At 42.4% G+C, this 235172-nt stretch overlaps 3 protein-coding genes and 1 long non-coding RNA gene across 9 annotated transcripts; 3 read left to right on the plus strand and 1 right to left on the minus strand.

Moving 5' to 3' along the window:
* The first annotated feature begins 598 nt into the window (after nucleotides 1–598).
* Nucleotides 599–22449, plus strand: LOC137441878 (neurotrypsin-like). Of its 2 annotated transcripts, none has more exons than XM_068139827.1 (15): nucleotides 599–1255; nucleotides 3275–3320; nucleotides 4637–4873; nucleotides 6155–6278; nucleotides 8247–8422; nucleotides 8882–9029; nucleotides 10554–10732; nucleotides 11147–11288; nucleotides 12354–12556; nucleotides 13362–13503; nucleotides 13752–13957; nucleotides 14501–14579; nucleotides 14829–14951; nucleotides 15895–16175; nucleotides 17656–17811. In XM_068139827.1, the coding sequence occupies exons 1-15, from the start codon at nucleotides 1184–1186 to the stop codon at nucleotides 17691–17693; spliced, it is 2196 nt and encodes a 731-aa protein (XP_067995928.1). In that variant the 5' UTR covers nucleotides 599–1183; the 3' UTR covers nucleotides 17694–17811. The 2 variants fall into 2 exon arrangements, with proteins under 2 accessions (XP_067995928.1, XP_067995927.1); XM_068139826.1 differs by lacking the exon at nucleotides 17656–17811 and adding an exon at nucleotides 17825–22449 and having other exon boundaries at nucleotides 602–1255.
* Nucleotides 22450–31393: 8944 nt separating this feature from the next.
* Nucleotides 31394–93875, plus strand: ZSWIM8 (zinc finger SWIM-type containing 8). 2 transcript variants are annotated; one of them, XM_068139829.1, is made up of 26 exons: nucleotides 31394–32485; nucleotides 55033–55186; nucleotides 56281–56375; nucleotides 61967–62139; nucleotides 63931–64038; nucleotides 68148–68229; nucleotides 69502–69622; nucleotides 69959–70160; nucleotides 70540–70715; nucleotides 73083–74091; nucleotides 74885–75016; nucleotides 75938–76117; nucleotides 77603–77786; nucleotides 78316–78414; nucleotides 79310–79434; nucleotides 81420–81651; nucleotides 82427–82579; nucleotides 83164–83386; nucleotides 83583–83872; nucleotides 84609–84832; nucleotides 85124–85606; nucleotides 86212–86380; nucleotides 88641–88814; nucleotides 90433–90552; nucleotides 91455–91633; nucleotides 92863–93875. In XM_068139829.1, exons 1-26 carry the CDS (start codon nucleotides 32308–32310, stop codon nucleotides 93064–93066), a joined length of 5469 nt encoding a protein of 1822 aa, XP_067995930.1. In that variant the 5' UTR covers nucleotides 31394–32307; the 3' UTR covers nucleotides 93067–93875. The 2 variants fall into 2 exon arrangements, with proteins under 2 accessions (XP_067995930.1, XP_067995931.1); XM_068139830.1 differs by having other exon boundaries at nucleotides 88731–88814.
* Nucleotides 93876–100968: 7093 nt separating this feature from the next.
* On the minus strand, nucleotides 100969–229264 carry NDST2 (N-deacetylase and N-sulfotransferase 2). 3 transcript variants are annotated; one of them, XM_068139831.1, is made up of 16 exons: nucleotides 229092–229264; nucleotides 183291–183360; nucleotides 153222–153280; nucleotides 126261–127652; nucleotides 117671–117758; nucleotides 117337–117491; nucleotides 115676–115861; nucleotides 115157–115285; nucleotides 110069–110251; nucleotides 109199–109295; nucleotides 107819–107942; nucleotides 106199–106373; nucleotides 105794–105964; nucleotides 104374–104483; nucleotides 102937–103039; nucleotides 100969–102779 (listed from the first exon to the last, which is right to left on the minus strand). In XM_068139831.1, exons 4-16 carry the CDS (start codon nucleotides 127251–127253, stop codon nucleotides 102654–102656), a joined length of 2640 nt encoding a protein of 879 aa, XP_067995932.1. In that variant the 5' UTR covers nucleotides 127254–127652; nucleotides 153222–153280; nucleotides 183291–183360; nucleotides 229092–229264; the 3' UTR covers nucleotides 100969–102653. The 3 variants fall into 3 exon arrangements, 2 of the variants coding, with proteins under 2 accessions (XP_067995932.1, XP_067995933.1); XR_010987507.1 differs by having other exon boundaries at nucleotides 102691–102779; nucleotides 102937–103056; XM_068139832.1 differs by lacking the exons at nucleotides 183291–183360; nucleotides 229092–229264 and adding an exon at nucleotides 170008–170134.
* On the plus strand, nucleotides 146440–153301 carry LOC137441883 (uncharacterized). Of its 2 annotated transcripts, none has more exons than XR_010987508.1 (3): nucleotides 146440–146658; nucleotides 152168–152235; nucleotides 152828–153301. It is a non-coding gene; the product is annotated as an uncharacterized lncRNA (long non-coding RNA). The 2 variants fall into 2 exon arrangements; XR_010987509.1 differs by lacking the exon at nucleotides 146440–146658 and adding an exon at nucleotides 148507–148639.
* Nucleotides 229265–235172: the final 5908 nt, after the last annotated feature.

Consider the following 235172-nt stretch of genomic DNA (forward strand, 5'->3'; position numbering starts at 1 on the left):
AGAAGTGAGCTCATTTCTTAAGGTGACCTTCCTGTTATGTGCTGCAGAACACCAAGAGTGAATACCTCCAAGATCAGAATATAAATGTAGGAAATGCCCATTAGCCTGAGCTGAGGAGCAGCACAGCGAACACTTGATTTCAAGAATTACCCCAACTGAATAGGTGTGGATGGATCAAAGCCTAACTAACCCTAGCTCATATGAAGGAGCAGTAAAAAAAATAAATCATAGTATTGTTGGTAGCAATACAGTAAAGATCAACCCTCTGAAAATCATTCTAGGCATCCTCCATCATGGAGACGCTTCACGGAAAAGGTTTCTGGAGGCAATACCCATGAGAGCAAGATGCCGGGCTGAGAACTGGGACTGCTTTCTCGAGAGGGCTGTGCCACCTGTGGGTTTTCCGTGGAAAGCTGCTTTACGTAAAAGTTTTCTGGGTCCCATTTACCTGGGTTCAAATCGGAGGGCAGTTTGACCTCGGGAAGCTGCAAGCACCTAATCGAGGAGGCAGCAGTGGGGGGATAAATCCAGATTCCTTCCAACAAGTCTAATCTCCGTCCCGTGCGTGCGCACAAGCCGTTTCCCAGTTTGATGCTGGAGGTTTTGTAGCAGGACGCTCCCCGCCGTGGCTGTAGGCTTTGCTCCTCGAGCAGAGAAGGCAGAGGCAGCAGCGACTGGAGGCATTGCGGCGGGGAGAGAGCGGCTGGCCCGGCCGCCGGGCAGCGGGGGCGGGGAGGCGGAGGCTGGCACCGGGGAGAAACGCGTACCTAGACGAGGAGAGGGAGGGGACAACAGGGTGCGGGAGCTGCTGAGGGCTGCGCCCCACTCGCCCGCGCTTGCTTCTAGTCTTTATGGGTGCCACAGAAATTCTGGGGCATGATCTCCCTTATTTCTCTCCCCACTTTTCCTCCTTTCTGAAGAGGCGAATCAGGGGCTGAGAGGAAGGAGAAAGTGAAATTCTAGGATGCTGCTGGGAACGCTGATCCCTTCCTTTCCATCCCTTTCCTTGCATGGAAATGGAAGTGGCAGCCCCCTCCCTCCAGTGCCGAGCGGCTAGTGCCCTGCTCCAGGGGAAAGCCAGCTACAGAGCTCCGGGAGGAGGCAGCAGCTGAGACCGGCAGCAGCTGAGACCGGCAGCTGAACCACAGTGTTTGAAGAGCTTCTGCCCACTTGTACAGTAGGGATGGAGATCCCCAAAGTAGTAGTGCTCCTTGTAAGGCTCTCCAGTCTGTTATCCTGTCTCAGACGTGTAGAGGTAAGAAATAGTTATTCTTCTGTTTGCTTGTAAGAAGTTATATGGTTCTCTTAATATCTTCACTAATGTCTTCACTATAAGTGGATCTTCTTGTTACTTGAATGTGTTTTCTAAAGCATCTAGGCAGCTGTGGTCTCTAGGCTGGAGGCTCAGGAAAGGATTTATTTCATTGTGTATATGAAATTCAGAAAAGGACAGAAAGCAGGGTGCACCGGGGCTTGCAGATGCTTTGGCTCAGGTTTCCTACGTTTCTCAGGCACTGCAGTGACCGTGGCAGGAGAGTTCTTTTGTTTCTGTTTCTTGCTGATTGTCTTATTACCTCAGTTGCTGTCGTGTATAGGTGATTTATAGCCATACAGCCCCGGGGCGATGACTGCAGCACAGGCTGTTTGTACTCAAATATGCTGATGGTCAACACCAGGGGATTGTGGAAGCTGCTGCAGGAGCTGGCAGCAACTAATTGTCCATTAGAAGGGAAGCATGTTACTTGGACTGCAGTTTGTCCATCTCCAAGAAGAGCACGGTCAGACTTTTATATATAGTCTGTCATTAGTCCAACCCATCTCTGTATCACCTTCAGGCTTACACGTGTGCACATGCACAGTAAAAGCTAGGAGTCAGGGGACCTGGTCTGTGGCTCAGTCACCTGTTTGGTGCAGCCACAAAAGTGTAGTTTAGCTAGTTTTCCTCTCTTTGCAAAGAGCTGGGAGATCCTTGGTGAAGACTTTCATCATTGTTGGTTCACAGACCATTATGTGGGCTTGCAACATTCTGATACATACAGATAGATGGGATTTTGGCTGAGGAGATTTGTTTTTCAGTTCAGTACTGTTTTATCTGTGCACCCCCTTGTGCATACACACCTAAGATCTGAACTGAGTCGGGGATTCATCTTCAATATGAAGTGTTAACATTATGACTCCAGGAGAGTGATGCTGAGTTTGACCATATTCATAAACTTGATTTGAAAATGACATCTGCCATGAGTGGGTGTTATTCTTGTTAATGACCTTTAGGAACTATGCTTATTCCAGAGGTGGGTTTTGTTTAATTCCAAATTTTACTTTTCCCTTCTTCCAGGGAAGTTAGCAAAGAAAAATTACTGCGTTTTGAAGAAAACCAGAACCATTTCCAGTAGCTAGTGTTCTTTATAAGCACAGTAGTTCTCTGTGAACTACAACTCCTTGTTCATATAAAAGTATTAGAAATGTTCATTAAAAATATGTAGACAATAATTAAGCTACAACGAGCTGGCAGAAGCATGTACAGTTTCTTCTTTTTACTCTGGATCTATGAAGATCTTGCACCTGCCTGCACACCATGTAATTGTGTTGAGTAGAGATCCCTATCTCTTAAGTCAGCAGTCAAATTATAACTACTGAAAACACTGCCTATAAGAGGAAATGTAATTTTGGGCCTACTTCCTGGGGGCTTTGCTTTGTATTTTTTGTTCTTGGTTATTTCACCCTATTTGGATAATAATACCATAGGTCATAATCATATTTTCATCAATACCAAAGTACTCAAAAAGTTTTAGTGGATTTTCCTCTTCAGGTATCTTGCACTTTGCACACAGATGTTTATTGCTCTTTTAGCAGAGATCCTTGTGAGCATTATTGCATCATGTAGATATATCTCTGTTTGCTGCTGTAGCCACAGATGGCTTGTGCTATAAACAGAGAGAATGAATATTTATTCATTATTTTTCTTATTGGTAACAATATTTTCCTCTAGGCATCTTACTCAGGCTTCCAATTCTATTGGAAATGAACAAGCAGGGCCCTGTAATGTACTGTTTAGATCAAGGGTAAATCTCTGCAGGCTGTAATTATTCATTTTGCTGTTAGTGAGCAGAGCTGTGATTGGATTTGAAGAGGAGCAATGGGAAGAGTGGAGAAGAGGCTGGTTACTAGGCTGTGTTTCCATAAAGCAGTAAAAGGCTGAGCTGATTTTCAGACATGCCCATGTTTATTTCATTGGATAATCATCTCCCTGCTTTTGCTCTGTTTCTTTTCCCAGGCTCTCCTGGGATCCCAGCCCAACCAGAACCATTTGCAGAGTGCAGGTAAGAACAAGAAGTTAGTAATTCAGTCAACAGGCAGATTCTTTCCTGCAGTGGTGATCTGAGACTGCAGGTATGATGAACCACTGCTACCTGGCATTCTTCCTTTATTTCCATTGCTTCTTGAGTCTTTTCTTCTGCCTCAATGTCTGTTTATCTCCTTTCCCAAAATGGCCAGGCTACTTTCTTTTCTCTTGCAGTTCCCTACTCCTACCAAGTGTTATTTTCCTTTCATTTCTTCCTCTGCCTCAGTCCTTTTTGCATACTCACCTTTCCTCTGCTCTAATAATTACTGAATTCTCATACAGTCCTCTTTGAGGGTCCCAGTTGATACAGGGTGCACAGTGTATTTTCCAGACACCCACCTGTAACGTCTTCTCTTTTTTGTACCTTGCAGTTAATCTTCAGCTGTCACCCCGTCTGACCTTGACAGTGGCTAGAAGGCAGATGGCTTTCCATGTGTCTTTATGGCAGAAAAGTTTTCTGAAAGTGTTGGCTTCTTTGTGTTTATTCAGTGAATAGAACTGTAACTGTTATCCTTTCTGAGTTTGTTTTTCCCATGTCATGGATGCAGAAGCCCACCCTTATACAGAATCTGTTTCTGGTTTCTGTCTTTAAGGCTCATGAATGGACAGGTTCCTTCTTTTGTTAAAGTCCATATTAAATTAATTGTTGGACTTTTTTTGTATGAAATATTTTACATGGGCACTGGCCTGGAACATTGACACCTTCACTTCCCTTTCCCCTCCTGTACATTGGCCAAGTTCAGATAAGCCAGGTGATATGTGAATGTGTCTAGGGAACATATGTAATTTCCTACTTTTCTGATTTGCTGAATGAAATTATATCTTAATTTTAAACTCTTCTCAGTTTCAATCAATTTAGACAGGCAATTAATCTTCTAAAGAGCCTAGGATCAAATTTAAGAGTATCTTATTCAGGTGCCAAAGCAGGTGTGGAAGGAAGTGGAGGAGTGTGTGTCAAGCTCAAGTGCTGCTTTGGAGTAAGTGAATACATTTATTAAAATAAACAATAATGGGAACTAGTTGAAACTGTCCATATTTGGGTTTGGAGTTAGCACATTTCAAAGGTCTGTCTGGGCAGGTAATGACTTTCAAATCAATTTAGTTTATAGACAGAGCATATTACAAACACTCTTTGAGCAGCTGCCTTCAAGAGTGATAGGGTTGAAATCAGTCAAGTAACAAGACTGCCAACACTTAGAGGTGTTTCAGGGGTCCAGCTGGTATCTCACACATTGCCTTAGCTTGTGTGTGTGATATCTTAAGTGATGCTAACAGCTCCCTTCTCATGCCCAGCATCCAATGTGTGCGCTGTTGGACCACTTGGGTATTACAATGGCTCCCTGGCAGTCACTGAGGCTGGGGCAGAGTGCCTCAGCTGGGCAGAGTTCCCCGATTATGTTCAGCAGTATCCAGACCGTGGCTTGGGGGACCACAACCACTGCAGGAACCCAGATGGAGGAACAACACCCTGGTGCTTCTACCGGCTTGTATCAGGGGTCATTGGCTGGGCTAACTGCGACTGTAACCAAGGTAAGGGTTGCTGTGTGTCCCCAGCTGCACTGTCTCAGGACCAAAATGTGTTCTGCACAGACATGCAAGCAACTAGTGGGACACACTGTGAAAGAAGCACTGTACAGTAACTTTCTCAATTTGTCAAAATACTTAGGAGTAGAGCCTGTGTGGAAGAAGAATGTCTGTACAGAGTAGGGGGTGGATTTAAGCTACTGTAGCCATAAATGCCTGTGTAGATGTTTTTATTCTCATACAAGGAGAGTAGTGTGTTTGTGTTGTTGGTGTGGTTCTTTTTTTTTTTACTGCTAAATTGTTTTCTAAGTGGCATAACTTATGTGGAAAACAACCCACTCATGCTCCTTAAGTATCCATATCAGAGTTCTCCTTATGTAAGTGCAGCAGTTTAAATACAACAAACCTGTTATGAGGTAGGTCATGGGCTTTTCTTAAAATTCCTCACAGCTGACAGAAGGACTGCTCTTTACCTTGAGACATGCAAGGGAGCTGAACTCTCTCAAGGCACTGACTCCAGTGCAACATCCTTGAAAATGTTCTATTTATCCTCTTGTTTTCTGACCTTCTTTGCTTTTTCCATGTTTTGCAGAACAAATGCCATACCAGTTTAATAAGTGAAATGACCACATTTTTTTCCCTTGCCAGTGGAAGTGTTTTCATAGATGGCTTCATTAAAGTGAGGGAAACAAGTGTAGTTGTGCTGTATGTCTGTATTTAGGTACTACAGGCAGAAAATGTATCCTTCTCCCAACACATAACTGAATGAGATGTGTGTTCTAAACAGTGGTAGATGTTTGCGGTGCGGTGAGAATTGAAAGGACGTTTACAGTGATGCTTGATTTTCTTAGACAAATTACAGAGAATTTACCTGCTGTTACTGAACATCTAGCTGTAGCAAGAGCAACTTTCATAGGTGAGGTGGCTGATGGAAAGTAAATCAGTGGAGTGTCAGAAGGAATTAGAGAGCTTACCATTTCCATACACCTTTTCGGGGTAGCATGGAAAACCATCCCCATTTCATAGAAGGAGAATGTGGGAGCTGTGGCAGAGGCCAAGTTTTCTTCCATTACCATGTCTCTGAAAATAAATCCTCCTGAGCAACCGCCACAGGAACCAGGAGGGTGCCACTCCTTCATACAAATCACTTAAGTGGCATCACCAGCAAAACAGAGATGAGAGAAGCCAAGTGCAGTTCAGCTCAGCTACATATGAGTTTAAGACTTGCTGGTCTGAAACCTCCATCAGAAGACAACAATTTATTTTTTTCCCCCTGTCTTTTGGAAGGTGCTGTGAGATTGGCTGAAGATAATAGTGTGGAGCTGTACTTCAATGGACTCTGGGGCACCATCTGTGCTGACCACTGGACTGATTGGGATGCCAGTGTTGTCTGCAGGCAACTAGGTCTAAGGTGGGAACCTCAGTCTGGTTGTGAGAGTTACATGCCCATGTGGCCTTTGAAGGAATAGCCTGTGGTTACAGTCACTGTGGCACAGTGTGTTAGCTGGGGAGAGAAGTTTGTTTTGTGGGCTTATTTCCCACTTACCCGGGGTTCTTTCATACTGTTTTCTTTCAATGGCTATGCCCAACCCCAGTTAACATACGCAAGAATTTTTTACCAGTAGTTCCTGCTTGATGCTCCAGACTGTGATAAGTGAGCTGTGAGGTCATATCCCCTTTGTAGTATTACCAGCTCGAAGTTCTGTAGTGGTCTAATAGAAATTTTGAGAGTCTGAACCCTCTTTGAGAATGTGGGGTTTGTAACTTTCAAGTTCTGAATAGCAAGGAGATAAGGTCCACAAAGAAGGAAGACAGTGGTTCAGATATTTGGCTGTTTCAGTCTCCTCATGGGCTTGTTTATCACTCAGACAAGCTTGCTGTTTCTGGACAGACCAAATTCGCGGTAGTCAGTAGGAACACTACTGGATCAGGCCTAGCCAGCATGGATTTAGGAAGGGCAGGTCCTGCCTGACCAATCTGATCTCCTTCTATGATCAGGTGACCTGCCTGGTGGATGTGGGGAGGCCTGTGGATGTAGTCTACCTGGACCTCAGCAAGGCCTTTGACACCGTCCCCCATAGCAAACTCCTGGCCAAGCTGTCAGCCCATGGCTTGGACAGGAGCACACTGCGATGGGTTAGGAACTGGCTGGAGGGCCGAGCCCAGAGAATGGTGAATGGTGCCACATCCAGCTGGCGGCCAGTCACTAGTGGTGTGCCCCAAGGATCAGTGCTGGGCCCTGTGCTCTTTAACATCTTTATTGATGATCTGGATGAGGGCATTGAGTCCATCATCAGTAAATTTGCTGATGACACCAAGCTGGGGGCAGGTGTGGATCTGCTGGAGGGTAGAGAGGCTCTGCAGAGGGACCTCGACAGGCTGGACAGATGGGCAGAGTCCAAGGGCATGAGATTTAACACATCCAAGTGCCAGGTTCTGCACATTGGCCACAACAACCCCATGCAGAGCTACAGGCTGGGGTCAGAGTGGCTGGAGAGCAGCCAGGCAGAGAGGGACCTGGGGGTGCTGGTCGATGGTAGGCTTAACATGAGCCTGCAGTGTGCCCAGGCAGCCAAGAGGGCCAATGGCATCCTGGCCTGCATCAGGAGCAGTGTGGCCAGCAGGAGCAGGGAGGTCATTCTGCCCCTGTACACTGCACTGGTTAGGCCACACCTCGAGTACTGTGTCCAGTTCTGGGCCCCTCAGTTTAGGAAGGATGTTGACTTGCTGGAATGAGTCCAGAGAAGGGCAAAAAAGTTGGTGAGGGGCTTGGAACACAAGCCCTATGAGGAAAGACTGAGGGAGCTGGGATTGCTCAGCCTGGAGCAGAGGAGACTCAGGGGTGACCTTATCGCTCTCTACAACTACCTGAAGGGAGGTTGTAGACAGGCAGAGGTTGGTCTCTTCTCCCAGGCAGCCAGTACCGGAACAAGAGGACACAGTCTCAGGCTGTGCCAGGGGAGGTTCAGGTTGGATGTTAGGAAGAAGTTCTATACAGAAAGAGTGATTGCCCATTGGAATGGGCTGCATGGGGAGGTGGTGGAGTCGCCATCATTGGAGGTGTTCAGGAGGAGACTTGATGGGGTGCTTGGTGCCATGGTTTAGTTGTTTAGGTGGTGCTGGATTGGTTGATGGGTTGGACACGATGATCTTGAAGGTCTTCCAACCTGGTTTGGTTTATTCTAAACACAAAATGGGTTAAGTGGTGGGAAGTGCTTTGTGCTGGCTTGTGCTTTCCTATTAGACTGTAAACGGCCAACCCTTTACGCACTCCTAATAACTGGGCACAGTTAGACTGGAGAGTCATAAGCATTGAGGGGAACTTGTAAGTCAAGCATTGCTATGACATTTCATCATTCTTTTGTATTCTCTGTACCAGTGAGATTGGCACAGCTGGGAAGAAGAATCACCCTGGACTGTGGCATGTGCCCCTGCACATGCAATCAGCAAACTGCCGTGGCAATGAGAAAGCACTGCTGCAGTGTGGCTATCAGGAAGCTATGTCAGGATCTTGTAACCAGGGGAGTGCCATGGTAACTTGTGTACCCCCAGAAGGTAAATCTCCAGGGAAGTTTTGCTCTCTGTTTCTTGCATCATTGTTATGACAAGAAGTACAATCTGAGGCTATGAAGCTGTGAGGAGCAAAACATTGGAGTACATACTTCTATCACCAGTGGAAAATTATCCATCCTTTCCCAATCCCAAATACTCAGAGTGGGCATACTTCTACTATCACTGACACATCCCTTTTACCAAACCAGTTTTATGTCTACAGGCAGCAAAGTCCTTGTCACCATAGCAGCCAGTTAAAGAGCTGTCCCTGGACTGGCAGTGCCCAGTACTGTGGGCTGCAATCAGATGCTTCTGGAGAGTCTAGAGGGGAGGATCTTGTAGGGTGGGACAAGCATTTCAAAAGCTCCTCTGGCTGGTGAACGGTTCTATATTCTGAACTGCTGGATGTGCTTTGTCTGTGTTTTGTTCTCTTGTACTCTCTTTCCTTTTCTTGAAGTACAGGTGTAGCTACCCCACTGCGTTTAGCTGGGGGAAAGGAGAGTTTTGAAGGGCGAGTGGAGGTCTACCATGATGGCAAGTGGGGTACCATCTGTGATGATCAGTGGGATGACCGGGATGCTGAAGTAGTCTGTAGGCAGCTGGGACTCAGGTAATTTCCCCTGCTGTGTGTCATGGAGTCATAACAGAAGTAAGCAGAATGAAGTACGTGAGAACATGCCCTTTCTATAGGAGATATACAGAAATCTTGGACTGGTCATCCTATAAAGAGATTTTGTATTTAATTCCTGTCAGTTTTATGGGTATATGCCCTGAAAAAAACAGTTGTTGCATCCCTGCCCAAGGTTTGTTTGTGGTTCATCCTTGTTTGTTGTTTTTGCACACATGTCCTAATGCAAATCTTCCTGGCCACAGTGCTAACTTGCCATGGTGATTTCCATATGTGAGCTGTAGTTGCTTACTTGGTTAAGTTTGAACACTTCTGGTTTCACTGATTGCCTTTATCCTCTTCAGACAGGAAAGAAACAGAGAGAGTCTTATTCTCCTGTGTGGCATCCAGTGCTTAACATGGGAGCTGTTGTATACTGAGCATTCTTGAAAATCACATTGGTAGAGAATTGTGTAGACAATTCAAGTTTGAGATCCCTTTGGATGTCAAAAAAACCCAACCCACACACACACAAAAACCCCAACAACAAAAAAATGTGGGGAGTTTTGCCTATTACTGAGATTAAAACATCATTGCCCTCCAAACTTCCCAAGTGTCTGAACTGTTCCTGCCGCAAGCGCATTTTCGTTAGGCATTGCAAAAGATTACATATTGCAATGTAACATTTACATTTATAGTTATGTAATATTTTTTAAAAGTATGCACTATTTACAAAATATTACCTCTTAGAATGTAACATTTTTGTTACATATTACAAAATATTACAAAACTTACCAGTAACCAGTTCGCAACACCACTGTGTCAGAAATAAATAGTGTCTGTGGGAGGACACTGACCTAGCATAGGAAGGTCCCTGTGTGAGGCAGAATCTTGAGGGTACAAAATCGTGACTTGTTGTTTTTCTTCTCCTGATTTGGGCCCCATTGGGTGATGAATGAAGGCAGGAACCCCGTTGCTGTATAGCAATGAGAAGTCCTTTACTGACACAATGTAGAATCCCCAGCATTACAGAGTCTCAGAGTCCCACTTACAGAAGAAGTCCCAGAAGCCCTTAACAGACGGAGCAGCTAGCAGAAGTCCCAGGCATATCCCTAGCAGCATCCCTACACCAAAGCCCTAGCCAGAAGAAGCAGCAAACTAACAGGGGCAGAAGTCCCTGGCAGCCCTAAACCCACAGTCTACCTTGTAGCTCAGAGTGGCTGTTTCTATATTTTTTGTTATCAGTCCTTAACCAGTAAAACCCAACCACATATATAAGCAGAAATCTTTTCCCAGTGAGAGGTGCCAGCATGACAAGGAGGTGGCTCCTGCAGCATGTTCCAGTCAAAGGGTGCCTACATGAGGACGCTGTTCTTGGCACACATGGAATGTTATTGTTTTGCGTTTTGTGGCATGCAATTGGTCAACTAAGGAATCACACACTCCACATGCATCGAGCAGCTGCCCTCTAAACAGTGGCTGCAACAATGACCTACCTTATTGATCATATCGTGTATGTATTTGCAGTGGGAGCCCAAAAGCCTTGTCATGGGCTCACTATGGGAAAGGATCAGGCCCAATCCTGCTGGATGAGGTGGAATGCTCAGGCAATGAACTCTCTCTTGACCAGTGCAAGAAGAGTGACTGGGGACAGCAAAACTGTGACCACATTGAAGATGCTGGGGTCTCTTGTGACCCTTTCACAGGTATAGATCTACAGCTCTATGGCCGTCAGATGTGTTCAGTCTTACTCCTGTATTACACAGCTTGCTCAACAGATAACACCACTGCTTCAGGATCCTGCAGGGTTTCTATGTACAGATCCCAGAAGGGCTGCCAGGTATAGAGGCAGAGAGCAAGCAGAAGGTAGGAATGTATTAGAGCCAGGCTTGGTGGTGTTCTCATGGCTTTCCAGAGGTTGCATGGAAAAGGCTGAGGTGAATCCTCCCCTGACAGATGGGTATGTTTGGTAGCAATGAATGTTTGGGGTTTGAGTACCCACAGATGTCTGTGTCTTTGGTTCCTTTGACTCCTGAGCTGTACAGAGACTTCAGCAGTGGGATGCAGGCTGTTTATTTTCTCCCCTGCTAAGTGCTGGCCTTTTCTCCCACTCTTTCCAGAGGGCACTGTCAGGCTGGCTGGTGGCCACAGCCCCCATGAAGGCAGGGTTGAAGTTTATTACAATGGAGACTGGGGCACAGTATGTGATGATGGCTGGACAGACATCAGTGCCCAGGTGGTCTGCAGACAGCTGGGCTTCAGGTAGGACTTTAGAATGTGCATGGTATCTGTTCTTCCTAATTTTGAGGTTAAATTCCATCACCCTTCACTAGGACAGGTTGTACTTTAATCCTTCAATGTTGTCTTTATTAGAAGGGTTGTTACATTAACATTATTCAGGAAAGATTGATTGGTATCCACATCCTTTCTGAGGGGGGAGAGTATATCTTTATTATCTGCTTTCAGAACAGGCTGTACCAAAAGATAACAGACTTGATACTGTATTTATGAATCCCTCAGCCAAGTCAGAGAGTTCTCTTTACACTCTTTAAATTTGCAGGTGTATCAGCTCAGCACTGCCATCTGCTCTGCTCTGTCAGCTGAACATGGCACCTGCTTCAGTAGTTGAACAAAGACTATCAAGGCAAAAAAAGAGTAGTACTAGGGATTTTCATAATGCTTTTTTCCCCGCCCCTCCAGGTATGAGTTTGGGGAAGGTTTAAAATTTGGGTACCTATAGTCTTGGAGCCAGCAAAAGGTTAGGTGTTTCTTGGGGGGGTTTTTTGGGTGGACTTTTAGATATGATTAGGGTATCCTTGTAAAATTTCAGTTCTATGGACTGAAAAATTACTAAATTCTTACCTTTGATTTCAGCTGCATACTGTATTTATGATCTAAATACATAGAGTCTAAAAGTTTGCATCTTTCTGCATTTCAGTTCCTATAAAAAGAAGTAGAACTACTTAAATGTTGATATTTTTTTGTGCCTCCTCTGCTAGCCCTTCTCCAAATTGATGTTTCTGGTATCATGTGTGCAAAGCAGCCTCTGTGATCTGTCTGGCCCTCTATGCTAATATGACTGTGCTTTTGACCAGACACTAGAAAATGCTCTGGCCTGAGCAGGCCTCCCTGAATACTGAAAATCTGTGAGATGTGCAAGCTGCTTGGTTGCCATCCTGTGTGTCACTGAGTGGTTTAGGTCAAGAGGCCACTGATACCACAGTTGAACTCTACAGGGGAGTTACCTTTTAGGTCTGAACTTAGGTCCCTCTGTGGGATTAATAAATTTTAATGTATCTCATGTTACATTCTGTTTCCTTCTTTTAGTGGTCCTGCTACCGTGGCTTCTGAAGGAGACTTTGTAACTGGTCAAGGGTTTATCTTACTGGATGATGTGGCTTGTGTGGGGACAGAGCTGTCCCTCCTGGACTGTCCCCACAGCAACTGGGGGCAGCATGACTGCTCACATGCTGAGGATGTGGGAATCCGCTGCTCCCCAGAGAGCAACACAGTCATGGATGGCAGCTTGGGTAACTCACCTTGCCTCTTGCCCTGGGTGATGGGGAAGTGTCGCTTGCTGCTATGTTCCTTTTGAAGCTCTGGCAGGTGTAGGAGTTTTCCCTGTGCTGTTTCAATGAGGGGCTGCTTTTGAAGGAGGATTCTAGAGTCCTTGCTGTCTTGAGGCACAGTCACAGAATTGAGTCTCCACCAGACCTGTAAAAAACCTGTAGCTAGAGAGAACTGTGTTGGCAGCCTCCGAAATAAACTTGAGGGGCTGAAAAATGGTGGGTACCTTAGTGTATCATTGCTCACTGATGAGACACCTCAGCCCTGTGTCTGTGGGAACATGAAAGAAGAGGCCTGATACTCTTTGCTTTCTAGTTTGTCTGACACTTTTTTGTTGAAATAGCATCCAACATTTTTGTTTTTCCTGGATGTAGAACTCTTCTCTTCCTTAGAATAGCATAATAGTTTTATAATTTAATGGGTTGGTTTCCTAGGCATGTTTAAGCTTGTCCACTCTTGGCTCAGGAGTTAGTAACTTTTCTCCTGTTCTTGCCTTCCTCTTTACTCAGGTTTCAGAATATGATGCACTAATGATTTCCAGTATGTATTAAATAAGTTAATATGTACACAGTCATCTGAGCACAGAGGTGAATGAGGAAACATTGCCCCTTTTTTTTCCCTCTTTTTTTTTTTTTTTTAACCCTTTTCCTCTCCCTCTCTAATCCTACTGATATCTGCAATTCATCTTATCCTTTTGAACCCAGGTTCTGGGCACCTCACATTCCCTGGTGTTACTGCTTGCAGAAACCCACCTGTTTTCTCCTGCAGGACCTCCTGTGCGGCTGGTGGATGGAGAAAGCGCCAAGGAAGGACGGGTTGAGGTATTCCTGAATGGGGAGTGGGGCAGTGTCTGTGATGATGACTGGACAGATAGAGATGCAGCAGTGGTTTGCAGGCAACTGGGATTCAGGTAAGAGCTCTGACACGTGCATCTTGCAGATAGAAACTGCTCTTGGGGGATTGCTTCTTTCTGGACCTGGTTTTGGGAGCTTCCTTTCTTAGTTTTGGCATACACGCATGCTTGAGGCAGCAGGGTCCTATTCTTGCTGTGCTGCTATGTGTAGAGTGACAGATATTATTTATTTTAAAATGTGTCACTGCATCAGGTTCACATGCCTCCTGTTCACTGCATACTAGCCACTCTATCTCTAATTGCAGTGGTACAGCAAAAGCCAGGGCCATGGCTTATTTTGGCGAAGGCCATGGGCCCATACACCTGGACAACATAGAGTGCAGTGGCATGGAGCTCACCCTGGGGCAATGCATCAAGCCTGATACCAGGATTCGAAGCTGCTGGCACAGTGAGGATGCTGGTGTGATCTGTGACTATGTGGAAGAGAAGGTGCATGACATCAGGAGAGCAGGTGCTGTGCCCATTTCTTCTATGCAGATATCTGAAGCTCCAGTTGTAGGATCTCTGCATGATTTTGTGATTTTTCCCTGTAGTTCTTCTCTTTGGCTAAAACTTTACTTACAAAATAAGCATGTCCTGTCCTACACCTACTTTTCTCTTGTTCTGCTTGTTTTGTCTTAGAAGCACAGGGTCCCCCAGAGTAGTGTGAGGGGCTTCACCTGTGTCAAGCCTTGAGCTTAAACTTGCCTACAGCCAAGGCACCATGCCATTTCATAGAGGAGTAACCACGAGTAAACTCTGAGTTTTAGACTACTGAGGAAACAGCTGTAGAGGCCCCATTCTTGGCATAAGACTGCAGATACTGCAGCCAAGCACCTCTACCAAAACCGATGAAATCTGTGGGATCAAATCTTCTATGAATTCCATGTGCGCAACAGAATGCAGTCAGCTGTCATGAGGATTAACGTCCCTAGGAAAGACAACGGGTATTTGGCTGTGTGACAGTAATTGCTGACAGTTGAGCTGAAGGTATCTACCCGAATTTGCTGTGCAGGTCCAGAGTCTAGCATGTGTGGGATGCGCCTGCTTCACCGTCGCAAGAAACGGATCATAGGTGGAAACAAGTCTCTCAGGTACTACTTTGGAATTGCTTGGAAAGCCAGCAGTGATTCCAGCTTTCCTACAGACTCTGGAAATAGCCTAGAAAATGCTGGGTTCAGTGACACATTTTTCACTAGTGATGTTTGAACTTGATTTGAACTGTTTGGCATATCCAGGGGAAAGTGCACATCAGCTGAGCCCACATGGGGCAGAGTGGACAGGAAAAGAGGAAAACAGCTCATGTATGTGTGACACCTATTATTCCTCTGTGTCTTCTTCAGAGGCAGTTGGCCATGGCAGGCCTCACTACGGTTGAAAGGGTTTTATGGAGACACTCGTCTGCTGTGTGGAGCAACACTGATCAGCAACTGCTGGGTAGTGACTGCAGCCCACTGCTTCAAAAGGTACATTTGTCAGTGGGGCGTCCCTAGGAATACTCAATGAAAAACAAGATAACCTCATTCAAGGTTATCCTCCAGGCTTAGCAGGACTACAACCTTCAGGTTATGGTGGATATGATCTTGGAGCAGTTACGGGGATGGCTCAGTACAGGCTTGCTTCACTGCTTACACCTGTCCTCTTAACTTTGAGGCTTTACATCTTAATAGGAACCAGGAGAGAAGGGCCATGAGGATGATCAGAGGGCTGGAGCACCTCTCCTATGAGGACAGACTGAAAGAGCTGGGGCTGTTCAGTCTGGAGAAAAGAAGGCTCTGAGGTTACCTTATTTGTGGCCTTCCCCCTTCTGAAGGGGACCTACAAGAAGGCTGGGGAGGGACTTCTCAGAATATCAGGTAGTGATAGGACTAGGGGGAATGGAATGAAGCTGGAGGTGGGGAGATTCAGGCTGGATGTGAGGAGGAAGTTCTTCACCGTGAGAGTGGTGAAGCCCTGGAATGGGTTGTCCAGGGGGGTGGTTGAGGCCCCATCCCTGGAGGTGTTTAAAACCAGGCTGGATGAGGCTCTAGCCAGCCTGATCTAGTGTGAGGTGTCCCTGCGCATGGCAGGGGGGTTGGAACTAGATGATCCTTGTGGTCCCTTCCAACCCTGACTGATTCTAGGACTTTGCTATTCTTCAATGTTCTAAGGACCTGTGAAGAGGTAAGGTTACAAGCCTGTTGCATCTATTTTAGCCTGTTTTGTAGGCTAAAATGTCCTGTGCATGGTAGATAGTGATTTGGGGCAACAGCTGGCATTATCACTTGTGCTAAAGAGGTCCTACATTACTGCAGCTGGTGCTGTTTTATCAGTTTGTGATGTGGTGGCTCAGTCTCATAGCAGATGAGACTGGTATGAATCTGTTTCCTCCTTAGTAGGAGTATTGAGCTGGAGTATCTTTTTCTCCAGGTTTGGTGTTGATGTGCGGCGCTACCTGCTGCGGGTAGGCGATTACCACACAGGCGTGAAGGATGAGTTTGAGAGGGAGCTGCCTGTCGAGCGGATTGTCCTCCATAGGAACTACTGGCCTGGCAGCAATGATAATGACATTGCTCTGGTCCAGATGCGGGGCAGAGAGGGGCACTGTCTCTCCTTCAATCGCCACGTTCTGCCTGTCTGCCTGCCTGACAGGCAAGAGAAGTCTGACATCAATAGGCAAGCCTGCATCATCTCTGGCTGGGGAGACACAGGTGAGTGATGGGGCTGTGAAAGGCAAGAAAGGTGAGGGAGTCTGGGTTCAGAAGCCTACCTGGGCCATTAATTCATGTCTGCAGAACTCAAGGCCATGTTCATACTGTTTCTATTGTCTGTGCTAGTGCATGGTGTTAAGAACAGCGAGGTGTTGCACCAATGTATTTTCTTCTGAATTTGAGGTTTGTTGAGCCCATAGTGTAAGTCTAGGTTGCTGTAGCATTCTTCTGAGCTATGGGAGTGAGAAATGCTGCCATTTGGCCACAATCCTCTCTTTCTTCCCTTTTCTACACGCATATTTGCCCACAACAGACCTCTTAGGCAGCTGCCTGTGTAGAGCTGATGCTCAAAGCCTGTGGGAGACCTCTATGTTTGCATGATCTTCTGCTTTCTTCATGATACTACAGTAGTGAAGTGAGGGCTTAGAGGTGGAAGGAAACTATCAGACTACCTTGCTTGATCTCCCTGGAATATTGCTGCAGGGACAGCTGTTTTCTGCACTAGGTTCGAGACAGCCTATACCTGTCCTGTTGCAGCATATTGCTGTGGAGCTTCTGAGGTAAAAGGGAGGGGGGAATACTCTAGAAATAATTCATTATTAAATACTAAACTCTCTCAAGGTGACCTTTTAAAATGCTGTGCTGACATCCCCTGACAGGTTGGGAGATAGCTTTAAACTCTAGACAAATCTGTATAACCAGTTGTCCAGTCCTCACCCATTTGAGAATCAGAGGTGCAATGCAGGAACTAGGGCAAGGGGGCCTTTCTGGGGCTGCTGTGACTGGAGCAAAGCATATGTTCAGAAAGACTTGCTGCCAAAAGGCAAATAGCCCCAGGAGCCTGTCTCTTGATTTTGGATTTACCCATACTTTCGAGCTGTTTCCCTAGCTGTTACCCAAATGTTTAAGTGCAAGTATACATTCGCCTTTGGAATCATTTGCATGTGTCACTTTGAAGTGTCTGGGGAGGATCAAGGAACTACTTAGCTATGTATCTCCTTTAAGCCGTGTTGGGGCTTAGTGGTTAGAGTCCTTCTCATGCACCAAACCTGGCTTTCCCACTGGGAGGGGTAGTTATCTACTAACTTGTGAACTTACCATAACCCTTGAGCACAAAAACTTGTACTCTAATTTAGCATGTGAACCTTATGTTCTGAGCAAATCTGAGGTAATAAAGAGAGACAAATCTGGTCAAAGAGGCAGCAAGCTCACATTGTACAATATTTAGATGCCACTGAAACATCTTCCAAAATTTCTCTGAGGCCTGGGCACTTCACAAATATGACTGCAATAATTCTCTTGAGAAAACACTGTCCTTGTTTTGCAGAAATGGAGGCTCAGAGAGGTGAAATAAATTGCCCAAGGTTCTTACTCTTTGGCAGAACCAGGAGTAAGACTCATCCTTTGATCTAACCTTTTTCTCCAGCCTCTTTCCCATTTCTTTCATCTTACAGCCCTTTTTTGTGGTCTGGCTTGGCAGGACTGTTTTCTGAAGTTCTGGTGGTTCAGAGATGCTGAGCTTGGCCTATTTCTGTGCTGCAGTCTTGACATGAAAAGTACAAGTATCTGATTTTGTGCAAAGCACTGTTGCTCTAGGTCACTCCTGATGTCTGTATATGAATTGGTCTGGCTGGCCTATTCTATTCCAGGGAAGTCATATTCAAGAACCCTGCTGCAGGGAGTGGTGCCTCTTCTCCCACGGGAAGACTGTGAGGTCCGTTACGGGCAGAAGTTCACTAACCGCATGATTTGTGCTGGGAACCTCTCTGAAGATAAACGGGTGGACAGCTGCCAAGGTGACAGTGGAGGGCCACTCATGTGTCAGAGGTCAAATGGACGCTGGATTATTTTGGGGATCACTTCTTGGGGTTATGGCTGTGGTCGGAAGGATTCTCCCGGTGTGTACACCAAGGTCAGCAAATATGTACCCTGGATCAAGAAAGTGACCAAGCTAAAATGAAAATGTCTGAGCTCTAGGAACTACAATATATGGTCCTTTTGCCCTACAGCAGCAGAAGGCTGTGGCTTCTGGCCTGTGACTGATGGAGATTTGTCTTTGGACGCTGGGAAAAGACTTCAATGTAGAAATGGGATAAAAACAGTCATGGCTGATTCTTTAAAGATTTTGGTTTCACTTTAGTCTGTAATCTCTGAGCAGAGAAAGCAGGTGCACACTGGTAAGAATGAGAAGTCTATGCTGTTTTGACTGTCTGTGTTCTGTAATGCAATCAGACTTGTTCCTTTGCCCTGGCACGCAGAAATGGTAGAAGTGGAGAGATACCTGCTTCTGTAAATCTGTTCCTGGTTTTGTATGTTTGCACAGTTGGAAAACACTGCAAAGATAGGTGAGATGCTTGGAAGATGGCACCAGACTCTGGCATAGTGAAAATCTTCAGCTATTTTTTCATAACAGCTCTCTTCAGTTCCAGGAATCAGAAGAGATGACGTGTGGAACAAGCCAACAGACAGGTGGCTTTCTTTCCCTGTTATGTCTCTAGGGGGAACCTTTTGTCTTCTGAATAGTGGGTCTGCTCCCACATGATCATTTTAAAGTGTCAGTTGCCGCCAAGAGATTCTTGTACCTCCTGCTGTAATTCTCTACTACACATTTCCAGCTGCCAGATGGTATGGTTTTATTCAGCTTTGTCAATATAGTGGTTCTTTTGTGTTTGGGGTTTGTTTTGTTTTGTTTTTCCTTAAAGCAGCATCTTCTAGAATAATTTCTTGTTGCAAGAGTAAATCTTCGTTTTTAAGAGGAAAGAACTTTCTTGCCCTCGTGATTACTATGAACAACTTAAAAATGTGACCTCCAAGGGCTGAATAGACACATTATTTTTCTTTAAACACAAGTGTAATGTTAACCTCAACCAGGTGCAGTAAGCTTTGATGTATAGCCAAGGACTCAAACATGGAGGTAATACCACAGGATGGGACGTGCAGAACTTGTGCCAGGTGGTGCATGTTTTGGGTTTACTCCTGCAATGACTAGGTCAGGCACTGGCTTGCCATCTGGATCTGCACTCAAGGTATCAAGGTGTTTAGTACCTAGGTTTTACCACAGCAAGAAGGGAAGGTAGAGGACATCCTGTGGATTAGCAGTGTCATATTACAGGGAATGTGGTGCTAGAGTCCTAGACATTGCCTTGGATTCAGTAAGTAGTGATTGCCTAAAGCTTTAATTGATTTTCTGTAAAAAAATTTAACATACAGGTGTGGACCTGGCTAGGTTGCTAGTTTTTGTATGCAAACACTCAACTAAACAGTTCCATTTATGCTTTCTAGGAACTAAAGGATAGCTGGGTTACCAGTGTTGCAAAGAAACTATTTTTTAAATGTAATTGTAGGAATCTTTAAAACATGCAATGTCAGAACACCTGCAAACTTGCCTTTGAGACAGATCTAATCTGTTTGTGCCTTTTCTCAATGCCTGCAGTGCAATTTTTGCTGATAACCCTCTTTGAAGTGCCAGGCTTCATCCTTTGGCAGTGCTGTGCTCGGCTCCATGCTGGCTGTGTTGTCCTACAGCTGCTGGCAAAGTCCCTAAGACACAAGCTGCAGACTGCTCCTTATCTTCCAGGAAGTAAAATGACAGGGGGACTAAGGGTAGTTATGTCACAGACCTCTAGTTTGGCGGGGGATTAAATGCTAAGTTTCACACTGCAGCAGCAGTACCTGTCTGAGAAACATCGAAGGATTTGGCTTTTACCTTCAGCCCCACAAAGCAGCTCAACATTTCTGTGCCTTGGATTCTGTCACATCTCTAGTTTAACCTGGTTTGATCTTTCTCTTTATACTCATAATGTCAACAGGTGTAGAAATACCCAAAGGATTGAAACTGTGAGATTATTTCCCTAAACCTACTTAGCTGGTGACCATTCAGGAGTTTAACACAAGTGAGATGCAGGCCTGTCATTTTCTTCTGAAATTCCCATGTTCTAGTTGAAAATATTTCTCTCTCCTAGATCTTATCACCATGAAAGCTGTGAGAATCCTTGTAATTAATATCCTAGGAGTCCTGCATGAGCTGGGAGGATGAAAGGAAGTATCCCATCTCTTTCACCTGCTTTTACACCTTACTGGTACTATAGGCAAGCCTGCCAATGCTCTTAATTGTCCTGACATTTTTCAGAGCACCGTTATTGCTCTTTACTGTTTAAACTGGGCCTGTGGCCCAAACTACATGCTTTGCCACCAAGGCTCGTTGGAACTGCCCGTTTGGATAAGCCACACTCAGCTGCCCTAGGACTGCATTTTGTAACTGATGTTGGCCAGCAGCAGATATTTCAAAGGGTGCTATGTATGAGTTTGTACTGACCAAGTTCAACAGCTTTTCCTTTGGGGGTATTTTGTTCTTGGTCCATTTAAATTAATTACTTGCATTACTATTGTTATAATTAAAAATAGAAGTGCAAGTACTTGGTTCTCTAGGTGTTGTACAAACACTATCCTCTACCTTTTTGTGATTCGTCTTTTTTTTTATTTTCAAGCCTGGTAGTTTATATCCTTAACTCTTAAAAAAATATTAATGTAATAGAATTATTTAATTTACTATATGAATGTTTAATCCAACTAAGTGCTCAGCTTCAGTAGTTTCTGGCAGTGAGAACCAATATAATTTTATTCTCCATAGCACGTAATTTCTTTTTCATGGTTCCTGAATTAATTGCCTTTTGTTTTTGTGGGTCCCATCTGTTCTTGTGTTCTTAGCTATGAGAGGAAATAAGGAGCCTGGCTTCGTATTCTCTGTTGTCCATTGCTCTAGAGATAGTCCCTTTTTTAAAACTCTGGCCTTTCTGTCTCTCTTTAACCCAAAGAGTCTAGGTATCTGATAACATGCTGTCTCTCCACATGTACTCTTTCCTCTGGATCTTTAAGCTTTAGTAACCAGAAGGAAATGCAGTTTGCCAGGGAAGGCTGTACTATCTGCTCATTATTTTAAGTATTATTTTCTATAGTAGGTGATGATAAGATTTCAGTGCTGTATGTGTGTTATGTATGTATGCATGCTGGAACTAGCTTTAAACTTGCTACTGTAATCCTGGTGGCAACCTAGCCACAATAGGATGAAAATCAACCAATGTTTAATTCTCCCATGTCTCAGAAAGGTGCAGCAGCCTCTCTGAGCTCAAAGCAATTGCTGTAGGTATGTCTGGGGAGCATAACACAGGTCTAGGAAGTGAACACCTGAATAGTTGTGTAGAGCTTTGCCTTGGCTGATACAGTCCAACTTCACAGCATTAGCCTATTGGATAAGGCTAATGCACATACTATTCTCCAGGAGTTGGGAGCTCAGTTGCTGCTACTGGTGGCTGCACTGTGCTGCATGGATGCTGTGAGACACCTTCTTATAGCAGTGTGGCACACATTGTTAATGTGAGAAAGAGAATGTCACTGTGACTGGCTGAGAATGTTGGCAGGAGTAGAAACATGGTTATGGTAAGAGTCTAAGGAGCAGGTACTAGTGCTCCAGGTACCTCTCTTTGAGGGAATACCTCAGTACTCTGCAAAGGCTGGCCCAGTGCTTGTATCTTCCTGACCTGCAGTGTCTGTACTGGTAGGTACCCTTGTAAGCCCCTGTCTGGACACCAGTCCAGGCTTTGGCCAAATGAAAGATTATCCCTTTCCTGTAGCTGAATGCTGTTCTGATGATTTCTATGAATAATGTTCTATACTGTAATTAATCAGGCAGCTGTTTATTAACCTGGACAGGATGTCGATTACCCTTGTAATCCTTGTAGACTTGTAGCAAAGCATAACAGATCAGTTTCTCAAAGGTTGGAAGCACTGGTGAGAGAAACCAGGAGCATGGGTATTTGCTGTCTCAGGGGTGAGAGAGGTGACCCAGCCTGTTGTCTGCCTTCCTTTCTGAAGCCAATATCCTGAAGTCTTTTCACCCCCAAAAAAGCTGCAGTGATCCATCAACCACTTGAAGACAAATTTTTATGTGTATACTCAGCAATCAGATGAAAACTTTTGAGAGAGGAACTGCACTGTGGTATTTAAGACCATCTTGATAGACTTGCTGGGCATTTCTTGCAGCTAGAGAGAACAGAATGGCCCCTAAAGCCCCAGCTTTAGATTGGTCTTTGTGACCCAGACCAATGCACATCTCTTGGGATGTACTCACTTATACACTCTGTCCTATTAAAATCCTTTTCTACTACCCAGGGGCTGACTGAATACCTCCTGAAATCAGTTAAGTGCCAAAACTGTCATGTCCCTTGGATCAAACCAATGGCTTACAAGGTATGTTAATAAATGGATTATACTGTGACTGTGTGGGGCTCTGTCTTATTTTTAATAAGGGAATCTGTTCCAAGGGGAGGTTTTAGGATTTTTTTCAGCATTTAATCAAGCTAATTAAATTTCTGTATTAATGTTATTTTTAGAGCAGCTTTAACATGCCTAAAGCATGTTACAAAGTCAGTACCATGTTAGCTATCATTACAATGAAATGCAACGGTTCTTCAAATGACGTTTTTTTTGTCCATTTGAAATAGCTAAGGCTTATCTGCAGGTCAACTCATTGCACTTAAAACTTAACAGCATTTAATAGATCAGCTTAATGATTTGTTGTTACAGGTGGTCTTTTTATACTGCCCTGAACTTGTTCAACATGATTTCCTTTCAGTCTAGGATTCCCTTGTCACCACCCTAATACAGCCAGCCTATGTAAAAGCAAAAGTGGGAGGAGGAACGTGCAGTTTGAATGAACCACTGATACAAAGACACTGTCCTACTCCCTGCTGCTGCTCCCACTGATGAAATCTGCATTGCTGTATAAAAAGTGTGTTTTGAAAAAATAGTCCAGATCCTTGCAGGCTCACTGCTACTGCACTGGCTTTCCCAACTCGTGAGTTAGACTAGGGCTTGGTGTAGCTGATGCCTGCAGACTCTCAAGTATTATAGTGTATAATTTTTTGTGTGTGCTGACTCCAGCATCAGGAATAAAAACTGCAGTAAAGTGATCCTGCTGGGAAGCCTTTGATGAGCATGGTGATTCCCAGTCCATGCCAGTCCTGGGGCTCAGGAACTAGCAGCAGGTACCTGTCAAATGTTTTCATGAGAGGTCATCATGCAGTAAATTGCTCTCAGGTTTGCCTGACATGCTAGCCTGGATAGTGGTCCCCCCTCACTGTGAAGATAGGGAGTATGTGAGAGATTAGCCATGGCAACGTAACGGGACAACTCAGGTGAAACCACTTACAAAGTTTATAGTCTCTGTTACTTTCTTTTCAAAAGCAGAACAAGCACCCTTCAAACAACAACAAAGTCCTCTTCTTTGCAGTTTAACTGATTTACTCTGTATCCAATGAATAAAATGTGCTTTCCCCCTTCCCCGCTTGCATGTACAGGCTTGCTGGAGATAAACTAGGATTACAGCCTCTGTTTGTGGGATGGAGACCTGCTTAAGAGGGGACAAGTATATTATTCTGACTGATGAACACTGTAGTTTCATTAGAACCAGTGCCCAAATACACTGGAGGAAGGCTTCTTTGTTTCAGGTTTGCCATTTCTTTTTCTCTAGCAAGACTAAGGAGGAGACTATGATTCAGCACAACTTTATTGAGGTCTCAGCAGAAACGTTTCTAAGTCTCCAAATATTTGAACTCATTTCATAGCATGTAGAAAGACTCTCCTCCTGAAGATGTGAGAAGCAGGAAAATACAGCAGCGCAGGGTAACTCTGAGTTTGTTGGATTACTTCACTTAGCCAAGAACTGCTTACATTTATTGCAGAAAAGTGTATGTTGGTCTTAATGTGAATGAATGAACCTTCTATTTCTTCCTAACCATGATCCTGTACTTATCAACTATACCCCCAATAGCAAATACAGAAACCTCTACATCACTTGCAGCTTTTTTGTGTGGGTTGTTGTTTGGTGGTTTTATTTAATTATTTATTTATTTATTTCCAATTTTTTGATTGTAAAATTATAGACTGATAGAGCAGGAATGTCACTTTTAGAAATTTTCCTTTATTATTTTTTGGAAGACTGATAATAAGCCAAGAAACCAATTACTTAATGCCTGCATCAAAAGAGGCATCTTAGAGTATTTAGGAATCTTTCAAGTATATAATATGGCTAGTTAGGATAATACACTCTGTAGACAACCTGAGTTATCAATTGCTGAGTTTCTGTAAATTAACTACCTGACCTGCTGTCTAGACAAAGGAAAGAGAGGTTACTGCTTTCACCATCTTTTCACCTTGGCTGAATAAACGTTGTGAAGTTCAACAAGACTTCATAAGGTTCAACAAGACCAAGTGCAGGGTCCTGCACCTGGGCCTGAACAATCCTCATTATCACTACAGGCTGGGAGATAAGGTGATAGAAACTAGCCCTCTGGAAAAGGGAGTTCTGGTGGACGTGAGCCAACAATGTGCACTTGCAGCCCAGAAGGCAAATCACATCAAAAGAAGCATAGCCAGCAGGTCAAGAGGTGATTCTGCCACTTTCCTATGGTAAGACCTCATCTTAGACAGGACATGGAGGAGGGCCACAAAGATGGTCAGGTGATCAGGGGGCTGGAACACCTCTCCTATAAGGACAAGCTGAGAGAGCTGGGGTTGTTCAGCCTGGAGAAGAGAATGCTCCAGGGAGACCTAATAGCAGCCTTCCAGCACCTCAAGGGGTCTGCAATAAGGTTGGAGAGGGACTGTTTAAGAAGGCCTGGAGTGATATGATGAGGGACAATGGTTTGAAATTAGAGAAGGCTAGATTTAGATTGGATGTTAGGAACAAGTTCTTTACTATGAGAGTGGGGAAACACTGGAACAGATTGCCCAAGGAGGTAGTTAGGGCTCCATCCCTGGAGATATTCAAGGTTAGACTTGATAAGGCTCTGAGTAACCTGATCTAGGGGAGGATGTCCCTGCTTACTACAGGGGAATTGGACTAGATGACCTTTGAAGGTTCCTTTCAACCCAAACCATTTTATGATTCTATGAAATGTCCAAATGTGGTATCAACTTAAAAAAAGAGAACTTGCAATTTCCTGATCTCTTGGAGAAATGGCAAACATCTCTTTCCAGTTCCTTTTAGCTCAATGCTACTCCTTGAATTTATTTGTGAACTTGTAGTGTATATTAAAGCATGCCAGACTGTCACCTTTGCTAATGGCAGAAGAAAGAACAAAGTGTGAAAAAGAAAACAAATGCTCTTGCAGGTTACAGTGAAGGGAAGAGTAAAACAATACTTCTAACCTGTGAAATACAAGATACCACACAAAATATGCTCAGTAACCCTTGCAGGTATTATTATATATAAATGGCATCTTATGCATTCTGAAGAGTAGTAATGTTTATACATAAAGCCTTAGACATAATTGTTGTCTCCTGCTTTAAACCAAAAAATTTAACTGCTGTTGCAAAGCGTTCCCCTACTGGTTCCATTTCTCCTCTATGTATGTAGTTACCAGACACCTCACAAACAATGAATTCACTTTTTAGTAAGGTTCTAATATCAGGAATATGTTCATACTCTATAAGATTCCAAAGAGAGAACCTTGGACATCATCAGTTCAAAGTCTCTTGTGGAAAGGATTAGTCAAGGATTGGAAACTGCTCAGTCCAAATGGAGGAAATTTGTTTTCCAGAGCTTGCGATTCCTCAGGGCAGCTTTGCTTTCAGCTTCCCAGTATGCAGTGTCTGGTAAAGCTCTGTGTGTCTTACACAACTGCTTGTCTAGATAGAAGCAGAGCAAGGGGAATGAGCTATGCGCTGTCCCTTCTTTTGTGCTAATGCAGTATTTATCCATCTGTTCTACAAGCCCAGTGTCTTGTGAGGTCTGTAGGGAGGTTTAATATCTGTTGTTAACAGTGATCTTCTAGGAGGAATTATTTCCAGTTTGCTATAGTGTCAGAGTGGCTGAGTGCAGGAAACCATTCTTCTGCACACTCAATGTATTACTCAGACACAAAGCCATATGAATGCTTTAAAAATTTGCCTTTGCTTGTCATTTCCGAGTGTCGTATCGCGTGCAAAAAGACAATGAAATCTTTGCCGAGTCAGAATGCAGCTGAACAGCTGGGTCCTGCTGCATCAGCAGACATAAAATCTCTGGAGTGCTTTATTTTGTTATTGACTCTCTGTTAGATTCAAGCCAGAGCGAGGATGTGTTTTACTTCTGAAAAGCTCAGAAACAAAGCTATGCTAGCTATGACTTCTAGACTACCACACAACTCACCAGCAGAAAGCTGTTTCTGGGGTGCAATGCAGGCTCTCTTTGATCTGTGGTCTTTAGTGACAGCTTAAGACAGGAAACAAATATAAGTGTTGCAATTCTGCTTCAGGGTATGTGTGAGCACTACTGTGTGTCTCATGAAATGCTGCATTCTGAAAATTGTGAGCAACAGAAGCAATGGAATTTTGAAGAGCAATTTCCTTCTTCTGAAATGAGAGCAAGGAAAAGAGGGAAAGAAAACCAACCAAAAAAAAACACCCTCATCCCAAAAATATATCCCTGTAAAGAAGAAACCATTTTAGTGGCAACCTTGTCATCACTGCTGGATTTCTTACTGAATTTCTTTCTTCTTAGCAGAGGACTACTGAAATTGTCAGATGCTATTTTTCATGGTCTCCTCATTAGTGACTATAATTGTTGTGGTATCTACAAGGGAAATCCATGCCTCTCTCATGCAATGAGTTGGCTGCAAAAAAAATGGATGAGTGTTTTATGAACTCCTGTGCCTTTCTGACCCATACTCCTGAGGCCAAGGAAAAGCAAGTAATCACACCTGCACTCCCTCACATTTGCCAGGGGAACAACACACCCAGGTCTGGTCTGTTTATGTCAGAAGACACTTTTTTTCCCCCTTCGTTCTTTTGAACTGCATTTTAAAATAGAAGTGCAAATGTTCACCTAGCTTTCCTTTCCTCATTACTTTCATCATCTCTCTCATGCTTTCAGCCAGCAGTGTTTGAGAAAGTGAAAGCAAGATTTCTTTGGAAGTTTCCACAACTTGTGATCTCAAAGCTTGGAAGAAGGAGGAATGGGAATGAGGATTGCTCCAATTTATTGCAATTAAACATAACATGCTGAAACCCACTTAAAATTTGAAGCATATCACATTACTAAAGTTCTCTACTGTTCCTACTCTCCTCTGCCTTTCTTGATATAAGGTATATTCTCTACTGGATTCTGGTAAAAGCCAACAGTGGTGTGTTGCACTAATGTCAACAAAAGATAGTGGTGAGCAGCACCACGTTTATGCCATCACAGTATCCCCATGCCCATTTGTGCCATTTCAAGTACCACAATGTGTACAAGGTATTGTGATACCTTCATGTATCTCTGCTTTCTCATGTGGCACAGATTCTTGGCAATACCCTTGCCCAGACTGCTGTTGATGTTTCCCATAATCAGGCAGGTATGTCTCTCTCTCAAATTGCTGCTGGTGGTGTGCACCAACAGGTTATGTGGCAGTAAAAATTTGATCCAGTCAGGCATTAACACCAGAACATGTGACTGAGCTTGCCACAATGAGCTGTGGCTTACTGCCTTGTGCCTAGCTTGCACAGAGTCCTGCCTTCATTTGCTGGCCTAGTGCACCTGTGGGGTACACAGTGCACCTTGGTGTGTGGTGTGGCTTGGAAGAACAACCTGTTACTAACCTTAGCCACCACCTAGGAAAAAGACTTGCAAGAACACCAAAACAGTGTCAGGATGTCATTTGCAGCCTGGCATTAACCAGCCATTAACATGGTAAAAACCATGAAAAGCCATTTTCATCTCTTCGTGTTCTTTCAGTATTCAGCACTGAGAAATAGGCAGCAACCCTGTGGCAAACAATTCTTACTTCATCACACAAAATTTTGCATACTGTAGAAATTTGTCTTGTCTTTTCTGTGCATGTATTCGTTCATTTGCTTCAAAGTTTTTGCCAGCTGCATCAAACAGGGGGAGTTCAAGAGAAACTATAGGAAGGAACAGAATACCTGGAGTAGAGTAGTGCTGGGCCTCATCAGACCAAGGCTGGGGAGACAGCATGAGTTATACCCTGCCAAGATGGACAGGCTGGGGGGTTGTGGCTGGAACATGGCATGCAGTACAAGTACCCACTTGACAGAAATGGCAGGATCAGAGAGCCTGAGAGATGCTTCTTGGCAAAGAGCCCAGCATTTGGCAGACTATTGAGAAACAAATCAAGCCAAAACAGAAATATCTCAAATTAATGAATGGATGTACTATGCAAGGCTTTCTTACCTGGAGTAGTGTCTCCCTATTCCACCCTCCCCAGCTTCTAGACAGTGGGCATCTTCTTGGAGCATTTGATTCAGATGCTTGATGTCATGAAAAGCATCAGCCTGCTCCCCCATGGTCTCTCCTCTCATGGTGTCCTTGTTCTTTCTTTCCACTGGAGGATGCAAATCGTCCTTGAATTTGGGGATTCCCAAACACTGCCCTGTAAGATTCCTATTGAATTCGGGAATTATTTCTGCATCTTAGTTTAAGAGAGGATAATCCTTTTCAAACTGTGAAACAGAAACCCTGCTGACAAGAAGCATTCATTACTGACACTACCTTCTGAGTCCAGGACCAAGACAGTACTCTGCATTTTCTGAGGTTACTGAGGTGTCTATGTGAGCACCTGCATCACTCCTCAAATTCACAGACCAGCTCATGTATGGAAATGTTCTCCTCACAAAACCAAACAGGTCCCATACCCCTACCTGGTTAAGAGTGCAGTGGGCTATACCTGAGGAAAATGACACATTACCAGGAGTACAAAGGCAATGATCAAATCTGCATGCTGCACTGACTGTTGTTTTGACCTCGGCTACCACTGAGGGCCATTTTGTGTTGATCACAAGGTCAAAGTTTTTGTTATGTATTACATTCCATTGTGAGGTAGTCTTAATCTAGGCAGTTTGGCAGAGGGCTAATTAAACTCCAATTCTGGTAAATTCATAGGTAAGAGAGGCCTAGAAGTAAATCTAACTGAAAAAGCAGAAGTGATATTTCTGAACCTCAGATCATAGGCAATGATAAAAGAACCCATGGGCTAGTTATTAAAGTAACAGATGTGTAGGGTGGTGTGGCAACAGCTAGAGCTACGTTGATGGAGATTCCCCTTCAGACATCGGTGGAGAACTTCCTATCAGAAAAGTCACTTTGCACCAGCTCAGCACTGACCTACTGCTGTGGTGGTTTTGAGGATATCAAGTATTCTATCATTGCTATCTTTGTGGAACCAAAGTCTAAACATTTTGATTTTGTAGAATTAAGGACAGAGCTCTGCTTGATGCTCTAAATCCCCAGGCTCCATTGAGTATCATTGTCTGCTTGCCTCTACACACTATAGAAAGGGACTGAGCATGGTAATTACTTAATCACCCAACTGTGTGTCATTACCTCTCAGGGTAATTACAACAACTACCGTTAAGAGTATTCCTTACTAGCTGAAAAACAGGTTCTAGGCAATTCTTCTCTTTTCTCCAAGGAAGAGCCCCTGCATTTCAAAGAACCTGAACTAATAGTTTGATACGCCTAGTTTTGTGTAACAGACTAATAAAGATCACCTATCAGATTTCAAGCTTTGCCAGGTGCATGTGTGCATGAGTAAAAATGAGCTCTTCCTGTGAATTTGGAAAATTTGCATACAACCTGATGGCCAAAGTGTCTGAATTAAAAAAGCACAGCAAGCCTATTAATGTTGTGAGTTTATTCAGCTAAAAACTATTTATGGAAAAAGACATGAAGTAAATACTTTTCTCATGCATCTGACTGTTACCTCAGATATCTGCTTGAGAGGAACCCCTGAATTTACTTTTCTAAGTATTTTCAGAACAGCAGCTTTGGACAAGCAACACATTGTTAGATGAAGTCTGTGAGAAAGATTTGAGGAATAGGGGGACTGTGAACTCTCCATTCTTCTTTACAAGTAGGAAAGCTACCACCTCCCTTTGTTCAAGGTTCTGGCCCTTCCCAGAAGCCACATTATACTCTGAAAGATCTGACAGCTGATGACCACTTTAGTAATATAGCTTTACATTCACAGTCGTAAACTGGCAATCATTACATATGTAAGAACAAAGCCATGCAGATAGTTTGAGACTTATGGTGCACATCAAGGACTATAGTGAATTAAGATGAGGGAGATCATGTTCCCAGACCCACTTGTTTCTCTCAGCTCTACGATTATCATTATGTAGTATGTCATTCTTTAGAATGTCATTCTTTTTTCTGTTTTGTTTTTCCTCCATTGTTTGCTTTTTCCCCTCTATACAAATATAGGACGGTAGCTGCAGGTCCAGCCTATAGCTGTTTGGCTGACAACTCATAAAGAAAATTTGGTATTTTCAGTTTACTTTCACAATGAACTAGATCTTCAAATTAAAGTTATAAAAACCCCTCAGCTATCCCTCTCCCCTCTTTCAGTGGGAGTAGGATAACCATCCCCAACCTGCAGCTTATGTAACTGGCAGGCTAGTTACCTTATCTTTTAATTTTGAAGTTGTTTGGTCTCCTGCGCTCCCCAGACACCTGCCTCCTTCCTTCAGACTTCTGTTGGAAGAACAAGGGACTTTCTTGGCTCGAGGAAAGAGGTCACTGTGGTGTGACTAGTATTTCTGACAAGGACTTAATTCTTGCAAGTGTTCTCTGCTACTGGAAAGTTTACCATTTCTTTCATCTCCAAACAGATGAGCACAGCTGAGTTATTTCTACCTCATACAACTTTTCTGCAATATGTTCTGGGGGAAAAAAAAAAATAAACCCACGTTTTTTGCATAACTGGTGCACTCCCGCTGCCTTTGGCTGTATGCGTTGGCACAACAGACAAGCTTTCATTTTACTATAACCCCTTCAATGCAAACCCACCTCGCAGCTTCGGCCTGTCCCCGGGGGCACCCGCTTGTTAAAAAACAGCGCCCAGGCCCCCACCGAGCACCATGGCCTTTTCCTCGGGACGCTTGCCTTCACAGCAAGCCTAACTCGGGCATCAGATACTCGTTTTTCCAGAGACAGTCCTTTCAGCTCTCCCCTTCCTCGCTGGCCCAGTGGGGCTGGTCTGGCTCTTGGCTCGGCCCTTCCGGGAGATGCGGCCCACTCCCAACCCGCAAGCAAGGCCCGACAGCTAACTATCCCGCCAGGCGACGAACCGCCCGGCTGTCCCAGCATGCCGTGCGGCTGTTGGGGCCCGGCGGCGGAAGCCGGAAACACCGCGGAGGAAGTAGGGCTCAGCTGGTGCGGGGGGGGGGCGGTGTCGCAGGTGAAGCTGGGAAGCGCGGAGCCATCTTGGTGCCCGCGCCGGGCAGGGACCCGCCGCCGCGCCAGGACAGCGGACCGCCACCGGGCCGGGCACGGGGGGGCGTCCGCGCGCGGGGCCCCGCTGGCCATGGGCATCTAGAGCCGCGGGGTCCAACCGCGACGGGAGCGGCGGCGGCGACAGGTTGTCTCCTGCCCCTATCCGCCGGCGACCAGAGCCGAGCTCTCCCTGCCTGCCGTCGCCCGCGCCCCCATGAGGCCGGAGCCTCTGCCCGCCGCCCTCTGGCGCCGGTGACGAGCCCCTAGGAGGTCGCGCCGCCCCCATCGCGGGCTCCCCGTCCCCCCCGAACCGTTTTTAAGCCTCCGCGAGGGGGAGGGAAGTTGTTCCCCCCCAACCTCCGCAGCCCCTTCCCGCCTTCGCCCTCACTCCGGTTCCACCGAGAGTGAGAAAAGCACAACCTCAGGGAGACTGGCCCTACGCACAGATAGCTGCTTGCCCACAGCAGGAGCCCCGGCGAAGGAAACCGGCCCCTTCTCTCGTTCTCTAGTCTCGGGGCCATTGGCGTTGGAAGCTTTCAGACCCTCCGGCCGGCACCTGTCCCGTCTGGAGACAGCTCTCGTAGACTCACCAACTCCCCGCGCCTCGACTGTATTTTGTGGACATAAGCATTTTTTCCCCAACTTTTTTTAAGAACTTGCTTGCTTGGATTTTTTTTTCCCCCTGGGATTTTTACGAGCTATCCCGTAGTTGATTTCCTGCTTCTTCCACCTCAGATGCGGGTTTTTTTTCCTGGTGGTGTAATATGGGGATCGACTTCAAATTGAGATTTTAAGTATTGCAGAAGCCCTCAAGTCCATCCACCTGTTTAAAGTGAGCAGTGCTCGCTCTTTCTTTTCTCCCTACGTCGCTTGTCGGATGTGATGGATCTCATGTTCGCAGAGTGGGAGGACGGGGAGAGGTTTTCATTTGAAGACTCCGATCGCTTTGAGGAAGACTCTCTTTGTTCCTTCATCTCTGAGGCAGAGAGCCTTTGCCAAAACTGGAGAGGATGGAGGAAGCAATCGGCTGGACCCAATTCTCCCACTGTCAAAATGAAAGGTGAGATCAGCTGGTTTCATTGTGATGCTCTTTGGACTCCTGGAAGTTGTGAGGCAAGGGAGGTTGGTGGGTGAGGAGATCTTCAGAAAGAAGTTGCAAAGAGATTGCAGTTAGGATCACTGTCAAGATATTTTTGACTGAAGTTTGAAACTGGAAACTTAGACAAAGCTATCTTTTGGGTGAGTTTTCACCTGCATGTGCCCTACTGTATAGTAGTTCTGCTTTCCTGAGTACATTTTGTGGGCTTGCGCTTGGAAATCTGAAAAATCGTTTATGAATAAACTACAGACTTGGCTTTAAATAAACCAGTTGCATGGATTGATATACACTGAGGCTTCATATATTTTTTTGTAACTGCTATGAAGCTACTCATGTAGATCCATGTAAGTCATTGCATAGAGCAGTCTGTTTTCCTTGTCTGTTTCATTAAGTTTGTCTTTTTTTGTACTAAACTAACATACTTTCTTTGGCAGTAGTAGAGCAAGTGGGCCTTAAGACTGTTACAGAGAAGTCAGCAAATTATGGTGTGTCTACTTCAAGAGTTGTTATATTTCCTTTCCTTTGATAGTCATTTAATAGCAGACAGGAAAATATATAACAATAATGACCCTAAAACTCATTTAGCTAATAGCTCTTTGCTTGAATATTGTTTTAAAGTGAAACACAATTTCTATTTTATCCTGACCCATCTTGACCCTATAATTCAGGTGGTTATACCAAGCAGAGGCAGATGTACAGTTAATGGAAATTACACAAGTTCTTTCTACTCTTCCTTGTATCTCTTTTCTTTCAATTCAGTGTCAGCAATTTTCCTGTTATTGGTGACCTTTGTGACCATCACCTGCCTCATTAACATCTCCCACTCTGGAACTGTGAAACTTTGTTCACTTCTGAATGTTGGCCTTAGATGAACAGAGAACACAGTTTATACTGAATTGTGCTGAAGTCTGGTCATGTTACATTATGGACACATGTTCATTTGTCACTGGATTAGGACCAGAAACTACACTTTGCATTCACCATAGGCTTTCCAGAGCAGCTTAAATTTAAAATCTTCAGTAGATATGAGAACTATGCCTAGTCCTGGGTATGTAACTGCTTGTGTCTCCTAGTTGAGAATAGTCTAACTGTAGTTGAGGGTGGGATGGAAACAAACAAAAAAACCCCAACAAACCCAAACCACCCAAAACAAGAGAGAGGGAAGTGCTCAATAGATGTTCGAGTAGCTCTCTTGGATCCTGCTGCTGGGGCGCATTCGTTTTACTGTGGAACATTCTCCTGGTGTAATGAAAGGGAACATTGTTGCCACTGTGTTGGGATTTTTTAAGACACGAGTCCTGAACAACAGAAAGAAGCATTTGGCACAAGGCAAAACACGTTAGCTTCATGTTTTGCTTTAAGTCTTGTTGTATACATTAACTTGCTGAAAAGGAGATGAAGTTTTGAAAACATATCACTGTGGCAATACAGACATCTATTTTGGCATAGGCACATGAAACTGCTTTGTACAGACCTACAGGTCAGAGTGGTGCTTGAAAAGGTGATCATATTTGTTCAACTTGGAAATGCTTTCAGCCAGCTGTTTTCCACTCTTCGGTGTACGACTGTGTGTTTTCCCTGGGTCCTGGCCTAGTTCCTTTATCTCTCTTGACCGAATTAAAAGCAAGCAACAATTACTCTCTTCTGTCATCCACTTGTTGCATTAAAATGAAAAATCACTTAAGTAGATTGTACATTCTTCCTGTTCTCAGTCTCTTGCCTGATATAAGAAGCACAATAGTTACCATTATTGTAATAATTGTAGTCAGCTACACCACATTGAGGTGTTGCTTTTCTGGGTTCTGCAAACCACATCGGCAAGGGCTGTATTGCTTGTACTTGGTTCACATGTTTTAGGCTTTGTCTGTTGAGAGACTTAATTCTTTTGTACCAAAGTTTTACTTTAACAAGAGAGCTGTTATTAAAGGATACTGTTGCTTGCTTTAGGGCCTTTGCTGGCAAATCCCAGGTTCTGATCAGAGTTATTTTGAGAAGTATGCAAACATGGACTTGCTGCCTAAATAATTATTTACCTGCTCTGCAAAGTCACGTATGATGCTGCTAACATAGAACGCTTGCGAGTACTTTACTGTACACAGTGAATTGCAAGCAAGTCTGGTGTGATGAGGAATCTCATCATCTGGAATATCCTTGCATTTCAGATCTCTGGTACAGATTTTATAATTTTTAACTCCTCTCTTTTGACAGTGTTTTTGTAGTCAGGAAGAAGTTAGTATTGAGAATTTGCCAGATCCTGAGGTTGTCAGTTGCAGTGAGTCTTCTAAAATGTGGTAATTATGAATTGAGCTGTCTGTTTTTATTGCCACAGTTTACCATTTGGCAGTGGCCTCTGCTGTAGTTGCCTGTGCAAACAAAAAATGAGCTTAGACGCTGAGTTCTTGAGTGTAAAATGCTAAAGAAAAACAAGATGGACTATATTCTGCTAGCCTTTTCCCTTCAGTTTGGAGTTCAGCCTGTGTTTTGATTTGGAATCAGCCAGACAAGTTATGTAATAAAAAGGATTTCTAGCTTTTTTCAGTTGTTTTCAGTTTCCTTGTGAGCATCCAATTCTTCATTAATTAGTTCAAAGAGCGTCCCCTTGAGACTGATGGGAGTGCGGCTGGCTGGGGAGTCCTGTTCTTGAACCATCCATAGACAGCTTTCTTACTTTTTGCAGCTGTTTATTTTCTTCTTGGGTATTTTTAATATTATGGATATACTTACTGTAAATTTAACAATAAGGCTTGGGGTAGCTCATTGCAAATATACATAGTATTCACTACAGAGGCTCAGTTTGTTGGAAAGGTGATGGAAGGTGGAAAAAAATACCTGAGTTTCTCCAAAATGAGCCTTCAAAAGGAATTCTTTATGAAATGAGGTATCCTGAATGGGTACATCATAAAGATAGGTCTGTAACTGGTTACATTTCCTTTATACAATTTTCACTATGGTGAAGTCCTTTTAAAGTCTTTTTATGTTACTTTCTGAAAAGGAGCCCTCTCTTTAAATGTAGAATTGCTGACGTAAAGGAGGAATGCATTGCATCCACTTTATGGATGTCCTTAGATTTTGAAACTGCACTCATTCTTCACTGTTTCACCTGTACTGAAATCCCAGAGGAAACTTCAAAGCATGCCAGTTTTGGGAATACTGGGAGTTCTTTCATAATTTTTAACCTGTATTGTAGGAATGGCTTGTTCTTTTGCTTGACTACCTTGATTGCTCTTTTTTACTCCTTGGTGTTTTTATTTACTCCTTTTTGTTGTTGTTGTTTTTGATGGGATTAATGCTTCAAACTGATACTTGGCCATTGCCTGTATATATCATTGATTAGCAGCTTTCAGCTGTACTAGGTAGAAATGGGATTCTGCTCTGAAGTTAAGGTGAATGGATGCTTTGAAGAAGTCCTTGTAGTGTACACAGAACCATCAGGTTCCACAAGTTGGTTTGTGGCTCCAACTGGCTTTGTTCCATATCAAATTGCATCCCACCAGTTTGTTAATGAATGCACCCACTTGCCTTTTCTCCACTTTTCTCTAGGCAGTCTTTTCTTTCCCAGAAACTTATGATCTACTCATTTGCCTTCTCACCTTTTAGAACTGTTGTATTTTTAATTTGTAATGGAAATAAGCCTAGTGTTTCTGCAAGTGTTTTGTTATCACGGGGAGATTTTTATGATGGAGGTCTTAAGAGTAAATGTTCAAGTATGCTCATTATCTCCCCAAACCCACTGAGGCTTTGTTTATTCTTGAAAACTTCTAAGTTCTTTCCCACTCTTAGTCCTTTCTGTTTCACAGTTTCTGAAGCATAATTGTTTGCCAAACACTTAGAAATACTGTATGATCGCTAAATAGTGTGTTCACAATATTTGTTGCTCAGTTTGTATTTACTTACTCATACCAGCTTCTGCTGGAAGCATGCTGATGAGTTGTATTGAAACTATTTTCTATGGGCATTTTAAGCTTGAACTATTGTATATGCATTGCAAAACCCCATCAGACTTAACTAAAAATTGATGTAGGCAGTGATCTCCTAGAAAACGTTCTCGCTATCCAGCTCCAGACAATTTAGGTTCTTCCAAACTGTTAAAAGTGCCCACAATGTTAAGTTCTGAGCACAGTGCCTCAACTATAAGCTGTAGAGAGGGAATCATTGGCAAAGAATAGACAGAGCCTGAGGTGAGGGATACAGTGATCAAAATCTGAGCAGTGTCTACACTGGTAAAATGACAGTGACTGATTTTCATTAATTTATACAGGCAAAGAATAGGTGACTTAGCAACATTTCTTCCTTGGGATTGCCAGTAACTAATTAATTTGAGTTAACCCTTCCTCTAGTAGTAATTTGCAGAAAGCAGCCGGAGAAACACGTAGGCTCTTTCAAATTACTACTGTGCTCTTCAGACTCATGTTCTTTTTGGAGAAGAATGTTGGTGCCATCCAAAGTTGGTCTGCTCCTTGAGCGTGGTGACGCTGGAAATGAAGACTTAAGTGTTTTGCTGCCATTTTGTCACTGTGTATTATAAAGTTACAACCGATTTATTTTTTTTTCTTCCTACCTCAGTTGTGCCTCTGGTATTAAGAGATTAGGTAAGCACCTCAGGCCTCCGGAAGGTACAGGTGTAATACGTCTTATTTGTCGTGGTGTTTTTTTTTCTCAGTACAACACATGCCAAATCTGAGTCCAAATATATCTGTTCTAGCATATCCAAGCTCACTAGTAACATGAAAACTCCAAAACAGTAGATGTTGAGCAGAAGTATTGTTTAGCTCCCTAATGAGCTTTAGAAGCAACAGCATTTTTAAAAATATAAATGTCGATGAGAAGATACCACAAATGCTTATGAAATAAACAGAGGTTAGGTGCCCAAACAGTAAAGACAATCTGAAAGTGAAGGCTTGGATACTAGTGGAAAACAGGTTTCTCATCCTAGTAAATTGTGTCTGCTTCTGTACTCCATTCCGTAGTGACTGGTGATGCTGACTTGCTGTATTGCAGAAGCGAGAGGTCAAGTTCAGGATGGAATTTACTGGGTTGTAATACAAGGTGCAAAGGGGACATTGATTCATTAGAGCTGAAGACACCACAGGGAAACTCTAGACACAATCATTTATCAAGACTGGTTGGCATAATTAAATGCACTGCTTCAGAGCTGAGATGCAGATTTCAGAGGCTATCTAGAAGTCTCTGCTAAACAAAAAGGTGTTTTCACAATGCAGTAATACCTATGTCTTTTGGAATGATGACAAGTTGAATTACTCTCACACATTTGTCTCTTCATTTGCATTTTCTGGTGTGTTTCTGAGATAACTGAGTATGTGTACCCTCTCCTCAGAAACTGATACAAGAGAAATCACACAAAGAAACTACCAGGAAAAGATGCTTTAATACTGCTGAGATTTTGATGACTAGTCCAGTTGTAACGCTTGTGATCTGGCCTTTTTCTTTAGATAAGCTTCTGTTTGTCTCACAAGAAGTGTTGCACATTTTTCTGCTGTTTTAATGTCTCATCTTTCTACTGGGAAGTGTCTTGTCTGCTGGGAAATGTCTCATTTTCTCCTGTCTCATCCTTTTACTCGGCTTTCTTCCCAGCTTCCATGGATTTTTCTTTGTGTTTGTTTTATCCTTCCTTTCACCTTGAGGAGATCCCTGTGTTTCAGAATGTCCAGAGATCCCAGATGCTCTATTTGCATTTCAGGCTGGCTGGAGCTACAGAGGTTGTTCTTCTCTGTGGTGTGTTTAACTCTGTGCAAGCAAGGATAAGGCGTGTGAGAATCCAGACTGTGCTCTGCCTTTGTTTCCTTTATCAGTCTCTCTCCTTCACCACCTCCACCCCCAAATTTGTGTTTGTTTGCTTGAGTTTATTTGTATCTGTTGATTTTTTAGCGGTAGGTAACTAGGTCTGTCCTGAGGTAAAAACCAAAATGGAGACAAACCATCTCATGATTTCTTTCAGGCTGCACTTCAGTTTTCAAGTGTGTGGCTATCTGGGGAAATGCAGTTAAACAATGAAATACCAATGTCTTCTGATTGTCTAGTGTTTTACACAGAATAACGCATGCCAAACCAGCCTTTTCATGCTTTCAAATTAGGGGTTTTCATGTTTAAAAGTACTGCTTATTTCACTTACTTGAATGCCAACACTAAAAGTTGTCTCCTTGTTTAATTAATGTATTTGAATTTAGTCTGCTGCTATAATTAGGAAGAGTAGGCAGGGGAGTAGTTTTCTGTGTCTTTTAGCCAGGACAGAGAGCCCTGTGCTTTGAGATGTGCCATGTGCCCTCTGTGTATCTTGAAGTCACCTATCAGTGAAGCAGTGGGGAATGAAACAGAAAAAAATAATAATTCTTGCAACTTCTGGAATGTTGCTGCTAAAGACCAGGAGTAAAAGAGATTGATTATGAAACACGTAGGAGAAGATACTATTCTTGCCCTGATCAAACATCTGGAGGATTTTAAAATTGAGCTTAGTTACTCTTAAGATGCATCTTCTTTCAGAGATTCATACAGTGGTTTGGGCTGGAAGGGACCTTAAATATCATCTAGTTCCAATTCCCTGCCATGGGCCAGTGACATCTTCCATTGGACCAGATTGCTCAACCAACTTGGCCTTAAACACCTCCAAGGACCAGGGTATCCACAGCCTCCCTGGGCAACCTGTTTCAGTATCTCACCACCCTCACTGTAACGAATTTCTTTCTAATATCCAGTCTAAATCCACCCTCCTCAAGCTTCAGTCCATTCTGTCTTGTCCTATCACTACAAGCCCTTGTAAAAAGTCCTTTCTTGGCTTTCTTGTAGGTCCCCTTCAGGTACTGGAAGGCCACTGTAGGGTCTCCCCAGAGCCTCCTTTTCTCCAGGCCAACTCTAATTCAGAACCGGTGTTTTCTCAGTCTGTTTTTTGCTGACGTTCTGCATTGTGGGTTTTGTAACTTTTCACTTGACCATTGGAGACTTCTTTGCATGTTGCTTAGTTCAGAAAGTGATGGGAGTTTTTCTGAAGCCAGTCTTGTTCAGTAGGAGGACATGTCCTCCTAGCTTCATGAATTGCATTAGGCTGTTGTTGGTTCCATGCTCCTCTTGCTCTGCTTTGGTGTTGCCCCTAATCCTAATACAGTGGCATTACCTGTATGCTTGGAGAGCCATCAGTTAAATGTGATTCAATAGATATGTATTCAAGCTTGGGAGTTCCAGCTCAGTCTGAGGAGCACCAACAAAACCATAGCATAACCTATATATGGAAAAGTAGCACCTTTGTACAGTCTATATTTTTTGTGGCTTTAGTGAGGAAAGAAGTGAACTGACCAAACCTTTTCAAATACAAAGTACTTGAAGTAAAAATTATTCTTTATATGAATTGTGGAAGTAGACTCACATGCTGACTTGAGGCCAGGCCCCTTTTCATTCTCTGAAGTAGTATGTACTCCAGTCCACATCTGTTCTGTGGCATTGGTGTAATAACTGTGGTGAGCTTAATTTTTAAGCAAATATATATTCAGTGATTTCAGTTGCTCTGAAAACTTGATAGAGTCTTAGAGATGGTTTAAGTAGTCAAATGGATTATTTTTTTCCCTCATTGGTAGGTTAACTCAATTGCTTTTTTGTAGCTTAGTTTATGAACATTTGTTTGGCTATGATGTCTAGGCTTTTTAAAGTGGGAATTTACCTTACTAGCTACTGATATTAACAAAGGTGTCCTCATATTTTTTTTAAACCCTTGTAGAATAGAAGGAAAAGTATCTAGGCATTAGTGTTAGTCTGGTGAATAGGAGAGAGGTTTTATGCCCTATCAAGTTCTTCATAGTCTGTGGTTGCTGGGTAATACAGTTGGTTCTAGTATGCTGAGGAAGGGTTAACACAGAGCATTAAATGTTAACAGTAGGGAATGTGAAACAAGAAATTAAGATTTATTAAAAAAAAAAAAGAATGGCAAAGATCATAGGGGAGTCTTTTAAACAAGCAAAGAAAACCTTCTCTTCCCCTGGTATGTCTTTGAGGGAACAGGAATGGACAGCAGTGATTTGAAGAGGTTCTCTTACTCTAGTTATAAAACTGGGATCAGAGACCATTGTCTGATGTCCTAGTTAATATACAGTACTTTGTTCCAGAGGAAGAAAGGAATGTACAGCTTCAAAAAATGTTTGTGAACATTCAGAGTAAATGTTTGGCTATTTAGAATATCTATAATTAATCTGGGATTTTGTTTATTTTTTTTATTTTTAAGTAACATTTGCCAAGAGTCAAACCCAATTGATTCTTTAGTTATTAAAGAATAAGAATGTTCATAAGATTTGCTCTTTTTAGACTGACAACTTTTCTTTGTCATCTAAATGTAAGAATGTAAAGCAAGTTATAAGAGTAAATTAAGATACTGATCTAACTAGAAGTTATTTTTGCAACTTTACTTTAATGCACTGTATTAATGGCTTTCCTCCCTCCTTCTGTTTGTGTGTTTCTAAACCCTCCAAATGTAAAATCCAAAGCACATGTGTATCAATTAGTTAAAACTTAAAAAAAGATTCAAGAGCAGTGATCCATAGTATGTAAAACAGTTAAAACACTGGTTCTTACTTGAAAATACCGTATCAGATGTTTCTAAGTTACCTCCTCTGAAGTGAGGCTGTGTGGTCTTGAGAATTAAGAGTTAGGGTTACCAACCAGAAAATTCTGATAATTTGATGCATCATTTCTCCCTGGTTTCTTTGCCTGTAGAATGGCAGTAATGTTTTGGCAAGGCTGTAGATACTTGTGTAGCATTTTTAACAGAAAATGCTAAAAAATATGGTTTTGAGCATATTTCTTGATGGTTCTTTAAACATCATGGATAAGGCCTGTGGAAACTGCTCTTTTGATTAATTCACCTATATTTGCTTCCATTCAGCTGAAAACATACTGTATTTGAAAAGAATGAAATAAAGGAGCTTGGTCAAGTGGTGATCTTCCTATTACCTAAAATCTTTTGGAATTGTGTATTTTGAGAAAAGTGATGCTGTGAAAACTACCTGGTTTTAATGAAGTATCATTGCTATTATGAATCATTTTAAGTGTTTCTGTATTGCAGTAAAAACCCAAGAAGGGGAAATGTCAGTATTTACCAGTATCAGTTACGAGAAGCTTGAACGTGTTTAAGATACTGGGAACTCTGTGTTGATTCTTCTGTTTTTACCCAAATCTCTACTGATGTGTGGTTAGCACTGAAAAACATTGAAAGATAAGACATTCTCCTTCCACAGAAGAGAGAAAACAGAAAAGATTGCAGAGTAGTGTCTTTAAACAAATTGTTAACATCCTCATTCTGCTGCTGTGAGTAGGAGGACCTGAGTGTTATTTCTTGATACCTCAGTGACTTTTGTGGCTGTCTTTATTTTTTTTTTCCTGTGAGGTTTGGTTTGTGGCTGTGAGGCACATAGTAGAGCTTTCAAGCTTCTTCTTTTCATGTGGGATAAGGATTGGCATATAGAAGAAAGGCAGAGGATAAATGGGTAAGATGGAGGGAGGAAGACAAAATCTGTCCTCAAAAGAAATCCCGTCCCTTTGTGGGAGAAAAGCTGGATGCTGGAAAGGAGAATATATTTGAGAGAATGAAAAAAATGGAGGTTATGTGTTCTGCGGTGTCCAGTTTTGTTTCCCCCTTTTGTGCTTTCTATAGGTGATGCAAGGGAAGTGAAAGAGAATGATATCTTGTTAGAGGAGGAACTTTCTCCAACGATAAGATACTAAGAAATGATCAGATGGATGGCTGACTTTGAGTGAGAGGAAATGTAATTGCTTTGGGTTGAGAGCTTGAAGAGGGCTGGGGACTGCTGGCTTTGTACACCTGTGTCCCACTGCTGTGGTTCAGGCTGGTCAGGGACTGCTGTGCTGCACCTTTGAACTGTGGTGGAAGAACACAGAATTGGAGGATGTTGCTGAGTGGGCTTTGTAATCTTTCATAAAGCCATAGACCTGGGCTTAGATTTAGAGAGATATTTTACAAAACCAAAGAATATAAAAAGGGAAGTCAGGTAAGATTTTTTTTTTTCAAAAGCATTTGGATATCTAACTCCTTTCGACTACAGTCTATGAAGCAGATTTTTAAACCTGTAATGGTTTCCTGTTGATGATACCAAGATGTGATATCTTCTTTTAATTCTTGACAGATGATTTTTGTGTGTTTGTTGTTTTTATTTATTTATTTATTTTTATCCTGGAGGTGAGAATGCCTCATTCTTGAGCTGCTCTTTTCAGACAATGACTTTCCCATCAGCCCCAACAAAAGTGGCCTGATCTCATTCTGATATGCTCAGTAATGATTCGGTGTTTGCCAGTGCATTTGTTTGGTGGCCATGTGATACTGTTCTGGGATTTAGGCACAGGAAAAAAGCTGGTTAGAGATTAATGTTGCATGTAACACTAAAGGATGGATACTCATGGTAGAAAGCAGCACATTAAGCAGTAGTGGTTGCATGGTGTTTCGTATGACTTCCTTTCAGCATCTGAAAACATATCACTAGTTCTTGACAGAGGTTTGTCCTTAGCAGTGATGCAGTCTGGCATCATCTACATTCAGAAAAATGCCTGGTCCCTGATGGTCTTGGAAGGTTTTGTTGGTTGGTTGGTGTTTTTTTCCCCCATAGGCTACTGGAAAGAATTTGGAAATCTGTGCTTTTAAAATACCTTGTATGAGGCAGAAATGGGAATAACTGGTAGTACTGAGCCTTGCTTTCTGCAAATAGGAGCTGTTTGATGTCTGTGCTCTGAATGCACAATCCTGGTTATGTGGTTTCTGCATGGTGTGAGAGAGCGAGGAGTAACAGTGAAGGGGAAATTACTTGCCTGAAGCTGATCTGCTTCATCAGCTGTAGGGTAATTCTGAATGCAAGCTGCCCAATTTGTCATGAAACCTTGGCCAGCACTGGCATGAATACAGTGTTTTGTAGCACTGTCTGTCTTGCTTTACAAAAATCTGCTGTTCATTTTAGGATTTCTAATAGCTGTTGGTCGCTTACCCAGGCTGCTTGTTTTTATGAAATGAATTCTTTTTTTTTTTTAAGGGAGGGAAATGCAGGGGTGTTTGGATTAAGAATTCTCCTGTCTGCATTTCCAGAGCAGGTTGTCAAATTGTGAATGGGGCAATGCCTGCTTAATGCTGGAATTAGTTTGGGATCTCAGTCATGTTAGAGTAGGTGAGAGCTGAGGAAAGAATTTACCAGGATTTTGCTCTTGAGATGAAGACCTTATGAAGAGACAAATAGATCTCATCTGGCATAAGGCATGGACATAACATCAAATACTACAGTTTCTTCAGCACAGCCTTGTGCAGGAGATTTTCACAGTTACTGCATAGAAGAAGCAACAGAGTTAATGTAAAATAACCTTGCTGGTCTGGATTTGCCTTGTGTTTGGAGAGGTTCTGACATTGGCTCAGAGCAGATGTTTTATGTAGGTGAGTTGTAAAAGTTTACCAAAATTTAGTGTGAACCATGAGGCACAACTTAGGAGACTATGATCTTAGGAATTTAAGTTTAGTGATGGAAGAATGTGCTGGTCTTTCTGTCCTGGAGTCAGGAAACCAAATAGTGGATTTTGGTTTCTTCTTTGTTTCCTTCCCCTCCCCCACAAGAGTTTTTCTGTTACCAAATATAACTTGCAGCTTTCCACTTCTGTCTTGTTCTGAAGACTTAGTTCAACCATTTGTTTTCTAGAGATCTGTTTTATTATGTAGGAGTTATGATGCTTTAAATACATAAGGAAGTCAAGTTTGTAAGGAAAGAAGGGAAATCTGGTTTTCAGCCAGCTGACTTTTGGAGTGTTGAAAATGTTTTCAGATGTGCAGCTTTTCTTTGGTCTACTAATTGCAAGGGGATCTTTGAGGCTTGATTGCACAGCAGGTTGTCTGCTTGGCAAGTAAAATTTACTTGGGTGTATTGAAACTCTTTAGTCATGTTTACCAGTGGTGAAAAGAGGAATAACATAACAGGAGTGGTTATTTTTCTTATTAACATCTTGTGCTGCTCTGAAGAGAATTCCTTCAGATGTTTTGCCTTCAGAAGTGTTCTTGCTGACACAGGAAACCATAGATGAAGTTGGGAGGGGTAGAAGCAAGCAGCTGCTTTAAGAGGTACTGAGTTTACCTCCATCTTCATGTACATTGTAGCCTCTTGCCTTGAGGAGATGTTCTTACTCCTTTAAAAAGTCTTGTAGGAGAAAGAATTGGCCTTGTTCTTCTAGCACAGGTCTGCTCAGCAGTACTAAGCTCCCCAGTAATGCCAGTACTACATTATTTGGTTTAATTATAATTTCTCCCTATTGATTAAGTTGTGGCTGGAGTTAACAGTATCACGAAGGGCTGTTGTTGCATTAGGACTCTAACAGAGTGGGATGAAAGAATGTTTATGGCTCATTTTGTGGAGATTGCCAAACAGAATTGTATTTGGATCATCTGACAAGGTGATCTGAGTAGCTGGTCTGGCAGTCAGAGGGCATCGAACTTACTTCCCATGTTTCTCACATTCTCATCTGTGTGGTACAGGGCTGGGAGGTCTGATTTCAGGAGAGAGGTCTCATTTGGAGAGAGTGTGGGAAGAAAAAGGATTCATTTCCCCACAAGCCTCTAGAAATTGAGGGAAAGTAAATGCTCCATAAATTAATGTGCACAATGTAGGCTAATGTAAGAACCCCTGCTGTTCATCTGTGTGCATGTGCTTGTTTCAACATTGATTTAGCTTTAAGAGAAGGGGCACTGGAAACTAGAACATCTCAAATCTTTTCTGAAGTTAGATCATGACCACTTTCTAGGCCTGGAGAAAGTTTTTGCTAACAGGTGAGCAATGATAAGAGTTAAGTCAGCCTTTTTTTTTAATGCTCTGTATGCACATAGAGAGTGAGTGTAGAAAACTATTCTGAAATGGATTCATAAGAAACTTTTACGTTTAAAGTTTTGGTGGATGGTGTGGTGGTGTGTTTGTGTGTGTGTGGGTTTTTTTGTTTTAGTTTTTTGTTTGTGTGTGTGTGTTTGGTTTTTTTTGTTGTTGTTTTAATTCAGATGACCAGAAGGGAACTGTAATTCTTAGCAGGTTTATAATTACTGGCACTTGAAAAAAAATCACCTGCTCATCCACTATAAATCTACAGTGTGGTTTAGTATTCTAGTCTGGCAGGCCTGGATGGATATCAGAAGAGTGTCATTTGTTTGATATTTTGATGTATTTTAAGGAGTGTGTTATTGAAGAAATTATCTCTTGCCTCCTAAAATGTCTTCATCTTGAAGCCAGAAGTCATGGTCTCAGGATGTGTTTATGCAGTCTTCCAAATAAAATATTTTCCTCATTTTAGAGGGAAATGTAAACACAGCAACAAAAAGGTAGTTTGAGCTATTAAATATTTTGACTTGCCTGAATTTGCTGCTGTGATGTAATTTGACCCTGTGCTATGGCTTTTGCTGTAGGTGTTGGAGACTTTGGGGGTGAATGTCACATCCTCTTGTGATAAAACAAACCTTTTCGCATTGCATTAAAAAAAAAAAGGCTACTCTTAAAATGTCATCCTGCTGGCTGCAAAGGAATTGATTTGGTAGTATTTGCTGCAGTCTTGTCAATTAAGTGTGAGGTTCCCCATTCAGGATTGCAATTTGCTCATCTGGGATTTGTATTTTTAAGGATTTTTGGCTATGAATCTCATCAGTCTTATCCAATAAATGCTAATGAAAAAGTTCTGTTGCTTATTCATATTCTCAACTGTTGGATTTTACTCATGAGAGTGAAAGAGGCATTTGGAGATGGTCCCTGGATCTCTCCTTGGCGACAGCCTCCAGAACTGCAAGCTTTATAATCCAGTTTGTGGATAAATCCAAAGGAAAAGGGACCCGCCAAAGTTAAAGTCTCCTTAACATGGCTCCCACGAGTCGAATCTCGTGGAGCAGCGTTGTCTTAGCAGCACAAGAGAAGCCGCACTGCTGGCACGTTTCCAGGGAACAGCTGCAGTTTATAGCAGGCAGGGTTGCTCCTGCATGGAGCAGGAATCAGGACCCCAGGGTAGGCCGGTCCGGGGACAAGCCAGGTCTGCCTGCTACAGGCTGAACTCTCCAGTTTTGCCGCGAATGTAGTGAGTCCAAGCCCAACGTGAGTTCCAGAACTGCTTTCTGGTCACTCTGTTTAAGACTTCTCTAGACAATGTGTCCAGTGCCAATATATACTGGGCATGAAGAAGCTAGCCAGTCGCAATTCCAGATCCCAGTGTGGGTGAATACACGTGGGAATACACATGAGGGACTTCAGCTCCTGGCGGGAAGATTGGCGCCTTTTTTACCTTTCCGTGTGCAAGCCACCGGGAGAGGGGAAAGGAATTCGCGCCTTTGTCTTGCCCCATTCAAACCTCCACAGATGGAGGTGAGGAAAGGGAGGTTTGGAGCACCCTACATCATTCTGCAGCGGTGAAATTGTGCTAAGAATAGTTATGGGATGCATATAGAGATGTATAATTCTAGCTGAGGAAATAAGAGGTATAAGGAAATCTTGTAAACACAGATCCCATTAGGGGTTTAATACTGTTAGTAAGCTTATGGAGGCAATAGCAGTGGAGGAAGAACAAAACAGAAAAGAAGCAGACCTGCTCCTAATTTAAATAATAAACACCTGCTGTATTTAGTTGGTAACTTTCCTTCTGTGCTATTCACAGGCATTAGGAAGGGTAATGTGCAAATTTAGCATGTAAATTACAGGGTCAGAAAAAATATAACCAAGTAACCCTGATAGTGTGTGGTTGGTTTGGGGTTTTTTTGGTTGCTTGTTTTATCCTGTGAGCAAATCAGTTTACCAGTGATTCAAACTGAACCTCGATTTGCTCTCTGGAGTATTTTGCTAATTGTTTGATCACTTAGTTCTCTCTGGGTTTTCAGTTATTTAGGAAAAAAAAAAGGCTGTGTATCTGTTTGTGTGTGAGTATATATAGATGTTCATTCTCGAGTAGTGAGAATATCATCCTGCCATAGAACCCTAGTGGAGAAAGCCCTTTTTTTAGAATATTTCCTGTGGCTAACTGTGCCTGAAATACCTGATGAGTGTATTACAGTGCCCTGTCCTTGCTTTTCTAGATCAGTTTAGCAGCACTTGCTAGCCTGTTATGAGTATGTGGACATGGTAAAAACACAAAAATCCTGAGAGAAAACAAAACTGAAGGAGTGCTCAGGACAGAGTACTCCCTTGCATCATCTTTTCTGAGCAAGCTTGATTAATAATCAGTCAGCAGCATTGTATGTAGCATCCATTCTCCATCACTTGATCCCTGTTCTTGCCTTATCTAACCTTCTTGGTTTGTCACAGCATGTGAAAAAATTGCGGAGGTGAACTCCAGCAGAGGCTACCGTTCTCTGTTGTTGCAGCTGGCTTTGTGAATGCTGAGGTTGTTTGCAGGGAATTGGTTTGGAGTGGGTAAATCTGAAAAACAAACAGCTGAAACTTTCTTCTGACTTGGTACAGCAGGTGTTCCAGTGTAAAGGAATTGCTTGGGTTTTTTTTAGGATTGACATTGCTTGAGTAGAGGGACCAGGAACTCGTAGTTTCGCATCTGTTTCCTTCATCTGTAAAAAAAATAAAATATAAACTACTTTTTAGCATTCCTTGTTTTTTTCACAGAGAACATTGTGGGTTTTTTTTCTGTTCATATAAGATGGCATGGAATGATCAATCTGAAGCAGAGGAATGCTTGCTAATTTAAGACAGCTGGGAATCGGTATTTGAATATTGCACTGAATCTTCAGCTTTTCAGATGCTTCATTCTCCATGTAGTCAAGCTGGACCAGAACTGGTTGCACGGGGCAGCTTCTTTTGTCAATTCAGCTGTCCCAAGACTACTGAAGGATATTCCTAGTACATTGCAGATGTGCTATATTCTTTAATACTGCATGAAGTTTGGGTAATTGTATGGGACCGATCACAGAATCACAGAAAACAGCGGGTTGGAAGAGACCTCAAAGGTCATGCAGTCAAACCTTCAACCCAGCACTGAAGGGTCAATACTAAACCACGTCCCTAAGTGCCAGGTCCACATGCTGTTTAAACACCTCCAGGGATGGTGACTCATCACTGCCCTGGGCAGACCATTCCGATGTTTGATAACCCTCTCTGTGAAGAGGTGTATTTCCTAGCATCCAGCCTGATATTAGCTACCTGTCTTGTAAGTCTGTGCTTGAAAGCTACTAACCAGCAAGCAGACAGAAATGTATCCTTACTGCTTATACAGGTTACAAGTGTATTAATGAATTCCTGAAGATATTCCCTTTCTGATTTAGGTATGAGATGATTAAATATAATACTTGCTTTTCTTGCCCATCTTTGAGAGTTTTCATCACCTTTTGGTTTAAAGGGGTATCAGAGAGAGAATACATTACTGATTTAAGTCAAGGGGCATTTTTCTGGTAGTCAAAGCAAGCAGAAATTCTTAGTTCGTTCTATAGTATCTTTGTACATGGCAACTCCTGTGAAAGCCATGTAATACTTACCATTTTAAAAATGAGATTTGTAAAACAGGTTTAATAACACCCCCATGTACCTCCTTCATTGGTCAAGATTGCATTCTGTTTATTCTTGTTAGTTTTACTGGTCATCAGAAGTGCTTGTCTTAATTTTATTCATATCCTTTTTCTATGTATAGTTGTCCATCTTTGTTCCACTCTGTTACATTTTGGACTGCTGCCAGTAGGAAAGGTGAGGGGGAAATGTGAGATGGGGACTGGAGAGAGCTGTAAAATCAAAGCTGTAGACTCATCTCTAAAAAGATAATGCAGGCTAGTGTACCATTTTTCTTGAGATATACATAGCAAAAGCAATGTATCCTGCCTTTGTACTGTTTCTTAGCTCTTGCTGTGAGATTTGCATTTTTTTCACTTGTACGTACAGTTTATTTTTAGATATGCATGTGATGTAAAAGTAACCTGATGGAAATAATGTAATCAGGTAAGAAATACATTAAGTGCTTGGCCCAGTTGTTTTTTTATTTCAGTTCCATTTAATAACTGTTTGGTATTCTCCTGGTCCCTATTTTGCTGATTAATCAAGCAGTTCCTTTTGTATTTGTCTATCATGGAAACTGAATTATTGTACTGAAGGAATAATAGCTCAGTCTGAACATGATCTGTTTTTATGAACAATTGTTTACTGTGACTTATTGCAGCCTAACCTGTGTTAGGAAAGGTTAGGTAATGTAGCTATGCATGCACCTGTGTCAGGAAGCTCTGCTAGCACAGATGTTGTTTCCACTGGTGTTTCTGTGTGCTTTTGTGCATAACTTGTGTTGGCTGTTTTGGGGTTAGGGAGTTTTTTGATTGTTGTTCCTGCAGGAATTCTTATATTAATGTTAAAGTTTTAATTGTTACAAAAGGTCTATAAAAGTCAAACCTGTAATTCATGTAAAGCAGGATCTAAAATGGTAGGATAGTCCTCATCAATGTTGTCTATTCTACATAGCAGAAGTAGATGAGATGTGATTTGTTCAGAATGGTTTAAATATGCTTGATCAGGTATAGAGTAGCCTGGCAAAATCCTTTCCTGACCTGGGTTTTGCAAGTCGTTTAACATATGAGAATTGTTTGAAATTGCTTATGCTTTGCTTGTAGCTTTTATCTTCCAAGACTTGAAATGTTTCCTTTGTTCTGCTTGGGTCATCATGTCTGCTTCCCAAGAGGAAGCAGTGATTCTTGCTGTTTTTTCTCCGCAATTTAAAAGGATCTCCTCCCTTGGGTTGACTTATCTTGCAGATTTGTCCGTTCTGTAGTAGCTTTGATTTCACTACTGGGTTTTTTGTGTGTTGTTGTTTGTTTGGGTTTTTTTATATCAAATTTGCAATCTTTCTTGATGCCCTTATCTTTGCTTTCTGAACAGCTTTGTTGTTTTCTCCTCTTCTGTTAGCAGACATTTTATCTCTGGCACAAAACACATGGATTGTAGAACCTGAGAGTACCTGTTTTATTGATAATATTTTTTGATACAAGCATCCACCAACCCCGGATTTGCATATCTAGAGACAACTTTTCTGGTGCATCTGTCTTTGGGACTCAAAGGAGACTATTTGAAATCTAATTGAAGCACCTTACTCAGACCATGCATTTACAGGAGGCCTAATGGGGAAAGAAGCTGTGGTGTTCTGTTTCACATTCTAGAGAAGGGTCTCACCTTGGCTACATGGGGGAATACCTGCTTGAAACTTAAGGCTGCTGAACTTAATTTTGTATTTACCTTGTGTGCCAAGGTAGCTACTGCAAACTCACCCACCCTTAAAGTAACATTAAAAAAATATTTTCTACTTTTCAGTTATTTTTCGCTATTTCTTTTCCATGTCTATTTTCCCTTGTAGAAAATTCAGCATTTTAGAAGAATGCATGGTTTTATAGACGAGATTATCACTTTATAGATTCCCAAACAGGTTTTACTGCTTTCGTCTTACTTTAAAAGTGTCTCAGCTGTATGCTGTGAATGCCTAAATGTGGATTGTGGTATGGCACATCATTGGCCACCTGTCTTCTGCTAATGACCACTAACACAGTACAGCTGATAAATTGGTTAACGAGTTCAGTGCAAAGTCAGCCTGTTACCTTAGTTCACTGGGTAAAACTCTTGAAATCAAGCTGGCTGACTTGCACTGGACTTCCACTGGAGCAAATGGGGAGGTCTCGTGTCGTCCTCCCACTTAGAAGAAATGTTTTCTCAGGAGAGGTAATTTCCATAACACTTGTCATAGTAGTTTTCTTCAGCTAGTTTAGTTTAGCTTGAAAGAGAGCAGCCATGCTATGTAATGCAGAGATTGGAATGATTGTACAACTGCTTCTAGTACTAGTACCACTGAGATCTAGTAACTGATTGTATGTGTGTCCTAATGCATTGCAACAGTAAAGTCATGTATTTTTAAGAGTGAGGTGTACTGATAGAATAATAATAATGTACCTTCATTGCCTTTTTTTTTGGTCAGCTCTGCCTCTAGCATTTCTAATCTAACCTTCACACCTGGTACCAAATCCTTGTATAGAAGAATGCCATCCAGGCTCCAGGCTTGCAGCTCTTAGGAAAACGTGAAGGTGTTTCACCCAGTACTGAACAGGGGTTTTTTGAGTCTTGTACCTTGCAGAGGTTGTTTAGATGTTATCTCTTTTTCTGGTATTGTCTAATAAAAACTTGGGTCAAGTGCCTCTATACTAAAAGTGAGTGAAGATCAGGTTCATGACCATCTGAAGAACCTGAAAGTGTTCAAGTCCATGGGGTGTGATGAGATACACCCATGGGTGCTGAGGGAACTGGCGGATGAGGTTGCTAGGCCACTCTCCATCATATTCCAAAAGTCATGGCAGTCCAGGGAAGTCCCCATTGACTGGAAAAGGGGAAACATAACTCCCATTTTCAAGAAGGGAAAGAAGGGTGACCCAGGAAACTACAGGTCAGTCAGTCTTACTTCTATGCCTGGTAAGATCATGGAGTAGATCCTGGAGGCACTGCTGAGGCAGAAGAATAACAGAGGTGATTGGACAAAACCAGCATGGCTCCATCAAGGGCAAATGCTGCCTGACAAACCTGGTGGCTTTCTATAAGAAGGTCACAACATTAATAGATGAAGGCCAAGCAACTGACCTCATTTACCTGGACCTGACCAAAGCCTTTGGCACTGTCCTGCACCACATCCTGGTCTCCAAGCTGGTGCAGAATAGGTTTGATGGATGGACCGTTCAGTGGATAAAGAACTAGCTTGATGGACACATCCAAAGGGTGGCTGTCAATGGGTCCATGTCCAGGTGGAGGCTAGTAACAAGCTGATCCCTGAGGGACTCCTCAGGGATCAGTATTGGGATCAGTCTTGTTCAACATCTTTGTCGGTGACATGGACAGTGGCATTGAGTGCACCCTCAGCAAGTTTGCTGATGACACCAAGCTGTGTGGTGCAGCAGACATGTTGGAGGGAAGGGAGGCCATCCAGAGGGACCTTGACAGACTGGAGCGGTGAGCCCATGACAACTTCATGAGGTTCAACAAGACCAAATGCAAGGTCCTGCATCTGGGTTGGGGCAATCCCAGGCACTGGTATTGGCTGGGCAGTGACTGGCTTGAGAGCAGCCCAGAAGAAAAGGACAGTTGCTGGTGGATGAGAAGCTCAACATGAGCCAGCATTGTGCACTTGCAGTCCAGAAAGCCAATCACATCCTGGGCTGCATCAAGGCAAGCATAGCCAGCAGGTTGAGGGAGGTGATTCTCCCCCTCTACTCTGCTCTGGTGAGACCCCACCTGGAGTACTGTGTCCAGTTCTGTAGCCCCTATTACTGGAAGGATCTGGAGGAGCTGGAACATGTCCAGAGGAGGGCCACAAGGATGATTACAGAGCTGGAGCACCTCTCCTATGAGGACAGACTGAGGGAGCTGGGGCTATTCAGTCTGGAGAAGAGAAGGCTCCAAGGAGATCTAATTGTGGCCTTCTAGTATCTTAAGAGTGCCTACAAGAAAGCTGGTGAGGGACATTTTAGGCTGTCAGGTTGTGATAGGACTAGGGGGAATGGATAAAAACGAGAAATGGGTAGATTCAGGTTGGATGTTAGGAAGAGGTTCCTAAACTATGAGGGTGGTGAGACACTGGAACAGGTTGCCCAGGAAGGTGGTGGAAGCCTCATCCCTGGAGGTTTTTAAGGCCAGGCTGGATGTGGCTCTGGGCAACCTGATCTAGTGTGAGGGGTCCCTGCCCATGGCAGGGGGATTGGAATTAGATGATCCTTGAGGTCCCTTCCAACCCTAACAATTCTATGATTCTGAGTACAATTAAAACTGCAAGAAATAACTCTCTTTTCATTGCTCAGAGTAATTTCAAGAATGTAAGTGCTGCAGTTAGAACTTTCTATGGTATGCACTACTACTGTAGTAGCATCAATGGTATCTAAGATGACTATGTTGCATTTGTTAAAAACAGGATATATATATCCTATATATATGCTATTATTATATGCTATTGACTATTTAAAAATAGTAAGGTTGTCTTGTTGTTGTTGGCTGTGTTATTTTTTTTCTAGTGACTTGATGAAAATTTTACCCCTGTTCTGGTTGCCAAAAGTGGAAATGAGATGGATTTTTTTTTTCCCCAAAAAAATCTCATTTATCTCCTAGCTCTAGAGGGAGGAGCACTCTACTTTTCCATTGTTATTCATCTTACAGTCTGCTGCACTCACATTTTTGTATGAGATGATAGCACTGTTAAATAGAGGCTCTGTCTAGATCATGAAGTGAAAGTCACTGGTGATGGAGAAACAATCCTTTGTGAAAAAGAAACGGTGCCTAATGAAACTAATTTCAGTGCAATCAAACAGTCATAAATGCAGGTGTTTGAAAACTGTGTTTTCTGTCCATATTTATATAATCCTTCCATTTGAGAGGTCTGCTCAGTACTGGGGGAGATGATGGCTGCTTTGCTGTACTTACAAAGCCCCCTCCTTTCCTCTCTGTTTTGCAGCTGTTTGGATTGGAGGGCCTCTCTAGGCAGAGGGTGAGAAAGCACTTAGTGACATCAGGGCTTAAGTTTTCCTTTGATATGTTGCCTGGAGGCTGGTGGGGAGGGAAAACTGAGGGGCAGATTGGTTTACATTCTGGCTTCCAGTGGTGTTTTAGAAGCTGGTTAGGGAGGTGAAGAGACATAACATTGAATATCTGAAACTGAATTAATTAGGCTCTTGGCAACAGGATTTGGATGAGGGATTCAGAGCTGCTGTGATGATGTATCAGGAAGTGATCTAAGTAAAGCAGTGAGGTGGTTGCAGATAAGAAGTCTGGCATTTTGTATAGAGTGCAATCTAGCTCAGAGTGAAGCAGAAACATAAGACTCCCATAGCCTGATGATAGGGAATTTTCAGCTGCACTTAAAAACATACAGAGTAGAGTTAGTTTGGTAGAAAGATGGTGGTTAAATGTGTTTATATAATGGTCTTGTTGGCATCAGCTAAGATCTTCATGGGCTTGGTATAGTCAGCACTGTACAATTGTGAATTCCCAGTTGCTTCTGTAAGAAAGTTGAAATACAAAGACATACACCATGGGTAAGAGAAATCAAACAAGTGCTAACTGAAATTGAAATCTTGTCAATAGCCAAATACTGGATGATACCAAAGAAGTCTATGCTAAGGTTCCTGGATAACCTCTCAGTTGCTATCTTGTGCGTATACACTGTAGTAACGCTCCTCTGCTGTAATCACCAGGCATTCACAGCATGCTGCTGCCATATTCTGACAGAAATGTGTGGAAAATATTTGGTTGTCTTAAATGTTACTATAAATGGCTTCAGTTTTGTCAGGAGACAATACCTGCTAGGCTAATGTAGCTCTCCTGATGAAGAACTGGGGTTTTGGGAATGTGTACCCATGCCCTAGGGGACTGAAAATTTACTGTCAGAATTGGTCCTTGAACTTTGTGAGATGAGAGGAAGTGGAAGAGCTCCCTACTCCGGTGGTCCTCTTTAGTCTCTCATGAAATTTATTCTCTAAATGGCTGATTGCATTTTCTATCTTGTCTTGCTAGATGGGCTGGTGATCCCATTGGTGGAACTGTCTGCAAAACAGGTTGCATTTCACATTCCATTCGAGGTGGTGGAGAAAGTTTATCCTCCAGTGCCGGAGCAACTGCAGCTTCGAATCGCCTTCTGGAGTTTCCCAGAAAATGAGGAAGATATCAGGTAATGAATACTATTTCTGTTCCATTGATGCTTAAGGAGAGTTCTGTTTGCTAAGGGAGGATGATTGTCCATTTAATGACCTGTATATTTGCTGCTTCTGCTGTTCTTGTGTTTTCTGTGTGGATGGATTACTATGAGGTATGCTATGATACAGGGTTTTATTTCAGAGTAAGCTGCTGTGCCTAAGTCCTAGGAAGAGTACATACACTCTTTAATTTGCCTGGCAGTAAATAGTTTGTAGAGTTTTATGCTTATGTTAGTCTTACACAGTATTCTTTCCAGTTTTAATCTGTTGCTTGAGTCAGAGCTTTAACTGGGCTTAGTATGCTGCACAAGCCTTTTGTTGGTGTAAGTAGGAGAATCAGAATTTGCTGAGTGGATCCAGTCAGAGAGAGAAATGTATTTCTTATGTTTCCACATAAATTGTGTGAGTACATAGCTTAAAACTTTGTGCTTTTTGATCTTTTAACAAAGTATTTTTGCTGAGGCTTTTATACTATAGGAGGCCTACCCATGGAACTGTGCATTCATAATTTTGTGCGAACTAGCGATATTGCACTCTTCTAGAAAGAATCATCCTGGAAGTTCTTAGATGCAGTCATGTAACATTCTGTTATCAGATGGAGGAGGTAATGTCAGAAGGGCTGATGTAATTTGTGAGATCCCCTGGGGGGAGAATAGAGCAAGCCAGCTGGTTGTACATGTTCATTATTCTGATGAGCATGGATGTGAAAAAAAAACCTCATATGAGCATGCAGATCTAGAAACACAAGGAGTTTTTATTATGGCATATTAACATTGGACCTTAAATTGATATTATACTATCTATAAAAGCTTCATGTTAGACTATGAACGAATGTATTTCCTTAGGTTGAAATTCCTAGAAATGCCCGTGGCTATACGTAAGCTTAGGAAAAGACTGATGTTTTGTATGATGGAATTGTAGTGGAGAAATGGCAGAGAAGAGCTAGACTTCATCACAAACTTGAAGATAGTAAGGGTTTTTCAAAAGCCGTGTCAATAAAGAATGAAAGAGCATAATACTGTTTCTTGAAGACAGACTGATCTTGATGTGTTATGTGTCTCTCCTGCAGATTGTACTCCTGTTTGGCGAATGGCAGTGCAGATGAGTTCCAGCGAGGGGAGCAGCTTTTCCGGGTGAGGGCTGTCAAAGACCCTCTCCAGATAGGTAAGAGCATTGCACCTCCACATCTCTAGATAATTCATATTCCTGAAACCACAGAACCTTATCTGCAGTGGGACAACAGTGGTATGGCTGTGTCTCAAGATGAGCTTTTCAGGCATCCTAGATTAAACTCCCTGCCAGATGAATTCCTTGTAGTCTTGATCTATTAATACTGTTTATTTCATCCTCAATCAGTTTAGCTGTGAAACTTAGTGAAGTATTCTGGAAATTAGATATCCTTAATCTGTCTCAGCATTTTGAAAAACACCTGTGTTGAATGCCTTTATCTGCATAATGCTTAAATTCCTCATTGGTAAAGAGACCTTGATTTTCTAGTGGTCTGATCAAATGGATGCCTTGTCTAAAGTGCATCTATGGCAGAGAGGAAGTTTGCAAGGTTTAATTCCTCTTGTAGCAAAAGAATTGTGTTAATAGTTACTTGTAGTATTTTAGCAGAAGGAAGCAGAAGTTTGGGAAGAACTAAAAGAGTAGGAGATAAGCATTGAGAAACACAAATTGCAAGAAACTAGTGAACTCTTACAAGAATATAGGGTGAAGCATCTGAAAAGACTTTTTTTCTAGGCTGTTGTCTGCTGTAAAAACAATAGCAGGAATTCTGGGGAATTGTGTATGTGTGAGGAATGTATCTCATAAATAAAGGCATACCGAGTTGTCAGTGAGACCAGATAGCCATTCTGGAACATTTAATAAAATTGAGCTAAATAGGATTAAACTGACTTTGAGTACATTTGTAATCTCCTGATGTCAGCAGTGAAATGCTGAGAGAAGGTCTCTAAGGCATTTACTGAACTTCAGGAAGGCAAATGTTTAAGCAAGACAAAATGAGTTGAAATACAGTTGGCTGAAATTCAGTGATTCCTGGGGCTTTCATGATGGAAAAGAACAGAATATTTAATAGACAGTGTCAAGACTGGGGTCAAAACTTCTTTCAGCAATAAAAAGGCACAGAGGTGAAAAGCAGTGTAAATGAACAAAGGCTAGGAATATTAATGCAAAACCTGTGCTTGGGCAAAGAGGTAGAGGAGTAGGGGAAAAGAGGTGGTGGTGAATAATAAAGGGGAGGAGCTTGTCAAGTGTATAGAGCAACTGGGATTCTTGGCAAAGGGTTATGTGTATGGAAGGGAAGGAAGTAACTTTGTTTAGTGATGTTGTTGCCTCCTTAGTAGAGAAACTTTGAGGTGTGTTTGATTTCCCCTTCCTTCCCCCCCCCCCCCATGAGTTACAGCACAGAAGCTGTGCAGTATAGGTGGGGGTGACTGTAACATCAGTGGTCTTCTCCAAGCATACACCTTAAATAATGTGCAGTTTTGGGTTTTGTATACTGATAAATGGGAAAAGAGATGCAGGAAATTAAGCTGCCCTTGGAGAGTGTTTAATTTGGAGGGATACTAGGCAGTGCATTATGATACTGTGATCAACAGGACAAATCTTGAAATGTCCTTTTTGGTCTTTTGATCACATTTTCCTTTGCAGTATAAGATTTTGGTTTTTTTTTTTCTTAATCCTCTTGACAACATGCAAGTCCATATTAATTTCTGGACAACAGCACCTCTTTACAGTATTCCAAAAATGTACTTTTTTACAGTGTTCAGCTGTATATAGATAAAGAAATGGCTTTTGGAGACATTCTATGGCACATTCTTTTAGTAGTGCTCACCTACCTGTCTCCTTGCACTGGAGACTTTATTGGTGTTCTCAAGTAGGTATGTTGTGGTTGCTGCTTTCAAGGACTTGTTTTCTATCATAGTCTTAATTTCTATTTAAAAAATGAAGAAGGCAGCAGCAGGTTCAGTCTGGATTGTAACTTTTCATCTCCTTGACTAGTGTCACTAAGTCTTCACTTTTTAGAGATTCTCCTGGTTTAAAACAAACATCAACAATTGCCTTGCTTTACTTCCTGTCTAAAAGTCTTTTTGCTCAGTTCTCTTTTCCCATTTCAGTTACTCCTGGGAAAGCCAGAGAAAGTTCTTAAATTCTATGCAAAGGTGTGTTTGCTTTCATTATTATAGGGGCATCAGAAGTACTAAATAGCAATGAAGAAAGCTTCGTGCCTGTACGGCAAGAAGCGTTCTTAGGAGGATGTTGATAACTCATAGGTCACTCAATAAGCACCTGGAATTAAAAGAGTTGAGTAGCTTGGAGTGTGTCAAAATTGTGCATTTCTACCTGAAATCATGAGGACTAATGGGACCTCAGAAAAACGAATAAACAGACCTGGAATTTCCTAATAAATTAATTTAATGATAAATTACTAAATGCCAAAGACATTGACATTACTGTCCTAAAATTCTGAAAGCTGTATTTTAATGATTGGGAAGCATATATTTCTTTTGTATACTCTTTCTGAGACATTGTTTCAGGTGTAGAGCAGTGCGAAGGACAGATTATGGACTGCAAAAGAAGCTATTTCTGTTTTGTAGTACCTTTTATGTTTGATCAAAATACATATCTTGAATATCAGAGAGGGCAGTGATAAAACCTGCTTCATGGTGTGGTAGGTCACTCTTGGTGCTCTCTGTGCCATGTACCTGACACATCCTGAAAAACACTGATGCTGGGTGTTTGACATATTTGTTTTGTGCATAAGCAGTAAAACTGGTGCTCCTAAGAAGTCTAAGATGTGTGTTCTGTGTAGAAAGCCTGAGTGCTTTCACAGGAGCACTAAGCTTGCTCAGTGCCCACAGTGCATTTAAGAAACATGGTAGCTCGGTGGTGGGAGTCCTGGCAGAACAATTGCTTTGGCTTGCTGCTTGCTCTCAAGGTCTCCTGGGAATGGAGTTTGCCAAGAACAGGGTATAGATCTTATTTTTTTTTTCTGGTGGGCTTTACACAGTTGCAGAAGGGATGCTTCTGGTACATATATATGTGGTTTTGAATGTATGCATTTTATGCATGGAGTGCATAAACTGTTACCACATAGTGGAACAGGAAGTGGGGGGGAGGGAAGAACATTCTTGGGGACTCCATGAGGTGGCCAGGTCTCTGGGGTGTATGATAGATGTGATTCTTCTTTTCATATTTAAGGAGCTGTGGTTTGCAGAAAACGATAGTTAAACCAGTTCAACAGGGACAGTGGGATGAGCATTTCTTTAAACAGTAGTGTTAGGCTAAAGCATTCCACAGTGGTCCTCCTCATAGTCACATTTTCAGTCCCTGCATGCTTGTACAGCACAGTCAACTGAACTGAATTGTGGTGTTTTTCCTGGTAAAAGTAACGATTAATCCAGAATTTTTTCCTGGTATGGCTTCCTATGCTGTCCCACAAACAGTTGTTCAGTACAGTAAGGCTGATGGTGCAAAAGAATTGGGCAGAGCTGCCTGCATTAGCAGTGTCAATAGCTGACATGATCATCAAGCTAGTTTGAGTTGAAGCTTGTGGTACATTGTGCTGAACCCCTTAAATTTTCTTAGTCTCTTTTTTAACTGTTTTCCCCTCTTTGCATTTGATCAGTTAACTGTCTTCAGGGTAAGAGCTTGCTGGGATTGCATAGCTGTGACCCCTTCTTCTCTAACACCTTTTGAATACTTCTTTTTCTCAGCGAAATAGAATTGCTGAACTTCAATGTCTGAAATGCTTAATTTGCTTTTGTGAAAATTAGGGCATTTTGGCATTAGTCTGAGATGCTTCTAGTGTAACAGAAGGACTAGCTGAACTGTTTGGGTTGTATTATCCCATAAATTAGAACTGTAGCTGGTAATAAGCACAGCAGTAATTTTGTGTGAATGCCTTCTTTTGTTTTGATTCCGTTCCAATTGCTAAAATGGCTGAAGAATTTGGATGATATTGTGTGTACTAATCAAAATAATCACCCACATCAGGAAGTGGATTTGAATTCTGGTGAATGTAAGAAATAGAAAGGTTAGGTAACGTAAGAGCAAGTTTGTGTTGGCATGGAGGTTACATTTTGAGTAAAAATAGGGCACATTGTTTTAAGTGGGATTTACTATGTTACGTGCACTCCTGAATACCATCATAGATTCATTGGTTGGGTTGGAAGGGACCTTAAAGATCATCTAGTTCCAACCCCCGAGATCATTATTACATTATCACTGTATCATAACAAAAACTTGATAGTATTGATTTATAATGCACTTCCATGTGCTGCTGATGGAGAAACTATTTCAGTCATCTATCCCAAGCCATGTGTTTTCACTTAAGGTAGATTGTTGAACTGAATTTTCCCTATGGCTCTGATACCCTAGGTCCTGTGATTCATTAAAACAGAATTTGAGACTAGCGGAAAGGTTGTGAGGCTGATACTCATTGCTGTGTGATTTAATGCTGAGTGATTTAATGGTGGTAGGGACCTTCAGGACAAGTAGAAGATTCATGTTCCTTATGACCCTTTCCTGCTCTTAGTGTGCTTGCCTCTGGATAACCCATTACCCGTAGAAGAAGCTGCATCATGAGTTTATGTAAAGCCAAGCCTCATTAACATTCTTTGTCATCCTACCTGAGATGAGATTCATAATTTGTTTGTTTAAATACAGATCAATGGGGCTGGATTTGCTGAAGTGTTACTGCCGAAATTTCCCTTTTCCGTTGATTTTAGTCTAAGCAAGAGTGAATTTTTGTATCCCGAGTACATGATATATAAAAATGAGGTATTTGCAGAATTGCGAGGGGTGCTCAGTTTATGAGAAATGGGTAGCTTCTGAAGCCTCAAAGTAAATCTAAGTGTTCAAGTGTAAGTGCTGCTGTTTTTAGTTCACTGTAAGATTGTGAAAGCTGTCTGACTTTAAAATAATTTGGAAGAAGTTGCCTAGCCTGTTGCCAAAGTTAATTAACATAGAAATCATACCTAAAACATGTGTAGTCTAGCTTTGACCTTGTGATCAAATCCAGCCAGGGGCTGCAGACTGACCTAACTGGTAATGTGGTAAATGGGGGGTCATCAGGATCTGCTTGCTCAGCACTGTCCTGATGCTGAGCTGTGTAGGAGCTTGTGTGGGCCTCTGCCACATCAGCAGTGAGATGCAAAAGCCAAGAACTGAGTGGTGGAGAAGCTGCTCTCCACACCTTAGGAGGATGCTGATGGCTGTAAGAGATCTCCACCCATGTTGTTTGCTGTGGTGGATGCTTTGTTTTGCTTGCTTCTTCAAAGCCCTCAAGTTTCATATAGTGGACAATAAGAAATAGATACTTAGGGATGTTGCTGCTGGGACACTGCCCCTGGAGGTGTTCAAGAGGGGATTGGACATGGCCCTTGAAGCCGTGGTTTAGTTAGTCAGGAGGTGTTGGGTGACAGGTTGGACTTGATGATCTCTGAGGTCTTTTCCAACCTTATTGATTCTATTCTGTTCTACACTTTTCAGTGATGGCTTTATCCAGTTATGCATTTCTTTGTTAAATATTACTCTAACTATATAAACGAATAATATGAATATTTTGTAAAGCTGGTCTTTTTCAAGCCCATAACGTGTTATGCTTCTCTGCTAATATTACACTGTAGATGACTGGGAAGAAAGAAGTGCTGGAAATTCTAGGTCTATGTTTCACTATTTAAATGGCACAGACTGGATCTGTCTCCTAAGCACCAGAAGAGTCACTTTGGACTTTTCAATTTTCACAGGTTTCCATCTGAGTGCCACTGTGGTACCCCCACAGATGGTGCCACCCAAAGGTGCATACAACGTGGCGGTGATGTTTGACCGATGCAGAATCACATCGTGCAGCTGTACCTGTGGAGCTAGGGCCAAGTGGTGTGCTCACGTCGTGGCGCTCTGCCTCTTCCGCATACACAATGTAGGCCTTTAAGTACTCTTCTGCTCTCCCCTAGGCATCTCCTCCCAGCCTCTCCTCATTATGGTTCTATGCAACACACTCCTTCTTGAGGGAAATTGTTCTTGGCACTCTTTTGCTTACAGATTGTGCAAATGTTCGCTCACAGTTGCAGTCTGCAGAGTGAATTGTCTGAGACAATGTTCTTTGATAATATGCAAATTAAGAGTAGATAGAGTCCTTTTAGGCCCCTTCCTGCTTCTCATTTAAATGCTAGAATTACTCATTCTTCAGTTCTATAAGGAGTAAAAGGTCACCAGTAGTTAGTCTTTTATTAGAAGCCTTTGTAAATAAGGGATTTGAAAGCACTTTCTTTAGTTTGGTTTTTTTTTCTGATCAGAGTGCAGAAAGAAAGTAATTTTGATCACTGCTGCCCTTTATGTTCACCAGTTCATTTTAACATGCTGAGGCAGGTAAGTACCATGTTGTCTTGTAAGATTTCGGTCAAGTTTGTTTTCATCTGACTGATTGTATTTTGTGTGGCTTTCTGTAGAGTGAAAACTAGTTGTTTCAACAAACTCCAGGTGAACATGGGTAGAATAAACATGAAATACGCAGTTTGAGGATTTAGTCTTGCATGCAGATTAGTTTCCTCAGTCTTCGGGAAGCTGAGAAACACACCTCTTCAGGAAAGAAAGCTTGGGTGATTGAAAGGAACTGAAGATTTTCTGCTGTCACAGGACATTCCATATCTAACATGCTCAACTCCAGATTTTTAAATTAGGGCTAATAACTTGCTGAAGCTTATTAATGTTTCACAGTGGACGGTTATAATAGACTTAAACTGATAGTCTTGTGAAGTCACCAGAATATCAGTATACTTTCTGTACTTGGCACTGGAGAGTTGGAAAAACAGTGTATTCTGCTTTGAATTATTAGTACCATTTTTAAATGGTGGGTATGGAGAGTGAGGATAGGGGAAAAATTTTCATTTCTGTTATTTATACTCCTAAAGCTAGGATACAGTGTAAGATTAAAGATAATTGTTTTTCCTCCAATCCTTTATTCTACCTATAAACAAAATTGGTGAAAGGGTTTCCATATCTGTATATACTGATTACTGACCCTAGGAAGTTACAAGCTGAGATATATCGCCCTATGTAGACAAATCAATATCAGTAGCATCTTTAATATCAAACTGTTCTTGCCTGTTTCCAGGTTAATTTATAGGCAGGTGACATCTGGACATTCTTTTGTTGTGTAGAGTGAAAAAGGTTAAGAAACTACTTTAGGTGTGGTGGGTTTTTTGTGTGTGATGGTTCAGTTTTTTTCCCATTTTATATTTTGTGTAAGTGGTTTTGTTTTTTTTTCCCTGTTGTTTTTACAGCCTATAAGTTATTGAAAGCTGTGGAAAGAGACTGATACTAATACTGAAGAGAAAACCAATAATGAGATAAAAGAGGTGGTTTTGATTCTGTGAAACAGCTTCCCACAGAGCTGGTTCGTTTGTCAGAAGCTTTAAGATACTTGTGAAATTTCTGCCAGTATCTGTGCACTTGTTAGCAACAACAGATCTTAAGCACAGCTTAAGATAAATTCTTAAAAGCAGTTTTTATAAAGCCTAGACAACTTACTTGCATCTCATCTGCAATACACTGCATAATTACAGAAAAAATCCCAACCCACCTGCCCATGAAGATGAAGCATGACATGTATCAGCATAATTACTGTTCATAACACTTACCTATTCAGTGGAGACAGCTTCATGAAGTCTGACCTGTTAATGGCATATTCTATCTCCTTTTCTTTCCTCAGGCATCTGCAGTATGCTTACGAGCACCTGTTTCTGAGTCCTTGTCTCGCCTACAAAGAGACCAATTGCAAAAATTCGCTCAGTACCTAATCAGTGAACTTCCACAGCAGGTAAATGGGGACACTTACTAGGACTGGCTTTTTGTGAAATTTAGTTGTCTTTATTCTGAGTCAATTTACATAATGCCTTTTGTTGCAGGATGACCAGTTACGCCATTTAGTTGTGAGTTGTTGGGAAGCCTTTCAGTTCTTGCCCTTTCACATTTGACCATCCATTATTTGACAATTGTCTATTGCCAAATAAAAGATTTGGAGTGTCTTAAAAGGAGAAAGAAGAGTGGCTATGCATATTAGCATGAATATACACTCAGCATAAAATCAATGCACGGTGGTGAAAACTTTATGCCAACACAAATAAGAATTTGTTTTTTTTGTCTGTGTTGGGTTAGTTAAGTGGAGAAGACTACCTAGGGGATGTGTTGTACGTGCTTTAGATGGGCATTTTCCAATGCACCCATTTGGTGACCTTTTGGGTTCCCCTAGTGTAACTTCTTGGTGTTATTTATTAGTCAAATTTTCTCCCTTATTCCTTAAGTATCTATGCTGTTCAAAGTCAGGTCACTTACAAAGCTTGCACAAAATACACAGGAGCACCTAAATGATTGTAAAATATTTGCTTAAAAAAATAGAAGAGCTTAGCAACTTTTTTTTTGCTGGTTCAACCAAAGGAGCTTGAGGGAAAAAATTATCTGCATGGCTATCTGTCACATTTCGGTAGTGTGTGCGTAATGTCTTAAGTAGGAGTTAGATTACTGTCAGCATGTGCCTAAAATTCATGTTATCATGCTGTGCTTGGGACACTGAGATATTCTATTGCTAACATGTCCTCTAAATTTCCTACAGAACTACTAATCCTCTTATGAAAGGAAATAGAGGAATAGTATAATATGAAAGCGATATAAAAATACTGGGGTTTTGTTGCTGAGAGTTCAGCACCCATAGTGTGTGCTGCATTACATAACAGACAAAGTTTCTCTTCTCTCCTTATGGACTTGAAGCTCTGTCATCTAGTCTGATGCTTAATAAAGGAAGGTTTTGAAAGACTGTCGGTGGTAGTAGTTGTTTCCGGAATGGCATGCAAGTTGTTTGCTTTCAGATATTCTGTCTGCTCCTTTTTTGGGGGTTTATTTCTTATTCAGTCCTTTGTACAAACTATGCACTCAGGAATGTCTGGATTATTTAATTTAACGTATTTTTGCCAGATAATCTGATGGAGGCTTCCTGATAGAAAAGTCTGGAGTCTGTTAGCACATACATCTTAACTTGTCTTCCCTTGAACAGGGGAATGCATGACATAGACTCTCCCAACAGTCTCAGCCTGGGACTTCAAGATTTCTGGGTGGAGATAAATACTCTGATACCTTAGGATACAATATTTTGACTACATAGTCTAGAGTTAGAGTAGGCTGTGCATATAATTGTATTTTATCTGTATTTCTACCTTGTGAATGACATTATGTTCAGCATATAATGCTGAATTACTTTCAAGTGTAAAGGCATGGTGGTCTGGGGGAATGCAGCTAGATAAGGAAATGTTTTTTGAAGTCTCTGCAGAAAGTGTTTTCCATGTCTGTGAGAGTGATGCTGGAATATATTACCCAGTTCTTCCCCCAAGAGTTACTTCCCTTTGTGAAGACAGTAATCCTGTACCAATTAAATATGAATATTTTGGCAAAAGTACCTGAAGGGTAGTTGCTCCAGGTCTCTGATGCTTCAACCTTAAGATGTGACATTGGCTAGACCTGTGACTTTTCTGCTTTGTCGTGACTTAAAATACCTAGTAGTGGGAAATGGTACAAGAATAGCTTAAGGCTGAGGTTCTTTCCTTCAGATAACTGATATGCAAAATATCCTTCTGAAGCATTGTTTTTTTCCCATCTTCTGAGGGGCATCCATTCTGTTTGCAAATGCAGGTAGTATACAGCATATGCCTTGCTTTACACAGTAGATGTGATCCTTAACCTTGGCTATTCCATGGAGAGAATGAGCCGCCTTTGCTCTGAACTGTCCAGTAGCTATGATTAGTTTACTGTTGAGTGCGAGCTAATATGTAGATGGTCCCTATGGTAACAGGATGGTAAATAAGCTAAAGTCTGCCCCAAACCTTATATCTAGATGGAATTTATAGTTTGCCTCTGTTCCCATTAACTTGGGTTTTAATGAAAGGATTGAGGAACAAAAACCAACATTCAGAGCACAGGAAAGGGTTGATCTTGAGTTCCGTATATCTCAAAACGTAGCTGTAGTATCACTCTCTGTGGGCTCCTACTCTAGAAATGAGAAAAGAACTAATTAATTACCTATGATGCTTTTGTTTACTTCCTGGGGTGTGAATGTAGTATGTAGCCTTACACATGAGCTTGCTTTGAGAAAGAGAAGGATGTAACAGCTGATTTGCTGTTATGCAATCTTTAGCACCCTCTGTCGTCCTTTCTGAAAACCTGACTGTGTGTACTTGATACTTCTGAAATGATCAGTGTTTCAGTCATGAAAATCCAGGCAGATCCCGGAAATCCATGATGAATTAGTTCGGGACCTGCTGAGCCACTTGGACACTCACAAGTCCATGGGACCAGATGAAATCCATCCTAGGGTGCCGAGAGAGCTGGCAGATGAGCTGGCCAAGCCACTCTCCACCATTTTCCTCCAGTCCTGGCTCACCGGTGAGGTCCCAGGTGACTGGAAACTGGCCAGTGTGGTCCCCATCCACAAGAAGGGTCGGATGGAGGAACTTGGAAAGTACAGGCCAGTCAGCCTGACATCAGTGCCAGGGAAAATGATGGAACAGATTATCCTGGCAGCAATAACTGCGCACCTGAAGGATGGCTAAGGGCTTTGGTCCAGCCAACATGGATTTAGGAGGGGCAGGTCCTGCCTCTCCAACCTGACCTCCTTCTATGATCAGGTGACCCATCTGGTGGATGTGGGGAGGCCTGTGGATGTGGTCTACCTGGGCTTCAGCAGGGCCTTTGACACAATCCCCCACAGCAAACTGCTGTCTAAGCTGTCAGCTCGTGGCTTGGACCGCAACACTCTGTGCTGGGTTAGGAACTGGCTGGAGAGCCGAGCCCAGAGAGTGGTGGTGAATGGTGCCACATCCAGCTGGCGGCCAGTCACCAGTGGTGTCCCCCAGGGATCAGTGCTGGGCCCTGTGCTCTTTAACATCTTCATTGATGATCTGGATGAGGGGATTGAGACAGTCATCAGCAAATTTGCAAATAACACCAGTTTAGGAGCAGATGTTGGTCAGTTAGAGGGTGGAAGGGCTCCGCAGAGGGACCTCGACCGTCTGGACAGATGGGTGGAGTCCAACGGGATGCCGTTTAACAAGTCCAAGTGCCAGGTGCTGCACTTTGGCCATGGCAACCCCATGCAGAGCTACAGGCTGGGGTCAGAGTGGCTGGAGAGCTGCTAAACAAAGAGGGACCTGGGGGTGCTGATTGACAGCCGCCTAAACATGAGCCAGCAGTATGCCCAGGTGGCCAAGAGTGCCAATGGCATCCTGGTCTGCATTAGGAATAGTGTGGCCAGCAGGAGCAGGGAAGTCATTGTGCCCCTGTACTCTGCATTGGTTAGGCTGCACCTTGAGTACTGTGTCCAGTTCTGGGCCCCTCAGTTTAAGAAGGACATTGAGACACTTGAATGTGTCCAGAGAAGGGCAACAAGGCTGGTGAGAGGCCTTGAGCACAAGCCCTATGAGGAGAGGCTGAGGGAGCTGGGATTGTTTAGCCTGGAGAAGAGGAGGCTCAGGGGTGACCTCGTTGCCCTCTACAAATACCTGTAAAGGTGGTTGTAGCCAGGAAGGGATTGATCTCTTCTCCCAGGCAACCGGCACCAGAACAAGGGGACACAGTCTCAAGCTGCACCAGGGGAAGTTTAGGCTCGAGTTGAGGAGAAAGTTCTTCACCTAGAGAGTCATTGGTCATTGGAATGGGCTGCCCAGGGAGGTGGTGGAGTCGCCATCCCTGGAGGTGTTCAAGAGGGGATTGGACGTGGCACTTGGTGCCATGGTCTAGTCATGAGGTCTGTGGTGACAGGTTGGACTCGATGATCCTCGAGGTCTCTTCCAACCTTAGTGATACTGTGATACTGTGATCTTTGGCTAGGTAGATCAGGGTAAGAAGCGCTGTGTGTATTGAAAGTTTGCTTCATGTTTTCAGATTCTTCCAACAGCTCAGCGCTTGCTGGATGAGCTGTTATCTTCTCAGTCTACTGCCATCAACACAGTGTGTGGAGCCCCAGGTAACCTAAATATATATTATGTCAGTAATCTCTGTCATAGGTAAGAAGTGCATATATTTCCATTGCTTCAAGTTTCTGAACTGGTCTGTTAGCATATTGGGACAGTGGAGGTGGGGATTACCGGCGGAGGTTCAAGAAAAGGGATAAGTACAGACACTTGCATGCATGTATTGCACAGCAAGAGGCTATTGCTGGTGTAATGATCACCTCAGAGTGTATGCAGAGCAAGGGATCCTCAGGCAATGCACCTTTTTAAGGGAAGATTTTTCTTTTTAAATTGGTATTAATTACAGACTCCTGGAAATGTTGATTGAAAGGTACCTTTCCAACCTCCTATTTGAAACAGGACTGTTTGCAACACTGTATTGGGTTGGCTGTGGCTTTTGCTATCTTAGCCAAATCATAGCTACCAGAGAGGTTATTCTTACTTTAGTGTTGTATTAGAGGTATTCCTAATTTAGATTGTGTTACCCCTTAAGATTTTTTTCCTAATATCAAGAATAAATTATCCTTTTTAGCATCTTTTATTACCAAGAAGAATTTGTCTGCATTGTTTGCAATTCCAAGTAGCTGTAGTCTGTTAATGATTACCCTTTTTAGGTAAAATTAGCCCATTTTCCTCAGTCTTGCCCCATAGGTCATGTGTTCTGTGCCTCCAACTGTCTTGATACCCCTCTGCTATATCCACTCTGGTTTCTCAGTTCCTGGCCTGGGGAGATCTAAAACTGTATTAAATATTCCAGCTTTAACTTTACCAGTCCAAGGTAGAAGGGGATCGAATGAATTCCTTAAATCTGCTAGCTGTGCTTTTCTTAATATAGCCCAGCTTGCAGGTTGGTTTATTTTAGTTTGTGGTTTCAGCAAAAGTTTGCTATTGGTTTGTGTTCAGCTTAGCATCCACCATAATCACCAAAACCTGTCAGCTATTCATCTGTTTGGTTTTCAGTCTGTACTGGTGTGTGGAGTTTTCTGTCCCAGGCATAGAAGTGTACATTTTTCCTCAGTGAACTTCATGTGGTTTCTGTAGGCACAGTCCACAAATTTCTCCTGGTCTCCCTTGGTTGTAGTGCTACCATTGCCAACCAAGTCTTGCAATTTGGTGTTGTCAGTGGTTAAGGTAACATTATGATAGCATTTTGAGATGGTTCTGAAACAGGTGAAATAAACTGTGCAACACTGCCTGTGTTCTCTTTATAATCTCTGTGGCTGGACACAGAGAAGAGAGTGTCATTCAGAACCTGCAGATTATATTTGTGTTACTCTTTTGTCAAGATCCCACTGCTGGACCCTCTGCATCAGATCAAAGCACCTGGTACTTAGATGAGTTTACTTTGAGTGACAACATAAAGAAAACCCTTCATAAATTCTGTGGACCCTCTCCTGTTGTTTTCAGGTAAACTGCTTCCCATTGAAGGGAAAATGTGATATTCATGTCATCTGTATAGCCTGTATCCTTATGTGATGCCATGGACCAAAGGATGCTTAGTTTCACGGTCACTCTTCTGGACTGTATTGTCCAATGTTATTTGAGTGCAGCACGCTGTATTTGCACAATACCTTGCTTTGTGTGATGTTCTCAGTTTTGTTACGCATCCTCTCGTTTAGGTCACGTGTGTCTGTCCTATTTGAGGTATAAATACACCTTTTTTATATGGAATATGCTCAGGAGATTTTGTGGCTCTGCTTGATTTAAAATTTTCTCATCCCTGCTGTTTTGTTTTATCTGCAGTGATGTGAATTCAATGTATCTCTCTTCCACGGAGCCACCAGCTGCTGCTGAGTGGGCATGTCTCCTGCGTCCCCTACGAGGAAGAGAGCCTGAAGGAATATGGAACCTGCTTTCCATTGTACGGGAGATGTTTAAGAGACGAGATAGCAATGCAGCTCCTTTGCTGGAGATTTTAACTGACCAGTGTCTCAACTATGAGCAGGTAGTCAAATCTCTCTGCTGCATGTGAAACCAGGCTGAGCCAGTGACCGTCCCTCTACAATCCCTGGCTGAATATGTATATATATATTCTATTTTTAATAGTCTATGTGCACATGCTTCTCCTAAAAGCTAAAAAATGGTAAAAACCCACCCCAAATTCTGAAATAATGTTACATTTTGCTTTTGTGCTGATTTAGTGATATCCCAGTATCACACCTCAATCCTTTTCAGATGAATATATAGAGTCTTATCTCTCGTTCAGTACATTTAATTTCATTTCTACCCAGAAAGCATGGTACCAGCTATGGATCCTGTGATTAGGAGCTTAAGTGAGAGCGATTTGGTCACAACACAGCTCCACTGAACATTTTCTTCCACAGATAACTGGCTGGTGGTACAGTGTACGAACATCTGCATCGCACAGCAGTGCTAGCGGGCACACGGGACGCAGCAATGGCCAGTCAGAAGTAGCTGCTCATGCTTGTGCAAGTATGTGTGATGAGATGGTGGTTCTTTGGAGGCTGGCCGTCCTTGACCCAACTATTAGCCCGCAGAGGTGAGCACCAGAATCAGATGCATTCCCATTTATTTCTGTGTTACTCAAGCACACTCAAGGATTTATTTCTGTAGATTTCTTGTATTTGTGTCATTACCTCATTACCTGTTCAACCATCAGTCCTCCTGGACTGTGTGCTATGTAAGGTTCAAGAGCACCATAATTACTTTAACTGCTATTGCTGCTCACTTTTAGCAATATCACTAACTGTGAATAATTTGCTTTTTGAGAGCTACTTTACATATGTGTGTAATTCTGCATTTCAGTGTCTCAGTGGAGAATGTTTCTTTGAATTTTAACACTGGCTAGCAATAAATTTTAATGCTTTCTAAATTTGACTATGCAGCAATGTAATGGATTTCTGTTTAGCTCAATCACACGCTATTGTCTGTTTCAAGATGAACTGTTTCTTGCTTTCTGTGCTCTTAGGGAGTTTATTTTGTGCAGTGTATAAGTAAACAGCGTCACTTGTGTATGGTTTTCAGTCAGTATTTTAAATTGTCTAAGGAAAAACTGAGGTTTCTGCAGGTTTCTAAACCATTTTGTGTCTTGGTACGTCACTACTATCCTTGTTTAGCATCAGCTGAATAGCAGTGTTGGTACTTACTGCAGGATTATGAGGAGATTGTGGTTGACGTTGCAATAATTCGGTTTGTACATCTAGTCTACAAAGTGTGTTGTGTAAAATATACTGAGTTATGTGCCATAGATGACCAGAAAAACTTTTTCAGAACAAATGAAAACAGGGTGGTATTTTCAACACAATTACAAATTAATGTGATTTGCTTTCTCTGAGTAGTGTAACATTAATAAAATGCCCTATATATGTAAGGTACATCAGGGACAACAAAATGAGTGCAGTTTGTGTCTTGGACATACAGTTTACAATATGAAGTAGCTAAACAGGGGAAGAAAACAAATTAAAAAATGTAGGAAACTGGGAATAAGGCTTAAAATAAACTCAAGCATCAATCAGTTCAAATAGAAAAACCATAAAAGGTTTTGGCTTTTAATACAGTATGAAGCTGTGCTATGTGTATTCACATTTGACTTATTTGGTGCAGTTCAAGTTTGCTCTGATCTCCTGCTTGAGCTCATGCATAATTGAAATGCTTCTGCTTGATTACTTACTCTCTTGGCATTTGAACAGTCACCAAGAAGAACCCTCTTCTACTTGTTCTTGCTGTTCTTCCTAGCGAATCATATTGAGACTTGCTACCTCCTTCCTAGTTACCTTTTATAAATAGTTTCACCTTTTTTCCTTTTGAAAATCTCTCCTTGATGAAGTGCTATCAGTCTGCTCCCTTGTTAATTTCTTAGGTGGCCAAATAGAAGCAGTCTGTGTTTTTTAGTCCCTTTTGTCCTAAACTGGGTTACACCATTTTAATTTGATTGTTTTGTTTGTTTGTTTTGTGGTTTTGGGGTCATTTGTTGTTGTTGTTTTTCTTTGGCTTTTGATAGGAAATCAGAGGATTGCAGCCTTGGTCTTGTACCTCAGTTCTCTGAAATCTGTGGCAGAAGCAAGATGACAATTGCTTGAGACACATGTTACAATTTCTAGAAATGTCTTTTTCTTCTTTAATTAAATCTCTCAAATATGTAATCTATTTAGACTGTCTTGCTCATATGCTTAGACCCTGTGAGAGATTTAGGGCTGGAAAATGCAGAAATGCTTTCTTCTTCCTGTGGTATTATGTGCCATGGGACTAACTGCTGTGTATTTTAAGTTTATATAACTCTAGCAGCTTGCTTCTTCCTCAGTTATTTGAACATCAGTTGTTTTTGTCTTGTTCTATGCTTGTGACTTGCAACAGTTTAATCTCCTGATGATAGTCTGCTAAAGCCTAAATTAAATTGTTGAGCTTTACACTGGCATATCAGGGTAAAGAGGTGAATGCCTGGGAGGTAGATTAGGTGGTCCTATCTGGCATTGTGCTTCCCTGGGTAGGCTGTTTTGATTGTTGTTGTGAACGTTTTGACTGGAGTTGTTCACAAATCTCTTTCACAGCAGTTGCAAGCTTTTGTGAAGGTTTCCAAGAGCAGCTCCCCGTGGCACTCACTGTGTCAGACTGAAACTGATGAGGCTCACATTACTTATACCTTATTTAGGGCAGGTAGCAAACAGCGCAGCCAGTATTTAATTTTACACCTCCTGGTTTATAGCATGCTTTCATGTTGGTACTGTTCACAATTTGTTTGATTATCGTGGGCCCGTCTTGGACTTGATGAAGAAAGGGAAGCCTGTTTGTACTTAATTCAGCAGGAGGTGTTTGTGATCCAGAGGAGGTGGTGTTCTGTGGCTGAGAGGTGGTTTGTTGCAGGTGTGTTTTGGGCCCACTTTCTCACCTGCACTCTTTCTTCTCTTAGGCGCAGGGATCTTTGCTCACAGCTCAGACAGTGGCAGCTGAAAGTCATAGATAATGTTAAGAGGGGTCAGCACAAGAAATCACTGGAGAAGCTTTTCCAGGGTTTCAAGCCAGCTGTGGAAGCCTGTTACTTCAACTGGGAGGAAGCTTATCCCATTCCTGGGATAACATATAGCAGCACAGACAAGAAGAACTCATTCTGTTGGGTAAAGGCCATCCAGCAGAGGAGCTGCCGATTACAGTGTACAGAAACTGCCTGTGAGGCTGGAAGAGCCCATGGACAGGAGCCTGGGGGACCATGTCTGCTGCCTGGGGACAGGCTGCGTCCCTCTCCCCAGGAGCCAGCAGTTCGTCCGAAGGAACTTACAGGAAAGCGGAAAGTTGTCTCTGAAATGCCGCAGAGGGTTCTGAGACGGCTTTCAGCAGAAGGTGACAAAGCTGTGTACAAGACTGCGGTGGGCAAAGCAAAGTTGCCAGTGAGTAAAAGCTTGACCAATAAACACAGTGGGAAACGCCGCATGAGCAGTGAGGACAGCTCTCTGGAGCCGGACTTGGCGGAGATGAGCCTGGATGACAGCAGCTTGGCTCTGGGGGCGGAAGCCAGCAACACGTTTAGTTTTACAGAAAGCCCACTGAGCAGGAGCTACCGGGACACCTTTGAGGAGGATGGTGGGGTGTACTTTTCTGAGGGACCTGAGCCCAGTATCAGGAATCCTTCCATGGCCAAGAAATCTCCCAAGGATCCTGTGGGGGAAATGGGTAGTGGTGATGATGACCTGCCTTCCGCAGATGAGAACAGTGGTGGCGTGAGCCTGAAGCCAGAAGAAGTGGGAGAGAATGGTGCAGCGGGTGGAGGGGATGATGGAGAAGAGGAAGATGATTACCAAGTATATTATCTGAATCCACAAGAAGTATCCAAGGAAGATGATGACAAAGCTGACGGGGGAAATGAAGAGGAGCAGGATATATTTGCTGGTATAAAACCTCTGGAGCAGGAGAACCGGATGGAGGTGAGCTGGATATAGTTCAAACCACTGTTTTGCAGTTTTACCTATTATGTACATCACAGTCTTACCACCCTCCTATCTGTCATGCTTAACCTAGTACGTTTGTAAAATTATGTGCTTAATTATCGTATTGCTCTAACCCATATCTTAACATAAGGTATCTACAGTCTTAATGCACTGGTATCGGACATCTGTTTCCCAGCTTGACTCCCTGTTTCCGGGTGAACTCCAAGTGCATGGCAGATTGAGCTTGTCCCACCTCACACTCCAAGATTTGTAAACGTAGGGAAAACACTGTATGCTTTTTATTTAATCTTACCCTTGGAGGTGGCAAAATTGAGCCAAAATTAAAACAGTAAAACTGAGATGTATCCAGCAGGAAAAAGTTAAATACAACTATGTTAGCAGAAATGTTCTAGAAAGTCAGACACAATCTAAACAGGCTGTGTCACATTCCTGTAGTAACCTCAAAATACATCCAGAACTTACACCTACATGAGGAAGCAGCTGAAATGGAGATGCATGGAAATAGTTACAGTCAGACAGTTTGGGCTGTAGGGTTTTTTTGAGCTATTCTCTGATCTCTTGTAGTGCTTGGAGAGGAGGGGGTGGAAAGACGGAAGAAAAGGCTTTAGGGGGGATGCTTAAAGGGCTGGTGTTGAAGGTCCAGGAAAGGAGAACTCAGAACACCTACCGCTGCAATTAATTGCAGAGTTTTTACAACAAGTGGTTTGAACAGGCTAACTACAACCTGGGAGAGTGTGGTTTGAATATGACCATCTGTTCTTTCTCACAGGTTCTGTTTGCCTGCGCAGAGGCCCTGCATGCACATGGATACAGCAATGAAGCATGCCGCTTAACCGTAGAGCTTGCCAGGGACCTATTGGCCAACCCTCCAGACCTCAAAGTGGAGCAGCCACCAACTAAGGTAGAGAAACCTTCCCTAGTTTTGGGAGTAGGGAGTAAGTTGAAATGAATATGTGGGATGGATACAACACATTCCTGGGCATTTCTCATTTGCTGTGATTTAGAACTCTTCACTGATGCTATCTCTGCATTGAACTTCCGGATTTCATTCATGTGCCTGATCACTATGTGTGTGTAGGTGAATAAAAGGGAGAAAGATAAGAGGTCATTCAGCAGGACTTGGAGTCTTCAGAAACGTGAATTTAGTTAAAAGCTTCTTCACTTTTCTTTATGCTTTAGAGAGAAGCTTGGTTTGGCTGTTAAAAGCTGCAGCTCCTTTATGAATGTATTTTAAATCAATTGAACAAACCACATTATCTAACATCAGTTTCAGAGGATGTTTTGTCTAAGAGATACTTGGTGCTGTGTGCTATGACATCATATAGCAGCCATAAAATGTCTGGATTTTTGTGCAGCTCTGTGCAAGTGACCCTGTTTCTTGTGATTCTCTCCAAAACCTTAGTCTCCTGTTTCATGATGTACACCAATGGAAACAATAGAAGTTTTGCTGTTTTAGGATAGAGAGTGGGAGAGGAAGGAAATAAGCATAAACTTCTGGAAAATCACTTGTAGTGACACTAAGCAGTGTTTGTTGTGTGGAAGGATTCCCTTGGAACCCATGCAACATCTGCTTGCACAGCATCAGTCCAGTAGTGAACATATGTTTTATCAATGAGCCACCTCTTCCACTGTGGTGTGCTGTGGGTGAGAAAGAGGAAGTAATGGTGTTATCAGTAACCACTGTGAGTTGTGATCCCTCAGCAAAGGGAATAAAATCCATAGACGTTTTATTTTGCTAATTATTGCAAAGAGTAGGAGGACAAGCATAGAATAATTTAGGATATTTAGGAAAGCGTCCTGTAACAAATTCCTCCCCAAACAGGGCAAAAAGAACAAGGTATCAACCAGCAAGCAGACATGGATGGCAACCAACACCTTGTCTAAAGCTGCTTTCTTGCTGACGGTGTTGAGTGAGCGACTGGAGTACCACAATTTGGCCTTCCGAATAGGAATGTTTGCTCTGGAGCTGCAGAGACCACCTGCTTCTACAAAGGCTCTGGAGGTATGAAACATCTCAAAAAAAAAAAAGCAGAATGAATCCATGAGCAACATTGTTCTGTTTGAATGCTTTTGGTCGTGTGGTTTCCATTTCAACTCTTGATATTTGGTTATGCTTTTAGATGCTTCCTTAAAATTGATTGCAGTGGGACTAAACGGATTGTATGCACATCCGTTTAGCACACACTGATCTGCCAGAGAAGTGATTAGAAATACTATTTCACATGGCATTACCTTCAGTGATAGGAAACTCAGACATCCTATTTCAACAGGCCTTTTGTTTCATGTGAAGTCACAGGCTTTGAAATATTTGAAAATATAAAATCATTTATAAATGTATTATTTTGATTGCAACCGCTTACTACTTAACTGTTTCCAACTTGCTTGGCCAATCAAGGGAAAATAATTCATAGTTGCATTGATGAAGTGGTTAGAAACTTATTCCTCAGGGTGAATTGATGCAAATGTTACATATTTGAAAATTGTAACTCTTGCTGACACCTCCTGTGTTGGCAAGTGAACAGAAGCATTGTACAGGTGTATTAATCTGGGCACTGCTTGATTACTACAAGGCTTCCTGTTTAGAAAAAAGGCATGTTCAGTTAAGACCTTGTCTATATGATTTGTCAGCTGCCTTGCTTTTCACTGCAGAGTTGTGCAGTCCCTGGAGGTGTGTATTGTTGCTAGGAATCTGCAAACTATATTTGTTTTGCTATCTGTACTTTTTATGATTTGGTTAGAAGATTGAGATTGGCAGTCACTTGCTACCTAAAAGAAAACAATCACTTGCACGTGCTAAGAAGGGAGAGAGTGCCGAAATTACACAAAATAGTGAAATGTAACAGTCTTCATCCTGGTGGCATGTTAGAATAAACCTTTAGAATGAACCAAACCAGGTTGGAAGAGACCTTCAAGATCATCGTGTCCAACCCATCAACCAATCCAACCCACCCAAACAGCTAACCCATGGCACCAAGCACCCCATCAAGTCTCCTTCTGAACACCTTCAATGACGGCGACTCCACCACCTCCCCGGGCAGCCCATTCCATAGCGCAATCACTCTTTCTGTATAGAACTTCTTCCTGTGTGTGCTGCCACTCCATACCCGTTCTTCTGCTAGTCAGTCTCTGTTGTCTCAGCTAGGTATGTTACTTAACACAGCATCCTTTTTGTCCTGCAGTTGTGAGTAATCACTTTTTTCACTGGCTTATCCAGTCTAACCTTTCTCCTGATGTCGTTATGAAAGCTGCTGCATTGTGTTTCTGTATGCAGCTCAAGAATGAATATTTGGGTTAAAAAAAAAAAAGTGCATAAATATGAGGCAAGAATTCTGTTAGATTCAAAAATGTAATGGCTGGGGTGCTAAGAGCGGATATAACTTAATGAACCAATAGAAACTATTGCTGTATTTTATTCAGAAAACTTATTCACTGCCTGTAGGGCCTGTGCTGATGACAACTGCTTCTGTTTCCTTGTGGATACAACCAGGTGAAGCTGGCACATCAGGAGTCTGAGATTGCAGCCCTCTTGAAGAAGATTCCCTTGGGCACTAATGAGATGAACACTATTCGAGGAAAAGCTGAAGAGCTACGAGAAGGGACACTATGTGATTACCGCCCTGTCTTGCCTCTGATGTTGGCTAGCTTTATATTTGATGTCTTGTGCACTCCAGGTACTGTCTGCACTATCCTGAATGTGCGAAGGGCATGTTCTGAGATGCCAGGTCTTGAGGGCTTTTCAATGAGAAACTGTGTTATGTATAAGAACAACCTATCCTTTGCAACTGTTGCTTGCACTTCCCTTCATGTAGCTTTAGAGATTTTTGGGCCTCAGGGGACCTGTCACTCCTTACACTTGAAAACAACTGGAAACTTAGCACATTTCAGTGTGCTATGTTTGTAAAGTAGTTATAAATGACTGACTTGTCTACTGTTATGCTGGTTATATTTAGAGGAAGCTAATATAGACCTTGTCTTTAAAAAAAGAACACAACAGCCTGAACTGACCTGGCAATATACCTGCCGCAGAGTCTTCTGAGTTTAGGGGCAGAAAGGGAAAAAAACCCAAGACAATTCAGTGGACTTGAAACTGATAAATAGGACAACAGGAAGCTCTGCAAATTCAGAAAGCTCTCAGAAATGGCTTTTGCCTTGAGGTCCTAATTTAGAGAGCTGTGTGTTAATTGTATTGTCTTCTCTCAGTGATTTCTCTTACAGGCTTCAGACCACCAAGCCGTAACTGGAATACTGAAATGACCGGAGATGAAGAGCTTGGTTTTGAGGCAGCTGTTGCTGCTCTTGGTAAGAATCTTTTACAGGAAAACTCTGTCATTCTTCATCTATGTACTACATCCTGCCTCATTTTGGTTAGTTAGAGCTAGCAGTTCATTCCAGTTTGGTGCAGAAAGGAAAGTGTTTACTCTGTTGGAGAGAACCAGATGCAGAAGGATTCTATGTGCCAGGGTTGAGATGCCTTTACAAAGCTGTGGAAGATGAAAGGGGCATACAGGACAGGAAGAGTGTTAAAGCAGTAACATGAATTTTAGCTTTCCTGTTGCTTTTTTATTGCAAAAGATGCACTTGCCTGGGCTTTAATATTGATAGTTGGTTTCAGAAAAGAAAGGCAATTTTTTCAGAATAGGTTGGACAATGATAGTGAAAGACTGGCAGAAGTATTCTTAAGCATTATGTAATTCACCATCATATAATAATACTGAATTCTTGCCTCATTTATCAGCTTCTGCAAAAAGTGCTGATCCTGTATATTATGTTGACAATACTGTGTGCCTGTTTAAAAGCAGCTTGTAAAAGAAATATAATAGATTAAATAAGGCCTGTCCTCTGTTTCCTCATATCTGAAATGTGGAACATGAGTACTTTATGGTGTGGCAGTGCTGGCTCATAGCATCTGTAGAAACTGGAAAAGTTTGTTTCAACATGGAGTTGTGAGCCTGCTTGGACTCTCTGGCTGTTCTGACAGCTGTGGCAAACTTGATATTCTGGGACAGACATCAGCTTCTGGTTTTATTTATGACTTATTTCTGAACTTAGCAGAAAAATGGGGTGGGGTATGTGTGTCTTTTTTTTTGCCTGTGAGAATAAAGAGAGTAAAATAATCTGAGGTTTAGTTAGTACTCAGGATGCAGTGTAGTCTCATAGGCTCAGTTGTCTCGTCATCCTCTTTTCTGGCCTGCAGGCATGAAAACAACTGTCAGTGAAGCAGAACATCCTCTGTTGTGTGAAGGCACCCGAAGGGAGAAGGGGGATCTGGCAGTGGCTCTGATGATTACTTACAAGGATGATCAGTCTAAGCTGAAGAAGGTGAGTTTCCCCATAGAATGGAAGAAGATGATGCAGAGTAAAAGAAGAGTTTTGATGGATTTGATAGTTCTGCCAGTGAGCCTAAGTTGCTGTGTCATGTACCGATGATTTACAAAGCCACACGGTGGTATTTATATCCTTCTGCTGATACAAAAATCTGAAGACACAGTGTGCACTGACCTAAAAGAGGCACTTTTTCTATAGGTTTCTTAAGGTCCAGTCAGGAGATAAATTTTCACTGCTTTCTGTGTACACTGTGTGTGAGACCTGGGGATTGATTCTCTTTTGCTGCAGGGGTATTGGCTTACAGAACAGTGTATCTAGAAAAGCCTTAGTTTCTTAACTCTCACCTCTTTGCTATGTTAGTTCAGTCCACTTGTGCCTTAATTTCCCATGCAAGAGAGACAGTAAAATTCTGCCCCTTCTCAAGGGAGGAATAAATACCAAAAAATGCTGAATGAATATTCATAGAATCAATAAGGTTGGAAGAGACCTCAAAGATCATCAAGTCCAACCTGTCACCCAAGACCTCATGACTACTAAATCATGGCATGAAGTGCCATGTCCAGTCCCTTCTTGAACACCTCCAGGGATGGTGACTCCACCACCTCCCTGGGCAGCCCATTCCAACAGCTAACGGCTCTCTCTATGACGAACTTCCTCCTCACCTCAAGCCTAAACTACCTCTGGTGCAGCTTAAGACTGGGTCCTCTTGTTCTGGTGCTGGTTGCCTGGGAGAAGAGAAGGGTTTTATGTATCTTTTATATTCAGAAACATTCTAACCAAATAAAAGTATTAGGGTCTTTCTGTCTCCCAAAGGAGAAGCATATTTGCTATAGTCTTCTCCTGGAAATAGGAGATATCAGTCATCTACAAATAAATGCTCTGTCACACTCATGGTGAGCACAGAATTCTTGTACTTAGAATCAAAGAATCATAGAATTGTTAGGGTTGGAAGGGACCTCAAGAATCATCTAATTCTAACCCCCCTGTCATGGGCAGGGACCCCTCACACTAGATCAGGTTGCCCAGAGCCACATCCAGCCTGGCCTTAAAAACCTCCAGGGATGAGCTTCCACCACCTTCCTGGGCAATCTGTTCCAGTGTCTCACCACCCTCATAGTTTAGGAACCTCTTCCTAACATCCAACCTGAATCTACCTATTTCTCGTTTTTTTTCCACTCCCCCTAGTCCTATCATGACCTGACAGCCTAAAAAGTCCCTCACCAGCTTTCTTGTAGGCCCTCTTAAGATACTGGAAGGCCACAATTAGGTCTTCTCAGAGTCTTCTCTTCTCCAGACTGGATAGCCCCAGCTCCCTCAGTCTGTCCTCATAGGAGAGGTGCTCCAGCCCTGTAATCATCCTTGTGGCCCTCCTCTGGACATGTTCCAGCTCCTCCAGATCCTTCCAGTAATAGGGGCTCCAGAACTGGACACAGTACTCCCAGTGGGGTCTCACCATAGCAGAGTAGAGGGGGAGAATCATTTCCCTCAACCTGCTGGCTATGCTTGCCTTGATGCAGCCCAGGATGTGATTAGCTTCCTGGACTGCAAGTGCTCAGTGGTGGCTCATGTTGAACTTCTCATCCACCAGCACCCCCAGGTCCTTACTAGCAGAAGTAAACACAGAGTCCTCCTTTCTGTCCTTGATGTACCAGGATTACTTCTGTATTGTGAGTCTTGGGTGCTTTTTGAGTAAATCCAGTGGCTGCTTGAAGTGAACATGGGGATATTACAGAGTACAAATGAATCTCTGCTTCCTCAGTAATACAGAGCACATGGCTCTCAACTTGGTGTTGCTGATCTTCAGTGCAGGAAGATGTTGCCTGCTTTCTAAAAAATAAATGTTTTGGGTTTTTTTAATCCAACAAATGGAATTTATTGTCCACCATGAAGCTGATTTCCCTGTATGTCTTAGTGTAATGCATCTCTTTTACCCCCCCTCCCCCTTTCACCTTTTTTTTCGTTTTTCCTTGTTGTTAAAGATTTTAGACAAACTCCTGGACAGAGAGAGTCAAACTCACAAACCACAGACTCTGAGTTCTTTCTACTCATCCAGCAAACCTGCAGTAGCAAATCAAAAATCTCCTTCTAAACATGCTGCCCAGTCCACTGCAGCTATCCAGCAGCTTCCAGGGACTTCTGTTACTCAGCAAGCTGCTGTAAGCACTGCAGTCCAGAGCAGTCCTGAGAACTTTGTGGAGAAGAGTACACAGGGTAAGAGGTGCTTTGCAAGGGCTACACCGAAACCCTTCTGTTAGCAGTACAAACCTGGAACTGTGCATTTTTTTGGGGGTCTGATTTGGGAGGTAGTCAGTGGTAGATTATACTATAATCTGTCTGCTTTACTGGAATGTAATTTCCCCATGGTCTGTTTGTCTGGCTCTATTTTTGTATATATTCTCACTGCATAGAAATTTAAGCTAATTTTCAGGTTTTCCTATCTTGAACCAGTTCTACGATCAGTTAACACAAAACTACTATGATTCCCAACCTGTAGGTTTGTGTCACAGAGGTGCATGACTTCAAAGTTACACACTGAGCCAGGTACAAGATATGTAACTAAGATTGCTGAAGGACACTAGAGTTAAATGTGGTTTTCTTCAAGCTATGTCTCCACTTTGGTGGCAAACATCACACAGAGCAACATTTGGTGGAAAGCAAGTGCTCTCTTAATTCTTCCCACAGATCAATACCAGTTGAGGGTGACTGCAGTAAAGTTGGGGTTGCCTGGAACATTTTTAATTCTAAAATTTTTCTGTACATGCAGCAATTTTTCCAAATTTTGGCTCATTAAGATAAAATGTTTGTGGCCTGGTATCAGATGATGTGCTTTGTACTGAAACGAAACAGAGATAATCCTGCTCAAAAATACCACGCGTTTTATAAACATCCCACTTCTTTTGCTGTTTATATCTGAAATAGCCACATCTGGATTTAGAGGTACAGAACAAACCAGAATGCTTACCTTGTCACTGTCCTGTTTATGCAGAGAGCTCTCAGAGGTCCCCTTGTGAGCCAGCTGCAGAGGCCACCGTCTTGAAACAAGAGGGAAAGGTCCCCAGTCGTCTGGCCCTTGGAAGCCGAGGTGGATACAATGGGAGATGCTGGGGTTCACCTGTCAGGCAGAAGAAGAAACACACAGGTAGAAACTGAGTAGTTCTTATAGCATCTAGGTAGCCTGCTGGGGTTTTGGCAGTTCTCTTGCTCTTTCATTCTACTTGGCAGTCTTTCCTGTGCCTCAGAAGCAATGGATTGTCTCTGAGGTGTTTGGGAAGCTACCATACCTTTCTCACACCAGGTATGTTCTGGGTGATGGATTAGATGTCTGGACCTGAATGACTGCTGGGCTCTGGAAGTAGAGCACTCTGTTCCTGGGTCCAGAAACTGAGTTTGTTTGTGTAAGGAACCACTGCTTCTCTGCACTTCAATAGAAGTGTGTAAGTTAGAGGTCGAGAATCTGAAAAGCCTTTGTGTATATTGTGCAGCATATACAAGAAGGATTTTCTTCATACTCATATGATCTGTAGGACTTGACTCTGTAACAAGAATCAAATATATATACACTCTGCCATAAAGCTTGGCAGATGGAGTCAGGGGCTGGGATAGTGTACAGAGGGAAATAAAGATGCATTGTTCTTGGACTCTTCTGCTTTTTTAATCTGAGAACTATAAAATAGCACTGAGACCAAACCAGGTGATGTTACTGTGTTGGTTCTGGTGTTGTAGGCATGGCTAGTATTGACAGCAGCGCTCCTGAAACTACCTCTGACAGTTCTCCAACACTCAGTCGGCGTCCACTACGTGGAGGATGGGCAGCAACATCTTGGGGCAGAGGACAGGACAGTGACAGCATCAGCAGTTCTTCAAGTGATTCACTGGGATCTTCATCTTCCAGTGGCAGTAGGAGAGCCAGTGGGGGAGCCCGTGCAAAGACTGTGGAAGTTGGCAGGTAATGAATAATACCAATGTGCAGAGGCAACCTCTAGATGTTGATGCTAGGAAGGCAGCATGTGCATCATGAAGTACTTCCTTGAGAGAATTTTCTTTGGTTCCTCTGGACCCTATAGACAGGAACTCTCCACTTCAGGTAGTGAACTTGGGGTACTTGTTGCTATTTGAAAGGTTCCTCTGTCTTTTTCTTTTAGATACAAAGGGAGACGGCTGGAGAGCCATGCTCCTCATGTCCCAAACCAGCCCTCAGAGGCAGCTGCTCACTTCTACTTTGAATTGGCCAAGACAGTCCTTATCAAAGCAGGTGGAAACAGCAGTACCTCTATCTTCACCCACCCTTCCTCCAGTGGTGGGCACCAGGGACCACACCGCAACCTTCATCTCTGCGCGTTTGAGATTGGACTGTATGCACTAGGGCTGCACAACTTTGTGTCTCCCAACTGGCTCTCTCGAACATACTCATCCCATGTCTCTTGGATCACAGGTTGCAGCAAATCTTTATTGGGAAGCTTACTTTTGGGCAGAAAGGAGGAGAGGGAGGCAAGCTTATTCCCAAAAATGATGATGCTGATGTGCTGTTGTATTCATGTAAGCTGTGGGCTCAGCTGGCAGTAGAAGCTAAGCACCTATGATATACACAGTAGTGCTTGCTTTGGTCTGGGAATTTCTTCTGATCTGTTTCTTGTTTGAAACATATTTCAGTCTTCTCACACTGGTCTTAGCTTCTGCATCAGGGGTCTGCTGAAGAGACAGACATTTGTAAAGTCTGAACGTGCTCTTTGGCTGTTTTCAGTGTTTCACTTTCTTCCTTCTGTTTGCACCCAGGCCTACTGCCTGTTTTTTATCCACATGGCTTCTAGAGCTTGAAAAACACACCTTGGAAATTCATATTTTCCTGACATGATGGAAATAGAGCAGTAGGCCAAGCTGTGGTTTGTGGGTAGTGAAATCAGATATAGCAAGTTTCTCTCACTGCCTCAAATGCATCTTTACCTTAACTGTGATTATGGTACCTTCACTCAATACTTGCTTATTGAGGGCTCTTGCCTGTCTTTGTGTTTTGTGAAGAAGAGGCTAGATTTGATTTGAAGCCTAAAGGGAGCAACTGGGCTATTTCATTGCTCCTGAAGAAAGTGAGGAGTGCAATTTCTGTTGAGGAAAAGCTGATTGGAACTGTGCTGGGCAGACAGTGGTGTGAGAATCTTCTCTCTTCCTTTTAGGGCAGGCAATGGAGATTGGTAGTGCAGCCTTGAACATCTTGGTGGAGTGTTGGGATGGACATCTGACTCCTCCAGAGGTGGCATCACTGGCAGACAGAGCTTCACGGGCCAGAGACTCCAACATGGTGCGGGCAGCTGCTGAGCTGGCACTCAGCTGCCTGCCCCATGCCCATGCGCTGAATCCAAATGAGATCCAGAGGGCTCTGGTGCAGTGTAAAGAGCAGGTGAGCTTGGCATGGGGACTGGCTAGTGCAAGCTGATTCCTAGCATCAAGCACATGCTGTTTCTTGTGCAATGGGCTCAGCTGTTCCACTAGACAGCCCTAATCCCATTTCTGTGGATTTCTCATGTTTCACAAATAATTCTGGTTATTCTGCTGCATAGTTGTGATCTGTCTGCTTCCCCACAGCACCTGCCATTTTAGAGTGCCTTACACATTTCTCCTGTTGTACTTTTGCCATTTCATGTGTCTAGTTTTGCATTCTTCACTTCTGCCTTTCTTTCATTGCTTCTAGGACAATCTGATGCTGGAAAAGGCCTGTATGGCAGTAGAAGAGACAGCCAAAGGAGGTGGTGTCTACCCAGAAGTCCTCTTTGAAGTAGCTCACCAGTGGTACTGGCTTTACGAACAGACTGTTGGTGGGACCCCAGCCCAGAGAGAAGGTGCCACTGGCTGCAGTGCCAGCGGTGCACGGGCTGCCTCTGAAGCAGCACATGGGTTGACAGACAACCGGGTGACCTCTGAGCCAACCACTGTAACAGTGGCAGCTGCGGTAACTGCGGCAGCAACAGTCATGCCAGTGATCTCTGTGGGGTCTACCATGTACCAGCAGCACACCATGGCAGGGCCAGCAATGGCACACACACACACACAAGGTCTCCACCCTTACACTACCCTTCAGACTCACATCCCCTGTAACCCCCAGTATATTGGACACACCATCCAGCACATGCCACGCCCAGCTGTCTTCCCGGTCCCTGGCTCAGCGTACCCGCAGGTGAGTTTCACTTGTGCCCTATTCATTTATGGTGACTTTGTGTGGCTGCTTCCAGAGGGAGTGCATCAGAATGGGGAGAGTGTGGGGCTCAGACCTGCCATGGCTTGAGATCTAGCTATTGCTCTGGCTTACTTGCCAATTTGTGATACTCGCTTTGGCTCCCCGTGTCAACTTTTGCATAATACAGAGCATTTAAAGTGTGGTGGGTGCATTTCAAGTCTCAAGAGAATACAGAAGATAATACATTGGTAGTTTTAAACTTTGTTGCTCTATGGTTTGTCAGAAGGCACTGGGCAGACAGCTTGTTTTCTTGAAAGCTTTCAGGCTAAATAGAGACTACAGGGGGAAAGCCAAAGGAAGGTCCATTTAACCTCTGCCTGTTTCTGAAAGTTCTTAGAGTGACTTCCTGCAAACTTAGATTTGAAAGGAGGAGAAGCAAGCAGATAACAATGATCATGGGATGCACGTAGTTTCTGTGCTGCTTTTTCTCCCTTTTCAGCTGGGACTTGCCATCCTTTGGGGTTTGTGTGGTGCCACTGTGTTTTGGACTACTTCTGAATGGTCAGAAGAAGTAGAAAATGACTGTTACTTGTCCTCCATTTTAGGGTGTTCATCCAGCATTCATAGGAGCACAGTACCCTTACTCGGTAGCCAAACCATCCTTGGCAGCTACAGCAGTGTCATTCCCCGGCGTGCCCGTCCCATCCATGACGCAGATCGCAGTGCATCCCTATCACAGTGAGACAGGACTGTCTCTGTCTTCCAACGTAGCGAGTAAGTGTTCCAGCTCCGTGCTGTGTGCAGCATGGGTTGATTGACTGTACCTCAGTCAAGTCCCACTCCTCGTTGATCACAGGTGGGACTAGGACTCTTGCACTAAAGGGTTATGGCCAAATCCCCTCTATCCTAAAAATGTGGGTACCCAGTGGTACTGGGATTCATGAAGAGGCCTGATTCAGCTGGAGAAGTTTTAATTTCTCCAGTATCTCCAGTATGAGAATACTCTGGCTTCTCAGACTAAAGTGCGTTTGGAGCCCTCCTGGCCCTTGTGACTTAAAGAGCTTTATTCACCCCATCTCCTTTGGGCAAGATGAGCATAGATGATCCTTGAGCAGGCTCTTGTGATTTCTTTTAATGAGATGAAGAGAGAGTGCAGGCAGACTTCTGCTACAGTAGCTCTAATAGATGTCATTCCTGCCTGAAGGGATTGGTGCCAGTCAGTACCCAAAAGGTGGAACTTCTGGAGAGATGTTGGATGTTTTGACAGGATATATCAGTGACAATCTGAATAATTGCATATATGTTGTATTGGGGCTAGAGTGATGGTAAAGACCCATCAAATAGTGTGCAGCACTGGAACAACAGATGAGCGAATTGTGGACATGCTGTCATTGCCATGCAGTTTTGCACCAGTAGGTCAATCATGACCCAGGCCTCCTCACTGGAAAGGCAGTTGTGTTTGCCTCTTTGAACATGTGCTTATCAGTGTTTCACAAGTCACCAAACACTGGTGACTGGGAAACACTGGGAGCTGGAACACTGGTGTGTGGGAATGTTTTGGAGTTGTGTTGGCCTCCTCCTTATCCAGATTGTCAGGAGAATCTTTTTGGTTATTTTTATCTTGCATTTTGATGCCAAAAAGCCACCACAAAAGCAATCAGAATAGTCCTGAATGCCTCAGGATCTGAAGAGCATTAATGCTTGACAGCCTTAGTCCTCGGCTGATGCTGTAAAGTGTGAGAAATCGTTTCTATATTTCTCCAAAGAGTTACAAATCTGCCAGAACTACTGAGTCACCTTAGAACACTTGAATAATGAAAGGCAAAGCCAACCCCACCCTTTCCAGTTGCTATTGTTTATGGCTTGCATAAACTTCTATTTTCACTTCTGAAAATACTATTTTACTATTCCTGGAGTACATGGTCACACCATGACACTTGAGCTTTGGCAGCAATTCAGCCCATTCTTACAGGTTATTCTCCTTGGCCAGACTTCAAAGGCAGCATGGATTTTTGCCTCACTTTTTGAGTTACTTGGTACTGTGTGTCTGCTTGGTTCAGAAGGTCAGACAGCTCTTTCCTGGGAGGCACATTGTTCTCAGTTATTCAACTATTCACTAGTAAACATTTGAGGGGAGAAGGAAGCAAAAGGCAGAGGTGGCAGGGGAAGAGGAGAAATCGGAACCTAGAGCATTGCCCAACCTGCTGTACTGAGCACCACAGAGAAGATGTGAAAATAAGGGTAACAACATGCACACACCTAATGGCATCTCTGCTCTGGAATTCCCAAGCTTTTTCCTCTCTGTACCTTTCTTGAGAGGGAAAGTTAAAACCTGAGTCTGTTGTCAGAGTGCAACTTAATGGCTCAGTATTAACTGCTGTCAATACAAGTATAGGTGGTACAATATAATAGATTTTGCTTGATTTTGCTCATCCTAGTTCAGTGTCTGAAGGTGACAGCTTTTCAAGTTGCTTTGCTATTGATATGTGCTCCCAGCATATGCAATGGCTGTTCTTCCCAAGGATGGATTGGAGGCTATCCATCCCTCTCCCTGCATAGTGGCTGGACTGGGTGATAACTGTGTTACAGTAGAAGCGGAGGAACCTCACAATGTTGGACTTGATCTTCACACTGTTCCTGCTCAGTGATTTTTCTCTGCAGTTTCTCATCAGGTGTAGACATACACATGCTTGTTTCCTTGGGCAAGAAATCAGAACCAGGCACATAATTTAATAATAGCAAAGACCTTTGTGTCAGCACATGTATTTCTGTCTAAAAGGTAGATAATGTACATGTTGACAGTATACTGCAAAAGAGATGGACAAGCATGTAACTGCCCCCCTTTGGGCCCAGCTTGCAAATGAAATGATGATGTTCCAAGCCCACTGTATTTCAGTTGCAAGTCTGTCATTCACTCTGTTTAAGAGAACAGAACACAACATTGGCAGGGGGTGGTCAGGTGAGGGAGATGATGGCCAAGGTAAACCTTTAAAGCTGGTGGTGGGTCCTAATGCTGCTGTTTTGCTCTCTTCAGTAGGAAGTGTCCATGCAGGATCAACGTTCCCAGCGATTCAGGGGGCTTCCTTGACAACTCTGTCCTCACAGCCCAACTCCCTTGTTACAGGGGGTTTTCCTGCTGAGGATGAGCAGCACAGTCAGCCCGTGAGCCCTCAGGGTCTGCACTACCTCCACTCCGCATACCGAGTTGGTAAGGACAGCCAAGTGGGTTTCTGTGGCCTCCTTGAGAGGGATTCAGGGCAGGGCTGCAAGTTTTCACTGTCACTTGGCAATTTGCTAGTGCACCTGTGGGGATGATGGCATCTTGGCTACATAGAGAAATCCAGTTTGTGATCACACATGGAGGCTAAAAATGGAGACAAAGCAATAACATGTTAAACAGTTGCTGTTAAGAGCCATCAGAGTAGAAGATCAAGCTAAGTGGGTTAGAGCTGGGCAGACTCTTGCATTGTACGTGAAGGACTCTGGTTAGGGCTTTGCAATTGTGTAAGTTGTGACGATGAAAAAAATGGAGTTCAGATCTTGCTGCTCAGGGATGGTGAAGGCACACTTCTGGTTAAATACCAGCTGAGTCTCCAGAAGCACAGAGGGATGTGATCTGTGCCCTTCTAGCTAGGTTGTTGAAGACCTACATGGAGGGAACTTACATTTTGTGGAGTGCAGGTATGTAATTAGCATTCCTTCCCCAGTCACACAGGTTATGAGGAAGTACAGTCTGCCTGAACTGCCATTGGTACAAGGGCGTCTTGGGATTTCTGACTGAGCTTAGTAGTCAGTAGTAGTCAGCTACTTAGTAGTCAGTAGTCAGCTACTCTTACAGTCATGGTCCAACCCAGTGGATACTTAAGGAAGGAGGAGGGAGCCTCTAATGTAAGCAAAACCAGCATAGGGCAGCAAATCAACAGAAACAGCAAGAAAATCAAAGGAAGGCTCAATTGAGCTTGCTTGAGGTGGTGGTGGTGGTGTTGAAACTAGAGAAGAAACTGCTCATTAGCCAGAAAGGGTGCATGTGTCATTGGAAACATTGCAGTGGTAAGCTCAGGTAAGCCTGGAAAGTTGTTCAGTAGCCTGAGTAACAGAAAAGGAAGGGCAGGGAAGAGGGTCTAGAAGATCAAGACATAGTGCCTGTTGGCATTTTAAAACTTGTTAAATAGGAGGATTTGTGTGAAGAGCTGTAATGGAATAAGCAAAAAGTTTGCAGGCTGATGTTAGCCTCTCATCTTTGCTCCTGAGTAGGTTGATTTGCTGCAAAATTTGGAGCAAATGCATTGTAGTGCAGCCTGCTTTTCTGCTTGACCCTGCTGTAGAAGCTAGTGAACCATCTCTTTGCAGCTGCGCCAGGGGAGGTTTAGACTCAAGGTGAGGAGGAAGTTCTTCACCGAGCGAGTCATTCGTCATTGGAACGGGTTGCCCAGGGAGGTGGTTGAGTCATCGACCCTGGAGGCGTTCAAGGGGAGATTGGACGTGGCACTTGGTGCCATGGTCTAGTCATGGGGTCTGTGTTGATAGGTTGGACTCGATGATCCTCGAGGTCCTTTCCAACCTAAGTGATACTGTGATACTGTAATATTCAGGGGTGGTGGTTGTGTACATTTCCCAGCCTGGAGTAGCAGATCCAGATGTTCTTGCAGATACTTCTTTTGGTGACAGGCTCCAAGCTGGGCCTTTTGTTTCATTCTGAACTCTTTGCAGCTAGGAATTTTCTGTTGTTGAAGGGCAGGCCATCAAGTTGTGTTGCAATGAGAAGTGCTAGACTAAGCATAACTGGGCAGGAGTGCTGCTTGACTCTGGCTGCCCCTTTCTCACAGGGATGCTGGCTCTGGAGATGCTTGGCCGAAGAGCTCACAACGACCATCCAAACAACTTCTCCCGCAGCCCACCCTACACAGAGGATGTAAAATGGCTCCTTGGGTTAGCTGCAAAGTTAGGTAAGGCTCAGAGCAGTACTTCAGCAGAAATCTACTTGCTGGGATTTGGACCATGGTGGGAAAGAGCTCTCCAAAGAGTGAAACTTCAAGGGTTGGGTGAACCTGATACCTGATCCCATATCTGAAAATATTTCAGAAGTACCCTGCTGCTCTTTCGTGCAGGCAGTTGTCCCATTTCTGGGTTCTGTAGGCATGCTGAGGCATGAGGTTGGATAGGGATCAGAGCTTGTATCTCTTCTACAACAACTTTCTCCCTTTCTACTGTCATGTAGGTATGCCTCTTTCTTATGTATGTTTGCATCTTCTGTGAAGACTGTGCTTACACTACCTGTTCATTAAACAAATGGTTTAGGTTCCACTTTGTTCTTGGATCTTTTTTGTTTGTTTTGGTTTGTTTGATTGTTTCTCCCCCCGCAGTTATTTCTTAAACCAACAAACCAGTCTGCATACAACCTGTCTAGTGGCATGGCTTCTGCTGCTAGGGCAGCTCCACTGTAGGCGTCAGTGGGGAAGCTTTACTATTTCCAGCCTCCTTAAGACCCGAGTGTTGGGGCTGTAGATGCTTCCTAGATGAGCAGACAGGGAACAATGGAAGGAGTGCAGTGTATCCTTGCCTATGTAATTACCTTGCCTCATAGTTTTTCTTTCATAACACCTTTATAAGACAGATGAATCAGGAATATCAGTGACTGAGGGTAGTTCTTTGTTTCCACTCAGATTTAGGGAATGTATCAGAATGATCTCTCATCCCTGTGAGTTTCCTAAACTATCTCCCCCAAGCCTGCTGGAGGATATATTACACTCAGAAGAACATGCTCCAAATCCAGGTTCTTGCTGGGAAGTACTTGACTTGTGTGTCTATTATCCTAACTCTGTTTTTCTGATTTCTCCTTCCTGTGCAGGTGTAAACTATGTGCATCAATTTTGCCTTGGTGCAGCCAAGGGTGTGCTGAGCCCTTTTGTGCTCCAGGAGATCATCATGGAAGCTCTACAGAGGCTCAACCCCGCCCATCTGCACAACCATCTGCGCACACCTGCCTTCCACCAGCTAGTGCAGAGGTGCCAGCAGGCCTACATGCAGGTAATGTGTGGTTTGTCTTCTTGCCTAGCAAAGTTGCCAGGCTGTTGCCTGTCTCGCAGGTACTACCTCAGTGTGTGTGTGTGTTTGCAGAGGGGATGGCAACTTGGGTGGTGGTAGCTGAACTGGTCCACTGTCTGATGCATCTGTCACCTTCAACAGGGTCTAGAGCAGGTGTTGCTTGCCTGTATGGAGGCTTCACACAAAGGACCTCATTGTGCTACTTCTTTCTTCCAGTGTTCAGTTTTCAGTGTTTCTTCCAGGGTTCTGTTTCATGTTCTCTTCCTCCCCCTGCCAGATGCTATCCATATTTGAATGTTTTCTTTGCTGGGTTTTAAAGCCCCTGTCCACCTCCCTTCCTAGCTTTTTATTATTATTACGTTGGGCTTTTATTTTTTTTCTTTCTTTCCTTGTTTGTAGCCTGTCATGAAGCCCTGGCATGGCAGTCTGGTGTGCCAGTGCTGACACTAATAGTGGAAGTGGTTTGGTCAGTTACCAGTATAGATGAGATATCTCAGGATTTAATGAATCCAGAAGTGTGTTTCAGTGAGCCAGCTGGAATACCAGAGCTGCCTGTTCCTTAAAGCAGTATGAACAGGACACCCTGTGTGTGTCATCTTCTTTTGAATAAATGACCAGTAGACATACTGTCCAGTTTGGATCAGCTGTCCTATCTCCTAGGTGATCTTTTTGAGAATTGACAACTTGTTCACTTGAGCTCTTTTTCTTAGCTGTGTTAGGGAAATAGATTTTGCAGAAGCTGGACCTGCAGTTTTTGGGCCTTAGTTGAGAAGCTGATGGAAGTGACAGTGCTAAATCTAGAGATGTTTTGTATTGTAATCTTTACTCCTTCCATACACCTTAGCAAAGACATCCCCAAGTATAACCTACAGAATGAATGGTGTGAGAGTTAGATGCTGGTGGGTGGCAGGGTGGTGTTAGCTAGCCCTTTTGTGCTGTACTGTGACACAATTTGATGCTCATGAGGGAAAGAACGCCTGCTGATGCTGTGTGGTGCATTTTGGTGCTCTGAGGGGGCACTCACCTTGGCTATGTTAAGATGCGGGATATAACATTGCTGTCCTTTGAGCTAGCTCTCCTCTGTCAGAGCTTCTGAATCCTGGTACTTTTCATGGGGTAACAGGATCATGTGCACCGGTAGCTCCTCTGAGTGTCATCAACATGAGGGTGGTGAACAAATACCTTAAGTCTCTTTCCCTGTTCCCGTCCAGTACATCCATCATCGGCTGATCCATCTCACTTCAGCTGACTATGATGACTTTGTGAATGCCATCCGCAGCGCCAGAATCGCCTTCTGCCTGACTCCCATGGGTGTGATGCAGTTCAATGATATTCTCCAGAACCTAAAGCGCAGCAAGCAGACAAAGGAGCTGTGGCAAAGGGTTTCTCTGGAAATGACCACCTTCTCGCCGTGACGGCAGGCGGAGCTCCATGGACGCGCAACCTTTGCCCCGCATAGCTGTAGTTCCATTTATACCATCCTTCCTTATGGTGTCTTTTTTATTTAGTTTTAACTTGTTGGAAACCACTGAGCTGATGTATTTATACCATGACATTCCTCTCCAGCACTGCTGCGTGTTGGCGCTCTGCTTTGCTCGCTCTTCCTCTTCCTCCTCCATGGGCTGCAGGCTTCAGAAGCATCAGGAAATGAGAAGGAAGTTGAACTGGCTGCCCTGTGGTGTAGTCGCTGCTTTTTTCCCTGAGCCCCTGGAGGCTGTCCTGCGAGCAGTTTGCAGTCTGATTACGCACGTGTTAGAGGGGTGGGGGATTCTGTCTTAAATATTTATTTTGACATTTATAAATATGTAAACTTTCTTTTTTTTGTATGGGCTTCTCTTACTCTACACACCATCTCCTGTTGGGAGAGGCTGGGATTGCTGTGCACAGTGCCCCTCTATTCCTTTCAGCACCTCCTGTTGAGAGAAGCTGAGACTGGATTAGCAGGGCTGGGGCCATCTCTGTGGCTTTCTGCAGCACCTGCTGAGGGCAGAGGCTGGAGCTTGGGCAGTCAGAGTCCATAACTGCACTGAGCTACCTGGAGACAGACAGAAGTACTTGGGTTCTTTTTCAGGAGTGTCCCATCACTGGGCACTGCTGGCTCATAGGATGTTTTGATCCTGGTTGTTCCAAGTTGTACAATCGTGTTTCTTTTGGCTGGGGTATTACTCTCCTGTTTCTTATCACTTGTCTCTTCTTGTTTCCTGATTAAACACTCGTTTTCTTAGACTGACTCTCTCTTCTCTCTGCTATGATGTTGACAGTCTGGCCAGCAATGTGTCAGTGGGAGCTTCTGTGAGCCCTGGTAGATAGCCATCTTGCCTTGGGGAACAGCAGTCCAGCACAAGGCAGATAACCAGAGCTTTTACACAAGCTGTGAGCCAAAGATTTCTTGCTTGGTACTGCTCTAAGAGTTCTGCATCTCTGCAGAGGCTGGCATTGACTGAACAGACAGCTCAGTGCTACAAGACACAGGTCAGTAGTTTCAGAATTTTGCAGTCTTTTCTCTAAAAACGTTCCTCATAGTGAGCAGACAGAGGTGGAAGCTGTGTGGAACTGCTGCATGCTTGTTTATTCAGATCTTCACTTTCAGTCCTGGACTGTGCTTGCAGCCCAGAAGGTCAGTTTTATCCTGGGCTGCATCCAAAGAGGCATGGCTAGCAGATGGAGAGAGTTGATTCTGCTACTCTACTGCAGTGGGACCTCATCTGGAGTACTGCATCCAGCTCTGGAGCCCTCAGCACAAGAAAGGCATGGACCTGATGGGCAATGGATACTGGCACAGGCTGGCTCTGCAGTACAGCTGCCGTGCCTGTTGTTCTGTCTGTAGGCCCAGACACCTCCTCTTTCTCTTCTGCATGCTGAACAGCACTGAGAAGAGCTTGATAGGCATGGGCAGTCCTCACCTCATCACAGTGATTTGTACCTCTCGGACATTTCCGGGCTGGCAACATTTTTCTTCCAAACGTTTCACCAGCTTGTCAGGGTTTTGCTCTTGCTCAGGGGTGAAATTCTAAAGCACTGGAGGTGACCACCACCCTAGGCACTTGTCCATACTCTCCGGCGTGCCCTGCCACTCAATTATCCAACCTCAGGGCAGGTGTCCAAATGGTATTCTTGGAGAAGATTTGTGTTAAAATGGTCAAGAGCAGACACACAATTAAGAGAGACAACAGCAGAAGCAGGCTGGTGTTGTGTCTCAAGGATATTGGAAACCCTCACAAGATGGATAAGTGCTCTCCTCTGTTCCATTCATCAGCTGGGTGAGACGACTGATAAGTTGTGACAGTGCATACAAAACCCAGCTGAACCAAATAACCAGAGCATACCAAACCTGCCATCAAGCAGCACAGTGCCAGCAGCACCTTAAGGCATCTCCCCAAAGTGATGAACAGAGGATCCCACAGGCTATGCAGGTACATAAAATGCATGAGAGCTCACGAAGCCTGACCAGAAACAGCAATGCAGCCAGGAAAGTGAATACCTTAAGGTGGAGGGAAGCAAACTAAAGCAAACGCAAGGTGAACAGATTGACTGTAGCAGAACTGAATCCTCAGGCTTGAGCCTCACATTGCCAAACACGGACTGTCCTGGTTTTAACTCGGCTGGCACCTGCGTCCTGGCAGTCTGGTGACAACAGAGAGCTTTTCACTCTGGGGCCCTCAACACAAGAAGGATATGGACCTGATGGCACAGAGGAGGGCCACAACACAAAAATCATTAGAGGGCTGGAACACATCTCCTACAAAGACAGAATAAGAGAGTTGGGATTGTTCAGCCTGGAGAAGAGAAGGCTCCAGAGAGACCTTATAGCTGCCTTTCAGTACCTGAAGGGTACCTACAGGAAAGCTGAGGAGGAACTGTTAACTAGGGTATGTAGCAACAGGACAAGAGGCAATGTTCTTAAGCTAGAGAAGGGGAAATGTAGATTGGACATTAGGAATAAGCTCTTTACTATGAGTCTGGTGGAACCCTGGAACAGGGTGCCCAGGGAGGTGATGGAGTCCCTGTCCCTAAAGACATTCAAAGTCAGGCTTGATGGGTCTCTGAGCAGCCTCATCTAGTTGGGGATGTTCCTGCTTATTACAGGGGTCTTTTGCTAAACAACTTCTAGAGATCCCTTCCAACCCAGTGCATTCTGTGACTTTATCTGCATTTCTTAATCTGTCGTCCCTGAGCCATATCCCTGGAGAAACTGAGATGATAATGAAATTTATTGTTGTATGGCTGGGAGGTTCTTGAGTATTTTTCCCTTTGTAAGAGATGAGATGAGCTCTGGTGGTCCCAGAAGCAGCAACCTGCTGTTAAAGCAAGAAAAAGTATTACCTAGTGCAATCTTGTTTGTTTGGTCACTGTTCCAGGAATGGTGAAAATACTTAGGCTCAGAAATTCTGAAAACACATTTTAGCAGAAGAATGTAAAGAGCAAAGTTTGCAGCCAGCTCATACTTCCTTTTGACTTCCAGTTAACCCATGTTTTCATTTAATGTTCTCTAGGTCCTTGTCCTTACTAGCAACACATGAAGTGGCTGCAGCGAAGGCTTTACAGCTTTTCCAGTGTGAAAATGGTTTTACATAGCTGAGAAGCTGTTTTCTGTGTTGGATACCACCTCTTCCCAGGCTGGACAGCAAATGCTGAATTTAGTCAACACTCATAGCTACAGGTATTTTTCTGGGTAGGGCCTGGCCCCCACTTGCATGAAGACAGATGATGTTCTGTGGTAGCAAACCTAGCAGTGGTTTATTGTCATTTTAGGCAAAGTCTAATTCACTGCCTGTTCCTTGAAGGTAAGACAAATGAGATCTTTCGACTGTACTGCTTCCTGTGTCCTTTGTTCACCATGACTTGCATTCACATGCTGGATTGGTTTCCTCTTGGGACCTTAGAGCTGCCTTCCAATACCTGAAGGGATCCTACAGGAAGGCTGGAGAGGGACTCTTCATAAGGGTGTGTAGTGATTGGACAAGGGGGAACTGGTTTTAAGCTGAGGGAAAGTAGGCTTATACTGGATCTTAGGAAGTAGTTCTTCACTATGAAGGTGGTGAGACTCTGGAATAGGTTGCTCAGGGAGGTTGTGGATGCCTCCTCCCTGGGGTTGTTCAAGGCTGTTTTGAATGAGGCCTTGAGCCGCCAAGTCTAGTTGAGAGGTGGGGAGGTTGGAGTAGATGATCTCTACAGTCCCTTCCAAATGAAGCCACTCTGTGGTTAGTGTGACTTTTTATTATTTTATTTTTCTCTTAAGGACTGAATAAAAGATTTTCATCATTGCAAGTGTCATTCCTCAGAACACATGCTGCAGATATCCTTTTTCTATGTAGCTCAATTATGCCAGCCTCTCAGAGAGGTGCCTCTCTTCTTCTGGGCCTGTTCACCTATAACCATCTTCCTTGCTTGTTGAGTATGAATTAGCAGAATTCTTTGCCTCTGGACTTCAGTGTATTAGCAGCCCTTGAGCAATCTGAGTTGGAGTTATCATCTGATCAAGCAATGTGCCTAGCAATAGGTGGAGCTAGAGTTAGGTGAAAATTGTGCTGCTGTCTAGTATTATTTACTGTTGTTAATATTAATGTGGGATATGCATTTTCTTTCTCTGAGAACCCTGTCAGAAATAGCTTCCTGGGGAGTTGTTGAACCTAAACTGTTTTTTAATTCTTTGCATGGGTTTGGCTTTTATCATGCCTAGCACTGTTGTGTTTTGGAGCAGAATACAAGCTTTTATTTCCCTGCTTATTTAGTACTAGCTTGGTTATTGCTACACAATGCTAGAGTATCTTGCAAGCAACCCAGAGTCAATGGAAATGGAGTAAGCATTAATGTACCCATGAAGCTCATCACTATTTCCTGGTACAAGTCAGTCAGCTGTAAGGTTACATACATTTGAAATCATCTTCTGTAAGAGCTGGGAAAGTTCTGTTTTTCTTACCCTGTCTTCCTCTTAGGTTTTAAACTGAATTATCCACAATGCACCTGGGGAGGGAGTGTGCAGAAACAGAAAAGTGTGCTGACAGTCTGCTGAAAAGAGTAAAAGGGCAGGGTGGGCCTTGAGGACTTTTCAGGATTATTTGATGGGTGTTTCATGACTTTGGGTTTAGTCTGGCTGATTGATAGTGAATGGCTCTCAACTGCAGTTGATTTGGAATATTTTGTTTGCTCTTTTGGTGTCCAAATTCAAGTGCCATATGACCTGCTGATGGTAAAGAGAGTCTTTCTTGAATAGTGGTACCTGTTTTTATTCCTGTTGCCTTTTTTAAAAACAACTTCCTCTGTCACTGGCACCCCACCCCCTCCATTCATAATTCAGATGTGAGCTTTGATCTTATTTATTCTTGAAGTTCTTATTTTAAGAGTACTGGAACTTGGGGAAGGGATGGGGAGGCACCTGCCCTAGAGTGGCATTAACCTGTGAAAGCTCTAAGTGCGTCTTGTGGCTTTTCTGTGCTTGGATTTTGTTTGAGCCTGTGTCTAGTTAATGTTTTTCCTTAGGGAAATGTCCAAACGCAAACTGTGTGTGCTGTCAGCAGGCAGCTTTGCTGTGGCAGAGTGTTTCATGTTACTATGAAGACAGTGACTCTTCTCCCTGAGCAAGAGACTTTTATGGTTGGTTTTTTTTCATGTTGGGGCTGCCTGCTTATAGGTATCATACCTACTTAATACTGCACAGGCTGCATTGCACAGTTACTTTATTGCCATGAAGCAGATGTGAGCTACAAGAAGGGGAAAATGCTACAAATACATTAAAAATGTCTGTTGTGTATAGTACGTGCACATAGCATGAACTATGAACCAGGACTGGGTCCCCACAATTTTTGTTCCATGTCATGCTTTCCTTGAAGTCAGGCAGGAGAGCTTCTGTCAGGAAGTTTGGGGCTTAAGGGACAGTTGTTGTACAGAACCATAGTGTCAACACATTGTTCTAAGTCCTGAAATAGACCTTTTCCAATGGCATTGGGGGGGGGGGGGAAACCTGAGACCAAACTGATTTATGATCCTTTGTTACCGTAAGTGAAATAAATGTGAGCTGGCTTTCAGCCTGCTGGGACTGTGTCACCATTATGGTCATGCTGGGGTACAGGCATTTTTGAGATCAGATGAGAATGAGGACAAATAGTCTTGGGAGAAAGCCATGATTTAAAGCCAAAATTCAATTAATAAATTATTTCTATGTAGTTCTCAAGAGTAGTGGAGATGAGAGTGTTTGGAATACTTTCTTGTTGCAAAACCAGTTTGTAAAGGGTTTCTCAGCAGCATGCACTAATTCCTCATCTTAACAATGCTCAGTGTTTATACTCAGAAAAAAAAGGGGAAGGAACAAACTGTCAGTATAAAGCTCTGAAAACTGCAGAGGTGGTATCAATGTTCAATCTATGTCCTCCTGCATGATGGCAGATACTGTGCCTGGCTTGACGCAGCCTGTATGTATTAGCTGCTCTTGTTCTGGTGTCGTGCTCACAGCTGCACAATGTCAGCCAGGAGACATTCAGGATTTGGCAAAGGGATGAACAGAATTGTTTCACATTCATTTGGCATGTTCAGACCTGTTGTTTTTTCTTACCATGTGCTACTGATACAGCAAAATAACTATCAAGGACTCAAAGGATTCTCTTACCAGCTGTGAGTGAGAGGCTGAACTACAACAGGATGAGTTTGACAGCATTTGTTAGATTCCAGACTTGTGCGTCATTCTCACTTCATGAGCTGCAGGCTTCTGCACCTTTGCAGTGCTGTCACCAGCTGAAAACTGCAGTTTTCAGTGATCAGAGCTACATAGAGTTGATGGATGCTGTTACCTACAGAGAAATTCTCCCAGGTCCCTTAAAAGGTCTTTACTGGAAAGCTGAGACTCCTACCAGTAGATGCTGTACCCAGCAGAGGCAGCAGCGTACTTTTAAATATCTTACTGATTCAGTTCCAGAGGTTGCATGTGGGTAGTTCCATCTGCATATGCTGAACTCTTTCTGGAGGTTGTTTTGATGGCTTGCTTTAAAGAAGTTGTTTCCTAGAGTTTTTGTCAATTCTCACCTCTTGTGCAGCCTTTCAGTTCTTAGTGTGATGTGACCTGGCTACTCTCTCTGTTACAGTCAGCTGTCTTTCTGATATCTGGGCTGAATGATTCCTGTATAAAATGGGTGAGTTTTCTATGTATCAGATTCTAGCAGTGTTCTCCTTGTTTTAGAAATGATCTGCTTACCATGAAGCTCTATTTCTGAACAGTGAGGCAAGATGAGGTTTATTTCCAGTATTGAAATTAAGTGAAGTGTGAGGGTCTGTCTAAGTGCCTAATGGGTCAGTATCCATTAACTGGTGTTCCCTCACTGGAAAATGTTTGTTGGCTTTTTGGTATCACAGTTTCTGACAAAAGAGCTGCTCTTAGGAGGGGATGTTTGCTTCCACAGCTTTGAAGGGATGTCTGGAAAGAGAGCAGCTTCTGCAGCAGTGTGCTGTCAGGAGGAGTTACCAGATTTGAAAATGCTTCTTCATCAGCTAGATCAGACAAAGACATCCCATTGGGTCTGACCACAGCAGGTGATTTGTTTGCCCTTAGCATAAACAAGTAAGTATAACATAGAAATGAGATAGCTGAGGGGAGGGAAATAATAAATAATGAGACTACACTGCTGCCCCTTGCTGCTATTGCCAGTAAACTTACCCTGACATTTAGTGAGCCCCTCCCAACACTTATTCCTGGTACCCTGCTTGTTTTTCAGTGTTTAAATCCATCTCCTCAAAGATGATCCATAGTCTGAGGTACAGCATGAAGCAATTGTGTAAGTAAATTGATAACCTGTAATGGATTAAGAGCAGGAAAACATGTTTAATGGAGGGTCACTAGCATTGGTCCCCGAGATCCTCTCCCTCCTCCTTTGGCAGCATGCAAAACCAGCTGCTGCCGTGTTTATTGGTGAAGAGCTGCAGGCTGTTTTATAGAGCTGTCACAACCATGACAATTTAAACAATGTTTTGCTTCCAGTTCAGGGTAAGGTTGCTTATTACTGTAGCCCTGGGCAGGCAGTGTGCAACAAAGCTCTGTTGCTGCAGCACAGCAGCTGGAAACTACTGCAGGAGACAGGGACAGCCCAAAAGTCATTGCTAGTGCAGACCAGTAAGAACTGAGTCTTAACTAGGGATTGTGTGTGTGCCAGCTTCTGCAAGCCTGCAGGTGCACTTGCAGAGCAAGAACCCATAGAATGTCTGAGTTGTTACAAATTAAACACCTTTGTTCTCTCCCAAATACCAGCTGCAGGAGCTGGAGCAGGTTTTCCAGTTTTTCTTACCCTTCCACCAGCTTTAGAGTCCACAACATCACTCCAAATGATCACAAAGAAGAAAAATAAGTAGTACATTTATTGAATCTCCACTTACTACTACTTCTAGCCTTTATTCAGACACTTGTGCTCAGCTTCGAGAGCCAAGGATTTCTCCATTATCATTCAATGTGAATGATGCTATACATGAATCCAGTGCAGGAAGTTGGGCTCTTCTCTCTAACAGGAGCCAGAGAGGGGGGGTTTAGTCTTTTCTGTCCTTTGTTTTGGCTGCACAAAATAACCCTTTCCAAGGGTACATGAAATAAAATACTGTATTGCATATTATATACATTTACATACAACGGTAAATGCACCAGTCTTTCAGAAATACACAATACCTAAGGCTCAATGGAAAAGCTCGGTTGAAGCAGCTTCTCTCTGGATAGGAGAAAAGGAGCTTGTGACAGTTGTGGAAGTTTCCATAATTTGTTCGTATAGGCTCTGGCCCTCTGTTCTCTGGAACGGCAGCTATCTCCCAAGGACCATCTGTGTCTGGGAGGGAGGGACATTAGCCTACACAACTCTAGAAGCCACTCTAGAAGCCTGTGGCTCAGCAACAAAACATGTCCAACTGTGATGGAGGATTTCCTCTGAGAATAATGGTCCAGCAACTGCAGGAGGCAAAGCACCTTTGTGTACTTGATTGGAGGCAGAAGTAGTAAATTAAACAGCTCCTTTTAGACATAGCAAACCATGTCTGCTAACTCCAAGCCTTCCACTTGTAACTGTGGTTTGTTTTTGGTTTTTTTCTCAGATTGTTGGACTGCAAGGGGATTACAACAGGTGCTAGTGGCAGCCTGTGTGTTGCTAGTTGTGTTTTTTTTTTTTCCTTTAAGCTGATCAGACATGGAGAACTGAATTGTCTCCTTTGAGCTGTATTATCAGCCTCATTTTACAATATCTGAGCTCTGCCTCCTCCTGCTGCTATGCTGCACTAACACATGCCTCCAAAGTGCTCTAAGGGGACATACTGCTCCTTGGTGCATTATCTTTTGAAATGTCTCAAGTCCCTGCCCAGAAGTACTTGCCACATATGGCAATGATTTCCCTACAATAACAGATCAATTCTGTGTCAATATCTGCAGCTTTGCCTTATCTCCCACTGCCCCTTGACCGAAGTCACTGGACACTGTTAACACACCAATGATGTTGCAGATAGGGAGAGACAATCTTAAGCCTATTCCATCTGTGGGGTGCAGTCCCCCACAGCCACATGAAGTGGCACTATAAATAATGATCATGGCCACTGTATTCTGCAGGGGGAGGAAAAAGGTGTTCTTGTACCCTGCTGCTGCCAGACAGACAACTCTCGGCAGCGGGCTCGGTAGCTCACCTCTTAAGCATTTGCTTCTGGACTCAACAGGAGTAATGTATTAATCCTCCAGCTAGTGCCTGTGTCATATACTGGGAAGAGTAATTTAAACATAAAGTGTTAACTGTGCTCTCTCCCCTGCTCCAAGTAGCTTCCTGGAAGTGAGTCAAGTGTACCACACCGCTGATACCCAAGAATGTGACTTGCACTCCATACCCCAGGGCACTATCAGAGGCAGCAGCCCTTCCCACTGGTGGGGAAAGGCTCCACATGCACATTCTCTGCTCCAGTTAGTTGGTCCAGATGTTTTGGCTTGACAAGACATGGCATTATAGCAGGCATTGGAGCACCACACGTCCCAATGGCACTGAAGGTAAGGGAGTCCCTCTCAGCTCCAGCTGGAGTTCTGCAGTTCTTCTCGGAGCCAGGTTGGAAGGGGCTGCCCAAGTCTGTTCATCAGCTTGGATAATTCAATGTTGTGTTCCCGGTAGAAGTCTCTCAGGAACAGCCGTGACTGTGTGGAAAATACAGACCACATTAGTGTGAAAGAAAATGATATTCTTAAGGCATTCCACAGGGTATCTAGGACACAGATGGTAGGAAAATCAGGATTGGTTTGCTGGGATGCTTCCACATCTCATACTGCCAGCAGGTTTGAGGCAGCTACTCACCGAGGAATCCATATCAGGGTATTTTCTTCCTTTACTCTTTCCTAGGCATTTAGTCTTTCCTCCATCTAGCAGCTGGCACCAAAATCCTTTTGCTTCATCAAATCTGAAAAGGACAGTTGTCTTTAAAAGACATGACCACATGCCCAATTAGTAGCTGCAGAAATAAAGTAACTCTGTAGGTATTTCCCAATTCAAGGCTTTACAAATTGGATTTGGGTTTATTTGTGGTATTGGTGTTCTAGCACTCCTTGTTACCCATTCTGACCATAACTGTTTCAGCTTTATGCAAACTGCAGATGTAACAAGGTGTTAGAACATTTGTCTGTTTAGCTTGGGGAAGGTGAAATAATAATAACTGTTTTAGTGCATGTAAATGCTTTTAAATCTCCTTACTATAGTTGAGATGTATTAGAGAATCCTCCAATTATTTAAAGAGTCAGTTGCTATTTTCTTGCTAAAAAAAACCAGCATAAGGCAATACTGAGAAGCATGTCTGGGTCTGGTCTGTCCCCTCAGTTGTCCAAATGTGAGCTTGAGGTTTGAGCAAATACCATTTAATTTTTGCCCTAAGGGTACCAGCTAAGACCACCACTGTAAATAGTCCATTTACAATCATATGTGCTTTGGCAAGTGAGGCTTCCCCAGTGCCTTCCCTTGGGCAGCCATCTGCCACCCAGATGAAAAACAGTGGCAGGAGAAATGAATTGGTTCTCCTCTGCTGTTGAAGGGCAATTGCTGTATGCCTGCACCCACACACACCACCCACTACCCTCAACTAGCCTCAGCTGTCATAGCAGGGAAGGTGTGAAAGCACAGGTTTTAGCTGCAAATAACAACATTCAGGATCTCCACTGGGTGTGCAGAGTTTCCAGTGAAGACTGATAAGAGTCACAGTTCACCTTCAACTAACACTTTATCTGTTCAGATTAATTGCACTTGCAGTGTGGGCAAGGCCACAATAATGGGCTTTAACTGAGTAGCAGTGTGGTAGTAGCTCCACATCCTGGGATAGCTCAGGACACCTGTCAAATCCACTGTCCTCTGTAATTAGAGGCTCTTTACCTCAAAACTCTGCAAGGTATCCTTAATCTCCATCTGGTTGAAGAGAGGAGCAGCCTGCCACTTTTTTTATTCTACCTCTTCTACTTTCTGTGAGATACAGGTATAACAAAAAGCACCTTTTCTGACACCATAAAGACCACTGGAATTAATTCTCAAAGCAACTTCATCATGTGTCTCCATGACAGTGCCAAAAACACCCTCCCCATCATTTTTGGAAAGCCTGACTACTGGATTCCAGTCCCAACACTGCTATCTGAACCTGCTTTTATGGTTAGCAGGTGTTTCAAGTCAGAGATTAGAAGTATTCTTCCACTCAAGTACTTACTAATATCACACCTGGCTAAGAAAATGTCCTCCCAAGAACAATTTCCTTACCTGAGGGCCTGGGTGTAGTTGAAGAGGGGTGTAATTCCCAAGAACTTCTGGATGTTGTCCATGACAGAGGCAGGGTTGTGTCTCAGCTCCTGACCATCCACAATGAGAAGCTGCAAGGACAGCAGAGACAGCAGCCACCTTAGCTTCTGACAGCTTGTGCTGAATGACATCCATGAGCTTCCTTGATCTCAAAACTGCCCTGACATATGAGTAAAGGCTGCTAAGGCTTGTTTATTCCAGCGCAACATGCTGCAGGGATGAGGCTCATTTATCACCACAGAAGCTATGACAGCACCACAAGTTCCATAAACCAACAGATCATCAGAGGCTTTGCCTAATAAACTTGCCTTTAGCCAAACTCCTGTAACTGTGCACTAAGGCCCAGCAGTAGCATGATTTCAGATTGTCTCTGGAAACTTCATGTATTCTTTTTAGATGTCAGCAGCCACTGTGCCAAGTACCTCTGTAACCTACAGTTAGTCTCCTGTTACATGTATCATAGACAATAAATTAACAACAGTTGTGCTAAATTACCTAGTTCAAAGAACAGCACAGAAAAATAGTCACATGAACTGAAGTCTGAGTGAGGCAGGAAGGTAGGACAAGCATGGTGGGTCTGGCTCTATCATGCCTCACAGCAGTTACCTCCAGGAATAGTAAGGAAATTAGATACAAGCCCAAGAATGTTTTCCCATGTCTCTTTTAGTCTTGGCAAATCTGTCATGCACAGTTCAGGCTGCTACTTTGGCATTATAAGCCTCTGCTGGATTACAGATTGAAGATAGCTGTAGCAGCAGAAAGGAACTTGGAAAAACAAGTCCTGACTCACTTATCAGGCAGTTTCTAAGTTTTTTGGAGATTCAGATATACTAATGGTCTAAATTGTCTATTAACTGACTTTCTGCAAATGTATATACACAAAACACAGGAACCTGACATCCCTGCAGTGAAGTTTTGCTTCAGCAGACAGCTAAAGGCTTCACAGCATGGGAACTAACAAGTGTCAGAGGCCAAAAGCCTCCCTTTAAAGCAATGAAATGTCAGCAAGTAGCTGAACACCTACTGGCCCTTAAAAGGGTCCGTGGGCTGAAGGCTGCCAAGATAAAAGGAAGAAAGGTGGGGCTAACACTGCTGTGCTTGCTGCACTTCTTAATATGGTGGAGCTCTCCAGGAGAGGACTCTCCAGGAGAGCACAGTGTCCTCACTTTCACAAACACCCTAAAGTCCAAAATCACAGTAGTCAAGCCTGATTTCTTACAAGGTCATGATGGGAGGAAGCAAGTGATGGCTCTTGTTCCAGGAGACAAGACAGAAAGTGAAACGAAAGCAAGGGGAGGGGAGGCACGTGCATGTGTTACACTGTTCTTTTGACTCGGCTCCCAAGGGGCTCTGTGAGAGCCTCTGCTGCCAAACCTCCTACCTGCCCAGAGGGGTAGTACGTTAGCCAGCGCTCCAGGTGAGTCGAATACCAGCCAGGGAGCAGACAGCGGCTTTGCAGGTTGCGCAGTTCCTGAGGGGCCTGGGATTTGGCAGAGATCACTTGGTAGAAGGTGTAATTGAGTGCCACAGGGTCATTGTGAGCACGCTGGTGCTGAAAAACACAGGCTGTGTTTAGGAGTGGGAACACAACATCCCACCTTACCTCTCTGCAGATCCCACCGACTCCACGCAACCACCCCCTGCCTTTGTCATTAACTGTTCACACTCTGCAGGCAGCCTGCATCATGTCCCTTCACCCTTCTGTGAAAACTGATCTATGGACTTTCTGCCTCACCCCCAGAACACCTCTCTGGCCCTCACCCACAGAATATTGCAGGGAAGTTACCTGGTACCACGAATAGGCTCGATCAGCAGGGTTGATCAGAACAGTAATGATTTTGGCTCGAGGCAGCAGGGCTGCACCACGTTTTGGTACCACCTCTGTGTCAAAGTAATTGGCACTCTTCTCAAACATGAAGTCTGTGCTGGCATTGGAGGGTATAGGAAAGAATTCCATGTACCTGCCAAACAGATGGGATGCTGGTGAGCAGCATGGTCCAGCCAAGAAATGACACACAACAAAATGATGGCCTTGCTGCTTTTCAACAGGCACACTTCACAGGACAACTGCACCTCCCCAGTAATGCACTGAATGGGCAAATGAGTGCAGAGCTGGCACAAGTAGTGGAGCATGATGGAGAAAGTTGAAGATGATAAAAGGGTAAGAAAGTATTTTGCTGTGAGTGTGTTCCCCAAGTCCTTGTTGGGGGTTGGAAGGAAAAGGTTGAGGGCAGAGTACTAATTGCAAGCTCAGCAGAAAAGAGGCTTTGTCCGAGTAAGGTCTGAGGTAACTGCTTGCCCTGTCACTAACCACTTGTTTAAACTTGTCTAAATCATGTGTCTCCATACCTTGAGGCCAGAGCGGAGATGCAGGGCAAAGAGCTCTGCTCTGCCTCACAAGAGCTTAGCAAACTAGTAATATGGAAACTTAAGACATTCAGGTAATGGTAGGATAGGGGGTAATGGGGCACCAGGGCATTGTAAAGCTGAAATTTAAGCTGTACAGTGAACTCAAATGTTAGGCTAAACACAAAATTTCTCCTGCATCTGATGTTACACTCAAATCAAGTTGGATGATTTTTTCCAGGGGATGCGTATAGGCTTTCTAGGCCTACCTGTCAGCTAGTGCAATTGCTTTGTAGTACTTGACTCAAATAAGCTTTGCTCAAGTACAAACCACCTTTCAGTACCTTTTCAATGGTCCCCTAAGTGATCAGGTAAGTTAGACAAAATCTACAGCTCACAGGCAAAGAAATCCTATGGCAGAATGCCTCACTGTCACACAGCCATGCCTCAGAGCCATGCATGAGGGACTTCAGAGTTAAAGCCTTAGGCAAGAAACACCTGTGTTTCTGTGCCTGGAAACTGATATGATAGTGCCAGTGACACTGGAATCTCTCTGTCAGGTGCTAACACTTTATCATAAGTGCATGCTTTTACAGGTAAAGGTCAAAGTATGCACATGGATGCTGGAGCCAGAGCAAGGAATGTAGTGATGCCTCTAAAGGGCTCAGAACAGCAGGAAGGTTGTCACCACTGTACTAACTGTCTTAAGTCAGAAACCACAGAGAACTTTTTCATGAGCACATTGTTGTCTGTTTTGCATGTCAAAGGAAAAGAAACCTCATGACAGAAGTGCACTGAACAAAGACTCTGAATTTTTAAAGCTTAACCATGCCTAGAAGTCTTCTGGTGAACAGCCAGTAACATCAGAAACTGCCTGTCCTGCTCCTGGGACTAAGCAGTGGGGCTAGCACGAAAACAGAGAACATACACTGAGCAATAGCCATGAAAACAGCTGTTCAGTAAGAGAGAAGCTACTGAGGTGGCTGAGGTGGACATGCAGTGATTCAAGAGAAGACATGGGTGCACCAGATCACAGAATACAATACATCAGAGTTCTTACCAATCAATGCCTTTATGATAGTTAGGTCCATTAAAAAACTGTATCTCCTCAAAGGTAGATGGACTTGGGAAGTTACTGGTGACAGCTGGATGCATAGTCAAGAAGAAGTGCACAGCTGTTGTACCTGCAACAGGAACCAGATAATGGGACTTGGGTCACATGTCAGACTTGGCTGAATACAGAGCCTTACCTACACTGAAAAACAGCCCCCAAATGGGCACACTCCTATCATGCATTCCTTAACTCATGCAGGTTACAGCAGCAGTGACACCAAGGATGCTGGGTCTGAACTTGACCGAGCAGTTCAATCCCATATTTCATCCTCTGCAGTCGATTTAAATCACCTCCTTATCATGACAGCTGCCACACCCATGTTGGTTGCCTCCATGCCTTTTTTACTGTGGTGGCTCAGCCACGCTGTCGTGAGGCAGAGCCCATACCTGCCAAATGGGAGGTGGCCTGGGCACTGCAGGACAGTATTGTGCGTTCAGGAAGGACATGTGCTGGGGACCAAGTTAGTGTCCTTAGATGAGAATTCAGCTAGAGTTGCCTTGGCCTGCCTGTAGATGTTTTCCCTTTACCACATAGAAACAGATAATCCTGCTCAGCGCGCAGCTGTAGGCCTCCAGGAGCAAATAAATCAGCTGAGAGGGTTTTTTTTTCCACATCATTGCAAGCAGCTTGGACCACGATACAGGAGGGCTCATGCTGTGCACACACCAACCGAGCTTCACAAAGGCAGCGGACAGCAGCCTGACTGGGACAGGCTTCTTTCCAAGGCCAGGATGACTGCTGTGCATGGCTGGCAGCTGCTGTTCCACTGTGCTATAGAGAACACCAAAGTTTGAAGACCTGGCTTTGGCTGAAGAGATTTTGCTCTCTTCAGCCTGGATGGGACTCTTCAGTACAGTATATACTGTCATGTCACTGCCATACACAGGGATGCAGCAGTTAAGAGGTCAGACAAAAGAGGAACCCTGCCTCCCACTGACAGTGACATGGAGCATGCAGTGGGTGTATAGATCTGTCACAATACAAGCACTAGGAAGCTTAATCATCTCCCTTGCTAAGCTTGAGTTTAGTCCTGCTGGCAGTTTATGTTGTGACACTGAGAGGTCTTGTTTTTTCCCAGCTTGTATGGAAAAGCCGAAACACAAGTCTGCAGGTTCTGTAGGTCACACTGTGCCAAGCAAAGTGCTAGGGTGCAAAGTACTGACAGACTTGCCAGAATCTGAGATTCTCTTGACACCCTCTGCAGCCGTCTGGCAGCTTGCACCAAGGGCAGACTCAGAGATCTACAGCACTGACCTTCCCACCTCTCCTCTCTGGAGGAATGAGATGGAAGCTGCAATCTATCTTTAGATAAAGTATTGACATTACCAGTTTTCTGAGGTCCCACGATGAGGAACTTTGGAAGTCGATCGCATGTTTTCTCTTTGGACCAGATATCCTTGTGCCTCTTGTCATCGCAGGGATTCTGCAGCACAAGTGATAGGATTAAGCTTTACCACAGGAGCTAATGGAAAGGGGAAGAAAAGCTGGAGGGCCATCCCTCTTGAGAAAATGCTATTAGCATATGAAGAATACTTCACAGCCACATTGCTCTGCCAGGCATCAAGAAGCATTACATATAAACATGGGGAAATGTTTTCAAAAGCTCCAAAGTGAGATGGGAGCCAAAACCTCTTTGAGAGCCTGAACTATAGGCCATGTCCTATGTCGCCATGATGGGCTGGGCCACCACGATACAGCTCAGCATCTGTGAACTTCTGGCAGAGAGACAACTGTATCACCTTCAGTTCATTTCATCTGTTTGTTACCATGCAGAGAGCTGCTGCACTGGGATAAAATGGAATAAGCATGTTTTTCTTTAATGAACATGAATCCTGCACTGTGAAATTACTTTCAGATTAATCACATTAACAAGCCTGCAAGCTCTTCTAGCACCAAACATAACTATGCACACTTAAGTATTTCACAGCGGCACCTCTCTCATGATCTAGTGCTTGTAAGCCTGCTGCCTACTCACGACAGCCATTCTGGTCTCTAAGCTCACATCTCAACCACGTCCTACTGTTCCTACTCCCCACCCCTTCCACCTTGCAATTTGTCACTTGCAGCTTCAAGCCACAAAGCCTAAAAGCTTTATGCATTACCATTCTGTGCTCTGGATCACAGTCTTGCCACATTTTAAATGCGGGTCATACCTCCTGGAAAAACTACTAGGAGTGGTTAAAGCTGTCTACTCACCTGCCACAAAGGATTCTTCTCCTGGGGAAAGATTTCAAAGTACTTCTTTGCAAGCTGGACAGGGGGCAATGTTTGCAAGCGAAGGTTGGTCCAGCACTGCACAAACTTGACCAAGCTCTCAAAAGTGTACAGTCCCAGACGGTCATTCCCATAGTTGGACAAGTGAGTCATGAAGATGCTGATCTGAGAATAGGAAAGCCATGGGATACTGGTAAATCACCTAACAGTACCACTTTATCTAGCTTGCCTCAGCAAGAGGCTCTTCACATCTCAGACTGTGCTGGCTGGCTGGGTTGATGGATATCCCTCTGCCAGGATACAGCCCCGCCTTGATGGAGAATGAAGTAAATGTGCTTGCAAGACAGGAGGAACACAGGCTTCTCATCCCCACCTGAGAATGGTGTGAGGGTGATACCTGAGCCCTGGATGCGTGGCCAGAATAGTTTCAAAATTCCATTCAAGTGTCTCTGGGACATTTAAGGAAACAAGGGTTAGTCAGTGACTCTCTCCCAGTGGAAACCTTATAGAGCCTCTTTCGTGGGAGAAGAGGGGCTTCCCTCCCTCTCCCCGAAGGCACAACCAGGGCAACTTCTCTAGCTGTGGTGCCTGCTGAAGCAGAGGAGCAGGCAGGGAAAGGGGCAGCATGCTGCAGCCCATGGCACAGCAGCACAAGGGACAGTTTTCACAGGAGTTATTTCTAGGCCCACAGCCTGTCAGCTTTCATTTGCTTTGGAGCTGACATCTCAGGTGTAAAGGAACGAATGGCAATTCACACTTTAAAATACAAACATCTGAACAGGGGCTGCAGAAAGACACTGCACTAGGACATAGTCCTAGGAACAGATACCAGCTTGTAAGGCTTTATCTCACAAAGGCTCTGCCAAGCATAAGAATGTAAACCCCCAGAGTGAAAGTGCCACTGAGCACCCACAGGTGTGCCCCCAAGCAGTGCAGTGCTCAGGAGCTGCTGTGCTATCTCTGCCTTGCCAAGGCATCTCTTCTCTCATGCAGATTCATTTCCCTTCTGGCCGTTTTTCAGTATTTTTACTTTCAGAGAAGAGAGCAAAAGATTGCTATCAGCTTGACTCTGGAGTGTGGCTTTAACAGGTTCCATGGAAATGGGCATCCCAGTGCCCACTGTTGTAACACAACAGTAGTTTATCAGACACAAACCACACCACCAATACAAGTTAGTGCAAAACAAAAGAATACTACTAAGGCAAATGTAAGAATTACTGTGTGGATGATTTAGTGCTCCCTGCCCAGTGTCTGCAGGCTGGGGAAACTGACCTCAGACACAACAAGAACAACCATTGCTGCACTGTTCAAGGCTAGATCCTGATGATGCCAGGTAAGGTTAGCAGGAAACAACAGGCTTCCCTGGCAGGGGGCAGGAATGGCTTTCCCACTCACAGTAGGCAAAGAGCAAAAGGAGGAAGGAGGAGACAGATGGTCTTGAGATGAAGACATTTGCTAGCACTGAGGAGGTCTGAATTCAGTTTTCTGCCCGGTGTCACCACAGAGGTTCAGTGTGATGAGAAGTACTGACAGGTAAGTAGCTTTTTGTGCCTGACCCATGCCCAAGACACTGCGAAATAAGTCTGATCCTGTCCATAGTGTGCTCACACCACAGAATCTTTCAGTAAGCAACAGAAAACAGTAGTAGAATTCTGGGACACATGAAAAGTAAATGGAGTTAAAGATTTATCCCATTTGTCTGTCCGTGAATCTTTCACTTCTGGTTTCCTACTGAGCTGACAGAGAGGCCCTGCCAGACAGTCTCTGGCACCTATACTTCAAAGAACAGCATGTGCTCACTGCTGTGGTGTAAAAAGGATGTGCTAAATACAACACAGAGCAGAGGACAGAAAGACCTTCTGCTTAACCGCCATGAAACACATAAGGTGGCAAAAGTATGTGTCTCACATTGTGTTTTGCCTATTTACAGGAGCCACCAGGAAGGAGGTGTGACAGCAAAGGGTGGCTTCTCTTTGACTTGCTAGTGAAAGATTTAGAGGAAAAATTTGCTGCATGAAGTGTCTGTCTCACTGGCATAAAAACAACTACTGCAGCAGGGAGGATGGAGGTAACCACCTGGGGCCCCTTGAAGATTTGCAGAATAAAAACCCAGCCTGCATGGGATCCAGGTTAGCAACTGTGCCTCAAGACCGACTACATTTGGTAAAACTGCTCACAAAGGTAATGCTGTCACTGGCAAACATTCCCAAGCAACTGGATTTAGAGGACAAGCCAAGCTCAACCAAAGAACCATTTCCCATGACCATGCAGTCATGTCCTGTAACACACATGCACTGTTTAACAAGGACTGGCAGCTTGCTCTGCCTTGTGACAGCTACTGCTGCCACAACAGCTCTGAGCAGTACCTCTGACTTTAGCTACACTCAAGTCCTATCTCTCTCTTCCTTCCATCCACACCCAGTGACCCTGGGGACTGGCTTGGTAATAACACCTTCCTCCTCTCCCGCTCCTTTCCACTGTCAGTAGGCCATGGCTTCCCTTCCTTTACACTGAGGAAAGATAAGAGGAAAGGTCACACGGAGCCTAGACAGGAGGGTATGAGCATCCATGTGCTGTGGGCACAGCAGTAAGCTGTCTGTTCAGTGTGAGTAGGAGTGTTTGAGAAGTGATCAGCGGGTCTGCGGAACATCAAGCTATTCTCCTTCCTGACATCAGATCTTGTTCACTAGTCAGAAGATCAAACATCTTCTGTTTGCACTGTGGAGTTAATCATACACATACAGGCTTGAGGATCCTGTATGCATACATCCACTCAAAGGGAGCTGGAAGCACCCAAAAAGACTGAAAGAACCTAGTCCAAGACTGCCACAGATCACTGCTGGGGCCACAAAGCTGGCCAGCTTTCTGTCAGGTCTGGGAGATGGCTTTATCATTGAGGGGAGTATGCAACGATCTGAGTCACTGTGTAAACACGAGCAATGAAGAGGAGCTTAAGAGCACAGTACTCCAGTGCTGACACAGAGAAATGTGCCACTGCCCAAGGAAAGCAGAAGTGTAAACATCGGGAGCATGTAAAGGTGCCCGAGAGTGTTTTAGAAGTCACAATGAAGAGTCAATAGTAAATCTGACAAGCAAGCTCATCCTCTACCAGACCACAATCTTTCCAAACATTTTGGATCACAGACCACTGCCAGCTGTTTTGACCATCATGTGCTTATCAGTAAATTTTAATGGGTAGCACTAGACACACATGTTTCTACAAATTCCTTGGCACAGCCTTAGGAGACTGTGAGAACCAGCACTGATCTCTGGAATACAGTCTGGCAACTGGTTTTCCAAGAGAAACCTAGAGCTCTAAGTTTCACAGTGGCTATTTCTGCAGGCATTCTTATGCCTGATCTGACAATTACAGGAATTCATCCAGTATACAGGAAGAGAAGCCCAGAAAAGACAGCAGTTTCTTTCCGCCTGACCAATCACTCCATATATAATGGAAAAACTACTATATACTTAGATTAAGCAGGTAGGTTTGATGGTTATGTGTAAAGATAGAAATTCTGTCTCAGGTGATAGGGACAGAAGGCTGGCTTACAGAGTGGGAAGTATGAACTCCGACAGCTTTTTAGCTAGGGCTATTACAGACCCATACCTTCTGCATATCTCATACAGCAAAACAATGCTGGTCACACACTAAACACAAGGCCTATTTGTAAACTACAGGCTGGCTGTGTGATGCACCCAGAGCACATTGTGTCTTCTCACTATCACAGCTCTAGGAGTAGAGAGGCACTAAATACTAGGAGAAGAGAGAGCTCACTGAGGGAAAAAGCTTGATTTTCCAGTTCACTGAGCCTCAACAGCCCCAACCATAAGTGGCTAAAGCTGAATATCCAACCCTGCAATCAAGATGCAAACGAAAGAAGGGATGAAAGAAAACATCATGGTGAGCACAGCCATCAATGTTACATGACAAATCACACTAACAAGTACTCAGTGACTGGGACCAGTACCCAAGTGTTTCCACCTAGGATGCTAGAGAGAAACAACCTACTTCCTCTCAGATCTGCTTGCTTGGCTTCTTGCCCATATTCAGGCACTGCTGGAAAATAGGTATAAAGGAGAAGTAAGAAGATAAAAATCTGGAAGTCATGAGAAAAGATTAAACATCATTGTACTCATGAGTGGCTACAGAGGTAGATGTTATAAAATCACTATCTAAACCTGTCAGGGCAGTGTTCACTCAGGAAAAGGGAGGACAAAAGGTGCCAAATACACTTTAGTAAGAAAAAAAAAATACAGGTGGGAAATTGCAGAAGTTACTGTACAGTCAAAAAGTGCAGCATAGCTGGAGAGGGCTACAAAGCTTCATCTCCTAATTCTATCCATTCAGGATTTTCAAAGAATGGCTGGGGTTTTCTGTGCCTCTTGCCACCTGGTACATCTTCCCAGCCTCAGTGGAAAACAAGAAAATCGTGTGATTTGCCATCCATGGCCAAGAACTGGGAAGGAACTGCGGAGTGTTGAAAATACATTAACTTGATGGAACTGTCGAGTATTGAAAGGGAAACAGAACACCTGCATTAGACCCAGATCCCCTCAAAATGCCTTAAGACAACAGCTACATCGCACACAAAAAAGCATGCAAGGATCATTTCAAGTGTACACATACTAAAAGAAAGGGGAGGATGTTTCATAATGAAAGCACAAAGGAAGCAATTATTCTGGACAAAACAGTGAGCCAGAGCAGAAGCCAACAGGCAGCAATGTGTGTGGAACAGAGGGAGGCAAGGCACGTCTCATTTCTGATTCATGAAGATGCATCAACCATGGTAGTGCCACTCTATGTTGGGCCACGCTTAGCATGTCACCCTGGCCAGATCCCTGTGGCGCATTGCACTTCTCAAGACTCAGTACCAATGCTTCCTTGACAGCGTGTAAAGCAAAGCAGCATTAATTAGCAAGTACTTCCTTGGCCCTCTTTCACATCTTCTTAGCATCACACTGGAGATGGATGGTTATACTGACTCTCCTAAAAGATCTAGTCCTTTCCCACATCAGGCACATAAACTGAGACACCCATGCACCAATCCCTTTTTCAGATGAGCTTACTGGGTTCAGGAGCACCGTCAGGAAGAGTTCACCACCACGAATGCTCTTGTCCAACTCCTTTGAGCCACCAGGATATTCATTATAGAAGATAGTGTGAGTAAAAAGACCACAGGTCTGTCGAGGCAGGACCTGGCAATTTCAGAAAAAACAAAGCGAGGTAAGAGGCAGATGCAACAGACCCTAAGCATCACTCTCTGAATCAGTACAAAGAGTAAAGGACATAAGGGACATAGGTTTAGGGGACTCAATATTCCTCCCAACCATTTACTTATCACAGTGCAAACAAGTCAGTGGGATCTTAGTTTAATTCTATGGTGCTTGTGTTTGCTTTCCCTTCTTTACCAACCTCTGAATTGCACAGAAAAACACAGAAACTGCCCTTAGCCAAGTCTTTCCTCTTTGTGTGACTTAATGATTTTGGAAATACTGGTGGTATCATGATTCATCTCTCTGATGCAGGTCACTAGGAGACTGTCCCTTGGGTAGGCAAGTGAGTTCCAGTCACACAGCTGTGCTCACCATGATTCCATTATGGATGAATCCACGCCGGTATCGAGCAGGCCGGAGGTGTGGGTATTCCTCTGTGCTCGTTACCTGGATGCTCCACACTGATTTCCATGCCTCATACAGCTGCGTGTGGACAGGATAAACCCCAGAATGATGGGGGGCTACAGCATAGCCCAAGTCTGTGGGAATCCCATGCTCCTGGAAACAGAATATGCAGCTTGATCATTCAATACTTGACTAATATCCTTAATAAGGATATTTACCTAATATCCTTAACAAGGATCATGTTTAGCAATAGACCCCAAGATGGAGCAAGGTGACACAGTAACACAAAAACTCTCTGGACTGGGAAACCTGTTTTACATATCTATAGAAATATAAGGATGATTCTGTATCAGTAAGGATATCCAGCACTGGAAACAGCTGTAAGAGTGGTCTTGTAGCTCGCAGGTGTGACAAACCAGATTAATAATGGCTCCTTGGCTACTACAAACTAATCAATAGTGTTAAGTGACACATCTCCCTCCCACAATGCCCAGATCTGAGTCACTAGTGAAGGAAAAAAAAAAACAAACTTCCTTCACAGATATAAAAGGAAAGGAATATGATGCGTGGGCTCTGTCTTGTCTCTAGCAGTTCAAAGGAAAAGCAGACAAGAAGCAAGACACAGTTGAGTGTAAAGATACGGGGCCTGGAGCTATATAAAAACGACAGGAAATATCTGAATGCAGCGGTTTTTAATTCAACTGTGTAGTTCTGGTAATAATGCCAATGATGATGGCTCTGCCCTGCTGATGTACACTAAACCGAGAGTCCCACAGTGAAGCAGCAACCTTCTCCTTCCCACTGCTAGCCTGTTTTATGTTAAATGTGTAATTGTGTTCTGTGCTTTGTCTCTTTGCAAAAGAGTGCACTGTTATTTAACCAGGAAAAGAGGCTTGAGTTGTTTCTATAATGCTACAACTGTGCTCTGAATTCAAGACCATTCTTGATCTGTGTGTGTCATGGGAACACAAGACAGCAGCCTGCTATTCCCAAGGGGATTACCATCAAAAGAACCAAACTAGAGGTGAAGAGGACATTTCTTTTCAGAGAAACATGTATGCTATATTCAGCTCTGGACTGTACGCATCAAACAGACATTGTTCCAGCAGTGCAGGATGTCCAGGGCTTCCCCTCTCCTCTGTCTAAACACAGGGAATTTCCTCTTGACTTCCTAGACAAGTAACTGCAGCATTGTCCAGGGAGGCCAGAAGCAAGGCTGTTAACACACAGGGCACTTGGTACTACTGACCAGGTGATTTCTTTACAAAATCACAGTGAATAAGGATGGAAAAGAAAATGCTTTCTCGCTGCTATACTTTGCAAATTAATTTGGTGTGGATGGTATTACTACAAATTCACACCTCAGCAAACAAGAGCCTTGGGATTTGCATCCTGAAACAGAGTGGAGCTGCCTGGGGCCATTCAGGTGGCAGGAAACACTTCACATCGTGCAGGACGGCACCCAAATGGTGTTTCTTGCCTGAAGACAGCATAAGTCATGCACCAGTTCAAACTTTCAGAACTGCTTTTCTTAAAAAGAGCTGAGCAACTAGACCAGTCTAAAACAGCTATTCCAGAAGAAGACTGTTTAAGGGTTAGTACTGTAAACAAACTGTGATGACCCTTACCACAGCAAACTGTTTGTTGAGCTTCATCTGCTCAGCTAGTACAGTGACATTGTGGAAAAGATGAGGCTGCATGTGACTCCACATGTGAGGAAACCACCAGAACTCCTTCCTGTGTTTGAGCAGCATGTCATCTCCTTCATCTTCCTCATCTGTGCCTACAGACAGCAGAAAAAAGAAGTAAAAAACCAAAAGGCAGAATAGGGATTCAATGTTTCAAAGCAGTGGCTAATTCCCTGCGATGCTGAACTGCTCCAACAGAGAATCAAGTTCTAACATGTTACACACACACACACACATCCCCCCTCCCCAATATGGGAGCTGTACACAGGCTTACCTGTATGGTAGAATTTCCCTGAGAAGCCCAGGTTGAAGGTGAAATTTGGAACTAAAGTTCTCATCTTATTCTGGGTGCTCAGCAAAGCCTGTGTAAATGAAAGGAAAAAGAAACATTCACATTCAGTTGCTCTGTAGTGTTTCTCTGTGCTCTACTGGTGCCCAGTTCGGTCTAAAGAATCTCACAGGGCATGGGGCTAAGGCATTGTTGCCTGTGGAGCGAAACAGAGTAGTCAGGTGCTCCATATACGAAGCCTTTATTTGAAGTCCTGCTATACTAAAATGATGCCATTTTAAAGCCACAGTCAGATGATGCTCTCTAATGTGAAAGATCCTAAGTGTCTGTACTGTAGCAAAGGGACTGAAAACCAAACCAAATCAAAACAAAACAAAACACAAAACCCCCTCACTTCCAAGCAACAGATCCCTTCCCTCTTCTGGGTTCAGCGTTAATGCTCCATTCCTCTGCCATGTTGGCTGGGATTTTGCTACTGAACATCTTGCCTTTTCTCTGAGCCTATGTGATAAAAAAAGTAAGGTTGGGGCAGCACATGGTGCACAGTCAAAGGAGGAAAAAAAAAAAAAGAAAAAAGGGAAGGTAAATATTGTTTGAGCAGTAACTAAGAGATCCAAAGGGAGGCAGCTTTTATTGAATGAGGTGGATTAACAGAACTCCCATACAAAGAATTCTATGGTGGCTTGGAGGTGCCCCTGGCTCTGTGTCCTTGGAAAGTGCCAAAACCCTTTTGCAGCAAGAAGCTTTCCTAGATTCTGGAAAGAGAACTTGGGTGAGCTGACATTCAGAGTCATCACATCTTCTACAGGTTCTCTCTTGCTCACTTACGTCTGCTTTGAATGTCTGAATTACTATAAACAAGGCTTGTGCCACAAACCCCAAGGTCCAGCACTGTACAGAGTAAGACAGCAGACAACCTTGGCAGAAAAAAAAAGTTGGTATGTCACAGACAAGTAAGACAAAACCTAATTCCAGTCAAATTTTGTCTGCTGGAAAGCAATAGAAAGAGAGAATCCTTGAGATGCATGCTCTGCTGCTACCTGCATGCTTTAGTGAATGTGTCATTGGTGCAGCTCCCTATGGGAGAAGTTCTCAGTGAAATGAGGACCTGGCAGTAGGGGTGTTGACAAGTGGCAGAGATGGTCCTTGCCCAGGTGGGTATTTAAATTTTAATGGCTTTTCCAAGACAGCAATGGATGGGTGGCTGCACCAAGGTGAAGGTGATGACCACTCAGCACACTTGGGCCAGACACAAATACGCAAGAGGCAACTTGGCACAATTACTGGGGAAAGCACACAGACTTTGCAAACTGTGTGGGAAAGATGAGCAGATCCTTCTGCATCAGCTACCCAGCCCCAAGGAGCACAGAATGCTACAATGCTGCCTTCACACAATTCACACTCTATAGGCATCATTTGGCTACACTGCACCCTAGTAAGTGAAATTGCATTCACAAATGCAGACTCATTCAGTGCAGGTGCCAGCCTTAATACTCAGCAGTTAAAGACACCCTGACAAATCACCACTGTCACTAATATATCAAAGCAGTGCAGGCCAAGCACTGTTCACAATAATTAAAAAAATAAATCATTTCTTAACACGAGCCCTATGAGGAGAGCCTGAGGGAGCTGGGGTTGTTTAGCCTGGAGAGGAGGAGACCTTACTGCTCTCTACAACTACCTGAAGGGAGGTTGTAGACAGGTGGATGTTGGTCTGTTCTCCCAGGCAGCCAGCACCAGAACAAGAGGACATAGTCTCAGGCTGCGCCAGGGGAGGTTTAGGCTGGATGTTAGAAAGAACATCAGTTTAGGAAGGATGTGCCCCTCAGTTTAGGAAGGATGTTGACTTTCTGGAACGAGTCCAGAGAAGAGCAACAAAGTTGGTGAGGGGTTTGGAACACAAGCCCTATGAGGAGAGGCTGAGGGAGCTGGGGCTGCTTAGCCTGGAGAAGAGGAGACTCAGGGGTGACCTTATCACTCTCTACAACTACCTGAAGGGAGGTTGTAGACAGGCTGATGATGGTCTCTTCTCCCAGTCTACCAGTACCAGAACAAGAGGACACAGTCTCAGGCTGCGCCAGGGGAGGTTCAGGTTGGATGTTAGGAAGAAGTTCTATACAGAAAGAGTGATTGCCCATTGGAATGGGTTGCCTGGGGAGGTGGTGGAGTCGCCGTCGTTGAGGGTGTTCAGAAGGAGACTTGATGGGGTGCTTGGTGCCATGGGTTAGCTGTTTGGGTGGGTTGGATTGGTTGATGGGTTGGACACGATGATCTTGAAGGTCTCTTCCAACCTGGTTTGGTTTATTCTAATAAAGAAGTTCTATACAGAGAGTGATTGCCCATTGGAATGGGCTGCCTGGGGAGGTGGTGGAGTCGCTGTCATTGGAGGTGTTCAGGAGGAGACTTGATGGGGTGCTTGGTGCCATGGTTTAGTTGTTTGAACAGAACAGAACAGAACAGAACAGAACAGAACAGAATAGAATAGAACAGACTAGACTAGACTAGACCAGACCAGGTTGGAAGAGACCTTCAAGATCATCGCGTCCAACCTATCACCCAACACCACCCAATCAACTAACCCACGTAACCAAGCACCCTGTCAAGCCTCCTCCTGAACACCTCCAGTGACGGCGACTCCACCACCTCCCCGGGCAGCCCATTCCAATGGGCAGTCACTCTCTCTGTGTAAAACTTTGGTTGATGGGTTGGACACAATGATCTTGAAGGTCTCTTCCAACCTGGTGTGGTCTGGTCTGATGTGGTCTGGTCTATTCTATTCTATTCTATTCTAAATTTACTTAAATCACCCATCCATTGCAAATGTATCTTGGAGCAAAGAAGCTGTTCCATTCCCAAGGCAGGCAGCCCATGACCTCTCACACACAGCAAGGTGGGAAGAACAGATGGATTATTTCTGCAGTGTTGCTGACACTCTCAATGCACTCCTTTCAGACTTGTGCCTAGGGACATATAACTGTGACATCAAACACAGACTGGGACATATTTCAAAGATCCCAGATCCTCCATGGCCACATGCCTACCACAACCTTACCCCAATTCCCACCTAAGAGTAGTGTTTAGAGAAAGGTATGGCACATGACATCTCCTAGAACTTATCACAAACACAGGGAGTGCTTTTAAAACATGGTATGCCAGCAGTGTTGATGGCTGGTGCCTCCTTTGCTGAGGCTTAAGATCCAGAACAGGCAATGGGAGGTCAAGCTTCTCTCATGTAACTCCTTAAGAATGGGGACTCATTCCGCAAATTGGGGAGTACAGACTAAGAGCTGTACACCTCTCTAAAGAGAAGCACCTATTTAGCTGAATGACAATACCACAGCAAATTTGGGACCAGCACCTGGAACACATCACCCAACATTTTAGACAGGAATGTGCCATTTTTTTGTCTGCAGAGCTGTCCCAAGCCTCACCGCTTCTCCCTGCTGTCCTGAAAGGCACATCTAACTCCTCAAACTTCTGTAGGAAGGTAGAGAGAGGAAAGATAGTGGTTAAGAGGCTTAGCATTCTTCTGCAGAGGGAGATTTAAAGTCTGGCTGGGGTTACCATGACTACACATCTGTCTGATGACAAATCTCAAAAAGCCCTGCTCCAGCAGCCACCAATTCTTTGTGTCCAGGGAGGGACCAAGCAAGAACCATGGGGGCCCCAGAAATTCTGAGTCTATGAAGCCTTGTAGAGTCCTGCTTTCTTGGCAGTTTGTCACCAGTTTGTTGCTAATCATGAGCCATCCCTCTGCTGATGTCCTTTGCACAGCCACATCCATGACACGGCACAGGTTTAAAGAAATGTCTTTCCCTTGCACAGCACAAAACAGATTTAGGTGCTAAGGAAAATATCAGGAAATTTGTTTCAACAAATTATGCATTCGTTGCTCCTTAGCACAGTGGTTCCAAGAGGTCTGTGAGCTGCAGAGAGGTGAATCAATACAGTTGTGGCAACAGGTGGGGAAGATGACACTTTGCCCTGCTCTGGCATGTCTGGTTTATATTTTCCAACTTCCATTCCAAAAATCCTTCCAAGATGCAACCAAGCCTACTAACTAGACAGAACAGCCCCTCCCCTGCCCCCAGCTACACCCCCTGCTAGAAGCTCAGCAAGGCCCTTCTCAGGAAGGAACAGATGGGGTCTTCAAGAGATTGCCAGGACTGTCCACCAGAATTGATAAGCCACATCAAGACCAGACCTGCTTCGTGTTTGTTGCAGTCTATCAGAGAACATCCTCTGCAACTCACCACCTGCATTTTTGGAGGCTTTTAGTACTTAATTGGGGTGGCTGTGCCGCAGGCCTGAGTCACAGACCTCTCCATTCTAATGCCCATTTCTGGTCACAAAGCAAAAACAGTCTAAGCTTCACTCTGATGTTTGATGCCCATTGCTTTAAAGAAGTATTTTTTACAATCTCATATGATGTTTACTTCCACACAAATGTCAGAAGAAGTTTAAAATAGTGCTTTTTGTTGCAACACATAAAAAAATTACAAACCTGTAATATTTCACTGATAGATCTGCAAAGATTTACTCAACAGTCACTGCAAGCTCTTGACACCATCCAGTGAAAGATAAGAACTCTCTCAAAGTGGTTAAAATTCTAGGAGCAAGAAAGAAATCATGGGAAGCCACAGCACCCTGATTGTACCCTCTTTATCTTATCTTTAGGGTCTAGTCCTTCTCATCACAATAATACTTCATACTAAGCCTTTAAGCAACTCTACTTTTTTAGCCACGAAAGTTCTAAGTTCCAAAAGTCTTTGTACAGATTTTATCTTTTTCATACCAACCCTACCTATTACCTCCCCTCTATATCAGGTCCTTCTAAAAAGGGGCAAAATGGGGAAATACAAGGCTGAGAGTCAGATACTAGAAAGAGAAGATACCATGAAGCTAGGAACACAGCACACGGACAAATGAAGAGCAACATGATATAACATGGAGGAAGAAAGCAGAGTGCTTTGACAGCCTCTTCACAACTGTCAAACATGTTCCAAAAACCCCACCTTCTTCACAGGAACTGTCCCTGTGGATACTGGGCAGCACATTCTGAAGAGATTTTCTGCAGTTTTCTAATGGTCCTGCAGTAGCACTGGCATAGCTCAAAAGAGTACCACCAAAAGAGAAAGCATTTGTGGGTCTGATAATGTTAGAATCAGGAAGGTAGAAACTGCTAAGTATTTTCATTTCAGGTATGATCATCATCTACAATCTAGAAAGAAAACAGCTGTCTGACAGCCACCCTCACCAGATTTTCTCTCTTCCACCCTCACCATTCGTAATCCAAAATGAAATGACTGTCCTTGATTCTCACTTAGCTTCTCTCAGACTTGCTAGCAATGACTGCTCACTATTTATGTCCTCGCAATGATTACCAGCAAAACAGACAAAACCTCATCTACTTAATCTTCTTTCCTCATACCTAAAGACAACCAGGAAGGATGACAAAAGCCAGATCCTTCTGCTTATCTTCATTGGTCAGTTTTACGAAGGGTTCCTAAATTCCAAGGATTACAATTTTAGAAGAGACTGAATGTGGAATAATTGAGAAGAGATTCTCTGAGATTTTGTTTTGTTAATTAAGTGCAGCTCAAATCTCTGGTAAACTTTACAAGGGAAAAATGTCTTCCTTCTGCCATTTCCAACTGTTTCCTTTCAGCTGAGGAACACAAGCTCCTGCTGCAGCCCTTTATCAGAAAGCGGAACTGAAGGGTTATCGTCTTTAAATATAAGCAATCATGATTCCCATTTTTCTGGTTAAAGAAGAAAGCCGTTCAGCTCTCCGTTAAGCAAATAAAATTATTTCTCCTCTCACACAGGACATCTACCATGGGCATGCATTTGATCAAATTATGTTCAGCACTTTCTTTTAATTGTCATTTTGTCCTGGAAGCTCTCTGAACATGGACCTGCATATAGCAAACAGGCTCACTGGGACAGCAGAGTCAATTTTATACCTTCACACAACACCCAATCTTCAAACTGCTGCCCTGACCACTGTAATCTAAGCTTTTAAGATAAGGAGCTGTGTGTTGAGATAACAGCCCTGAAACAGAGCTTTCATATAAAAGGCCAAAGAAAATGCCAGCTGTTCTGTCGCTATTATATCCCCTTCTCTCCCCATGGGGAGAGGCTATCAACAAAACCATGCAGTTATTTCTCGCTTTTAAAACATAAAAATTCATTAACCTCTCATGGCTCTGCAATCAGAGAGCTTCTTTTAAATGGATAAATCTAGGGTTTATCTGCTTTGCCTGAGATTCTCTGCTTACTGATCACAGATTATTCCTCCATTTCACCCTGTTAAAACCTATTCTATTCTATTCTAAAGCATCTTTTGGAATTATCTTGTCTGGGTTTGTTTTCAACATCACTAGCACAGCATTTGTTTCCAGAAGCTTTGGGCACCTATCTCCTGTTTTCCCATGTGGGTCAGTAACCTGCACAAGCACTCAGAGAGGTGACTATCTCTGCTGGTTTTGGACTAGAGGGTGCAAGGCCTGCTCAGGACTAAGGTAAGATTGTAAACTTTCAAAAAACACAGAACTGTTGGAGCATTCCAGCACCTCAAAACACAGGGACACTGCAGTGAAATGAAGAAAATGTTAGCATTTTCCTTAAATAAGTATAACTGTTTCATTTTTCTATAGCTGTCTGCTTGGAAACACTTTTCTTGTTTGCTGGGAGAGTTATGGTCAAAGGTGGCTCTGGAGAATGATTAAAGAATGAAGCAAATAAAATAACGACATGCAATTAATTGGAGCTGCCTCAGGCGTGCAGCTTCAAATGAATTGAAAAGATAAAGCTACCTCCCAAGACAGTGCAAGGATTTCCTTTTCCCAAAAGCTAAACCTGGGATCAGAAGCAGAACTTAAAATCTCTAAGACCTGAAAAAATGGAGATGGACTGAGACAACTGGGGCTGCTTAGTTTGAGAAGAGAAGGCTGAGAGGGGATCTTACCAGTGCTACATGTATCTGAGGGGTGGGTGTCAGGATGAAGGTGCCGGCCTCTTTTTGGTGGTGCCCAGTGATAGGACAAGGACCAACGGCTACAAGTTAGAACACAGGAGGTTCCACCTCAACATGAGGAGACATTTTATGGTGAGGGTGACAGAGCACTGGAACAGGCTGCTTGGAGAGGTTGTGGAGTTGTCTTCTCTGGAGACTTTCAGAGTTCCTGTGTGGCCTACTCTAGGTGGTCCTTTTTTGGCAGTGGGGTTGGGCTTGAGGATCCCTGGAGGTCCCTTTCAAGCCCTAACATTCTGTGATTCTGTGGTATTTTGCATGGATGCATAACGCCTGTAGAAACAGTAGCAAGACTCCTAGTGAGGTGGAAAAGTGCTCTTAGGAGGATGTAACAGATGAGGTTCAAGTCTTAGGGAGGTATGTACAATGTTATTTTGTTTTCCACCCTTGCCTCAAATGCCCTCAGCTGCAAGGTTAAAAGGTATCTCACTTTGAAGTTGTCTTGGAAACATGCTTAGCATGCTTGGCAGCTGCTGTCACAGGCTTATCATCATAATTTCTGGTACCCATGGAATTTAATGCAGAACCTATCTAATGGCAAGTGCTAAATGGGAATCCAGAGTGAAAGGCCTGGGGCCTCATAACTCTGTAACAACCTGGGTACACTTGGAGAAACAGGCAGAGCACCTGCTGTAACAGCTACTAACCAGAATTGATGGGGAAGAAAGTGGCAAGTCCTTGGCTCCAAGAGGCGGCATATGTACATGTCATGAGACTTCGGAGAACACTCTATCACCTACTTTCAAGGACACAGAGAACTAGAAGGGGCACTTCATTTCTCACCTTCTTCCTACCTGTTTTCTCCTTTGCCTTTCTTACTCTCCTCCACAAAATCTGTCTCTGTGTCTTTCCCACATCCTTTCCTAGTAAGTCACTGTACTACTCAGGGAACTGCCAAGAAAAGCAAACCAGAAAGATGGCATCTCTTTCCCAACTGTGAGGCAAGAGAGACTGTTCTCATATAGACTTGGTCTGAGCATATTTTCCTGGTGAATTTTTGGATATTCCCTGCCCAGGGACACGAGTTGTTGATGGAGGAGCAATGAAGGGTTAGATAAAATAGTTCTTTTCCCACTTTGGTTATGTCCATAGACATAGACTGTAACACTTGATGCTGCAAGAAGTGGCCTACAGTTTTGCAATGTAATATAGACAGTTTATATATAAGAGATAGAACACAGTTTTTCTATTCTAGCACAACTTGCCTTTTCCTTTTGAAAGGCAGAGTTTACAGCTACAAATAGCTTAACAGAGAAAATCTGCATTTACCTGTTTACTGTATTAAAGAGACAGGATAGGCCACCACAGGCATCCTCCTCTTAAACTCAGACAAGACAGCTACAGGTCCCAAAAGCAAAAGTGCTCCATTTAAACCTGAAAAACTGTTGAGAGCATCACATCCAGTGACTCAGCATCTATGCAGCCTACTTCTGTGTTTAAGACAAGAACAACTGCAGCAATCAACTCTCAAATTAAATGTAGCCTTGCCTTTCCTGGCATATCACACACAAAAGACAGTTGTTATTCTGAGGCTTTTACCTCCACGTCAGACACCTTCATGCGAGTGCCCTCTTTTCCCACAAATATATCATCAATGTCGACGAGGATATAGCGATCAAGTGTGAGACAGAGGCGCTTGCCAGTCAAGTAGGCAATTGCATCCACGAAAATGAGTTTGTGCAGCCAATAATTGAGGTTATTGCCGAAGAGAACCCGCTGGATACCATCATGCAGACCGAGATCCTGCACCACTGTAGCATGCAATGCTTTGTGGGTGGCCAGGTGAGGAATAGAGTCTGAGGACTTTGTGCTGGCCAACAGTACTGGCTCGTAGGTGCTATGGTTTGACTGGAACACAGTCCAGTCATCACCAGGCAGGGGGCCCTGCTCTACCTCATTAGCCCGGGTGACATAGAGCAGGGGAGCACTTGGGTTGATGTGATAGTCCCGCAGCCCCAAGTTGGAATGTAGGAAAAGGGGGAAACCCTTGAGCTGTGCACTGAGCAGGCTGTTCTCATTGGCTTTGAAAAAGCCTATAATCCCCACTCCATACTCTACACAGTATTTGTCCAGCAGCTCTCTGTTCCAAGCATCTAGGTTCACATATTTAAGGATGTTCTCATAGATAATAAGAGCATAGCGTCCTCTATCTTTGTCTGTCAGAGTGGGCATATCCCCTTTGCCAGGGGCAATCTCTGTCCTATATTTAAATCGGCTAGATTCCAGGATGGCCACTATTTCTTGACCCAGTTGGGAGTAAATGCTTTCCACAAAGACTAGCACCACAGGATCTGTGCGTGAAGTGTCCACGGATTTTGTGAGCCTCCAGCTGGCTTGCGGTGGGATCAAGACACGGTGCTGGTTGCTGCAGTCACTGAAGGGCAGGGGCGGTGGCTCCTTGATTTTAGGACTGTTAGTGACGTAGTAAGCCAGGATGCACATGGAGATCAGGCTGAAGGCAATGAGCAGCAGGATCAATCTGTGGAGCTCCAGCTGTCGCACGTGCCGCACTACTTTCCACAACTGAATCATGGTGAGGCGGGCTGCCCACCCCCGCTCACACTCTGCACCCACGGCGCTCTTGAAATCTCCGGTGCTGCCGTGGCAGTACCCAGCAGCAGCTCGCAAAAAAGAAAAAGCAGCTGCAGAGAGAGGCAAAGCTAAAGCAAACAGCTACAAGGCTAAGCTCCCAGGGATCTGCCATTTATCTCAAGTAACCATGGCCCTCAATTCCCATTGCTCCTTTATCTGCTTCCTCCTTTTCCTCTCCCCCAGGAAAGTCTCTTGAAGAAGCAAGGTTTCATAAATCTTGTCTCCAACAGCACTCAGTCTGTCATCCCCTGCACAAGAGGTTTCAGCTCAGCCTTCCCAGGTGTCCTGTTTCTCATTTCGCTGTTATGCATTCACATGATGGCAGCTTCTCTTTGCATCCTGCAATTTAAAAGAGAGAAAGTCAATTCCCAGTATGGACTCATGGTATTTGACAGGTTTGAGATGAAATATCAGGATCGTCAGGCACTGGGTGGGCAGCATCGCTCGCCCATCAGCAGGCAGACCTGTTCCCTGCAAAGTGACACATGCCCTTGTGCGGGAGCTTGGCAGAACAGCCCTAACAGCCTCTGGAAGAAAGGTCTTGACAGGGTGCAGGGATTCACTATTAGCCTTAGGTGAGATTCTCACACACTACAGCAAACAGAACTGGTGTACCTGACCTTCCCACATTCCTCTTTATACCACTGAACAGAAAACATGAGTCTCTTCTATTCTAGCACATATTTCACAAAACCACAGAATACCAGGTTGAAAGGGACCCCAAGGTCATCTGGGCCAACCTCTCTAGGTGAGAGTGTAGTTTCAATGAGATTGCCCAGCACCCTGTCAAGCTCATTACTTCTCTTGGGAGATTATTCCAACTGTTCTCATTGTGAAAAAATTTACCCTGGATTCCAATTGGAATTTCCCCAGGAGCAGCTTGTACCTCTTGCCCCTTGTCTTTTCCATGTGACTCATTGTAAAAAGGGAGTCTCTATCCTCCTGGTAGCCACCCCTCATGCACTGGTACATGCCCCACAGCTTCCACTTTCCATGGTTCCCACTCCTCTCTACAAGGCCATCCCACCTGTCCTGGGAACTCACATTCTTCCAGGGCTATCAAAACATAGCTTTGGAGACACATTGTCCCTTAGGCACCACAGTGCACAGGGTGCCTGTGCCTGTGCACTGTACACCAAATTGCTGTCAATTGATCCAGTGGCAGCTGGAAAGGAACCATCTCCTGAGACCTTCCTCACCTTCCCTCATACACCACTGAAGAGCATGAGGCCAGCTATAAATAATAAACAGCACAATGTAAACCTGAGTTGATCTCAAATACACAAAAGCTTCTTGTTACTAAGTTCCCTCACCTCCTGCTTTGTGTTTATGACAGCAAACTCTTTCACCATATGTTCTTCCAGGATAAAACTCCCAACAAAGCCAATAAACACTAAGCCATCTAAAACATAAACACCAGGGAAAGTAACTAAATTTCTCCTTGGTTTAAAACTAAAATAAAATCACTGTGTATCATTTGCTCCCTTCCTAGAATTGTGACTTACCTACCGCAACAAAACCCAGGTGTGTATTGCTTGGGATACAGGCAGTTTTTGGTGGGACACCTGCTGCCCCTTCCATCACAGTGCAAGGACACCCTGAATTACAGATGCTGCTCACCCTGTCAGTCAGACCCAAAATGAGCTCTCTGTAAAAGAAAGCTAAAAAAACATTTTTCTCATACACCCAGACCCCTGCAGGCATGTGCTCCACCACACACAATCCCTCAAACCACCTGCTCACCTGGCACAGCTTACAACTCCAAGAAGCACAGGAGTAACAATAACAGTAAGTACTACCAAACCAGTTCTTTGTCCTTGCTACACACGTTCTGTTTCTGAGCCCTTTCATTACTAACGTTCTGGTAAATGAACACACATTAGCAGACCTATTTGTCCGTAAGTTTAAGACAGACATAAGGTATTTTTATATAGTAAACTCAGGAGTTTTACAACTAGCACCACCAGAAAAGAAACTACTTACAAGACAGATGCTTATTTCATAATGTGTATTACCAAACAGAAAAGATTCTGAGTCAGGGAAAATAGCAGTTCACAATGAGGGAGGTCCTAAGTCCCATTCTGAAGATTCCCATCAGGCTGTTTTCCAAACTGCTGGTGCACAGCTTGAGGCAGAGGGGGGAAAAAATGAAGCATATTTTATATGAAGAGATATAACATTGCTAACTTACTTTGTGACAGCAGATGAAAAGACTCAGAATGCTCTTCACACAAGTCTTATAATAATCATTAAGTATCATCTCAAATAATGGCTATGCTAAAAGCTCAGCCGAGCGGGGACTGGCTTGTGTAGAGCACAGTGAAACTTTAGCCCCAGTGAGGTCTTCAGAATAGCTGTAGAGTGTAGATGTAAAGCATATTCCAGAAATAATTTTGCAGTGGAGAAACTGAGACACAGCAAATCTTATTGAAGGTCACACTGCAAGGGAACAAGATGAATCAAAAACATCTCTGTTCCCTAGACTCCAAATGGATTGAGTATCCATTCCCAAATGGCTCCCTGTAATGACAAAACTGGCTTTGGAAATTCAGTTCAGTCAGCAACAATAAGCTGTGTTTTCTTCAACACAAACAATCACCTTTCAGTTTTGCCTCTACATACTGTTAACATTTTATCAGGAAAAACAAGGGAGCAAAGTGGAGAAATTACTATGGGAAGATGTTATCCTGGTTAGAGTTAGAACAGATCAGTGATTTTACTTTTCAACTCGGTCTCTTCTAATTAACTGTACTTTCTGCAGTTAATGGCAAATTTTCACACAACATCTGCTTCTAGTAGTGTTAACACTGAATGATAACAGTACCAAGGACTGGCATGCAGACCAAGGTCACTGCTAAATCTTGTGTACCATGTTGGGGGTCCAAAGCAAATGGCCGCACCTGCAGGGAGGAGCGGACAGTTCAGGTGACCCTAAACTGATCTACAAGATATTCTACTCTATATACATCAGATTCAGTACAAAGCTGAGGGAACACAAGGGTCAAGCTCTCTTCTTCAAGTTCCTTTTACAATTCTTAATTGTTTCCCCTCATTTCCTTTCTTTTTTCCTTTGGGAAGGGAGAGGAATTAATAGAGTGCATCTGTCACTCGTTTGTGTTTGACATAACCCTAACCCTTGAGAGATACGAAAACCAGAATTCAGATATGTTTTATCCCGTTTTTGTTTTGGTTTTTTGTTTGTTTGTTTGCATTGAGTGCAGCATATAGCTTGTAATTCCAGTTCAAGTTCAATTCCAGGGTATTAGCACAGTACCCAAGGCCATGTGTCACCTTTCAAAAGCAACCAGGAGAATAACCTTTGTATCTCCACAATGAGTCTTTCTCATCTCACTAACTCTGCAAGGAAGGCCCCAAAGTTAGCCATGCTTGTGCTCAGCACTAAAACTTCAAAGTCACATGAAACATCAGGGAGACAGGAGACAGCAGAGGCAGAATTCAGCAGAGCTGAGAGAGGTCACATAGAAACATATAATAAATGCTGTACTATATGAGCGAATCTCCTCATGAATACACATCTTCAAGTATCCCAGCTGCTCTGAGAGGCAGTCTTCATTCTGCTCCCCTGCATGCAAAACACTCCACTCAGATTCCTTTATGATTGATTGACAAGACTGAGGATTGCAAGTCAGTATGTTCCCAAAGAGCTCACATCCTTTTGCTTTTTAATCCTATTGAACCAAATAGAATAATGAGACTATTTTGGATTCAAAGATTCACTATCTTAACATATATTAGACAATAAGTTGGTTTTCTAGGAAAAAATAATGTAAAGAGGAGCTTATAAGCTCAGGAGCCCATGCATCACTTGCAGGAATTTACAAGCAAGTATTTCTGGGACAGAATTTGTACCACTGTGGTAACAGTAAGAAAACCAAGGCTATGTTGACCTATCCAAAAGCCTGGCAAAGTACTGTACTACTTTTACGATTCAACCTCTAAAACACCAACCTGGAAAATACTTCTCTTCCCTGGTTATGCTTGCTCACCTCTTCAACTACATTTTTGTTGTTGAACAGAAGCTCTTACTTTGCAAAGAGCTGCAGCTTCAATTTCCTGGTTATTAGTTTAAAGAGGAAAATTACAATCTGCAAAATAAGGATGAAACCAGAGTTTAAGCTAGGCTGCCACACCTGCAGTGCCCAGCTGAGGGGCAAGAGGGAGAGAAACACCCTTTGCTTGGCACTTCTGAATCACAGCAGTGTTTTGATAACAATGACTCCATTCAAGCCTCTCACAAAGCTCCCAGACAAACCCCCATTTGTTACAAGGGTGAGCTCAAACCCACAAATTTTACAAAAAGGCCTGTATGAGATTGCTGCTGAAGAATCTGTCAGCTCCAATCTCTTTAACAAGGCTTCACAGCCAGAGGGCACGCCATTTGGCACACTCTGCATTTAGCTCTTTGGGGACCACATCAGCTGGTTTAGGTTCAAATGAAAAGAAAAAATAAAGCAGCAAAACAAATATACCGACCACAATTCATAGTAAAAGGTAAGGGAGCTGTCGGAAAGCACTCACACCCAGAATACAAAGCCCAGAAAGATCTGTAAGAGAGAAAGAAAGGGGGGGAGGGAAGAAAAACTATACTTAAAATTGCTCAGTCTTAAAGGAAAAGAAAATACCTGTCTCCTCTTTTAAGATCAAACTCCTTGGAATCTAACACCATCAAATAAAATGTTTTTAGATTATTTAAGGCCCATTCTGAACTCCTGTCAGGACTGCCTGAATGCGAATTGCAGGAGGTGGCAGTCAGAATGCACAGCAAGGATGCAGTGTTTCACTGGTATAAGGACAGGCTCAGCAGTTTCCTGTCCTGCTGGAAAAGCATCACTAGATCAGAAGGCATCATCTGTGAGGTCAGCTATCTCACAAACCACCAGCACTAAGACAAACTTGGATATTGTTTGCTAGTAGTATACAGTGTTCATGTGAAACACAAGCCGTTTTGTGAATTATCAGCTGCTAAGCCACATGGCACTGATGTGACATGAAAGCAAGATAACAATCAGAATTGTGTGGGTTTGATGTCTGATCTCCAGGTATTTCTGATGGGTGGAAATTTTTGTGGTGGATTAGTACAAATGCTCAGGATCTGCACTTACCCAAAACCAGTGACCAGATTATTTGTATTTGGGGCTGCTGGCACCTTCCTACCAAGGCACGTGGAAGATAATGGGTGTCATTTGACATTTTTATCAACCACTTCTATCACACAAGCTCCTTTCTAGCTGAGCCACAGGTCTTACCACCCTAAAACCCAGTGTCATGAGTACATTTCCCCAGTCCTTTCTATAATTCATAAGCTAATTCCTCTTTCTGGAACACGTGGTGGCTGGCTCTTGCCTATGTACACAGCAGCTCTAATTTAGAGGTCTTTCTTCAGCACTTCCTTTGAGACGATTGTTGCCTTGGGCCCCAGAGGGACTGCAGTAATTGAGTTACACAGTAATCAGAGAAGGAACCTGATTGATTTTTCAACCCATTCCACTTTAATGGTGTCATCATGACCAAAAAAAAATCCTTATTAGTCTGCTTGACCATGAGACACCACAGCCCCTCCCTGGTCTGTGCTGGGGTAGAATAGCATAGCACAGCATAGCATAGAATTAACCAGGTTGGAAGAGACCTTTGAGATCATTGAGTCCAACCCTTCACCCAACACCATCTAATCAACTAAACCATGGCACCAAGCACCCCATCCAGTCTCTTCCTAAACACCTCCAGTGATGATGACTCCACCACCTCCCCGGGCAGCACATTCCAATGGGCAATCACTCTCTCTAGGAAGAATTTCACTGACGGTGCCCATGCCGGTCTGACAGACAGGCTTGCAGCCTCCAGACAGTGTGTCAGCAAGTCCTTCTGCAGGCCTCTTCAGCTATAGACCTGTGGCAAGCCAGAGAGCTGCCAGCTGGCCAACAGGCTTCAGCTGTGTCAGTCTGATATGAGAGGAAAAGATGTGAGATGAAGTAATAACTATTGTTTTCTATGATCATCTCCAGACAGGTATGTAAGCTTACACCTCTGCAAGAGCAACAAACTGCAGTCCATGCTAAACAGATATGCTTGAACTCCTCTCAGCTCAGCCTGGTGGAAACCCAGCTGCAGACTTGAATTTACCCTTGTGACAGTGCAATCAATTTTGAAGGCACCATGGAGGCACAGAGATGGAAGAGGCTGGCTCCCATTGCCAGGCCGGCTCTACAGTGAGATGCTCAGGGATTCCATGACTCCTGCAAGGTTCCTGCTGTTGGGATACATGATATATCCCTTCCACTGACAGCCTAGTAGGCTGCAGATCTTTGTCTCATTTATAGTACAAAAAAAGGAAAAAAAAAAAAAAAAGAAAAAAGAAAAAACCCCAAACACAACAGCGTTAGTCCTTCCCATCCCAGTTACAGAGGCATGGTTCAGCACTACCTGCTAGCAACAAAAGCCAATCCTCTCCTCTGGAAACAAAAAGCTCCCCCTTGTAAGAGCTTTCAGGAAAGCTGCTTTTCAGCTCCCTTCCTTCTCCCCACCATTCTATAGTCACTGCTCGGGGTTACAACAACTGACTCATTTTCAAAAGCAAAGAATATCAAACTTTTACACTGAGGTATTCCCTCAGATTAAAAGCACCAAAAGCCCCTACATGTTGCTCTGTCTCACCACAGGACAACTTTGGGAAGGGAAAACTGTCAACTTGTTTTTCAGCCTGGCTTAAAGGTCAGACATGCAGGCGGGAAGTATCTCAGTTACCCCAAAAGGTGCGAACACAGCATCTTTTGCCTCCTCCTTATCAACATGTATGGTCTATCATGACTGAACATCTTCAGCTGAACTGTGAGAGCAGGAGATAAATGGAGTTCCTTCTGCATTAGATATGGACAAAAATCTAATTTCCATTGCCTCATGTACTCTCTTTACCACATTCAGATAAACGATCCCGCAGAAAGTAAAATGTCTTCTCTCTGTCTTCCCTGAAGTAACATTAGCAAGTGCAGAAATACAGACCAACTGGCAGAAACAGGACAACTCGGTGTCAGTCACAGCTGAAGTGTCTTAATACAGAAATGCACATTATGAAAGTTTTCTTGTAACTGCTATGAAAGCCAACTGTTATTCCTTTGAGCTGTACCTTAAAAATTTCACCTCAATTAGCAAGAGCCTGATCTCCTGTATTCAATTACTTCCTCCTGTCAGGCAGCACACAGGAGCTAATAACCTTTTCCAGTGTATCTTACCTAGGAACACATGACAGCACGGAACAGGTTTAACACTGTCACAGTGAAGGTTTGTCCAAACCGACATCAGAAGCAAGCTGTAAGTAAGCTCTACAAAAGCATATAACCTCAGGAAAGCTCTTGTGTTTACCTGTTCTTACACATTTGTATAAAGATTCACAGGGCCAGAATTTACTGGGCTTGTAAAGGAACATGCTCCCTAGCTGTGGGCAGCAGCTTCCTTTTGCCTGCATTCAGATGATGTCTTTGATTCACAAAACCTCCACAAAGCCAATGGCATATTTCCCAGACTTTGTAGTTTCTAATATCTAGTTCCCTACTTCCTTGGTGTGCTTGACATAACTAAGCCTCCCAGAATCAACCCAAAATACTCACTTTTTTTTCTGGCTTGGCTATTAGAAGTAAGCTATAAACACAGTGCAAAGTCGCTTCAAAAAATAGGGAATGAAAGTGATAGAAGCAAACTACAAATTTGGCCTAGTAAGTAACAAACAATTGAAAGGAAGAAGAGTAGAGTAGGAGGCAAAGGCATGACTTGAGGTCTATGGAGATTACAAAGGCTCGCTGAGACAGTAGTTTGAGGCATGAATTTTGCAAGACAGGAACAAATGCAAAGTGTTCTACTGCTCTCACTAAGCCTCTACAGCTACCTATGCACTAAAAATAATCATCTGTTTTTTTTCACAAGCATAGAGCAGAAACAGATCTCAAGAGGCTACTCAGCAAGGAATACTGTTCGGGCTCTGGATACACCAGAAATGTCCTGACCAGCCTTCACCCACTGACCTGCGAATTGTATCTGAGCTCAGGTCATGACCTGAATTATGTTACAAGGACACTCTGCCTTGATGGCTGGACTTTGGACCTGTTTGTTGACCATGGACTCATCTGGTGATCACTGCACTCTTGAGTGTTGTTGCTGAGCATGCTGCCTGTGATGGAGGAGAAGGAGGGTGGATGGAGACCCCATGCATTTCCAGCCCACTGGGGTACTTACAGCCTTGATGGGCTTCAGCAGCTTCACACACTAGTTAGCTTTCAATGCATGAAGGATGTATAAATGAGAGAACAGTCTGCTAGGGAAAAGATGATAGTGTTGGCTACTGTTAAACTTTCCTTCTATCAAATAATCTGTTTGTAATTGTTACAAAATCAGAGTAACACATGCATTGCCATCCTTATTTCCACACCACAGTTTAAACTATGCCATGCTACCATTTTTAAACAAGAAGTTCAACACTGTACTTCCTGTTCCCCTTTATAGAAACCTTTGTTTTTCGACAAGCAACACAGAGAAGCAGAACTTCTTGTTTAAAAAAAGTACATCTCAAATATATTCACTAATTTTTAAACTGTACTATATTTACACACCACTAGTTCTTACTCCTTCCATTTTATGGACTTAATTGCTAAAGTGGGTGCTATGTTCCTACCTTTTTAATTAGTCAACTGATTACAACTAGAATATTTTTCTACTATGAAGCTGCATCTTTAAAATACTCCTTCATGCAGAGTAAGCCCAGGACCTGATTAACATCCTAATTAACAGTACAGGCAAACTCAGTAACAAAAGCTGCCATATTTGCAATCAAATCCACCCTCTATTAAAACCAAAATTCTGTCAGGAAGGCTCAAAGATTTTGAGCAAAATTAACATCTCCACTAGGGACTGCAGCTGAAGTCACAGTATAACTTCACAGTATACCTTAGGTTGGAAAGGACCTCGAGGATCATCGAGTCCAACCTAAGTCAGAAAGGACCTGGTACTGAAAACTGCAAGGCGCCCAGTCATAGGGTTTGGAGTCAGAGCTATCTTGGAGACTCTTCCCCAAATCTTGCAGACAGTAAACCTGCCTGTAAAATGCATTCAACTGCTGAAAATGGGATTAAATTGTTGTGATTATCATGGAAACTATTTATGTTTTGAAGAAAAAAATAGTTTTCTCCATCAAGAAATTCAGTTTTGAAGTCCACTTTAAGTTTCTGACAAAGGGAAAACATATGAATCACATAAAAATCAATGGAGTTAGTCTTGTGTGTCATTTTGCAAGCTTGTGTAAGTATTTATAGAATGAAACCATTACAAAACTATTTCTGTTTCACATGTAGCAGTAAGATGCAAGGTCAGACATTACCAGAAGTGAGACTTAAGAAAAGACAAGTGTTCAGACCACTACTGTGGAACTTAGCCTAAAGCAACGCTAATGTTTTCAGGGTTTCTTTTTTTTTCCTAATAAATTATTGATTTGGTCCAAGTAAGTGAATCAAAACCAGAAAATACCAAATAACAAAACAAAACACAGACATTCTCCTTAAAAAATACATCAGTGATCAGATTGCCTTCTCTCAGCTGGAATGGAAAGAACAGAATCACCAGAAGAGTGAAATTCCCTTGAGGTAGAAATGTGTTATCAGCCTGTATGGCAAGGTGTTCAGTGTGAAAGAGAACCCACTTCTCTTCATCTAGCCTGGTAGAAAGGTACTCAGCCTAAAAAATGCATTGCAAAAACCACAACAACTTGATCAACCACTTGCATACAGCACTACCACTTACCAACACACAGTTCTGTTAATATGGTGGGGGCTGTGCTTTTCTGCAATGTTTTTGTGGTAAGACTTTTCAGCAAAAAAGTACACAAAAATGCTTTATGAACAGTAAACATATACATCTCCATACATGCCCTTGCAAGCTTGCCCATGCTAGGAAAACAACAGCCACAACACCACAATCACCACTGCAGTGAAGCTGTGCAATGACAGCAGTATTACTGAGCATCACCAGATTTGCCCACACCTCTGTGTTTCGTAGCATTTCAGGCAAATTGACAAACACAGCTGAACTTTGCCTATACGGATAAGCTAGCTCATGGCACTTGCTGCAATACAGAGGCTTGCTTTCACACAGACTAGGAATTACCTCAAGGTAAAACATGGCTGCCCTTTCAAGAGTGTATGGAAAGTTATGGAAAAATTCTGCACTCATATGGGAAGGGGACTGACTAATCATTGTGTAAAGAGCTAATGCAAACAATGTTCAACAAAATAGCTGCAAATATCCTCCTTTATCCTGCCATACATACTATCTCACACTAAGAAACATGATTGAGAACAACACATATAGGAAAGAAAGCAAACAGAGAGATAATTAGTTAAGCAAACAACCCAGGAACAACTGCGGGAAGAAACCGGTTAGCAAGAGCAGAGAGGGAAGGAGGATTTGGCAGCAGAGACTGGGAGACTGTTCCAGGAATAGGCAGCATGAAACAAAATGCAAAACTGAGAGTAGGAGGAAGAGATAAAGGAAGGAGTGCACAGGGAGTCAGAGGGGAGTAGGAGAAAATGACAGCTCATATTGCTTAAGGAGGCATAAACATAGCACCCAAAGACAGAATTTGCCAGAGATGCTGGGTCTAGCTTGCCTATTTTTAAAAAACACAGATCCTTTAATAATCAGAGGAAGCAGGGTCTAAAAAGGCTTAACAGCTCATCTTCAAAGACAAGTTCCAGCAGAAATGGACTAGCATGCTTACAGCTCATATGTTTCTTGCTGATGTAGGAAGGCTCTTGCAGTCTGCATGTCTAAAATTCACCATGTCTTGTAATATTCTGAACACATCACTGCATTATTTTATCCATATCCCGACCAAAGCCACTGCTGGTTTGTTTGCGAGAACCTAATACATTTGCAGTAGTCTACCTGCATTCATTCTCTCCCTCTGCCCCGAGACAAAAGCAGTATCAGCTAGCTGACAGTGTAGGTTATTTACATTAAAGAATACACACAGTATAACATTATAGAAGCTGTAATTTCATCATTAATATTGAAATCTCAAGTACAAATGTGCTAACCGATCTCAGAAGGGTAACAGATACTTTATACAGTTTTCAGATCACTTTGCAGCAACACTTCAACTAAATAATTAATGTTTTTTAGTAGCCCAAGATTAGATTGCCACTATACTTACAGCACAAGATGTTTTTCTTCTTTTTTTCTACTCAACACAGCCGCAAAGAGGAGAGCAAATGCAGTCTTGATGTCCAAAACTAATTTTCTTAGCTTCTTCATTGTAGCCAAAACATAAGAATTGAATAATGTTTGGCTAGACAGCAACTGTGATGAGCTATGTTACTAAAAAAAATATACTGTGATAAACATCTTCTAAAATATTAGACATTAATGTTAAATACACAGATTAATTTTTACCCTAATTATTTGGTCTACTTAACTCTCATCGTTAATTTGGTAGCTGGAATATGAAGATTACAGCTTTTTGAAAGACATACTCTGTTTTCTTACACAACAAGGAAATGAAGCCTCTTCTTGAACTGCAAAAATTCAGTCTTCATTATGAATCTGGGTTAGTGATTCTGCAATAATTTGAAACACTTTGACTTTGTCCTCCCTCTCCCATGAAGTGCTGAGTGGCTTGCAGAACATCTCTGATTGCAAGTATTAATGGAAAGTGCATTCAAAGAACCTGCTGACATCTTGGTACCAATAGTAAGAATCCTTCCCCACTGCTTTTATGATTGGTTTTGCCCATACTCCCCTTTATGTGCCTGCAATCAATTCCCAATTCCCAACCAATTTATTTGATACAGCTAGACAGCATCATGAGACAACTGCCTGCTGCAGGATGCTACCCAGTCCCCTCTCTGCCCACCAAGCGCTGCCTTTGCTGCTGTTCTCCCCTCTCAGCTGAGTGGGGCATGGGCAAATGTGTGTATTTGCCAATATCTCCCCATCTCTGCAGGAAGAACAGATCTGCACATTCTTCTCCTCTTTGGCCACACAGGGCTGCCAGTTTTGCAGTATTGCTCATTCCAGCTCCAGGAAAGCCACTGATGCAGTTCTCTGTTTCAACTCCTGGTGTCCCACTCCTCAGTGAGGCAATCCCTTGGCGACAGTCCCAAGAGACAACGCCACCAAGTGCTGGGGTATCACACAGTATCACAGTATCACAGTATCACCCAGGTTGGAAAGGACCTCGAGGATCATCGAGTCCAACCTGACACCGCAGACCCCATGACTAGACCATGGCACCAAGTGCCACGTCCAATCTCCCCTTGAACGCCTCCAGGGTCGATGACTCAACCACCTCCCTGGGTAACCCATTCCAATGCCGAATGACTCGCTCGGTGAAGAACTTCCTCCTCACCTCGAGTCTGAACCTCCCCTGGCGCAGCTTGAGACTGTGTCCCCTTGTTCTGGTGCTGGTTGCCTGGGAGAAGAGGCCAACTCCCTCCTGGCTACAACCACCCTTCAGGTAGTTGTAGAGGGCAATAAGGTCACCCCTGAGCCTCCTCTTCTCCAGGCTAAACAATCCCAGCTCCCTCAGCCTCTCCTCATAGGGCTTGTGTTCAAGGCCTCTCACCAGCCTTGTTGCCCTTCTCTGGACACGCTCAAGTGTCTCAATGTCCTTCTTAAACTGAGGAGCCCAGAACTGGACACAGTACTCAAGGTGCGGCCTAACCAGAGCAGAGTACAGGGGCACTATGACCTCCCTGCTCCTGCTGGCCACACTATTCCTAATGCAGGCCAGAATGCTATTGGCCCTCCTGGCCACCTGAGCACACTGCTGGCTCATATTCAGGTGGCTGTCGATCAGCACACCCAGGTCCCTCTCTGTCTGGGAGCTCTCCAGCCACTCCGACCCCAGCCTATAGCTCTGCATGGGATTGCCATAGCCAAAGTGCAGCACTCGGCACTTGGACTTGTTGAATGACATCCCATTGGACTCTGCCCATCTTTCCAGTCGGTCGAGGTCCCTCTGCAGAGCCTTTCTACCCTCTAATTGACTAACATCTGCCCCTAACTTTGTGTCATCTGCAAACTTGCTGATGACTGACTCTACCCCTTCATCCAGATCATCAACGAATATGTTGAAGAGGACAGGGCCCAGCACTGATCCCTGGGGGACACCACTGGTGACTGGCCTCCAGCTGGATGCGGCACCGTTCACGACCACTCTCTGGGCCCGGCCCTCCAGCCAGTTCCTAACCCAGCACAGAGTGTAGTGGTCCAATCCACAGGCTGACAGCTTAGTCAGCAGTTTGCTGTGGGGGACGGTGTCAAAGGCCTTGCTGAAGTCTAGGTAGACCACATCCACAGGCCTCCCCACATCCACCAGGCGGGTCACCTGATCATAGAAAGAGATCAGGTTGGAGAGGCAGGATCTGCCCTTCCTGAATCCATGTTGGCTGGACCTGAGCCCTTGGCCATCCTTCAGGTGCGCAGTTATTGCTGCCAGGATAATCTGCTCCATCACTTTCCCTGGCACTGAGGTCAGGCTGACTGGCCTGTAGTTTCCAGGTTCCTCCATCCGACCCTTCTTGTGGATGGGGACCACGTTGGCCAGTTTCCAGTCATCTGGGACCTCACCAGTGAGCCAGGACTGGAGGAAAATGATGGAGAGTGGCCTGGCTAGCACATCCGCCAGCTCTCTCAGCACCCTAGGATGGATCCCATCTGGTCCCATGGACTTGTGGATATCCAAGTGGCTCAGCAGGTCCCGAACTAACTCCTCATGGATTTCCAGGGTATTACTCTGCTCCCCGACCCCAACGCCCAGCTCCGGAGACCACTCGTCCTGAACTCCTGCCTTGCTGTTAAACATTGAGGTAAAGAAGGTGTTCAGGACCTCAGCTTTATCCTCATCCTCAGTAACTGTGTTCCCCTCCAGGTCCACTAGGGAGTTCAGGTTCTTCCTGCCCTTCTTCTTATTGTTAATATATTTATAAAAATGCTTTTTATTATCTTTGACTGAGGTGGCCAGCTTCAGTTCCAGCTGGGCCTTAGCCTCCCTAATTTTATTCCTACATAATCTAACAGCTTCCTTGAACATACCTCGAGAAGCCTTCCCCTCCTTCCAAAGGTGATACAGCCTCCTCTTCCCCCTTAAATCCTCCAGGAGCTGCTTGCTCATCCAGGCTGGTCGCCTTCCCCGCCGGCTTGCCTTCCGGCACATGGGAACCGCCAATTCCTGTGCCTTCAAGAGCTCCTGTTTGAAGTAGGTCCAACCCTCCTGAACCCCTTGGTTCATGAGGGCTGGTACCCAGGGGACTTTGCAGACAAGTTTTTTAAATAGGCTGAAGTTCGCCCTTCGGAAGTCCAAGGTGGAGGTTCTGTTGGTGCTCCTCCCAATCTCCCTGCATATTGAAAACTTCACTAATCAAGCTATGATGATGTTACAGTCATGCAGCTCCTCCAGAGTTAAGACTGACTAACGTTTTTCTCATTTCTGCACATGTAAACTGATGACTCATTTTTATCCTCTCATTCAGACACCAATTTTCTACAGCATTCAGAGGACTCTAGACCTGAGCCACAAGTGTTCACCCCATGTCCAGGAGTCCAACACTGGGAACTGTCAGGGAAGTTTCAGTGCCCTTTTTGGCTTCCTTCTCTCCTTGCATAGTTACAGGGGTAGAAGTAAAAGCAGAATTATTGCAGAAGATGAGATTGTGAGATAGTAAAATCTGTAATTTTCCCCTTCTGTACTGGTCTAGAAGCATAAGAAATATGTTCAAAGACCATCTTTGAGACAGTGAAGGCTCTTCATATACCCTCTGGGAGGGAGATAGACATCATCCTGAAAGCCAGGGAATTTAAGAGCAAGACTGCACTCAGTCCTTTATTCCAATTTTAACTTGATGCAGTAGCACATTTCCTGAACCTCCCCTGCACAAATCATGGAATCAAAGATGCTGAGCAACAATTCCTCAACAGTGCTTTGTGAATGTGTCAGAATTAATTGTCATCCTGATGTTACCTAGGCAAAACATAAACTTCAAAACATCTGTAAGGGTTGCTCTGCTGCAAACACTCCAGAGAATGAATTTGAGACATACAGAAAATGAGAAATCCTCCAGAAGTTCTCAGTTGAAGGATTGTAACTTGACTTGCTTTGCTGACAACACAGGGGTTGCTCCATGAAAGGGGTGAAAATTCTTTTCCCCTCCACCACATTTGCCAGGTGTTCACACATTTCTTTTTCTTCAAGGCTGCAAATTTGCATTAAATGGGAAGCACACTCTTTCAGCAAGGGCCACCCCAGAGGCTATATTTAGTTTAATGGGAAGGGGGAAGAGAGTAAATTTATTTTAGGTTAAACTGCTTATGTGAAGAATCACCACGGAGCCTGCAAATGCCAGGAACATGAGCAAGAGGACATACTTGAGTCCTCTACTTTTTTTTAGAGAGGTCCACTTTCCTTCACAATCCTAAACAGACTAATGTCAATCAACCAGTTTAATGTATGCAAGCTGAACCAGTGCTATGAATCCTGTCCCTAAATCATTACCCTACCATGTCAGAAGAGACACTTTAACTTCTATTCTCTGCTCCTTATAGAAATCCAAACCAGAACATGTATCAGTGGGACACACTTGATGCCTATGTTATGTGCTGTCCCCATACCCTCTCTGTTCCAGGAAAAATATTTAGCCTTTCCACAGAAATAATTTGCACTTAAATTTTCAGTACAAAAATGATCACTTACTCTGAAATGAAGCACACAATATGGATTGCCCAATAAGCACTGCAGAAAGGCTGAAAAGCTACAACACAATAAAGCAGAGAGAGGTTAACTTCTCCATTTGTTCTTTTTTCCAGTTCAAAAAAAGGAGGGTACCTGCTTAACTTCAGTTCATGCATGGTGGGGAATGAGAAAGGAAGATTATGCTTCCTTTGTTGTATGATACCTAACTTTGCAACCATTTGTGAGGAAAAAGGCATCAATCACTCTAGACTGAAAGTAGCTTTTGAAATGGCAAGCAGTAAAACAAACCCCTTTGAGGAATATTTTGCATTAAAGGCGGCTTCAGATTCTCAGTGAAAGATTCCAGCACCAGCTATATTCTGAGAACAATGTGTGCTCTCTCCCCGCCAGCCCCTGTGCCTGGTTTGCTGGCTCTATAGTGAGTTGCTATTGCCCTAAGGGAGTATTAGATAATGAAGAGCTCAGAGTTTTCCTTTCACTTCATGCCTGGGCTCAACCTAGTGTGTGTAAGCAAGATTAGTATGCAGCCTTCCCTTCCTCTCCATCCAATTTTCCAGCAACCCAACAACATTTTTTATAAATGAGCAGTATGAATTGCCTCACTTGAAACAAGCTGATTGAATCCATCACCTTTTTTAGAGTGTTTCAGGGACTAAACTGAGGTTCCCAGCTTTCAAACACACCCAAGTGCTTTTACTGCATTAGGTAACTCCATCACGAAGCATTATTAAATAGGCACCACACAATGTGGCAACTAGTCAAGTACCTGCTCCCATTCAGCTCTTTACTATGGGTGGCACTTCATCCTGAAGAAACCTTCAGCAGGGTCCAGGTATGTGGAATGAGGTGTGACAACTGAGATGCTTCTGTACACGCTGAAGCAGTACCAGCATGCCTCTGCCATGCTGTAACATTTTACTGAGTGCATAAAATACTTGTTTAACAATGAAGGACAGAAATGGGGCGAATGGCTTTTTGTTACATTTTATCTAAGGCAAACAGACTTGATACACCATTTCTGGCTAGAATTAAAACATTCTCCATGAAAACAATGGAGAATGCTTTTACTGAAAGATCACTTATATTTTTTTAGCAATTGCTTTTGCATCACTGAAGCAGAAAAGACACACAGGAGGTTGTCTGACAATTCCAGCAGTGATGCAAGACTCAAGATTCCTGCAGTTAGCAGTAAATCAAACTTTGACAGGTTACTCTATCTTTGTGTTGGTTAAACAATCCTGTCAACATACAATTCTTATTACCACTTTGTGATTCTGGAGTTGAATGGTCTACAGAAAGCTCAGATCCTAACGCAATATGGAAAGAAAATCACTGTAATTTTAGCTAACCTGAAACCTTTAACATAGAGACCACCATCCTTCTGCATCCTTTTAAGAGCAAGCTAGGGAGTGAAGAGGAAGGGCAGAAAGGGGAATCGAAAATTGTGCCTCCTTTTCCATTTCACATTGTAGAGGGAAGACTTTAGACAACAAGAGCTACATCTAAACAGGTAAAACAGCCTAACCATCCGAATACGTTAATTACTGCAGGAAGAAAACTCAAAGATACTTAAGAGAAGAGGTCCTGTGAGAAGTTTCTGGTCTATGCTCCAGGCCAAGCTCTTATTGCCTACATCTGCAGTGTTTTGCCACACTGCAGAAGCATCCATGTGAGCTGCAAGAACTTGACTGATTAACTACAAAACATTTTTAAAGGCCCAAATTCTGTTTAATATGCCTTGGCCAGAAGAATGGCAGCTACATTTCTCAGATTAAGGATCAAGACATTTTTCAGTGATAGAAAGTCCTTAGTGTTCTCAGTGAATCTTATTTCCCAAGGAACTAAAAAATGGACATCAAACAAATTAACCAAAGGGTCTTTTACTGGTTTGTAGAGAAAGGAAAAAGAGTATCTGTAAAAATTTCCATTTCTAAGCCTTTAAGTTGCTAAATATTAACTTAGCATAACCAGCTTTGCTCTTGAGATGCAAATGAGAATTTAGATTCCTGTGTGACAAACCACTAGAAAGTGTGGTTGCATTACTCCTTAGGGAACATACAAGACACCATCTGATTTTAAAATGTTCTATCTGTAACAGCTCTAACCTTTACAATGGTTTGATCAGTTACCAATATTGCTGATATCTATTCATCTTACAGTCAGGTAACCAAGACAAAGTAAGTACAGAGGGTCATGGTGGTACCTATCTGAAGTGCAGTATAAGCAGTAGCCTGTGCTTCCTTGTACTATTCAAGCACATCTGTGAGACATCAGCTCCTCACAGGCCAGATTTCATCCTCTTCCATCACACTACAGAACCTGCATTTAACCCAGCAGCAAGGTTAGATGCAGAGACATCCTATCAGGGAAGGAAAGCGAGAGCAGAGGGAGGAGGAGAAAGAACAAAGAGTTTAATGAGCAATGAATGTAGCAGGCATATCAGTGCAAGATACAAGCCCTGCCAACTCCACTTAGTACACTGGCTAATAGCCACTGAAGAGCAGCTTCTCCATCCTCCTCTCAAAGCTTTGTCCTTGCAGACTGGTTAACAAGCAGTCAAATAACCAAGCATGAAAGAAAGCAATGTTTCCTTGTACAGACTAGGTAGCAATTAGATAAGGAATAGGGAAGGTAAGCATGAAGATTCAAATCCTACCTTTAAAAGCAAAATCCTTAAGTGAAGTTACTCTCTCAAAGGAGTCTGATGCTCAACAACCCAAGGAAAGACATGTAGCCAAAGGGAGTGTGGAAGCCTGAGAGGTGCTCTTCACAAAAATCATACCTAAAGTGAGCTGATCTTTCTGGATAAGGGCAGCTGGGCTGCACAGTTGGTAGATGGCTGAACCATTATTAGTGGCAGTAGGTGCCTTCCCTTTACTGTGTTGCCAAAATCTGTAAGATCAATTTGTGAACCTAAAGATGCTGAAATTTTAAGTGCAGACAAATGGAAAAGGTGAGTAAATTTATGCTGATAAAGATCACATCACTGCTGAGCATAAGCACCATTAACCACTAGCTGGTATATCATACTGCAGCTACAGGTTTGTGGTGGGCAAAGCACAGTCTCACATAAACAGTCCAAAAGCACAGCTCTCTTCTCCCCAGAAACTACCTTGCTCCTCTCTGAAAAGCTCCCATGTCACTTCCTGAAATCCCAGGAACAACAAGAGGAAAGTAAGAAAGATGGTGTGCAGAGCAAGGCAGAGAAGCATGGTCTAGTACTCAGATTATCATAGCACCTGGCAGACTAGGTAGAGATGCTCCTTCAGGGTGGGGCTACAGCTCCATTCCTTCCTCCTCTTACACACTGCAGCTCATCACGGCAGGGCGTTAAACTCCATTTGAGCAGCAGACAATGGGATCTGGCAGCAGTTCAAAGGCATTTCTAGCGAAGTGACTGAACAAGCTCGCTGCCGGCGCAGGCAGACAGAGCTGCAGAGCACTCCGCTTTCCTCCCCTTCGCTCCTCAGGCTGCAGGGGCAGGTCCTGCACCACCGGCAGCCAGTTCTCCTTTTGTTCCAGTGGCAAGAGGATCAAACAGGAAACCGAAAAAATACTGTCACGGAGAACAGCGGCACCTAAACCCACATCGCTAAGGTACAGGGAGGCGGGGAGCAAGGGGGAAGAGGAGGGATAGGAAGAGATAGAGAGAGGCAGGCAGAGGGAGGGCAAGCAGGCAGGCAGGCAATGGGGGAGTGGGGAGGAAGGAAGCCCACAGACAGCAGTGCCTGGCACCCTGACAGCTTGCTGCTGGAGTTCGTCTTCCGAAGCTGTCACAGGTTTATAGATGCCTCCAGACTGACAAGCTGAGGGAAACTACACTCGGCAAATGTATTCAGCAGCAGTAATGGGGATTGCAGTTTCACTCTATAAACTGACCACATTACTGGGGAGAGGGGAGCAAACCAACCCAGCAGCACACGAGCTAAGTATAATCAGACACTACTACAGTAATCTGAAGACTGGAATAAATCAAAGGGACATAGAAAAATCACCTTCTTGGGATCCACTAATAAAAAAATCAACACATTAAAAGATCTGAGATCATGCTCTGTCCCTAAGTGTGTTCAGTTGCAGCAGTGGTAGTAGAGCTCATCACCCTGAAAGACTGGCATTAAGAAGGGCTCTCTACTTCAAAATATAATAGGAAATGGGGTCCCAGAGGAGGCAGAGAGGCAAGCAGGAAAGGAAAAAAATTCTCACCATAGAAGCACACACTGTCTTTGAAGATGCAATGCCCTAGGTATGCTCAAAGTTGTATCCTTTTCCAGTCAGGGGTTGGGAGAACAGGATTTTCAGGACGGATGACACACTAGCACATATCTCTAGAGGACTTATTTTAACAGAAGCTGACAATGCACAGTAACCACTTCTGTAGTAAGACAGTGAAAACATGATGGAATGTTACAGGGTATTAGCACTCGGAAAGAGGCCTGAATCTCAGTGATGGTCCCCTTTTAAATTTTACCCTAACAATAACAAGCAAATAACTAAAATCAGAAGCAAGGATCAGCTAGCAGGCACTTGCAGTTACCTACTATGAATTAACGTGCTTTTGCAGGATGTCTAGCTTCTCACAGTTAAATGACTGAGTAGCTCAATTTTGAAACAGTAAGGTCTGTCTCAAAGACATTTTGTACTGTCTCACTGCTCCAACAGGCCAGGAACAAGCCCCACAAGGTAAGACAGAAAAGGTTTAAAATTATTTATTAGTAGTAGATGGTTTTCCATTTGAATTAACAATAAAGCTAACTTGGAATGGGCATATTCTTTCTGTCCTATAACGGCAGAATGATTTATTCATTGTGCTTTAATCCTAGGTGATGCATTGCTAAAGCATATTAGATAATTTGTTCATTTATTTAATATGAAATCTGAAAAAAAGCACCGAGGTCTTTCAGAAAGAAAGCAGAGACATCAAGATACTTAAGGCTAAACAGTGAATATGAGACAAAGTGCTTGGGGATACAGGTTAGACACATGAAACTAGCAGTATTGTTCTAAGTGATCAACAGAAGTTAAATGGATGTTGAGTACCACTGAAAAAAATGTGGTTTCCTCATGTAATAGAGGAGACATTAAAGAAAATCCACAAAAAACCTAAAACCCCACTTCTCACATACATGCCACAATGTAGCAATATAAGTCTGCAAGCCTCTTTGTGAACTGTAGATGCATGACACTGATCAAAATGTTAATTTATGCATAACCTAAACCCATGTTAATTTTTAGCTCTAGCTCCTGTCTATGCCAGTAACCAAATTCTTTTCATTCAAGCTCAAGCGTGTAAAAAGGCGATGTTAGAAATCTCTCAATAATTCACGAATCACAAACACAACAGAAAACTCTAACTCTATACAACAAATACCTGACTTTTAGACAAACCAAGATTTTAATGTCTTCACCATACACTTCACTTCCCCCCCCCCAGTTTCCATTGTCTTACCAAAGAGTGGTAAAGAATCTAGATTACCTTAGATCTTCTCAAAAAGATATTTGGACACAGACTTTCTGGGAATCACCGAAGGATACAGGGATGGGGACTGAGAAAGGAGACAAATCCTGCGGACTTGTGTAGGTAGGTACAATCCAGTCATCAATAATACACTCATTTTTCTTGCACAGATTTTGATAAATCTCTAGCTGGATTGAAAGTTTGCCACTGGTGAAATCTACTCTACATGAAATTCAATTGAAGACAGCTATGTCATGTCATCATTTTTTATGGCCTGCCACTTAAATAGAAAATAAGTTCTTGAGAAGGTCTAGATGCAGTGGTGTTGGGATTAAGGGGAGAGCAGTAGGGGGAAATAAGAGGTTTGTATTCATAAAAACATACCTATGACTTTTAAATCAGTGAGTTGTCATCTATCCTGTCTGGAATGAAGAAACTATTTGAGGGACAATATGACTTTCTGGGGCCAGAATAAGCATGTGAGGGAACATTTTCTTTCTTTTAAAGTAAAACTAAGGGGTTTTGTTATAAACACCAGGTTATAACATTAAGACTTTTGAGAGACAGCAACACACAAGGCAAGCAACCATTCATCTGTCCCACTGACCAGCAGGTCATGCCAGGACCTTTAACAGCACAGAGCAGTCTCACTTGGTACTGCCATGTAACCCATCTGCCTATGGTCCAGCCTCCCCATTTAAGTTCAGGCCTAGGCTTTCACTCTTTACCTTAACTTTGCTGTTAAGTGTATCTGGGTGCAGCCCTGTCTCTGGACCCATCTCCTCAACTGACTTAAACTGTAGGCAGCTTGTCTCCTGCTGTAGCGCTTCCAGTCCTGCCTTAGGCTCTGTGTTTCGGGTGGACTTTGGACCTGTATGTAGCTTTGGCTCCAGCCCTTTTAAACTCCTCATGGAACCTCATCGCTCCACCTTGTCTGACAATGTCAACAGACCCTGTTACTAGCACCTGGTTCTGCCTGCCATGCTCAGACCCTGTGGCACTGTGACCCATCACTGAGGGCACTGCCTGCACTAGGGTCACCTTTGCCTCAGCTCCCAGCCCTGATGCATAGTACTTGCAGGAACAGATTTAAAAATCAATAGACAAAATATTAATCTCTTGACATAATACTAATCTCTTGTAACTGTTGACTGGACAGATCCTTTCTGGGAAGCCCTCCAAGTTGTCCATAATCATAATCTAAGTTGTTCTTTAAACTTTTAAGCAGGGCCTTAGAACAGGCCCTGGCAGTTTGGTGAGGCCCTTGGATGAACAGCAAATATAATCTGAGAAACTAACAGAGATTTTTCATATATAAACACATAAATCATTTTGTGGAAGGAGGTGAAAGAAGGGAAAAACATATCTTAGGAGAAAATCTAGTGGTATTCCATTACTTTTCCACATTGAAGGAGGGGGCTAAGAAAGGATTTTTACGTACTGAACACAGCATTCCCCTATCATAAGATTATATTAATTTAACATCTATGTCGAGAAGGGTGAAACTGGCCAGAATTAAGGTAATTAATGGTCAAACATATATATTCAGAAGAATGTGTCTCAGACAGAGTGCCTTAAGTCATGCCCTTCTGTTTTGTAATTAATTTTTAGCCTCTGTTCAGATGTGCTCATGTTTCCTATCTCACAGATCTCCAGAGCCCACTTGGGGATAAATGAGCTTAAATTTCAGAAACAATAATGAGGTTAGTAGGTGTTGCTATGCAGGTTGCCAGCCCTACATAAGTCTTTACATTTAGTAGTGCCTACAATTTGAGACAGCTGTTTCATTTTTGTATTTGTCTTTAACAGTCAACAAGCTCATCTTCAGCAACAGCCGATCCTTAGAAGTTATGTAAATAGTAACTGGGAAAAATCCACCAGTAATTTCCCAGTTCTTGTGACCGTTTTAGGCTGTGCCTTTAAGAAAGGGAGGGAGAGCTAGGCCTTCTCTCCCCACCATATTTCTCTTGAACTTCAGTCCAATACACTAATTGAAATGTTTAATATCAAATCCTGTCCAAGCACTGAAATTCATCTCTTGTTGCACAAATGTGGCATGATGCCATGAAGACACATCATCTAAGCAAATATACTTCTGGACATTTTTCAACAACAGGACCTTACTGATATGATTAGATCAATTCCACGAGTTTCAGAGGAACTTGTTACTATAGCCTGCCCAAGACAAAGACTGCCAAGAAGTATCTGGTAGACAAATCCTTATTAGAACCAGCTGATTAAACAAACCTGACAAAGGAACCAGAAAAAATATAAAATATAATGACAGAAAAAAGTATTTATTTGTCTCTGTACTTCTGCTACAACTGAATAGTTGAGAAATCTCTCAGGAAAACAAAGGCTTTTGGGTTTCTTGAAAAGTAAGCTGCAAGCATTTTGTGGCTTCCTCTCTTTTACTGTAGTTATTGACACAGGCATCTCATTGCAGGAAACGTAGGAACATTATTAACTAATAAGTAAGCATTGTTAAGGATGAACTAACCACAGATCAGCACAAGGAAAGGCCAAATTTCACTTTTAAATGAGTAACTTCAGAGTTACTGGAAACAGCACTTTCATGCACATTGAAATGCGTTCTGCATGATCTATCTAGCTATATATTCTACTGCATACTCCCCTTTCCATCTGCTACAATTTCTACATTTTTATTGTCTTTTCCCGTTCCTAGCTTTTGTATCAACAAAATCAAAGTTGCAGTGACATTTTACTGTGGATGTACCTGAAATCAAACATTCTTTGCCTTGTACTGTTCTAGCCAATTATGTCATATATGCATTGACATTAGTAGAATATATGAAGTATTCAATTAATATTTTCATTCTCTCAGTTGTTGTACATATGTATCCATTTCTCTTGTAAATATTAGGCCAAGTGTCTCTGGAATTACACAACTATTCAAGCTGGACAGAATGCTAATATGGTCATTACACTTATGCTCCTCCATCACAAATTTTTGTTTTCATTTATTCTGTTCCTACTCTTGAGTTTGCAAAAACAGCCCTGGCTTCTATTTATCACTCTTCTCCTCACAACTACTTCCTGTCTCTGCAAATTGCATCTGCAAAACTGACAACAAAAAGTTTACAGAACAAAAGATTTATTATTTGAATCACATGGGCAGAACGAGCTATGCAAATGAGGGCATTTCAACTGCTTAGATTCCATCGATTTTCCAGCCCTTCAAAATCCTTTTAATTGACCAGCGTCTGAAGTCCCTTGTCTATATACCTGCAGAAAACTCAGGGATGTGGTTGAGAGAAAGCAGAGCTGCAGTCTGAGTGGGGCTGGAATGGGGCTGCCAGTGGGACCTGCATGGTGACTGACCCTGGAAGAAATCTTTCATTCAGACAACAGTATCACACTCTCCTCTGTCTTTCCTGGAAAACTGGGTTAAAGTTCAGGTCCCAGTTGACAGACAGAGGAAGTTTAGAGCTGTAATGTATGCAGGGCTCAAAGAGTCTGAAGTCCTTGTTTTCCCATGTCCACCTTTCCTCACCACCTGAGTTTCTGTACACAGGAACTCAGCATTAAGTATTAGGTCCTACAATTTCCTTTTTATAAACCTAGTCTTTTTGCATAAAAAATGTGCTGGTCCATCCTCTTTTGTTTTTTCCCCTCCGATTTTCTGCACAGATGAAGCTGTAACAGTCTGTTCCTATAAAGCAATCTGAGATACCCACACAACTGAGGACATCCTCCAGGTATGGAAAAGTGTTTCAACCAGATTTGTCCAGCACACACATGAAATGAAATAATCTCTGTTCTTTTCAAACAAAGAATCTAGGAAACTTTCAGTGAAGGCAAGACGTGATCAGATTACCCCTCTCCACTGCACTGACTTTAGAAACTTCCATGCTTAAGATGCCATTGGACTTTTTGCAAGTATTGCAGCACCTGAAATCCATAAATGTCACAGTTGTATCAGGCACCAAGAAAGGAGCTGTGCTTTTTTCCTACATTAAAATGCAATATTGAAACATATGCCCCAAGTAAACTACATTAAGAACTACTTTCTCTCACTATTCATTCAGACAGAATGGAGAGGAAAAAAGTAGGACTCCTTTCCTTCAGCACAGCATTTAGACCAAGCCAGTATTTCTCTTTTAAATTACACTTATGATATTTCCTGTGGGTATAACTCATGAATGCAGTCGTAGTATGCTGAGAGCAACGTAAATGTAGTCATACCCAAAGGGATCTTATGGTTGTTATGCACGGGTCAGAGATTCTGAGAAATGCAAAATCAGAAACTTTGAAAGCTTTTTAGCCCACATCCTTCTTATTCCTTTTCAGAGGCAGAGTTAATGGATACTGAACAACATCACCACGAATTTTGCCCACAAGTTATAGAATTAACTCTATTTAAATAAAGTAATATTTAGCAATAAACAACCACCCAGTCCTATCGCACTCAGGAACTGAATCAGAAATTCTTTTCTGATCCAAATTAACTCACCTGCCACTCACGCTGACAACTGTGCAACTGAAGACAAGACACACGGAATTGTTTCCTCTACAGAACATTCTAAAAGGAGGAAGGCGGAGTGCAACTTCACACTAAAGCATATAAGTCAGCCTACCTGATTCCTTGCCTCTTGTTTTGAGACTATACCACTCAAAAGGACGTAGCTAAGCTCTTCCTTTAACCAAATGTCAGCCCACAAAATGCAAAAGGTTTTGCACTTACCTCTGATCAGTCTGGTGAAGGAAAAATACTCATCTGCTGCTTCTCTCAGGAACACTGTCCTGTTTCAAAATAAATAAAAAAGCAACAAGACTTTAAACAGTGTTTCTCTCTCCCTAATGTTAGCCTCAAACAGTGTTTATAAACATTTACTTAGCAGGAGCACCTTTGCTCAGAACCAAGGTAATGATTACATTACACTAACCATGGCATGAGGATAAAACAAGACTGTGACAACAGCATTGTTGGCACTGACTAAAACTATGATGTAGGGTTGTACTGCAGCAAGCTCAGTTGTGCAAGAGTGAGAAATAGTGGAGTGAGATGAGAAATGACAAGTGCAGAGAAAAAAAATCCTCAACCAACAAACCAGGAAGCTAGATTTAGAGGTAAACCACATAGAAAGAAGAAAGTTTACAGAACAAGCAAATGCAGTATGAGCTGAGAGAACTGGACATGCCAGCATAGTCCTAATGGGATTTCTCACATCTGTTCATTAATATCATTGCCTTTGAAACAGCCAACAAAGCAAGCTATAAGACTCTACCTTCTTTAGTCTTGGCTACAGCTAAATCAGTTCAATAAACTTCAGTGGCGTGACAAAGTCTGTGTAGTCTATTGCCAAAGCCTTTAAGAGAGTCAAGACCATTAGGTACACTGTGAAACATAAACCACCAAAGGATGGAGTTACACCCTTCCTCCACCCCTCTACCTGGCTAGTGATCACACAGATGAAAGTACTTTGTGAAGCTAACTGAAGCTCAGGAAAAGCCTGTGTACACACACAGACACCGACACACAGAGTAGTCTGTCAGTGAGAGCGTCTCAGCAGAGTCACCAAAACCTCAAGGGAGGACACAGATTAGAACAGGGTCAGGCCTAAATGGCTAATTTTACTATACCTGTTGGACAGCCTCTAACAGCAGCTCTTCCATATCAGATGTATCTCAGATACACAAGTACTCTCCTGTAGCTTTCCAGCTCACACAGACTTTGATTCAGCAAAAACTCTGACCTTTGAGTTTCCAATGAGTGTCGTTTACAGGCAGGTAGTAAACAAATAAGCACCATGCTTGTGCTGCCTGCAAATATAACCAAATGTGTCCATCTCCCTGCCTTCCTTGCAAATTTACAACAAAACCAGAGTTTTCTTTTTTCCCTTTCCCTGGTTAGACAAAGATTAGTTTCGAAAAAAAGCACCTGCCCTTCCTCAATACACAACTTCCCTCTTTTATATAGATCCTTTACTCTTATGTTTCTTCACTAAACAGTTTGAGAAGGCAGAATCAGAAGCTCTGCACACCTGGCCTCCACAAATCCAAACACACCCGGGTAAACATCAAAACAGCCACAAGCAGCAGCAAAGCAACTGAACTACAAAAGGCATGAATGTTTCATGTCACTGTAAAAGGAACTGGCAACTAAAGAAATGTTTTTCCCACAACTGTGACAATACAGTCATGGAGAAAAACAATCAAATTAGGAGGTTAATGATTAGTAGAATTTATACTATGGCGGTAGGTAAGACTTACATCCACTACCCCCATGGTAGTTGCTAAGATCCACGCATGCAGATACACCAACATCTAGCCAAAAGCATTTTAAGTTTCCTACACAGTTTGATTATCCTCTGATGTTCCACTGCAAAATATCTTGACTTTCAGATGCAAACTATTACTGAAGGGGTAACCTGGGCCAAGATGGATTATCACTCTGGTCTAGTTGGCTTTGTTTTCCAGAATACAGCAAACTTGAAAACAGATCACAAATGCAGGAGAGACACTCAAAAAGGAACATGAGTTACAAATAATTTTTTCTTAACCTGCTCACACTTACAGAAGCCCAGAAACAGTTATTATCAGTGAGGTAAAGACACTCCTGCTCTTTGCAATCCCACAGCTTTCCACTAAGGAATGTCACAACCAAAGGAAGTAGAAACACAACAGGGCAGGGTAGGATGTGAGGCAGAACTTAATACCAACTGAATGGAGTAACAAGGAATTTAAACTGAATACAATAATTGATAAGAGGCTGGTGATGAAACACAAAGAACGGAGTGGTATTATCAAGCAGATAGATTTTTCTATCAGTAGAACATGACAGGAGCTAGTCATACCAGATCTCACTGCAAGATTTATTTTGAGGAACCTTAAACTAAAGAGAGGTTTAAGGCAACACTAAAGTGATTTCCGTCATTTCCACAGAAAACCAACTAAGGTGGAAAAACCCTTGCCTAGCAATTTCCCATTTTCCTTCACCTTACATATTCCTGTGCCTATGCTGTCCCTGAGAAACAAACTGATTTGTACCTTTGAAAACACCTCAGCACAAAGCATACATTACCACCATTATTAGCAGCTGCTAAATGCCATCTCCCAAATGCTTAACAGACAACACCAGATTTCATCCCTAGGCATCAAAGCATTTACTAATGAAAATGAACCTCTGCCTACTACACAACTAAGTGATTTTTGAAAGATATCATTAAGTCTAGAGGATCATAACTTTTCCCATGTTTGTATTTAGTTTCAAATTTAATAGCTGTAACAGCAGAATAGGAAAGCTCTGAAGGTTGTGCACTGGTATGGCAGGCTCCAGCAAGAGTTCCCACTAGTCAGGGTGTGTTCTGTATGGAGACTCAACAAGCAATGACATTACTATTCCTGACAGTTTTATTTCTTCAAACACCAGCCACACTGGAAGATTCACTTTACTTTTTACTCCAGAAATAAAGACAAACCCAAGTGTAACAGATGCTGTCTGGAATGCCCAGGACACGTAAGAGAGCATGTGTGTGGTCCCCTTCACCATTACAAGATAAAATGGCTTTCAGGAAAATGGGAAGAGTGTTTAGTTCTTCTAAGCAAAAAATCCCTAATATTTACACTAATCAAATACAACAGTCCACTTAGTCAGAAGAACAGTATTCATACAGCAGCTCAACCAAGTAGAACTATTTTCCCAAGAAGATCTTATCCTCAGTCTGGCCAAACAATCCAAGTCACACTAAATAGACACTAGTTCTATTCTAAATGTCTCTGTAGTAATTACACCAAAGAAACATGCCAGACTTTAATTTAGAAACAGTAATAATTTCAAGAGGCCAAATCAGAAGCACAGTGAAAATATATGTAATCATACATTGGGAAAACATAGAATATAGCTTGATATGGTGAAAATATGAAAAATGTACAGGGACATAGCAGAAAGATGTGTTTGGTAAATGGGAGAATTTGTAGTTCATTTCTGTAAAAGAATGAAATTGAGAATAAAAACCACAGGCACTGGAGATTTGCATTTCTTCCTGGTCAAAGAAATACTTTATAACATCACTGGAAGACTTGTGTAGCTTTACATTTCAAAGTTGCACAAAGAAAAAACAGTGCAACTACAGAGCTGACTTCTAATGGGTGAAGGGAGGAAGGATGAATGGACTGCAGCAATATAACAGGAAAAAAGGAAAACCTACACAGAGAAGGAGGAGAAAAAGGTGTAGAGCTATGTGAGGAGGAGTGAGATCAAGGAAAAATTATCAGAAAATGTCACTGCCAGAAACCTCAAATGCTCAAGAAAGCATATTCCCTGTCAAGAACTGCAAGAAAGTGAAAGAAATGAAAAGTAGGCAGCAAGTAGATACTTGAAATAGTTAATCAAGGACATTTGCCATCAAAACAGATTACCTTAACATGTATAGCTCCTTTATGGCTCATTCATGTGCATCCAGCAGAACTGGTTTGAGAAGGGAAATGGTTTCTGAGAATCAATGAAGTGCTTAACTGAATTCATATTTCTGACACAAGAAAGCAATCTCTGAGTTCTAGAAGTCATCTCTTAAATTCCTCCCCTCCTTCTTGTATGATGGGTTGCCTTCAATGTAATTCACCAGAGAAGCTTTCACAACAGAATAAAAGAGCCATCTGAGAAGGAGAAATATCAGTCTGATAATGTAAAGCAAACAGCATAGCATGGTTCATCATTCAGCTAACGCCTGTTTCAGCTTTTGCATGTCCTTCTGTGTGCACACGACAAAGGAAATGATTCCTCCCTATAAGCCTATTCATGGCATAGGTGACATGTGGCCCAGACCCCATCTGCCATCAGCATGACCGTGCTTCCTTAAAACCATGCTGCTCTGAAATGGACATCTGGAGCAGTCAGGGTCATGGCAATTCTCAAAAAGGCCAATGCAGTGAAGTGTCAAAATTGTAATGCTATCTGTCTTTGCCTCTGACCTTTTCTCATTTGCTATCAGTTAGCTGTTATGTCTCCCAACAAGCAAAAAAGCAAACCAATTGCAATCAAGGCTAAGGGAGAAAGTTATCAGTAACAACCTTCTTCTCAATGCTGCAGCCTAGAAGCTAAGATCATGTTATCTTTACGAGATGAGATTTGCCAAACACAGGGAATTACTACAACTGAAATGTTAGGAGATTTCTCCTTATTCTCTTTTGCCTTCTGCTCTCATCATGCAGGTAGGAAGGAAACAGCTCTCTCAGCTGATGAACTTCCATTGCTACAATTCTCTTTCTGTCTCCCCTTTATTTCTGACTGTTCCTCAATGAGCAAAGAGTGGTCTGAAGAAGGAAAAAATATTATTTATGTGTTAGATAAAAGATTCTCAGTTTCCATCCTGCCTCAAAGCAACTGCCTCCTGACAGCAATGCTGTAGTTAAGTTGATAACACTGAGCATTCTCTAAATTACTGGGTTAAAACAGCAGAGCACTGTATTTAAACCTTTCACCTTATTCAGATTGCTTAATTCTACTCATAGCTTGTTTGGGCTACTCCTCCTCAAGGCATTCAAAATTAGAAGCACCCAAAAGAACTAAAGACACTTAGTTTGGTACTAGTCTTTCCCTGGTCTTAATAAACCAGGTCTCACAGACAAAGGAATGCCTTATCTCCATTACACTAGTCATCATTTTAAAAACCAACCAACCAAACAACAAACCAACATTAAAAAAACCAAACACCAAAGAAGAACAAACACAACACAAACAAAGAAACATATTAACAGAAGGCAATCATTTGTTGGGCTTCCAGACAGACTGAAAACACCCAGGAGCCCAGATCCCACAGGAATGAACTTAAATGTCAACAGAAAGTTTTGTAAAGGCTTTGCGCCTAAATGGTGACCCCTAATTTACAGTGAAATTCACAGCTAGGATGGGGAATTTCAATGGGAGGAGGGTCCTTTATTTATCTGTTTGCTTCTCTGTTAAATAAAGGAAATTAAGCCAGAACCCTACTGACTACATCCATGTAATTCCTCCTCTAAATTTTTCATTTATCACTGTTAATACTAAGTCTGGACAGTGCTGCCTCTTCAGTCTCCTTATGATTACTTTTATCTCTGCCTTTTATCATAAAGCAAAGTGCACACTACACTAATACTGAGACGATGTGGGGAGAAAAAAAACTGAGCATCTCCTCATTCGACCTCACAAATGTGCCTACAATTGGTAGTTTGAAGCTGTGATTCATCCCCACCAAGGACCTAATTAAAACAAACATTAATATTGTTCATGTTTTATAAAGGGGAAAACCAATAAAGCAAATAATCTATATCCAAATAAAAGTTATAAACCACATATTGGATATGACTGTAAAGGCACACCACAGTGAAGAAAATGGAGTTTCCCTCACAATTCAGTTCTAATAGGCTATTTAAACATAGCTGATTTGCTATGTCCACACCTGTTTAATTAGGTCCATTTTGCCTTATTCGTTTTTTCTCAGTGGGTGAGAGGAAGGAAATCTGCATACATGGAAACAAAGAAAACAGGTAAAAATAACTTATGCTTTCAAGTGGTTGAGAAAAGAAAAAAATCAAAACTTTTTGTTCAGTTACCTTTTACATGCTGAGCCCACATTTGGCCCCAAATTCAGTTTAGCCAATGCTCAGAAATGGATATTTGTCTTGAAGATCTTTCCCATACTTTGAGGTGTTATAACTTGCTTTCTCTTTCCAGACAGTTTGCCAAGCTCTGCTCCTCACTGCTGCTGCTTTCCAAAACATCTCTATACCAGCCACTGATGGTGAAGGCTGCAGGTGCAGTCAGCTGGTGAGGAACATATAAATGTTGAACAGACTGTTCCCTCTTCCTTGGGGGCTCCCAATCACCATTGAGGCTGGTCATAGAAACACTCAAATCATCACTAAACCTTTCCACAAGCGGAAACAGATACCTGATCCATCCACAGAAAACTGCACTATCAAACGAGCTTGTTTGGCAGAATATTTAAATGCACTATTTTACATCTGCAAACCACTTCTCTCCCTTCTTATTTTCTGGGATACAGAAGTAAAACAACCCAGTACAAAATTGACTTTAAAAGAATATAAATGATGCAGCTACTTAATCCTATTTTTCACTACGCCTGGAAAAATAAAAACCTGTGCATGAACCAGTAAGTCTCTCATTACTTTCCATGAGACAGTATTACAGATAGTAGTGGCTACTGAGAAATCAGTGCCAGAGCAATGTGAAGAGGAGAGCATCAATTCTTACAAATCTACAGGTGCAAGGACTTGACCACATCCTTTCACTTGATCTTTTGAAGTAACAATCTGTCTGTGGTTGAATTGCCAGGAAGAATGGCATCTGAAAAAAAGTACACATGATCAACCAACCTGAGTTCAAGGAACACCATAAATGCTTTGAGATTAGTAGTAAAAGAAGCCTGCAGATTCTCTAGGACACTGGATTACAATCAGGAGGAAATGTCAGTACTTACAGATTGACTCATGGAAGCGCGACCAAAGCAGCACTGTGCAGCATTGTTTGAGAGTCACTGACCCAGAAAGGCACTAAAGCAAAGCTGTACATTACACTCCCAATGCAGGCACTTAGCTCTGTGCTTTGCTGCATGGAGCTCCACAACTTCGTAGATCACATAAACAGGTAAGAAGCTTTTGAGCTTGCAATGAAATGAAAATTTCTACTTCCCTTAGTTTTTTTTTCATACCTCAAGTTAAAGGCTCTCCATTGCCTCCCTTCTTTCTCTTCTCCCATCTTAAATATTACCCTGTCACAGTGATTCTGAATCAGTTCTGTGATTAAATTCCCTGTGTTTTCATGCAAACATCTGACTATCCTGAATTCACTGGAACACCAGTAAAGACCCTCCTCCTACTGCTCTCTCATCCCATGAGACTGAGGCATACACAACTTTGCCTGAGCATCATTTCAGAATAAGGCCACACATGTGTTTTTAAAAGAGGCATCCAGCCAGCTGGAGGCTTCTTTATGGCTTCACTAAGCGCAAAGCTTTTACATTTGTAGACTGAGCCAAAATGCTGACCTACCATGTCCTTGAGGGACCAACAATATTATTCCACTACTTGAGAGAGAAAAGACATGAATTTTTATTCTAAAAAGTATGTGGCATGGCAATTGAATATTATGACCATAAGATACTATGAAACGCTGTTTCAGTTGATGAAACACAGCAGGGGCCACTGTGGAGGACAATTTTTTTCTAAGACTTTTCAATCAACTGCTTCATTTAAAGGCAGGTTGGAAAAAAAAAGGCAAATGTCAGCATGAGAATCTGATCATCTGATCTAATGCTTGTCACAACCATCAGAAGTATTTCCACTGAATTCAGTGAGCATAGAGGCAGGATCTAAATTTTATGTTGTGCCAGTATTTGTACAGACATTTATGTATGTGAACAACACGCTTTACATTGTAATAAAATTATCTTTGTGGCATGGAACTACCTGACCATTACACAGGAATCACAGGAAAGGGTTGGTTTTAATATTAAAAAGCTTCTTTCTCCTTTGGTACCTAGTTATAACCCATTCTTACCTTTGTAATAAGAGATTTTCATCTCACTAATCTTTTGCCCTCCTCAATACAAAAAGAGATGACTAACCAAACCCTTTTCAGTTAAGGCTCACCTGCTTAGGTTTTCTGACACTCCTAAGCTGCATTTTTTTACCTTTTTTTTTTTTTTTTTTTAAACCTTCTGTTTCAATAGATTTGCAGTAGACAAAATCAATGTCCCATTTGAGCTACCTCATAAATCAGCAAAAATGTCAGGGGAAATTGTCTTTTTCATCCTAGCAGTGAAAACAGAAATTGTCCTTGTCCAGCCTTATGTATCAGACCATCTTGCTGGTGAACTGCGTAACCCTCACACTGTGTCCTGAACACATCCACAGTCCCATGGATTGAGGCAGTTGCAGATCATAGGATTTTTCACAGGAAACACTTTTTTTTCTTATTTCTTCTCTTCAGCTTAACTACCAGTCCAACCTGAAAAGTGTAAAACCAGACAAAAGGGAAATAATTTCCCAAACGCCAACATTCAAATCACTTTGTACTTCTAATCACTATTTTTTCAGGCACAGGCTCTGTTATCTCACTCTCATGCAGACTTAAGCCTGACTCAACTAGTTGTCAAATGAAAAACAGAACAATACAATAGAATCTGTCTTGTGTCAACGGAATAATAGCAAAGCTCTCCCTAAAACAGGCTACGTATAATTTTTCTGATTTACAGGACAGTAAAACCGAGGAACAGACCACAAGCTTGGAGACTTACCCTGTCAACAGTAGGATCAGGAATGTGAGATTGCAGGACAGAGTTCACAGGCTCCTAACCACTGTAGTTTTTTCTCTGGAGCACTGTTTTCTATTTGCCCAGAGCACTGCATTCTCTGAGGTCACTGGTATAGTCAGGATTGGGAGTGTCAAAGCTGTGTCTGCCAGGTGTCATTGCTTGTCACCCCAATATTACAGATCCAACGTTCAATATGGGGCATGCATTTACCAAAGGGAAAAGGCAGTCACTTTATGCAAAGTTAATTTCCCGCTAAAAATCACTGCTTCTCCTGTCATGTTTTTGTCAATTCCAGCTCACTCTGAGTTACACATTTTGCATCCCACATTGCATCACAGAACTTAGGAAAACACTTTTCATCAACAATAAGACTGATACATTTTTAGCCAGCAGAACAGGAATAGTTCTTTTAACAAAATCAGATTTTACAGATTATCAGAACCATCTCTTCCTCATTTCAGTGGTAGCTGAATGACAGTTTTCTGTCCCTTCTCCTGGCTTTTCTGTGTATCTCAGCTGGACTCAAGCTAATAAGCTTCTCGTTAATGAAATGACCATGCCAAGATACTGGCAGATGGTAATATGTTCCAAGAACATCTTCCCATTCCCTCCCTCCCAAAAGTCCTAATCTATACACAGTGTAAGCGTCACAGAAACATATGCTCTCTGACAGAAACCTTCTCTTCCATTATCTCTATACTCTAGTGGATTGCCCCTGAAACCCCAGTGACACGAAATACCTTCCTTCCTTCTCAAATCTCAGTTCTCCTATATGCTTGAAAACATATTCACCAGGTCCCAGCCAAATTGCCTGTCCAATGCTAATCTGTCCATAGTACTGCCCATATACTAGACCATTATATGTATAAATGCATAATCAAAATACATGTGAGGTAATATATATCTCATATATTTCACATTTAATACTTTGCCCCTGTTTTATTCACAGGTCTCTGTAACAGTACACAAGACTTTCTCTTAGATGAAAAACCATATAGTATGATTTATTATGTTGGTTACCAGTAAATCTCTTGTGCAACACTTCCAATCAAATGCTGAGTGAGTCAGTCACTAATTGGATATGTCACATATCTTAAAATAATCTGTTTATTTCATCTGCTGGTTCCCTCTCCCCCATCAATTTAATCAGGTTATTGTGATTGATTAATTCATTAATACAGTCATAGTATCCTGAAAGCATAGCAACTTCTACAGGGAAAGTTTCAGGAAGGAAGAACAAGTATTTCCCTTTTGCACACACAGACAGTTATGACCAGAGGAATAGAATAGAATAGAATAGAATAGAATAGAATAGAATAGAATAGAATAGAATAGAATAGAATAGAATAGAATAGAATAGAATAGAATAGAATAGAATAGAATAGAATAGACCAGGTTGGAAGAGACCTTCAAGATCATCGCGTCCAACCTATCACCCAACACCACCTAATCAACTAACCCATGGCACCAAGCACCCTGTCAAGTCTCCTCCTGAACACCTCCAGTGACGGCGACTCCACCACCTCCCCGGGCAGCCCATTCCAATGGGCAATCACTCTCTCTGTGTAAAACTTCCTCCTGACCTCCAGCCTGAACCTCCCCTGGCACAGCCTGAGACTGTGTCCTCTTGTTCTGGTGCTGGTTGCCTGGGAGAAGAGACCAACCTCTGCCTGTTTACAACCCCCCTTCAGGTAGTTGTAGAGAGCAATAAGGTCACCCCTGAGTCTCCTCCTCTCCAGGCTAAGCAGCCCCAGCTCCCTCAGCCTCTCCTCATAGGGCTTGTGTTCCAAGCCCCTCACTAACTTCGTTGCCCTTCTCTGGACTCGTTCCAGCAAGTCAACATCCTTCCTAAACTGAGGGGCCCAGAACTGGACACAGTACTCGAGGTGTGGCCTAACCAGTGCAGTGTACAGGGGCAGAATGACCTCCCTGCTCCTGCTGGCCACACTGTTCTTAATGCAGGCCAGGATGCCATTGGCCTTCCTGGCCACCTGGGCACACTGCAGGCTCATGTTCAGCCTACCATCAACCAGCACCCCCAGGTCCCTCTCTGCCTGGCTGCTCTCCAGCCACTCTGACCCAGCCTGTAGCACTGCATGGGGTTGTTGTGGCCAATGTGCAGAACCCGGCATTTGGATGTGTTAAATCTCATGCCGTTGGACTCTGCCCATCTGTCCAGCCTGTCGAGGTCTCTCTGCAAAGCCTCTCTACCCTCTAGCAGATCAACTCCTGTCCCCAGCTTGGTGTCATCAGCAAATTTACTGATGATAGACTCAATGCCCTCATCCAGATCATCAATAAAGATGTTAAAGAGCACAGGGCCCAGCACTGATCCCTGGGGGACTCCACTACTGACTGGCCGCCAGCTGGATATGACACCATTCACCACCACTCTCTGGGTTCGGCCATCCAGTCAGTTCCTAACCCAGCTCAGAGTGCTGCTGTCCAAGCCATGGGCTTGGCCAGGAGTTTGCTATGGGGGACGGTGTCAAAAGCCTTGCTGAAGTCCAGGTAAACTACATCCACAGGCCTCCCCACATCCACCAGGCGGGTCACCTGCTCGTAGAAGGAGATCAGGTTGGTCAGGCAGAACCTGCCCTTCCTAAACCCATGTTGGCTGAGCCTGATCCCTTGGCCATCCTCTAAGTGCTGTGTTAATGCACTCAGGATGACCTGTTCCATGATCTTGCCTGGCACTGAGGTCAGGCTGACAGGCCTATAATTCCCTGGCTCATCCAACCGGCCCTTCTTGTGGATGGGCACCACGTTGGCCAGCTTCCAGTCCTCTGGGACCTCTCCAGTGAGCCAGGACTGCTGAAAAATGATGGAGAGCGGCTTGGCCAGCTCCTCTGACAGCTCCCTCAGCACCCTAGGATGGATCCCATCTGGTCCCATGGACTTGTGGGGATCCAGGCGGCTGAGCAGATCACCAACTACCCCATTTTGGAACAGTGGAAAACTATGCTGCTCCCTGGCTCCTTCTGCCAGCTCTGGAGGCCAGCTGTCTGGAAGACATTCTGTCCTGCTAGTAAAAATTGAGGCAAAGAAGGTGTTAAGTATCTCTGCCTTTTCCTCATCCCTTATCACAACGTTCCCCTCCGTGTCCACCAAGGAGTGGAGGCTGTCTCTGCCCTTCCTCTTCCCAGCTGTTGGAAGGTCTGCACAAAGGTTATTTGTAGACACTTAAGACCACTTGGACTGGCTTTGATGAAGGTCCTTAAAAACAGCTAAGGTTATGATGGGCACAGAGGCGCCACATAATGTGAACGGTTGTTCTAGCTCACCAAATTCACTCTAAACCTTGAGAAAGGTCATTTCACTCCAAAGGAAGAGAAAATTCTAACATCAGTTCTCCTCTGCATTTAATCTCAACAGTAGCGAGTAACTTTTTCCCACTGCAGACAGGGAAAAACTCCAACAAAAAGTAAAAAAAGCTTCCCTTTAATCTTTGCTGCCTCCTTTTCAAGTTCAAGCTGAAAGTCTTAAGCGTAAAACCTTTCCACATAGTGCATTAATGCCTTAAATAACTCCTGATTATCATAGGAATAACTTCATAATTCCAAAACTATCTATCTTACACAAGGGGAAAGAGTTAAAAAGCACATTCATTTCTAGACTGAAACAAAAAACCAATAGGTCAGATACAGGCAATCATGGGCATTTAGCCAACAGCAAAAATATTATAATTATGCTTTTGTAGCTTTTATCATGCAAAAATAAAGAAGCCAAAGCACTCTGACAGCACACATTCCCAATCCTCCCAATAAGTAAAGGGAAGGAAAATAGAACTCAGCACTTGCCAGGAAAAACAGTAACTACAGAAAAGCACGCAACAAGTGCTGCTGAAGTACCCAGGAGATGTGACCACCTGAAGAGGATGATATAAATGATCTCCATCTATGCTTCTTAGTTGGCTGAAACTGTATTCCCAAGTGAGACAACTCTGCCTTAATATCCTGTAACTTTATACCTTTCTAGACATCATAAACCGGATGAAAAACATATTACCTAAAACTATGGTAAGACAAAAAATTCTTAGAGAGAAAATCTAGTCTCTACCTTTTACTATCTGCCAGAGCAACGTCCAGGATAACACTGAACATTTGAGGATAAAAAAGGCTCTTGGTGAGCATCTGTCAAGTGGAGAATTTGGATGAAGATTACTTTGGGAGGATGGCCAGTCTGGGAAACTGCAGCAGACAAAAAGGAAAGGCTACTTGTTGGAGGCAGAAATGCACAATTATGCTTCCAGAAACTAAACACACCATATGTAATTAAAGCAATTTATTACAGTTATGTGGCTTTGCATATTTGGAAGTGCATTTCCCCATTTTTAAGCACATTACTCTGAGACTTTTCATGCAAACTGAAAGGAATATATAAGCAGTTTCCAAAATGCAAGAAGAAAGTGTGAGAATGGAACATTTAATATGGCATTAGCTTGCAAATGCCTCCAGATTCCTCTCTGGTCACTGTGTGGGCAGCACATTCCCAGGACAGGGAGCAGGGTGGGTAGGAAAAAGAGGACTATAAAACTATTCATGAACTGCATTTTGTCTTTTCCTGCTGAGGCTCATTAGTGACCTACTGGAACACCTGGGAGGCAGGAGGGCTTGCTCTGGCAGGAAGTGCATGGAGAAGGAGTCCCCAATGCCTGCAGAGGACCCATTCTCACTGCTACACTGACAAACAAGGCCTAGGGGTGCCCGATGCCAGCAAAACAGCCTCCACATGTTGCATCATACACCTAGCTGCTGTAAACATAGGAATCATCCTACATCTTCCTGCTGTAGTGCACATCAGGACCCCCCCCATCACACAGTGCATTAATCTTGACAACTGAAGACACTGCTAGAAATAGAAACAGCCTAGGAAAGCGTTCTGCCCAGGAGTTTTCTCTCGACTATCCTTTACCAGCAGATCCTCCTTTCCTCCATTCACCAGTACTCTTCATAGTTCAAGGAAGCTCTATAACCAAGGCAACACAAGAAAGCAAGGCCTGTATGGAGCTCTGAAGACAGATATTTTGAAGCTCTGGTACTGCTAAAAAGCGGATGATAAGCCCTATGTACATAACAGATAGCTACTGGTGTAGGCTGACTATATACAGACCAGCACTGAATAATGCTCACAATATAGAGGGTAAAGGAAAAGGGTGGAGAGAAACACAGCTGGACAATCTGGATAACTGCTGTATCTACACAGCCCATCATTACTCCAGCTATCCTTCACAGCAAAGGGATGTGGAAATGATAGTGCTGTGATACAACCCTAGCCCCTTTCAATGCCCCTCCCTCCGAGAGGTACCGAGATGCACTCATACATGATAGCCTGCAAAAGTTGTTAAAAGAGATTTAGGATCTTCTGAGTTCAGGGTTAATATCTGCCCCATTTTTAGACCAGCAGCATCTGGGGCTTGAGAGATGACGTAGGATGAGGAATAGTATAAATGAGAGAGAAAATCACTCTGCTATGTAAGAAGAGAATGACATAACAAGCAAAACTGAAATGCAGTAGAATGACAGAATTCACTAGGCTGAGATCACAACAGGCTATAAACAAGTGTACATCAAATTCATGTGGTAGAAAAAAGTCTGTCATACACAGAGGGTTACGCAGAGTATAAGAAGAACATCCTCTATTAAGAGAAAAACATAATCCAATTCATATAGAACCAACTTTCCTAGTTCATGGTACAAAATGCAGAACAAATTCAAGAAAAATGGCATGTAAACTTGACATGAAGCTGCCAATAGAATCTGACAAATTGTAACACTGGTGAACAGAAAATATAACCATTTGAACTTATTAAGCATAACAGGAGGAAAAGATTTTTAAGATCTGATTTCACAAATGCTGTACTCTGAAGAACCAAAACATGCGGTGCAGTTTTTAATTTATAAACCTGGCTTCTGTAGTCTGCAAATGCATTCAAATGAAGGATTCGGGGTTTGGGCTGCATTCAAGGAGCATCCAAAAGAGCTGGCACCTGAGCAGTGATGAGAACTCTATGCACTGTGGCAATACAGGCAAAGAGTAATCCAAACAATACTTTCATATGTATTACTCACCACTAAAGAATTGAAACAAGAAGTATGAAGATACATTCTAATTACGAAAAGCACTAAACAGTGAAACTTAAAACCATTCATACTTTTTAATGGGGTCATAAACTGATTACTAACTAAAAAAAAACCCAGGCATTTTCATGAAGACACACTGTATGCCCACTAAGAAGCAACAGTAAAAAGGCAGTAAAAATGTAAATTGAGATATATTAAGGTGTATAAGGAATGAAAAGGTGAGTAGTACAAGAACTAACGTGCACTCTGCTGTGAAACACTGTTCAGTTCTCACCACTTTATCCTAAAACAACAGAAAAACATTGAAGTAATGGACTGAAACTGCTAAAACAAAACATCTAAAGTCTGTTGACTTCTTTTTTTTTCCCCTTTCTCTTTTTTATTTAAATCCAACAGGAGATTTAATGGGCATATGAAAACATTCAAATTGGTTGAGAGACTGGACAGATTAAGAACTATTAATTTGGTTTCCTAATAAAAGAACAAGGGAATATATAATTAAATTCAGGATCAGAGATCTGGGTAATTTGAGATTATATAGTTTCACAACATACACAATTAGCCAGTAGTACTTATTGTGGCATTAACACTGATGCTAAGAACATTCTGGAGCAGTACTATTTATAATAATAAACATCAATCACAGAGCAAAGAAACATTCCTTCTTCAAGGCAAAACGTAACAATAAACATCTAGGAAAACTGCAATATAGTAATCTTCTAAAGATTCCCCCCCCCCCCCCCCCCCCTAAAGAGAGATACTGTTGATAAGGGAAGGACCTTGAATATTGATGGACAGATGCTCAAATCCACTATGGGTAATGAAGATGACTAGTACTGCTCTCTTCTGCAAGAAAAACACCTTGTAAATTATATCACTGTGGCTATGGTTTCCTCAACCTGAGTGCAAGCAAGCGCTGTGCACATCTGAAGGGATAGACAAGGTGACAAAGATGTGGTTTATAGTCAGACATTCCTCTGCTACCATGGGAATATATCCCAAATCACAGATATCAGAAATAGTTTTTCCCCGTGGGAATATACACAGAATTCGATATTTGAGAGCAGTTTTCCTACTAATGTGAACAGATTCATGGCTGGGATGAGATCAGGAGAGAATAGATTTTTTGCTTCACCAGAGCCTCTCCTCTAATTGCTCTTTCAACCCATACTGGCCTCCGGTGCAATGTCCACTCAACTCTATCTTAAGGGACTGAAGCACCGTTGCGCCTCCAGCAATCACCATCCCAAATGTTCTAAATGGTCCTGACAACAGAAGCAATACAACTGCAGGCCCTTCCTCACTGTTCCAGTACTGACTCTCACACCCTGTTCAAAGAAAGATCAGGGATGGGGAGTCTCACCTGCAAGTTTAAAAGGCAGCCCTGGAAGTTAGAAGGAAGCAGAATAGTGAGGATCTGAGCAGGCAATAGCAAACCAAAATAGAAGATAAAATCTTCTGGACCAATTTCTTACACATAAGCAGAGCTGGGCTTGTCTACACTGACTTCTTTAAAGTTTCCTCTGTTTTATTGCTTCCAGTGCCCGCAGGGTTTGCAGGGTGAAGTGCTGCTGTGCACCAGTTTCCCAGGCACAGCCATTATGCTTCTAAGGTAATTCAAACAGCAGATACCCATTTCTTTCTTGCCTGAGACTTCCTTGCTTTAAATCTTCAAAACTGAAAACCACAAATGCACATTTCTTTGCCTGTTGGCCCAAGAATTTAATTTCACACATTTAATTAGGACATAAAGAAAAGTACTATGTATGCAGGAAAATAACAGCCTTCCACAATTTGCTGGTTTTTGCTACATAAATCTGCCAAATTACTAATTTTTTATTAAAAACATATTTTATGGGTCAAATAATGTAAACAATGTTAAGTGTAAAAGTACACAAAGTTGTTATCAATGTTCAGCGAACACCTAACAAAGCACTGACCTCTACCTTAACTCAATATGTCTCTGACTTCAAAGTCTGCTTAAAACTATTTAGATAGCAGTATTATTAAACATGAGAAGCATGCTAAGTACTCAAATGGAGCCAGCATGCTTTAAGTGAAACCTAGTTCCTGCAGTTCCTCCCCCTGATTTCTCAGGCTAAGCTTAGCTGTTCTCCAGAGCAGGACTTACCTGTCACACATCTTCTGACACAGAGGAGTGGTGTTTCACTGCTCTCCCATCCTTGGACTACTGCTTTTTATTTCCCCCTCTCTTCCCCTTTTTACTAACAGCAATGGAGACTAAGCACATTGTTGCTTTGTTTCACTGCCACTGACTGAGCTGGAGTGGGCAGGGGCATTAATGCCCTTTCAGAGGCTGCAACGCTACAGTGATTTGTTTAAATAGGCAGCATACAAGGATTTGAAAGTCTTACCTACATAAGAACAAACTAATACAAGATTTTTTTGCAATTGCTCACAAAACTGACAAAGAACATAGCTACTGTAAAAGGCTCTGTTTCGTAAGACGACAGGCAAGTGGAGGAAAAGCCTGGACTGCTAAAGCACTTCAGGACTGCCTGGAACTTCCAGCATTTTTTCCCTCTGCATTTGTTACAAGTCATACTCCTTGACTAGCACTGAACACCATACAGAGAAAACGATCTGCCATTAGCAATGGCTGTAAGGAAATGCCATAGGAGTTGAACCAGTGTCACAAAGAGTTTAACGGTTTACCTAAAAATGCTTTGCATATTTTAAAAGTAAAGTGAAACTTTCAACACAATTTCTCAATCATCACTCAAAGGCTGCCGTTAGTAACATCGGGATTTCAAGGGAATTCAGCAGGATCTATTGCTGACATATGCCAGTAAAAGAAAGGTTTAGGAGCCTGAAAAATGTCCAGGAAGCAAAACTACAACATCATTTAAGACACAGCTATGAGGCTGCACAATCAAGAGCTCAATCCAAGTGAAGCAGTTTTCACAAAAATTAGGGGGTTTAAAATTGTTATTTTTATTTACACTCTTCTCCTTTCTGTCTCCTAAGGGTCCTGGATGCAGTTATGATCAGTACTAATCACCGAGTTTTATGTACAGTTTTCCTCCTGGTCCTAACTGCTGTGGCTCTATCAGCTTTAGTCTTTAGTCTTTACTGAAAACCAGACCATAGAGATATATGCTTTTCTTGGCTCCAACAAAAGAAAAACAAACCAACAAAACAAAACCCCCAACTCTCTCTAACGCAGAAGGCATATACTTCCAAGCAAAATTCACTATCAAAACTATTGCTTTGTCCAGAATTTTTTTATATATCCTTACAGGGTTAATTTCCAATTACCTTTTACTATCACACTTGAGTGCTGAATGCTCAACTTGGCTAAAAGCTCAAAATCCATGAATAATGTAAGAGGACTTCACTACAGGACCATTAAGGCCTCAGTAAGCCTGCCCTGGATCGTTCACCAGTTGTCACTTGCCTACCTTTCATTTCCTTTAAATGTTACAGTACCAGCCTAACTCAAAGTTAGCACACCTTACAGCTCCCACCAGCAGTGCAGCCAACATGCAACATGGACTTAGGAGTCAAGGGTTGGGGAGCAGTCAGGCAAAGAGAGGAGTGGCCCCCACATCCTGGCCATGCCAACTAGCTCCTCCACCTTCTCGGTCTGTTCATTTCTCCTCAGCTTTTAACTTTCACCTTCAGCACTGAAATATTACATCGTTGTTTTAAGTAAAATATCTTGAAGTGCCTTTGAGTTATATAAAGGCCTAACAAATGAAGGAAATAGTTTTAAGATCTGGGAAAAGTAATTTTTGCTTTCGAGAATGGCTGAAATCCAATTGAACTATTCACCTTGTAACATACATGGACATCATACTTACTAAATGGCTAATGTCATTAAGCTTGGGAAAATTGGGCAATACAGTAAGTTGTGGTTACAAGAAAACCAAGCTAGGTACACACACAGAGGGAAATGGTGAGTCTGAATGTTATCCGATGAGCCACAAACTTGATACATCACACATCTATGAAATCACATATAGCTCTTAATTGAATCCTTCCAAATCAAATCAGGAAAACACAACCAGAATTACAGGAAATACTAGGATCTTGGGCAAATTGCCTTCAGTGTCTGCTCTCAATTATGCTCTCTGTAAAGTACAATTGATAAGCCTAACCATTAAGTAAATGCAAAACACCATTAGTCCAAATTTTAAACAGAAAAAAAATTAGGCAGGGACTTGTTTGGTGTCATGTGTCAGATATCTGCTTTGCACTACTCTGCAACTATAATACAATCTCTGAATGCTGGAGAAGCTGGGCAATTGGAGTTGGAAAAGCACATTACAGGCAAACAATTTGAATGTAGAAAATACTTAGAACTGCATACATTCAATTAGTATTTGTATTAGATTTCCCTGCATGCATTAACAGAATTAAACATTACATTTACAAAAATTGTGAGAACTTAAGGAGGAATGTCTTAACCCATAGCTATGAACCTAAAACTGCATAAAGAACAAAATGTCCTCTGCATTTGAGTTTTCAGTTAGTTTGGCAAAGCTCACATTAGAAGGGTTTTAAGTGCGCTGCAAGTAGGCACCAAAGTAAAATTCAATGGAAAGATGGGAAATCGTAAGTATTTTCTGTATTAATAAAACAATATTAGAAGAAAAATAAAGAGAAGGGCACTAAATACTCTAACACTGTCAGGAAAGGATTACTTGAAAGTAGTCTATAAAGGCACCTGTTGCAATCTTCTGAGGGTTAACTCAGACCTTTCCCAAGCTATGTAAAACGAGTTCTGCATTAGAAACCACTAATCAACTATTTTATACTAAGCACTAAAAATTGTAATACAAGACATCTCTTGAAGTTATAAACTGTCCTGTAACTCTTTGAAATGTAGAGATTTGCTTTGGTCATTATCTTACCTAATACATTTTCCTAACATCAGACATGATTGTATGAAGTGCTTTGAAATGAAAGATGCCATGTAAGTGCAAAACATTACTACCACCCAACTAAATTTGGACATGCTATAGTAGGATGGATCCTTTACTGAGACATCTACTAGGAAACTGGGTTTGGCCAAATCACAGCAAGTGATAATGAGTGCTGTTTAAACCAAGACATTGTTAACTTGTGTCAAGTAGCTTAATGGTAAATTACTGAATGTTAAACACATGGAATCTTATACTTTGGTCTTTCAATGAACAAGTTCTTGAGTAAACTAAAACGTACAGCTTCTTAAATGTGCAATCAAGAAGAGCTTTAAAAAGGTTTAATACTCTTCAGCTCTCCATCCTTAAACTAAATTCAAAATCTTTAAGAAGAGAAGTACATCCAGATGTGCTTATAATTAGAAAGTAATACAATGATATTTTAATTAACTTCTGACTTTTGTACACATATGACATTTCTGACTCAGATGCTTAATCCTGAACAGCTTTATACATTTTATATGAACAAGCATCAGTCAATTTCTGTCCTTCACACTATAAAGATGGCTATAAACAACATGCATTTCCATAACCCCTGATGATGTGGTTTCATCCATTAGTCACTGATTTTGCCAGTCAACACATCAACTTACTACTTGTCAGAGAAAGATACTAAACTTCTGGCATTCTGTCTCAAAACTACTATGAACTAAAATACTGGTGGTGAAAAGACACAACACTGATATCAAGCAGAAGCCCTTACTGTCAAAGCTTTAGAAATTTACCCCTAAAGGTAAAGAGATTCTTGAATCCAATTGTATTAATAATTAACTTGTATGACTTTGAAATCAAATGGAATTTTAAATTATTCCACAACATATTTGGTGAATGTGTTAACAGGAGAACACGTACTCCAATGTTCCCCGGAACGTGCAACTCCTAAGAAAGAGGAGTAAAGGATACCAAAAATATCACAGGAAACAGCTCAGTACCAAGAATTATAAGCACTGCAGGAAAAGATGACAGTTCTTAGGACTAGGATACTGGGGAAAAGGCAAAATGAAACATCTGAAAGACGATTGTACTTTGGCTTGCATTAGGCATCCATATAAGAGAGTGTTTTCTTAACTACAGATGAAAAAAGCCAACCCCAGCAAGCTATCAGCATCAAACCATATGCTTCTGTTCTCACTCACTGTCAGATGATAACAAGAAGGGACTAATCTACGGAAATCATTTAAAAAATGAAAGCTTCTTAGCTATCCACAGAGCAGCAGATGTTGAGACTATCCTGGGTACTTTGGTTTAAAGGGAAGTGTCTTGCTACCTACAGGAGGTGCTATGTCCAAGAGGTAGCTTAACATTTATTTCCTATTTGAGTGGAGCAATTAAATATAACATGTCTCTTCCCCACAATTCTAGAACAGGTCCTGCAACAGAAGAACAGGTTTCTTAATGAGACATGAACACAAGAGGTATCTATGTGCAAAGGGATAGAAAAACATACAACTGATTTTGTACTGTGCAAAAACAGGTGCATGAAGCAGACATGGGTCCTAAACGATTACAAGAGCAAATGCTAAAGGCTAAAATGATCATTGCCTATGTCTCAGCCCCAGGCATTTCATATGCAGAACTTAGAAAGAGCCATGGCTTTCAACACAATTGTTTTATTAATGCTAACACCCATGATGATTACATAGAACTCCTTCATCCACTGACATTTAATAATCACACCACTCTGCTGAGAGTCACACTCTCCTATCGTGCTCCTTCCACTCTTGACCTGTACTAGCTGAAATCTCAACAGGGTACAAGAAGGCCAAGCTTTAACACAGGTCTAATTTTCAGAGTAACAGTCACCTTGAGAGGGGAAAAAAAAAGTAGAAAGTGTGCTGTTGCCATAGAAATGGAGCACAAATATGCTATCTGATGAAGTACCTCTTGGAGGATCAAGCACACCATCTAACAGTTACTGAAATCTCTCCTAACGCTTAGGAAGTGTTAGGACAGAGAACACAGTCAGCCCAGATGTCAGGAGAGCTGGGACAGCATTTCAAAAGTGAGTCCCTCACTATGTACACATGGTGAGGAAAAGTATTGTGTTTGTGAAACAACTGTCACTGCATGAAGGCCCTGTTCTGGGAAGTGGATAAACTGCACACCTTGCTCAAATTCTTCACAGATGTGTTACTGCAGAATCCAGGACATGAGGCTTAACAGATGGCTGAAGAAATGCCTGGACCTGCTCAAAAGTTTACAGGCTGAATTCAAAAGCAATGTTGGTGAAAGAAAATTAACCTACACACTAGTGGTTATTCTGCTCCTTGTTCCTTAAGAGATGAAAAGGAATAAATATAATGTGGTAATGTGACACATAAAAATGTCACAGGTACAACTGCATGGGCAAATTCATTATCAGACAACTTTCATTTTCAAATTACTTGACTTTAGAATTATTCTTGTGCATAAATAGAGGTTTGCCCATCTCTCCATTCATTGCAAGATCCCTTAACTGTGTAAGCTGTTCACAACCTGAGCCACATAACAGTATGAGACTACCCAAGTCTAATAAAAAAAAAATAATCAGAGAATGCTACAGTTAACAGCATTATTGAGAGCACCATATACACAAATGCCAGCTGCAGGTTTTCAGGAAGAAAGGCATTACCAAGTGTCAGCACTACAATTCTTCATATTTTCAGAGACCAGGTGAAACCAGTAACCAGTAACTATTTGATATTCTAAACCTCTGATTTTGCTGAGGTGTTTTAAACATCAGCAGAGAAGGCAGAGGATTCCAGCAGGTTAGGAATTTGTTCAGTTTATCAACACCACAATACTACTAGACATTAATTTCCCCAGCTCTGAGTCTCCTAGCTCTCTTTCTCATCCCTGCAAAATATCTCATATTAAAAGAAACTACACATTGGCAAGCTAGAAGAATGATTTATTTTACAAGGGTGTTGTGAAACTTAATTCATGTTTGCAAAGCCTTTTGTATTGTGCCTTTCATCTGCTGTGGGAACCTCACAGTATTATCAATAAGGTCTTTTCTACCCTAGAAAGGCTTTGCTAAAATAGCTATACTAGCAAATCTGCTCATTCATGATCTAGTTTACATAGGCAAAAAAGTTGTTTTGCCAGAACAGCTAATACTAGATTCCTGAAAAAACAAACTGTACTGGCAGAAGCACATTTCTGATGGTATGTAACTGAATCCAGCACAGAATATTGTATGTCAAGTAAAGGCAAGTTCTGCAGAATTTCAACAGTCATACTGACAAAATCTTGAAGGATAGCTCCGACCAACATACTTTGGAGACTTCAAATGAAGGATGTGTATTTACTACTTTCACTACGCCTCAGCATTCATTTATTCATGTGAATAAGCCACAGAGCCCTCCTTAAAGAGTTCCCTTTAGCAGTAAATACATTTGACCTTGCTACTTTATACAAGATAATTGGTTATTTTTTTCCTTTTAAGAAGCAAGAAACCAAAGGAATGAAGAAAATTCATATAAAACCTTGGTCACATATATTCTGCCAAACCGATAAGAACAGAATAGCACTAGAACGAATGTCTAGAAACTACTTACACATCTGCAAAGAACACACTGTGGTACAAGAAACTAGTTCATGTGACAGTCATTTCTAACTGTGCTATTATTTTCTATACAGGACCCCAGTTTTCTTAAGTTTAAAACAGCATCCAATATCTCCTAACAAAGGTGAAGGGCCACCATCATACAAGGTTCCCAAATGCTTACTTGCCCTTTTGTTTTCTAGCCATGTTTAGCCTCATTCTGAGCTCCTTAGAGTGGCAGCCTGCAGCTGCTAGCAATAGCGCCTTTACTTTTTGCCTTTCAGCATTTCCACATCCTGCTAGAAATCTGTACCAAATCTTATCACCTAAAGGCTTGCTTACACAGGAAAAGGAAACTCATCTGTTTCCCATCTCTGGGAAGCTTTTCTACAGTAGATACCTGTATTTATTTTAGAAGGATACCACTCCATATCCATAATTGCATGCAGCAGCACACTAGTGTCTAGCAGCATCAAAGCTATGTGCTGCAGCATAAGACTTTGGCACGTTTCAAATCTGTGATTGGTTGCAAACTGGATAAACATTTTCCTACAAACTGATTTGGATCAGACATGCTTGAATCTGGAATGGAGCTCAAAATCCAAGTATAGATATTGTCACAGTCAAGGGAAGTACTGTGGAAATATGGGAAATTTTTCTGAATGAAAGATGGTTTCATTACCAAAAACCAAGAAGGTGTATTCAGTTGCTTGCCACTAAACAGTAAAATTAAATATCCTTTAAAGCAAAACTAAGCATCAAACTTAACCTTCTCTTCTATTGAGACAAACTAGAAAAAAAATAGCTATGATAGATTAATCAGCAACCTATTATTTACATAGCATTGCAGAATACACAGCCCATGTACCAGGAGTACCTCATGCACTACTGTGTTACACCTAAGAATTATTTAAGTGGCTTCTGAAACTAGAATAATCAGTAATTTATAATTGCTACGTGTTCTCTCAGCTACTGATGGACCTGTCCACATAGCATGAAGAACAGCACTGACCTGAAAAGCAGACATGACAGTTCCAGACAAGGCTTAAAAAGAATGAAGTTCAAACCAGAGTCAAAACATGTGTTATTTTGTTTGTTTTTTTTTTTTCAGATTTGCTCTTCTGTAGACCAAAGTCTGGTCAGGTGGCCAAGGCGGCCAACAGCATCTTGGCTTGTATCAGAAACAGCACAGCCAGCAGCATTTGGGAAGTGACCACTCCTCTGTACCTGGCTGTGGTGAGGCCACAACATGAATACTGTGTACAGCTTCACTACAAGAAGGACACTGAGCTGGAGCATGTCCAAAGAAGAGCAGCAAAGCTGGTGAAGGTTCTAGAGTACAGTTCTTAAGAGGAATGGCTGAGGGGACCAGGGATGATTAGCCTGGAGAAAAGGAGACCTTATTGCTCTCTACAACTATCTGAAAGGAAGTTGTAGTGAAGTGGGTGTTGGTCTCTTCTTCCTAGTATCAAGTGAGAGGACAAGAGGAAATGACCTGAAGTTTAGGTTGGATATTAGGAAAAGTTTCTTCCCCAAAAGGGTTGTTAAGCATTGGAATGGGCTGCCTAGGGAAGTGGCAAAGTCACCATCCCTGGAGGTGTAAAATAGGCATAGGTGTGGACATGGTTTAGTGGTGGACTTGGCAGTGCTCAGTTAATGGTTGGACTCAACAGCCTTAGAACTCTTTTCAAACCTAAATGTTCTATGATTCTATAATGCTACAGTATCAAAGCCTGGGCACCTAAGAAACACTTTCTTTACTTGAGAGCATAAAAACCCGCGAAAACCAAAACCAATAAAAGGATCATGTTTCCTTTTTCCACTAGCATACATTTTGCATGTATGCATCTGTTCCTAATCAATGAGAGTTAGAGCTTAACACTTCACATGGCATGAGAATTTGTCATAGCCTTTTTTAAAAAACTACAAAGGCATTTTCCCCACTAGCTGTGTGCCACAGGCCAGACAGCACTTGATTTTTTGCACGTACACCATTAGCAACCATACTGCCTTCCACCCTATGCAGCATCCTCCATTAGTGTCACTAGAAGGTTGACATGAAGATCAAGCACAGAGTATGTCCATCAGGCAGTAACTACATTTCTAGCTGGTAAAGTTAATTCTCACCTTTTGGATGCTCAGTAGGAAAATTAAGGTAACCACTTTTAAAGGTAAAGCTATGTTGTTCCTCTGTTTCTTTTCATTCCACTGACTTCTCTGTTTTAGACCCTTCCCATCCCTTCCAAACTGTCATCTCTCTTTCACTTCTGATGATGCTGACTGATGCCTTCATTTCTTCCCACAGGAAATTTGTAGTGTTCAGTGCACAGTCTTTCTGTATGCCCTGGATCCTGCCTACACAAAACTGCTGCCTTGCTGAGCACGTCCTGGCAGTGAAGTTTAGCTAAAGCATTTGGAGCAAAAGTCTATGAGCAAATATGTGGAGGCGGAGGCCAGGCTTCCTAGTGGAAGGTCACCTACTCTGAAACATACTTCCATGACTAATTAAGATATCCCACATTCATCATTCTCAAGTTCAAGTACACTTCAAGGACAACTTTGTTTCTCTTAAGCAAAAATGGAAGAAAAGCATGCACTGAGGTTGAGGCTTTTTTCTTCTTGGTTTTCTGGAATTTAAACTCCTCTAAAGTTTTGGCAGGCACAGAAACAAAATTTAAAGGGTTACTCGGCATGATCAGCTCCTCTACTCTACACACTGAAGCTGCAACCATCAAAGAAACGCAAGTTAAATGATGAGGCACTCACTTTTACTCATATAGGACAGCTGAAACACCCTGTATAGTATGGGAAGACTGAGGCTACATGTTTTCAGCAAACATACAAATAAGCTAAAGCTGTTTCTTTTGACCTTTGATGCCCTTCATGAGTTGTGTCCCAAACCACTATGATGAGGACAAAGTCTATAACAGGTTAAATATTTAGCCAGCAAAAAGTTTTTACATCTTAGTGGTGAACCTCCTAGTTCTAACAGAATGGAGATTTGCTGACTTTGAGAGCAGGCTAGGGCTCACATATTCAAACTCTATGGGGATGATGGGAGGAAGGATTAGTACAGAGGAACAAAATGTAGGTTTTGTAGCTCTCAGATCATCTGTGTAGGTGAAGTTTGGAATTAAATCTAACTATTCTACCTACCTATTAAATCTAACTAAATCTACCTATTTATTGGAAATAAACAACACAATTTGGAAAAAATATGCAGAACTGAAGATATGCTACAGTTCTTTGTGCAAAATTAGCATCATTAAAATCCAAAATTTATTGCATATTAAGTATCATCATTTAAAAGGTGAACCAAGAATAAATACATTTTTTTGCAGTGAAAAAGGTGAACAGAAAAAGTAGAATTTTGGGGAATCAGTCAGTCTTTTCCAGGAACCTATTTGTGTACACTATTTCTTTGAATGTAAAATGCAGGCTTCAAGTGCAGTTACACCTATTTCATAATTCACATCTTCATCACCAAACTGTACAGGCAGCATAACTGTCTCTGCTTCGGCACACAGTATCTGTGAAAAATCATTAGTCCTATCTGAGGAAAATACATTATAGACGTAATGCTTAGGAACCTAATTAGCCTCTGAGAAGCAGTACTAAAATCCCTATTTGCCCTCATTTTAACATATCTGTATTTTAACATAGTAAGAACATACTTTGATGCAGTATTATCACTTCTTTCACAAAATAAAAGCAGTCCATTTTCAGCTGAAAATGAGTCTGAAACATGTTACCTCAAGATGGAAAATGCAAGACACTTCAAATGCAGGTGCTTCCTCCATCAAAATGTTAATACTTTTAATACTGCTTTTCCACAAACATTTTTATTTATAAACAATTCTTTCACAGGAAGGTTTTTTTGGAAACAGCTGTAAAACAGTCTGTTGAAGGTTAAAATTTTACCATGTTATACTTCTCCCCAGTTTCCAGAGCACGTGACAGAGCCAGTGTCTCACACAAAAGTACAGAGGAGTATGTCTAAACCAGAAGACAAACCCACAGTATTAAAATCTGTAATGTGACCTTATAATAGCTGATCCTAAATTAATTTTAGAGTCCTAAGATTTGAAAAGGTGAAGGGAAAAAAAAAAATCAGTGCTGGGTAAGTTTCAGATAATCATCTGAATGGCTCTATTGTCTTTGCCTTGTTGTTGTTTTTATCCTTTCTTTTAAAATAGCCTCCTGCAGCTCTAAGCTAAAGTTTTTCCTGGATTTCTATGTGACAGCTGCAGTATCTTAGCCATCTGTTTAATTTATATTTGCTAATGCAGCTCCTGCTGTTTTCAACTGACAGCTTTTTTCCCTCTTATTACCCCCACATGGGAAATCATTGCACTTGCCAAAGTTTCTCTGTGGTCTCAGATGTCAAATCAAGTCTGGAGACAAACGGTGATGAATGAGACTCCTATGCACCTCCCTTTTGTTTTGTTGAAATTATGAAAATCTGTAAGGGGTTTTTATGTTATTTCTTTAAAGAATAATTATAAACAAAATGGAATACTGAAGTACAGAAACAGAGAGAGATAGTACCTGGAAATCATAGCACCCCTTCCTCTCAACATGACAGCTCTCTGGGAAGGTTGAGGCTGGAATATCTCCAAGATACTCTCAGAGTAGAATATCCATTCCACACCCATTCTCAAAAGCCATGATTCAACTTCTTTAGTTATATACACCCACCTATCAAGCACAGGGTTTGGCTGATTACTGACTTTCCCTCACTTGAAAAGGCCTCCTAACTTTTTTTAGCTCTGTATCTCAGAAATATTCACAAGGCAATGGGAAACAATGGAACCCCAAGGCCCGCACGTTTCAATGTCAATAGCTACTGGCATCCAGTAAAGCGTCCTGCAGACAGGTGCAGGGCCTGTACTCCCTATGCTATTAAGACACTGGATAAAAGCACAAACTGGCTCCTGAAACAGCAGTCAGTCTTAAAGAGCAAGAACAGACATTACTGACCCTGTAACTCCCCTAGAGCAACAAGAAGACTAAAGAGCTATCTCTGCTGAAAAGTGACAGTGTTTAGCACAAAACTTTAACACAGATACCTCTGTTCTGCTTAAAACTGTCTCGGCTGAATGAGACTGAGCTCTGAAATACCTGTCCCAGGTGATGCAACGCTCGATATTACAAGGACCACATTTCAGCAACTCACCTCAGCCCAGAAACAGGTAAATGCATTAAACACAAATAGCTGCACATAACCACTCTTCCTTTCTAAATCCTCCCTTTCAAAACACTGTTATTAACTGGAGAGGCATACAGAAACATGGAATGGGCACCTCCCAAAGGGCTGGAAGATGTGTGCTTTCTGGTGCCAAAGAGAGCACAGCACAGCAACTGATAAGCAGCTACCAGGGATGCGTGCTTGAGGGAATACTTAGGAGACACCAAGTCATAACCTCTTATTATCACTGTTCCCAGAAGATGATGATGATAAATTAAATCTATTGTTCTGATGCTCTAGAGTTGGCTTCAGCTCCTAACATCAAAGGAACCCATAGAAAGCTGTCACAAGTTCATCCTATCTTATGCACAATCATCCCAATTAAGCTCTGGAGGATAAAGTCACTTGAAGAAAAACAAATGTTTCTGCTTCTAAAATTACAGCCAAAAGTAACTACTGGTGCACTTTGGAGGTTACTGCTTCATCTTTAGAGTGAAGGTGGTGAGACACTGGAACAGGTTGCCCAGGGAGGTTGTGAATGCCCCCTCCCTGGAGGTGTTTGAGGCCTGGTTGGATGAGACCTTGAGCAACCTGGTCTAGTGGAAGTTGTCCTTGCCCAAGGCAGAGGGGTTGGGACTATATAATCTTTAAGGTCCTTTCCAACATAAACTATTCTATGAATCTTTACATCCATGCTCCTAGAATAATTGTGGTATAGTAAGCTGATCTCTGAAAAGCATACTAGACTGTAACAGTTTAGCACAAGGGCTAACCTACCTCTTCTCCCAATGCAAAAATGAGGGGAAGAGTAACACACACCACTCAGGGTTAAGAGTTTAATATAACATGAGATATCATCATCACAATGCATAATTACCTTAGCTAATAGTCTAATTAATCTAATACAATGCATGGTTGTCTTAGCTTAGCGTATTTGCAGAAGTAGTGCAGTGAAATACAGGGACAAAACCAGCATAAAACAAAAAATCAAACCCAGCAGCTATTCCACTCCCACCCACTCCACCCCTGTGCATGCAGGAAAAAGCCCACACCCAAGAATCCGGAAGCATCAACTGGAAGAGGAAGTCTCCCACGTTGGATTCTGAATGTCAAGCCCCATAATACTTTGCTCCAGTTAGCACTTTCACTTTTTGAAGTTGGCACGACTGTGGCATGATATGAATAACAGCAGCAGGTTCAACTCAATCCATGACATGGACAAAACAGAAAAGCTACAAAGCTTATATGTAATATGCTAATAACTACAGTATACATGAGGACATTATATCTCTTTTCCTACTCAGGAGAATTTGTCTAATCAGAGAAATCAACTCTTAATTGCCATTCTGTATCTCAGTTTTTCCATTTGTAAATATACCTGAGTTTTGACATACTTCACTACAGTACTATCACTAAGTGCTACAGGCTAGATACTCAGCACAGATTCTAATGCTTTTATAACTCAGCGCCAATATCAAGGATAGGTAAACAAATCACCTCAAGGAATATATGGACACCTGAAAACCTCAAGAGTTGATTACTTGTACTTCATGATATTTCATAAGTAACAAATCAAGAAAGCATAAAGATTAAATTATCATAATGTAGATATAATGTCCCAAGTCACCAATGATTTGTTTCTTATGAGTTTCATCAAGATAATCACAGACCTACAAAATATGAATTCTCTCCCAGTGTCTCTATCTACCATGCTAGTCAGGACAAAATTATCTTTTATATGAATTCTTCCTTACCTCAAGCAGTATAGGTGTAATCTCAGAGCTGCATTGTAGCAGATGCAGAGCAAGTGAACACACGGTGAATCTGGGAAGAGAGAAATCATGTATGAATACGTGTACCTGATAGTGCAAGGCAGTAGTATTTTCCAAATTGCAAACATTCTCCAGCCAATGTGTCTGATTCCCTTCAATACCTGAACCACTGTAGTTTTCAGCTCAGGAAATCAAAGCACAGTAGTGCTAATTTTTTCCTTCAGCCCGTAACAGAAACAACAGAACTGACCAGAAATGACCCAAAGATGCAAATAAAATGACAAAAATATTGAAGGACAACTGTAAGTTAAGCATACTGGTCTTTGCTTTTTCAGTCAAATTTTTGTTTTCTCCTTCTTCCTGGGTTAATAAGCGTTTGACTAGAATCTGGTCACAAGTTCCTGAAGGAATGATGAGCCTCAGCCACATGATGTTGCTCAGTCTGTTACACATTATTGTACCTGGTAAACATAAAGGCTAAACCAAGGATCAAGATGACCACAGGATTCCAGCTGAAAGGGGAAAGCCAGTGCATTCCTATGTGAGGAAACACAATACAGCCAGAAAAACTAGCTGAAGGCCACAAAAACTTCAATGTAAGATGGCAACAACTAACACACTGGGTTAGTTTCTTCTCTCTAGACAGACATGGCCCAAGCACAGAACAATACTTTTTTTAACCATTAGGAGCAAATGAAAGCACATATTAGAGTCATAGAATCATTTAGATTGGAAAGGACCTTTAAGACCATCAAGTCCAGCCATTAATCAAGCACTGCCAAGTCCAGCAAACCATGTCCCTGAGCACCGTATCTACACCCTCTTTTTATTAGCATCAGTGATGGCAACTCTACCACTTCCCTAGGCAGCCCATTCCAATGCTTAACAAATACTTTGGGTGAAGAAAGTTTTCCTAATATCCAGCCTAAACTGCAGGCCATTTCCTCTTGCCCTATCACTTGATACTACAGAGAAGAAACCAACACCAACCTCACTACAACCCCCATTCCTGTAGTTGTAGAGGGTGGTAAGCTCTTCCCTCAGACTCCTCTTCTCCAGGCTAATCAGCCCTGGTTCCCTCAGCCATTCCTCTTAAGAACTGTACTCTAGAACCTTCACCAGCTTTGTTGCTCTTCTTCAGAGACACATAGCAACACTTCCTGTGGGAGGTTACAGTATGGTAAGTAGTGTATTCATACACACCTCCTTTTGGACACCTTTTCACGATTTGGTAACATAATATGTAATGGTGAAAAACCTGACACTTTTTAGTGGAAGAAAATTTGCCCTTCTTCGCTTCCCCTCCCCCCCTAAATACCCCTGCTATACAATTTCTTAGCACTTGCAGACCACACAGGTTGGCAGGCTTTCCTGGAACCAGAAAACAAAAAAAAGCACCTTAACAGTTCATACTACAAAGATAAAAGATACCTCACACTGAACACATTTGTTTTAGGAAGAAAGCCATTACTCAAGGGTAGATGGATTTAGCATCAGAGTCAGGTACAGGATTATCTACTCTCTCAATCTTTTCCATAAATGTTCTGAACATTGAGCAGCCCAGGAGAAAACATCTGAGCTAACCACTTTATTCTTAGCTTGGTCAGATACCACTTGATACAGCCTTCAACATGCAATAACATACCAAGTCAGCTTTCCATTGTTCATGATAGTGGAGGATGGGAACAGCCAGATAACCAAAAACCTTCAGCATATAAACTCTGCTGCACATAAGCATAAATCCAGTGAGCCCTGTATCTTTGCACCATACCTTCCAGGATCCAGAAAAACTCTTAGCTGGGGTGCAGAGGCAGCCCCATAAGAAATCCCATCTGACAAATGTCTCAAAGCAGATGGGATCACAGTACATGTAACATGGCATTCTTTCCCCAGTTACCCCCCCTAGAACTGCTGCTATCATCAGCTTCATGGCTCTAAGTCTTGCAGAGCCAGAACTTAAGCACAAATTTACAAGTTGTAGACCCCAGTTGGCTCCCAAACACTTCTCCAGCTCCTCCAAAGCCAGCTTCCCACGTTCTGGAAGAAGAAAGCAGATACATCAGCAGGGGCTCTGAACAAAGCTGGCAAGGGCTCAGCAGGTAAGTTAGGTCAGGGTCTAAGACACACAAAAACGTATGTACTGCTTTCAGGTCTGATCCTAGGCTTTCTGTATGGATGACTTGTTATCTGAATAATATATCCATGGAAAAAAAAAACACTAGCTGTAAAAAATTAAATGCAAGAAAGGCCAATTTAAGTGCCTACACAGTAGTTCAGAGATCACAAATTAACCGACAAATTAACATCCTTACAAAGGCTATATGCAACATCTCTCATACAGTGTTTGAAATTCTGTCCTCAAAGTTTTTCCTGTGTGTACTCTCCACTTCCCAGAATCCTGCAGCGTTCCACAAGAGCCACTTCTGTGAGGAGTATAAAGATGATACCCACATGGATATCAGACAACTCTCTTAAGCTGCCCAAAATATGCAACACTTAGTTAAGCAAGGCTGCCCATACATACACAGCACTTTAAATCTAAACCACTGCAGATCTTAATACTCAGCACCATGATCCTTAAATCTAAGCTCCAACAAATAGGTCACAAAAGCCCAAAGTTAGTTTACTTTAAACAACAGAGTCAACAGCTCTCAGCAAATTCCAAAGAACTTTCAAGTTTTACCTTCCAGAAACCCAAGTTTTTGTTGTTCATCTGCATTTTAGGCATCTGTATTTAAAATGAAAAGGCAGGTACAGCTGCTCACAGCTGATAAGGCCTCACACTACTAGCTTCTATTTATACCCATGATCTAGAGTAACAAACCCACGTACTTTAAACAACTGAAGCAACTGTCAGATAAAATATGGAAATGGAAAGATGAGACTAGAGGCCACCTCCTTTACTGCATAAATCCCTTCCATATATATCAAGAAAAAGCACATTTGGGTGAATGTAATAAAAGATCCATAGCGTCTCTGAGGATCAACTGCCAAAGCAGAGAATCTCAAAACCAATTCCCTGATTAATACATGATGGCAACTCCTGCTGGCATCTTGTTGGTTCTCACCTGGACACTGGGGCCAGAATCTCTGCCAAGCCAGTGTCTGTCTTTTGATTGAAGTCATTAACATGCTTGTTTGTGTACAGGCAGTTTCTACTGGTCAGTGTTGCTTGGAGAACGGGTTTTGTGTTTGTGATTAACCTCAACTAACATCTCATTTAGGGGGCTGTAAACCATAGACGGAAACACAAGTTTAAGGTCCCAGGAAATAAGGAAGAGGTAAGTGGTGCTATGAGGCTAAACCCAGGAGACAGAAAATATGAGAGTAGACAGAGCATAGAACAAAAGTGTACTTCTACTTACACCATGTCAGCCTGGCCCAGAGCTCCTACAGATGATACTCAGCTCAGCTGAGTCTGAAAACCCCTGTGGAGGAGGGCATTACAACTGACATATAGACATTAACTATACTACACTGAGATGCTGCTTATGTGAGAAGAAACTGCAGCTTATTCTGTACTCATGCACAACGTAATATTTCTCTGTGTTCAGTTGGTTATCCAAAAACATATTACAGAGCAGGGTTAATAGTTTTCAGGGTAAAGTTCTACAAGGAGCATAAATTAATGTCAGCAGCTACCATCAAGAAAGCCACATCCCTGGCTATTCATAGCATACTGATCCAAATAACTAATACAACAAAAAATTACTATTGATTGGTCAGATTTATGAGCTGATTGAATGTAACCTACAGCTGCCTAATTGCAGGAACTGAAGCAAGAGAGAAATGAGGCAGCTGTGTGAGATGAGAGCAAAACTGATCTTTCCAGGAGATCTAGAAGGTGGCTACAGAATGTCCTACCTCATTAAACCGTATTTTTGTGTCTATGTGTGTCTAGTCCTAAATATGAGTAAATCACCATGCAACTGAGGCACAGGTTGTTTCCATCTAGACTTTTAAACTGTAAAATGGTAACTAACTTTGAACATGCCCTAGGAGTCAAATCCCTGAACAAGAGTGAAGTATGAGCATCATTTTCAAAAGCTCTCCCTAGGATGCCCTCCTGTTTCTTCTACAGTGTCTCTCTGCTATGAAGAATGTTAACTTTTATTTTAAACAGAAGCAAATACCACTTTCAGACAGAAGCAAATGCCACTTTTAGCTATCCCTTCCCCTGTGTCTCCCCTACATTTTTTTTCCTTCAACTGGTAGAATAAAAATCCAATATTCCAGCTAGAGAAAAGCAATACAGAGCCAACAAAAGATGAGACTGGGTAGGAAGGGATGCACTGGTATAGAGTGCTACAGCTCTGGAACAAGACTAAAGGAGCACTTCACAAAGACAAATCTGATATAGCTAGCAGCTGGCCCTGAGGCATACACTACACAAATCTGTCCAATTATAAAGGGCATCCCTCATGTTGCACCCAAATTTGACTCCATCAAACACCTATTCATAAATCCAAGGTTAGAGGGAACAGTGCTTACATTAAAGAGATAATGCATCCTGTGCTCTAATTTTGTTTCACAGTTTTTCATTTTGTGTTCCAAATGTGGCTTATGGCAAGACAATAAGAACTTCAGGTGCCATGCATAATGCAACACAAAAATAAATAAATGGTCTCAGTTCTGAGATAATGCAAGAACCAACACCATGTGCACAATGTTTGCACTCTAAAAACCAGGTAGAAAATCCAACTCAAACACTGACCAAGGTAATTTTAAGTTTAAAGTATGCCAGGTGTAACAAATTAAATTGGACAGAGATTAGAGGCAAAAGCAAATGCACAGCAGCTGAAATTGTCCATCTTCCAGCCAAACTGTTTCAAGTATTTAAGCAATTATTCAAATCTCCCCACCCGTGATGAGCAGTAATACTGCATATCTGAGTGTCCTAACTAGCAGCCACGTGGTTTATGGAGCAGTTGCTCCGCCAGATGAGGGGAAATGATCACCTGCCATGCTGACCTAGATCAGAAACACATTTTGTCACAGCTGGAAATTGTTCTTACATAATCCATGCTCTGAACAGACTAGAAAATAGCTTCAATATTTCATATCATATACTTTAATATTATGACTGGATATGGCCATCAAAATCCCTACTGCCTCTCGTTCCTCACACACTTAATATATTGATTTAATTACACGCCTGTAATTCACTTTACATTTTACAGGAGGCACAAGGTAGAGGGATTCCAGTAAATGACACCTGAGATAACAATAAGCAAGTGGAAAGCACAAAGCATATTCTTTGCATACAGAACCAGCATACAATAAAGGGCTTAAAAATTCACTTGATCAGAGCATGCAGGGAACCTTGGCAAAAGCTAAACTAAAATTTTCCACACTTCAAGGTTATAAAGGTAACTTGTAAAGTACAAATCAGTACTTTGAAGAGCTGTCTTCATAACTCCATGGACAATTTCAGTCTGCTGCTCAGCTGAGGGCTTTTTCCCCAGTTCAGTGAACAAAGGTTTGCCGGTTCTCACTGACTGGGGCACTAGGCAGTAAGGACAGAAGTGGGAGCTGAAGCAAAAGAGGTCAGTTCCACGCTGCACCACCTGGGAAAGCTCTGAACAGAAACACAGGCCCTGATCACCAAGGAAAAGGTAAAGTAAAACATCTAGCAAACAGATGAAGATTTAGAGCTGTATCTTTCTCCAGTACTTAAATAGCAGTCAAGAGGCTTTTTGGGTGAGAAAAGAAAATGACAATCTCTAGCTACTGCTCAGATGGGAACAGAGGAGGAAAAAATGAACTAAAATGAATGGGACATTAAAAAATTTGCAAGAATAATTTAACCAAAGACCAGATGGAATGAAGCAGAGAAGCTACCAGATGTGTCCTAATAATAAAATTTATTGTTGCTGTTGTTAAACCAGTTAAATTCTCGTTAGGGAAATTATGAAAATAGTCGCCAAAAAAACCCCTGATCCAGTAAAGGTCAGTCTTCATGGGGGAAAAGGAGGAAGCATTTCAGAAGGCAAAGTGAATCTAAACATGCCTAGGTTGAAAACTGGAAGATGTTTTTCCAGATGTTGAAACCTGTCAGAAATGCCCAGAAAAACTGTTGACAACCTCTAAAATTACTAGCATAACAATCCTCACAAAGAGAGTGGGAGAGAAAGATTGGGGATTTCATCCTACACAGAAGCAGGTAGGAGTATATATTTTTTTTCATAGAGAAAGCAATATAGGAATTAAAAAACCCCAGCAGGTTAACACAATGAATGGAAATACACACGCACGCCTTGATGCTGATGCTGCCTCAGCTCACTCAGAATCACGTTAAAACAGATGCTCACTCTTCCCCCTATCCTTTACTAATGGTACCACGAAGCTGAGTGCCTATTAGGAAGCTAATCCCAAATGACAGTATCATTGTGTCCCCGTAGACTCCCCTCCATTTTTTCTTCACTGTATCACTTTCTCTCAACTCTATCTGACATGGATGATGTATTTATGGAGCTGCTACCACAGTGTATTTTTTAAAATCTAAGATGTTGCAGTACCCTAGCCAATAAGGTTCAAACCAGAAAAATCAAAGTCTTGCATATTATTGCAAATGACTAGCAGTCACAATTAATTGAGTCCACTATGCGTGCATCCTCTAGGGAGTCCCTAGCTTTGGGAATAAAAATACTACCAGAATCTTTACACTAAACTAATTAAGGAATGGGATGGTATATTCATATATATTTCATATACCTATTTTTATTTTATTGGCGTACACACATGCCTTTCTGATGCTGGAATTAAAAATTCCCTTTTGGCACACTAGTGGCCAAACAGCTAAGATATTTGCATTTTGGAAGTGTCTTGCACAACAGGAAAATCAACTGCACAGGAAGAAAACTCCAGCAGAGAGCCAACAATCCAACAGTAAACAAGACATAAGGTATCAAACAGAAAATGAACTCTTGAGGAGCTAAGATAGATGTAAAAGCTGTTGGTGGTAGTGTGGAAAGATGCCTTTGTTTAACAAGTTTAGGAACAAATAGACAGCATGGAAATATTTATCTGTGCAATACTCTGAAAAAACATACTGAAAGAAAGAGTTTGTAAGTGCTTATCAAGCACAGCTTTTCAAACCACCCAGAACAAACTTCCACATATGACCTTAAGCAAATTGAAATGTCACTTACTGAAGTATACCACCAGTATTAATTCCAGTCCAGTCCTGGTACAGCCCTGACACAGCAGGTTTTAGCAGAAACCTCATAAAAATACTTTTTCTCTCCTAACAAGTTTATCTTTATGGAATGCTTCTAGTTGGAAAAAATGTCTGAATTTAAGTTAAAATGTCAGAAAATATACTAACCATTACTTCCAGAAGAGAAATGTGTACATCTATCAAACAATGCCCCTTGTCCCGAACTCTACTAAGTGGTTATCAGTTAAAACCTCTCCAGTAAAAATAAGCTTGAATCTTCAGCTTATGCCAAAAGGCTTTCCTAATCTCCTCTAGAAGTGTAATTATCTTGCATGAAAAGTAATAAATCACAACAGAGAAATATTTCCGTGCAATATTACAATGCTACCATTTGGATTTTTCTGCTTTGTAGCACCATTTCATGTACTTCAGCAGTATCCTAAACATCACATCTCAAGCTTGGGCCTGCCAAGATCCACAACTCCACGTTGCTGTTATTAAAAGGTACCTTATTTAGAAAGCTGTTTGACACTGCACTAATAATACCACGCGTAGGCAGCCAGTGCATACAGGAACTGCTAGAATCCCACTGAACACAGACTCCCCTGCTAACTTCAGCATCACAGCCAGGAAACCAGGCAAGTCAGACTGCAGCAAATAAATTCCACTTCTTGTGTGACGTGGCACTAAGATGAAGGCTAGAAGTATATACAAGAGGAACGGGTTACGCCAGAGCATGCATTGTATTAATTCACTCCTTACCTTCCCCTTTACATTGCAGAGGTTACATCACCCCTTCAAACACAGCCATAAGCAGCAGCAAAACTTGTATAGGAATCTTTATTTCCCTGGGTGTTTCGAGTATGTGGGAGCATGCACTCAAGTGAGCATTCATGCCTCAGCCAGCTTGAGGACGAGGCTCTGTGCGGAAGTCCTTAAGACCTTCTCATGGCTGCTGATTTCATCCACAGAACTGAAAGAGTATCTCAGCAGGACACTGCCAGCTTCCTTTTCAGCTCCCTCTTGCTGACTGCCAGTGTCTGGCAAGTGAAATGTCAAGAACCAGGCAGGGGCGGTGTTTGGAGAAGGAGGGATAAGAGATTCTCACCATCCATCAACCTCAAAACCTATTCAGCCGACAACTTGAATGGAACTGGCATTTCATTCTCCATGGTAACAAGAGATGGAAGGAGGTTGGAAAAAGAGAGAAGACAGACCCGGGAAAACCTGATGTTGAAGAAGCAAGGAAGGTTGTTAACTTTGCAACTTCTCTTTGCTGTGTAAGTTGCACGTAAAAGAGGGAAAGGTTCTTTCCTGTCCTGCACAGTCCCTGAGACAAGCTGTCCCATGGCCATGATGAGGTGCTCTTTTTGTAAGCAGTGTATTAATGTGGCAGGGGAGGAAATCCCTTATTCTGCACCAGTCCTCTTGAAAGGAAAGACGAATGCCTTCTGAACACTGGGAACTAGAGAAAGCTGCAAATTATTGCCCCACAGAAAACAGAACTGACTGAAAAGGAAAAGATAACTGTTGTTCCCTGTATAACACGTCATGTCTACAGACCAAAGCTACTGATGCTGACTTAGTCTGTGTGCAAGCACTCACTGCAAACAAGAGCACAGAATTACCATCACCTTCTTTGCCTGCTTTGCATCTTACAAAAAAGTAAATCTTTGTTACTGCTACTATGCTAAATCACTTAGATTCACACCAAAATGAAGCATGGAAGCAGCTAGACTTAAAATTCGGGCAGCACCTCTGCCAAGCTCATGGGAGCTCTGTGTAAGTCAGTTCTTATTAACATTTCAGGCTTGGCCATCTTCTGAACCTTTTTTTCCCTGCTATTTTACATTCATAACTTGAGCTGTCACAGTCAGAATGTGCACAACAGGGAAATTACATTTGGATTCATGCACGTTTGTGTTCTGAGCTGGCCCCATGCAGCTACTGAAAGAGTCTCTGGCTAAAGCATTTATGCAAGATAACCAAACAAAGGAATGAAAAGCTCTGCAAATCCTGGCTGCTGCCATCTTATTTCTTTCGCAGTTCTTTACACAGACTCCTTCCTGAAGGACACATTTAAGTCACCCTCCCCCACCCAAACCCACCACCTCTCAATTCTGAGTTTGTTCTCACTTTTGTATTGTATATGGGACATGCTGTTGTGTGGTAGTTTTATATATAGCCTTACCTACACAGGGAACTTTTTACTAAACGTGACTTGCAGAATTGCTTAGAGTTCTCCCAAGATGTATCAGAATCTCTCCTCATGAATCAATAAAATATGTTTTGAAATAATTTCTTCATTGTTCCCACTTGAATTCTGGATATTCCGCTTTCAGTTTCTTACCTAAGTCTTTATTTACCATTCATGACATTGCAACCTGTAAGGCATGTCAATATCTGCTCCTGCCCACTGAACTTCAGCCTGTATCCATCATCATTTATTCACCATGTGAATAAATTCTTGCTTTTGAAAAATACTTTCCTCCTCTCAAAAATGTTTTTAACTTTCTCCTTTGTTTTCCAAGACTCTGAATCTTGGAAAAATGAAAAGGGAACCTCAGAATGAACTTCACTTCTGTGGCCAGTTTCTATTGTTCTCCAACTGATCTTACTGAGAGAGCCTTTTCCTTAGGAAAAGGGTGGGGGGAAGGGATGGGACGGACAACACACACATATTTGCCTTTTGAAATGTGCTTCAGGTGCATTGTTTAGAAGTACTTTCCTTCTTTCCTAAAAAGAATTAACAAGAAAAATAGAAGGGAGGCTGTTCCAGTCTCTCTCTCCTGGTCAAAGTCAACTAAACCAGAAGTAACACATAGCAGCTTGAAGATGTCAGCCTCCTACAAGTCTAAATAAGCAAGAAAATGCTGTTAAATGCATCTGTACAATCAGACTAATTCAGTTCTTTTACTTCCTTTTGAAGATGCTCCGGAATTCCAAGGAGGCATTTCAATCCCTTTTAAAATATATTCTACCCACATCTGTTAAGACGTAGATATTTAACATAAAAAGCTTTTTAACGTCTGTTTCATAGAACAATCTCAGAGTACTTTATTATTTTGCATTGTTACAGGAGCACAAAAAAGAAAGATGGTAATTTTGCCACTTGTCACAAAGCAGGATCATCTTCTTTGCACTTGCTGTTCACTGAGTTTCACCTTGATCCTCTTGAAGGTTTGAAAGCACTGTTGTTTATCTGTAGCTCCAGGAAGGGATTTTCTTTCTCTCAGAAGCTGATTCGAACGTACTTCAAAGACTTCCTGTCTACTAACATCATCCACTTGTCTCCCTGCAATCCAAAGCCTTACCCATAGAAACTGAAAGCTTTCCCAAATCCGTTCTACCAGCATGCCTTAGGCAAGATACTGACAATATTACCAATATTCACAAATGTGCCAAAAAGCATTCCAAGAGCAGAGAGCTGTACCAACCATATTGTCCTACTGTGTGTTTTCCTATAGCCACCAGAAAGGGAATGTGAGTATGTCTCACCAATAAGATGCATGCTTTGGAAAAGAATCTACTATGAATTGGCTAAAGCTGGCATGACTAAAGACACCCTACTGAGAGGTACTGAAGTGGGGAGAGAAGCATGCTGACACAGAATCAAGGTCTTACCCAAGCTTCCTAAAACAGAAGGACAAATAGTACAGCACAGTCAACATTCAAAGGACTGCCCACCATGTGTGCCTGTCACACAGTAATGAAAGATGGAATACAGCAAGAGCTTGACACTGGCTGAGAATGAAGCTGACTTTAGTTTTGATTAAGTTTGGTGGTCTTCAAACAGTTCTTGTATTACAAACTGGCAGTAGATTTACAGAGGTGGACAGTGGTGAACCTGAACCAATGGTGAATTGCACTAATAAACACATTGGCAACAGCACATCACAGAATCCTGTATTGCACCTGCTCAGGGAACAAAGAGATCTTATATTGCCACAGCTCTGAAACTAAACCGAAACAGATTATTTTCAAGTAGATGCTTGCTCTGAAAATCTTGTCATGCCTACTAAGAAAATTAATATGTGAAGTGACTAAGCTGTAATAGTGTTATGATTTAGCAGTAGAATGTTTCACTAGAGATATTCCCCAAAGTACCACACTAATATAGGGAAATGAGCAATCCTGTTCTGCATTTACAGAAGAAAATAAACAGATTTAGACATAGCAAATATGTCAAGTTTTGACATAAGTATCCATCCACTGACCAACACTGCCATGACTGAGCCTGATTTAGAGTGCCCAAGAGCAGATGCCTTGAAAGGTACCTTTCAAAACTAATACAACATAGAGATACCCCAGCCCCAGACTAACTCATCTGATACATGGAAATGGTGGAGACTGAACACTCTTCTGTTCCTGCTTGATAACCCTGAGGGAAGTGCAGTCAGATAGGCCATATCCATAGGTACTCACAGAAACTGATGTTATGCCATAAATTAACACAATAGCAAACCCTCCTAGGTAAAGGATAGAACAGTGGAGAGAATGACAGGGCAGCCACAATGCTCTCTTTATAAGCCAGAATGCTTCAGCACCAGAATAATGACACCAGACAATGAAAGAGGGCACTTATCAACCTGAACAGCCAAAAGACTCAAGTCCAGCAATCTCCACCCTGGCTATTAGCTACTTCACTGAATATTGGGGGGGCGGAAATGACAACATCTCAGACTTCTACACTTCTAAAGCTTCACTTCAGCAGGATCTTTTAAATAAATTTTTATTTCTGGGATAAAACAACACAATCTGTCATCAAGAGCTGCGAAGTAAATACCCATTTTGATTTCAGGGCAGAAATGGCTCATCATCACAGAAATGATGCAGTGGTTAGGTTAACAGCATTGAAGACCCTGTCAATGTCAAAAGTTCATCTGCTGTGGGAAAGGAACATTTATTTTTTGGTTTGACATCCCAAATTTCATCCCAGCTAAACAAAAGACAATTTCTAATAAACACAGCAAAAGAACCACAAATTTACACTTACGAGTATCCTGGGATAAACCTCCTATTTCAGCTGGCTAAAATGCAGAAGTCAGAACAAGCAAAAAAAAAACAAAAAACCAAACACCCAACAACCAACAAAACCCAAACAACTCAAAGATTCATAAGACAAAACAGTAAAAATATTACACATGAATCTTTGGATTTGCACACAAACATCTTCCGAGAAGTTCAGAGCTAAAAAAAAAAATACCCAGAACAACATTCTGGAAAGCCACCACCTCCTGATTTAAATTGACAGCCACTGCTGAAGCATCTATGAGCTATTTTCAATACAAGTCATTTCAAGGCACAGATTAATAGGGACAGAAACTACCCAGACTGAGTGGACCTCATGACACAACATGTGTCATCAGTAAAAGAACACACTGTACCACTGAATTACCAGTCACTTCCCACTGCAGACACTCCACCTCAAAAAGGGAAGGACAGACTTCATGAACAATATTATCAAAACATATTTCTTTAATGAACAAAATGATACTAACTCTATAGCTTCCTAACTTCAAGTCTTCCACAAAGTTAATCGAAGAGTTCAATTAAAGTATCTTCAAAAGAATCAGCACTGTTTATTCAGATCATGCCTGCAAGGGTAAAGAACTTCCAACTCCCATGGAATTAAAATTTTAACAGACTTTGGTTCATCTACACATTTTTAATTTGTCAGTTTTAAAAAATTTTCATCAAACAGAAACTTGTATTCCACATCATCCATTAAACAATCTTTCCACTACTTTGGAAATTAGACGAATAAATGCACAAGTCATTGCATCACGAGAGTTTAATTTTTTACAAGAGAGACGCTAAATGACCATGAGAGTCTTAACAATTTGGCCAATGCTATCTAAAAAATATGCACAAAGCCACTTCATTCTGTTATCCAAGGACTTCCAACAGCAATATACATTTAATGACACGTGCAAAGGTGAAAGTTGTCAACCAGTGAAGGAAGAGCTGTAAGAATAGCATTATAGGTATACATGTTTTGAACTCTGAAACCTGGTATCTGCAGTAAAGTGTTTCAGTCTTTTATGGACATTTTCATGCAAATAAATACATCCCTCTAAGCTGAAAAAGCTTACAAGGGCACAATTATCTACTTTCATTGAGTACAACTCAGTCAGCTGTTTCTATCTGAAACCAGAAGCAAGAGATGTTTAAGAAATACTTTCTTCTTTGAAGATGTTTTTCTGAGATTTAAAGAAAAATTCTGCTTCAAGAAATGAATATAGCACTATCCAAATCTACATGGTCTACAGCTTCAATACATAAATTTACATGTGAATGATTGGTTCCCCTTCACCCCACTCCCCCCATTCAAAATTCTGTCTTGAATTTTACCTATTTCATGTAAGATTAAAATAGCTATAAAAATACTGCAAGTCAAGCACATGACGACACCTCTGCAAGTAAAGCTACCTTTTAACAAGCAGCAGAGGGGGTCAATGCAAATGAATCAGCACAAACAGCTATCACTAACAGTGAAAAAAGAAAAAACAAAACCATCACCCCTTCATTCTAAGGAGGATCAGAAAAGGCTGCAAATTGTAAGAAATAATTTTACAGATAAAGAAATCAGACACAAGTTTTATACAACAGAGGCATATCTAAGTATCTGTTTCTGTCTGCATTTCATGTTACTGATCAATAAGTGGTGTCCAATGTATGCTTGGGACACAGGACACTACTTAAGGTACAACACTAAGCTATGCCTTAAAGGTCCATTAGGGTAAATAATGCAAATACAATGGGTTTGGGAATATTGGGGGGAGCTGGTAGGGAGAGGACACATCCTAACTAACCCTCTTATTTTCCCACTAAGTCAGTATCTCAAGAGCTTAACTATAAATGAACTTGTCTTTCAAGAACAAAAATAAATTCTGTATCATTCTGCATTACTTCAGTCTTCCTGCTACAAATAACTACCCTCATGATTTCTAAACCACTGTCCAGTTTTACACATAATGATTACAGCTGTTACAGGCAGAAAAACATCCCCTTCAGTGAGGTGAAGAGAAAACCAGAAGCAAAGAACACTTTTCAACATATCTGATTAACAAGATGTTGCAGATAAAGAACCATAAATTACGTCTTTTTATGCTGCCCCACTTTCAAAATACCAAAATAATAGAAGAATCAGCTGAGGTACCAACACAGACGTGACCTAAAAGGCCTCAGGCACAGACAAGTAAGTACCTTCTTCAACTTTCAAGGCAAAACAAGTTCCCAGCTGTCAGCTTCCCTTCCCCAATGTAATAAGATGTAACATGAATTCAGTTTATAGTATGATGCCATATTTTGGCTGGAAGGCATAAGAGATCTGAATTTAACAACGTGGTAAATTGTAGTGTAGCACCTCTGCCTTAGTACCAACCTGCTTGATTTCCCCAGGGCCGGAGATGTGCCTGCCACCTGGAGATGGACAGCACAGGCTGACATACTCTTTCTAAGCAGAACTCCCTGGGCACAAGCTCCCAAACTTGCCTGTGGATCTTAGGCACTGTGATAGTGCTGGGGAGGGAAAGCATACTCTGAATGCTATCAGATGCTTCAGAGACAAGGGATAGTCTCTGAAAGAAAATATTTAACACCATTTAACAAACATGTCTCTTGTTTTCTCCTCCCACTTGTCTGTGCTGATATAGGAAAAGTGGGTGTGCATTATAATTCAGGCAACTGCTTCAAGTGACTGCACGGCAGACAGAAGCATCAGCTTCTACTACAAAAGAACACATCAGGGAGGCATGCTTTAAAAAAATAACTCTCTGCTGCAGCATGGACTCTAATCAAACACCTGCATTCTCACTATCCCACTGACAAACACAGGTAATATGATGTGTAATAACAGGGGATAAAGCCTTCCCAGAAAATAAAATTAGACAGTTGATTTTACCAGGGGAAAAAAAAACACCAACCACACACCGAGGTTGAAGGTCTCACTAATGGCTTTCTAAGTGTCTGATTTCTAATGCTAAAAGCTTCCTGTACTTAGGTTATGAATTTGGAATTGAGAAATTACAAAACAAAAGCGTGTTACACATTGTCACACAGGTATGTTAATTTGTACCTCTTCTGTGAAGATAATTTGTACATTGCAGTTTCCTGCACTTTAAAATGTCATCTTCTGGAGCAGTAAGAAAGGAGACACTGCTAAAAACACCTCATATTTTCTAGACTGACCTTGTGTCCATTGCTTCCCCACACAAACAGATACCAAACCAATTCTTCTGTTCTGCTGCTTTTCTCTCTAACCTCCAGAAAAGTGACTATTCTGTAACTACTTGGAAAAGTCAACTGTATTCCCACACTCTTTAACTATTAATCTTGAAAATACAGTGTTGTCACCTTCTTTTTGCAGGTTTCTGCCATTGCTGTCACTATGGAAACATTCAGAACATCAAATATGTCATTAAGAATGATTTACAAAATACAGAAGTACCAAAGGTAAAGACTCTACACAAAACCCTATCAAGACAAAACGAGCTTGTTAGCATGGAAACATTGGATTTAATGGATTTTCAAGTTCATATGAATTCCTAGGGCAATGCTGCAGCAAAGTACCTCCAAGGAGAGAGCTGCCAGTGCAGCATCATGCAAGAGTCCACGCAGCCAAAGACTACAGCAATTTGCCAGGACAATGTGTTGGAATCATCCCTTTTCCATCCATTTGATACAGAAAAAAGGTCCACAGAGTTTGCATTGCCTGTATCTCAACAGAGCATTCAATCATCTCCCCCTCTGTTCATCATCTTTACTCACATCCATAGGGGAAGCAAAGTCAAAGACAATTATTTGTAGCTTCCCAGTCAAACAAAGAATTAAAGCAATTCTTAGAGAAACATCAGCTACAGAGCTTGGTTGGACAGCTATACTGTTGTGTTGTGGCTTCATCACTGCAAAAGCAGAGTGCTTATTACACTGTAAGATGGAGTTCATCCAAGCCCTGCATGTGCAGAAGCAGCAGTTTTCCACTGCTCCCAAAGCTCACCACATACTTCACTTTGACATGTTGACTCAATTATAGCACACGGGAGCCTCCAGGGAATGAACACAACTTTCTGAGACAACTCCCTCTCCACCACACACACATTCTGTGCTTTTTCAGAAGCTCATTTCAGGGTATGTTTTGTCTTTCATCATTCCATTATTTTCCCTTTCTATCCTCTCACTACACTGCTGTTATGTAGCTATCCACTTCATATTTCCTAACCTGTACTGCTTGGAAATTAGGCCACTCTTCCAGCTCAAATCACATCTACCAACATTACAATACAGATAGCAAAAGTAAGAGGGACCTCTTCTTATGAAAAGATAGAACATTTTGGCTGAAGAAAAGAGCAAGAGAACAGCTTAAACACAAATTAGAGCCACAGAGCACTAGAAGAGAGGAACTGGTACACAGCTGTGAAGCACTTCTAGTGCATAATAGAGCCAAAAGAGTAAATACACGCTTTTCTGAATAATTACATGGCAAATGGTAAGCTGCAGGTGCCATTTCAGGTAGGAGAGACAGTTTGGCAGGTAGTCATTGCTGGACAGCTGACCCTGAGGACTGCTTGCTGCATTTAGGATGTGGCTGAAGGATTTCTCTCTGTACATTCACTGCCTTTAATGCTATGTTCACAACAGAGCAAATTTCCTTACATTCATATTCCCCCAAGTGTCTCAGTAGAAGAAACAGTCCACAGTAATTTTGACTTTAAAACATTTTATTTGACTGGATAGCTCAATGACAGTTAAAATTTACCAGATTACTCACGTTTTGCCATAGGACTAGCCACTTCAGCAGTAGCTCATATACTCTAAGATGGATATATTACCTTCCTCACTTAAAACACATGCTTTTGATTCCTCATTTCCAAAATGTTAGCTCACATGCTTTGACTGAGATTCCCTCTGTTAGACTGTAGGAGTCAGCTGGGATGAATTTGGACAGGAGGTGCAAGGAAATAACAATTGAAGGATTTGGAATCCTGCACTATCAACAGAGTAAGGAAGAACAGAAGTAGTGATAAATTACAGAACTGAGATGAAAGGTAAAAGAGAGGACAAGGTAAGGCAGATTAATAAGTCTTCTGTGGGAGCTCCCCTTCCACAAAAAGGATTTCCAGAAAAAGAGAGTGAATTTTGGTGCACAGTTTCCCTGGTAGTTAATGATTACATTAGTTTTCAATACCAGCAAACTGCATGATAGCACAAAGGACAATTTAGAGCTGTAGTTTATCTTGCTCAAATATTGCACACATTGATATAAGTCATCCCACCCTTTTTGAAAAGTTTCAAGAAACCCTAAATTAAAATATTCATGGAAATAATCAGTCTTTAGAAAGTGACTCACACATCGTATCATGTGAATTTACATCTTCTTCTGTCTGGTTCCTTTTTTTCTCCTCTTCTCCATCAGTCATACATGCCCAGTTCAACTAATTCCCATTTACACCTCTGAATTAACAAGGATGGCTGTGAGTTCCATTGACAAATTTGGGCATAATAAAAACTATTTCCTGCTAGCAGTTTAGGTTTGCTTCTGCTCACCTATTCTGAATAACTCTTTGTTCTTGCATTGTTAAAAGAAATTCTTCAAAAGGAGTGTTTAAATTATCTGTGCTGAAGTATTCACTACTTCCAAACTATATTACTACAGATTTGTCATGTTAAAAAACACTCCACATTTTTAAACTTAGAATCAAATATATATGTTATTGTGCTGCTTCTCATTTGTGCCCTCTTATATACTTTCCTGCCCTTTAAAGGGATTATGAAACACCACACTTTGAAGTACAGGTAACAACACAGTATCTACACAGTATTTTCCATATTATCACCTACTGTGCATTTCAAGAGATTAGAATACAGTTCTGAGAGGATAATTTGGCTACTCTAATCAGCCTGATGCTATTTGCAATGTAACCTCCAGTAAAGGCTCCTCTTAGGACTCTGAAAAGTCACCAATGTCACAACACCATGCTGAGAAAACCTAAGTGATAAACTTTGGCATTTACTGCATTATTTCTGCTGGATCAGTTATGTCACCAGGGATCAATAAGGGAGATGATTAGCAAAACTCCTTAACATACACAGAGCATACCACATTTGAGAGAAACTTAAAAGAAGCAGCAAACTCAGATTCTTTGGGCATTTAGACAGGAGGCTAAAGGAACAGCAAACTCAACATTTCTGAATAAGAAGGTCACACCATAATTTAAGGTACTTGGAGTTCACTACTCGATGACTTCCTATCTTAAAAAAGTCGATTTCACCTTTTCTTAGGACATTCATGCAAACTTCAGTCAATGTGGTGAAACTCTCCTACTATTCAGTGCCTTCAGAAAACAAAGTGAAAAGCAGAAGAATTGTTCCAAATGAAAACATTTTATTGTGATGGGGGATGTATCAAAAATGAAAATCAATTTTACCAGATACTGAAAAGAGTACTTTGTATCAATGGAGAAAGGGTCCCTGAAAGGGTCATTATGTCATTGTAAATAGCCCCGAGATTGATTACTTTCAACTCCATTACTGGGATATAACTTCCAATGATCCTCTTAGCAGGAAACATCTCAGTAAAAATAGAATACTAAACTTCTCCAATTTATGGAAGGAAGACCTAGGCAACTGAAGACAAGGTTAACTGTTATCAGCTATCCCAGAAGAAATACTCAATGCAGGAAAGATGTCACTGCAGCCATTAGGGTATGACCCTAATGGACATCAGTAGTTGGAAATACTGCTTCCTTATACTAGAAGTACAACCACCAGTTAATTGTTTAACACAATATTTGTGCATTTAACCAAACATATTTGAAATCCCTCAAGCTGACCAAAAGGCACTAAAGGCAGAATAAACCATGCATCTTTGGATCTTTATAAGATAAAGGATTAATACCAGAGAATTGAGAAGCTTAATCAGAAGTTATCAACATGGCAAACCGACCCTGGTGTGGAAAAGAAGTTTCATTATCTACAACTCCACTGAAGACAAAGTTTTTACAGGTCCAGTTTATAAAAGAGCATACAAAAGAAGCAAATTCAGAACTGAAGAAGGTAAGCCTATTTAATGGAAAAAATGTACCTGGAATCTGAAATACATGGACATTTAATCCTCTCAGGCTGTTTTTGCTTTTAGAATAAACCATTTATTTAGAATAAACCAAACCAAGTTGGAAGAGACCTTCCAGATCATCGCGCCCAACCCATCAACCAATCCAACCCACCCAAACAGCTAACCCATGGCACCAAGCACCCCATCAAGTCTCCTCCTGCTTAGTACATCCAGAAAACAAAATAGCATCCATTACCTCTTCTCTCTTTGTTCAGTACTGGATTAGTGAATTAAATATCATCTCCTTACTCTGGGTTGACTTTTGTTTAAATAGATTGATGACAGAGGAAAACCCACAACACTGAGTAGCAAACACTTGCTATTTTCTTTGCCTTTCATACATCTTCAGAAAGCACTCTGAATTAGAAGATACTTTTCATACATATATCCAAGGTTCACAAGTACAAACCACAGAGAGGAGGGAACAAGGCACTGCATGCAGTATAATCAAGTCACAAATATAGGCCAGTCAGTACTGACTATACCTGCACCAAGCTAGACCTGCTCCAGATATTCTGATGCTCTAACACAGAGCACCAATAAGGCAATTAAGCTTCATAAGATTTATGTATTTTGGAAAATGACAGTGGTTCTCAGTTATGTAAGAGTCATCTTCAAAGAAAATATATGAAATCCAAAGCATTCCTACTGATTCTGTGTTGCTCAGGAACCAGCAGTTAACAGTGCCTATGTCCAAACACAGCTCTGTCAGAGCCCAGCGTGCCTTCTGGAGGAATCACACACTACCAGGAGAATCAAAGGCAACATCTAAAGCCACGTTCACACTCTCCATGGTACACCCCTGCTATTCCAAACATCCCCTCACATTAACACAGTGGGCAAAGACAACCTATTTGGTAAAAATGAACAAGTAGAAAAAAGACAGGATAACATTTAATTTATTGTTCAGTAAGTACATTAATTATATGAATGAATTCCACTGATGGCATTTCTGTCTCTCATGTTTGGCATAAACAGAGTAGCTAACTTGCTGAAAGACCAGAACCTCTAAATCCAAATGAAGTTTACCATCCATGCAGAGAAAGAATAAGATGACCATCAGATGACACATTTATCACAATTTGAAAGCAATTATGGGAACTGGGGATGTTCAGCAATACACATCATCTAGGAAGTTAGAACAAAATGAAAACCCCAAACCCATGATTGTTGGCAAGGAGCTATCCACAGGAAGGACTGTGGAAAGAGAGCACTTCCCAGCAATTCTCAGACCCAGCATGCATTGAAATCTTCCATTTTGTGGAACCTCTCCTACTCTTCCTAGTTCATGGGAAATTTCATCTCTGGCAGACAATTCAAGCAAAACTGAACTGCGAATTCCATTAACTTGAACTCTTGAGACAGCAGCTCAGCTACTGTGAGTCACCAGCAGCTGGGAACAATCCTGCTAACTTTGGAGAGACACAAAATTCAATGCGATATCCACCCCCATACACTCTGGCCCACAAAAGCCAGAGCATCTGAAAAGAATTACAAGGGTGCTACTGCTTACTGGAGAGGGAGATGTCAGTCAGGTTGGAAAAAATCCCTCAGCAAGAATGGCCTGCTTCAGCTACTGCTGACAACAGAGTTCCATGTGCCCAGAGCTCCTCAGTATATGAGAAGCTTCTATAACATGGAGGTTTGAAACTTTACCCTGCATCTAAATTTCTAGTTTGAGTGAGTGAAGCTATTGCATGCCTACAGCTCAGCCAATTACTCTGATATTACAGAAGGCATACAAAACTCATTAAAAAAGTTGGCAAATTACAAGAGGAAAGAAGCACCTGGATTCAGATCTCTAAAACTTCATCTTTTATGTAAGTATCACATTTGGGAATAAGACTAAGATTTGTGTTTGGGTTTTTATTTGTTTCTTTTTAGGGAATCCACGCCTTCTAGAGGACAACCACAAAAGCACAAGTATGTTCAGTAACTGCCCTAGTACTATTCAAGATACAAGCTCTGCTGGCCTTTAGGGTTGTCTACAACAGCAAAGATTTAAAACTTTTGAAACAAAATGCTACTTCCAACTCAGCAGTACCACCGAGTCTCACATAAAATTACAGAACGGTACGGGTTGAAAGGGACCTCTGCCGATCATCAAGCTCAAGGCCCCAGCTAAAGCAGGATTATCTAGAGCAGGTCACACAAGAAAGCACCCAGACAGGTCTTGAAAGTCTCTAGAGAAGAAAACTCACAACTTGTCTAGGCAGCCTGTTCCAGCACTGCAGTGCTTATAGTAAAGAAGTTTTTCCTCAAGTTGAGGTGGAACCTCCTGTGTTTCAAGTTTGTATCCATCACCCCTCATCACAGGACACCACTGAAAAGAGACTTCTTGACACCCACCCTTCAGATATTTATAAACATTAATAAGATCTACTCTCAGTCTTCTCTTCTCACGTGATGTAGCTACTAAGAATAAAAAGACCAAAGATGCTTAGTTAGCCTCAAGAGTACCATGACAATTACAGAATTAAATCTTATTGGAAATGATCATTCTCTACAACCCCCCAGGTACAGAGAATTATTCTTTATGATTATTTAATAAAACTACAACCTCGTAACTATAACTACTTACAGGCCAGATCCTTGTATCTACCTGTCACCTTTATTAAGCTTGCTCCTTGCTTGCTTGCAAATCCTCCTCCATAGTGTATTCCTTGTGATAGCTACTCACCATGTCCTGATGAAAGAAACATGCTGAACGACTGGAAACTCTTAATTCATAATGTGATAAATGTCGGTCAGGGACACATGACTCCCTGTTGAGCTGTATGCAGTAGACCCCTTATTTTAATGTTCTTAGTCAGAAAGGTTTTCCTCATGAATGTCACAGAACAAGAGAATCACAGAACAAGATCTTGTTCTACCAAGCCTATTTTTCTATATACAAAACCTGGAAAAGAATCTTACTTTGGCTTTCACAATTTCACAGATAAGCTGAAATATAGTAGATATCGCTGAGATGGCCAAAGTCCCAAAATAATCAATCAACAAAAAAGCAAAACAAATTAAAAACACAAAGTCAAAACCAACCAACCAACCAAAAAACCAAAAAACCACAAACACACAACTAACATCTTTTGGATGCCAAACTCCATTGGTATTGCTCTAAGGTCAGAAGCACAATTGTGATACAATAGCGCCATGATAATTCAGATTTCTGACATCCATAGACTAATGTGTGGCAAGATGAAGAGGGTCCAGATCAGACCTAAGTGTATCATGAAAACACTCTGATCTTTAAAACAAGTGGATCAAAGAAAAGTATCAAAATTTAAGAAAAAAATCAAGGAAACTGTAACAGCCAATGACAAAATTTAAATCTATTATCCCAGCAGGTTTATGTTTTATCAAATACAAAAGTCCACTCCAGCTTTCTAATGGAATACACAGTATTTGCTTAGAATCTTGAATATTGCAAGATACTTTTCTTCCTTGAGTCAAGATAATTACTTTACATCCTTTCTTGTATTAAAAAAAAATACTTTTTAGGCTACTAGTTGGAAGTTTCTGGAATGTTTTAGCCATGACTCTTTTGGTTCCCAGTACAATAAGCTCAGAAGGCTAACAGAGAGTTGTTTTACAGGCAGAGGTCAGTAACAACTGTTATTTTAAATACAGAACACACATAAGGAAAACTCACTGCAGCAAACAAATACACACATAACACCTGACAGCATGAAGTTTCACAGATGGTCCTGAAGAACAATCTTCAAACCTTATGCATGACATACCCATTTCTGATAGCTAATGCAATGCCATGGAAAACAGACCAATACAGACTTTCCAGTATCACATATTTACCCCCTTCCTTAAAGTACTAAAACTGTCCTATAAATACAATCTAGATCTTTTTTTCAAGTTCCTTTCTGTGCAAGTCCTGGTTTACTCTATTCACTGTTAATTGGAAACACCTGTAAAATTACATCCTCCACCACAGTACACCTTTGCATGCCTGGCACACTCAGCATTTCACCAACTTGAAGGGAAAGGTTTTGAGAAATTCCTAAGTACTCACAGCAGAGCAATGCCATTAAACTTAAGCTCCATGTCATAAGTAGCTTCTTCAATTTGATAAAAGTCTGGGTTTTTTCTTTTGTTTAATGCTCAGGTACCTCAGCTACTTTCAGAAGACAGATGATGTGACAGACATTAGATTTGATGAATAATTCACACAACTGTGCAGAAAATGGGTAGTCAAGCACTCCTCTCAGCCATGCCATGGGAAGCGTATGTTTATTACTGTTTATTTTCAGAGTCTCAGAGATTTCTCTAGCTCTAAATACATATCTGCTCAAAAGATGAAACATGCCTACCTTTCAGTTTCTCTGGTCTGCACTGCTGCAGAATGCCACACAATTTACACTAACGCAGAATTTAACAGTGCTTTGATGGCCAGCGCTCACAGTTTTATGAGCTAGTAGATTAAATTTTCTCCAATGCAAACCTAGATACCGTTTAAGGCGACAGGTTTGGCAAGTCTAAATTTATCAGTTCCTCTGAATGTAAATCTGCATCAAAGAAGATGAAAGTTAAGCACTCACTTTTTCAGCAGCACCTTTGTTCAGAAGCCAGCACACAGAGGGAAAGCCAACAATGCCTGGCACACACATACACCCTCCAGCTGGGGAGGGGGGTGGAATGGGAGGGAGTAAAATCAGAATTAGAAATACACAGGAAAGAAAGATCAAAGAGTACTTTATTTTACACACGTATCAAGATCATTGCACATGGGCTGAGCAAACAACCCCTTTGTTCCAAACAGAAATTTTTCAACAAGACTGTGCACACACTACTGTGGCTCCTTACAAACAGGGCAAGCATAAGCAAAGACAGTATTTCTTAATCATTGAAACTGATCCCCAATTACATAAAAGGAAAATCAGGAAAGGGAAGAAAATGCTACGAACCATCTGGCTTGTTTTAAGAGTTGACAGTCCTCCAGTCAAAGCTGCGACTTCCATGACCATAAGCATCACAGCACCAAGAACTTGGCTTTGAAATGCCTTTCTTCTCAATGAAGAAAAGTTAAAACACATCCCAAATAAAGTCATCAATACTAGAGCTCTGACAGCAGCTTAAATTCTTATACAGACTGCATGGAGAAACCACATACAGAAATGCAAAGTAGCACCATAAATTCACTTCCTCGTAGTGCCATTCAGAAAGTACAATTACTTTTTTTTTGCCTAACAAAGGAAAACTCCAAAACTGGTACATTTTCCAAATTCTTTAAATAATCTCCTCAAATTACTCCTAGCTCTGCCTCCCAACCAGTCAGCCAGCAAGTGCCAAGCATAGCCATGTCCTTCCTTCCGCAAGCCAGAGACATGGGCAGTGGCTCCATGCAACTTCTCTGTTGTCTTCCTTCCCCACAGCAGAGTCAAGCAGATACGAAACATTTATCCAGACAAGAAGCCACCAAGGGTAGCAGTGAACCTGAACACCTTTTACTATTTACCCTGTCACACAAGCCAAATGGAGCAGCTTAGAGATGTTCTCCATTCTCTCAGATGCAGTCAAATTGACTGTCCACAATTTAAAATGCACTTTGCTTCATTAAGGAAACATTCTCTGCTGCCTTCCTCTCTCTAAAAAGGTTTTGCTCCTGTTCTTATCACCCCATAAATTGCAGGCTGGCTGCATATAACACAAATGGTAACCCACAGTCTGGGAGCTCCCTCACCATTATTCACCTAGATGCAAACAGCACCAAACAGAGCTACTAGACCCCTGTATCTGGTACCAGATTGCTACCATTTATTTGCAGCTACAGCTTTTAGGTACAAGGTAGCAAGACAATGTTTTTGAAAGTAATTCCCAAAGCTTATTCATCTTTCTCCTCCCCTTACATCTTTGTATACTGTTTGCCCAATTGTTCCTTTAAAAAATATTTTGCTAAAGAAAAACAGCATTTAAGATTGGTTTGCAACAATGCAGATTTGAATCAGCAGGAAGTATTAGGGTGGCAAAATTAGAGAGTTAAGAGAGGCTGCCAACTTGCCTTAATATGTCAAAAGCAAATATAAATTAAATGGGTGAAAGCGACTTTGAAAATGATTCAATCTGTTTTCATCAGAAAGCTGACTCTTTGATGTTAGATTATTTCCTGAATCTTTCTACCAGGCTAATGTATTATCTATTTGTTCTTATATATTTGCTCTTCCAACCTTTCCTATGGCCAGACTACTCCATACTTAAATACATTTCATAATCTCATTCCCTTGTTTCAAATTATACCTCTTCTCACCTTACTAAATTAATTAGTTTCTACCTTTCAAGTATGCACCTCTCAAATATTTGTTGACTCTTATCACATCTCTCAGCTACGTTTCTAGTTATCACATAGTCAAGGTAGGCATGTTTGCCCATTGATCCCTTGGTCTGTACTCCTTTGTCGTTTGTTCCTCAGCTCTCTTCAGCTGGTTTACATCTGTCTAGAAACAAGCTGTTTGGTCCTGCGCATTTAGCAAGTTAACTTTTATAGCTGCTCAAGAAGGAATTTCTCTTTTAATTTGTATAACCAAAAACCATCTTAACTTTTTACCACCATGATGCATCTGCTAATTAATTTATGTGCTGCACAGCTACTCATCCCAAAAGCTTCTGGTGCTTGCAAAACACAAAGGCTTTTCTAGTTTCACCATTCCACTAGCATGCATGCAAACACATTTCAGGGTGAACTTTTATTAACTGCATTCACTCCAGCACCTCCCCACAAATGGGAACACCTAGTATCTCTGGTTCTTCTCTGTCAGTTTCTTCATCTGATTCACCTCCAAAACTCAGCATTTTACAAGTTAAAAAAAAAAAAAATCAGCCTGTAACAACTTACATTTCTTACTAAGACAAGGCTTGCACATGGCTAAACATGATGTTGTTCAGCACTACCATGCTTACATTTCTGTGACTTTCTATTGAGAATTTCCTAATGCGAAAGGAAAAGACTAAAGCAGACAATGACGTATCTTAAGTCAGGTATGATACCCAGTTAAGCCAAAAGCACTCTCAGAAGACAGCAAGCATCTCCCTCCCTTTCATTCCTTCTCCCCCACGTTAACCAGCTGCACATTGCCTTTGTCATGTCTCCACTGCCCTGTTCTGGCAGTATGCAGTAGTGAGCCAGGTACTTTTCAATTTAGGTTTAGTGCATTTGGCATCTGCAGAAATACCTGCAAATGCACTATGCACCAGATTATGCAGGGACAGAAGAGCAGGACTGCGTGAGAACTTACGTGGCTGAAAAATGTCCACATAATACTGGACCTACATTCCCATTTGCAAGCACCACCTCAGCATATGAAAATGAACTTGAAATCCTGTAAATTAGAAGGTTTCAAAACCCCAAAGACCTCCCAAAAACAGAGAGAAGAAGAATCCTTCTGAGCATGTGAACACTGAATATTTCCGCATAGCTGAGGGGACAAGATTAATTGAACACAAGGTAGATCTGTTGAGATTTGAATTCTTCCAAGGATTAGAGAAAAAAACCCAATGGAGTAAAAGAATACAAGACTACATTGTTTACTGGTACTTTCTCAAAAGATTTGGTCAAGTCCTTCACAAAGGGTTACTCAAGCCATTGTGCAGGCAAGAAGAACAAACTACTGTCACAAGCGGGAAAGCGGCAAAAAGAAACAAAACAAGAACCACTGATCAGTTTTGAGTGTGGAAGGAGGGGGGTTGACTAAATACCTGCAAAATCAAAAACTGAAATAAAATTTCAACAGAACAGAACTTTGAGTGAATTTGGCTGAATACACAGAATAGTGTAGATTATTTTAGGAAAAATCTAACAGAGAGCTGCTGGGCAGCGTGGTGCCACAGAAACAAAGAAATGGTTAAAATAAAAAAGCAGAGAGAAGAGTGGTCTATAATTATGAGCTGCAAATTATTTGTAGTTAGTCTGTAAGAATTCACATTGTGTGTCAGTGAAAATGGTTATTTGATCAGCATGGGAAAAAGGCAGGCAAGACACTTAAAATAATACTGACATTACAAAAAAAGTTCTTCAATGTACCTTTTCTTAACACCTATCTTCATCTTTAATGCATTTAAGTCTACATTGACTGAAACTGTATTTAGAACAATCTTCAAGAAAATGCAATGAAAATTATTAAGGCTAAGAATATGCTTAAAACTGAAGGAAACTGTACAGAAATAATTCCAGTGCTGTTGAAATCACAAGACAACAGGCTTGGAAGGACATTTTTTAAGGTAGGATCAGTGATACCTAAAGCATTCCTGACAGATTTGCTTGTTATCTCTGCTAACATCTTCAAGGACAGAGGACCAGAAGGCCCCTAGGCAATCCAGTCTACTGCTTTATTGCTTGTGTTGTTGCAGTTTTCTCTTAAGTCTCCCCCAATTCTGCAACTTAAGCCCTTTACTTCTCATTTTACCCTGTGTGAATATGGAGGAGAAACTGTTCTCTTTGCAATACCCTTTAAAATTATTTTAGCTTCTCCACCCTTAATTGTTTCATTCTTTCCTTACAGGTCGTATTTTTATGACTATTGCTTTCTCCCAAGCTACTTCCACCTCATCCTCACCTTTCTTCGAGTACAGTGTGCAAAAATAGCTGCAGCAGTTCACCATTCCAGTACACACCAGAGGAAAAAAACTAAATGTCTCAGATGCTGGGCTCCTTCATACACATTATTCACACTGTTGACTCATTTACAAATTACGATCCACTACAACACCTGCTTAATTTCCACAAGCCTACTACTTAGCCAGCCTTCACTGTTCAATATTTGTCCAGCTGATAAAACTTGCCTGAATGAGATGTTTACTTTAAGCAACAACAAATCACACAGTAAAAGATATTTGAAGTGGAAGGGAGAAATTAATGGAGAATAAGCCGCACATACTCATGTAATTAATTATCAGAGCAGTATTTTAACAAAAGCCAGCAATAAATATGAAAATAGAAACACCCTTAGTTTCTACAAACACAAAGATGATAGGCATTTATGCAGATTTTGGGTTGCCTTTTGTGAGATGTGTGGGCTTAAAGCTCTAAAGTGTTTCTGAAACTCTCACTTACAGTCACATAATTGTCCATTATGGAGATTTTATCACTTCCTCCAAAGCAACTGATCGTCACCTAGTACTGGAAGCATATTACACATACCATTTCTCTCTACTGGATTCAGCATTCTCACCTTCTTTTTTTACTTCTCCTAAGTGCATTATATGATGGAAAGTAAGCCAAAAAGGAGACTGCTTGTTATAACAAAAGTAATCACAACATCGAAGAAATAAAGTCATTAAATGACCAATATAAATTTTATTTTTATGTATTTGTGCACAGACATACAAGTTCTGAAAGCTATCATACACTCTTTATGGTAAGACCTAAAAATTACAATTAAAACCAGGAAGCTGTGTTTTGTGATCAGTTGTAGAAAAAGCATCATTTTATTTGTTTCAACTATATTATCATTGCTCTTTGCATTAACAGCACACCAAAAGGCTTCGGCTAAATTTAGGATTGCTACATGTTATGTACCTAAGCACATACACAAGCACACAACTGCATCTATATAGATAATCAGATTTCTATATGCCTATGGTCCCTTTTCTACACACTTTTGAAAAGAGGCAGAGATAGCACTTAAGTACTAGAACAGAAATATGATCCTAATTTGACAGAAAAAAAACAGAAGTGGGGCAGCCATAAAGTGAACTACTGAAGTTCACAGGAAAGCCAGAGCAAGGGACCTAGGTCAAATTTCCTAATCCCAGTTGCAGCACATTAACCACAGAAAAACCCTCCTGATCTCCTTTCCTTTATCATCAAATAACAGACATAAGATGCCTGCACCGAATGCTCATTCACAGTAATACTGCTGGCTAAACAACACAACACGTAACAATTCTCCAAGAGAAAGCAAGAAGCACTTTCATTCATTACCATTCTGAATTTAGGAAGTCAGTATCATTGTTTTCATTCCTTCTTCTCTGCCAGTTAATACAAAAGACCTACAGAGGCAGGGTTTCAGCAAACAATTTATTTCACAACTGAAACAAACTAACAACTCAGTCAGGGCAGTTCACCTCCAGCAGTTGGTTGAGACATGGCAACTAAAAAAATTCCTTTCGTTTATTTACTCTTATACAAAAGTATCACGGAGTGCTACCAGAACAGCTGCAAAGAGAACAATCACAGCTTGAGTACAGCACTTCTATATGTGAACAAACTTTAAGAAACAGATTAACTGCAGTAACATTACCAAACTTATCACAGACATTTTCATCTACACTTGAGAAAAGCATGCAAAGAGGTGAGAGCAGCACACTAAGTGAACATGTATTTTCATGAAGAAAATCGGAAACTCTGCAGGAAACGATGAAAAAGAGAACAGCTGAACCAGAAAGGAGGTTAGGAAGGGCCATCTCCCCAGAGCACCAACAAATCCATTACAAGACCCTCGGGAGATGCTAAACAACAAGGGGCTTTTGTAGCAATGTTTAACACTCCTTTATGTGACAGTGCATATATTTACCCAGAAGAGAAATGCAGCACACTGAAACTAAAAAAAAAAAAAACAAACCAACTGCATACTGAAAGAAGAAGAAAAGACAGCATCAGATCAAAGACACACAGATGGTAAGGTACAAATGATGTGAGAAAAACTGATACAGGTTTATTTCAAAGAACAGGGAAGAAACCAGAGAGAGAGAGCTGGCAGAACATATCACAGGGCATTTTAGTGAAAAGCCTAATGCATCATTACACCAAAGCACAATGCATAACAAGCAAGCAAGAAAAGGCCAAATATCAGTGTGTATGAGCACACAGGAAAAACATCTAACTGGATACTTTTATGACTTATTTTGTCAATTTTTATATTAATGATAGCTTTCTGATCACAGTATGTGTGTATCTAGGCAACAAGACCAACCATGCATGTAAGAGATCAGAATGCTATTAATATAGGTTTAAGCTAGGGCAGATGACATTTTTTTATGGCAGTAGTGAAGAATTCCAGGCCTTTTTCTCTCCCCATCAACTAGGAAAAAAACCTCAACATCCTGCTTGCACTCCAGGTTACCCACTCTGCTGCAATATGGCAGCAAACTACTCCCATCATACAAATTACAATGTGATAAGCGTCAGTTCCACTTATATCATGCAATACAATACTTCCAGTCAGAGGACCAAAAAATAAAAGTAACAGTTTGCAGAAAACTGGTAATTGAGACAATTCATAAACTCCACAAGTGTCTTTCCAGCACATCTGCAGAGTCCCCAGAAAAAGGGGTGGGAGCTGAGCCAGATTAATTTTTCTTCTGCTGTCCAATTGTCCAGCCATTGAGTGAGGTGTTAATTCTTGCTCTCATCCTTTCACACAGAGCTTTCAATCTAGCACCATCAGAATGATTTACAGAAGAAAATAAAAGAGTCCTCCCAGTAAAGATAAGGTAATGTATGCAAATAGCTAAATAGCAATGGGATTTTCTGGCTCATGACAGAAAGAGTAGCACGCCAACTTGAGCTAAATACAGAATTCATCCCCTCTGTCCAAGAGAAATGCCTGTACGCTATTAATATCACAAGATGAAGCTCAGCTGTATAAACAAAAACTTCATTTCAGCTAACTCTTCATCATCTCCCTGGCATCCGCCACCTTCCCCTCTCCACAACAAAACTCAGGAGTGCCTTCAGTGTAGGTTTTTCACAGCAAGCCTGTTGCTCAAGTACATTGAACAAGAATGAAAGCCCGCTTTTACTATCTCATCTTGGCAAGTTAACCTTCATGAACAATAATCAAACAATGAAGTTGTGACGGAAATGTTTGAGTAAGTGTTTGCTACTCATTTGCTAGTCAGCACGGTTTAAAATGGAAACGTATTAGCTGGAAGTCAAGGAGACCTGCATGCTCTTTAAAGAGCCTGATGTGCTGGATGACCTCAAGCATATCACTTGATCTTTCCCACATTAAAAAAACCAACAAAAAACCTCCTTACACGACCTTCCTCAGTACCTCACTTTGACTATCAAAACCCAAATGCACTGTAAATCCTCCTATTATTATTACTTCTGTTACTATGGGGGCTGGAACTGTCGTCAGCAAACAGGCAGGACATCATTTAATTTTCTTCAAATATTTGTTATGTGACAACACAGCCATCTGTTTAACACCCCATATATTGAGTTTCTGTCTTATAAAACACAGGGAAAGAAAACGCCAGCTTCTGCCTCTCATTTCCACACAGCCTTCCCAGCCACATACGCACTAATATACAGCCAACATCCTTCAATTGTAGCACATAAGAAACTCCAGGAAAGCAGACCAAATTTCAGCTTGAATGAAAGCAATTACAACCACAACTTTAGTCTCCAATATACCAAAACCAAAATCCCCAGTTTTAGCAGTATTAAATAAATTTTTATTTCAGCACTGGGGATAAAGGACAGGATATGAAGGAAAATGGTGTGATGAGAGGAGACAGACAGCAATAAAGCACTGTACACAACGACCATATGCTAAGAGGATAAATATAAGAATGTTACATGTCTATGCAGAAAAAGTAATTTTGCAGTAGCATTAATTTCTCTTCAGCATATTATAAAATAAACCATCATTCTTAAGTAACAATTGTTGCACAAAGGGGCCCTTGTCATCTGTGTGTATTCTATTTGGTCACTTTCATGAAAAGGGTTTTCCTTCTCTCCATTTGCGCTGTAGTCTTCCATCAGCCTATATACAAAATCACTATCTAAAATGCCTCATGTCCTATGGCTTTCAGATAGGGGGTAGCAAAAAAAATCAAATTACCATACACTGAGTGAATTTCCTAATGAGGAAAACATTAGCTGCTATACAAGGAAGGGCTGGCAGGGCAAAGAGGGGTGCTTTGAGGTGAATGTTGAGGAAGGGCAGAATCAGGGGGACTGGACAGGCCACTGTGGTCAGTGTTGCATTTTGTATTACTCCTGTATATACTATTTTGTTAGTATTATTTTCTCCCTGAGTATTGTTATCTCCTCATGCGGTTCTATTAACCTCCCCTTATCTCAACCCACAGGGTTTCGCCTTTTTCTCCCCAGTTTCCTTCCCATCTTCTGGAGTGGGGACGAAGCAGCTGTATGAGCAGCCACATGGGCCTTAGCTGCCAGCTGGGCCTGAACTATGACAGGGGTTAAAACAAAATCCTAAATAATGAATTCCACCACATAATCATCCCATGGGCAGAGCTATCGCCTCACCTGCCACAGGGATATCTTGAGCTAACCCCAAGTTATGACAACTATAGGTGCTTGCTCTCAGTGTGGAAGAACTGTAAAATCAAAGTATTGACAGAAAATTTTAAGTTTATTCTGACAGACAGGTCTTCAGATGCGAGTCTTGGATGAGAAAACGATGGCATGAGAAAACGATACAAATCTTTCTATCTACTTGCTATGTGTCTTAACTATTTCATCTTCTCTCCTCCAAAGCCCATCTCTCCCACCTAGCCTATGATAATCTAACCTTCTGATGTTCCTCATGCCATGCTTGCCTGTCCTTGCTGGTCATCTGTCAGTTCCCTGTCTAACATTTCCCCTTTGGCATCACAAGCTGACAGATGCACTACCCTCCTGATGCAGTATTTTCCATTTCATTAGCACTCAAAAGCCTACTAGCACCTCAGCACCCCCACCACTCCTGTGAACCCAATCCATTTCCTAGAATCAGACAACTTTTTATTTCAACAGTCCTAGTCTTCATTTTCTACAGCTTAAAGCTTCAGCTTCTCTCTCCTTTAGGGATCAGTTTATATGTTGGCCAGCTCCAGCACACAACCCTGGATGCTCCAGTACAGAAGCTTCCTCCTACTCCCTCTACATAATGACTATAGAGTGCAGACCAGACTGCAGGACAGGTTCTCAGCTTTGGTGCAACTCCAGTACTGACTATATCCAATGGGCAGTGTCCTGCGATTCAGGTGAGAAATGAGGGTGAGCTCACACAGGCTCAGTGAGGGAAGCATCTCTATACTTTAAAAACAAATACTGTGGTTTAACAAATGTTTACCAAATGTTTAAGCAAAGTACAAAAACCTTCCAAAGAGAATTGGACTTTCTCCTTTTCCAGTATGTATATCTGTCTTTTGATAAAACCAGTGGCCAACCAGCATATCCTATTTAATTGTGATAAGCAGCATGATGTGACGTGGTAAGAATAGCTCAAAAGGCTGAGAAACATCATTTGTGGAAAATCAGTACAATCAGTTAGGGGTGCAACTCTTCACAGGACCTCAGATGCATGGATATCACAGATCACTTTATGCAATAAATTTTCTTGAGATAAAGCTACTCTTCAGAAGAAAGTCAGCTCCATCATGCAAAGCACAGTGCATGCAGTGTCATATGAAACAGCTCCCTTAACCAGAAGGAAACTGCTTTAGAAAATGTAGCTTTTTATTGGAACTGACTTTTGGGTCTTTTTCTGACAGCTATTACATTTCTCCAAAGCAACACAGCAGAATGTCTGATATCTGTCAACTACTTTAGATCTCACAGTAGCAGAAGAAAAACATTACATTCACTATTTAAACAGCACAATCAGGAAGCTCTCTTACAGAAATTGCCACGTCAGATATCTCAACTGGGTGGCAACTGGTTTGCAGTCTCCAGTATGGGGCCTTCCAGTTCCAGCACCATCTTTTGGAAAAAAAAACAGGTGGCACAGAAAGGTCAGAAATGTAAATATTGATTAATGTTACTTTCCAATTTGAAATTTTTTAAACCACATGAAATTTTCAGATTAGAATCATAAAGCCATTACAGTTGGAAAAGACAATTAAGATCCTTCAGGCCTGCCATTATTTAACTTTATTAAGCCTGGTGTTCAACCATGTCCCTTAGCACCACATCTTTTAAACACCTCCGAGAGTGGCCATTCAACTGTCAGTGAAGAAATTTCTTCTAATATCCAATGTAAAGCTCCCCTGGTGCAACCTGAGGTTATTTCCTCTCATTCTAACTAGGAAGACACTCACTTTGCTACAGCCTCCTTTTAGGTCTCTCCTCAACATCCTTTCCTCCAGGCTGAGCAAGCCTAGTTCCCTCAGCTGCTCCTCCTAAGACCTGCTCACCAGTTTCGCTGTCCTTCTTTGGACCCACTCCAGTAACTCAATGTCCTTCTTGTGGTAATGGGCCCAAAACTGAACACAATACTCAAGAGCTGGCCTCACCAGTGCCAAGCAGAGGGACACAATCACTTTTCCCTGACACAATGGTGCTGATAACAGGCCAGGATGCTGTTAGCCTTCTTGGCCACCTGAGCACACTGCTGGCTCACATTCAGACAGCTGTTAATCAAAACCCCAAGGTCCCTTTCCACTGGGCAGCCTCTCTAGCTTGCAGTGTTGGATGTTTTTTTTGTGGCCCAAGCACAGCTTTTGGCACTTGGCCTTGCTGAATCTCCTATCATTGTCTTTGGCCCATCAATCCAGGCTATCCAGGTCCCTCTGTAAAGCAAATCAACACTCCCACTCAGCTTAGTGTCTTCTGCAAACTTACTAAGAGAGCATTCAATCCCCTCATTCAGATCTTCGATAAAGATATTAAAGGGAAATAGCCCCAAAAATTGAGTCCTAAGGAACACCACTTGTGACCAGCTGCCAACTGGACTTTGTTCACCAGCACTCTTTGGGCCTGGCAATCTAGGCAGTTTTTTATCCAGCAAAGTGTCCACCCATCCAAGCCATGAGCAGCCAGTTGCTTCAGGAGGATGCTCTGCAAGACAGTGTCAAAGGTTTTACTAATGTCCAGGTAAACAACATCTGCAGCCTTTTCCTTATCCACTAAAAAGGTCACCCTGTTGCAGGAGATAAGACTCATCAGGCAGGACCTGACCTTCATGAACACACACTGACTGGGCCTGGTCACCTGTTTACCCAGATTGCTGGGCTTTAGGGGATAAAAGCAACGCTGGCTTTCAGAAAAAAATTTCTGGTCCAGAAAATCCAAATAGGTAATGTAGTAAAAGTCAACATCCCAGACAGCCCTCCTATTGTAGGCACTCTCAATTCTACCACACACATTCCACTCTTTCTCACAAACCACCTGAGCACAAATGGTCAGGAGGAACAGGCCTTACCTTGGATTGTTAAGAGACTGACACACTTAACTGGAATTAGAAGAATATGGTAGAGGAAATCTTACAACTGCCTGGCTCTTGGAAGGGCCAGAGGGCTCTGATGAATGCATTTATTGCTGTAATCTTGAGCCAAATGCCTAAGGGCGACTGCTATTTCAAATCCTCTAAAGCCTGTGAAAACAGATAATCCATTGTTTAAAGATTTTAACTAAAAAAGACCAAGATTGAAAAGCCTCAGGCAGAAAGAACAATGAAACACTAGACAGGAGAACACTTTGCATTAGTTTGCTGCCCACATAATGCTACGCTCTGCATACTATACAAGAAATGGCAGCTACTGGACACTACGATTTTATTGAAGACAGACTAGAAAAGGGATTCCCCTGCTCAGTCTCAGAGCTACCACACCAAAGGTTTTAAGCCTCAGCAGTGATTAGTTATGCCAAACATGAGCTACATTAAATAATCACAGTATTTTTAAAGCACTTGGCACTCACTCTGGTAATAAGGCCCCTTTAATGCCTCAAGCTGAATAGAGAAAAATTGCAGCATTCAAAAAATCAGTAGCCATTTATAACCTCTGCAGCTAGTACATTTAATAAAAGCATGATGATACTGTGTTACCAGTCAAATGGCAATGTTGAACCTGTGCAGGAAGTTTCTCAAGCCACAAAACAAAAAAGGCACTGTATAACTTGCTCCTCAGAAGCACCATATCCCAGCAACCACAACAGGGAAAAACTACTCCAATCACTGCTCTCATGTGCTGCTCTCCGGAATGTGCCTTTTCCAAAAGCAAGACAAATCATCAAACATTTCCAAGAAGTTTGGATGCAGTGTTTCCCTATCCATGTTTAAGATGCTCTTGGGTGACAGTGACAGGACAAAGAGTCTTTTGCACCAATATTACCAACTTGTGGCTAGATTCAGATTGGTACTAGTAATAAGTAATTTTTTTTTCTTTTGTTCCTCACTGATTTTTATTTCTTCAGTCTCAAGACAGATGGAATAAACTAGATGGCAAGATTTCTCCACTAAATATTACCTATAGGATAATTAGTGGTAGGAAACCTAAATTTAACCTATGAGTGTTAGATTACATCTTAATAACCATTGCCATGTCATTTGGCTGAGAGTTCTCCCATCTTATTCTGGCTATCACAAAAGTCCTGGCACATAGGCTCACAAGCCTTGCAAACACTTCCCCGGCTTTGTCAGCAGCTTCATACCTACAGTGGAAGACAGCTATGGTAAAGGAAGCTAGAACTCTATTCAGAACAAGGAAAAGACACAAGTATTTCAACAGAGAGTTGGTAGCAGGGGTTGTGTAATACTAGTGTCAAACGGTTGTGAAGACAGCACAAGAGCAGTATAGCTCTCAACACTCATTTTCAAGCTTGGTTCCATCAGTCCCATCCTGGTAGATTCAGCATGGGGTTTACAAATTGCTAGCCCAAGATCAAACAACCTTTGCATGTCTACCTAATTCTTTCTCAAGTTGAAGCCTAGTGATAGGGAAAACCATTTGCAAGTTCACATCCTATATTTTAGAAGCTTGCTTATCTTTAAAACTATCCAATATAGACATTAAAACCAAACAGTTTACAGACACATCCTTCAATAACAACCTTGTTTCCAGTGCAGACACTGTATCAATTTCCACTGCTTTGTCTTTCAGCATTGTCTCTCAATGATCTTCACCCTTGCACAGGATGCATTTCAGGAAGATAAAATAGCAGGAAGGGGAAGAGGCCTGACCACTTACAAAAGTTTCAGTCCCCAAAGATATGTCCAGAATAGTATCATGGGTCACACTGCCAGTGGCACACTGCTCAGAAATGATATTGAGGAAAACTCAGAAATATATATATATACATATATATATATATATATTCCCTCCCCCCAGTCCTTTTTTTCTTTTTAAAGAAAAACCAATCCAAATCCAAATCTAAGAAATCCTCAATAAAACTAGAACTATTTTTCTGAGATAATGTTTCATGTCTTTCCCATAAATTGCACATAAAGATAATGAAGCACTCTTCATCAGTGAAGCTGGTAGGTCCTGAAGTAGGACACAAAAAAAATAGTAGAGAACCTATAAACCTAGGTTTGGTAGGAAGGAACTGATTTCCTCTTCCCTTGGATGCATCTCCTTTAGAAACTATTGCTATGACTTTTTCAATCTTTCCCCTCAGAGGAAATCACTGAGATAAAAATTAATCCACTGTCCAATTAAAAGTGGAAAGGAACAGGCAGCAATAAAGGGCTGCAGTCTGCTCTCAATCTGCCAGGCATGCAGCTCAGCCCTTAATCATGCTGCCTGTTTCCAATATCCTTTGTAGTTTGCCATGGCCATTGTTAGTTAAGGCTAACCTAGATAAATGTGATATTTAAACACTTTGCAGGACTGATCATCTGGCTTAGATGGTCACATCTCTCCTTGTGGTAGCTTCAGGCTGTGCTGGATGCTCCTCCAAAGAGAGCAATCCTGGCAATGCATCAACGCATCCTATCCCAAACACACTCTGTGGTGTGCCAATACAAAAGCATCTGAGCCTGACCAGGTTTCTTCTCAATCAACTGAAAAGTAACTTTTTCCTCTCCTGGATAACAATAATATAGCAAAAAGGAGGTATGTTTTATTCTGTTCATTTTAATTTCCACATCACTTTCCTGATCCTGCTTGCTGAGTGGTTATGCCAATAGAGAAGGACTGGTATAAAAGTGGACTGCTTCCCTCAGTGGTAGCATCAGCTTAAGCACACACACAAAAAAAAAGAAGGGGTATGTTCAAAGGACATCTCTGCCTTATTTTCACTTAGCAATGGGAGAAAGCTATGACTGAGAGACAGTTACACAATAACTCTACAACATGCAAAGGAATTAACTGTAATAATCTCAGAGAAACATTATACTCAACATAAACCACCATTACAGCAACCATGAACATAGTGGCTTGTTCTTAACCTGCCCACATACACAATGCAAGACGCAAACAGACTTCTGAGCTCTGGCCACTGTACCATTGCATGCAGTTGTGAGGAATTTGTATTTAAAATAATGCTGGGAAAAACCAAACATCCTATTTTGTTTGAGGCAAAGCAGGTTTTCCTGCAGAAAGCTCTGTTTGTATGTTACGTGGACATGCGCCATGGAAACACGGCCTGCTCCACGCAGAGGAACACCATACTAAAGTATAGATGCAAACACAAGGTAACAAAACATTTTCACAGCAGCTCTGACGCAGAGAAGCTGGCTTACTCACATCATGCTTCAATACAAATGGTCTAGGAAGTATATGGATGAAAGCCTGCAGACGAAACTAAATCAGGAGACAGTGACAGATCTCTGCTTATAAGGAAGATGATTATGACTCAGTCACAAGTAAAGCATATGCGGTTTGAGCTGAAGCACTGACGACTGAATCCAGAACATTTCATTTAATTAAAAATGAATAAAACCAATGAGATTACAAGTAACAAACTAAAATAAATTATTTGGAACTGAGATGGGGGGCAAGGGGAAGCTTGATTGTTTCAGGGATGTTCTGGACAATAGATCAAACACAGAGACTAGCAACTCTGGCCAGTCTTCAATGCTGAAATGAATCTGCCTCTTCACAGCTGGCACAGTGACCCAAGAAGCCACTTTATTCCACTGAGAAGACTGACATTATGATAGCTCACATTGTTCTGAAAGTGGACTGAAATGAGGAGCTGCAGCAGTGCTCAAGCACTCTGCATTGATTGATGCAATATCTATATTAGTTTCTGACTGCTCTTTTTAATACCTCTGCAGTCCTCAATAACTGGAAGGACAAGCAGTTCACCAACAGTGAAGTGCCAACGATTTCAGTTCTGCAGCTCCACATCTGAGACAAATGATGCCACTTCAAAGACATCTCTGCACTTGAAGAAGTCCCACACACAGGTGATGCCCAGAAGAGAAACAAAGACGACAAAGGTGATGATGGATGGAAGATGATGACATTTTAAGGAGTCAGCCAAGACACCAACCTTTTCTCCACTGAAAATTTCTGCCTTTAATTAGATTGCAGAGTTCCCAACCCTACTGCGCTTCTTGTTCACCTTAGGCTGCCAGGTATTAAGAGGTACCCAACTTGCTGTGAAATTACATTATTCAGCTCAAGCAGGGATTTAGACACAACGTGAATTAAACCTACTCATGACCTGGTCTACCTTCTCTGGGACAGCCCAGGATCACAGTAAGGTCGTAGTTACCACCTATAGGGAAACTTTAGCTGTTGAATAACTTAACCACAGAGGCAAGGACAAAGACATACAGAGTATGCTGTAACATTTAGCATTTGCAAAAGCTTTCTGAACTAAGTGTGAGTGGCACAGAATCATCAGCATTAGCTGAAAAAAAGTAACAAAACCAAATGTCTCTAGAGAAACAGTGCTCTAAAGATGGGACAAGTAGTTAAGAGCAGAAGAAATACAGTTACATAAATCAGTTATCACTGAAGGTATTAAAAATGCTACACTGAAAGCGGTCCAGGATTAGGAGCAAGTTAGCATCACTCTGGGAGGTGTTCAACTTACCTTCTGCTCTGATCTCTCTCCTGCTAACATTTTCTGCATCTGGACTAACATCCTCAGTTTTCATTATTTTCAATGAAAAGCCAAAAAAAGAACTTGCAGAATGTGATTCACAGATTCACATCACCAAATGTGAACACCTGCTCTAGGGTGAAATAAATTCACCCTAACATACCCTTAATATAAAGGGAACTTACAGGACCTAGTTCAGATGTGGACACTTTAGTTGCAGATCTTCATGCATAGTCAGATGAGTCCAACTCTCATCATCCAAGAGGTGACAGAGCTGACTGTTTTAAATGCCGCTTCTCATACACGTAGGGCTAAAAAACTAACATAAAGCCCTCCAGTAAGAGGCTTCTTCTAACCTTTCTGAAGTCAATCTCCAGTTGTCCTTCTTTTCTAAATTGATCTCTACTACTTTGAGTCTATCAGAGCTAAGGCCTGCCATCCTAATGTTTCCTGTGAGGGATTTACACCAAAATAATTGAAAATTTGAGAGTTAACATCTGCTGAAGAGCTCCAAAAATCCACAAGCAAGCTCTGATTTTACTTCAGAAGTACTGCCAAACAAATTAGCATTAATTAGAAACAAGCTGAGAGACCAATAAAATATCAAGCTAATGGAATCATCTGGAACGGTAAGACTAAACATGATCAAAGAAAAATAAGTTGCTCCATCACATACTCTAATGGTCCTGACATGGAAGCCTCCCCACATGAAGCACTCAGGAATGACGTATTCTTGGAGAGTTTCTGATGCGAAATACAGGATGTAGGAGATTGGAGAAACAATCAGAGGAGAAAGGGCAGGGTGCCGGGGTGGTAAGCTTTCAAAGAGACTGACCAGATGGCAGACCAGAACTGCAGAAAGAGATTAAGAAGGGATAAAATTGTCATTTTCCTGTCCCCCTTCCCTCCTTATTGCATCAGCTATGCCAACCCAGCTTCCAAGGGAACTGCTGAATACAGAGGGAGATATCAATAGATAAAAGCAGCAGCAACCTCTAGCCCCCGAGCAGGCTGAGTGGTTGGCATGTCATTTAACACATGAAATCTCTCCTCCTACTTACTCTTTCGTCCTTTGTGGAAACCCTTCATCCCTCAGAAGGTACCTGAGAGCCACTTTATCATTTGTGAGCTATATACTGGGACAAGAAGGAAGGAGAGGAGGAGACAAACTCTGCTGTCTCTAGCATTATAGGGAATGCCCAGTACAATCTTTTCCACCACTACTTCAGACACTTTGAGGAGAAAAAGAAAAAATAATTAAGAATAATGCACTGCAGGTTATTGCAGTATAGCTGCATTCAAATCTCACCAAAAGCCTGGACTGCACTCCTTCCTTCCCATCCCACTCTCAAAACATGTGCCAAAGTGCTGAGGATAACTATGACATGACACACATAGAGCACAGAAAGCAGCACTAGGACCTGCACACGCCCTGTACGCTGAGCAGAGGACAAAAATATGTCTCTCCTCTTCACCCTCCTTGGATTCTGGGGGGAAAAAAAGACAAAAACAAACACAAAAACCCCCAACACTGGTATCTAAGCACTATTAGCTTTAATGCTTAGCTTTTACATTTGTATTTAACAACAAATATTAACTTCACTTCATGGAAAGAAAGTGTGCAGTATTTTAGGTTAAACTGTTGACATTTCAGCCTGAGAGTTGCTGCACACACTGTTCATATTCAGTGTCTGCAGCACTTGTGCTACAAGCACATTTGGAAGACACAGGTATTTCTGAACTTCATCTTGGTGGTGTTAGTACACAAGCAAGTGGTTTGTGAATTTGTCCTTACTTATTCTGCACTGTGCATTTTACTCAACACATTTTAAACCAGGCTGAGTCTAGAGACAGATCATGACTACCCCTCGCCTTGTTAGGAGAGTTTGGGCAGCTTTAAAAAACACCAGCTCCCATGTCTGTGAAAACAGATTTTGTGACACGGCACAAGCCACAAATATTTTGAGAAGGCCCAAACTGCATTTACAATCTTATCAACCTCCTCACATTCACTGCTAGATTCACTGCTTACTAAAAGTATCAGAGCAGGCAAGAACGTGATGGAGGATATCTTCCTGGTGCAGGTTTCCACTGCATTTTTAATAAGGCACATATGGATTGAGTCTTGTGATCTTATCACTTCCCATGTGGATATGCATCTATATTGAAAAAACAGTCCCCAAACAGCAGTTGCCAGAGGCCCAAGACCCTCAGATATCACTATGCAGAAAGAGCAGTTAGGGCTCTGATGTACACACTCTAGTAAATCTTTCAGTGCAGGTATAAAACATAACTGCTCCACAGCTCTGATAGAGATTCCTGCCTCCCGAGCAGGATCCGCAAAGCAGAAAGTCTGCCCGTACCTTCACTACTGCACCAAACCACAATCTCAAATCCAGCAGCTGAAGCAGAAGTATATATGCACTTCTGATTTTGGCATAGTGGCCAAACTGCCAGTTTAAGGACAGGGGGCATGGCTCAAGAAAAACACCCAACCCAGCCTTTGAGACTTCGAGAGATGATGTCAAAGCATCCGTAGATCAGGTGTGAGCTGCACTGACCCACCATGCCTGCAGACAATACTGTCACAAGTCAGAGATGAAGCGCCTCAATGCAGTCATAATAAAGCCCAGAGCTTTACCTCTTGGCATTATGTCCAGTTTGTCAAAGCAACTGTGTGCAGGTAAGTCATCATGAATTTTATATTGGTCTGGGCCTTCTAAAAAACATGCTCTGACATTAGCCTGCTATCAATCCTGTGCTGCCCAAAGTCTATCATGAGAAAACAGCAACTTAGATGTATTTCCATTCAATTGCATAGAGTGGAAAGACAGCTAGAAAGGGAACTCAAAGACCCTTGTGCCAGCAATAGCTACAAAAAGGTTAAAGGAGTGGAGAGCACAAATGGGAGCATTCACTCCAATTATTTCCAGAATCCAGGACAGACGTAGCACTTGTGCCTGGTACTGTCACCGCAGACTGCTCATGTGCTGCTGCTGCAGCATCGATGCCTTACACCCACAACCTCCACTGCAGCTGCCCATTGAACTGGAAATTTGATACACTGCAAAAGCTGCTGACAGCCAGAGGCGCTCCCTTGTCTATAAAATATCCTGTAATAAATTACATTACAGAGTAAGGAAAAGGATTCAGAAGAGAGAATTAAAACACAACCTTATGAGAGGTAAATGAGACCAATTAAAAGAGATTTGCTACAAGTGCTGAGGGATTTTGACCTGAGCTATAATCAGGGAAGGATATGTGTTCCCTTGAAAGAGCAAAATGAACAAGAGATCATGTGTAAACAACTCTGTCAATTAAAATTAAATGGATTATCTTATCTATGCAGCCCTGCTCAGAGCATCACTGCATATTCCAGATATATCACAGAGAGATCCAAAATTGGCACTTAAATCTCTGAAACAAGGCTCAGTGATGGGGAGAGATGATGTGGTTCAGGACACATGGAAGCCTCAGCATTTAGTGTATCTCTCCTCACCTTTTTTAAGGAAAACTGGAATTATAAATGCTAATACAAAACTAGGTTCTGAATTCTTAAATTATTATGTTGAAAGTTAGGTATTGCAACAGTAAAACATGCCTTACACAAAAACCACACAGATAGTGCTGGAAAGCAAGCAGCTTACCAGTGCACACACTCACATCCAGATAAACACTTGCAGGTATCACTCCGTAACTTAAACCCAAAAATTCTCAAATTGTTCTGCTGCTCAATCCCATTTTGCTGCCAGATGCCACAGAATTCCTCCTTCTTCATGACCAGTGAGGGCAGGACTGGCCCCTACTCTCCACTGTGCACCAGGTCCAAAAGCCTGTACTCAAGAGCAAAAGTAGTTTCTGTGGCTGCAGCAAAACATTTGACACAGACACTACTGTTCTGTGTCCTTGCTCTACAGCTCATTTTCACTGCTCTTTGAAATTTCCAGTACTTCTCAGTTCAGAATCATACATGCATAAAAAAGCAGATTTACAAGGCCTGAAAAAAACACCAAAAGAACGGAAGAAAACGTACATTCGTAAGTCATGTTCAAGATGCAGCAGCAGCAAAACCAGTATCACAGACTTAGGGAAGAGCAAAAATTAAAAGGGAAGAACAAACTAAAAGAGGAATTTGGGATGAGAAAGAAAAATTTAAAATACAAGCAGTAAGTGCACAAGACTATAACCCTAAGAGATATTCACAGCTGCTAACAGTGGAAAAGTTTTAGATCATTTTACACTGGTTGCCAGATATGAGCACACAGCTTTCCCACTGGCTCAAACCTGGCCTAGCAGAATGGGGCTGCTCTGGGAGCCAGCCTAGCTCTTAATAAAGGACAATCATTTTTGCACAGGGTGAAGTACAAACTGAAAAGCCTTCCCACGTCCAATCTGTCAGCTAGATCAGTAATCTCAGTGCACCAAGAAGCCCAATGCAGAAACACCACTCAGATGGATCATGGATGGGAGCACCGCGGCTTGGCTGTGGGAACTGTATGCTGGTAAGGATGAAGAGCCGGCTCACTTGGGCAACGTGAGCATTTGTGGGCCCAGCCCGATACATTCCTGGAGCCGGTGCTGAGCTTCTAATTATTTCTCACTCCCAGCAAGTTTTTGTCTCATCACACTAGTGATATGTAGATCCTTCCATCATCCAAAATTTCCCAATTCAATCATCATAGATAATTGAGTTGCCTGCACTTAACCTGAAAATTTTGTAACAATTTCTAGATTGCTTCTTTGCTACAAAGGCAAGGTCCCATTTCCTAATGAGAAATGTACATATGATTAACAACTCTGAACACTTCTTTGGTCATAAAGAATCCCAGTCTGGAGCAGTGCAACTTGTGGTTTCACTCCGAGATATGACATTTGCCTGCTTCTAATTTGGGCCACACGGAGGTTATTCCCTCTTGCATAAGCAAACAGGGGCGTCTCACACTTTAGTTATGGCTTTACCACAGCTAACATATTTTAACGTCTGAAGCATGAGAAATACTACAGGAAAGATACCTCGTGTTCCATCAGCTTCTTCTATGCAACATCATTTTTATTGTGTCTTCATGTTACCACAACTGCACAGGCAGTTGGCCTCCACCAAACACAACCTCCAAACAGAAGCGTGTGTAGCACACGCAGTCCAGCTGCAGCCGTGTGACAGGAACACGAACATCCTTTACATGCAGACTTGCTCAGCGGCCGTCAACGCCGTACCAAGCAACCTCGTTCGCAACACAACGCCATGGGGTAAACAAAGCCGGAGCGAGGGCGGGAGCGCAGCTCTGGCACAGGACCATGCGCCCAGCCGGCGGCCAAGAGAAAAGGGGCTGCGAGGGGCTGTAGCCACGGCAACTGCCATGGGAAAGAAGTTGCTGCCCCGTTTTGCTGCGTGCCGGCGCCTCGGCGCCCGCGATGAGCTACAGGTCAGGACCGCGAAATCTCCGGCCCCGAGCGCGGCCGGGAGACGAGGCCGCCGTGGCAGGGCCCGAGTGTCCCTTGGGTTCGGCTCTGGGCGAAGCCGGGCCCTCTCCCGCTGCACAGGTGGCTGCAGAGCGAGTAGCGGGGCGCGAGCGGCGCAGCCTCAGGGGCGGGGGGCAGCGCCCGCCCCGCTGTCTGCCCCCAGCTCGGTTCCCCGGGCGGCGGCCCTGGCCGCTCTCCTCCCGCAGCCCGGAGCAGAGCGATCCCTTGCAGGCCATCCCCTACGCCCGGGACCATCGACCCCCGGCCGGCACACAACTTCCCCCGGCCCCACCAGCGCCACTAGCCCTCCCCCGCCGTCCTTCGAGCCGGGCCGGGCCGTCGCCACCTCCCTCCCCTCTTCCTCCACCTCACCTGTGGCAAGGAGACCCCGCCGAGTGGGCTGGCGTGGACAAGACACAGCTCCGTCGGGCGGGTGTCCCCCGGCGCCGCGGGGAGCTCTCAGGCCGGCCACGGCCCGCCGGCCCCCGGCCGCTGGGCGTCCCTCCGGCCGCTGGGGGAGCCGCCGCCGCGCTGCTCGGCCGCCATCTTCCGCACGGAGGAGGGCCGCCAGGCCCCGCCCTCCACCCGTTTTGCGCGGGGGCAGCCGCTGCGGCCCCTAGGCCGCGTGAGCTCGGCACCCTGCGGTGCCTGGGAGCAGTTCCTGGCAGGGAGTAGATGCACCGGGGCACGACGGCCGTGGAGAAGCAGGAGGGAGTTGTTGGCTCCCTGGCAGAAGGCGCCTCGCCGCTTCCCGCCGTTACCGACCACGTTACGGCGGGTTACCCCCTCCTGCCCCGGCTCATTGCCGCTCTAGAGCAGGGAGGCGCGGCCCCGCACACAGCGGCACGCCAGTGCTGCGGCTGCACAGCGACACCGCCGCGGCCGCGATTACAGAGCATTCCAGCACCGCGGAAGGCGTGGGCTGCCCAGGAAAGCAGTAGGCAGGGACTGACACGCTGTAACAGCGCCTGTGGCAGCAGCTTCCCGAGGAAAACACACGTACGGTGCAATTTCCTACTTAGAAAGGCGGAGAAAGTTGTAGTAGGAAGTCACAATGGAGCCACATCACAGGAACGTTCGTTCTTGGCAGAGGACGGTGGACAGCAGTTCGAGAGTGCTGTTCACACAGGCCTGCTTTTAAAACTGCTGTACAGAAAGCAGCCGCTGTGCTGCAGAGGAGGGAACGTGTGACAGGTCAGCACAAGTGATCAAAACCAGCAGAGGTGAGTGGTGGTGGAAGAGGATCAAGGAAACGGCAGGTAGGTGATCAGAGAATGAGGCCTCATCCTGGCAAAGTGCTGCTTCCCCAGGTCTGAGAATTGCTGGCAACCTGTCCATCACTCATAGATTCACAGATTCATGGAATACCAGGTTGGTAAGGACCTCAAGGATCATCTAGTCCAACCTTCCAGGGTAAGACTATAGTTTTTATGAGATGGCCCAGCACCTTGTCAAGATGGTCCTGGAAACTGTGGAATGTAAGGGAATCCACCACCTCCTTTGGAAGTTTATCACTTCCAGGAAACCCTCTAAAGAAAGCAACACAAGATGTATACGTTTGCTGCATAGGAATTGTTCCTCTGTGGAAAAGTTAAACCCAAACATGAAAGTTACTGCACATTGATACAGGGCTTTTGATTTGCAGCCAATGTGGTCCTATCTGAAGCACTGGCCATGTTTCTGCAAACCTGCGAAGCCTGACTTAGCAAGTAAAGCAGACAAAGCTAGGAGCAGTTCTTAGTGCAGTTCAAAAGCCTGTTCAGCTTCTGTCCAACAGCCCCGACCTCAGCAGAGGCTGACAAGGCAGCTGCTCCCACCACCTGGAGCGAGGCTGCTGTTCCATCACACCAGGTCCTTGGGCTGCCAGAATACTGAGCAGCACATACATGTGACTGTATTTCTGTTGAATTAACCCAAACACATGCCACAGTGCTTACATCAGATGAAATACTGTCTCCCTGCCTGAAGCTACCATGGCAGCAGCAGCAGGTGATACCTGATCTTCCACAAACCTTGCACTTTCCAAAACAGCTGAGCAAATCTGAGCTAACAGAGGGAATATGTGGCAGTTTAACACTTCGTGTCATGTGCTTGTAACATTTATAATCCAGCACTGCATTCTGTGAAACTGAATTTACAGTTTCAAACCACAGTTGGATATTCTGATACAAATATTTTGTTGGTAGTTCGCCTCTCTCCTCCAGTCAAACCAATCTCAATTATGCTGAGGAAATGGAATCACTGGCAGGACCATACCACTCCTGTCCACTATACAGGTGCAACAATATTGGCTTGAAATTTCATTTAAACCTGCAATGACAGAGATCACTCCAAAATACATCCCATCTTTCCTTTTTCCCCTCATTCCTTCAAAAGGGAAGGTCAAAGTGTAATGCTGCACAAACGGTTATTACTTGGAAACTGAATGCATTATTTCCAATAGGTAAGGTAGGTTTTTACTGATTAACAGATGAGAAGCTGTTTAAACTTGCTGACTTATTTAAAATAATGTCACCATTAACACTACTTTGGAATTAACAAGGCTGAAATCTCTTTACAATTCTTGAAGACATTTAAGACAGTCTTCTCAAAGTTTGGCCCTCTGTACAAGAAAAATATTATAAATCCAAAGCAATGAATTTCAAATGTCATGAGTAAAACATAGCCTTCTTGTCTAAGTACTTTTTTCAGTTTATTTTTAGCTTCTGAACATGTAGCAAGAAATAATTGCTTTCTGAAACAGGAACAATTATACAGCAGAAGCACTGCTGTAGGTACTGGTATAATCTAAGTGATACTCCAATATAAACAAGACTTCTGAAGCACAGCCTCGATGCCATTTTTGCAGGCTGTTGGTATGAACACTACACTTTCTCAGAAACACTAAGGAGAAATCAGGACAAGATGGTATTTCATCCCAATATTCACTGGCCAAATTCCAACCCTGCCAAAATGCATTAATAAAAAGGTTCTCTTGGAAAAAAAAAATGTCATTCTGTCCATCTATTCAGGGACAATTATGGGAAGTGAAATTGTGTAAAATGTTACAGATTAAGGACAACGTCCTCTCCCCCCATCCACTTTCCTTTGAAAGGACCCCACTGTGACATAAGGCTGAAATTTTACTGACTTAATTATTTGCCTCCTTTCACCATGGCCAGGTTTCCTTAAAAAGCACAAGCATATGCTTTTTTTTTTTCTTTTAAATACTTCTTAAGTATAGAAGAAATTATTTGCTTAAAATTCTTCATACTACTACACACTGACCAGTAAATTCCTGTTCCTTACTTGGCAGGCAGGCAGTGCATTCCTGCAGGTGAGCAGTTCTCAGACACTAAGTATTTTAAGGGGAAAATTCACAACCCTCCGCTCAATCCACTTTAAGTGCCTCCAAGGACCACCTTTCTCAACTCCAAAATAAATGTATACTAACTCCAAATAAACAAGCATTCCAGGCTTATTAGTCCACAATCCTAAAACTTTCAAATTCTCAGGGAAAACAAGAAACAAAACAAAACCACCCCACCCAAAGAACAAACACACCCACAAACAAAAAGACAAACAAATCAACCAACTGCCCTCTGGGATGAGAAACAGCAATACCACTCAGCTGTTCTGCATCACTGTTCATCAGCCTCTTCCTGCAGTTTCTACAGAGGTCAGTTTCATTATCTAAATGACAAATGGGAAAGCTGAAGTAGAGAGTATACAAGTGTTGTCTGCAGTCACCCTACAGGGCCATGTCAGCACCAGACATAGATCACTAATCTCCTGATAGCTAGGCAAATGCTCTATCCATTTGTCTACATTATCAGTGACACATATCAGGTAACAGTTTGGTAATAGAATGGAAAGAGTACTGGCACCTGAGGTCTAGTTCTGCTCATCTCTCCCCCCACATTTCATAAATACTATAGCATAAAGCATCCTGCTAGACTTTGTGTCAGTAGCCCAGCAAGTATAGATCAGTCCTAGTTTAAAGGGAAAACTGATTTGGTCTCAAATGTAAACTGACATCAACTATAGGTGTCCACAGGGAATCAAGCAATGTGTACAAGCATTCATGTGCAGGTATTGGGGGAGAGAGGGAGAAAACATAGAAAACCATGATCACACATCTCTTGAGCATAGAGGTGGCAAAATGCCATAAGCAGATTTTAACCAGATATGGCATACTGGAAACATTTCTGGGAATAGCACTGCTTCATAGCTCAATACTGGAGCCATCACACTGCAGGCAAGTACTATTTCAACTCCATGCTGTCAGCTAAGACTCCTTTTTCTGGAGCAGATTATATCACATTCTTCAGTTTCCTGCTAACAAACTGACTAACAGTGCACCTGCAAGCAGCAGATGCAGTACAGTTTAAATGGGATGCAATCACCTCTTCTACATGTACTTAAATCACACATACACAGGGACCTTTGGAGAAACCTCATGCTACATAAATATTCTTGAGGTAAGCATTAGTCTGACTACTGTGCTTTCAGCAAGTGTCTAAATTACTATAGTCTTAGTTAAAAGAGCTACTAAGAACATGGGAAATCATCACTAACTTTACTGGGATTTTCCTAGTGCGTATCATATACTGCAAAATTTCTTCAAACATTGTTAAGATATGATTAACTGCTTCAGAAGAGACCTTACCTGATGAATGGTACTGCCTTAGATGTCAGAAATTATAACAGAACCTCTCTGCTTCCACAATAGCATGAACTATCTCTCCTGGCTATAAACAGATTATCTTCAGTGCCAGTGAGAGGGCTGTAAAATTCTTACTTTCTCCCTTTAAACACTAAGGACAATTTTCCTCTTGATTTATCAGGCAGCAAAAGCAATCATCTCTTTGAGCAGCAGCAACTGACACTATTTACTGGGTAACTGTTGTAGTTAGAGGGGATTAAGCACACTGAGCTCTCTTTGGCTGATAAGGCAAAGCAACCCCCTGCCATCTGCAGGGCTTCCCAGTTGCACCTGAGAACAACTCAGGGAAGATGGAGGTCGCCAAGCCTGCCAAACTGGGGGCACAAAAGCCAGGAAGAGCACCTCAGGCTTAGCTGCAGCCACAACAAAACAAGAGACGTATCCCCAGTGCAATCACAGCAGCAATTGCGCCATACCTGACACACACTCAGCTGCCAAAAGGCCAGCGGCAGCTGGAGACAGAAAAAAGCACACAAACATCTGTCCCACCACAGCCATGCTCCCTGCACACTTGGGAAGAGGTCTGAGCAGAAGGCATGAGCAACACATGCTGCAGGATCAGTGCTGAGCCAGCCTGCCCTGAGCAGAGTGCAAGGTGAAAAATAATAGAAAAATGCCAAAGCAGCAAAGGCTGAGTGGAACAAAGCCTACCCAAGTGAACATAAATGAAATGCTAATACCAACAGGCAGTATATAAACAAAATGAGCTAAACCAAACTAACTTCTAACCTTGTTAGGAAATAATAGACTTGTTTAGGTTGGAAAAGACATTTAAGACCAAACCCACCCATTAAACCACCACAGCCAAGGCCACTACTAAACCCTATCAGCCTGTTCCAAAGCTTACAAACCTTTTGGTGAAGAAATCTGTCCTAATATTCAAGCTAAAACTTCCCTGGGATAAGTTGAGGCCATTCATTGCCTTTTGTCCTGCTACTTGCTGTTTGGGAGGAGACCAACAGCCATGTCACTACAGCCTCTTTTCAAGTAGTTGTAGAGAGCACTAAGGTCTCCCCTCAGCCTCCTTTTCTCCAGACTGAACAACCCCAGTTCCCTCAGCTGCTCCTAGAGCCCTCACCAGCCTCATTGCCTTCTTTGGACATGCTGAAGCACTTCAGTCTCTTTCTTGCAGTGAAGGGCCTAAAACTGAACACAGTACTCAAGATGCAGCCTCACCCATACACAGTACAGGGTGACAATCATTTTCCTAGTGCTGCTTTATCTGATACAGGACACAATGCTCTTGGCTTTCTTGGCCACCTGGGCACCCTGGTGGCTCATGTTCACCTAGCTGTGATTCAACACCACCAGGTCATTTTCTGCTGGGGAGCTTTCAAGCCACTCTTTCCCAAGCCTGTACTGTTGCATCTGACCCGAGTGCAGTACCCAGCACTTGGCCTTGCTGAACCTCAACCTATGGATCTGTCCTTCCAAACACCTCTGTAAGTGCCCTCCTACCCTCAAGCAGGTCAACACTCCCTCACAGCTTGGTGTCATCTGCAAACTTACTGAGGGTGCACTCGATCCCCTTGCCTGGATCACTGGTAAAGCTATTCAACAGAACTGGCCCCATTACTGGAGCCCTGGGGAACATCACTTGTGTGTGTTGCTTATGCTGCTAGACTAGGCCAATTTGCTCAGGTGAGTTGGTGATCTGTGCCCCCACAGGAGCATGCCATTTAGTACACAAAATGTGTTGGCTCACAAATACAAGAGCTGCCATCCAAGTTCAACATGTTTATATCAGA

The sequence above is a fragment of the Melanerpes formicivorus genome, unplaced genomic scaffold (genome assembly GCF_026170545.1).
Source record: "Melanerpes formicivorus ecotype bairdi unplaced genomic scaffold, bMelFor1.0.p_v2 SCAF_6, whole genome shotgun sequence".
In the NCBI taxonomy this organism is placed as follows: Eukaryota; Metazoa; Chordata; class Aves; order Piciformes; family Picidae; genus Melanerpes; species Melanerpes formicivorus.

Bases quoted from the DNA above. Each gene is read 5' to 3' on its own strand.
- LOC137441878 (XM_068139826.1), top strand. From the start codon at position 1,184: ATGGAGATCCCCAAAGTAGTAGTGCTCCTTGTAAGGCTCTCCAGTCTG. The intron at 3,321-4,636 runs GTAAGAACAAGA...TCTCATGCCCAG, and splicing joins GAACCATTTGCAGAGTGCAG to CATCCAATGTGTGCGCTGTT. The intron at 11,289-12,353 runs GTAGGACTTTAG...TCCTTCTTTTAG, and splicing joins TGCAGACAGCTGGGCTTCAG to TGGTCCTGCTACCGTGGCTT.
- ZSWIM8 (XM_068139829.1), top strand. From the start codon at position 32,308: ATGGATCTCATGTTCGCAGAGTGGGAGGACGGGGAGAGGTTTTCATTT. The intron at 70,161-70,539 runs GTAGTCAAATCT...TTTCTTCCACAG, and splicing joins AGTGTCTCAACTATGAGCAG to ATAACTGGCTGGTGGTACAG. The intron at 88,815-90,432 runs GTAAGGACAGCC...CCTTTCTCACAG, and splicing joins CCACTCCGCATACCGAGTTG to GGATGCTGGCTCTGGAGATG.
- NDST2 (XM_068139831.1), bottom strand. From the start codon at position 127,253: ATGATTCAGTTGTGGAAAGTAGTGCGGCACGTGCGACAGCTGGAGCTC. The intron at 117,759-126,260 runs GTAAAAGCCTCA...TCATTTACACAG, and splicing joins TGAAGGTGTCTGACGTGGAG to GCTTTGCTGAGCACCCAGAA. The intron at 109,296-110,068 runs GTGAGTAGACAG...CTTGTGCTGCAG, and splicing joins AGAAGAATCCTTTGTGGCAG to AATCCCTGCGATGACAAGAG.